The sequence below is a fragment of the Eleutherodactylus coqui genome, chromosome 6, assembly GCF_035609145.1.
Source record: "Eleutherodactylus coqui strain aEleCoq1 chromosome 6, aEleCoq1.hap1, whole genome shotgun sequence".
In the NCBI taxonomy this organism is placed as follows: domain Eukaryota; kingdom Metazoa; phylum Chordata; class Amphibia; order Anura; family Eleutherodactylidae; genus Eleutherodactylus; species Eleutherodactylus coqui.
In genome coordinates this window covers 132,842,475-133,130,832 of record NC_089842.1, presented here as the reverse complement: position 1 = coordinate 133,130,832, position 288,358 = coordinate 132,842,475, and the positions used below count along the sequence as shown (strand labels likewise).

Genomic DNA, 288,358 nt, shown 5'->3' with positions numbered 1-288,358 from the left:
TCCACTTCTAAAGAACCCCAGTCTGACTGGGGCATGCAGTGTGGGCCGAAGCCCACCTGCATTAAACATGACATTACCTCAGCTGTGATGGGCAATGCAATGGGATATATTTATGTACCGCCGGTGGCTTCCTGGCACCCACCCATGCTGTCGGTCCACAGGGACTTCACAATAGGGAGTTGTACCTGCCTGTGTCTATGAATTAAAAACCCCGGTCAGGTTGGGGCATGCAGTGTGGGCCGAAGCCCACCTGCATTTAATCTGATGTTAGCTCTGCTGTCCAGGGCACTGCAATGGGATACATTTATGTACAGCCGGTGGGTTCCAGGGAGCCACCCATGCTGTGGGTGCACACGGAATTCCCATTGCGGAGTTGTACCTGCCTGTGACTATTTATAAAAAAAAACGCGGTCTGACTGGGGCATGCAGACACCTTGACAGAATGAATAGTGTGTGGCACATAGGTTCCCCATTGCTATGCCCACGTGTGCAGCTCCTGTTGGCGGTGGCACAGGATTATATTTCTCATTGCTTCTGTACAGCATTGTGGGCTATCGCCCCGCCCCTTTTAAAGAGGGTCGCTGTCTAGCCGTGCCAACCCTCTGCAGTGTGTGCCTGCGGTTCCTCCTCATGGCAGACGCACTTATAAATAGACATGAGGTTGGTGTGGCATGAGGGCAGCTGAAGGCTGCGCAGGGACACTTTGGTATGCGCTGTGGACACTGGGTCGTGCGGGGGGAAGGGGGGTTGGGCAGCATGTAACCCAGGAGAAGTGGCAGCAGAGTGTCATGCAGGCAGTGATTGTGCTTTGTTGGAGGTAGTGTGGTGCTTAGCTAAGGTTTGCATTGCTAATGAGGGCTTTTCAGAAGTAAAAGTTGTTGGGAGGGGGAGCGGCCCACTCTTGCCACTATTGTGGCTTAATAGTGGGACCTGGGAACTTGAGATGCAGCCCAACATGTAGCCCATCACCTGCCCTCTCCGTTGCTGTGTCGTTCCCATCACTTTCTTGAATTGCCCAGATTTTCACAAATGAAAACCTTAGCGAGCATCGGCGATATACAAAAATGCTCGGGTCGCCCATTGACTTCAATGGGGTTCGTTACTCGAAACGAACCCTCGAGCATCGCGAAAATTTCGTCCCGAGTAACGAGCACCCGAGCATTTTGGTGCTCGCTCATCTCTACCGGGCACCTATTAGCAGGGGAGGAAGTCTTAAATAGCCAGGGGATAATCAGGCTTGGTCAGGGATGGAAAAGCCTGATATGCACATGGCTCTTTTTAAGAGGCAGATCAGCCATACATGTGCATCATGTGGACACCAGGAAATGGATAGCTTAAATGGTGTCTGTTGTAGAGGACATTGGGGACATGGTGTTGGCCATGGCTGTTGGCAGGAAGGGTTGGGGGATGTTGTTACCATAACATATACATTACATATGCATAGGATCACACTATTGATAGTAGGTGATGGTCCCTGCTCACCTCTTCACCTTTTTCAGCAGAATGACGTCTGCACAGGTCACAGAGCATGTCCACAACACTCTCCCATATAGCTCAATAGGAGATACTAGTCTCCTATATACATGTGGCTGCTGTAAAACACATCTCTGAGCTGTTGCTAACAAAGCAGAGTAGTAGCTCAGCCAGGATGGCTGCCGCATAATCATATACAGAATTACAATCAGATAAAAACAGATTTGAAAAAATAATACTGTATGTTTTGGTATCTGGGTTCAATTATCAGAAAACTTTACAGGTTATCCATTCCCCTTAAAGCATAATGTTTTTGTTTAGCCCGTTATCATGATCACAGCATTCAAAGAGAGAGACTGAGAGAAGGACCTCCAAGTAAACCCCCTTTTACACAGGACGACTGTCGGGCAAACGATTCCCGACATTCATCCCTGCATGTACTTGCTCCCATGCTGTTGCACAGGAGCGAGTATCATTGGCTCACAGCGGGGAGGATGGAAGAGATTTCACTCCTCACTCTCCCCCGCACCTCTCCATTCACTTAACACAGCGGCCGTTCAGTACTGAATGGCTGCTGTTTACACTGAACAATCATCGTTCAGGATCATCGCTCATCATTTAGGCTACATAAAATCCTGAACGATGAACGATGAGTATAAACAGCAGCTGTTCCGTACTGAACGGCCGCTGTCTTAAGTGAATGGAGAGGGGCGAAGGGAGAGCGGGGAGTTAAATCTCCTCCAGCTGCCCCGGCCCCTGCTGGCCGCTCTGTGAGGGATCCAGCAATACTCACTCTTGTGTAACAGCATGGGAGTGAGTATGTGCGAGGACGAGTGTCGGGTATTGTTTGCTTAACAGTCGTCCCGTGTAAATGGGGCTTAAAGGGGTTGTCCCGCGGCAGCAAGTGGGTCTATACACTTCTGTATGGCCATAATAATGCACTTTGTAATGTACATTGTGCATTAATTATGAGCCATACAGAAGTTATAAAAAGTTTTATACTTACCTGCTCCGTTGCTAGCGTCCTCGTTCCCATGGAGCCGACTAATTTTCGCCCTCCGATGGCCAAATTAGCCGCGCTTGCGCAGTCCAGGTCTTCTCCTGTTCTCTATGGGGCTCCGTGTAGCTCCGCCCCGTCACGTGCCGATTCCAGCCAATCAGGAGGCTGGAATCGGCAATGGACCGCACAGAAGAGCTGCGGTCCACGGAGGTAGAGGATCCGGGCGGCCATCTTCACCGGTAAGTATAGAAGTCACCGGAGCGCCGGGATTCAGGTAAGCGCTGTGCTGTTCTTTTTTTCAGTCCCTGCATCGGGGTTGTCTCGTGCCGAACGGGGGGGGGGGGGGTTTGAAAAAAAAAAAAACCGTTTCGGCGCGGGACAACCCCTTTAAGAGCTCATTCTTATTTGTGTTTTTGGCCCATCTGAGGAGCAACCAAACTGCAAACAATGTTTAAGTTCTCAGTTTAGTTTAGTTTAGCTCTGTTCAATTTGAGTTCTGCTTTTTAAAATCAGAGTAATAGCATAGACTACTCTGTTGTTTCCATGAAAAAAAAGGAAATTAAATGGAAAGGACACTTCTGGGTTTTTTCACATTATAGTCAATAGGTGAAAGAACTGAATGAAAATATTTCCACTTGGTTCTCCATTTGATTTTCATTCAACAGATCAATTTTTAACTGAGCATATCCAGAATGTTAAAAGGACAAAAATATAAAAAACGGATTTCTTAAAAACAGATGTAAACGGAAGCAAAAGGAAATAAACTGATAAAAGTAATCCATTTTTTCTAATTAATAAAACGAAAACTATGGTTTCTGTTTGTTTCTATTTGAATTTCATTTTTCTATCTGTGCCATTAAAAACTGACAGTGTACTACTATGGATCTGTATGTGGATTTAACCTGTTATTCCCAATGCGGATTCCGCATCAAGACGTAATGTGTCACTTCTTTTTTTCAATATGCAGATTTGAAATCTATGTGGGGAAAAAAGCTGTGCCGTATAGACTATAGCATGGATTTCCAGTAAATATAATGAGATACGGATTTGCAGTGGAACTTGCAGCAAAATCTTCAAGGATTCCATGTCAAATTCTATTGCAAAAATCTTCTATGTGAAAAAACCAATAGTCCTTAGGCTAATGTACTGGCATGCAGAGTTATGCTAATATCTTAAAATGAAAAAAAAACTAAAATAAGTCAGCTACAAAACACAACTTTGCATTTTTATTTTATTTTTATTTTTTTTACCATTAATGATCTTTATAGAATATAAATCCCAAAACGTTTAATAATATACACATACTGTATTTGGCATCATCACATCCATAAAACCTGTTCAATAAATGTATTTTTATCATTTATTATCAGTGTGTGCGTAAAATAATAGGAAAATAAAAACTAGCCAAGGAATTGTTTATTTCTGAATTTCTGCCAAAATCAAAATTGATATACAGTAAACTTTATATTGCAAAATATATAGTAAATTACATTAATTACGATTATTTTACAGTAAATTAAACACTAATGTATATGTACAGAAAAATGGCACCTACTGTACATAAACAACTTTTTGTTCTGCTAAAAACAAAACCTCAAACCACTAAGATCAGGGAAGGTCGGGGTTTACACTATTGCCTTGTAGCAAATTTAACCAGGAACAGCATCTGCATGGAGTTTGTATGTTCTTCCCGTGTTTGCGTAGGTTTCCTCTGTGTATTTCAGCTTCCTGTCACATGGCAAATATATATTTTGGGATTTAGATTGTTAATCACAATGGAGACAAGGACCCATGTAAGTAATGACAATCTCTGTAGAGTTAAGAATACGTATGATCAGCAGATTGCAAAGATGAAGAATAGATAAAATATTCTAGTCTTCAAGATGAAAACTATCTTGGTCCTTTAGGGGTTAAAAGATTTTAATATGAATAATACTATAATATAATTCTGATCTATTTTTCGCTGAATTACAGTGCTTTCTGCTTTAAAGTATTTAGTTTGACGCTTGCATGTGAAGGGAGCTCCCTCTAGTGTGCTTCATAAATCTGCCATAACAGAAACTATGATTTTATATTCTTTAACTTGTTTTCTGCTTGTTAATCACATTTGTGTATTAGATCAACTCATTTTTTTCTCATCCTGTGTAGATGTATCCTTTTTACTTTTGTTTTCTATTTGATGGGGCTCTGAAGCTGCATCATCTGTTCCTAACATGTTCATGTGTATTAGAAAAAGTGGCACAGGGCTTCATAAATATAAATGGGAGAAAGTGAAGCTTAAAAATCCATTAAAAAATCATGAACATTTGACTAAATGTTTTGTGTGAAAATGCAGCATATAGCCATACAGTTGACATTATGCAATAGCGTTTGGAATGTCACTAAAAATGTCTGCCATTTTCTCCCAGTGCTGTGATGACCTCGTTCCAGGGGTGACGTAAGTGGGGGGTTTTTTCTGATGAAATTTCTGTTTCGGAATCTGAAAAACTCTCTTTTTAGTCTATAACTGTCCAATGAATTAAAAACCTATTTATTGCCTTTCTTAAGGTAAAATATATAACCTCTCAGGTCCGGAACATGAGTCCATTAAAGATTATATGGCAGACAGTCTGTGTAAGGGGTTAATTAGGCCTTCTCCTTCCGTGGGGTTTGGTTCCTTTTTAGCGTAAAGAAAAGATGGTGGTCCCAGTCTTTGCATAGATTACTGTGAGTTGAATGAAATAACAATAACAATCAGTACAAACAGTTAGCCTGTTAATTGACCAAGTTAGGTCTCAGAAGTGCCTACACTCCCATTCACATTAGAAAGGGTGATGATTGGAAATGGCATTTAATACCTCCGAAAGGCATTGTAAGCATTGGGTTATGCCATTCAGTTTGAGTAATGTTCCTGTAGTTTTTCAAGATTTTGTTAATTACATTTGTAAAGATGTTATTGTCAATATGTCATTATATATTTGGATGTTATTTCATTTTTTATCTCTTGATTGCCAATCCTATGTCAGACATGTTCATACTGTACTTCAAAGATAAGATTACTTCAGAAGAGTTGTTGATCCAGGGATTTATTCAGATTGCCAGATTTGGAGTCCGGAAGGAATTTTTTTCCCTTAAAATTAGGAAAATGGGCTTTGACCTCATTGGGGTTTTCTGCATTCCTCTGAATTAACATTTCAGGATAACAGGCCATGGTGGACATGTTTTTTATGGCCTTACATACAATGTTACTATGTTACTTTAACAGCATACTTAACAGAATAACAGCATACTTGAATAGGAAGGCATGGATGCACTACACAATATACATTGTAACATAGTATGTTAGGCTGGAAGAAGACAATGTCCATCTAGTTCAATGTGTTTCCACCACCGCCGCCACTTGTTGATCAAGAGGAAGGCAAAAAAAACCCAATGAGGCAGAAGCCAATTTAGCCCATTTGGGGGAAAAACATCCTTCCTGACTCCATAATGGCAGTTAGAATAATCTCTGCATCTGCATTTTATTTCCGAGCCAGTTCTTTACCCAGCTACACACGTTTTTGCCTAGACCAAGCCGTTTCATTTTATATATCAACATATTATGCGGCATGGTGTCAAATGTGTGAGGTACTGAGGGGCGTGATAGTGGATGGTCGCTACGTCACCCCTAAGTTCCGTTATTATGCCTAGTGGGGCTGGAGGAAGTCCATGTCCCACTGTTAGAGACCTGAAAGTCCAGGAGGGCAATGTAATCTCCCGCAAGTAGTTGCTGGAGATGGATTCTTTAAAAGTCTTTGGGCATGGATTTTCGGAATGGATGGCAGGTTGGTAGTAGGGCCATCCATTACACTTCCTCCACTCCAGGTTAAGTGCAAGGTTAAGCAGCACAGGTGCTGAGGGTGGGCCAGGAAGTGTTGCATATAAATAGCAGCGTGCACTGACACAGGAGAGACTGGATGGCTGCTGGACCCAGGCAGCCTGATATACCTGCTGGAGGTAAAAGCCCTGCTGTGTGGTGCACCTGCTAAGCTTGACCTGGTCAGGTAGGGACTGCCTATTATCCTAATGCTGGACTATTGTTTTCTTGCCTGAAGCTAAGGCTGGATTTGTTTTGATTTTCTGGACTGAAATAAACGCAGGCCACGCCTGCACTTGGACTTTAAATACTTGTCTCCATCTCTGACTGCTGCAAAACCCGCACTCTACTGAGCTGTCTTCCCACATATGGTGGAGGATGCGGGCATTGGAATACGCAGTCTTAAAGAGACACGCAAAGAATTGACACCTGTGGCTAACACTGTATGTCCTGGGTAAAAGCCGCTGGTGCCCTATCTAAGAAGACTGCTGCCATGGAGGACCTGGTCTGACAGCTGGTGCAGGTTAGTCTACAGCAACAAAACGCCCATGCAGAGGCAAGACAGGTGCAGCAAGAGACTAATCGCCTGCTAATGGAACAAATTGCGACATTGCGAGAGGCGGTGATGGTACAACGGCCTGCGGTCGCAGCAAGTCAGAGCACCCAGCCACAGGGGGCCCAAGGAGGACAACCAACGGCAAGGGCCACAGTGCAAGCTGATCAAATTAGTCTAACATGATTAACCCCTCATAAACCTATGTTGATGAGGAGTTATACCATTGTTTTCCTTGAGGTATTCCAGGATGGCATCTCTCAGAAACCCCTCAAAAATGTTTCCAATTATTGAAGTGAGACTTACCGGCCTGTAGTTACTAGGCCCTCTTTTAGGCCCCTTTTGGTATATTGGAACCACATTGACAATACGCCAATCCAGTGGCACATCCCCGGTCTCAATAGAATCCCTAAATATAAGAAAAAGCAATCTGACTATCACACCAATTAGGCCTGGTTTAGACACAACAATTATCACTCAAAAGATGTCTTTTGAGTGACTTTTGAGCGATAATCAATGTGTGCATTTAGGGCAAGGTTATCGCTCAAACGGCAGTTTAAGCGATCCCTTTGCGTTCTGAGCGGGGTATGCAGAAGACAAGTGGGGCCGCTTGTTTTCTGCATCCAGCTGTTCTCTGCTTGGAGCACCCGGCTGTTACAGGGGTCTTGACAGGATGTGTTTTTATCCACAACCATTGATTTACCAATTGTCTGATAGTCTAGTGGCTATGATGGTGTTCATGCACCCATGTAGTAACATTATCACAGGTGGTTGATTCGCAATGCAAGTTCAGGATATGATGCAGATGAAGGAGTTACAAAAACACAGTATAAATTTTAGAAAGTAAAAATAGGTCATATGGAATAAAAAGAAAGCAATTAGCTCTGTGTATTTAACTAAAGCTGACTAGCACTTGCTAAAATTTGGAATTATTAGTATTTTATACATTACAGGAATATAGTAACATATTATACACTATGTGTCATAATAGCTGGAGAGACAATGTCGACTTTTGCCTGTGGCATATAAACAGAAATCGAATCACGCAGTTGTTCTTTTAAGGGTTAATGCTTTTACTACTAATAATATAGCCCACTTTAAGTGCAGCATTTCAATCCTCAAACAATAAGCCACTATTGAGACCCGGGTGTGATTGTTCTCAGTAAGAGAAACCAAGTATTGAGACGCTGTCACAGTTCGTAAACTCAAGTATTTGAACAATTCAAATACTAAACAACAGTCCTGTTAATTATTTGTCTGTATCTCTAATGGTGCGCACACCTACAGTCAATTTAAGGTTGGCCTCACTTACAGCATGTAGCATGGGAGTAGTAACTTTGATGAACTCAGGCTAATACGGAGTCCGAAGTGTTCCCTAACCACAGTTTGCAGGTGTCATTGATGCTGTCTAGGCTTTCTTTGCCAATCGGTCTCCTGTAGTATGGCAGATCCCAGGTCCTCTTGCGGTGGAAGTTCTCACTTTTGGCCTATGCAGCATCAAGTCTCAGATCCTCTATATCACTCATGCTGCATGCTAGAGGCTCACAATCGCTCTATCGCTACCAAGTTGTGTATTTTACTACATAGCCACCAATTTCCTTTGCGGTATGTCGCGTCACTAGAAATTCCTGTCCCAGCCACACTCTCAGCTTTAACTCTCAGTCCCACTGCTCTTTTCTGCCATAGTGCAGCAATTAATCCTTTTATAGTCCTGACTCATCTATCTTGAAAGTCCTCACAGAGCATGCTCAGTATTTGGTGCAAATGTAGTGCACATGGCAATTTTGACACAATTTTTAGCACAAGTCATAGTCTATCACCAAGACAACAATCTAACCTTTTAGGGTAGCCCCTTACAACATTGTGACTCTCTATATTTTTTATTTGGCCTTGGTGCAGTTCATTGACGTCCTGGCATGACCAGCCGAGGGGTTGCACTCTGAATCCCACAGGGAACAGCCGGCAAAAACAACCACGCACTCTTCATACACATCAGTGTATAAAAAAACAGCTTGTCGACATTGGCATGTGGGAGGATGGGAGCAGATGTGAGTGATTCTTTTAATGTTTGGAAGGCCTTCTCCTGTCTTTATGCCAACTGCATGAGAAGATTCTTTGGGCCACCAGACATCCCCCTTAGCAACTCCTGCAGGATAGTCGCTATTTTGGCAAGGTTCTTGGTGAAACATCTATAATAACCCTATAATCCAAGAAAGGCTCTTAACTCCTCCAGGGTCTTGGGAGAGGGTCACTGTTGCATTTCCATGACTTTATTTTTGGTAAGCTGAACCCCCTCACGTGAAACAGTGTGTCCAAAATTCTAAACCTCCATCTTAAACAGACAGCATTTATTTAGCCTTTTCTTTAATCCATGGCTTCTCAGATGTTCAAACACTTGGTCTAGATGCTGTAAATATTGTTCAAATATGGCAGAGTACACAACAATGTTGTCTAGATATGTGTTGATTCAAAGTTTAAGTCACGAAGGCAATTCTCCATGACTCGCTGAAAGGTCCTGGGAGCATTGGTCAGCCCAAACGGCATCCTGTTAAACTCAAAGAGACCCACTGGCAAAATAAATGTTTTTTATTTGTCTTTCTCTGCCATGTGTATCTGCTAATCATGGTAATGGGTAGAAGTCATGGATGGTATATGCATTTAACGTCCAGTAATCCATGGAAAACCCAAAAAAACTGTCCTTTTTGACCAAGAATAACAATCTTTAATAATTTTTCTTTATATAGCACCAACATATTCCGCAGCGTTTACAATACAGGGGAAATAAAACAAGACCACGGTTACACGAAGTAATCAATTGATGGAAACAATAGGGGTGAGGGTCCTATTCCAACGAGCTTATATACTACAAGTAATGGGGTGATACAGATGGTAAAGGGCTGGAGATGTGCATGGTATGGCAAGGTGGAGAGTGAGTGATGCTATACACACTGACAATGGTCAGGCTGTATAGTGGCGGAGTCGGTATGACTGCAGATGCCGGTTAATTATGGCTAGCAGGAGCTGCAGTTGGTACTGAGCATATTATCAGGTGGAGTTCAGAGGGGTTTGGTTTAGGGGATATGTTATGCCTCCCTGAAGAGGTGCATTTTTAGAGCATGTCTGATGTTTAGTGTGACAGGGATTGCCCAGATATTTTTTGGTAGTGCGTTCCAGAGGACAGGCGCTGCTCTGGAGAAGTCTTGGAGGCGGGAATGAGAGGTTCGAATTAGAGGGGCACTAAGTCTGATTTTGTTAGCATAGTGGAGGGCGCAGGCTGGGTGGTGAATTGAGATAGGGGAAGCAATGTAGGGCGGGGCGATGCTGCGGAGCACTTTGTGGATGAGGGTAGTGAGTTTAAATTGTATTCTGTATTTGACGGGCAGCCAGTGCAGTGACTGGCACAGGGCAGAGGCATCCGAGTAGCGGCTGGACAGAAAGATGAGCCTGGCAGCTGCATTCAGGATGGATTGGAGGGGGTAGTGTCTGGTGCAGGGGAGGCCGATCAGCAGCGAGCAATAATCGAGCCGAGAGTGGATGAAGGCAACAATGAGCATTTTTAGTGTGTCCACGGTGAGAAACGGGCGTATTCTAGTGATGTTCTTAAGGTGCAGCTGACATGCTTGAGCAGGAGATTGGATGTTGGGGGTGAAGGAGAGATCGGAGTCGAATATGACCCCAAGGTAGTGGGTGTGCTGTCTGGGCGTTATGGTGGTGCCACACACTGAGATGGAGATATCAGGATGAGGTTGGTTAGTAGAGGGCAGAAACAGGAGAACGTCAATTTTTGAGAGGTTCAGTTTTATGTAGAGAGAGGACATAATGTTAGAGACAGCAGACAGACAGTTGGTGGTGTTCTGGAGGAATGTTGCTGTGATGTCCTGGGAGGTGTATAGCTGGGTATCATCAGCATAGAGATGATACTGAAAACCAAATCTCCTGATGGTCTGTCCAATAGGGGCTGTGTAGATGGAGAAGAGGCCCTGGGGGACCCCATCAGCAAGGGGAAGAGGAGAGGAGGTAGAGTTAGCAAGGCAGACACTAAAGGAGCGGTCGGATAGGTAGGAGGAGAACCAGGAGAGGGCAGTATCCTTTAGTCCAATGGAGCAAAGCATACTGAGGAGGAGTTTGTGGTCGACAGTGTCGAATGCTGCAGAGAGGTCCTTAGGAGAATCAGTAGGGAGTAGTCGCCCCTCGATTTGGCCACAATAGGGGCTGCCCATGGCCTTTGACTCTTTCATATTAGTTCAGTGTTCAGCTGCTCGGCCAGTAAGTTTTTGACTTCTTGATACAACTTCTGTGGGATCTGTTGGTATTCCTCTTGATTTGTGTGCTAAGCAAACATAAACTGGTTTTGCCATAGCAATTCTCCAAGGTTCTTCACTTGGTATGACGTGAAGGATATTAGGTTGGCTTCCATTTGTTTTAGGATTACCTGGGTTGTCAGTTCTGCAGGGTCGTATGCAGTAACAGCTATGGTGCAAACTTCATTTTTCAAAAAGTCCAGGGATATGTCTTTAAGTATTTTACCTTGGATCACATATATTCGGGCCATCTTAGTTCCCTGGTGCAGCATGACCTGACCATGCCAGACAATTTAGCACCAAGATGGCAGCATCAAAGGTGCAGTAAAAGCAAGAAATTTTTATTGTTCCATGTTTAAAAGAATTGGAACAGATCTGTCCATGTCAGACAGTCACCAGAGTCTGAGCCACTAAGGGGTTTAAGCCCATTTCAGCCCACAGGCTCCACTAGAACTTCTATTCTATCTCCCTCTAGACACTTGTTGGATCCAACTGACAGAGTCACAACTGTCTCTCTGAGGCTTCAGTCACACGGGCGCATCGGCATCCGTACAGCGACGCCGATGCGCCCGTGTGACTGCATGAAGGAGACGGACGTACCTTAAGACGGCCGTCTCTCTGCACAGCCGGAGGAAAGAACATGTGACCGGCTTCATTGCCGGTCATGTGTTCTTTCCTCCGTCGCTGCAGAGAGACGGCCGTCTGCAGGTACATCCGTCTCCTTCCTGCAGTCACACGGGCGCATCGGCGTCGCTGTACGGATGCCGATGCGCCCGTGTGACTGAGGCCTAAGGGTGACTACTGTTTTTTTTCACTGCGAAATTCGCAGTGTTTTTTTTTCTGCAGGGGTCTATGGGACTTGTAATGTTAAAATGATAATCGTGCAAAATCGCAATTTACCGCGAAATTGCGATTTTGCGTGATCGCGATTTTGACATTACAAGTCCCATAGACCCCTGCAGAAAAAAAAACGCTGCGAATTTCGCAGTGAAAACAAACTGTAGTGGGTAGTCACCCTTATAAGGAGCAATGTAACAGTCATCTTCACAGGTATTCAAATAATTTCTACTGCTTCTTATTTTGCATACCTTTTAAGGAGGCTCCTTCTAGGAAAAGTTAACTTTATGTCTTAAAGGGGTTGTCCCGCGGCAGCAAGTGGGTCTATACACTTCTGTATGGCCATATTAATGCACTTTGTAATGTACATTGTGCATTAATTATGAGCCATACAGAAGTTATAAAAAGTTTTATACTTACCTGCTCCGTTGCTGGCGTCCTCGTTCCCATGGAGCCGACTAATTTTCGCCCTCCGATGGCCAAATTAGCCGCGCTTGCGCAGTCCGGGTCTTCTGCTCTCTTCAATGGAGCCGCTCGTGCAGAATGCCAGCTCCGTGTAGCTCCGCCCCGTCACATGCCGATTCCAGCCAATCAGGAGGCTGGAATCGGCAATGGACCGCACAGAGGAGCTGCGGTCCACGGAGGGAGCAGACCCCGGCGGCCATCTTCAGCACGTAAGTATGAAGACGCCGGACCACCGGGATTCAGGTAAGCGCTGAGCGGTTTGTTTTTTTAACCCCTGCATCGGGGTTGTCTCGCGCCGAACGGGGGGGGGGTTAAAAAAACAAAAACCCGTTTCGGCGCGGGACAACCCCTTTAAGTGTTCACACTTTGTAATAACTCTTTGTTCCATTTTGCCACTATGAACCTTTGATCGACAGCTGATTTCAGTTCAGTTAAGATACAGGTATACTCTACTCTTACCTCAAGTTTCAACCTAAAAGGTTGCTGTGCCCTGTTCTTTTCTTCTGCCTCACTAAGAAATTAGGGTAGGGAAATAAACGAGTGCTGTTTATGAAGTCATGTTCCCACTCAAGGATTAAAGGGGTTTTCCAAGTTTATTCTTCTGTATAGTTTTAGGCCCCCCATGCCCAAAACTATATAAAGTAAATATACTCACCATGGTGCTGGTCTGCCATGGTATCTGACAGGTGACATGACCCAGCCAGAAGGTCTGGTGATGTCCTGTAAACCTGTCATGTGTGCTTCTGAAGTAGAAGCCCTGGTAAGGTTTACAGGACACCACTGATAATGTCCCTGTCTGGCCTTCTAATGGCTGCAGAAGTCACATGGATAAACAACTCATTGCATCGCTGCAGCCATTGTAAATAGATGACCGGAGTACCGGAGCTGGCCGTGTGGGAGCAGCATGCAGCGAGGAAGTGAGTATCAGTGTTCCTATTTTATGCGTGCCTCATCCCCCACTGCCACCAATGTATGTAATTAGCAGAAACCCCTTTAAGATAGGGTAGCTTACATTTGTGTGAATAGTTGTGAGCAGAGACAGCTGTGTATAGTCACCACTTCCTTTTCACCCTTTGTCCCTTGGAGTCACTCTCTGCAGCAACATTTCACGTTTGTATTACAAAGTGTGAAGACCACAAAGGTCCATATTGAGTAACACTCTTCAAGTCATGTAGACCCCTTTAAACCACAGCAGTAGATTTGTATAATATTTCACAAAATCATAATAGAATTCAAGATGTAATTGCCCATAGGAGACAGACATGACAAAAATACTTATTCATAATTGTATGACACATTTTCACTTGCAATATAAGTCACGGGAAATCTTAGTAACGTGGCTGTCATGGCAAACCTATTTAACTTTACCGCTTTTGATGCTTAAGCCGATTGATGTGATGTCATCAGAGTCTCCAGTTTCATAATGTTATGACTAAGAGCCAGAGAATAGTCATGATCATAAATGTAACAGGAAAGTGATGGACTTTCACTCTCACTTGTCCTTCGGCTTCTGGCTAGCCTGGTTAGTCTACTTACAGGATTTACCTTATTTTGTAATGGCTTGTAAAATAGGAATTTCCAGTAACAGTTATTAATTACATCCTATATAAAACTACAAAGCTACAAATGGCCACACTGTACCACTTTCTTCTTAAGTCAATGGCAAATAAACTATTCACACTTTGATACTGTACATTTTTCTATTTAAGGGCTAGACACTTTTCAGCAGATTTTCCAATCCAGGAGGTTTAATGGTTCTAAATTTTTATTTTGTGTAGATCCAGGTGGTATTGAGTATTTAGGGCGATGCTTTCTGAGAAAAAGTATGAAGAATAGCGTCCAGGAGGAAAACTGTCAGCATTGTATCTCATTGATTGACAATAGCTTTATTTACAATCAGCTGTCAAAAAGATACATATAGTGCAGAGACACATTGTGGAGATTCCTGGAAAGCAAAAAAGGCACAGCACTTCCTTAACTAGTAATCCAATATATGGGATAAACTGGTTCTGCTCACCTTATGCAGCACATCAAACACTCCAGGGTATGCTGCGTCCAATGTGGATGGGCTGGACATGACTTCACAAGTAACCAGCAAAAATAGTAATGTGCTCCCCAATTAGAGATGACAAAGATCTTCTTCATCACGGTCCAAGATGTAAGTTTCTGTCTATTTATGAGACGCGTTTCAGAGAATATAGCTGCTTCCTCAATGATGCCTGTGGACGGAGGAAGGAGTTATATGCTCCAAAAAACATTTATTTGACCCAAATTAATAGACAGAAATTTTTACTTCTTGGTCTGTAGTGAAGATCTTTACCATCTCCTCTCCTATTTTTGTTTGTTACTTGTGAAGACATTGTGGATATTTCACTTACATGCTTTCATAGCACCAGCACATAATATACAGTACAGGCATGAACCCTATGCTATACATTACACACTTGACATAACAATCAAAAAGCAACAGCAAAAAATAGGGGGTGGTGAATAGGAAGAAGGGGAGAGGGAATCACAGGCCCAAAGCTTTATTGAAAGACATGCACACAAAAGTAAAAGGAAGAAGAAGAAGAGGCGAGTTAATCTTCCTTTGGCCGATGTCCAGACTACCCACGGTAGTACAGTCTCTGAGCAGGCTGCAAACCAGCTTGTGGCAGTCCTGGACAGGTATCCTTTACCAGTTCATAACCGAGCATTTTTGGTAAGCTACAAGTCCTCATTAAAGGGAATGTATCACCCTAGATAAGCTGGGGGCTTAGGTAGAAAAATGGCAAATGAAGTTCAATGTTGATAAATGTAAGGTTCTGCACATGGGCAGGAGAAATGGATGTCACCAATATACACTAGATGAGGCACTGCTAGGGAAAAGTGATATGGAAAAAGACCTGGGGGTACTAGTGGATTGTAGACTAAACTGGATCAGTCAATGCCAGTCAGTTGTTGCAAAAGCTAATATAGCCTTGGGGTGTATTAAAAGAGATATAGGAGCAAGGGACGAGAACATTATCCTCCCACTATATAAGGCACTTGTCAGGCCCCACATGGAATACTGCGTACAGTTCTGGACACCGGTGCTCAGGAAAGATGTTACAGTGCTTGAGGGGGTTCAAAGAAGGGCAACTAAATTAATAAACGAAATCAGAGGACTGAAATACCCGAAGAGGCTAACAAAATTGGGATTATTCACCCTGAAAAAAAGACCACTAAGGGGCGATCAAATAACTATGTATAAATACATTAGGGGACAATACAAGGATCTCTCCCTTGATCTGTTTCTACCCAGAACTGTGACGGTAATAAGAGGGCATCCGTTACGTCTAGAAGAAAGCAGGTTTCATCACCAACATAGAAGGGAATTCTTTACTGTAAGAGCAGTAAGACTGTGGAACTCTCTGCCTGAGGACGTGGTGATGGCAAAATCCATAGAGGAACTTATAAGGAGATTAGATGTCTTTCTAGAATGCTATGATATTACAGGATATAGACAATTAGTGACCAGCAGGGTTGATGATCTCAAATGTTGACCCAGGAATTACTCTGGCTGCCATTATGGAGTCAGGAAGAAATTTATTTCCTCCAAATGAGCTAAATTGCTGCTTGAAACTTTTTTTTGCCTTCCTCTGGACCAACAAGGGGAGGGGGGGGGGGGGGTTGAAGCAGCCTGAACTAGATAGACATTAGTCTTCGTTCCGCCTAATATACTATGTTACTATGTTACCTTGTGTGTATGTAGCCTAACAGTCATACAAGAAGTCAGAGGCTTCCATCTGTTTTTGTCATTTTCCTCGTTTGAAAGCCATAGCTTAGGGGAAATGCTGAGTGAACGAACCCTTACAGAGGCCATAATATAAAGTCACAGTCCATGGGGAGGTCGGAGAGAGAAATGTATGCACAAAGACAGAGGTATGTGCCTCTGTGGTTTAAATGAAAGTATTTCTTGCCAACTAATTCTGTTTGAAAGTTCTGTGGAGCTTTGATCAGACATACACTTCACACTTAGGTATTAAAAGTAATAAAACCTCAAACTACTGTACTGTATGTATCATGATCACAATTTGTCTGATCTCTATCTGCATGTTCTAACATCCGTGTAACTTTATTTCTTCTATTTCTATAATTCACTTGTGTGTAAGGGAGGTAATTTGCAACTACTTTACTATTTTGGCTATTAATTTAATTTTCAGATTTACTATTGTTGCACGTAGCAGACGTTTCCTGCACCAAACTCTGCACATAACTTTGTTGCAGATTTTGGTGCCAATTTTTATGAGGATTTCACTCATTGCATTGCAATACGTTAAATCCATAATGAAAATTTCTTGCTTTTCCACAACAGAGCACGATGAGGATTTGAAAATCCTCAGCATACTATTTTCTGCTGCCAATTTCTTCTGCTGTGAGTAAATGTTAAAACCCTATACACTTTACATTATACTGTACTTTATGCAGAATTTCAGTCTGCATTCCATAATAATGCCACTGTGTGAACTCACAAAAATTTTTCAGACTGGGAGACATTGTGGGAGATTTGCATGGCCTTACTGAAAGGGATTCTGCCATCAGGTTCATGCTGCCGAACGACAGGCAACATGAACCCGGGACAGAGAAGCCTGTTGCCACCCTCGGTGTTTATTCTGAAATGCTGTGGTGTTCCAGGATACTTACACTTTGAGGTTTATCACAGAGCTGAGCTCCAAGTAATGAAGGCAGGCCTTGCTGGCCTCTCCTCACCTGCTGCATTCAGCGCAACAGCGTTCTCCCTATACACTGCGCATTTGCAGATCAAAACAATGAGTCCTACTGCTTATTTTTTGCGTGCATGAATACACTGCATATTTATGTACGCAAGGGTCAAAATATACAGGTAATAGGCATTTTCAGGGCAGATTAAGACGAACATTGTTTTCTCCCCTTATGAGGCCGTGAGAAACTACACTTCTCAGTATGACCTGACCCACAGTAAGAATATGCTAAGAGTTGTAGTTTCACAAGCTAGAATGCTGCAGACCTTACTTGTGAACATAATACTGTTGTGTCCCAATCACAGATATATTATACAATGATACTGAGTGACTCACAGGTGGTGTCCTCTGGACTTGTTCCTTTTCTACTCCATCTGCTCCAGACCTTTATGACTTCTCCAGCGAATTATTGGAGTTTGTGGCCATGACACCTTTGGCTCCTCTGAAAATAATAGTGCCATACTCTGTCTCACCTGAAACTAGTACTACTCACTGTGCTCCAGAAATAAATTACAGTACACAGTGCGCCCTGAAATTATAACAAACAGTGCTCCTAGAAATAAATTCTAATACAGTCTGCCCCCTAAAATAATTTACACTGTACCTGTTGCAGTATGCCAGGCACAAACAGGATGGGGAACCAGGGTGGCGTCTCTACATCAGCCTGGTTCATGTGACTGTGCCTTGGGTGTTGCTGAATGCCTCTGGGACCTTGTTTGAATTCCTGATCGTGACTGGCACGCCGCAACAATGCCCTTGAAATGTGTTATAATATGCCTCCATGAACGTTTAATGATCTACTATATATTATGCTGCCAAAAAGGCCCCTACTGTCCCAGAAATGAATAAATCAATAAATTAATAAATCTATGCCCAAAAATGAATAAAACACTATGCCCCTTGAAATTAATTATAATGCACAGCATCCCTAGCAATCAATTATAATATCCCTAAATTAATTATAATGCCCCTTAATTAATATTCTTTTCTTACAGACTGCCAAGAAGACGTCTTCCAGCCACAACTTGACTCTACAAACACTGCGCAACCTACAACTACCCCTGATAAACCTCTCAGAGCCCCTACATAGTAAGGGAGTATTCCCAGAGTGTTCTCCACTATTCTGTGGGATTCTGTATGGGGGTTCCATTACAGCTGCTGAAGCCAGCATTGTGATGGGACCCTTGAATGTAAACATTAATGGACTTTCATGTCCATCTGACAAGGGTTGTGTTTGTTTTATTTGGAGTATAGAACTACGTTATTCTATACTTCAAATATGATGGTAATGAACACAACGATTGTCAGATGAACACCAGAATCGTGTCTATTTCACTAATCACAATTAATGTTTCCGTTTCGGGACTTGTCACAATGCTAGTTTCGGCACCTGTAATGTAAGCACCTGAGGAAATGGCAGAATGAAAAATCCTTTGAGAGCACTCCCAAAGGAGCCTTTCACACAGGTGGAATTGTTCTGCATTCCGCACCACAAGCTGTAGTAACTTCCACACCAAAACCCAGCTCCATGTGAATGTGATGCAGAATGAAAATGGCTTAATTCTGCAGGCAATTCTGCATTGAAATCTGTAAGTTACCAGAAGAAACACAGAAAAATAACAAGTCTCTAGTATACACAGTACAGTGTTTGCGGTCTACATAATGTCCACAGAGTAGGTAATAGATGGGTTGCAGGGCCTAGCAAGCTGGCAGGGTCTTAGATTTTGGTCACAAAAATCACTTGCCCTCAGTACAAGTATGATGCTTAATTAGTGTGCAACCAATCTCAGAATTCCCAGACCTTCTCTGGTCACAAGGCTTTTCCTCTTGGCTGATCCAGCCACACAGCAGTCCAGGGCAGGTCCAAGGCATTGGAAGCTGTTCTCAGCTACTTAATTGGTTCTCAAGATCACTATTTCTATCGGCCGGCCCAACTGCAGGTACAGGACATCCTCACTGCTCACGATTGTTGCTTGTGACAATTCTGACAATTGCATTTTAATGTCCAATAAAGATTGAAATGTCCCAAATGCCCCACTCCCCCATGCAATGAGATCAGTGTGTGCTGCTTGAGTGTCATGGCAGCTTGGGTATCATTGCATGGCCCGCAGGACTGCCATGAATGTTTGTCTATTAAAACATGCCTGTAGCATGTCTTAATAGAATGCCCACCAGAATACAGTATGATGCAATACTGTAGTATTGCAGTATACAGTATAAGTGATCGAATAAACTCAAGTTCAAGTCCCTTAGGAAACTAAAATAAATAATGCAAAATGAGTGGAAATAATGTTAATAAATACAGAGCACAAATATTAAAAGTTTAAAAAAGACCCTTCCCATATTTTTAATAATAAATTAAAGCAAAACGAAAACCTATTTGGTATCACTGCGTCCATAAAAGTCCAATCAATTAAAATAATGCATTATTTATATTGCATGAGGAAAAATACACAATGCCAGAATTGTGCTTCTTTGCTCACTCCATCTCCAAGAAGAAAATCAATAAAAAGTGATCAAAAAGTCATATAAATCCCAAAATGGTAGTGATAGAAACCATAGATCATCCCACAAGCCTACACACAGGTGCATCAATGTAAAAACAGAAAAGTTATGGAAGTCAGTAGATGACAGAAAATAAGTTTTTTTAAAGATGTTTTATTTTTTGAAGGTAGTGCAACAAAAACTATATACATTTGGTATTATAATTGTACTGAACCACAAAATAAAGTTAGCACAACGGGAGCTGTTCTGCAGTACCAAAATAGGCTACTACCTTATGGTCAGTGCTTTCTGCTTCTTACAATGACTACAATGACTGCGGCCCCAAGAATCAGCTTGTCCCCGCCAATCATCTAGTAATGAATTGTTGGTCAATTAGAGAAAAAATTTTTTTTTAAAGTCCCGGAATACTCCTTTAAAGACTGAGGGCATAGCAGGAGTATTATTAAAGACTGGGGGCATTATTAAAGAGTCGGGGCATAAAAGGGACAGCTATTATTAAAGAGTAGGGGCATAAAGGGTGCATTATTAAACAATGAGATCATAAAGAGGGCATTCAGTGGGAGCATAAAAGGGGGCATTGTTGCTGAGTTGGGGCATAAAGGGAATGTAATTTCTGAATGAAGGCATAAAAAGGTGTTATTATTGAGTGGTAGCAAAAAAAAGGGGCACACTTACCTTGTGAGGGGCATTAAAAGCGGCATTTAGTTTATGGGGCTTACAATAGTCACACAAAGGAGTGTATTTTTTCTGTGTGTGACACCACAGGTGGCATTTTTACTATCTCGGACAGTACGGATGGGGAGATTGTGTAGATGTGTGGATAATGTATGGAGGGTGCAGTGAAAGCCAGGAGCCAGAGATATCTGTGTGTCAAATTCTGCAGAGAAATGTCATGACTGGGAGAAGTCATCTGTCACGTTTGTACTCCAGGGACCTGTTCTGTGGGTGTCCAGTAACACACTGCTGCATGTGTGGTTGATTGAGCTGGCTGGGTGTGAAGTTCTCTAGCCAGCCATTCACCACCAGCCTGCTGCATATAAATACCAGCCCCTCTTACTTGAGGGTGCTAGTCATTTATCCATTTTTCTTCATTCCTTCTCAGAACCCTGGTGTTTGGAGTTGTGCATGTTCTGCTTTGGTAAGCGTAGCATTCATAAGGTTCTGGGTGGGATTCCCTGTTTCTTGGTGGGAACAGCAACGTGTTCAGTGTTTGTGTAGGTGACCAGACACTTGGTGTGTACAGCGTATATATCCCTTGTTTGTTTGTGCATGTGAACAGTGTCCTGTCTCTTACCATCTTGGAGAGCCAGGCCCCTAGGTTCCAGCATGGTTCTGTCCCTATTGGGATGATCACCCCGCTTGTTAGAGTAGGGACTGAGGAGACAAGTGGTGGGTTTGTGAGCTTTCGTACTTTGGCCAAAGCATTAACTAATACCTTGTATTTATTAGCTGTTCCATCTGCTTATGTGTGTTGGTATTATGGATAAGTGTTTTGGCGTTTGCCAGTCATTGTTGGTGGTTTGTACGCACATTCAATTTATTTGTCGTAGTTTCACAGTACAGATTGTTGTTCTTATCTGGTGTTTGTATTGTCATGTATGCACGTTCCCTCTCCCTTTGTGAATACGACTTTGCCTTTGTCCTGGGCGTTGTGTCAGCATGGTGCATCCTGCACTCAGGGTGAACGTGTCAGAATGACTCAGCCATAACTGGTTTGCGTCTATGTAGGTTGTTTTCTCCATGGCCTACATGGATGTAACATCATCAAGGTAATCTGTCTGGATAGAGAAGAAAAAGAAATGTAAACTGCTCCAGTCAGAAAGGATATCACTTGTGATCATTGGATTTAATGGTAATGTAATCACATATACGGTTAGCAGAGCAAAGCTGGCATCCACTATATGGTAACTGCATGAGGGGAATATTGGTATTTGTAAAGCAAGTTTTTCAGTAGCAGAATGAAAAGCACCTAGGTGCCACAATGGTTAGCCAGAAAACTCAACACATTTCATCAAAGTGCCTTAACTATTGCATATTACATATAGATGTATATATAATTTTAAAAAAATAAAATAAACAATGCAGGTTAAACTTTCATTTCAGTCCATCAAGCTGCTTTTCCTTCTCTTCTGACCTCTTAGGGTCTGATAATATTACTCACTATATGGGAAAAGTTTAAAAGGATCCTAATCACCTCATGTGAGCAGTTCATTCCTTTTAAAAATAAAAGAACTTCAAGTAAAAGGAAACCAATGTGGCTCGACAAGACGGTAAGGGGGGCAATAAACAAAAAAAAGAAAGTGTTCAAACTACTAAAGCAAGAAGGCAGCAAAGAAGCACTAAAATCGTACAGGGAAAAAAACAAAATATGCAAAGATAAGATCAAAATTGCTAAGGAGGAGGCAGAAAGACTAATCGCCAAAGAGAGCAAAAACAACCCGAAACTATTTTTCAACTATATTAACAGCAAAAGGATTTGCACCGAGAACACTGGCCCTTTAACAAATAATGCAGGAGAAATCATTGAAGATGATGGAGGGAAGGCAAACCTATTAAATAGTTTCTTTTCACGCGTATTCACGAACGAAAAAGAAATGCCACATGATATGCAGGGGAATAAAATAAACCCCCTCAAAAAATATCTCATACCTAATGCAGGAGGAAGTGCAAAGCCGGTTAAAGAACTTTAAAATCGATAAATCGCCAGGCCCAGATGGAATACACCCAAGGGTACTAGAGGAACTAAGTGATGTGATAGCTAGGCTGCTATATCTAATATTTATGGATACTATCAAGACCGGAGTTGTACCATTGGATTGGCGCATTGCCAATGTGGTTCCAATTTACCGGAAAGGGTCCAAAAGTGAGCCTGGTAACTACAGGCCGGTAAGTCCCACTTCAGTAACTGGAAAAATATTCGAGGGGTTTCTGAGAAATGCCATCGAGGAATAACTCCTCACCAGCACGGGTTCATGAGGGGTCGATCATGTCAAACCAATCTGATCAGCTTCTATGATGAAGTAAGCTCTAGGCTGGACCTGGGAGAGTCTATTGATCTCGTATATCTGGACTTCTCTAAAGCATTTGACACCATGCCGCATAATAGGCTGATATATAAAATGAGACAGCTCGGATTTGGTGAAAACGTGTGTATATGGGTAAAGAATTGGCTCAGAGATAGAAAGCAGAGGGTGGTAATAAATGGTTCATACTCTGCTTGGGCCACCGTCGCTAGTGGGGTGCCACAAGGCTCAGTACTAGGCCCCATTCTGTTCAATATATTTATTAACGACCTGATAAAGGGGCTGCACAGTAAAATATTGATATTTGGAGATGACACAAAATTATACAATATAATCAATGCAACGGAGGACAATGTACATCTACAAACATACCAAGATAAGCTGGGGGCTTGGGCAGAAAAATGGCAAATGAAGTTCAATGTTGATAAATGTAAGGTTATGCACATAGGCAGGAGAAAAGGTTGTCACCAATATACACTAAAAGGGGTACTGCTAGGGAAAAGTGATATGGAAAAAGACCTAGGGGTACTAGTGGATTATAGACCTAACTGAAGCAACCAATGCCAGTCAGCTGCTGCAAAAGCTAATAGAGTCTTGGGGTGCATTAAAAGAGGTATAGGGTAAAGGACGAGAACATTATTCTACCACTATATAAGGCACTTGTTAGGTCCCACATAGAATACTGTGTACAGTTCTGGTCACCGGTGCTCAGGAAAAATGTTACAGTGCTGGAGGGGGTTCAAAGAAGAGCAACTAAACTAATACATGGAATGAAGGGACTGGAATACCCAGAGAGGCTATCAAAATTGGAAAAAAGATGGCTAAGAGGTGATCAAATAACTATGTTTATATACATGAGGGGACAATACAAGGATCTCTCCCATGATCTGTTTATACCCAGGACTGCAACTGTAACAAGAGGGCATCCGCTGCGTCTAGAAGAAAGCAGCTTTCATCGCCAACACAGAAAAGGGCTCTTTACTGTAAGAGCAGTGAGACTGTGGAACTCTCTGCCTGAGGATGTGGTGATGGCAAAATCCATAGATGAGTTTAAAAGGGGACTTGATGTCTTTCTAGAGGGGAAGGATATTACAGGATATAAATCTTAGGTTAATTGTTAATCCGGGTATACAGGCAGGTAAGAACTATTAGAGGTTGATCCAGGGATTAGTCTGATTGCCATTAGGGAGCCAGGAAGGAATTTTCCCCCAAAAGGGCTAATTGGCTCCTGCCTCTTGGGGTTTTTTGCCTTCCTCTGGATCAACAGCATAGGAGGATAAACAGGCTGAACTAGATGGACATTGTCTTCATTCGGCCTTACATACTATGTTACTATGTATATAGTGGTAATGGTAGTGACCATGGTATGGTGGCATTGTTTGGACCTTGCATGGTGGTATTTTTTGATAATTATATATGTATATGAATAATTGTTGTGTGGGGGAGGAGGGGATTTAGGCATTCAGTATGACTTAGGATTTTTGCCCCTCATGTTCCATAACCATAGCAATGGCCTCTCAAATTGACTGTGCTGTTAGTAGAATAATTCTGTATTTGGGGGCCCAATTTTAGTTTTGCACAGGGCCATACTTTGACTAAAACCAGACCTCACTAACATGTCAGGAATAATGCTGAAGCATTGCTTACCCTGTGTTTTCACTTTCCAGAGGTTTGAACTTTGTCAAGACCTTTTCTTATGCAAAAATAATGAAAGAGATGATGAAATGAGACCTAAAAAGAAAATTGAGTCATTTCAGTTTATTTTCTTGGTATCCGTCAAACAGATGTGTTTCAAAATGTTAATGCTCTGTCACAGTCCAAAGACAACACATTTAATTAAGAATGTCACTATGGAGGAACTTTCAACTTGCAAGAGTAGCCAAAGAAAGTACTGTCTAAAGGCCCATTTAGACACAACGATTATCGCTCAAAAGTCGCTCAAAAGACATCTTTTGAGCAATAATGGTTGTATGCATTTACACGGCAGGATGATGGCTCAAAATTCGCTCAAACGGCAGTTTGAGTGACCGTTTTGAGCGTTCACTTTGCAAAAGTGTGTAAATGAAGGCTCACACTGTACGCAGAAGAGTATACAGCTAAGCGCTCCGAGCGGGGTATGCAGAACACAGCATGAGCGCTGTCTTCTTCATACTCCGGCTGTTTTCTCCGAGTCAGATACCAGCTAAAACAATAGTATCAGCGATATCCCGCTGAGAACTCAGTGCGTGGTCCTGATAAGACTCATCATTGTCCTTCAGCTAGCTGAAAGACAATGATGAATGACTCGTTAACGAAAACTGCACAGTGTCTGTGCAGTTAGACCCAACGATTATCGCTCAAAAGACAGCTTTGAGCGATTTTTGAGCGAGAATCGTTGGGTCTAAATGGGCCTTTAGTAGCATGGTCTAGGAAGATCTAATTTGATTTATATCTAGTGATTCATTGAGTTTAATGCGGGTGCAAACCTCTGTCCCCAGGGTATATGCGTCCTGTAATACCATTCTGTGTGGACCCCAACCATCTGGTCACAGAATTGCTTGTCTGTTTCTTGTGTCAGCTCACATGTATTTTTCATGTCAGAGAGGAGGGGCGAATAGTGCAGGAGCGGGGATGGTTAAGTTCTAATGGTGCACTGAGTGGCCATCTATAAAACACCATATGTTAGCAAAATAGTGGACTCCTGACTCCCTGTGTGGCATTCCAGTAAGGTGTAGATGAGGTGAAGAGGTGACCATACATGGATGTGGTTCTTTTCATTGTACTTTTCTAAAGTAGTGAAACATTCAATTATTTTAGAAACTCACATAAAGTACAGCAGAGAGCCTGGTCTCTTTCTTTGTGGAGTGCAAACTGGGAAACAAGAGGCCCCCATTCTCCTGATATGTTGGAGTCCTGGAACTAAAATCAGCACCTACCAGACATTTATGGCATATACTTTTGATATGCCACAAATGTTTCAGAAGGTAATACCCCTTTAAGTATCCCTTAGGATTGGTTCAATTTGACAATGTGGCCCTCGGAGCAGAAAAGTTTACACATCCCTGGTCTAATATAACAAAAATGTCAAGTATAAACATATAGGAAAGAAGTTTAACTATTTTATAGTTTTCTTTCAAGGTTTTTAAGTTCTTACATTGCTGTATTCATTCAACGTGCCAAAATCTTGGAAAGGGCATCACTGTGTATTAATAAAATACCAGCTAATGCCCTGCTTGAAAATTTATCGTCCTGCCTTAAAGGGGTTGTCCCGCGCCGAAACGGGTTTTTTTTTAATTCAATAGGCCCCCCGTTCAGCGCGAGACAAACCCAATGCATGTGTTAAAAAAAAAACGTTTAGTACTCACCCGAATCCCCGCGCTGCGGCGACTTCTTCCTTACCTTAGCAAGATGGCCGCCGGGATCTTCACCCACGATGCACCGCGGGTCTTCTCCCATGGTGCACCGTGGGCTCTGTGCGGTCCATTGCCGATTCCAGCCTCCTGATTGGCTGGAATCGGCACACGTGACGGGGCGGAGCTACGCGATGATGCGTAGAAGGGGCGGAGCCAGAACTCCGCTCGTGCCGAGACCCAAGAGAAGGGAGAAGACCCTTCTGCGCAAGCGCGTCTAATCGGGAGATTAGACGCTGAAATTAGACGGCACCATGGAGACGGGGACGCCAGCAACGGAGCAGGTAAGTGAATAACTTCTGTATGGCTCATATTTAATGCACGATGTATATTACAAAGTGCATTAATATGGCCATACAGAAGTGCTTACCCCCACTTGCTTTCTCGGGACAACCCCTTTAATGTCACTAAGTACCGAGTTGCGATTTTAGGGATAGCTGCCACTATCACTGGTAATTGGACCGGTGATGCAGGATTGGCTGACAGTAGCACAGGAACTGAAATCTCCATCTGCACATGGACCTGGATAATAATAGGTGTCATGGTAGCTTTATCCATTCAAGTGGATAGAAACATCAGAATTTTATGGCCCAGTTCAGGCCATGCAAGGTCCAGTTTCGGCCGATGAAGTTCTACCAAGAATTAGAGGCCCACCAGAGATTGCGGTTATGACACTGGAAGGAGGGCTTCTGACTCATGTTGCTGCTAATAAACGGTTCAATAACAAAAAAGAATAGTTCAATACGTATTTTGTAGGTGGTGTACGGGCCACTTACTGTGTTTGGTTCAAGAACGTCTCTAAGAATGAGAGTGTCTCCATTGAGCAATGAGCTTGTCCGCAATAAGTACCCGTGTTTCGGGTTTACTCACTGTATCGCGTTTACAGTTCATTACTACTGGCTAGTATTTGGCAGTTTGCAGGAGGTGGTGAACTCAAGCCAACTGCTAGCTAGGGCATTATCGCCAGTGGCCTGTAGGTGTTAGCTTCTTCCTTAATCGACAGCCTGCGTCTCACTTACTGCTCACTTTACACCAAACTGCCACTATCCCGGTTTCCGGTCCAAGATTGTACGCCCAGAGGTGGACTCTTCCCGATTCGCTCTGCATCTGCAACCTTAAAGAAAGAGGTAATGCATAAACCAAACATAAGTGCTACGAATAATAGTGCCTGCAAAGCCATAACAAAAGGGAATGTAGCTGCCACCTTTCATCATTGTGGATGTTATTTTAACCACCTACATAAACATTTTTGCAAAGTACACCCTCTTAATGGCAAGAGCACCAAATTTGTGTTCAGCATTCTCAGGGTGATTGTTTAAGATTTCGGACAACCCCTATAAAGTCCGGCGTATTGTACATATTGTATCAAGCTAATTTACAGAAATATATATATATATATATATATATATATATATATATATATATATATATATATATATATTTATTGTTGCATTCCAAGAGCTATAACTTTCTTATTTTTTCATTGATGTATCTTTGTGGTGTTTCAATGGTAGGAGTTGGTATGAATATGATGATATCAAATATGTATCTTTTTTTACTTTTTTAGTGATTTTGTACAACAAAAATGTGTTTTCTGAAAAAGAAATCATTTTTGTGCTCCTGCATTCTAACTCCATAGATATATCAGTATGAGGCCTTGTTTTTTTCTTCAATGGCTTGCAGTTTTTATTGGTATAATCCTAGTGATAATTTATTGACTCATTTTCATACTTTTTTTCAGGGGGGGGGGAGCCTAATGGAAAGAAATCAGCAAACCACAACATGCGGTATAAGTAATAAGCTAATCTTATTTTGCGTGACTTTACAATCGCACTGATACAAAATATGTATTTTCTACGATGAATAATGTTTCTATGTTTTAAAAAATAACTTTTAATGAACATACTGTTTATTGTTTTGTGAGGTTGGACTTCTCTTTTCTTTTGAGTGGATAACTGTCTGGCCAATTACATAGTAACATAGTATGGAAGGCTGAATAAAGACAATGTCCATATAGTCAAGCCTGTTATCCTCCTATGTTGTTGATCCAGAGGAAGGCAAAAAACCCCAAGAGGCAGGAGCCAATTAGCCCATTTGGGGAAAAATTCCTTCCTGGCTCCCTAATGGCAATCAGACTAATCCCTGGATTAACCCCTAATAGTTCCTACCTGCCTGTATACCCGGATTAACAATTAACCTAAGAATATATCCTATAATATCCTTCTGCTCCAGAAAGACATCTAGTCCCCTCTTAAACTCCTCTATGGATTTTGCCATCACCACATCCTCAGGCAGAGAGTTCCACAGTCTCACTGCTCTTACAGTAAAGAACCCTTTTCTGTGTTGGTGATGAAACCTGCTTTCCTTTAGACGTAGCGGATGCCCTCTCATTACCGTCGCAGTCCTGGGTATAAACAGATAAACAGAATTGTTTAATGTACTGGACACAACTGATAACATTTTTGTGAATTCTGTGCACCCATCTGGCAATTCATGCCAGAATTGCTATGCCAGATGACATGAACGGTCCCACAGAAAACTATGGCATCACACCTTAAATGTCTTTTGCATGACTTTACAATCGCACTGATACAAAATATGTATTTTCTAAGATGAAGAATGTTTCTATGTTTTAAAAAATAACTTTTAATTAAAATATTGTTTATTGTTTTGTGAGGTTGGACTTCTCTTTTCTTTTGAGTGGCTAACTGTCTGGCCAATTGTTTTATGTACTGGACACAACTGATAACATTTTTGTGAATTCTGTGCACCCATCTGGCAATTGATGCCAGCATTGCTATGCCAGATGACATGAACGGTCCCACAGAAAACTATGGCATCACACCTTAAATGTCTTTAAATCCATCCACTTTGCTTGCACTGCAACATACTGCATATTTTCTGCAGATAAATCTATGGTGGAAAATATGCAGTTTACACACAACTTGTGAATATATCCTGGAAATGTTTTGTTTCTGATGCAAAACAAATCTTTACCATGTGTCAGGGCAAAAAAAGGCTTATGATGTGTTGCTCCAGCAGTCTACTGACAGAATCAAAGCCGCTACAAAGTCATCATGAAGTGGTGAACTGAGAACCAATGCGAAGCACAGGACACTTTCAACAAAGCTCTTCTAAATACTGTATTTTAACCCCTCAATCACGAGCTAATTTTAGGCCCTAATAATCAACCAATTTAGCAGTTTTTATTTTATTGTCACATTCGGAGGCTAATTTCACATCGCACGCTGTGATGTTTTTCCTGGTTTCCATTGAAAACAATGGGCAAGGAGGGGAACGCCCAAAGATAGGACATGCAGCAATTTTTTTCAAATGAATGTGGTATTTTGCACCTGTAAGGGCGCCCACCCACTAGCGTTTTTTTTCACTGCGAAATTCGCACGTTTTTTTTTTCTACAGGGGGTCTATGGGACTTGTAAAGCTAAAATCGCGATCGCGCAAAATCGCGATTTACCGCGAAATCGCGATTTTGCGCAATCGCGATTTTAGCTTTACAACTCCCATAGCCCAAAGACCCCTGCAGGAAAAAAAAAACGCTGCGAATTTCGCAGTAAAAAAACGCTAGTGGGTGGGAGCCCTAAGAGACAGACATGTGAACACATCATAGGCAACCAGTGGTTCTATCAGACACGCCTTTTTTTGTGCACATAGGCATGCGCAAAAAACGCTCGTCTGACATCGCCCTTTGGTCTTCTTTCTCTCCTTTTGGGGAGAATGTGAAACCATGGTTAGAACTATTAAAATTATGAAACACGGAAAGGGAAGCTAGGGTCAGGACTTTAGTGTGTAACGTACATCCCATTTTACGCATTCTTTCTGCTCATTTTGTATCCCATATTGAGTACTCTGGGCAGTCCAGGTATATCCAGGGAAACACACCATGGTTGCCAAATTTTTAGCAATAAATCTATTTTGTTTTCTCTCATGGCCAACAGTTTTTCATATAGCAGCATTCTGGAAACCCTAGTTACAATTGGGTTAATTAGAAGAGTGGGTCAGAGCCATTGAGAGGCAATGCATGTTCTGGAAGCCATACAGATGAACTGCAAGAGATTATGTTGTTGATTGTTGAACCCCGTGGGTTTGTTGGCCAGGAGACAAGATGGGGAATGGTTTGCCCAGGGCTCTGGATATGAGGTTAGTCACCTACCCCTGTTTCCCTGCAAACAAGACAGTGTCTTATATTAATTTTTGCTCAAAAAGATTTAACTTTTTTACATGTATAGCTGCCTGGACACTATTTAAATTTACTTTTTTAATTAACTGTAAGCAGGGCTTAATTTTGGAGTAGGGTTTATATTATAAACCTCCTCAAAATCCTGAAAAATCATTTTGCATCCTCAAAAATCCTGAAAAATCATGCTAGGTCTTATTTTCAGGGTAGATCTTATTTTCAGGGAAACAAGGTACCTGCAGAAAGACCTCACCACTGGGCATGTCCACCAGATAATAATGTTTCAGCAAGAGTTACCCAATGGCTGCCTTTTGATATGAGAGTGCAGCAGTGATGCCATCGAGGTAGGGAGAGGCAGATATTTAGATCTGATTCCCAGCGTAGCAGAAATGGGAGCTTATTTTCCAGTGCCGGCCGATTCATATTGGTATATAGAGAGGATATCACACCGGGCTGAAGGGGGGGGACCATATACATATTCTCTCAAAGCCAATTGGTTTGCTGCTGGATGTTGTTGTATATTAGGGTTCAGATGAAACTATATATTTGTAACAATTCTAACCAGAGATGTCCTGGGATGGAGTATTTATCTATGAGTTGTTGTGGCGCAAGAAGTCTCCCAAATTAGGGTGGGTTCACAGGAGCGTGTTTTTGTGCGTACTTAGGTGCGTACATATGTGCGCACCTAGGTATGAGCAAAAACACACGTCTATGCAGCTGCGTGCAATGTTTTCAACGGAGCCGCGGCTGCTGCCAGCGGCTCCGTTGAAAACAATAGTCTGCCGGCACCCCTGCATTCTTTTTCAGGGAAGGGCTTTACATATAAGCCCTTCCCTGAAAAAGAAACATTTTAGTGTAAAAAAAAAAATAAAAATACCTCTCCGCCGCTGCCGTGACCCCTGCGGGGATGAAGAACACATCTGCTGCATGCGGCAAATGTTTCCTTCACCCCCGCTAGTTAAAAGAATTCCCTGCTGCTACATCTGCCACATCTGTGGCAAATGCAGCAGAGGAATTCTTCAATTCTCTACTGCAGCTGTCAAAGATGTCAGATGCAGTAGAGGATTCTGCTGCTAATTAATTTCAGGGAAGGGCTTTAAATGTAAGCCCTTCCCTGAAAATCAAGTGAAAGTACTGTAAAAACACACACAAAAAAAACATACCTCTCTTCGGCTGCCGGGCTCAGCCACGTCTTCTCCTGGCTGTCTCCAGCTTTCTAGTTCTGAGCTATCAGCAGCCGGGGATTTAAAATCCCCGCCTGCTGCTAGCTCTGATTGTGGTTGGCTAAAGCGCTTCCGCCAATCACAATCAGAGCTACCAGCAGGCAGGGATTTTAAATCCCTGGCTGCTGATAGCTAACAACTACAGAGCCGGGGACAGCGGCAGAAGTCTCAGCTGAGCCCCAGGCAGGTGACGAGTATTTTTTTTTTACACTATTTTTATTGGATTTTCAAGGAAGGGCTTATGTTTAAAGCCCTTCCCTGAAATCCAATGACGGGGAGCCGGCAGCAGGACTCTCTACCGCAGCTGTCACACATGATGTGGCAAATGTAGCAGCAGGGAATTCTTTTAACTAGTGGGGGTGAAGGAAACATCTGCTGCATGCGGCAGATGTGTTCTTCTTCCCCCTTGCGAGGGTCACGGCAGTAGCAGAGAGGTAAGTATTTTTTTTCTTTTTTTTTACAGTAACGTGTTTTTTTTTTCAGGGAAGGGCTTATATGTAAAGCCCTTCCCTGAAAAAGAATGCAGGGGTGCCAGCAGACCATTGTTTTCAATGGAGCTGCCAGCAGCAGCCGCAGCTCCATTGAGAACAATGCGTGCATTCCCAATGGTGCACGCATGTCCTATCTTTGCAGGCACGCACCTGTAAAACACGGACATGTGCACACACCATAGGGAATGCAATGTTGCAAATACAAGCGTGTTTTTGTGCGTGCGTATGCACACACAAAAACACGCTCGTGTGAAACCACCCTTAGGCCTTTACTTCGCCACCACAGGAGGCTGTTTTCTTGGAAAACATCTTTTCTTTTTTTGATGCAACAATTAGAAAGCTTTTTTTTCTTTTAAGTTGTTTTATATTTGGTAATAATTACATATTTTTTTACTTATTCTTACTTTTTTATATTGCCTATAAGAGATTTGAACTTGCAATTGTTTAATAGCATATAGAGTGTAATACAATACTACATGGTATCGCCAGGGTACTTCAGAAGGGGCCAGGCTGCTATGACACCCAGACGGCTCCTCTGTGATCATATCGCAGTGGAGCCAGTTGGGACACCTAAATGCCACTGTCAGAATTGGCAAGCTGAAATTTTTAATTGTATCATTTTTTTTGTCTCATACAACTATTTGACCACTTTTACTCTATTTTATGTGAGGCAAAATAAGCAAAATTTGCAATTTTAACCATGTTTTGATATTTTTTCCCACAGTTTTTACTATGCAGGTTAAATAATCTGCTAACTCTTTTATTTGGGTCATGTCAAATGTCAATTTTGAGTGTGTGTGTGTGTGTGGGGGGGGGGGGGTGTTCTTTGCTTTTTTACATAATAAGAGGGGAGGGGTTGCAGTTATCTATTTTTAAATTTACTTTGTTAGACTTTTTAGTTTGGCCCTTCATGGGACTTGAATTTTCTTTTGGTTGGATCGCCAGTAGAATACACAGTGATACTTCAGTCTCTGAGTACCATAGCAACCCATTGGTGCAATTGAAGGTGGCCGATGGGTGATACAGGGAACTGCCTCCCTTTGTCAGCCTGTTAGATACCACAGTCCCACTAACTGCAACATCTAAAGGGTTAACAGTCGGCATTACAGCTAACTACATCCCCAGCCATTACTGCAAGAGCTGAGCTAACTTTTGACAGCTGAGCTCCTGCCATAACTGACAAGGGACACCCATGCTGGACTTCCAATGCAGCACCCAAAAGAGGTTCATGCATTGTAAAAAAAAAAAAAAGTGTATAGGCAGTCACTAATGGGTTAATATTGCTCAGAAGCTAGATTATTAACTTGCTGAAATATACTAAATGATTACCTTTTTCAGCATTAAGAACATTTAATTAAAGGAGTTGTCCCCTTGTTCCCACGCAAAAGAGTGGCTCCTATAAATTAGAAAAGGTGTCATGCAATAATACTTTCAGCTTCCAGAACAGCAACTGATCACTATGGGTCTTCCTTTAGGAACCTTTCACACGGGATGGAAAAGGCTGCACGATGCATCAAAAGCCAAGGTAAATTCTGCACTAAAATCCTCTGGCTACTTGCAGATTTTGATGCAAAATTGAAAATGACCTAAAACCTGCCTGTAATTCCGCTAGACCTGCAGATTTTGGTTTGGAATTCCGCGGATTTGGCTGCATCCAGTGGACAATTCCATCCCATGTGAAAGGTTCCTCAGAGAAAGGTTCCTCAGATCTCCTTTCATCACTCTGAATCAAAATGGTAGTGAAGCATTGCAAACTTATGGAGTTCCATGAAATACAGTCAGTACATGACTCAAAAGTTCATTTTGTGAAATAACTTTGTAACAATCATAATTATTATTTGGAGTACGAGGTCCGTTTTGAAGTTTTGTATATAAATGGAGATCTATGGGCATATATTAATTACAAAATATACAAACATTCAGTTAGTATATATTCTCCTAGATCGTGCAGAATTGTTTGTGGGGGCACATAAACACATAGCACTTTAATTAGGAAAACAGGAAATCTCTTGTTCCACTGTTTAAATGTTAAAGATATGCTGAGTATATACACATGCTTAAAATTATCTCCTCTATTTGTGATAAGCCTACACCAATTTCAGGTTGTAAAAGATGAAACTGCAGGCAGTAGGTGTATTTCAAGTGGGTACATGTGCATGATGTCTGACTCCTGATGCACTACATGTGTAGAATTTGATATTTAAGCTGCGCTAAATAAGACAAATAAAAAACGGATTAGTCCAAACAAATATTAGTTGACTGTCTTTGATTATAACCTCAAATTAGCTTTTATCTCCTACCCTAACCTTCCCTCTCCCTCTCTTCCTTTCTTTCATCCCTTGTTTCTTTCTCGTCCATCTCTTTTCCTTATAAAATCTACAAGGCAGACTCTTTTGAGTTGAACATAATATTGTTGTGTGCCGTATGTAGCCGCCTTAGGCCTTAGTCAGACGAGCGTTTTTAGCCGCGATTTGCGCATGCGCATGCGTCCGGCGATTTGTTAAAACCATTGCTTTGCAATGGTATCGGACATATGAGCACTTTTTATGCGCTCGTCCGATAAATTATAGAACAAAAAATCGCAGATCGCACCTATCTGCGATCTGCGATTCCTGTTCTCTTCTGTATATGCGCTCAATGGGGCCGGTGGCAGCAGCGCCGACCCCATTGAGAACATATAGAAGACAAATCATTCTTCTCTGCCACAGCTGTAACAGCTGTGGCAGAGAAGAACGATGTTTGCCCATTGAATTCAATGGAGCGGCAATACAGCCGACTCCATTGAAAGCAATGGGCTGCCGGTGTGCGCGGGGTGAATTGTCGGGAAGGGGTTAAATATATAAGCCCTTTCCGGCAATTCATCCTAAAATGTGTTAAAATAAAAAAAAATTGTATACTCACCTTTCCGCTGCAGCCGGAGTCCAGCCGCGGCCGCTGTCAGTTCTCCTGAACTGCTTCTTGGCACTATTCAGCCGGCGGGGCTTTAAAATCCCCGCCTGCTGAATGATCTGCCTCTGATTGGTCACAGCCCTGACCAATCAGAGGCTGAAAACACTCACACACCCATTCATGAATTCATGAATGGGTGAGTGACTGCTGCCTCTCAGCGCTGAGCCAATCAGGGGCAGGTCTGACTCACATCCATTCATGAATTCATGAATGGGTGTGAGTGAGGCATGCCTCTGATTGGCTCAGCGCTGAGCCAATCAGGGGGCAGGTCTGACTCACACCCCCTTCACACCCACTGCAGGACGGCCGCGCGGAGCTCCGGCTGCCGGCAGAAGGTGAGTATACAATTTTTTTTTATTTTTACACATTTTAGGATGAATTGCAGGTAAGGGCTTATATATTTAAGCCCTTACCGACAATTCATCCCGGGCTCGCCCGCAGCGCATTGCTTTCAATGGAGACGGCTGTATTGCCGTCTCCATTGAATGCAATGCGCTGGACAGCTCCGGCCCGTTTCTAATGAACCGTGGCTAGGAGCAGATTTTCTGGCAATTTGCAGGCGACTTGCGCGCACCGGTCACGCGATTTGAGGATGCGCATCCGTCATGCGATCCGCAAATCGCGCGAAAAAACGCCCGTCTGACTAAGGCCTTATTCTGCTATCGTTTTGTTTCAAGGCAATTTCCTTTGATGCTAAGGTTTTAAAAAATCGCCGGACGCATGCGCATGCGCAAATCGCGGCTTGAAACGCCCGTCTGACTAAGGCCTAAAAGTGATTAAGCATAATATCAACTAAAAAAATGAAGTGTACCAAAGCAGTGTTTGAATGGGTTAATTATATTAGGAAGGGGGGCTTACACATTCTTTATAGATAAGGCATTGTCATTATAATATATAACATTTTAGCTCTTGGGAAATTACTCATGTTATTCTATTACGTCGACTTATTGGTCAGAGCATTCTTAACCCATTCAGGACCAATCCTATTTTGATGTTGAGGTCCACTGGTATTTTTCGAGTCATCTAATGGTTTTGTTTTTCTGCCATTTTAATCATATGAGGGCTTATTTTTTCTTTACATACTGTGTTTTCCCAAAAATAAGACCCTGTCTTATATTCATCTTTGCCCCAAAAGAGGTACTAGGCCTTATTATTTTAACCTAGCAGGCTCAGTCCAGGTCCCTCCCGCTGCTCTCCACAGCTCCAACGTGCTTCCTTCAGTCCTCAGTCACTCATACAACGTCACTTTCTGGTTACGGGATTCATAAATCCCGCCTCCAGGAAGCGATGGCTGTGAATGGTTCTTCGACCACTGCTCAGCAAATCAATGCAGAGCTGGATGAACCAATGTTATGGCTCTGATTGGTTTATCCATTAATTGGTTCTTCCACTGCTGCTCAGCCAATCAACAGCCATTGAGTTGTAGAGGTGGGACTTTTGAATTGGCTGAGCTACAGCCCATCACAGCCATCACATTGGTTCCTCCAACGCTGCGTTGATTGGCTGAGCAGCGGTCGAAGAACCAATCACAGCCATCGTTTCCTGGAGGTGGGATTTATGAATCTCATAACCAAGAAGCAATGTTGTACGAGCAGCTGAGGACTGCGGGAACCGCAACAAACCTGTAGAGAGCAGCGGGAGAGTCTTAGACCAAGCCTGCTATGTAATGTATTCTTTTTTTTCACTGTAGTGTAACTATGGCTTATTTTCAGGGTAGAACTTATATTTTAAGCCTTCCCAAAAATTAGGCTAGGGCTTATTTTCAGGGTAGGTCCTATTTTGGGAAGACTGGGTAAGTAATTAATTTTTATTATCTCAGCAAAAACACAACAAATCTGTCACTCATAAGATAATGACAGTTATGCAGATTACAGCAATGTGTCTGCTGTATGTATCTGTGCAGTAATTCAGGAGAAACTTGGATTTTATTAGTTGCATTCACACATAGAGGAGTACAGAAAGTAGTCCTCAATGTCCAGTGAGTCCCCTGGTTGAACGTATCTGTCATATAACAAAACCAAACAGATTGACTATAATGCGGACTGTCCAGTTTCCGCTCTGCTGCCCAGCATTTTACTGGAAGATAAAGAACTGCATGCAGCGCTATTTTTTCCGGTATTTTATGCCGAATCTGGAACCTCTGAGATATGAAGGCAGCCTTAAAGCATCAAAATAACTTTCTTAAAGGGAATGTATCATATATAGTATATTTTTTCAGTGAATCATATTCCATTTTTTGAACCAGTTTTTATTTTGTGACTGTAGATTTGTTTATTGTATTTTCTTTTCATGATTATTGGGGCTGCCATCTTCTCTGAGCTGCTTTTAAGAGCATTTAGAGATAGACAGATATTTACATCACCCTCAAGGACCAGATTCACTATGTACAGGAGGGTACACATTGACTAGTTTGTTTCTGTTCCCCCTGTATTGTAAGCGCTGCGGAATATGTTGGCGCTATATAAATAAAGATTCTTATTAGTAGTAGTATTAGAAAGTGCTCTAGGCAATCTCTGTGACTTGTATAGAGGTCATTTTGCAGAAAGGGGTAGAAGGTAAGCTGTTTCCATCATCTACTGTGAATGGCGGATTCTGTGTGATCTTTGTATAGGCATAACTTTTAATTGTAATACTGCCTGTGATGATAATGAAATAAATGCTGAAAAGTTTTCCCTACAGAGCAGGCAGAATCAGCCTATTATTAGGAATAGTGATCAGTGTGAAAACTGCAGGATTTTAAGATTTTCTTAACCTTTAGATCGTGACATCAAAAATGTATTGCAAATTCTGAAAAGATACTGCATATTTAACATAAATATTTAATTTAGACAATGGGTGATTTTCTGATTACAAATTCCCTTTAACCCTTTCCAATCCAATTTTGGATTTAGGGTTTCCTAAAAGGCTTTCTCTTTTTGCTGTTATACAACAGTGCCATCTGCTGGCTAAAGCCATTGTGTGTGCACCAGGGAGGATCTGACAGCACAGTGGTTGGCAATAGACGGTAAGAATACTCTGTCGGACCTCTTCTGACATGGGAGCTGTATAAGCTTCAATCAGAATGTAGGAAGACATCAGACAGTGGATTGCAAAGGGTTAATATTTGTATCTTTTTCTTGGATTAATGTGCTAGCAGTATTATCATCTGACCTCTCCTTTTAGTATACTGCACAAATGAAAACAGTGAAAACAGCTAGAGCCTAATCACCCCAACACCCATGCTAAAGTTTTAGTGTTTAAGTGGTGATGAAAATGTCTAATTTAATAGTTTTGTGGGAAACAATTACCGCCAACCACGACAAAGTTGCCCAAGTGCTTTTTCAGTACATTGCCTTCCTTGTTTATGGCAAAAAATAATCCTGATGATTTCATATGCATTGATAAGATCTAACTATAGCTCTATTCAGAGCTAGAAATAAGTACAATGCTGGAAACAACTAATTCCAAGCAGAAAACGCTAATAAATTGTAATGCTAAGAATACATTAAGTTTACTGTGCTCTTTTCAAGTGTCTTTTGAAGATGACAATGACTAAAATATACACTTAAATTAAAAGAATCAATGTAATATCGCTCAACGTTAACTTAACATTGTTTACTTGAGAAAGAAAACCAAGAACTTATGACTCGAATGTTACCCTTCTCCGTGCTATGATGTGATATATTTGATATCGCAGACAGGCTTCTGTTCAGTCCTATTATTGTTACCTACTGGACGTTAGCATTTGAACTATTACTCATCATGATTGCAGGGTTATACGAGTAGGAAGTGGTGCTTTAGTCATAGGTGCCTGGCTCTGGGCAGTCAGTCTAAAGATTTACAGTACAAAGAGAAGTCTAGCCAGGCAATTATGTATAGCATATCTAGACATTTGTGGGCACATCCTACGTCCTTCGGGTTTTAAAAGTTCATTTTACATGAAAAAAAAAATCACAGAAAACATAGTTACAAGCACAATGGTAGGTTACAATACTAATATATAAAGCAGTGTGTAGACAGGGCACAACGTTCAATAGAAAGTTGGGTCAAGTGCAGTTTGTTCATGGCCCAGATGGACGCAACGTTATGTAAACATACAATAATCAGCTTTATTTATATTGCATATACATATTAATTTACATCACATGATATAGGGTTTGGTCTGCATTGGGGCACACTTTTTTAAATTTTACCTATTACCATGTTTTTGGAGTGTGGATGGAAGCACACGCAAATACAGGGAGAACATGCAAACTTCATGTAGATGTTGTTCTTGGGGGTTTGAAGCTAGGAGACCAGGACTGCAAGACAACAGTGCTGATCACTGAGCCACCATGCTGCCCTAACTTAATAAGGATCTATTCACATGGTGCAGTTGTGTCTTTTTTCTTGCTTTTCTTGTATGCATGTGCACGTCTCTACCTCAAATCAGTCTCGCCACCTCCATGCAGTTTAGGATGTAGCAGCTGTACCCGTCACATTACCTTCAATGGGCAGGTTTGGAGATAACTCTGATTTTGGCTATTAGACATTTTAGATGCCGTGGTCAATAGAGACTGCAGCATCTAAGGAATTTGATAGAGGGTTATCACTTTCAACCCATCACCTCGTGATGCTAGTTGGGTAATAATAGCAGCTCGAGGACTAACAAAGGCCCCAGTTTTGCCACGAGTACAAGCCAATAAAGCAATTTCAGTGTAACCTGAGGCCAAGTCCACCCACAGCAGATGTGTAACATGCAGATACTGCTAGGAATTTACTGTAGATTTCATCCTTTTACATTGATTAGAGTGATATCGGGCTTGCCAACTTGCGTTTTTCACACCAATACGAGGCTTGTGTTTCACGCCTGTCAGTCGACGAGGATGGGCGGCCATCAGCGCTGCTAATTTGAATTCAGTGGACTATTCATTGCTTCAGAGAATGTAAATGGGCCTTAAGGCATGTGGATTTTCGGATGGATTTGTCTACGTCATACTTTTGCTCCCTGTTAAAGCGCTAGTCAAGTTAAAGGGAATCTGTCATCAACTTTTACGCCCTTGATCTGCGCTAAACATTCAATAAAGTAAAGGGAAGGGAGTCCAGCAATGTATTGCATTTGTAATCAATCTGAAATATGCCTGCGTTGTGCCTGTCAATCATCCTGAAATAACCCCCATTCCTCTACTCTGCCAGCATTATGAATATTCATGATGAGCTGCTCCCAGCTCGCCCAAGTCCCCACTCCTCCCTGCAGCACCAGAGGGAGATTTCCTACAGGCTTGCAGGTGATGTCAAAGCCCAGGAATCTGTCAGTCACCGAGGATGGGCGGCGATCAGCGCTGCTAATTTGAATTCAGCGGACTATTCATTGCTTCAGAGAATGTAACCTTTGCAGGAGTACAGCGGGGGCTACAAGTATGCACAAACCAAATACATGTTCTCAATCAGGAGCCATAGAAAAAGTTTACAATAGTTTACTGCATGGTGTAAAACTTAGTGACAGAATCTACTGAACCTACTGAATGCCCTTTATACTCAAACGGTAAAAAACACTTCACTAAGGCTGGGTTCACATGGGGCGGATTTGCCGCGGTTTTGCCGCGCAGAACTTCGCCGCGGCAAATCCGCCCGCGGCCGCTAATCTCAGGATTAGCCAGCCATGTGGACGAGATTTCTCAGAAATCTTGTCCACACGGGACGGCCAATCCGCTGCGGTAAGTCCGGCTGAAACCGCGGCTGCGGCGGCCACAGCCGCAGTTTCAAAAGATGCAGCATGTCTATTTACTTTTACTTATTTGTTTATTTTCGTCGCGGCCACGCTCTCCTCTATGGGAGCGCCGGCCGCAACGGAAAAGCGAGCGGCCGGGCCGCTTCAAAGCCGCCGCGGCTTTTTCCGTGGCGGTTCTCCCGGCGGAAATCTTGCGATTTTTGCTGCGGCCAAACCGCGGGATTTCCGGCGGGAATACGCCCAGTGTGAACCCAGCCTAAGGCAAAAACCGCGAGATTTCCGCCGGAATAACCGCCACAGAGAAAGCCGCGGCGGCCTTGAAGCGGCCCGACCGCTCGCTTTTCCGTTGCAGCCAGCGCTCCCATAGAGGAGAGCACGGCCGCGACGAAAGTAAACAAAAAAGTAAAAGTAAATAGACATGCTGCATCTTTTGAAACCGCGGCTGCGGCCGCCGCAGCCGCGGTTTCAGCCGGACTTACCGCAGCGGATTGGCCGTCCCGTGTGGCCGAGATTTCTGAGAAATCTCGTCCACATGGCTGGCTAATCCCGAGATTAGTGGCCGCGGGCGGATTTGCCACGGCAAAATTCCGCGAGGCAAATCCGCCCTGTGTGAACCCAGCCTAAGAGTATATAATCAGCCAAAAATCATACTTACCAGATCAACGACAGGTTAAAATAATAGTCTTAGGTTTTCCTCACATATACATTTTTTCAGCATTTTCAAACTAAAATAAGGACGACTTCAGATGTGCGTAAATGCAAAAATGCTCACACTAGCACTGCCGCACGCATTTTAGCACATTTAACTGTACTTTCTGTGATGCGTGGAACCGTTCACGTCGGCGCTATGATTGACTAGGCTGTGGAGCTTAATTAGTCCCTGGAGTTATATATTTCCCAGCAAAATTGCGCAGTTCATTGCAATTTTGCTGAAATTGGGTACGCCTTAGGTGCACATATGCACACAAAAATAGAGCTAAGCGAAAGTATGAATGAACCTATTGAAAACAACATGTGCAAAAAACTTGCTCTATCTTTCTTCGCATCTGGACCTCATTTGTCTAAATAGCCTTTTAATTCGGCACTTAGTAATGTCCCATGAGCAAAAAACTCTGCCGTGTATGCACAAAAAGTACATAAAAATGTGCCAATATGTGCGCAAATCTACTTCATTCATAGCGCAAGTAAACTGCGCTAAAGCGTGCGCAACTGCGCATGAACTCATGTGAGGCCATCCTAAGATGTAGTTTTTAACATGATAAAATCTTGCTGAAAAGCATCTGCACGTTATCATCCAGAGGCAGGGGGATCTGATCAATCCAGAGACCCCTGACCCCTGGCTTAATGATCCAGCACACTTGATCAATGGGAGAACTCTGCAGCCATTTATACTGATGCTGCACAGTCCTTGCTCTCCCTGTCCGATCCCCTCCAGCAGATAAAAAAACAAAATCACTCAACGTAAAGCTTAATGTATTGCATATGACTGCGTAATCATGCAGACGGTCATGCGCAGTACAGCTTTTATTTCTGGTTGTTTGCATTTCCTGTGCTGTCATTTAGCGATGACGTTGGTTCCCACAGCCCATACGTAGTGCAATTGCGAATGAGCAGCAGGTATATCCGTGACCATAGGGCACACATTGCCTTCTATTTTCCACAAGCAGATTACGCAATTCTGACATGCTAATGTGAGTGGAACTATGAAATTCAAAGCATTTTATTGATCCACATTTTACTACTCGCTCGTGGAATATGCAGTTACTATCCACTCATGTGAGCCCGGCCTTAGTGTTTAAAAAATGTGTGGAGCCCTGAGTCTTTCCTCTATACTTTTCCTTCCTTTTAGATTCCTCCCCTGGCCTTGTCTAAAAGACAATCTATTAAAAACTACAGCGATAACTTCCAAAAAGTTGCATGTGTCAATCCAACATAAGGGACCTTTCACACGAGTCAGAATATTCCACAACAGTGTTGTCCCTGAATTCCACATGTTAGCTGGGCAGCTTTTGGGGCTGAATGTTCTGCAGGAGGGCATATTCCATCCTGTGTAAAATGTTCCTAGGGGCTTATTCTGACGTGCGTATATCGGACGGATTTTCATGCCCAGCCGGTATACGCTGGGCATATACATTCCCAGCCAGGAGCAGTGCACTGAGTTCCCGCCCCCTCTCCGCCCCTTGCCACTGTTTGCAATGGGAGGGGCGGTGCAGAGCTATTGAATGACAGCTGAGAGCTGCCCCTGATTGGTCCCTGCGCTCAGCCAATCAGAGGCAGCACTCACTCACCCATTCATGAATTCATGAATGGTTGAGTTAGAGCTGCCTCTGATTGATGAGGGCTGTGACCAATCAGAGGCAGCCCATTCAGCAGGCTGAATGCTACACAGAGCAGTTCAGGAGAATTGCCGGCCGGCCGTGGCTGAACTCCGGCTGCAGGGACAAGGTGAGTATATATATTTTTTTTATTTTTACACATTTTTGGATGGTTTTCAGGGAAGGGCTTATATGTTTAAGCCCTTCCCGAAAATTCATCCTGCGCTCGCCGGCAGCCCATTGCTTTCAATGGAGCCGGCTGTATTGTGTAGATCCATGTGCAGATCCATGCCAAAAAGCTCAGCAAAATGCTAATGCACTTTTTTAGGCGGAGTTCTGATTATAACCTCAGGGTATGAGCACAGGGGTATAAATTCTGCAGATTTTCCACTTGTAAAATCGGTAGCATGTACAGTGTGAGGGCTTAAACAGATGGGCATGGTTTCATCATGGCCATGATAATCACTGTCACATAACGAGATGAGAAGACACCCTTAATTTCAATGGTTTTGTTTTCACTAGTGGTATTTTCACCCGTTAATACTACATGCAAAAAAGATAGGGCTGGACCTGAATAAGGCTTTTTTGTGCGTGTATTGGCGCATTTTACTGTACTTTTTCTGCTTGCAGGGCATGCTCATTTGCGTGCATCAAACAAACCTACCAATTGAAATAGTTACTTAGCTCCAGATGTGTTATTTTTCCAGCAGAATTACGCAGTGTTTCACGCATCTGTTTGCACGCATATTTGCACACCCTACATCGACTTCTATGGGGACCTTTGGTGCGCAAATACGCAGAAAGATAATGCCTGTTCTATCATTTTTGTGTGGCCAAAATACCCACCTAAAGTATGTGCATGTGAACGAATCCATTGAAATCAAATACGTCTGCGTGGTGCCCGCCTTAGGGCTCCTTCACATGAGCGCATTTGCACATGTTTTTCCAAGCAGAAAAACGCTCACACAAACCGCCGACAATAGAACTCACATTACTCTTTTTTGCGCGAACATTTCAGTCAAGCAAAAAAATAGGCAACAAGCTCTGTTTTTGTCTGCATTTGATCACCAAAGGTCCCCATAGGAGTCTATGGAGTTGTGCAAATGCACACAAACTACACATGAACATGCATGGAAAACTGTGTAAATGTGCAGCCACCTGTCAGGATGCTAGGTACAGCAGACATTTTGGAGATTGCTTAGGATCATCTCATTTTGAAAGCTCAACCGAAGTGAGATCATAGAATCATAGAATGGTAGAGTTGGAAGGGACCTCCAGGGTCATCGGGTCCAATCCCCTGCTCAGTGCAGGATCACTAAATTATTCCAGACAGATGGCTGTCCAGCCTTTGTTTGAACACTTTCATCGAAGAACTCCCCACCTCCTGTAGTAACCTGTTCCACTCATTGATCACCCTCACTGTCAGAAAGTCTTTTCTAATATCTAATCTTTGTCTCCTCCCTTTCAGTTTCATCCCATTGCGTCTAGTCTTTCCTTGTGCAATTGAGAATAGGGCTGATCCCTCTGCACTGTGACAGCCCTTCAGATATTTGTAGACAGCTATTAAGTCTCCCTTTTAGCCTTTTTTTTTTTGCAAGCTAAACATTCCTTTAACTGTTCCTCATAGGACATGATTTGCAGACCGCTCACCATCTTGGTAACTCTTCTCTGAACTTGCTCCAGTTTGTCTGTGTCTTTTTTAAAGTGGGGTGCCCAGAAGTTGACAAAGTATTCCATATGAGGTCTGACTAAGGAAGAGTAGAGGGGATTTATTACCTCACGTGATCTATACTCTATCCTTCTCTTAATACATCCCAGAATTGTGTTTGCCTTGTTTGCTGCTGGATCACATTGTTGACATGTTCAGTCTATGATCTATTAGTATACCCCAGTCTTTTTCACATGTGCTGCTGCTTAGCCCAATTCCTCCCATTCTGTATGCGCTTTTTTCATTTTGTTTGCCCAGATGTAGGACTTTGCTTTTCTCCTTGTTAAATACCATTCTGTTGGTCGCCGCAACTGTTCCAGCTTTTCTAGATCTTTTTGAATACTCTCTCTCTCTCTCTTCCCTAGTGTTAGCTATCCCTCCTAGCTTTGTGTCGTCGGCAAATTTGATCAGTTTCCCATCAATTCCCTCCTCCAGATCATTTATAAAAATGTTGAACAACACCAGGCCTAGGACAGAGCCTTGTGGTACCCCACTTGATACATTATTCCACTTGGATGTGCAGCCATTTATGACCGCTCTTTGAGTATGATTACTCAGCCCGTTGTGAATCTACCTAAGAGTTGCCTTGTCAATCCCATATTTGGTCATTTTTCCAGTAAGTATGGTATGAGATACTTTGTTAAATGCTTTACTAAGGTCAAGATAAACTATATCAACCGCATTTCCCTAATCATTCCAGTCAGTGATACTATCATAGAAGGAAATTGGATTCGTCTGGCATGACTTGTTTGTTACAAACCCATGCTGGCTCTGGTCAATTACTCCATTTTTATCCAAGTACTTGCAAACATGCTGTTTAGTAATTTGTTCAATATAAGATGGAGATGCTCATTAATTTAGTTATGCAGAGGCCTGCAATCTGGGACATCGGAGGATGAACCTAGAACCTCTGACTCCTCGTTCTAGGAACAACCTCTGCCATCTCACGTGACTGCCCAAATCTGCGTAACAGCAACCAAGGCAAAAGAGCATCCTTGTCATCAGAAGACGTCTCCAACCTTAGCTACTCTCTCACAAACCCAGAAAGTACCAGAAGCACCACAGGATTGCGTCTCACCGCACATGTTCAATATTTATGGGCAATTACAGTGGGCTAGGTCAATATGACAGCATGATGTAATACTAGCATGAATTTATGCACACGCAAATGCGCAGCTATTGTGAATGGAGGAAAAAATATACACCATTAGGCACGCAAAAAGGACTCGTTCACTATGCAAATGCATTGCGCAGGATCGAGCGTATTTGTGCTTACGCTCATCTGCAGGAACCCTTAGACTAATCTGCCATTGTGCTTGTAAGTATGGTTTTGGGCTCCTGTGTGTCTTCCTTTTTGTTAACTTTACATATGATTTATCTTTATCACACAGTACTTTATTTAATTCAGCTAGTTAACAATTAACAGTTAAATATTCTGTAAAGTAGAAGTTTTTTCCTTTTTAAACTATTAACATATTGATTGGATACCTAATTGTCGAGGATTCCCATCGTTGTGCTCTATGATTACTCCAGTCAGATATGATCCACTGCTGAGCAGCCAGTAAGCTGCATCAAAATCTGTATGTTTGGTTACATATCAATTTAGCCACAGATTTTACCCATTGCAAAGCTGTTAGTAAAATTCGCCGCAAACCCAGCCAGCAATTGCAGGCAAAACCACATGCAATTTTACCACAAATTGCTATGGTTTTACAATGAAATGCTGCCGCTTTGCGGTTTTCATCTGTATGACTTGTACGGGCAAAGCAAATGGTTTCAGTGTGCTTCACCTGTACAAGCTACATGGATGAAAACTGCAACAATTTGCAATAAAACCACTTTTGGCTTTGCCAACCGGTTCTTGGCCATGTCACACAAACCACTATGTGTATCAGCACGCTTAGCGCACTAATCTGTTTGTAAATGCACTGGTTGACACACATTGTCCGGAGGCTGCTAGCACTATGTGTATGCTGCATGCTGATATTTTCCCTGTGAGTCCTATTATTGAGAGAGGGTTTTGGGTGTGGTTCCTCCTCCATGCTACCTATTAGCAGGTGGGGAGGGCTTAATATTCCTACCCCTCCCTTCGTCTATTGCTGTTAATTCAGTTTTGTTGGGAGCAGGTTGGAGACTCTCTTCTGAGTGAAAGCTACCTCCCTACAGATAAGTGCTGATCTATCTTTCCCTTCTTTGTTGGTGCTTTTCACAAGAGCTTTGCTATATTTAGCATATAACCTCAGGTGTGCTCTCAGGGATTGTCAGGTCCCAGGAGAAGACCGTGGGGCCGTCCTTATCAGGACGCTAACTCCGTGTTCAGGCCGGGGTTTCCCATCTTCCTGTTTAGTAAAGGGACTAGCGTCGTCCATCTTTTCTAGCCTGGTGTGGCATAGTCTTCTCAGCATCATACTGCAGTTCTGTGTGAATGCCGCCCTGCGTCTGGGCTGCTTGTGGTGTCTAGCGCCACATGGATGCAACAGCTACAACCAGATAGCTCAAAAAGAAATTATGAAACACACTACAAACTACATTTTTGGGGGGGTCCATGACAATTTTCCAGCATTTTCCCATAGGCTACTCTAGAAGAAAAAAAACCGCCAAGAAAAAAAACATAGGTGACAGAAAAAACACCTGTTAAGAAAAAAATGTGTTATCTGAAAGTCGCAGGCAATTCTCTCGGGGTTTCTGGTGTTTTTTTGTGAAAAAAGATAAAGGCCTGCAAAGAAAACTATTCCTTAAGTAAACCTTATAAGGATCTTCTCCTATCAGATAAAATGGCCTTCACTGACCCAAATAGCTATCATTTACTATATAATGATATATAGTGTCTAAATGACATTTCAGGAAATAGTACACCCCAGATGAGTGTGAATTTAGCCTGAGCTTTATGTTTTGTAGCATTCCTTCGGCTTCCCCAAGAGTAAGAACAGATGCTGATTCATGGAGACCTCATACAGCTACACATCTAAGCTAAATGAGGATATTCATCCCCCAATTAGCATTTAGTGGATGCAGTTAACACCAACTACATTAATAGCATAAGGTCATTTTCAAAATGCCTATATTCCATAACGATCTGTCTAGTGACAGATCCACTTTATGGCTCTCTCTTAAATTTTCGTGTTTTCTATACTTGGCAAGAGAACTGGAAATTTATACTGTATACTGACTACTGATGAAAGTTGTAAGAATTGCATATAATACTGACTATCTTATAAAATTCCTAGAACATATTCTGCACAGAATCTCAACATAAAAAGTCACTAAAGCAAACCTGGCTTCTAAGTGAATGGCGCCAGTGTGTTACACTGGGTCATAAAGTATTTTTCCATAGTAACACCAAAATGCCAAACCAAACACTCCATCAGAAATTCCTCTCTCACAAGAAGGTAGGAAAAGCAAAAAGACAGACAGAGGGAACCAGATAGACAAAACAGAGGGAAAAGAGTGAGATGCATGATATCACTAAATGAAAATAAGAGGCATAAGTAGAAAAAAAAGGAAAACAGGAACAAACTGCCTGTTGCATGGATGAAGTGAGTGTGACATGGCTTTATAAGGGAAACGTAATAAAAAGAGCCCTATAAACTATAGAATAATGAATTACCATAATAAATTACCATAATGTGCATGATTTGCATATTCCTTTTACAGACTGAGCGATCTACAGGATACCTCCCAAACTTTTACTTGTTGAAGTTACAGAACTGTCATTAAAGCAGAATAAATTTACTAAACGATAAAACTTTAATATCCTTTAATGGCTTAAAACCAAATCTTTTTACAGACAGTACTTGTTTTATGGGGAGAACTGTGCAAAATAAAACATGGAATTACAGGACAAACATAAAGATGATATTTCATTGAAGACATTTGACACTGGAGGCATAAAACTTAACGGACATATGGCAGTGTCCCTACAGCTACTACACTAGTAGCACATCAGAGTCACTGACATGAGGATCAGGCTATAGATATCATCCCCACTGCTCAGTCTGCCTCAGGCGCCCCAAAAACCAGCCTTTGAAACCACTGTGTGCCCTATGTATAGGAGGCTAGCGCAGTCTGATGGGCAGTCCATTGCTAGATAATGGTTTTGTTCTTTCTGCATTAAGCGATCATCAACCCCTTCCCCTAGCTCTTTATTGGCTACTAGCGTCATACTTGAGCCATCAGTCAAGACAAGAGCTGAGGGAAGGTTGAAACTGCTTACTGCAGAAAGCTCAGGGCCACTGTCCAGCAATGAACAACCCATGGACCGCTCTTTACATATGGCACAAGTGGTTTCAAAGACCCTTTTCAGAGCTCCTGAAGCAGGCTGAGCAGCAGAGGAGGTACGTATAACCTGACCTGCATGTCCGCATCTCTTTCTCTCTAACTGCATCTTTTTTCTTTAGTAGTCTCCAGCCCCCTTCTTGTTAGCAGAGCTATAGGAGATTGCAAGTTAGCTTCCTCTGTGTGGACTATGCTGCATTTGGCCAGGCATGCACAGTAGTGTATGATAGCTATATCCAAATTTCTTTTATTTGCAAGGAATCTAATACTGAGAAGCTGGACAACTGGTAGGGTCCCCACGCTTAAGCATTGGACCAGAAGCATTGACTGGGCAATCTTTGGGAATATATTCAATTTCATGGAAGGAGTAACCTATGTGAATTATGTAAATTTTTGGCGTGTTGGCCCAACCTTCCAAGATTGCAACATAGTGGAGAGGTTGGGCTGGAGTTGGAGGGGGCACTTGGAGAGTATATCCTTTTCTTTTTTTTTCCTGAATTATAGTGGGTGGGGTTGTGTAGTCTTTCTCTCCCTTTTTTCTTTGATGGGTAATTTATTATATTGTCATGGTTTGTATTTTGGATGTTACTAAGGCCTTTTAGGTAGGCAACGGTACAGTGAACCTAAAAGTTAACAACGAAAAAGTTGAGTTGGTCCAAGATTTCATCTTCCTTGGATCCAAAATCAATTGCAATGGGCAATCTGGATCTGAGATCAAGAGACGGATTACACTTTAAGAAGGTTTTTTTTTTCTTTTTTGCAGTGACCTTATGTCTTTTGTTTATTTTATTGTGTGAATATGTCTAGCAAAGTGTTAGGAAGCTCTCACCAGAAGCACAGCAGGAGTAAATAATTGTGTCCGCGCTCCAAGGAGTCAATATGCGACTAATAGACAATAAACTGGTAAAGTAGAAGTGTATTCACCTGGTGTGGAGGACCCATCCAGATGACAGGCCTCCTAACCGCAGGTCCAAGTAGGCCTTCAAAGAGGATCGGAAGCTATGTTTCTCGCCAGGTGCCAGAGGAGCAGGGAGAGCAACAACGGAGATACCCAGTGCCACAAAACCTCGGTCATAAGAAATGCAGAAAAAAGAATTAAAAATGCTCCTGCGCTACTACATATGCTTCATAACATAAGAATCAAAGAGTGAACTTATTCCGCATTGGAGACTTGAAAGTTCCCAAGTCTCCTCAATATCCAGGTTAACATATTAAAATGTCACCATAAGATGAAGAAGATGGCTTCCAGTCATTTATTCCACAATTTGATTTGAAATATAAAATATAAATACAGAAGCAAAAAACGAAAAAAAGAACATATACCCTGTTTCCCTGAAAATAAGACCTACCATGAAAATAAGCCCTAGCACTATTTTTCAAGATTTTTGAGGATGCAGAGTGATTCTTTAGGATTTTTGAGAATGCTTAAAATATAAGCCCTGCTCCAAAGTTAAGCCCTGGTTACAGTTAATAAAAAAAGGCAATTTAAATAAAGTCCAGGCAGCTATATACGTAAAAAAGGTAAATCTTTTGGAGCAAAAAATAAATAAAAGACACTGTTTTATTTTCGGAGGAAACAGGGTAGCTAGACATTGCCTTTCAAAGGCTACCACTTGCCTCCTTTTCAGGCAGCTATCAGATCATTCTCAGAATAATTTATAAAGTTTTATGAAGTAGGAGTGAAGAACTTAATAGGCTCTTACCACTTACCAATTGGGAGTGTCCACTCGGTTGAGTGGCCTCCATGTCATTTTCCTTACTTCATTGATGGTAATTGTGTTCCACCTGGTCTTAAAATCTATTAGACTCCATTATAATAACCTCCCTTATTTACATATTCTTTAGATATTTAAATATTGCTTGTGGCCATCTTTTAAGATCCAGTAGAGGATTGGCTCGGCAGTTTACTGTAAGTAAAAGGCTGCCGCTAGGGGATCATATGACAGCCGGCCGGAAGAAAATGGCGCCACCATCAATTCATCAGGAAGTTTGCGGTGAAACGCATATGTGTGGGTTCAGTGAGCCGTGCTTAGTGGACACCATGGGGGGCTGTGTAACCAGGTGTTCACATGACCAATTGCCAGGAACTACTTATATTTCTACATCCAGGCCTTACTTTTATTTAAAAAACACATAGTGGGCTACTGTATATTAAAAGATACTACATATATATGGGTTTCCTATGATATAAATAAGTAAATCCATACTAAACTACAATCTCAGAGGGAATGCTAAATGAATTTCTATTAATGTGAGCGTACAATGAGAATTAAAAGAAAATCTCCAATCAACAGAAGCACAGCCATGGATAGATCTTCTAAGAGATGTTACTTATGCAGGACCTGAAATGCCATGCTTCTAAAAGGCTCTGAAGACTGACTGTGTAGAAAATCAATTTCTTCATACCTTTGGGGGTATTTGGTGAGATATTTGGTGAGATCAAGGCTTCTAGTTAGACTTGTCTTTTTAGGAGGGTGTCTTAAGTAGAAATCAAACCCATATGCCTCTTCCGCATCCTATGATGTCCTCGGTGAATGTTTCTGTAAGTTCTTCCATGGCAGAACTGAGAGAATACCTTCAAGAGTGTCACTCATCCAGTAGTTACAGAACAGTAAGAAGTGTGTCCTTGCACCCCTTGGAAGGAAAACAAAGGGTTCTCAATGAAGGTGGGTCTTCATCAGTTCAGAAACATTCCTTGTAGGTCCTGTTCCCATTGAGGTGTGTGAGCAAGTTCGGTGTCGGACTGGGATGCCTAGGGCGCACCAGTAAAATTTACTCTTGGAGCCCACTGTACAGCCTCATGCAAATATTACCTGATCTCCATTTGCAAATTCCCAGCCACCACATCCTTCATGCGCATTAATAGGAAGTTCAAGCCTGAGCATGTGTATTAGTGCAATGCTCTCAGAGAGCTGAAAGTCAGGCATCTCATACTCAGATCATGAATCCAGTGCACTCAAAGAATTTGCTTGAGGAGACATTCCAAAGGAGGCTGTGGTCACAAAGTGGAAGTTACAAGAAAAAAAGCCCATGATTACTCTTAGGTGTAAATTCCTCTATCTAGTAGATGAAGGCAAATTGGATCAATAAATGTTTTCTCATAAGGTGCATATGGCAATTTCCAAAATGTCCAAAAAAAGCTGGTGTGGGGGTGTGGCTTGCCTATGGCCACATAGGAAGCAGCAGCTCTAAGCTCCTGAGAACCCAGCCACTTATCAGGAATCCAGGTGACCTGGGACTGCAGATTCTTCTCCCATGGGGCGCAGGAAGGGTGCAGGTATTCTGTGATTACAGTCTGAAGGGGACCGGGGGAGGATGGGACAATTCCTCCACTCTCCACAGGAGGAGGCTGGCCACATCGAGGTTTCCAATATGGCACCAATGGAGGCGCCTGGTGGCTCTCCCCATACCGATGACACCGCCTAACTATAGTTGGCTGGACCATCTTTTTGTATGTCACAGGCTTTTAGACACACAGTATCCACAGTGCTCTATTGGTTCTTTCCTCTGGTCAGACCATGTCCCTCCTTTATGGCAAATTCAATGGTTCGAATAGAACACCAAACGTTAATACATGATGCCTAAATGACAACCTTCTCAATGACCCACAATGTGTAAAATATGTTAAAAGGGCCATAGTAGATTTTGCTGATAACCACCAAAGTGATAAATTCGGGGCCCCTGTCCAATGGGAAGCTCTGAAATGTGTCATAAGAGGAATATTTATATCCCATGGTTCTACAATTAAAAAAGAGAGATCATTCAAATTGAAGAATCACCATGCTAAATTAAATGATAAAGAGACTTCTAATAAGGGGAGTCCCTCAGACACTTTAAGTGTAGAGTTATACTCTTCATTCTTAATCAGCGCTCGTTGGGATTCCAATATAAAGTCTGGAGGGGTCTATTTGAATATGGGGACAAATGTGGACGATGGTTGGCTAAAAGTCTAGATTCTAGATCGCTCCAAACTTATGTGCCTAAGATGCCATCTAGACATGGCAAAGTGGTTTACTTTACTGTAGATATTCTAGCTGTCTTTTGAGCATTTTACAAGAAGCTTTATAATATAAGAGAGGAGCCAGGGGTAGTGGACCTTCAGGGTGGAAAAGTATTGGGGCTTATTTGGAGGAACATGCCCTCAAGTCAATAGATACGCTGGATGCACAGGCTATGGAGTTTGACTTTACAGACCTTGAGTAGGCAGAAATAATTAAAGAACCAAAGTTTGGGTAAGAGTCGGGGACCAGATGGTTTCTCACCTAGGTTCTACAAAGTATTCAGAGAGAATATCTCACCATTCATTCTGACATCTTTTAATCACTTTAATGGGAAGTACTTTTTCATCACAGTCACATACAGTAGTCCTCCTGAAGCCAGGTAAGATTGCCTCGGTCTGTGGCAACTTTAGGCCTATATCACACATTAATATTGATATGAAATTATTCTTCAAGATGTTGGCAATGCGTATGTAGTCTCTGGTGCCGGACCTGATGCACAAAGAACAAGTGGGTTTTGTCCCTGGACAAGAGGCCAGGGACAACACTATTAAGTTGTTGTCTTTGATTACCCAAGCCCGCTGTTCTGGAGTCCCTCTTTGTCTCCTGGATGTGGAAAAAGCATTTGACAGAGTATGTTGTAAATTCTTGGAGATGACTTTAAAGAACATTGGGATAGGCCTGCGCATGAGATAGTGGATATTGGCACTATACAAGAGACCCAATAATGCATTAATGGTTCCTTTTCGGACTTGTTTCAGGTTCAAAATGGTACATGACAGGGATGCCCCCTGTCTCCATTTTTATAAATTTTGGTCATGGAGTCCCTGGCCAACACAATTAGACAAAATGAATCTATAAGGGTTATTAGGCTGAACATAAGATGTTGCTTTTCGCAGACTTACTTTTATATCTATCTTGTCCTAGGGTGGGTCTAACAATGATACTTCAAGAGTTTTACTGGTTTGGAAGGGTCAGTAATTTCAAGGTCAGCCTTCAGAGGTCAGAAATATTGAATATCACATTGCCGCAGAGCAAGGTGTCCATTTTAGAAAAAAGTTCCCCTTCAGATGGCGATATTCTTCAATAAAATACTTGGGGATTCATTTGCCAGTGGACTTATCTCAGGTTTTCTCCCTCAATTTTGCATCATTTATGTCTAATCTTGAGAGGGACCTGGACAGATGAAGCTCACTCTTCCTGTTGCGGAATGGTAGGGTTAATGTTATCAAAATGTACACCCTTCCGAAATTCCTTTATCTCTGTCAGAAAATGTCTGTGTAAATAATCCAGAACATTTTTAATACATATACACAGAACAATCAATATATTTGTATGGAAAGGTCCCACGCAATAATTAAAACAAAGTCTTATCACATGTCAGTAGTCTTCTGGATCCTTGAGCTTACCTGGTTTGACCTTGTAGTACCATGTTCTCTGGTACTATCTCACATATCAAAAAGGGGCTTCTTCGTTTCTTCGTTTTTACATCTAGAGTAATCATTCCTAGACTATGGCATTACGACTTCTGTAGGGGACAGAGGCCATGAACACCTTCATGCGTTACGAGGAAATGCTAGCAGACAAAGGCAACAATTCTACCATTTTTTGCAACATATGCAGCCATGAATATATATCCAGATATCCTCTGATTTCAATGAATGGATCTCTGTGGGGGACTGACTGAATCCTGAAATCTGCAATACCCTACAATTGTTAGTGTTGCGCCACTTTGTCCTTTCCCTTCCCCTATTTTTGCCTGTCTCATCTACCTCACCTTCTGTTCCTTTAGGTTTTAGTTTTGGAATCTTTTCTATAACATTTAAAAATTATGACTGCTGTGTTTTTGTATAAGGATACTCATCCTGACAAGATATGGAGTGTTACACCCTGAGTTCTTTGTTGTACCGACATATATCACTCATATATTGTAATACTGTATATTGTTCACTTGGTTGTCTAATAAAAATCTTTTGAACATAAAATAGCTGGTGTGTCTAAAACATGGAGTTATATAACAACTTCACAGAGGTATAATTCTATAAAAAGAAGAAAAAGTTTGGTACCATGTTAGAGCTTGTTTACAATAGAATCAGGGGTTCTGTTCTGAACCTCCATCAATGACTTCTGCTTGAAAAAAGGGATGAAATAGCACAACAAGTTGCACTATTTTGTCCTGTAAATTTTGGCAAAATGCTGAACTGTTAGCCGGAAATTAAATGGACCCCATTATAGTCAATGGGGTCTGTTCGGCACCATTTGGTTCCATCATAAGATGAATCCGTTCAGCCAGGGGGTGCCATTTTCCGGCTGCTCTAGCGGAACAAGAAAACAGAACTCCCAAACACTGATATGAGGAAGTAGCCCTTAGCCAGTTGAAAAAATTGTCATCATTGCTCTCTTACTGCGAGCAATTCTAAAAAAGCTTTGATGCATGCCACTTTATATAAAAACATTCAGTGCAACATGCCTCTTATTATTCTGTTGAAGAAAATGATCAAGGCTAACTAGTTCATCTTAAAGAGTGATCCCATTTTGTATCAGATAAACCAACTATAGCACATTCTCAGGTTAGTAATATAAAATCACCAACAGTTCATTAACCCCTTCCTGCTCCAGGATGTACATTTACGTCCTGGAGCGTCGGGGTATGTATGCAGAGAGGTAGAGGGGTGACCTCTCTGCATACAGCGCTGGCGTCAGCTGTTTAGTACAGCTGACACCTGCGGACAATAGCCGATCGCGGCCATTAACCCTTTAAATGCCGCTGTCAGTTCTGACAATGGCATTTAAAGCCCCCGAACGCTGTTCGGGGGTCCCGTATGCCCCCCCACCCACCGCGCGGTGACATCAGGGGAGCCGTGCAGGTGTCATGGCTGCCGGGGGCCTTCTGAACGGCCCCAGGGCTGCCTTGAGAGACTGCCTATCAAGCCATCCCCATGGGGTGGCTTGATAGGTTGCCTGTCAGAATGCAGTATGACGTAATGCTATAGCATTACGACGTAATGCTATAGCATTACGTCATACTGCAGGAGCGATCAAAGTATCGCATATTGTAGTCCCCCAGGGGGACTTAAAAGTAAAGTGAAACAAAGAGCATTAAAAAAATTTTAATTGCAAAAAAAAAGTAACAAAAGTTTAAATCACCCCCCTTTTGCCATATTTATAATTAAAAAGTGTAAATATTAAAATAAAAATACATATTTGGTATCGCCGCGTCCATAAAAGTCCGATCTATCAAAATAGTGCATTATTTACCCCACATGGTGAACGTCGTCCGAAAAATAAATAAAGAAATGCACTTTTTCAGTCACCGTGTCTCCCAGAAAAAACGCAATAAAAAGAGATCAAAAAGTCGGATGTATTCCGAATAAGTGATAACGGAAACTACAGGACATTCAGAAAAATGAGCCATCGCTGAACTACGTCGACGGAAAAATGAAAAAGTTATTGCGTGCACAAGATGACGGCAGAAAATAATTGAAAAAAATTAAATGTAGCAATCGTACTGATCCATAGAATAAAGTTATTATGTCATTTTTGTTGCAGTTTGTATGCCGTAGAAACAAGACGCACTGAAAGATGCCAGAATGTCGGGTTTTTTTTCATTTTACTCCATTTAGAATTTTTAAAAAGTTTTTCCGTACATTATATGGTACACTAAATAGTACCATTGAAATATACAACTCATCCCGCAAAAAACAAGTCCTCATACAGCTACGTCGATGGATAAATAAAAGAGTTATAATTTTTTTAGGGGGGGGGAGGAAAAAACAAAAATAGGGAAAAAAAGGACCGCGTCATGAAGGGGTTAAAATGCAGAATGATACCACTGCAGAATTTCCTATTTGAGGTGCAAAGCTTGTACAGAAGCACAATTGACAAATAGGAGTATGTCTATATTTTGGGACCAATATAATGAGTTTAAGAAGAATGATTTTACTACTTGTGATACTAGTGGTGTTGTACATGTAATAGAATGCCCCTTGTGGCTATCATTATGTGGGAAGGACTTGTAAGAAATTGAAAGCTCGATTGTCTGTGCATTTTAATACCGGTAGCATTAGAAAGGAGTAGCTGAAACTTAGTGTATCAGCACATTATGCAAACATATATAAGTCCAGTTGGTACAACATTTTTGAGTCTGAAGGAATCCAGAACAATTGAAGGGGTGAAAATTATATTAATAAATATCCAGGGAGAATAATTTTATATTTTTCCACTAAATTCCCTTTTTAGTAGGGAGCAGATTCTAAAACCCAGCATTACCCACCATTGCTTTGGAACCTGGTGGAGTCATGCTGCTGCCATTAGTGATCTCTGTGACCCCAGCTACATGGCAACAGTATTTTCTGACTCACAAGTGTGCTATCCATGCAGGGTTTATTCTACAGCGTCATAAATCACATTGGCATTCATTAAGGGTTAAATAGAACACATTGGAATTGGGACACTGGAATAGAGAGGTACTACAGGGCTCATTTTTTATTAACATGGGATTTGCAGAATAGAATGTACATTTTTGCAGATCATGCTAAAATATTTTAAAATAAGACATTACAGGACAGTATTATATTATAGATGAATTTTGATAAAGTGCAGCCTTAGACACAGGAGTGTTGCTAGGGTCTTAAAAAAAGATCAGGGATACTGGCCCCTAGGTATACCCCCACAAAAAAAAACAGAATGTACACGTGGAAGATGAGTGTTTGTGCCACTCACTTGTGTGCCTTTGCTCTGTTCCCTCTCCTTATCGGTCATACGTGTACATTCTGTTACGTCTTCCACACCCCTGAACTGGTGAACTGCAAAACGGACTTCATACCCACCAACGGGCGAACTCAGACAGAACCGCAGACCTGGGAATTGGACTCCATACTCGTGGACAGACATAAACCAACAACTGACAAGCGCTCAAAACATTCACCCGGATACTTGCACACATAGCCAGATGGAATAACTATAGAATATATGAGGTATTAGTTTGTATTTTTGCCAAGATACTTAAGCCCGCAAGCCCGAGAGTCCTCATTGTCTCGCGGGTCCCTATTCTAACGAGTCAACTATCTAGAGCAAATTTGTCAGCATGCAGGGTGATCGTCCCAACAGGGAAGACCCCACGGTGGAACCTAGAGAACTACCTAATTCTAGATGATAAATGATCGCCAGCAAGAAACAGTTCACACCACACATACACAAACCTGCACAGACATGCAGGAATATGACACTGTTTGCACCTAAACACACTAAACAAACAAGAGAAAGACCAGCAGCCTCTAGCAGAGGAGCTGTTATATATGAGCAGCAGACCTGGGGGATTGGCTGGCTGAAGCAATTAGCACCCAGCCAGCTCAATCAACCCCACCTGTGGAGCTATGCTGCTGGAAACCCATATAGTACAACACATCCCAGCAGCACACCATAACATTTATTACTAAAAGAACCTGAACGCTAAATCCAAATATGGTATTATGTCTGATAGAATTAAGCCCCATTTAGACGGGACAAATGTCGGGCAAACGATGCCCGACACTCGTCCCTGCACATACTTGCCCATACTTGCTCTCGTGCTGCTGCACGGGAGCTAGTATCACTCCCCCGCCCCTCTCTATCCTGAACGGCTGCTATTTACACTGAACAATCATCGCTCAGCTCATCGTCCATCGTTTATGCAGCATAAACGAAGGACGATGAGCTGAACAATCATCGTTCAGTGTTGAACAGCCGCTGTGTTAAGTCAATGCAGAGGGGTGGGGGAGCGTGAGGAGCGATATCTCCTGCAGCCTCCCTGTCCCCTTGCTGGAAGCTCTGTGAGCGAGCCAGCGATACTAGCTCCCGTGCAACAGCATGGGAGCGAGTGTATGAGGCGACGAGTGTCGGGCATTGTTTGCCCGACATTTGTCCTGTTTTTTAATTGGACCTTTAGTTTTTCTTCAACACAAATATTAGTGATAGCCCACCTCCTAATGTCTACCAAGTTAGTAATCACCAAACACTGGAAAGACTCATCCACCACACATGCAGGAAGTCTTTACTCATGTTAATACCACTGTAAATACTACTTGCATCTATGAAAAGCTGTATGCTATACAACAATATGCATATCCCCGGTTTTGCAGATTTTAGGAAACTTTGATAAACTGCTCCTATTTTTTCACATAATTGCCAGCTTTTAAGAAGGGACATCAGGGTGGCTCTGAAGAACCTGGCTGTAAATGGTATGCACAGTTCAAAATGCAACATTTTTTTACCTTGTGCCCAGACCATTTATAGTAGACTATAAAATTTTGACATTATTAAATTTTCTACCAAATTATGACCAATCATAGGATAGGTCTCCATTATACAAGCCGAAAAGAGTTCTCCCACTTTCGGCTATTCTGGAGTTCCATTTAATATACAGAAGTCAGCATGCAATACCATACAGGACCACTGCACATTATACAGAGCTGTCTGCTTTCAGCAGAATTACAGCTCCCTACAAAGAGTGACCAGCCCCTGAAAACAGCTGATCGCCAGGGGTCCTGAACAGTGGACACCCTAATGATCTACTATTGAGGACCTATCCTGAATGGGTCATCAATAGCCAGATAGGGATGAACCCTTTAACAAGTAAACATATATTGGAAGTCAAAAAAATAAAAGTCCAATCTGAAAGAAATGCACGTGCTAATGCATACAGAAACGAGGTAATCTAGTAGATATGATACCTTTTAATGGCTAACAAAAATACACGATGTTACCGCAAGTTTTCGGGATATCGCCCCCTTCGTCAGGTTAATAAATGAAACTAGTTTGGATGGCACATAATTATTAAAAGGGTATCATATCTACAAGATTACTTGGTTTCTCTCACTGAGAACAATCACACTTTACTCTACTGGCTAACACCGTACCAAACCTTTTTTTCATAATGCATACAGACATATGCCCAAGTAAGGAAAGAAACCTGTAAAAGCAAATATTGAGATATCCAGATATAGAGTTATATAGGATGGAGTAGAGGTCTCCTAATAGGAGACCAGAGCAAGGCTGGAGCAAGATTAGTATCAAATAGTTAACCTTTTCTAATCCACTTTCTGACCTCTGAAGACATTATGATTTAAGGCTGTACAGCTCCGATGTTGGAAGACGTCCGTCGGGGGTTCTCTTACTGTATGTTGCCAGCCTCTCTGCTGTTGGAGTCTATTCAACGTGTCACCTCATGCAGCACTGGCTTTAGCCAGCAGATAGCGCCATTGTATAACCGTAGAAAAAGAGTAAGCCCCCTAGGAAAACCAGGATACAAATTGGATTGGGAAGGGTTAAACAGATAGCAGGTATGAACATTGGGACACATAGGCTAAAACTGGATTCTGAAGTTGGTACAGTGACTCCCAAGCCCCATGGGGAGTAGTGACTGGCGGGGCTGATGCTGAGTAAACATAAATGTTTCAGAAAAGCACATGCTGACAGATATTTATGAGTAAATCTGGATAAAGAGAAATTGGGGAACCTTTAAATAGTAAATATGCCATTTTCCTGACTTTAGTCAAGATTTCCTCCTGCATTTTGCAGATTTGTAAGCAACAAATAATAACCCTAGATCTTGAGGGCTCCACATTTTTGGGGCGGGCTATCTTGAATGCGTCTTTGATTACACAACCGGTAGCAAGACACTGGCCCAATATTTTTTGATATGAAAGAATCAGTCTTTTCCAGTGACTATGTAGGAATTTTCTCAAGGACCCCCCTGATCTTGATGTTATTTCTTTAAAGTCTAACATCAAAAGAGTCAATAGTTTGTCTCATGGTCAGGATAGAGTGTGCTTGTGTTTGCACTGTGAAGCATAGAAACTGAAACTCTCCATATGTGGCCTGATGGTCTCCGCCACCTCAGAGCGTAAAGTTTGTACCTCTGATTGTGTTTGGAAAAGATTTAACCACCATGCTGATTCCAACCACAGCAGATTTGTGCTCCCATAGACTCTGGTTCACTGGTTAAACCAGGTGCTGGGATAGCATGCCCCTTGCCATACCTGAACTGCAGATTTGACCCTGAGATGAAAAATAATAATAAATAATAATAACATTCTTTATCTATATAGCATCAACATATTCTACAGTTTGAGGAGTGAGGGCTCTGCTCACAAGAGCTTGCAATCTATTAAGGAACGGGTGATACAAGAGGTAAATAATGCTTGTTCTGTACAATGGTCCACCATCTTTTATATAAATATGGTAGCATACATAAACCTGTGGTCAAAGGCCAATATCTATATATGTAGAAATATAAAGTGCATTAGGGTGTATGGGGTATGATATTGTGTGATCAGATTCTGAGTGAAGAGATGGGATAAATGGGGAAGACCTAGATTGGGGGATGTGATAGGCCTCCCTAAAGAGATGTTTTTGTAGGACATGCTTAAAACTGTGGGTATTTGTGACCAACCAGGATAGCACATTCAAGGGAACTGGTGCAGCTTGAGAAAAGTCTTGGAGACAGGAATGGGAGGTTCGGACTACGGCAGAACTTAGTTTAAGGTCATTAGCAGAGTGGAGAGCATAGGTAGGGGATAGATAGGATGAGGGAAGAGATATAGGATGGTGCAGCACTGTGGAGAGCTTTGTGGATGAAAGTAATGCGTTTAAATTGTATTTTATATTTAACAGGCAACTAATGCAGTGATTGGCACAGGGTGGCAGCATCGGTGCAGCAGTTTGACAAAAAAAGTGGGCAGTGCCAGTTCGTAGGTCTCAACCATATCCACAGTTAATAAATCTTCAAAATGGCTCAAAACAGTGTTTAAAGAGAAGGAATGCCTGGAAAGTGGATCACGTAGGTTTCCTCTACTCTTTCTATTTTTGCCCATGCATTAAGCTGGTAAAAAAAAGCAGTGCAATTGCAGAGTTTGGGTTCAGGATATAAAGCTCTGTCCACCACTTTTTATCTTACTATAGCATTGGGAAATGTTCGGAGTCAGAGTATAGACTTGCAAGTCATTGGCACATACTCCTGAAGGGGAACAATAGAAGTTCCAGCTAGGCCACAGTGCAGGGTTTCAGCATTCTTCTCAGCCCTATACTTTAGGATCCGACATTACAGCTCATTAGGGCCGAATGCACATGGCCGGGTCGGATTCCGCAGCGGAATCAGACCCTGTGCTGGCTAGTGACCCTCCCTCGTGTACCTGTCCGGATTGTCTTCTCTCTGCTGCGGATGTGCAAGGCCAGCGTGCCAGCACACAAGCGCAGTGTAGAAAATGTTGTGCCGGTGATGACTCGGATTCGCAGCGATTTCGAAATTGACATTTTGGAATTGCCGTGGGCCGGACAGCTTGTATTGACTGCAATGGAAGCCGTCCATGCAAGTCCCGCACCAAAATAGAGCATTTTTTTAATGCGAATGTCAATTGGACTTTCTAATGTTAAAAACGCAAAGTTTGTGCTGTGCGTTTTTTGTGCGATGCGTTTTTAACATTAGAAAGTCCCATTGACATTTGCATTAACATTTGTGTTAACGCAGCGTGAAAAAAAACACAAGTGTGTGGGAGCCCCAATACATATGTGCGTAAGACAGACCTGTGTAAATGAATGTCTGCTTTATACAGGAATTGTGTAATACAGATGTTTATATGCTGCTGCCCTCTACTGTCAGTTTTGTGCAAATGCATGACAATCAGCGGCCTCTGGTGGAGGTTTGCTTTATAGGATAATGAATCAGCAATTTCTCAGCCTGGGAGTGAGCTATGCTGTGGCATAATCTTTGGTTCTGACGTGGGGATGAAGAAATCTGGGCCTGGAGCAAAGTGCGCAACAGTTGAACAGCTAATCAACCAAGAGCGGAAGGATTTTGCACCTTAGAAAAACAATAAGCATATATTTGGTGGGCGCCTTGCTACATTCATCAGAAGAGCTTTAAACTAGAACAATATGGGAAGGGAACTGAAAGGCCAGGTAAACAAATATACAGCTAATTAATACATTTGAGAACCTTGCTGTTAGAAGTGGAAAGAAAGAACAAAGACAAAAAATTCTGAAGGTAAATAGAGGAGCAAGAGAGACCGATCACAAACTAAAATGTTTCTACACAAATGCGCAGAGCATGGGAAATAAATAAGGAGAATTGGAGCTCCTAACACAGGAAGAGAAATATGATGTCATAGGCATCACGAAAACTTGGTGGAAGATACAACTTATTTATAACAAACAAACCTAAAAAAAAGGGGAGGAGGGGTTGCGTTGTATGTTAGGAAAATATTCATGTCCACAAAGATTCAAGTTTCAGAGCATGGTAGTTCTGTAGAAACTGTTTGGGTAAGAATACAAAGAGAGAACAACAGAAAGGAAACCATTGCAGGCATTTACTGTAGGCCACCTGGACAAGCAGAAGATATTGATGAACTCTTTCTACATCAGATGGCTAAGCTCTCAAAAAAGCATGACATAGTGATCGTGGGAGATTTTAACTATCCAGACATTTGTTGGGAATCTCTCTCAGGAAACTACAGGCCTGTGAGCCTGAATTCTATACCAAGAAAGATCTTTGAACAAACTATTAAACAGCATGTATGCAAGTACTTGGATAAAAATTGAGTAATTAATCAGAGCCAGCATGGGTTTGTAACAAACAAGTCATGCCAGACAAATATAACTTCCTTCTATGACAGAATCACCGACTGAGTTGATCAGGAAAATGCGGAGGATATAGTATATTTTCACTTTTGTAGAGCAATAAACAAAGTATCTCATATCATACTTATTGAAAAAATGACCAAATATGGGATTGACAAGGCAACTGTTAGTGGATTGACAACTGGCTGAGTGGTCGTACTCAGAGTGGTCATAAATGGCTTTATATCCAATTGAAAGAGTGTAGCAAGTGGGGTACCACAAGGCTCTGTCCTAGGCCCAGTGTTGTTCAACATTTTTATAAATGATCTGGAGGAGGGAATTGATGGGAAACTAATCAAATTTGCTGACAACACAAAGCTAGGAGGGATAGCTAACACTAGGGAAGAGAGAAAGAGTATTCAGAAAGACCTAGAAAAGCTTGAACAGTGTATGGTCTGCATATTATGTCCTATGAGGAACAGTTAAAGAATCTGGGAATGTTTTGCTTGCATAAAAGAAGGCTGAGAGGAGACTTAATAGCTGTCTACAAATATCTGAAGGGCTGTCACAGTGCAGAGGGATCAGCCCTATTCTCAGTTGTACAATGAAAGACTAGAAGCAATGGGATAAAACTGAAAGGGAGGAGACACAGATTAGATATTAGAAAAAAAACTTTCTGACAGTGAGGGTGATGAATGAGTGGAACAGGTTGCTACAGGAGGTTGTGAGTTCTCCTTCAATGGAAGTGTTCAAACAAAGGCTGGACAAATAACTGTTTGGGATGATTTGGTGGATCCTGCACTGAGCAGGGGGTTGGACCCGATGACCCTGGAAGTCCCTTCTAACTCTACCATTCTATGATTCATTGAGAGGAGGTGACCAGTGTTACACAGTAAGGAAGCAACAGAGAAGTTTAGCTGCAAAAGCTGAAAAAACCTTAATGCTGCCCGCACATGGGCATATTTGCATTGCGGAATCTGGGGCAAGCATCCACAGGAAATACCATCCATAGCATGCTATGGGAAAGTGTTTTTTCCTGCACACGAGTCAATTGAGATTTTCCGCTTAGGGAGGAAAAAAACGCAGCATGCTTTATTTTTGTGCGGTGTCCGTACGGATGGCCTCCATTGAAGTTAATGGAAGCCGTCCGACCCGCGGCCGTTCCGCAAATAACATTGCGTAAAGGTCACGGTACCCGCATCATTGCCTATGTCAATCCGCAGTTCAGATAAAGAAGAAAGACAGGTACACAGGGCCACTGGCTGGGCACAGGGTCGGATTCCGGTGCAGGATCCCGCACCCAGAATACGAACAGTTTGTGTGCAGGTGGCCTAACTGGGAAATACAGCTGACAGGACTGAGACTAAGGAATCACCAAAAAGATAATCAGCTCTGTATATACACGAGAATTTTGGTAGATGTTCTATGAAAGGTTAATTGCTGTTGAGTTGAGTTAATAAGAAATACAGAGGTAATGGTAACTAGAGTTTGCTATTTATATGATCTTGGCTTTTAGCATTGTGTTGAAGTTAAAAAATAATCCCTGAATGATGCTATTATTCAGAATCTGATAAAGCACTATACCATTTGCTCTGTGCTTGGGTAACAATATATATATTTCTATTTAAGATAATATATAATAATAATGCATGATTTGCATATGTAGAAGTCTACAGGATTCACCACCTGAGAGATGGTGAACGGACCAACAAAGCGGGGAGCCAGCTTTAGGGATGGGACCCTGAGTCTCAAATTTTTAGAGGCCAGTAACACCTGCTCCCCAACCACGAACGGTGCAGAGATCGTGCGTCTTTTATTAGCTTGACCAAGAAGTTTATCCTGGGAACCCTGAAGGTTCTTACGAACCTGGGCCCAAACTGTGCACAGTTCATTAATGGCAGAGTCTGCAGGCGGCGTGTCAGAAACTGAGTGCGCAGAAAAAGAAAATCGAGGATGGAAACCATAATTACAAACTAACAGCGACACATGAGAAGACGAATTTACATGGTTGTTAATGGCAAACTCGGCGAGAGGTAGAAAGTTAACCCACAGATGTTGATTGTCAGAAACGAACAGTCGCAGGTATTGGATTAATTCTTGATTCATCCTCTCAGTTTGCCCATTTGACTCGGGATGAAAAGCAGACGAAAAGGAAAACCCAATATTCAATTTCCTGCAGAAAGCTCACCAGAAGCAAGCGACAAACTGTACACCTCTATCTGAGACCACGTCCTCAGGAACCCCATGCAACTGCACCACCTCCTTAATAAACATGTCAGATAGCAGTTTGGCATTTGGTAACTTGCTCAGAGGAACGAAATGTGCCATTTTGGAGAACCGATCTACAATGACCCAAATGACTGTATTCCCCTGTGACGGCGGCGAATCTGTGATGAAGTCCATGGACAGATGTGCCCAGGGCCTGGACGGAATGGGCAAGGGAAGAAAAGGCCCCTCAGGACGTCTCCTGACACTCTTTTCCCTGTCGCACACCGGACAAGCAGTGACAAAAGCTCGAATATCCCTACTCATATAAGGCCACCAATAAGTTCAGGAAAGTAATTCCTGAGTTCCCCGGATACTGGGGTGACTAGCAAGGACCGAGGCATGCGTCTCTTCTAACACCTTCAACCTTAATGGTAAAGGAACAAACAGTTTGCCTTCTGGAAGTGCTTCAGGGGCTGATTGCTGCGCAATCAGAGGAGACAGCTGCGAGAACCACCCCAGGGGAAAGGATAGTCTCAGGCTCTGACTCAGGAGGTTCCGGAATACCAAAACTCCTAGATAGGGCATCCGCCTTAACATTCTATGAACCGGGTCGGTAGGTAACCAGAAAATTAAAACGAGAAAAGAAAAGAGCCCAACGAGCTTCTCGAGCCTTCAACCTCTTAGCAGAATCTAAATATATAAGGTTCTCATGGTCTGTGAGTACCATGATCTGATGGCGTGCTCCCTCCAAAAAATGCCTCCACTCCTTGAACGCCCATTTTATAGCAAGTAACTCACGATTGCCTATATCATAATTTTGTTCAGTAGGGGAAAATTTTCTAGAAAAGTAAGCGCACGGTCTAAGATTCGTGAGTGTAGACGGCCCCTGAGAAAGTACCGCCCCTACTCCAAACTCAGAGGCATCCACCTCCACCACAAACGGGCAAGACAGGTCTGGTTGGACAAGAACGGGTGTGGAGGAAAAGGCAGCCTTCAGGGTAGCGAAGGCCGCCAGCGCATCTGGGGACCAGGTACTCACATCCGCCCCTTTTCTAGTGAGATCCGTTAAGGGTTTAGCCACCACAGAGAAGTTCTTAATGAACTTCCGATAATAATTAGCGAAGCCCAGGAAGCGCTGGAGGGCCTTTAGAGTGACTGGTTGGGCCCACTCTGTGATGGCTTTCACCTTCCCCGGATCTATCTGGATATCCCATGGAGTAATGATATACCCTAAAAAGGTTATCTTCTGCACCCCAAAAACACATTTTTCAAGCTTAGCAAACAGCTGGTTAGCCCTGAGTCGAGTCAGGACCGTTTGAACATGTACCTGGTGTGTCTTCCAGTCTGAGGAAAAAATCAGAATATCATCTATATACACTACAACGAACACCCCCATGATATCCTGAAAAACTGAGTTCATGAAACCTTGAAAAATAGCCGGGGCGTTACACAACCCAAAAGGCATGACCAGGTACTCAAAGTGACCGAGGGGTGTATTGAACGCCATCTTCCACTAATCCCCCTCCTGAATACGAATGAGGTTGTAAGCTCCCCTTAGGTCGAGTTTAGAGAACCACTGGGCACCGGTGACCTGGTTGAGGAGGTCAGGGATGAGCGGAAGGGCGTACTAGTTCCTGACAGTGATTTTGTTTAGCTTCCTGTAATCAATACAGGGTCTGAGACCCCCGTCCTTTTTCTCCACAAAGAAGAAACCAGCCCCTACTGGAGACTCGGAGGGCCGGATGTGCCCAGGGGACCAAACTATCCTGGATATAATCCTTCATAGACTCCCTCTCCGGAACCGTAACATTATAGATGCGACCTTTAGGAAGTTTGGCCCCCGGAATCAACTCTATCTTACAATCCCATTCTCTATGGGGAGGCAAGGCTTCTGATAGCTGTTTAGTAAAGACGTCCGAAAACTCGGAGATGTAGTCAGGTAGTTCAACTCCCTCGCAGGTGGAGACATCCACCTCCACTGGGCGCACGTGGCTGTCACAGTGAGAACACCACTTGACCAGTTCCAACGTGTCCCAGTTAATTACAGGGTTGTGCTCCCTTAGCCAGGGTAGCCCTAGCACAACATCCACAGACAGGTTCTTCATCACCAAAAATGTACAGAACTCCGTATGTAAGGCCCCAATAGTGAACTGTAACTCCGGGGTAACCAGATTTACAAGACCAGCCTGCAAGGGAGTAGAGTCGACACCAGAGACCAGAATAGGGGGGTCTAAACGGAAAAAATACCCAGACAGTTTAGCAACAAAATCAAAATTAACAAAATTAGCAGCAGCTCCAGAATCAAGAAACGCTTGCCCGACACAGTAGAAAGACCGGAATTCTAAGGTGCAGGGCAACAACATTTTAGACCTTACAGGGAATACCTAGACAGTCCTCCTGACAACTGCCTAGGAGCAGAGGTTTTCCTGCCGCGGCTTTATCTCGCAGGTCACAATGCGATGACCCGGCTCCCCACAGTAGAGACAGAGGTTCATCCTGAGACGATATTCCCGACGTTGCTTCGGGGTCATGGTTCCCAGCTCCATGGGTTCTGCGGAGGGAGGGGTTAAGGTCGGAACCACCGGAGATGTAGACGTACAGACAGGGCTGGTCCGAGTCGAGCGTCTGGCCCTCAAGCATTGGTCAGCCCAGATGGCCAGGGACATGGCTTGCTCCAAGGTCCTAGGCTCGGGATGTGCCACCAAGAGGCCCTTGAGGCCCTCCGACAGACCGGCCAAAAACAGGTCCTTTAAGGCAGTGTCATTCCACCCAGACTCTGTGCAGTGTTGGCGAAATTGTGAACAATAGTCCTCAGACACCTTCCGCCCCTGTTGCAAGGCCAGGAGTTTAGAGACTGCGAAGGCAGCACGGTCCGGTTCGTCATACAGCTGGCCCAAAGCAGCAAAAAAGGCGTTGAGTGATTGTCAGGTGGGGGAGTCAGCTGGTAAGGAGAAGGCCCAGTTTTGGGGTTTTCCCCTCAGGCGAGTTATCACGAAACCCACCTTCTGGTATTCTGTGCCAGAGGTGTGGGGTCGGAGGTCAAAATAAAGCTTGCAGCCTTCTCTGAACACAAAAAACTGACTTCTCTCCCCAGAAAAGAAGTCAGGAGGTGTTGCTCGGGGTTCAGAAACCGTACCAGGAGTGGGGGGGAGCTGCACCATATTAGAAGCCCCTCGCTGCTCCTGATGCTGCAGGCGAGCAGTCAGGTCCTGGACCGGGTCCGTCAGAACCTGGACCTGGTTGGCTAAGGCCGCCACAGCCTCCATAGCGGGGGTTCAAGGTTGCTGGTCGGATGTAGGGATCCGACTTCCTTTCGGCCAGTGTTACTATCAGGACTCGGGGTCCGGGAAACTGGAAGTCCCTGAAAATACCCGCAACCCCTGTCCCTACCTACTTGCCCCCCTGGGCTAAGCCCCAGGGTGACAACTGGGTGACGGTCCCTACACTCACTAAGGAAGGGGAACACTGGGACTAACAAATGGACAGACACTGGAACAAACAACAACAAGGAGAGTCAGACAATCCGGGTCGGCAGCGAGAGGGTACGCGGTACAAGAGGGTCAGGCAAAGGCAACGTCAGGGCAAAAGCAGAGAGTCAATATCAGGAGTCAAAACACGAAGAACGCTGGTGTAGCAGGAAGACCAAACTAACACTGGCACTGGTCTGCAGACACAAGCAGGTTTAAATGCTGTCAGAGCTCCCGTCCCAGCAGCTGATTGGGGCGGGGAGTCCGACAGCAGCTGAGAGCACCCAGCTGCACTGGGGAACCCGCCCCAGCCCTGCAGGAGGCAGGGAAGGAGACACATGCCTGGTTGCCATAATACGGAGGACGCGACGCGGGGCCACACCCACCACGTCCCTAGCAACCCTGCGGCGAGGAGGAGCTCAGCGGCCAGGGGAGGTGACGAGGACCGGGGCCCCCCTGCGCCGCACAGCAGCCGCACGTGTGACAGGACCGGCGGTGCGGGCACGACCGACCCGCGAACTGCCAGTCCTTACAGTACCTCAATATTGTAGAGGGAGGCATCCAGTAGATAATGCAGGCTCAAAACAATGGGTCTGGATCCATTACCCATACATATGTCAGTAAACAATCCAAAGAGAAAGCCTCATTAGGGGTACCAATGGCACAACGCTGATGAATTAAAAGTGCTTCATCTTTATTTGTTGCACATAAGCCTGACAACGTTTCGGCTGTCACAGCAGCGTTTATCCAGTCACTGAATAACAGACCCAATCACCAATATATACACACCATAGTTAAAAAAGAGACCAATTAAAAACAATCAATTAGGAGGAGCCCACTTAGTGAGCGTGTGAACAATATTAAATCTTTACCTCAGATGCAGGTGTTAGCAGCATGATACTATCATATAGCTCAAGCATGGAGAAATTACACGCCTTACATGGTGTAACACCAAAATTCATGCCAGTTTACCGCGCATGCGCGCGATCCATGATGTCCTTGCGCAATGTTAGGTATTGCCCTTTAACCAAAATGGCCACCTGGATGTGCAGCGCTGCATCGTGCACGTGCCAACATAGGTCCCTCCTCAAGGCTACATCTCACCAAGTCATCAAAAGCGCTAGATCAATCACATGCGCAGGATGTATAGAGAAGACCTTATGTTGTTTTACCCCAAGTAGCTTGTAGGTGGCAGGGCAACCGTCGCCAAAGGTTAATGCGCCTGCTCTGGGCTTCATGTATGAATCGCTGGCTACCCAGAGCCTCACACACAGCCATTAGTCCAGTAAAAAAGCAAAGAACAGGGTCAGAAGACCACTAAGCGCTGTTTATGATATAAAAATCATGGTCACCAACTCCCTATAAATTTTAAAAATATTTATAAATTTTATAAGAATATTCATATAGAATTACCATGACGATACTTGAACACATTAAATCAGTCATGTGATGCTGAGTAACTTTTAATCATTTCAAGACATCTCATTAAATTTCATTACATATACTTCCCAAGTGGGCAGAGTATCTAATAGACCACAAAATCAATCAATTGATTCACTCTCTGACGGCACCACTGGACAAAAATAGCTGACAGAGGCCACCAAGTAACTGCAGTCCGTGCGTCAGCATCCCCTGCTTATGACGAACTTCAGCCTACACCATGCATCTGAGGATCTAAGGACAAACAAAAAGCATTAATTAAAATCACCAATATTACACGCAACATGATCATATTGCAGAGCCTGACAATAATCAAATCTAATTCAAATTTAAATCACATATGGTAACGGATTATATTCGATGTTTAGCCCTTTTGGCTGCATGGTATCTAATTGAAAAATCCATTTTGCTTTCAGAAGACACAACCTTTTTTCTCTGTTGCCTCCCCTAATACTTGAGGGCACCGAGTCAATCACCCTATAACAGAGCTGGCTGACTGAATGTCCGGAGGTAACAAGATGTTTTGGCACTCGTAACTCAACCTTGCGTGTTCTGATACTGCTCTTGTGGTTAGCTATACGTTTTCACACTTCCATGGTTGTCTCCCCAACATATAACAAACCACAGGGGCAAAGAATTATATATACAACATATGCCGATGAGCTTGTGAAATGGCCCCTGATGTGATAAGTGGCCCCTGTGTGTGGGTGAGTAAAGGTATCCCCTCTAAGAAGGTTACCACATGACACACAACCCATACATGGGAAACAACCATCCTTGAGTGGCGCCAGCATACTTGGAATGGTACCGCATGCACTGTCTTTAAAGTTATGTACCAGTTTGTCTTTTAGGTTGTGTCCCCTCCGGGAAGCCATCATAGGTGCTACACTAAACTCCTCATCATCTGGGCAACAGTCCAAAAGAGAACATGCCAATGTTTCCTTATGATGTGCTTTACCCTGTTGCTAATTGGCCCATAAGTTGACAGAAACAGGATACGGTTTTCAATCTTCCTTGTGGCCTTACTAGTCAACAATGGATCACGCAGTCAACAATGCATCCCGGTCCCTCACTGTCCATTCCTCAAGATGATTTCTAGGGTAACCTCTCTTCAAAAATTTGTCGCGCATAAGTGCCAAGCATCCCTCCAGAAACTCATCATCGGCAATGCGTCTGACTCGGAGTAACTGACTCCAAGGCAAGCCTTTAATCAGCTTTGGAGGGTTATTGCTCTGATAGTGCAACAAATTGTTGCAATCTATAGGTTTTTAGTACAGGTCAGTGCGTATGTGTGTACCTAGTTTGATGACCAACATGTCCAAAAATTGTATAGAATGTCTGGAGGACACCAGAGTAAACTTCAACTCTGGACGAATATCGTTCACCTTTTGATGAAATACCATGAGTTGGTCCTCCGTTCCACGTCGTCTATGTAACTCCCCCATACATGGACAAGGGTCCAGGATGGGGATGCACATATCAACGTGTCCTCTACAAAGCGCATAAATAGATTGGCATACGTGGGGGCCATATTGGACCCCATGGCAGTCCCTCTCCTCTGACGGTAAAACCTGTTGTGGTATAGAAAAAAGTTGTTATTCAACACTAAGGCCAGCTGTCCATGGGCGATGCGGTATTCGCCGTGGGAGCCGCCGCTCCGGGAGCAGGAGCCGCCGCCGAATCTCCACCGGTCAGCCCTATCTAATAGATAGGCTGACCATGGAGAATTGGGGCAATTCGCAGCATGCTGCGAATTGCCCGCCGCGAGCGGAGAATTGCAATGATACTCCATTCGTGGACAGGTGGCGGCGCTTTCCATAGCAATGCTATGGGAAGCGTCGGCAGGCGTAATTCGCTGGCGGTTTACCACCGGCGAAATCACTGCCGTGGACAGGGGGCCTAAAGATAACGAATTTCACACTGCCATTAGAGAGGTCAGATCTCTGAAGATAGTGTCTAGTAGCCAAAAGTCCCATCTCATGCTGTGTAGAGGGACGTGACATCAAAGGAGCCCAACATGGCCCCCTCGCCAATCACCAAGCTCTGTACCTTCACCAGAAAATCAGTTGTATTCTTCACATAGGATGATACTTGAATCGCAAGATCTCTCTAATTGGTCATGGGGTCTGTTATTCTCTTTGGATTGTCTACTGCTTAATCTGCACCATTGCTACCTTCTTGCATATTTCCACAGTTATGTCTATGGTACGTGTCTGTTGCCTAGATTGATTACTGATCATATTTTGTACATCTTTGGTGCATCCTCCCCTATATGGTATCATCCCCCACTTCTATATCCAGTTTAGGTGTGGAGGTGTTGTTTATGTAAGCGAGCCATTAAACCTCTGGGCGGGTCACTGGCTAGTTCCTTAATGAATCTAAACTAGTCCCTCCCAGCTGTTGGCTGTAGCTTGATTTTAAAAGTAGTCTCCATTCACTGACACGCATGAGGCAGTGCACGCATGTGTTTCCTGTGTTGAAGTGTGACCGTGATCAAGTGTAACTTTTATGCAGTTTAACATAGCAGTTCAACAGGGCAAGAGACAGGTATGCTGTATAAATTGTCTTAAACCCTGCACTCCCTGACCATCACTACTACTGTTGTCTCTATTCTTATCTTTACTGTTTTCTATCAAACCTATGTCCAGCGCACACCTCTAGTGCATTCTATCCATATTAGCCCCTCTCTCCTTTCTTCACCCATGTACAGTTCGCATGCACTCTTCATTTTCCTAAAATGCCTCAAGCCACAGTGAAATATAACTATCACCTTTATAAATCCCCTACCTACCTGCTCACCCTATCTATCCTGCTGTTACTAAACAGGGGACATTTCTCCCAATCCTGGCCCACCCTCCAGTACTCCTAACTATTACCCCCCACCTGCCGCACTGAGTCACCCTTCTAGCCCAACCACTACTCTGTGTATATCCTCCCTGGTTTCCTTTCAATGTGTGCTCTGGAATTGCCAGTCAGCATGCAACAAACTCTCCACCACCTATGACTTTTTCACTGCTAAATCCCTAAACTTGCTAGCTCTAACAGTCTGACACTGCTTTCCCTGCTGCATTGTCTGGTTCTCCCATACCCCGAGACCAGAAGACAGGTGAGGTGGAGGAGTAGGTGCTCTTCTCTTCCCACAATGCACCTTCCAGGTCATTCCCCCAGTACCCTTACTCACTTTCCCATCATTCGAGGTACATGCTCTACGACTTTTCCATCCGCTGCCCATGCAAGTAGCAGTTATCTACCGCCCCCCAGGTGCTCCTCGTCTGTTTCTGGACCACTTTGCTGTCTGGCTCCCCCACTTCCTCTCCTGCGAAATCCCAACCCTCATCCTAGGAGACTTTAAAATCCCCACCATTGACCCCATCTCTTCATCTGTCTCTCAGCTTCTATAGCTCACCTCCTCCCTTGGTCTCTCACAACTCACAGCCTCTCCCACTCACAGGGATGGCAACACTCTGGATCTGGTTTTCCTCTGTCTCTGCTCTTCTTCCCACTTCACTTACTTCTCTCTCCCGCTATCAGACCAAAACCTCCTCTCTTTCTCTGTCAACCTTCCTAGTATCTCCCCAGACCCACCTACCCACCGTATGTGCAGGAACCTCCAGGCCGTTCCCACACAAAACTTTGCTGAGTCCCTACAGTCTTCTCTTTCCCCTATCTCTCTTCTCTCCTACCCCAACCTGGCTGCCGCACATTACAACACCACTCTCAAACATGCCCTGGATGAAGCGGCGCCCCCCGTTACCCAAGCCACCTGATGCAGACAGTGGCAACCCTGGCTCATACCTCAAATGCGCTTCATCCGGTGGTACTCTAGGTGTGCTGAACGACTGAGGAGAAATTCTCCAAAGTCCGCAGACTTTCTCCATTTTAAATTCATGCTCAGAACCTACAACCTCGCCCTCCACCATGCCAAACAAATCTACTTCACCACTGTAGTCTCCTTACTATCAAACAACCCTAAACGTCTCTTTGACACTTTCCACTTTCTTCTCAGCCCAAAATTGCAGCCCCCAGTGATGGATCTTAGTGCTGAAGAGTTGGCTGCTTACTTCAAATAGGAAAATTGACACCAGGCAGGAAATAACCTCCTAGCTACTGCTCACTCTCTGCACTCAGACCAACGACAGAGGAAGAAGTCTCCAGATTGTTTTCTTCTGCTCGCCCCATCGCCTGCAGTAGCCACCCTTTTTCCTCACACCTCCTCCGGTCCCTCTCCCTGGTGGTCATCTCCCACCTCACCACTATATTCAATTTTTCTCTGACCTCTGGAATCTTCCCCTCCTCATTCAAACACGCTATCATATCCCCACTCCTGACTCGACCGATGCTGCCAACTGCCATCTCCAAACTCCCCTTCATCTCCAAACTACTGGAATGCCTGGTTTACTCCTGCCTTATAAGCTGTCTCTCAGAAACCTCTCTTTTTGACCCCCTACAGTCCAGCTTCTGCCCCCTATGCTTGACAGAAACCATCCTGACTAAAGTGTCAAACGATCTTCTGATGGCCAAATCAAGGGGCGATTACTCCCTAGTGATCCTCCTCAACCTCTCTGCAGCATTTGACACTGTTGACCCCAAACTCCTCCTCAGTATGCTTTGCTCCATTGGACTAAAGGACACTGCTCTCTCCTGCTTCTCCTCCTACTTATCCAACCGCTCCTTCAGTGTCTGCTTTGCTGGCTCTACCTCCCCTTCTCTTCCCCTTGCTGTTGGGGTCCCCCAGGGCTCGGTTCTCGGCACCCTCCTCTTCTCTATCTACACAGCCCCCATCGGACAGACCATCAGGAGATTTGTCTTTCAGAACCATCTCTATGCTGACGACACCCAGTTATACACGTCTTCTCATGACATCACAGCAACATTTCTCCAGAATGCCACCGACAGTCTGTCCGCTGTCTCTAACACTATGTCCTCTCTCTACCTAAAACTGAACCTCTCAAAAACTGACTTTTTCCTGTTTCCGCACCACCATAACTCTCAGACAGCACACCTGCTGCCTTGGGGTTACATTCGACTCCGATCTCTCCTTTACCTCCTATATCCAATCTCTAGCCCGAACATGTCAGCTGCATGTCAACATGTCAGCTGCACCTCAAAAGCATTGCAAGAATCCACCCTTTTCTCACCGTGGACATGCTAAAAACACTGACCGTTGCCCTCATCCACTCTAAGCTTGATTATTGCAATTCGCTGTTGATTGGACTCTCCCCTCTCCAATCCATCCTTAATGCGGCAGCCATGCTCATCTTCTTGTCCAGCCGCTACTCGGACGCCTGTTCCCTGTGCCAGTCACTGCACTGGCTGCCCGGTTAAATACAGAATTCAATTTAAACTCACTAGCTTCATCCATAAAGCTCTCCATAGCACCGCGCGGCCCTACATTGCTTCCCTCATCTCAATTCAACACCCAGCCCACGCTATCCGCTCTGCTAACGAAATCAGATTAAGTGCCCCCTTAATTGGGACCTCTCATTCTCACCTACAAGACTTCTCCAGAGCAGCACCAGTCCTCTGGAACATGCTACCCAAAGCTATCCGGGCAATCACTGACGCACTAAACTTCAGGCGTGCTCTAAAAACGCACCTCTTCAGGGAGGCATATCGTATCCCTCTAAACCAAACCCCTCGATATTCCACCTGATTCTATGCTCCCTGTCATACCGACTGCAGTTCCTGCTAGCCATAATCAACCAGCACCTGCAGTCATACCGATTCAGCCAATAAACTGCCTGATCATTGTCTGTGTGTATAGCATCCCACACTCTCCACCTCGCCATACCGAGCACATTTCCAGCCACTTTAATTTCTGTATCACCCCATTACTTGTAGTACAATTTCTTCCTTTTTGATGGTAAACTCTATCACCAGCTCAGGGGGACGACCATGGGGAGCACTTGTGGTCTTACTTACATAAACTCTTCCTGGGCTCGTAAGAGGAGAGGTTTGTGTTCATGGACAGCTGTAAAGGATGGACTTCTACCGTACTTTGATGGCTCCATTACATCAACGATGTCTTTATCCTATGGACAGGCTCAGTCGACCACTTCTTTTATTTTGTGGGATATTTGAATCAGAACATCCTTGGGCTACACTTCATGGCTGATAGTCAAGAATTTAGTCTTTCCTTTTGGACTTATCAACAAACAAGGGTACAGACAGTAGACTGGTTACTACGGTATATAGAAAACCTACAGCCACCAATAACTTTTTAAATTGGCATAGTTTCCATCCAACCCCACTCAAGAACGGTATCCCCAAGGGTCAATTCTTTAGGCTTAGACGCAATTGCTCAAATGATAGTGACTTTCATAGAGAGGCACTTGCCCTTAGAAAAAAAAATTTTGAAAGAGGCTACTCTAGTGAAATCATTAATAAAGGGTAGAGGTGGTCAAGAAAGAAGTGGTCTTTTGCTGCTTAGGGTCTGCCCTCAGGATAAGGACGTTATTAGAGTTATTGGATTGTATGACACTCGATCGAAAGATGTCTATGAGGTCCTAAATAAACACTGGAGTCTCTTGCATCTAGATAAGGATCTAACGGGGATACTACATACATATCCCTCTATCATGTATCAAAGAGGTAGGAACTAGAGATGAGCGAACGTACTCGTCCGAGCTTGATACTCGTTCGAGTATTAGCGTGTTCAAGATGCTCGTTACTCGAGACGAGTACCACGCGATGTTCGATTTACTTTCACTTTCATCTCTGAGACGTTAGCGCGCTTTTCTGGCCAATAGAAAGACAGGGAAGGCATTACAACTTCCCCCTGCGACGTTCAAGCCCTATACCACCCCCCTGCAGTGAGTGGCTGGCGAGATCAGGTGTCACCCGAGTATATAAATCAGCCCCTCCCGCGGCTCGCCACAGATGCATTCTGACATAGTTCAGGGAAAGTGCTGTCTTGCTGCAGTTGCTATAGGGAGAGTGTTAGGAGTTATTTTAGGCTTCAAGAACCCCAACGGTCCTTCTTAGGGCCACATCTGACCGTGTGCAGTACTGTTGAGGCTGCTTTTTGCAGTGTTGCACATTTTTTTTTTTTTTTGTATATCGGCCGTGCAGAGCATTGCGTCCTCAGTCTGCAGTAATTTTACATAGTATAGGGCCAGTAGTGCTGAGGCAGGGACAGTGAAAAAGGTGAAAGACGTATACTGTCTACATAGGCAGTGGGCTTTTCCAAAAAAATTTGGGAAAAAACATTCTATTTGGGCTGCCTGCGACCGTCCTGAGTGTACTGCGTCTCTGCTGGGGGTAGTAGTCCTAATTTATATGCAGCCAGCTAAGTGTTACAGCAGGCTTGCGCAAAATTCTTTCCTGGCTCTGTGTTGGCCGTTATATCACCGCTGTCATCCTGTCCAGAGGGAAACAGTCTGCAGTAATTTTACATAGTCCAGGGCCAGTAGTGGTAAGGCAGGGACAGTGAAAGAGATATACTGTCTATATAGGCAGTGAACTTTTCCCAAAAAATTTGGGAAAAAACATTCTATTTGGGCTGCCTGTGACCGTCCTGAGTGTACTGCGTCTCTGCTGGGGGTAGTAGTCCTAATTAATACGCAGCCAGCTAAGTGTTACAGCAGGCTTGCGCAAAATTCTTTCCTGGCTCTGCGTTGGCCGTTACATCACCGCTGTCATCCTGTCCAGAGGGAAACAGTCAGCAGTAATTTTACATAGTATAGGGCCAGTAGTGCTGAGGCAGGGACAGTGAAAAAGGTGAAAGACATATACTGTCTATATAGGCAGTGGGCTTTTCCCAAAAAAATTGGGAAAAAACATTCTATTTGGGCTGCCTGTGACCGTCCTGAGTGTACTGCGTCTCTGCTGGGGGTAGTAGTCCTAATTAATACGCAGCCAGCTAAGTGTTACAGCAGGCTTGCACAAAATTCTTTCCTGGCTCTGCGTTGGCCGTTACATCACTGCTGTCATCCTGTCCAGAGGGAAACAGTCTGCAGTAATTTTACATAGTATAGGGCCAGTAGTGCTGAGGCAGGGTCAGTGAAAAAGGTGAAAGACATATACTGTCTATATAGGCAGTGGGCTTTTCCAAAAAAATTTGGGACAAAAAAATATATTTGGGCTGCCTGTGACCGTCCTGACTGTACTGCGTCTCTGCTGGGGGTAGTAGTCCAAATTAATACGCAGCCAGCTAAGTGTTACAGCAGGCTTGCGCAAAATTCTTTCCTGGCTCTGCTGTGCGTTCCGTAAGCGAAGTCAGCCTCCAACCACAGGCCAATAAGCGGCACATTTAATTACAGCGTTCTGTTTCTGCACTACTGGTAATACACCATGCTGAGGGGTAGGGGTAGGCCTAGAGGACGCGGGCGAGGATGCGGAGGCCCAAGTCAGGGTGTGGGCACAGGCCGAGCTCCTAATCCAGGTGTATCGCAGCCGACTGCTGCGGGATTAGGAGAGAGGCACGTTTCTGGCGTCCCCAGATTAATCTCACAATTAATGGGTCCACGCGGTAGACCTTTATTAGAAAATGAGCAGTGTGAGCAGGTCCTGTCGTGGATGGCAGAAAGTGCATCCAGCAATCTATCGACCACCCAGAGTTCTACGCCGTCCACTGCTGCAACTCTGAATCCTCTGGCTGCTGCTCCTCCTTCCTCCCAGCCTCCTCACTCCATTACAATGACACATTCTGAGGAGCAGGCAGACTCCCAGGAACTGTTCTCGGGCCCCTGCCAAGATTGGGCAGCAATGGTTCCTCTCCCACCGGAGGAGTTTGTCGTGACCGATGCCCAACCTTTGGAAAGTTCCCGGGGTCCGGGGGATGAGGCTGGGGACTTCTGGCAACTGTCTCAAGAGCTTTCAGTGGGTGAGGAGGACGATGACGATGAGACACAGTTGTCTATCACTCAGGTAGTAGTAATTGAAGTAAGTCCGAGGGAGGAGCGCACAGAGGATTCGGAGGAAGAGCAGCAGGACGATGAGGTGACTGACCCCACCTGGTTTGCTAAGCCTACTGAGGACAGGTCTTAAGAGGGGAAGGCAAGTGCAGCAGCAGGGCAGGTTGGAAGAGGCAGTGCGGTGGCCAGGGGTAGAGGCAGGGCCAGACCGAATAATCCACCAACTGTTTCCCAAAGCGCCCCCTCGCGCCATGCCACCCTGCAGAGGCCGAGGTGGTCAAAGGTCTGGCAGTTTTTCACTGAGAGTGCAGACGACCGACGCACAGTGGTGTGCAACCTTTGTCGCGCCAAGATCAGCCGGGGAGCCACCACCACCAGCCTCACCACCACCAGCATGCGCAGACATATGATGGCCAAGCACCCCACAAGGTGGGACGAAGGCCGTTCACCGCCTCCGGTTTGCACCACTGCCTCTCCCCCTGTGCCCCAACCTGCCACTGAAATCCAACCCCCCTCTCAGGACACAGGCACTACCGTCTCCTGGCCTGCACCCACACCCTCACCTCCGCTGTCCTCGGCCCCATCCACCAATGTCTCTCAGCGCAGCGTCCAGCCGTCGCTAGCGCAAGTGTTTGAGCGCAAGCACAAGTACGCCGCCACGCACCCGCACGCTCAAGTGTTAAACGTGCACATAGCCAAATTGATCAGCCTGGAGATGCTGCCGTATAGGCTTGTGGAAACGGAGGCTTTCAAAAGCATGATGGCGGCGGCGGCCCCGCGCTACTCGGTTCCCAGTCGCCACTACTTACCCGATGTGCCGTCCCAGCCCTGCACGACCACGTCTCCCGCAACATTGTACGCGCCCTCACCAACGCGGTTACTGCCAAGGTCCACTTAACAACGGACACGTGGACAAGCACAGGCGGGCAGGGCCACTATATCTCCCTGACGGCACATTGGGTGAATTTAGTGGAGGCTGGGACAGAGTCAGAGCCTGGGACCGCTCACGTCCGACCCACCCCCAGAATTGCGGCCCCCAGCTCGGTGGTGGTATCTGCGGCGGTGTATGCTTCCTCCACTAAACCACCCTCCTCCTCCTACGCAACCTCTGTCTCGCAATCAAGATGTGTCAGCAGCAGCACGTCGCCAGCAGTCGGTGTCACGCGGCGTGGCAGCACAGCGGTGGGGAAGCGTCAGCAGGCCGTGCTGAAACTACTTAGCTTAGGAAGGAAGAGGCACACGGCCCACGAACTGCTGCAGGGTCTCACAGAGCAGACCGACCGCTGGCTTGCGCCGCTGAGCCTCCAACCGGGCATGGTCGTGTGTGACAACGGCCGTAACCTGGTGGCGGCTCTGCAGCTCGGCAGCCTCACGCACGTGCCATGCCTGGCCCACGTCTTTAATTTGGTGCTTCAGCGCTTTCTGAAAAGCTACCCACGCTTGTCAGACCTGCTCGGAAAGGTGCGCTGGCTCTGCGCACATTTCCGCAAGTCCCACACGGACGCTGCCACCCTGCGCACCCTGCAACATCGGTTTAATCTGCCAGTGCACCGACTGCTGTGCGACGTGCCCACACGGTGGAACTCTACGCTCCACATGTTGGCCAGGCTCTATGAGCAGCGTAGAGCTATAGTGGAATACCAACTCCAACATGGGCGCTGCAGTGGGAGTCAGCCTCCTCAATTCTTTACAGAAGAGTGGGCCTGGTTGGCAGACATCTGCCAGGTCCTTGGAAACTTTGAGGAGTCTACCCAGATGGTGAGCGGCGATGCTGCAATCATTAGCGTCACCATTCCTCTGCTATGCTAAAGGCAGATGCTTTGCGCTCGGAAACGGAGGCGGGGGAAGACAGTATGTCGCTGGATAGTCAGAGCACCCTCCTGTCTATATCTCAGCGCGTTGAGGAGGAGGAGGAGGAGGTGGAGGAGCATGAGGAGGAGGGGGAAGAGACAGCTTGGCCCACTGCTGAGGGTACCCATGCTGCTTGCCTGTCATCCTTTCAGTGTGTATGGCCTGAGGAGGAGGAGGAGGATCCTGAAAGTGATCTTCCTAGTGAGGACAGCCATGTGTTGCGTACAGGTACCCTGGCACACATGGCTGACTTCATGTTAGGATGCCTTTCTCGTGACCCTCGCGTTACACGCATTCTGGCCACTACGGATTACTGGGTGTACACACTGCTCGACCCACGGTATAAGTAGAACCTTTCCACTCTCATACCCGAAGAGGAAAGGGGTTCGAGAGTGATGCTATACCACAGGACCCTGGCGGACAAACTGATGGTAAAATTCCCATCCGACAGCGCTAGTGGCAGAAGGCGCAGTTCCGAGGGCCAGGTAGCAGGGGAGGCGCGGAGATCAGGCAGCATGTACAGCACAGGCAGGGGAACACTCTCTAAGGCCTTTGACAGCTTTCTGGCTCCCCAGCAAGACTGTGTCACCGCTCCCCAGTCAAGGCTGAGTCGGCGGGAGCACTGTAAAAGGATGGTGAGGGAGTACGTAGCCGATCGCACGACCGTCCTCCGTGACGCCTCTGCCCCCTACAACTACTGGGTGTCGAAGCTGCACACGTGGCCTGAACTCGTGCTCTATGCCCTGGAGGTGCTTGCTTGTCCTGCGGCTAGCGTCTTGTCAGATAGGGTGTTTAGTGCGGCTGGGGGAATCATCACGGATAAGCGTACCCGCCTGTCAACCGACAGTGCCGACAGGCTTACACTCATAAAGATGAACAAAGCCTGGATTTCCCCAGACTTTTCTTCTCCACCAGCGGACAGCAGCGATACCTAAACAATACGTAGGCTGCACCCGCGAATGGAAGCATTGTTCTCTATCACCATCAAAAACGGGGACCTTTTAGCTTCATCAATCTGTGTATTATATTCATCCTCCTCCTCCTGCTCCTCCTCCTGAAACCTCACGTAATCAGGCCGAACGGGCAATTTTTCTTAGGCCCACAAGGCTCAGTCATATAATTTTTGTAAACAATTTTTATACGTTTCAATGCTCATTAAAGCGTTGAAACTTGCGCCTGAACCAATTTTTATTTTAACTGGGCTGCCTCCAGGCCTAGTTACAAATTAAGCCACATTAACCAAAGCGATCAATGGGTTTCACCTGCCCTCTTGGTTGGGCATGGGCAATTTTTCTGAGGTACATTAGTACTGTTGGTACACCAATTTTTTGGGGCCCTCGCCTACAGTGTAATCCAATTAATTTTTTGCCCACCTGCATTTAACATGACATTACCTCAGCTGTGATGGGCAATGCAATGGGATATATTTATGTACCGCCGGTGGGTTCCAGGGAGCCACTCATGCTGTCTCTCCACACGGAGTTGTAACTGCATGTGTCCACTTCTAAAGAACCCCAGTCTGACTGGGGCATGCAGTGTGGGCCGAAGCCCACCTGCATTAAACATGACATTACCTCAGCTGTGATGGGCACTGCAAGGGGATATATTTATGTACCGCCGGTGGGTTCCAGGGAGCCACCCATGCTGTCGGTCCACACGGAGTTGTAACTGCATGTGTCCACTTCTAAAGAACCCCAGTCTGACTGGGGCATGCAGTGTGGGCCGAAGGCCACCTGCCTTAAACATGACATTACCTCAGCTGTGCTGGGCACTGCAATGGGATATATTTATGTACCGCCGGTGGCTTCCTGGCACCCACCCATGCTGTCGGTCCACTCGTAGTTGTAACTGCATGTGTCCACTTCTAAAGAACCCCAGTCTGACTGGGGCATGCAGTGTGGGCCGAAACCCACCTGCATTTAACATGACATTACCTCAGCTGTGATGGGCAATGCAATGGGATATATTTATGTACCGCCGGTGGCTTCCTGGCACCCACCCATGTTGTCGGTCCACACGGAGTTGTAACTGCATGTGTCCACTTCTTAAGAACCCCAGTCTGACTGGGGCATGCAGTGTGGGCCGAAGCCCACCTGCATTTAACATGACATTACCTCAGCTGTGCTGGGCAATGCAATGGGATATATTTATGTACCGCCGGTGGCTTCCTGGCACCCACCCATGCTGTCGGTCCACATGGAGTTGTAACTGCATGTGTCTACTTATAAAGAACCCCAGTCTGACTGGGGCATGCAGTGTGGGCCGAAGCCCACCAGCATTTAATCTGACGTTAGCTCTGCTGTCCAGGGCACTGCAATGGGATACATTTATGGACAGCCGGTGGGTTCCAGGGAGCCATCCATGCTGTGGGTGCACACGGAATTCCCACTGCGGAGTTGTACCTGCCTGTGACTATTTATAAAAAAATGCGGTCTGACTAGGGCATGCAGACACCTTGACAGAATGAATAGTGTGTGGCACATAGGTTCCCCATTGCTATGCCTACGTGTGCAGCTCCAGATGGAGGTGACACAGGATTGGATTTCTCATTGCTTCTGTACAGCATTGTGGGCTATCGCCCCGCCCCTTTTAAAGAGGGTCGCTGCCTAGCCGTGCCAACCCTCTGCAGTGTGTGCCTGCGGTTCCTCCTCATGGCAGACGCACTTATAAATAGACATGAGGGTGGTGTGGCATGAGGGCAGCTGAAGGCTGCGCAGGGACAATTTGGTGTGCGCTGTGGACACTGGGTCGTGCAGGGGGGGGGTTGAGCAGCATGTAACCCAGGAGAAGTGGCAGCGGAGTGTCATGCAGGCAGTGATTGTGCTTTGTTGGAGGTAGTGTGGTGCTTAGCTAAGGTATGCATTGCTAATGAGGGCTTTTCAGAAGTAAAAATTGTTGGGAGGGGGGGTGGCCCACTCTTGCCGCTATTGTGGCTTAATAGTGGGACCTGGGAACTTGAGATGCAGCCCAACATGTAGCCCCTCGCCTGCCCTATCCGTTTCTGTGTCGTTCCCATCACATTCTTGAATTGCCCAGATTTTCACAAATGGAAACCTTAGCGAGCATCGGCGATATACAGAAATGCTCAGGTCGCCCATTGACTTCAATAGGGTTCGTTACTCGAAACGAACCCTCGAGCATCGCGAAAATTTCGTCCCGAGTAACGAGCACCCGAGCATTTTGGTGCTCGCTCATCTCTAGTAGGAACCTCAAAGAGAGGCTAGTACACAGCCATTTTGATATCATCCCTGTCTCTGTGGGTTGGCCTGGGTAATAAAATCTGAAGAGCATGTTCCAAGGTCCTAAATGTAAGGAAGGTGTGCCGCTGTGTTGATAAAGGCTCTCTTTTTGTGAGGAGGAGCCAGGAGTCAGCAATGGTTGGTCTCAGTTCCCAGCACATATGGAGGAGGCAGGTAACGTAGTCAGAAAGTAAGCCAGGGGTCAGCAATGGGAGGTCTGAGTTGAATAGCAGAGAAGTAGGATCAAGGCTTGGAGCACAATAATTATGCACTGGTGCAGGGGCAGGGATAGGCTTTTATAAGGAGCAAAATTGGGAACAGAGGCGGGGTCAGGACTGGGGCTGGATGTCATGCAGTGGAACTGTCCAAGGACTGGATGACTCAGTAGTGAGAGCTACTGACTGGAGTGCTTCTTAGATTTAATGGGATCGAGAAAATGTGTGTCGGTGAAAGACAGGATGATGTTAATAATAGACGCCTGTGTAAAGAAACTATGTTGAGACTTGTTGAGACTTGCCTACCTAAGGGTCTGAATAAACAGCTTTCCTTTGCCCCTTTCTTGTGATTTACTTTTCTTATTTCCCTGTACTCAGATGTTTTATAGAGGTTAACCATTGAGTAAGACTCGTGATTTAAGAGGGAGAGATTTTTTAACTTTCTCTTTCTCTTGAAACATTCCTCTTATGCTTCATAAAGATTTATGACTGGTGGTTGTTAGTGACTACTGGGCATCTATCTCTTCCTGTTTTTAAGGGTGTTACTTTTGTTATCAATATCTGGGTCCTGAGTCTTCTTGCTTTTAGTCTCTGATTAGCACAGATACACAGCAATCGGCTTAGTGCATGTGCAATGTGCTATATGGGATGCTCGCAGCTAGACACTCGGTTGATCTTCTAAATTTGCCACGGTCACATGAGCGCATGCACGATCTCGTCAAGTCACGTTACCAGGACGTAGGTGTGATTATCATCATTCCAGGTGGAGTCTTTACCGAAGGCAGTGCCATTTCATTTCTTCGGGTTTTCCCTTGATGAGATCATGTCTGTGGGCAGTCCGAGACTGTTAGAGTAATTCTGATAGGTTAAGGGGACTAAGCCCCTCTTGTGGGTGGTATCTGTGGCAGTCTTTATATGCCTGGCGGCGCTTTTCATTTTTTATTTTCTTAGATTTATTGGTTATATTGGATTGCTCCTGATGAATCATTTTTGAGAAGAAATGAGACGCAGTGTTTATATCGTAGTTACTGAGTAGGGTTTAGATCTTAGCTGCAGGGTGGTGTTGAACTCTACAGAAGGGATATATCTATTAATCTAGACTGCATTAGTTTGTTATGTTCTAGGATAGTGGGCTGATCTAGTGTTTGGGTTTACAGCCCAGCTTTACTGGAACAGTTAAGAGCTTTCCTACTGGTCTAGGCCCTCTTTATTCTTGGCCTTTTCCACTTTATTATCTGAGTGGAATATAAACATTTATCTAGTACATTGATCTAATATCCCTTTGGGTGTGTGGGGGATTTCAGTGATTGTTCTGATATTAGGCATATCCTCTGTATAAGGCTCTAATTGGACGCATTTTGATGGTTGAGAGAACTATCGTCATCTCCCTTACATGTTTTGTGACACCCTTTGTTTGATCAATTATTTTCTATATCTTCTAGCTTGACTCTACTACTGGGAGGATCTATTATATCGCTGATCATTAATCGGTGCCTTTGGAATTAACCCTCCGTTGCCTTCCATTTCTATGTCTATTTGTTGTGGGGTTTTTTAATATATTTCCGGGGTTTATATAGGCTGGTGCTTCCTTTTTAGATTATACTTTCATTAAAGTTACAATTTAGAAGGATCCTTAGAGATATTTGTATATCGTACAGTAAATTGACACCAAATTCTCATACAATGCAATAGGTGAATTCTGCTGTGAAAATCCACAACATTTCTGCAACAAATAGAACATGCTGTAAATTCGAAAATCCACAGCATGATTGTCCTGCACACTTGCGTTTTTCTTTCGTGTTTTTTTCACGCAATTACTTTCTAATGTTAAAAACGCATCGCAAATTGGTGCTTTCCAATTTTTGTGCACTGCATTTTTAACATTAGAAAGTCCCATTGACAATCGCGTTTAAAAAAAAGCAGCGATATTGCATGAAAAAAACGCTGAAGAAAAACACAAGTGTGCAAGAGCCCTTAAGCTGCTTTCACACAGCCAATAAAATCGCACAATGGGATCATATACATGAGTGATGCGGGAAAATATCACTGCATGCTCTATCTCTTCACGTTGCTCAGAACGCATCCACCCATTGTTTTTAGCAGGACAGAAAAACACATTGCACGGCATGCGAAAGCAATGGGAAACACTTGCCATTCCTCCAACGTGGCTGAAAGCTGTGCCGAAGGAAAGTTACTTTACTGAAGTGATTTCTTGAAAAACGCCTTGCATCACCGTGAAAACGCACACTGGCGAGGGCCATATCGTGCTCACCTGTGTGTAGGTTGCCCAATTGAACGGGGTTTGTTAAAACCCCATTCACTTACACAGTACTGTACATTGCAGCTCATGTTCCACAGCCATAGGCTTTAATCACACAAGCGCATATACGCGCCTATGTCACCGCGTTTTCATGACAATATACGCAACCATCTGAACCATTGGTTTCCAATGCATTCATTCACACGGGCAAATTTATGGCACGCAAAGATGTTGCACCTTAAAAATGGAACATATGTGACCGAAATGCGTGCCAGTGATTATACACTGGGTAAAAAGATATTTCTGGTTCTATCTTTTGACCAATATACATCGGCAGGTCCCATAGACTCCTATGGGAGCTGGTAAAAAAGGGAGGGGGAGGCATTTTAGCAGTGTCCAACACAGGGAAAAGCTTACAGGTGCCTCTATTTAGGCATTTGAAGTCATTCCTGGGATTTGTGCCAAGCAAGGGATTTCCGGGGTGCAACGTATTTTTTTGCTAAAAACGTTGCATCCGACCGTGTGAATAGACGCTAATTAAGCTCGGGACTTTATTGTGGAAAATCGTCCATTTATGCAAATTTACGACGCAGACATGCGAACGAACAAACACATACGCTCGTGTGAAGGAGCCTATAATTTCAGAGAAATTCCGCTGTGTGCGAGCTCAGTCTTTAGATGTCTTTTAGCTGCAAACGATTTTTAATTAAGCTTTCTAGGGTAGAAGGAGCAAGTGATTGCTTGTGTTGTCCCTCAGTTTTAAGGCTTATTCCGTCATGCGTATATCGGCCAGAGAGGGACAGCGTATATCCGCCAGGCGTGAAAACCCAGCCGATATACGCACGTAGCAATTTACATCTCGTGCACCCCTAAATTTTTTTCTTGCTGACATGGACCCCCAGCAAGTCAAAATCGACCCCTGTGGGTCCATATAGACCACTTTTGGAACCACTGCTGTAAACCGTCATATAGATAAGGTTACCAGATTTTCCCAGGGTCAAAGTGGGACAAAGGGATTTGGTCAGGGACGGGGCTTATCATGACATATGATTTTACCTTCGTCGTTAGAAAATACACAGGGTTGTCTCAAAAAAGACACAGAGCAAATTCCGCAGCATTACTGCATCCAAGAAACAATCAAAATCCACATCACTGGTGCGGATTTGGACTGGAAACATACTATGCGGCACTCCTCCTCACCTCCTCCAAAGGCTGCTATCAGCGTTCCCTTGCATCTGATTCCCAGCAGCCTGTAGCAGCATCACCTGACCAGTGCTGCCACACCTGACCAGGCCACTGGGAACTGGAAGCCAGGGAGCGCTGACAGCGGGAAGCCTACGCACAAGGTGAGGGGGAGCGAAGCATAGTATAAAATCAGCTGCAATATAGGGGACTAATAGTGTCCCCTATATTGACCTCAGTAGTAACAGTGATCCCCACAGTAGTGCTAGTAGTAATAGGGCTCCCCCTGAAACCCATGTAATTACCTTCTCTTGGTCTTGAGAGTGCTGCTGCTCCTCTTCTCAGCGCTCCTGGGGGCGGAAGTGTGTGTGCCTGCAGCAGTGCATCCTCCCTTCTCCTCTTGCAGAACCAAGGAGGAGAGGTCAAGGGAGGAGGGGAGGAAGATCCCGGATGCACACACTGACGCCAGTGTGTGCATGCAGCAGCAGCGCTGCAGAATGATTACCAGCTGTGACAGACGTCCCGAAAGTGGGACAAATGATAAACTCAGCATCGAATAATAAGCGAACAAATAATCTTTTGTTGTTCAGACGCTGCAAACATTTACATTGAACGATTATCATTTTGATTCCAGCAATCCAGTGAGAATGTGAGAAATCGTTTAGTATAAAAGGGTCCTTCGTTACATGAACAGTTAACAGAACAGTATTGTACTCCCCCAACACTTTTACCATAAAGCTATATATCAGTCTGCTCGGCTCCTCCTACTCTATAACATGCCTGTAGTCTGGACAGCGTGTTCCAGCTGACAGACTCCCTTTAAACATATCATACAGGCTCCATATGATGTATAGACATTTTTCTATTGCAGTGTTCCCCATTAGCCACTAAATGGAGCGCTTATACCATTATTCATTAGGACACTAAATTGCTGGTGGCTGTAATTTCAAGCTATGACCACAAGATGTCACTTAAGGATTGAAGTACTAGTATCAGATATTTCATTCATTCCATGAGGAGGTAGTTTTCAAATTTGTACATTTAGTAAAATTTACTTTTTAAGGCTTTCAACCTATAATGGATAGTATCAGCTATGTAATTAATTGGGATGATGTTTATAGCGTCCTCCCTGTCAGACTGCAACAAAGTTTAGATATATATTGTTTTGAGGCCGGCTGCATGCGAACATGTCGGATTCCGTATGCGGGAGCCCGCAGCTGAATCCGGCCCTGTGCCCGCCCTGAGTCTGCGTGTACCTTGTATATTCTGTATTGCAGATGGCTGTGGTGAACCGCCATCGAACATGCGCAGTGCAGATTTTTTTTTTAAATCACTGGTTTTCCTGCGCCATCGCCAGGCAATGACACGGGTACCCGTGACCTATCTGCAATGTCAATTGCGGATGGACCACGGGTCAGACGTCTTTCATTGACTTGAATGGAAGCCGTCCGCTTGAAATCCGGACCAAAATAGAACATGCCGTGAGTAAATTTCCATGAGCGGAAATCGCAATCGCTGTCCGCTCGTGTGAGCAGACATGCAAATGTTCTATTTTTGTAATAAATGCAAAATGCCGCATTCGTCCGTGCGACCGACGATTGTGGACTCTACTATTCAAACTCGGTGGTGTGCAGTCGTCCTAAAGGGGTATTTCTACAGCATTGGTGACTGGTGGAAGGCCGACCACTGGGATCCCCACTGATCTCACAGTCACAGCCCAAGCATGGTATGTCCCAAAGTGTGGTAGTGTAGGACTCGCATGCATACCATGTAATGTGTACGAAAAAACGCAATTGTACTATTCCTGGGAGTATATTTTTATGGTATGCACTGTGTAGTAAAAATGACAGGCTTACTTTATTTTGTAATATTTTGGTGACATAAACTTTATTTAGTTTTTATTATGTTTTACTATTAAAAATAAAAAATAAAAATTCTGAAAAAGAAATTGCTTATTGTTAGCACATTAAGAGACCCCTGTTCAATCAAAGGAACTGTGTGGGAACTTTTGTGGGGCAAGCTGTAGTTTTCATTGGTATCATTTTATTGGTGCATACAACTATTTTGATCTTTTTGTATTCCAATTTTTTTGGAAAAAAGGTGACAAAAAACAATTCTAGGGTATTTCATTTTTTCATGGTGGTTACCATGCGGGATAAATTATGCAAATTTTTATTAGTCTGTACTTTTTCAGATGTGGTGATACCTCTTACTGTATGTTTATTTTTTAACTCTAAAAAAAAAAGTTATCATGTCATTTATGCTGAATGATTCACGCCGTAAAAGACAAAACGCAAAAAAAAATCGTAGACGTCAGGTGTTTGTTTCTCCCTGCCCTCCCAAAAAAAATTAATAAAAGTTATACAATACATTACATGTACCAAGAAAAAGGTACTAATAAAACTGCAGATCATCATGCAAAAAACCAGCCCACATACGGCCATATTGACGGAACATTAAAAAAGTTATGGCTTTAGAAAAATAGAGATGAAAAACACCCAAAAATCATTGTGTCCTTAAGGCCTCTTTTTACATGGATGACACGACATCGCCGTGAGAAAATCGCTGCGATATCTCATCGGTGGTTCATGCGATATCGCTGTGTTTTCTTACAGCTATATCGCGATTTAGTGGCGCTACAAAGTCGTGCGACTTTGTAGCACCACTTACGAGGATTTCTTTTGGGGCGGAGTAGGTGGGCTTGAAATATAAGCCGTACCCCAAAAATAAGCCCTAGCTGCAGGAAAAAAAAAACATCACCTAACAAGTGCTTTCCAACTCCACTGTGTCTTCTCCCCAGTCTCGGCACTGTTCTTCATCATCTCTTTTGGCCAGAGATTGAAATATCCGCACCTCCAGGCATCGCTGCATCTGAATGGCTGTGCGTTGCCATCTCACCGGGGAAGGGGGGGCATAGGGGATCTCTCATCATACATACCCTGATGCTGCATGACAGAAATGTTGTCATATAGCAGGAAGGGGTTAAATGCAACAAGACATGCGCAATCCTATAATGATTTTTAGTCCTGCTGACACTTAATAAAAAGTGCGCAATTCTCATTCATCATTCGGCCATTGGCTCGCATTTAAACCGAATGATTATCATTCACTTTCGCTCATTTTAACGATTTTATTTTAACAATATCATTACGTCTAACGCAGCAGTAGGCTTTCCTAATCTGTATGCGCAGGGTCAATTGTTATTCTCAAAGGCCTCCAGCCTTGTTAACCAGAATGTACAGATAGCTGCATAGTCACATTTCAAAGGCTTGTAAAAGAATAAAGGGTTCTTCCATTCAAGGGCAAGCAATTAGTTGGGATAACAATTGGTCAGTATGTCTCCACCCAGTGTGATTCCACAAAGGAGATACAATCAAGTTGTTGTAGAACATGATGACTATGTTAAGATCTGATGATCGCTCACTGAATGGAGGCATGGCACACTGGAGATCTCTCCCAGTCGCTCCGTCTCCATTCAGAACAAACAGGCAGCCTTTTATAGATGAATGACTGCCTGTTTACACTGGTCAATTATAATTATCGGCAGTTATTTATGCCTGCATGAACTGAACAATCAACAATAAGTGATGGAATTGTCATTCATCTTCAATATGCTGATGACACAACTCTACTTGCAGAAAATTGAAAGGACCTTGAATACCTAAGAGTCAAAGAAGAAAGTGTACACATGGACTGTATCTCTATATTAAGAAAACAAAGCTGCTGACAACAGCAAGCAATGTTGTACCGCGCATAACAATCGACAATGAAGAAATTGAATCAGTCCAACATTTCACTTTCCATGAATCCAAGATTGGCTGCAGTGGCGAATCAGGGCCGAAATCAAATGAAGAATCAGCCTTGGCCGTAATGCAATGCAACGAATGGCGAAGATAATCTCTGGAAGCAACATTAATGCTCGGCACAGTCAGCTGGTCCAGAAGAAGACACCAAAGAACACGCTGGTGAGACACAAGGATGACACGAACATGATTGTGCAACATCTGAAGGAAATACCCAAAGACAGGGAAGCATGGAGTATGCTGATCCACAAGGTGACTGAAAGTCGTCAACGACTGAGCGGATAAATCATCATCATCATTGAGGCCTTTATCCAACTGGCAGTATTGTTGTCAGGGGTGCTGTCTGTATGGCACTATTTAGGGGGGGAAACAATAGTTATGACAACACTTTTTAAATACAGAATATGAGGGCGCCATGCTACACAGCTGGTACAGTAATAGGGTGAAAATAGGGCAGCATCAGGCACAGAATTGGGGAAAGCAGTAGGATGAGGAGTTTAAGTAATTGATGGGAAGGGTTCTGGTAAACTGGGCCAGATATGTCTGGGTAAAGAACTATAGATACAAGTTATAGCTGGTAGACCCCTTCATGGCGGACCCTGCCAGATGGAAGAGAAAGAAAAGGTAAAGAAGTCAGGGGGTATGGCACTTGTTATCACTGAAAATCATTACTGTAATATCTTATGTGGTTTGAAAAGTGTAGGACTGGTGTATACCACTATATGTTCAATGTACGGATGTAATATTGGTCTTTGTATAGTGGCATTTATTCAGTAACAGTATGGTGGTATTACTCACTATATACTGGTCATGGTTTGGCAGTACTATTTGGCCCTTGTATAGCCATATCATTGGTAATATTGGTCTTTGAATAGTGCGTTTTCTTTAGTAAAGGTAGGTAGGTAATATTTAATCACTGCGTGGTGGTAATATTCTGTCCTGGTTTGGTGATATTTGATAAATATGTATATAAATAATTTTTTATGGGGAGGTCAGATACCTTGGGGTTGTACGCCTCAGCTTTCAAGATCGTAGTAATGCTCCTGGAAGTACTAGAAATCAGTGCTTTAGACCTCATCACACTGCCTTCTCTAGTAACTGGATGTGACACTGCTGTTAGTATAATATATCAGCATTTGGGACCCACTTTCAATTTTGCCCGGGGCCACACTCTTTCTAAGACTGGTCCTGTTTACAGCCTAACATTTTGAGTACCTTATGTCATTTGGCCTTTGTCGCGCCCCTGCCACCATTCTGCAGTTCATCAATGATTCATTTGGAGATTTTTTGTTTTTACTCTTGATAACATTCTCATATTTTCAGACACCGCTGATAAGTATAGCAGGCACATATAGTTAGGGTGCATTCTCTTGGGCATATCACTCGCGTAATATACAGTGAATAGAACCCATTGATTTTAATAGGTTTGTTCACTTGAGCGCATATTTTCTCATGATGTGCGATCGTGTGAAAACATACATGGCAGGTTTTATAATGCACTATAGAAGTACATTGAAGTCAATGGCGTGCATAAATATGCGCAAAATACGTAGGAAACCTGCGTATTCACTGAATGTGATTTTGTGCATTCCTTTTGATGAGAGTAAATACGCTGTGTAGTTAATAGGCATAAAAACGAAACGTAGCGGCTGATTAGAATGTCTTTAGGTGTGTATTGCCGAAATATTGGGCTCGTGTGAAAGGTCCCTTGTGGTTTGACACAGTGTTTTTTTGTTTTAGTTGTGCACATCAAAAGACTGAAGTTACAAAATTAGTAAAAACACCCGGCAACAAATACATTAAAGAATTTACTCAAAAGATTACATTTAAATCAGAAGGGCCAAATATAATAAATTCAGATTTTTTTTCTTTCCTTGTTTCATATTGTCTCACAATCCGTACAATGAATTGAAGGAATTAGTATGCAGAAAGTTTTGCATATTTTTCCTGTCCAAACCTGGGTGTGTTAAGCCTAAGCATACCTAAAACACCAGGAAGGAGTTAAATAAAAAAACAAAATGAAAACTGATCTCTTACACCTCCTCCTCTCTATTCTGAAACCGGTCAGACTAGTTCTATTTCACTTTTCAGAATCTAATGTGACTTGCTTTGTGTCCACCCTGCCATAGATTTAGAGATCGTAACAAGGCATAGCGATTCGGTGAAAATGGCTTTAGAGCGATGTCGGCTTGCCCTTCTTTTTGCCGTTTTGATGGACATAATTGGTTTAACTTCTTTGCTTGTTGGGATTTTTGCAGAGCTGAAGCTTCATGGCCAGGATTATGGTGACCTGTTGATTTACACGGGTGCAATTCTTGTCTTTCTGAGTCTGATTGGCTGGATCTTCTGGTATACTGGTAACATTGAAATATCAATGGAAGAGCTACAACAAGATTACACGGTCAAGGATGGAACATTGGCACGTCTAGCACGTAAAATCTCTCGTCATCTTTCTCATCGTGATACAACCCATGGGAACAAAAAATGGCGCAATGTGAAACAACAAGCAGTGGAAAAAACTGATGCATTGCAGCTGTCAAGATCCAAAGTTTTAAAAATGGAACCAGAAGAGAGTTTTTAATTTGTGAGTACCTTTCAGATGTTTTCTTCTTTCTTCTTCTAAAACTATAAGATGAATGTATTCTTGACATTTAACATGTAACACATTTGTGGCGCACTGTGAGGTTGTGAAACCTTTCCTGCATACATCCTATCTGTCGACATGCCCATGGGCCTTGGCGTGCAAACATTCAAAAGGTTGCCCTACCTTTACTTAGAAGAGTTGTCAACTCCACGCTCTTAATTAGTCTGTCAGACATATATGCAACTGTCAGGCTATATAGTTGTATATCTGTCTGTACATTCAGTATGACCATGTCAGTTAAACTCAGGGAACATTATATTGGTTGCACATTTGCCAATCATAGTTGACCAAGCTACTGTCATGTGAAAGTGGCTTAAGGTCAGTGTTTTGGGGACCTTAAGGCCTCTTGCTCATGGGTGGATATTTGGAAATTGATTCGCTCTGCGCACACCAATTGCGGTTTCTGCAAGTGGAGGAAAAATCGCAACGTGCTCCGTTTTTGAAGTTAATGGAAGCCGTCCAATCCGCGTCGCAGATTTCACGTCATTGCTGTACTGCGCATGTCTGACGGCGATCTGTGCGGACCATCCACAGTACCAATGAAAATGAAAGTAAGCAAGTACGCGTGGACGCCGCTGCTCCCAGGGCCGGATTCCGCTGTGGGATTTTGCATGCTGAATACGGCTCTGCAGTGTACAGAATTAATATAACTGTATGTATCTGTTCACATTGCGTTATTTTTTTTTAATGCAGCATGACCTAATTATTTGTGTTTCCTCCTCAGTATTGCTATAATTTTCTATTGGGCAATCAGTATTTGACCAGTAGAAAATAAAAAAAACAATATGGAGGCAAATCGAGAAGCCTATAGCAAAACGCTTTAAAAAAAGGTATACCGATTCACTCAAATGTATTCGTGCAGCGTATTACACTCACTAAATCTGTGCGTGCATTAGGCAGTGAATAGAACCCACTGAGCGTCATCTACATTTATTAATCATTTGTATTGGATCGCCATTGATGATAAATGATAGTTGTAGAGTTGATTTTCACCTTTGTTAATGGCTACATGGTTTTGCTGGTAGAGCTGTGGTATTACCAACAATATTACATGTAGATGATTAACAGCATATTTGAAAACTCCGCCTACCCTATGTGGGTGTGGTTTCATCCACACGCGGCCGCCATAACTTGTGAACACACCCTAGGCTGGTTTCACAGTCTTCTTTTTTTTTTCTTTTTGCAATAACACAAAGTGGCTAATTTTCTATTGAAAACTCAACATTTTTTGGTGGAAATTGAGCCCAAAAGATGCTTTGGGTCACATTTATTATGGGTTTTGGACACTTTTAGACAGTTTTTTTTGCTGTGTCCTTAGTAAAAAAAAAAGGGGGGGGCATGGTCTGAATGACACCGTGTGTCCAAAATTTTACAAAAAAAAGACAATGTTTGTTGTAAACAAAGTCAACTAAAAGTGGTATAACCTGACTAGACAGTCTAAAAAAAACTGTGATAAATCTGCGTATTTTAAGACTGTCCACTACTGCACTTTCTAAAGGCCCATTTAGACAGGATGAATGCTGGGCAAACGATGCCAACACTCCTCCCCGCACACTCAGACAGTATTAGTAAAGAAGGCCACATGTGTTTTTCCATTCTGATGCAGAGGCATTTGCTGATGCTAATAACACTGTCCAGATGCTTTCTGTTGGTCAGTAGTGAAATATGAAAAACCCCACAAATATTTTTAGGCTTTTTTGTTTGTTTGGTTTTTTTTTTGTGCTTTTTTCCTCACTTTTAGGCTGGGGTCACATGGGGCGGAATGGCCGTATCGCAAAACCGTGATAATTCAGCTGGAAAAGTGCAGCTTCAAAGCCCGTGGCCTTTAGCCACGTGTTTTGGAGCGGTTTCGCCGTCGGCATTCTGCCGCAGCTTTCTCTCCCCATAGAGATGAGAGAGGCCGCTGCGGAAAAGAGAAAAGGATTGACATGCTGTCAGTTTTCATGCGGCTTTACCACAACAGATTGGCCACAACGCGTGGTCGGGACTTTTGCAAAAACTTGTCCACTTTGCTGGCTAATCCCAGGATTAGGAGCCACGGGCAGACTTTCCGCACGGAAATTTTGTGGTAATTCCGCCCCTTGTGAACCGTTGTTGGGTGATGACATGGGTACCTGTGACCTTTCCGCAATGTCATTGCGGAAGGGCTGCAGGTCGGACTGCTTCAATTGACTTCAATGGAAGCCGACCGCGCTGAATCCGCGCAGAAACAGCGCATGCTGCAATTTTTTTTCCTCTGTGAGCGGAAATCGCAATTTATTTGTGCTCGTGTGGAGGAAGAATCGATTCCCCATAGCATGCAATTGACGGTATTTGCTCCGGACCCGCAGTGCAGACTCCCGCCGCAGATTTCGCAGCAAAAATCCACCCATGTGCAGGTGTCCTAAATATGTTTCTGGTGCCCACAGTGGGTTTTTTTCTAGTGATTTCCTATGGGCCTCTCCATAGGAGAAAAAGCCAAAAAAATCCATGTGTGACTAAACCTGCCACCCAAAAACACTTGAAGTACAACCATTATTGATAGAATACGTGTCTTTTCTCTGGCGTTTTTTTTTTCACGCAAAAATTGTGTGCGCAATACTCAGAGAATAGAATCCTTTGATAGCAATGAGTTCGTTCTCATTTTTCGTATTTTGCGCACGCATTTATCATGTATACAAAAAATAGAACATGCTCTATTTTGTGCACATGTGCGCAATAAAGAGCCCCATGGGAGTCTATAGAGGGGACCCAAATGCACATGCAATACGCAACGGTATATGCAAAATACAGCACAAAACTGTGGGGAAAAGAACACATCTGGACCTCGTTAGGCTAAATGGCCTTTTAAATCACAGCGGGGCTGTCCCCCATGTGAGCATGCCATGTAAGCACAAAAACTACAGAAAAACACACTATGTGCGCAAAAGCGCCTCATTGACAGCGAGAAATTCATTGTGTTAAGGTTTGCGCAAAACCGCATACACTTGTCTGAAGGAGCCCCCTAAAGGCGGCTTATTCGGGCATACTGCCTAGAGCAGCATGAGCTGTACATACAACCCTGCTTATCAGCATAAAAAAGCTTTTAACGTAGTTAGTTATGTCAATATGTTTATGCGCTACAGGTGTTGCAGGCGACAAATGTTCGCTCGGTGCGTATTTAAAGTGCTGAACATCCATTCAGCACCTTTAACTTTTGACTGTCAGGCAGCAGAAATAGTGTAGGCACATTACATTAAGAAGTACGTTGTGAAATTCATGTTTCATCTGCTACATCTGTACGTAGAGCACTTTATATATTTTAAGTCATACTGGGCGGTACATTTAGAGTGGAGGAGGCAGATGTTCATAGATGGATTAGGTCTCCGCAAGCTTCTACATTTCCGTTGTCCCTAGCAATATGGGTCTTGAATTACATCCTGTAATAGAATCGTCTTTCATTGTTGTGTAATTCGTCCACTGAACTCAAATTGAGCAGAATATCTTATTCAATCATTGCAACACTAGACCTTCCTACCATGTTTGTCCAAAAAAAGACCTACCCATAAAATAAGCCCTATCCTGTTTTTTTTGGGGGGGTGGGGGGTGAAATATAAACCCTACCCTGAAAATAAGCCATAGCTACATTACGAGGAAAAGAAAAATAAAGCAATACTTAGGTAGCAGGCATCGTACAGGTGCCTCCCACTTGTCTCCACATCCCACTTGTCTTCACAGTTCTGACAGGCTTCCTTGCAGTTCTCAGCGCTAACAGAAGATCACTTGCTGGAAAGAGGGTATGTAAACCCCGCTTGCAGAAAGTGATTGCTCTGCTCCACGGCTCAGCCAATCAGAGCAATCGCTTGCTGTAGGTGGGGTTTACAAACCCTTTTACCAAGAAGCGATCTCCTGTTAACAGCTGAGAACTGCAAGTAAGCCTGCCAGAACTGTGGAGACCAACAGGAGGGACCCGGACGGCGCCTACTAGGTTGGTATCTAGACATCCCCGAAAATAAGACCCTGTGCCTCTTTTGGCAAAATGTGTCTCCAGCTGTGCATAACTGAGAGGTGATGAAGAAGCCACCCACGCCACGTTGTTGTGATACAGTTTTCAGCCAATTGGCTTCTACAGGTTGAGGCACATGTCAGTGAAAACGCATTGCAAAACCATAGTGTTTTATGGTAAAATGCATGCGGTTTTTGATGTGCAATTAGACTGCCATAGGAAAGCAATACAAGCGTAAGTGGAAATGCAGCCTAATTTAAATTAATTCCTGTCTGTGATAGAAAAAAAATAGCATTCTTTTCTCAGGTGTCTACTACTACTACAACTACTCATTTGTAGGCTATGACCCAATTTTTAAGGTGGTGGTGATTATAATATGTTAATTTCTGGGTGGGAAATATCACGGCACTGTCAGGGCCCTGCATAAGATGTGCATTAATAAGATGACGGAATAAAAGGAGGCATGCAGCTTAGCAAGAAAGTTCATCAGTGTGAAATATCAACCTCAGACTACGCAGACTTTTGCCAAGGAACCATTAGGTTCCAGAAATAATGGAGATGTCTGGCTTGAAACACTCTTTACAAGTGCAGCCACCACTCAGCTGAGTATCTCCTCAGATATTCTTAGACCTCTTACTACTTTCACTTTTATGATTTGAGGATGCTACTAGCACCTACTGTAGTGCAACCAGTGGGTTTCCCCCGGTCCATGACACCTAGGGGTTGTATACTCCCTCGAAAGATAAATGGATTTAGAGAAGAGAAACCGTAATAGGGGAATAGGTGGAAATTCTCACTGAAAAAAAATCCAGAGAGTTGCTCTGTACCACTCAAAATACTGATAGTAGCGAAAAAAACATCCCAATGACACCAGAGAAAGGGTTGGAGGTCTTCTAAATTTCTTTTACCTGGTCTGGGCCTATATCTCAATCAATCAGTGGGTCCTTGGTATAATCCAAGAAGACCTAAAACTAGACTTTCTTTCCATATGATCCTTGTACTTCAGTGTCCAGAGCTTCAGGGCTTGGGTATGCAGCTCTTTTAAGAGATCCAATACCTTCAAGACTTAGGTGTTCTAATTCCAAACTAATTCCTCATTCCTTGAAAACAAGGGTTTTATGCAACTGAATTTCTAATACTTAAAAAAGCTACATCAGTTATTCAGGACCGTTATAAACCTGAAGCCCCTGAACAAGTACCTAAAATAACAGAAGTTCGAAATGGAAATAATAAGATTATCAGTAACAGCAAATCTCAAGTTGCTATATGGCGTCAATGGCCTTAAAGGATACCCATTACCACTACCCAGTACATCCAGAATTTCAAAAGCACCTGAGGCTGGAAGTAGTTAAATCTTGTTACATCACCTTTGACCTCCCATTTGGTATCTCTGTGACCAGAAGTGTGTTCACAAAGACAGTGGTAGAAAGGGCAGCACAAAAAGAGAGGTCAACATTCTATTTATATTACTGTACAATTTTTGGTGGTTGGTAACTCCTCAAAATCACTCGCCCAACATACAGTGCTTTCCATCCTCCGCAGCCTAGGGTTGGACATAGCCACTTCTTGAGAGGAGTACAGGAAACCCAGCATAGATCAGATCTGTAAGTCAGCTGTATGGCTGTCTCCTTTAACCCCCTAAGGATATGGCCTATTTTGGGCATAAGGACGTAACAATTTTGGGGGGATTTTCATCTACACTTTTCAAAAGCCATAACTTTTTAATTTTTCCGTCAACATGGGCATATGAGGGCTTGTTTTCTGCATGGCGAACTGTAGTTTTTATTTTTGCCATTTTTAAGTACATAGACTATATTATAAAGCTTTTATTAATTTTTTTTCTGATAGCAGGGAGAGAAAACATGAATTGTGCTATTGTTTTTTGCATTTTTTTACAGCGTTATTCATGCAGCATAAATGTCACAATACTTTTTTACTGCGAGTTGGTTCGATCACAACGATACCAAAATTCTTTTTTTCCCGCCCACTTTTCTGCAATAAAAACCCTGTTTTTGGAAGAAAGAAAATTCTAAATTGCTGCATTCAAAGTCCTATAATGTTTTTAATTTTTCCATTGACGGAGCCCTGTAATGGCTTGGTTTTTGCGTTATAAGCCGTAATTTTTATGGGTACCATTTTGGGGTACATACGGCTTTTTTGAGAACTTTTATTGCGTTTTTGGGAGGCAAAATGAAAAAAAAGAAGCCTTTTGCCTCAGTTTTTAGGGGTTTTTCTTATGCTTTTTGCCATGCAGCATAAAAGGTGTGTTCAGTTTGTTGTACAAGTCGTTATGGATACAATGACACCAAATATGTCAGATTTTAATTTTTTTTTATACTAAAAGGGGAAAAAGCACAAAAAAAGGTTTTTAAAATATTTTTTCAACATTTTTCTTTTTTACACAATTTTTTACTTTTTTTACACTTTTTATATCCCTGTTGGAGATTTATACCATACCTGCTATTATCGCTATGATAAAGCATTGCAGGACAGTGCTGTCACCGTGTTCTGTGATGAGGGGACCTCCGTGGAGCAGCTGCACTTCTACAAGCACAGCTACTTCGGTCACGCACATTTTGCACATCTGTGGAGCGCATTTTTTTGCACACATAGGTGCGCAAAAAAAAATGCTCGTCTGACCAAGGCCTTAAAGGGGTTGTCCCGCGCCGAAACGTTTTTTTTTCAATAGCCCCCCGTTCGGCGCGAGACAAACCCGATGCAGGGGTTTAAAAAAAAAAACGGATAGTACTTACCCGAATCCCCGCGCTCCGGTGACTTCTTACTTACCCTGCGAAGATGGCCACCGGGATTTTCTCCCTCGGTGGACCGCAGGGCTTCTGTGCGGTCCATTGCCGATTCCAGCCTCCTGATTGGCTGGAATCGGCACACGTGACGGGGCGGAGCTACAAGGAGCAGCTCTCCAGCACGAGCGGCCCCATTCAGAAGGGAGAAGACCGGACTGCGCAAGCGCGTCTAATTGGGCGATTAGACGCTGAAAATTAGACGGCACCATGGAGACGGGGACGCTAGCAATGGAGCAGGTAAGTGAATAACTTCTGTTTGGCTCATATTTAATGCACGATGTATATTACAAAGTGCATTAATATGGCCATACAGAAGTGTATACCCCCACTTGCTTTCGCGGGACAACCCCCTTAAGAAGTCCTCCATTGGGCCAACAGACGAGAACTCTTGCCTGGCATGGGATTCCTTGACATCTTATACTGTAGTTCTCCTTTAAGAAAGATAATGGCAACAGACACCTGGATTGATGTGACCAGGCGATGTTTTTCATTTGCTCAGTGATCCAATGTTTGCATTCTTTAACCACTAGAGTCTTGCCTTTTTGTTTCTCTTGGCAATAGTTGTCTGTTGTCATAGCACATCCATGCTAAGTAACGACAAATGGTGTGGTCAAACATGTTACTTGGAGTATCAGTGTGTAATTCGGCTTTTAAGTTGCTTCTTCCTGTTGGATTCATTTCTGGCTTTGGCTCTAAAATCTTCAATCAAAAACTGCTGTGGAATTTTACCAAAATACACATGGTGTGAAACCATACTCGTAGATCAATATATTCCTCACTTCCCTGTGCTGTGTCCAGCACTGTCTTGTGAACCTAGATGACTAATCCTCCTCCTGGCTCTGTCGCCAGGAGGAAGATGAGTCACCCAGGTACACAGGAAGCTCCTGCTTGGACACTGAACTAGTGTGGCGAGGTTGGGGCACTAATACAGTATGATGGCATATATGGGGCAATTATCTTATAGGAGTGGTGTAAATGGGACACTATTATCTTATGAGGGTTAAAAGAGGGCTGTCAGGATTCAAATCTGCAGACTACAGTGTCCCATGCGGTAGCTGTACTGATTGAGCTGCTGACTTTTGCTGGACAGCTCCTTACTACTCATTTACCTAGTTCTTGGCGTATTGGAAATCCTGTCTAGTTTTGCCCTGGATTGTCTGATTGGCTCCACCTCTGCAGCATCCTATATAAGCTGGCACATCGTCTCTGTCATTGTGAGATAATTATTTGCTTTAGTCCAGCTGGAAGGCACATATAACGGCTGTCCAATCAGCAACTGCCCAACTATCGCTCTTGTGCTTTACACAAGAACGATAGTCATTCAAGTGAATAGAGGTGAAGCGGCTGGGAATTGTTTCAGCCGCCCCCATCCATTTACAGTAAAGGAAAATCGCTCAAACATTGAGTTGCTCCTGTTTACATGGCGCGACAGTCGCTTGTTTTTTTGGTTGGGTAAAAACCAAGCGACTCCAACAGGTAAGCAATTTCTTGCTCAGTGACCGGTCGGTGGCTGCATGTACACGGGGCAATTATTGCTGAAATTTATTGCTTGTCATGAGAATTCGGGCAATAATCGCCCCATGTAAAGGTAGCTTAAATACAAGGTCACACTTTCCTTGAATCCTCTACTGCTTATATCTTGTGCACTGACCTCTGAGCAACTTCAAGACCACGCTTTATCTGAATCTCTTTCTGCTGATATTCTGTGTACGGACATCTGTTGTATCAACCTGCACTGTCACAACACCTGGATGCTAACCATTGACTGCAGATCATTACAGGAGCACTATTATTTTATGGGGTAGAAAGGGGGCACTATTACTTTGTGGAGGGTGGGGGCACAAAGGAGGCATTATTACCTTATGGGTACTATTGCATTGTGGGGACAAAAAAGGGCACTATCACCTTGGGGAGCAAAAAAAGGTCACTGTTGTCCTAGGGAGCACAGAGGTGGCACTATTGCCATATGGGGGCTCAGTAATACAGCACTATAACCTTGAGGAGTGCTATATCAGTGGGGCTTTAACATGGCATTATTACTTTTGAGTGTGTAAAAAGGGAATTTTAACTGTGTGGAGACACAAAAGAGCCATTTTATTGTTGCGGGCTCAACAGGGAAATTATTATTGTACTGGGGCACTATTACTTTGTAGGATACAAAAGGGAGCACTGTAAGTGGGACACTAAGAGGGCATTATTAATCTGAGGGTGCGAAAAGGGAATTTTTAACTGTGTTAGGACACTAAAAAGCCATTATTTTGTGCTGGGCTTAATAGGGAAATTATTACAATGTTAGGGCAGAAAAGGAGGCACTGTGCTGTTTGGGGCGCAAAGAGGGGAACTATTACTGTTTAGACGGCAGTGAGCGGGATTGGAGTAGCAGCAGGATAATTCATGGCTGGAAAAATTCATTCTGGCAATCCTGGGCCTAGATGGAGAAAAAAGGAAAGTGAATGATTTCAATGAGACAAGAGATCACCTGTAATCATTGGAGGTAACTGCACCGTAATCACTTTGAAGAGCTGGTATCTCACTATTATACTGTATGGTGACCGCATTATTTGGAACTGAGCCATTATATTTAAATCTGGTGTGGTATAAAGATTACCTTACAGATATGCTGTCTCCAATGTGTGTGTGTAGAATTTTTTCAGGAAGGAGGTAAAACAAATGTCTTGAAGATTGTGCCCCCAATCGCTTAAGACTCCTGCAACACCACTAACTGCTAGTGCTGTAGCAGTGCAGTGTCAGACTGGGTTGCCCAGGGCCCACCATTAAAATGTATTCTGGGGCCCACTTTGCAGCTAGATACAACTATTAATTGATCACAAATTCCTTTCCACTGCATTCTCCATATACTTCAATAGCAAGGTGTCTGTGTTTGCTTGTGGCACTGTTTCCACTGAAATACTGTAAGGAGAGCTCAGCACGCGGGAATTGGCAGATTCCCATTTACCCAATATGTGCAGATCTTATGCACAGCTTGTGCAGAGGTTGAAGGCCCACTCAGGCTCAAGGGCCCACCGGGGATTTCAACTGCATCAGTGGGTCACTTAGGATGGTGCAGCGATGCAGCTAAAAGCTATGAACAAGCCACCACCTTCAGTGAGTCCCAAGATGAAGTATTGCAACAGGGCCCATGAGTCTTAAATGAGGCTAGCCAGGATAATGTCTATGTACCTGTCTTGACTATCCTGGGGAAGAATCCAGTACATCATTGAAACATATTGAGGAAGCTCTACAATCAATAAAGGGTATCTAACCTAAAAGCTGCTTTCGGTGACTTCTAGTAGGACCTGAATGGTATTGTGTTATCGCATTCCATCCTAGCTGTAGATCCTGATACATTCTGACTGCACAGGCATCTGATCTAATCCCTCTGCGTCATTGAGCCTGTGTAGTGCCGTTGGGATGGTCCCGCAGATGGTGCACACTACTTACCTCCACCCAGCTGCTCAGTCAGGTTCCACTTCAGGTTCCTCCGGAATCAAGTGGTCACACAGGTAATGGGAAAGTGATGAGAAGAGAATGTTCAATTCGACCACGTCCCACCAGCCACCTTACTCAAAAAATAGAGCATGTTTATGCTTATAATGTAAGTCACAGCCACTCATTACTCAGCAGCGGAAACTGAGAAAGCTAGCTTACATCTGAGCTCTCCGCTGCAACTCAGCTTTTTCAGGCTTGCACTGCTCGTCAAAGCTACAACTAAGTGGCCCCCTATAGACCCCTACACATTCCCCTTTGAGACCTTTTTTTTTAGTTCAATAAGTTTTTATTGGGGTATGTAGGCAAACAATAAATCAAACAAAAGGTGCAATACAGGCAATGATACCTTTGTGACGTGAACATGTTCATGTTGCACCCACTAACAGCTCCCCACCCACACCAACGTGGAGGCTGTGGCTTATCCGCCTCCATTCCAGATTTTCTTTAACAGACAGAGTCCTTCCCCACCTCGGGGTAGGGGTTCCGGAGGTGGAGATAAGAAAAGATAAAGGAAGAGAGAAAGAGCAGAAAGGAAAAAAAAAAAAAAGGAATTAACAGAGGGAATAGGTCTAGCGAGCTCAATGGGAGGTAGGGAAATAGGGTTGGGGGTATGACGTGGGTACTTCGGGAAGGAGATGTGTCAGCATCTTGTGCATTTGATTGCTTAATCTACGAGCCAACTATTGTGTCTCTCTAGGGCGGTCGAATTCCATCGCAGGTTAGTCAGCCATCCTCAGCCCCCAGGGGGAGCCCGCGCTCTCCAGCGTCCATAGGGGGCGCTGCAGGAAGCCTCGAGTCTGTGTCAAGTTTGCCTACCGGGTGATCCACTCCCCCAGTCCGGGGGACAATCTGAAGTCCAGCCAAGGTCGCCACGTTGCGTAAAACCTTTCCACTGTTACCTCCTACTCTGCCCTCATCTCCTCATATCTGGCCAGAGTGTTTACAGCTTCTACCCATTGGGTCTTTGTGGGTCCCGAGGTGACTCGCCAGAATCTTGGAATGATCTGCCGAGCAGCTAGTATAAAGAATCTTAGGAGGCCCTTTCTCGCCTGGGCCATGGGTCCCTGAAACATGGATAGCAGGGCCATCTCCGGCGTGAACCCCACGTTCGTTCCACACAGCCTGTTGTATAGAGCCTCCACCTCCCTCCATAGTGTCGCTACCGGAGGGCATTCCCACCAAATGTGTACCATATTCCCCCTGCTGCACGAGCACCTCCAGCACTGGGTGGAGGATTGAGGAAACATTTTATGCATTTTTACCGGGGTTGTATACCACTGAGACAGGACCTTGTAATTGAGATCGTGTAGTTTTGAGCGCACTGTAACCTTGTGTGTTAAAGTTAAGGACTTCCGCCAAAGGTCAGCAGGAAAAGTTTTCCCCAGCTCGTCCTCCCAGGCTCTCGTGAACCTCGGGGGTTCGTCCCCCATCCCACGATCCAGCATTAGCTTATATAGCCGAGAGATTAAGTGTCCCGGGGCATCGGGAGACATGCATAGCTCCTCAAAGGGAGTGAGGGCCCTGTATAGACCTGTCCCGGGTGTCAGGGAGTCCAGTGAGCCCCTCAGCTGCAGGTATACCATCCAAGCTCCCGGCGGGGCCCGAGTCCCCACGAAAAACTCCGCTAAGGGCTTGATCCCTGTGTGGCCCAACATGTCCCTCATTCGTGGAACGCGAATCGTGGGGGTTAGCAGTAAGGTTCTATTATGCTCGAAGGCTGTGAATTGTGGGTTGGCCAAGATTGGAGTAAGAGGGCCTGGGATCGAGACCAGCTCGTCACGTCTAGCGAAGCCCGCCCACGCCTCAGCCAGTAGTCTCAGCAGTGGGGATAGTCTGGGTGAGTCTCTAATCAGGCCTCCCGGGATCCAAAACATCCCCTGGGCCAGTCGCGGTTCCATGTCTAGCTCCATTTCGACCCAGAGTTTGGACTTGCTATGCTTGAGGAGGTCGAGGACGCACCTGGCTATATTAGCTTTGTAATATAGGGAGAAATCTGGAAGACTTAGGCCTCCTCTATCTTTAGTTCTTGTTAGCGTACTGTGCTTTAGTCGGGGTCTGCGCCCTCGCCAGACAAATTTGGTGATTAAGGAACGGATGTGAATCAGGAATTGTCTGTGCAACCGTATGGGAAAGGCCTGGCAGAGATATAAGAACCTTGGGAGTGAGACCATCTTTTACCGCATTGATTCTGCCACTCCAGGACAGGAACAAAGGGTTCCAATTGTGTAGGTCTTTGCCTAGGTTCTCTAAGAATGGTTTGTAATTTAGATTAAATACATGGGAGGGGTCGGCTGGGAGCTGAATGCCCAGGTATTTTAAGGCGTTGCTTTGCCACTTGAATGGGAACTGCCCTTTCAACTTTTGCTCCTCAGTCTGAGGGACCGTGATGTTCAGTATTTCAGTCTTTTGGAGATTAATTTTAAAATTGCTTATTTTACTAAATCTATTGAATTCTTGTAGCTGGACTGGGATGCTGACGCTTGGGCAGGATAAATATATCATGAGGTCGTCAGCGAACAAGGATAATTTGTACTCCGTATGTCCTACCCTGACGCCTCTGATGGAATCGTTTCCTCTGATGGCGTTTGCCAACGGTTCCATTGTTAGAATGTAAAGGGCGGGTGACAGCGGGCACCCCTGTCTGGTTCCGTTATGAATGGGGAAGGTATCCGATAATACCCCGTTGAGACCTTTTTTTTTAACAGAAGATATCAAATTATATTACTCAGTGATAAAACCTGAGTGTAACGTGGTTCAAGTCTGCAAATCAGTTACAATTACTTAAAACAATATACACTGTATAACATAGCGTATAACATTTGTAGAGTTCAGAATATTATCATACCTGTGAAGCGCTAGATAGCACCTGGATGGTTTGAAAGCCTCATTTGGTCCACCAATTGCTGCACTGCGTTTTGCATGTGGGTTTTGGTTGATGAGCCACACCAAATTCCTCAGGTTTTATAGAATTTATCTGCACAGTTTCTATTTTTGTATACAATTTTTTTTTCATATGGGAGAATAGAATTGACAAGATTGCGCCAGTGGGGGAGCATCGGCAATCTCCTATCTATTCAGTGCAATGCTATAGCCTTACGGGCCACCCTTTGTGATCATTTAACCTTTCTTTATATACAACATTTGAGAGAGGTGGGGTTTTCTTTGTCCAAGACTGACATTTCCAGTAGGCATGGTCATAGCTAAGGCTTTCTGCCCCCCTAAAATAAAATTCTGGATCCTCCCCTAAGTACAATGCACGCACTGTACCGCCCTTTCACTTCACCATGATGAGCTTTTCCATTGGATAACAGGTGAGAGTGGGTCATTTTATTTTTCTGGTACATTCTGTACTATACAGAACCCTGAAGAAGCTCCTGTCCTCGCATAGAAAGTTATTTACAGCAGCTCTTCCAGACTGTTATATGTAAGTGTAGTGGCCCAGTACATGCTATCCTGGCCCCCTCCATAAATGTCATACATGTCATGTCTTTTGTTGGTGCACTGTGCAAAAGGGTATTAGTGTATCTTGACACCACCATGAACAAGTGGGGGAGTCAAGATTGACAGGGGGTGACGCCCCCTGTCCCTGACTGGCTGCAGACTTGGAAGGGCTGCAGATCCTGGCAGCCCACGAGCGATGTATGGGGAAATAATACAGCGACCCCCACTGAAGTCAGCAAGCCCCAGTAGCACAGCGTTGTAAAGCTACTTCCCGACCTTCGGCAGCGACCCTGCATCTCCCGCTGCAGCCACCCAGGCATTCCTCCTGTCAAACCCCTAGCTTCCGGTGGCGTAAAGATGCACTAATACCGTGCAAAAGTGTCTATTCATTCTGTTATGTGTATTGCACAGCTGCAGCAAGTGAGAAGTTAAGTGTCTGCAAAAGTGTGGGTGATGCTTGCGATGTATCAATTTGTCTTGTCACGTGGTATGAGTGAGGATATAAATAGGAGTGTCTGAGAGTGGGAAAACAGTCTGTCCATTCTTCTGGGTTTATGAGAGGTCTGGCCTCATGTGGTGAAGAATTGAGGGGGAAGAGCTGTTCCTGACTACCTGTGTGACAGAAACCATGGCAGAGTGAGTCCCCTGAGAGGAGAGAGAGAGCGTGAGTAAGATTGGGCGCATGGGGCCTGCTTCCCTCTTGTTCTGACCACCTCAGTCTACTGACTGTTACGGTATGTCATCTCTAACAGGTAGTGGAACCAGGGTGATGTTACGTCAGCCTGGTCCACTTGGCTATGCTTTGAGCTCTGCTGTTTGCATCTTACCTGTTGTAGCAAAAGGTCCCTCTGATATTGTCTATTGGAAATACCTCACTGGGGCCCGCCTCTCCATTCTACTATAACATCTCCTATGGTGTATGGACTGATTAGTTGACAGGAGGTGTGTCCCCTGTTTGACCAATCAACCATGGTGTGAGTATATTTAACCTGGTCACACCTATTCTTGGGTGCGGTTCATTCTGTACTCTAGCTGTTTGTGTACAGTTTTCTGTCTGGATCCAGTTTGCTGTGTGAGTTTAGCTTTATGTTGTGTCAGATGGGTGTAGTCTGCTTGTGGGTGTTTAAGTCTAGACTATATGTTCTGTCTGTGTTTCCCTGGATCCAGATGGGAATTCATGTTTGGTGTTTGTGCTCCTCCGTCCATAGGTGTGTGGACGCCTGAATCCCCTTCTGTACGTGTGCGGACACCTGGTCTAGGTGTATCCCTTCCACCCGTTGGTGTGCGGACACCTGGTCTGGTCTGGGTGTATCCCTTCCATCCGTAGGTGTGTGGACTCCTGAATCCATATGTTGTTGCATGCTCAACCAACACAACAAACATCTGTGTTGAGTACCTATGGAGTTTATCTTACATCTGTCTAGTTCTGCCCTCTTTCCGACTTTCCATCTGGGACAGACTACGCCCTTAGCTACGAGATGCAGGGCCGTTCTTTTCAGGATGATCGTCCTGCTTCTAGGCAGAGTCCTCTTCCCCAGAAGTTGCTAGGGATTACTTTCCCTTTTATGTTTGCTAGTGTGGTCCTTTTTGGACCGTTATGTCTTGGTGTGAATCCTCTTCTTAGGTTCATGCAGGGCTTACCCACCTTACCTGAACGAACTAACACTGATCTTATGAATATATTTGGTTAAAATGCCTATTGTTGACGCATTATTGTAGTCATTGTACTATAACAGGCTATGATTAGTCCATGTATAATTATATGTAGACTATTGTCCCGCAATGATTGTGATGTGGAATCCTCACCAAAAATAAGGTGTGAACAGGGTCTAAATGTGTGTCTATGTGGTTAAAATGATTTCAAAGACGTTTAAAATCATTAAAAGTATGTTACTGATTAACATTTAATTTCTATATTCAGAGATGGAATATAATTTTGCGTAATAGTCAAAACAAATAAGAACATTATTTAAACTAGTTATTACAATAGGAATAATTTAATGTACCGGTATTTCTTTTTTACTTTTAGATTCTATAATCCAGCCAATGGGTAATGTCGTCCTCTACATTGAGAATGGGACTTACAACTGTTCTCCAAGCATTCTAGAAAATGTATTTTCTTGAAAAATACCTACCCTAGATGAAGATGGAGACTGTCAGAGAAAGGAAGAGAAACCCTGCCATTAAGACAATGGGGATGGGACACTGCCAAGAAAATTTGCAATAGTTCATAAAAGTATAAACTGCTGTTTGTGTTCCTAAAGTCAGTTAATTTCAGTTAAACTGCCCTTATCTCTGTTTTTCGGAATGCAAAGCTGCTATCTTTGCAACCAAATAGCTCATAGAATTGTCTTTTTTTTCATTCTATCTGGAGAGCAGCAGTAAGGCAGCAACACACAAGTTCTCTGATGGCGCAGCTTGTATTGTAGCGTGAAACATGCAAGTTACAGAAGACACATGGTCCAACATTTTGCATTACAACCAACTGTGAATATGTTTTATTTAATAAAATACATACAATACACTTACAATGTCCCCAGTGGTGTCTATAGCTTTTAGCTAGTTACAAGAAAAAGCCTTTTTGAACCTTTTTGGAATTACTTTAATTTTTACATTGATTACTAATATAGTCTGATTGTGCTCGTCTGTAAATGTGACTTGGATAACAATCTAACCAGGGCTGGCAGCTGCACCCAGCAAGCCTGAGCACTGCATTTAAGGGGGACCCACATTGTACATGTGGCCAGGAGGGGAAAGAAGCCCAAGTCAGACATAACAGTCAGACCCCCTGATTTTAATTGTGAAGTCTGATTAAGGCCTCCCTCACACAGGCGTTTTTTACAGCGTTTAGCGCTGCTTTTCAGCACAGCGATAAATGCTGTACAACGCTCCCATTCATTTCAATGGGGCTGCTCACACAGGGCTGAAAATGCAGAGTTTTCAACGCTGTCCTTTGACAGCGTTGCATGTCCTATTTTTGTCCGTTTTCAGCCCTGTGTTGCCAATTGCAATGAATGGGCAGCGGTTTCAGCGCTGCCGAAAACGCAGCACAACTTGATACCGTGCTTTTGGCAGCGCTAAACGCCCTAGCTACACTACCTGAGTCAAGAAATAAATAAAAAAAATCAGCCAGCAAGGGACTTTCGTAGTGACAGGGATTCAAAATCCCCGCCTCCAGTGAGAGATTACTCTGATTGGCTGAGTGACAGCCATCTGAGCCAATCAGAGCCAGCGCTGGATGCATCCAATCACAGCCATTCATTCAGCGGCGCCGGGGACAGCGACTTCACCAGCTAGGTGAGTATTGATTTTTTTTATCAGCAGCCTTGGCTGCGTTTTCAGCTGTGCTGAAAATGCAGCCAAAATGCTGGCATACGCATGCCAGCGCTGCTGAAACTGGGCGGAATCTGCAGCAAACGCAGCATTGAAAAACGCTATATTTCTGCAAACGCCTGTGTGAGGCAGGCCTAAGGGTGGTTTCACATATTCGTGGGGGTTCCACTTTCCTGCTCCATTCGGGTAGCAGGAAAGGGGAATTGCCTGTCTGAAAGGCTCCGTCTTATAACGGAATATATGCCGCTGTGCTGTAGGACTAGATCTGAGGGCTGCACCTGGAGATTCCCAGTTTGGCCCCTTTGGAAAATTACAATAAATGAACTTGGGCATGCCTGCCTAGGAGATATATTCCCTGAGGCCCGAAGTCCACGGGCGAATCTGATTTGTCGAATCCGCGCTGGTCACCCGCAAATCAAGCAGCCCATAGGGAAGTGAAAAAGAGATGCGGATTTGATTTGCAAACATTTTGGTCCGTAAAAAAATCGCAGCATGCTCCATTTCACTGCGGATCCTGCACGGACAGCTTCCATTGAAGCCAATAGAAGCCGTTTGATCCACGGCCTGTCCGCAATTTAATTGCGGATGGGCCGCGGATTCTGCCGGTAAGTAGGAGATAAAAAAAAAAGCTTTACTGCGCATGTGCGGCAGCACGCCAGCCCTTCCGCACACATCTGCAGCGAGGAAAAGAGAAGACCCGGACGGGTAAGTAGAATTCCCGCATTGTCCTCCACATCTGATCTGTCCGTGGACATGGGGCCTAAGAGACATGAAAAGGAAACAATATATAGGCAGCCTAAATGGACAATCTGGTCTCTTTATGTCACCAATTTCCTATGTTTTTATTTTCTATGATTGAACTGGGAATTGATACTAAGGCCTCATGTCCACGGGGAAAATCAGGCCTGCTACGGATTCTCCATGCAGAATCCACAGCGGGTCCCTCCTGCCCCGCGGACATGAGGCATTAAAATAAGAATAAACTCACCTGCTGCGGGCCGTGCAGGTCTTCCCTTCTTCGTGGCCGGATCTTCTTTCTTCGGCCCGGCGGATGTGCTCGGCACGCCGGCTGCGTGCCGCGCACATGCGCCGGGCACATCCACCGGGTCGAAGAAAGAAGATCCTGCCGCGAAGGAAAGAAGATCTGCATCGCCTGGAGCAGGTGAGTTTAACTCAGGCGCGGGTCTCCTGCGGATCCGGACGGCTTCCATAGGCTTCAATAGAAGCCTACGGGAGCCGTCCCCGCGGGAGACCCGCACCTAAATGGAGCATGTCCATTTTTTTTTCATGCTCCAGAAATTTTTTAATTCACTTTTATTGACCATCTGCGGGTATTTATCTATCCACAGGTGGTCAATGCATCCCTATGGGGCGCGGATCCGCGTGCGGGTAATCTGCTGCGGATTTTAATTCTTCTTTTCCCTGTGGACATGAGGCCTAAGGCTGCTTTCACACCTGCGTTAGGGCTTAGTTCAGGGTTTCCATCTTTCTGGTCTGTTTTTGGAGGAGAGAAACTAAAATAAAATGGAAAAAAAATCTATTTTTCCTCATTGATTTCAATGGGGTTTAAAAAAACGGATAGCAAACGGAAAGGCTGCGCTATCCTCCCGTCCAAAAAAAGGGAACCTAACAGCACGGAAGCAAACTGAAGCCTGTTTGCTTTTCCGTTTTTTTTTTTTTTAATCTTATTGAAATCAATGGGGATAAAATTGATCTGTTTTTTCTATTTTATTTCACTTTATCTCCTCTAAAAACTGACGAAAACTCTGAACTGAGACCTAGCAAGTGTGAAAGCAACCTTAGGCCACCTGCACGCGGCCGGATTTGCATTGCGGAATCTGGAGCAGGTGTCCACCTCAGTTTCCCGCATCAAATACTTGCCATAGCATGGCATAGTATGGAAAAGCATTTTTTTCCTGCCCACAAGCGGAAAGCAATTGCGATTTTCTGCTCGCGGGGGAGGGGGGGGGGCGGAATAAAAAAAAATGGCTTCCATTGAAGTCAATCAAAGCCGTCCGAACCATGGCCCTTCCTCAATCATCATTGCGGAAAGGTTGCGGGATCCGCGTCATCAGCTAGTGATGATGCGGCATTATCTGTACTGTGCATGTGCGCCAACATGCCGGCCGGCACATCTGCAGTACAGATAAGAAGATTCCAGACAGGTACGCGGGGGTCACCAGCCGCCCCGGTCGTGTGCAGGCAGCCTAACTCAAATCCTGTATAACCGAAGATCAGAATGGTGAAATACAAAAAAGTACTACTCCTGACTAATCTCCTCTCAGTCTATAAAACATAGCAGTGATGCATATGGGGGTCTCCTGGATAAAACAAGGATGCCCTCTAGTGGCACAAATCTATATTCGTAAACATATTGTATGCATAGAAATAAGGCATAAAAAGTATAAGCCATCAAAATTACCGATGATTAATAAAGTGTAATAAGAATTAACATGATTAAGGCTGCTTTTATATCTGCATTCAGGGGTTCTGTTTTCTTGCTCCATTACGGGAGCGCAAATTGAACTAAGTAAACTAATTGCCCATTGCAGCATGTTTGAGTGCAAATGCGAACGAATTGCATGCACAAAAAATATAGTAAAATATGCAAATACGAGTGCAAATACACAACGTCCATTTTGCAAAAATGTGTTCAAATATGCTTCCAATCATGTGAATGCGACTTATGGTAAGCAGTCATGTGGTGGATCCTCTTCAAATTGTGCTCCTCAGGATCTTTTTCATCTCTTAACCCCTTAGTGACCAAGCCTGTTTGCGCCTTAATGACCAGGCCAAATTTTGTAAATCTGACATGTGTCACTTTAATATAGAATAACTCCGTAAGGGCTCCTTCCCACGGACGGATTTCCGCCGCATTGCCCGCAGCTATTATGTTTTATTGAACCTAATAGCTCAATGCTCACGGTGCGGAATTCCATCTTGGAATTCCGCACTGTGAAATCACCCGTCCTCACCCGCGGCGTGCTCTATTTGCCGTGGGTGTACGCGCGGCCGGCTTCCATTGCAGTCAATGGAGGCTGTCCGTCACGCTATCTTCCGCTGTAGCACAGTGGAAGATAGCGTGAAACCACTTTCCCGCCCACCGCCAGCCGCGTCATATGACGCGGCCGGCGCGTCATGTGACACTGTGGGCGTGTCATATGATACGGCTGGCGTGTCACGCGCTCTATTGCGCATGCGCGCCGAAGCGTCATGCGGGATGAAAGACGCCGGATCCGGAGATAAGTATTGGGGTCTCTGGGGGGCGCCGTGACGGGCTCTGCCGCGGAATTCCGCGGCAGAGCCCGTCACGGCCGTGGGAAGCCGGCCTAAAGGTTTTGCATATCTAACAGATTCTAACATTGTTTTTTCGCCACATGTTGTACTTCATTTAGGTGGTGAAAATAGACTGATAGAATTTGTGTATATATATTAAAAACGTCAACATTGGGAAAATGTTGAAGAAAATCATCATTTTTTTCATATTTTCAACTGCAACATCTCAAACATGTGCAAACATAATATAGGCCCAAACCGAAAGGAGCAGTCGGTGGCTTTGAGAACAGATACTTTGCTTAAAGGCTTTTTAGACCCCATTGCCCACTTGTAAAGCCAAAACAACACAGAATCCTCACAAATGACCCCATTTTGAAAACTAGACCCTTTAACAAATTCATCTAGGGGTGTACTGCGTATTTTCACCCCACAGTTTTTGAATGAATCTAAGCAAAGCAGAAGGAAAAAATGTTTTTATTTTTTTTAGCAATTATGTAATTTTAAAAAGTTTTTTTTGTACAACACACATAAGAATGAAGACTTTCACCCTGAAATGGATACCCCCGTTTGTCCCATGTTCAAAAACATACCCGTTGTGGCCCTAATCTGTCTGTATGTACAACGGGGCCCAAACCGAAAGGAGCAGTCGGTGGCTTTGAGAACAGACACTTTGCTTAAAGGCGTTTTAGACCCCATTGCCCACTTGTAAAGCCAAAACAACACAGAATCCTCACAAATGACCCCATTTTGAAAACTAGACCCTTTAACAAATTCATCTAGGGGTGTACTGCGTATTTTCACCCCACAGTTTTTGAATGAATCTAAGCAAAGCAGAAGGAAAAAATGTTTTTATTTTTTTTAGCAATTATGTAATTTTAAAAAGTTTTTTTTGTACAACACACATAAGAATGAAGACTTTCACCCTGAAATGGATACCCCCGTTTGTCCCATGTTCAAAAACATACCCGTTGTGGCCCTAATCTGTCTGTATGTACAACGGGGCCCAAACCGAAAGGAGCAGCCGGTGGTTTTCAGAACAGACATTTTGCTTGAAGGTGATTTAGGCCCCATTGCCCACTTGTAGAACCCTTGAAAGGCCAAAACGATGGAGAACCCCCACAAATGAACCCATCTGGCAGCTCTGGCTCTTTCTAGAAATCCCTGGAGTTTTAGACATTGTTTATTTAAAACATTCCCTTAAATCCGCAGGAAAAGCGTGACATTAGCCTTACTCTGTTTTATGCAGTTCTGTATTTATCTACTTTTTGTTTTCATGCAGCCAAAGTGCAATCTTCATCTCTACATCCTTTTTCTAAGGCTTTATATTCCTATTTGTTTGCCTAATTATTTGGTGAATGTAGAAATGATATCTACGTTTCTGTATATTATATGTATCTTAAAATCCATTGGGACTAAGCCGGACCACAAGCTGAGTTCTCCACGAGCAGCACTGATAACATTCTTTCCGAAGTTGTCTTGCTGGAGAACAATAGTGATGTATTTAGAAAACAGACCACCTGCTGTTCTCTAAATACATGCAAATGAAACTAGTTAGCTTCTAATGGGCTGATTAGCCCATTAGTATCCAATGCAAAATGATCACTCAAAACTGTCAGTTTCTGGCAAATTTTGAGCGATCATCTGTGTGTGTAAATGCACCTATAGTACATATTCCTGGTGCATATTACGAGTGTATTTTTCACACGTGTAATCTGCGTTGAAAGAGCTTTCTCAAAGATACACCGTCAGGGATATGTATGCCCAGCGACTACTGAGGAAGAGGTTCATGTATCTCGAAACGCGTTTACAAGCTGGTTCTTAGCAGTAAATGAAGATCTCTCTTGGCAAATACATATATTACAGTTCTCTTTGTCTAAAGGTTGCATTATATTCACCCATCCAAAAGAAAGTTTCTTTCCTTCTTTGTCTGTGATCCCATACATTTACAATGTGGATATAACATTTCATAGGTTGGGCTGCACCTTCCTTTAAAAAAAAACAAAAAACTTCTCCATCCTATCCCTGTGACCAAGCTGCAGGTTCCTCATTTCAGACCTTTCCACACCGGGGTTGCTTCACTTCATTTTTTCCTCTATTTCATCAGTTGGGTCAAGTGATCTCATGGTGAGCGACTTGGGAATTTCTTACCTTGCCTTCAATCTGATGGAGTCATTACTAGAACTTCCTGTGTGATGAAATTACATGGATTGTACCACACATGCTGTTCTTAGGTGGAACAGTAACTCCTATGACATTGCATACATCAGCCATGAAACTACAACATGTTGCTGTAAAACATACCAAATTTATTAAGGTGTGCAAGCCTCTTAATAAATTTGGTGCATCCATAGAATGGTAGAGTTGGAAGGGACCTCCAGGGTCATCGGGTCCAACCCCTGCTCAGAGCAGGATTACATAGAATGGTAGAGTTGGAAGGGACCTCCAGGGTCATCGGGTCCAACCCCTGCTCAGAGCAGGATTACATAGAATGGTAGAGTTGGAAGGGACCTCCAGGGTCATCAGGTCCAACCCTCTGCTCAGTGCAGGATTACATAGAATCACAGAATGGTAGAGTTAGAAGGGACCTCCAGGGTCATCAGGTCCAACCCTCTGCTCAGTGCAGGATTACATAGAATCACAGAATGGTAGGGGTGGAGGGGACCTCCAGGGTCATCGGGTCCAACCCCCTGCTCAGTGCCGTATATTTTTACCTGGTCTTTCACTTCCCTCCCCATGTGCCAGAATTTGAAATCCACGCCTGCTATCAGTGGCATAGGCTTGCACTATAATTTACACCTCTTTCTATTGCAAATGCTACTAAATTTGTCGGTTCTCGAATGCACTGCCCACTGTTCATAAGCGAAAAAAGAAAAGTCGCACATTTTAGTGCAAGCACAGCGGTGCAGATTTACGAATACTATCTAATAGCATAAACAGACTAGACAGTTTTAACCCTTTGCAATCCAATTTTGGATTCAGGGTTTTCTAGGGGGCTTTCTTTTTCTGCCATTATACAATGGCACCGTCTGCTGGCTAGAGCCAGTACTGCGGTATGGGACATGCTGGAGAGGCCCCTGACAACTGAGCGGCCAGTAATCTACAGTAAAAATACCCTGGCGGACATCTTCCGACATCGAAGCTGTACAGCCTTCAATCAGAATGTCTTTAGACGTCAGACAGTGGATTGGAAAGGGTTAAAATGTGCCTGGTTTATCAGTTTCTCATGCTGAATGTTATATCTGTTGGATCTTTACACTGTGTAGTTTAAGTTTCTATCACCTATTCGTTGGCTCAAATTACACCAAAAAGTGTCAAAATTTTGGAACAAATTTGGTGCACAATGTTGCATTTCGTATATACCCACTTTTCCGGAACTCACGCCCCTTCATTGGGCCAGACACAAAAAGTCTCCAAAAGTGTAATGTGGTGCCAACCATGCAACACAGCTTTCTGCCATTATCTACGCATAAAACCTGCGAATATTCAATAGTAAATCTCCTCAGTGTGTGCTAAAATGTGCAACCTTTATATGCCAGCAAACTGATGCAAATGGTTTAATAAATTGGCCCCATAGTCTTTTCATTTAAACATACGAGATTTGAGAAGCTGCAGATGAGAGCTCTGAGGGAAACAACTTGTTAATCAAGTAGAGATAGGGCGACTGGTGGTGAAAAAAATATTATGCAAGCAAGAGAATATGAATACAAGGTGTGCACTTGTTGACTTGGAATTACACATACAGGGCACATTTAAGAAAAAAAAATATGGATAAACTGTTGCTAATTTTCTATGACCGGCAGACGGACTTGACACGTTTCCTTTAACCATAAAAATATGGCTAGATTCTTCTTGTATCAGCTCACCTGTCCATTGGTTGTTCCCATCTACACCAGTATAAAAGAAGCTGCACTATAATACCCAACACACCCTGTGGACAGCTGTGGTACTACTTTTGTAAGAAAATGGGTTTTGGTGAGCTTCTGCCCGTGTCCTATGTTGTGTATACAAAAAGCAGCAGAGCAATCAAGTCCAAATGCAGATTCAGTGCAGCTCTGAATGTGACAAGTATCATTTTTCCTCTGCACTATTAAAGGGGTATTTCAAGCTCAGCATTTCATGGCCACCTCACCAGGTGTTACAGAGACAGCCAAACTGGCAGCCGTACAGTTTCTGAAACACCCAATGAAAAGGGTGTTGGGTCTCAAGGAGCGCACCCAAGAAGCGTGTGGAGACACGTAGGTGATGAGTGTGTCAGGGAATGGCATAGTCTCTCCTCAAGGAGCGCACCCAAAAAGGGTGTGGGGGACACCTAAAAGGTGAGAAAGGAGACTTCTAAGGCCATGCTAGGTCCTCTGGGAAATTTATGCAAATAAGGAAGATGGAAAAATACCTCTACAGCGCCATCTATTGAAAGGCAGCATTCCTTCAAATCAAAGTGCCTTTATAACAAGTCTTAACAATGATTGGGAATAGGAAACCAAGCCAGAAGACCATATACAGACTGCTGTTTCGGGGTGATTTCCCCTCATCAGTGTGCAGCAGGCTTCTGGCTTAGTCTGTGAGGGGCCTATGACGTGGGTCAGAAGCGGTGTAGTGTCTCCTTAAGGAGCGCACCCAAAAAGTGTGTGGAGACACTTAGGTGGTGAGTGGGTCAGGGTATGGCATAGTCTCTCCCCAAGGAGCGCACCCAAAAGGGGTATGGGAACACACAGACTAAGCCAGAAACCTGCTGTACACTAATGAGGGGCAATCACACCGAAACAGCTGTCTGTGTATGGTCTTCTGGCTTGGTTTCCTATTCCCAATCATTGTCAAGACTTGATATAAAGTCACTTTGATTGGAAGGAATGCTGCCCTCCAATAGATGGCGCTGTAGAGGTATTTTTTCATCTTCCTTATTTCCAATGAAGTGAATGGGAGTTTCGGAAATGGCATAGCACAGACTGCTACTCTACTTCCGTAACTCCCATTAACTTCAATGGGAGTTACAGGAGCGGTGTAAGGCTGCCGCCTCAGGGGGCGCACATGAACACAGCTGCAGGTGTTCATCTCAGCCCTACACACACGTAACATACTTTGTTCGGTTCTGGGAGGTCAGACCTTTTGCCTTGCACTGGGGCCCATAGAGATGACCAGTGAACATAAATACAAACCATTTATTTATTTGCTCTCTTTATTTTTGGTAGAAAAATGCCCTCCCATGAAAAGCCCTACAAGCCGCTGACTGCGGGTTTATCGCTTGTAACCATGTATAGGGTTCAGTGCGGCAGAAGTGACGCCATCAAATCCCAGGAGCAGCATCAGCTTTCCCTTGTGTGTAGGGGATTGTCCAGCCGGTAACCCAACAAAAGCTGATTTAGAAGTGTCTTGTCATTGCTCCTTTTACGAAGCGGCAGCGGTGGCAAGGGGTTTCCTTTGTACTCTATAACCGCCATCTTGGCACGGTCCAGATTTTCTCGGTTTGGTATCTGGTACATACTTGTGTAGTTGTCATTGTGAGAATTAAAGCGAGGAACCAGTGTCTTAAATAGCTTGTGTATTAGATCCTTCTCCTGCGAAAGTGAAGCACAAAAGCAATATTTAGGTCATATCCGCATGTAATCACAGCCCTGCCCCCACTTAATCAGAGTATTTGTGAACATAAACGGTTATCTAATTGGTATAAGAAGGGTTAATAAGTGGGGCGCAGCTGCTAAAATAACAAATCCAGTGTCCCTCATCTGTCCTCAGCGCTGCTGCCCCGCAGTCCTCCCGCACTCTGCTATGAAACGGACACTAAGTGACCGCTGCACCCAATCACAGGCCGCAGCAGCATCATTCCAAGCTGCTGATGTCCGTTTCACAATAGAGACTGGCAAGACAGCGGGGATGGATTTGTTATTTTAGCAGCTCTGCACCGGTCATTAAAATCTCTTCTACCCTGTTTCCCTGAAAATAAGACATACCCTGCAAGTAAGACATAGCATGATTTTCCAGAATTTTTGAGGATGCAAAATGATTTTTCAGGCTTTTTGAGGATGCTTGAAATATAAGCCCTACTCCAAAATTAAGCCCTGCTAACTTAAAAAGTAAATTTAAATAGTGTCCAGGCAGCTATATGTGTAAAAAAGTTAAACCTTTTTGAACAAAAATTAATATAAGACACTGTCTTATTTTCAGGGTAACACGGTAGTAACCGGAAAACCCCTTTAACTGGGAGGATTACTGGCATCTAAATCACAGAGGTTGTCAGACACTTCAGTTCTGTTGTATGTACATATGACCTCTGCACTACTATTAATGCAAATTATACTTTCAGATGGACTGACTGAATTGGCTGGTGTGGACAATTTCTGGATGTTATATGACTTATATTATATATCTTTGAGCAGCTTTCTTCTCTGCCCTTCTCAATCCCTAAGGCCGCTTCCACACGGACAACGCAATATCGCTGAGTGGGGGCGGGGGGGGGGGGGGGGGAAATCGCAGCGATAACGCATCGGTGGTCTGCACGGGGGGTTAAAGTATAAGTCCTACCCTGAAAACAAGCCCTAGCTACAGTAAAACGACAAATAAAACACCTAAAAAGCACTGTCATCTCCGGCGCATGTCTCCTCTTCCCCTCCAGCACTTGACCTTAGTCTTCAGCCAACCTTTCCTGGGAGAAGAGCTGGCTGTGAATGGTTCATAAGCGCTGTGGCTCAGCCAATTAGTCAGCGCTTATGAACCAATCACAGCCATTCATTCATTGAATGGCTGTAATTGGTTCATCAAGAGCTGGCTCCGATTGGTTATCAAGCGCTGTAGCTCAGCCAATCACAGCTGGCCCTTCCCAGAGGCGGGGATTTTAATCCTCCAATCCAGGAAGGGCTGGCAGAAGACTAAAGACAAGTGGCGGAGATGAAGAGGAGACCTGTGCCAGAGAGGACAGCGCCTCCTAGGTGATGTATTTCTGTTGTTGTTTTTATCCTGCAGCTAGGGCTTAGTTTAGGGTTTTTAGAGTAGGATTTCCTACTGTAAAAGTTGCATCGCATAAAAACCGTGTTTTCATGCAATGCAATAAATTGTAGTCCATAGGGAAACATGCACTACAAAAAAATAAAAACACAAGTAGCAGCTGTATACAGCATGCTGCGATGTTGTAGTCTCGCAATGTCGCAGGCTACAAAGCATCGCTTATGTGGAAGAACCCTTAGGAAAGCATGGGCTCCACATACATGCGATTTGTAGCACGGTCGCATTGCAACAAAATCGGGGGATACAGTTGCCTGCGTGGAAGCGGCCTAATTCTCAGTTTTCCTTGAGCTGGTAGATTTAGCGCAGCTGATGTGATATCTAAAATACGCAGCATATAGAGAAGATCCTGCACCGCCGTCACCAGCTTTCATATACAGGGAAGCAGCGTGAAGGACGGAGGTGTGTACATATGAATCCGGAAGTTGAGAGACAGTAAGACACTGAAGCCTCATGTCTCATGTCCAGGGGCCTGCGCGGATTACCAGTGCAGAATCTCCACAGCAGATTCCAACCATGCCAACAGCCATGAGGCCTTAAAAGACATTTACTCCCCTGTCCGGCTGCCGTGCGGTTCTTCTCCGTCGTGGCCGGATCTTCTTTTTTCTGCACGGCATGCTGCGCACATGCTTTCTATCTTCTTTTTTAAAATCTCCTGATTTCCTGCGGATCCGGGATAAACGCAGTGTCAGATCCGGGCGTGACGCGGATTGGATGGCTTCCGTTGACTTCAATGGAAGCCATCCCTGCGGGAAACCGCAGAAAATGTTGCGTTTTTTTCCGGTGTGTGCCATCAGCATGCCAGGATAAAATGACATCCGCAGGTATGTGGGATGACCCACGCGGATTCCACAATTCAATTTTGCCCGTGGACATGAGGCCTAATGCTCAGTGACTTTTGTCTGTAACCTCCAGTAAATCTGACACAAAATTCTGCGCTGTTCCATCTGAGGACAATGCTGAGTGCAGTGAGCCATACTGTTTGTGTGACTTCTGAGATGGGTGCACGGTGCAGCACAGCGAGCCGTGTGGTCTCCACAACTCTCATTCACTTCTAGGGAAGTTATGGAAACAGCATAAAACACTCCGCTTGGATACTTCCAGAGAAGCGAACCACCTCAGGCAGCCTGGATGCAGCAGCGCACAGGAGGTGAGCCGGGAGAGGCGGATCACAGAGGAAGGACATACATCTTTCAGACATTTGGGGCATATCCTGTGGATATGCCAGAAAAGTCAGCGATGGAAATACACTTTTAATAGGAATTTGTCATCAGAAATTGACCCATTATATAAATCGCATTTTTTAAAAATATTTTTTCTATATTTAAAGGAAACTTTATCAACTATATTTTTTTTACTAATTAAAACCAGATTATGAAACATATTCAATCATGCTAATTTGTATTTTCCAATTGTAGATTTTTGCATTCTATTTTCTGTCCATGACTATGGGAGCAGCCATTTCTCCTGGGTTACAGCTAATAGCATTTAGAGCTGTACCGTTACAGCATCCTCACGGGCCATTCATGCAGTGAACAGGAGCTGATCCATTGACGTTTATGGGAGACTGTTCTATGCATGCTTTGTGACATGTGCAGAGGTCACTATGCAGGGAGTGGGAGGAGGCGAGCTGTGCTCAGCACCCTATTGTAAATGGTAGATTCTGTATTTTTTCTATATAGGTGTTACCTTTCATTGTAATCCTGTCTATGATGGCAATGAGATGACTGCTGAGAAGTTTTCTCTACAGAACAGGAAGTATCAGCCTATTATTGGGCTTCGTGGTCAGTGTGAAAACGGCAGGATTTTTGTTTTTTAACTATAGATCATGACTAAAAATGTGAAAATAAAATTTAAAAAAAGTTATTTAAAAAAAAAAACTTTCAACATTAAAACTTGATTTATACAACGGGCCATTTTTTAATTACATACACCCTTAAAAAAAATCTTAATATCCTGTAGTTTTCACACTGACCACACAGTCTAATAACAGACTGATACTTTTTATCTGTAGAGAATAGTTAGCAGCAGTCATCTCATTAACATCACAGGCAGGATTACACTGAAAGGTGACACCTATATGTAGATAACACAGGATCCACCATTCATTCACAGCTTACCTCCTCCCACTCCCTGCACAATGACCTCTACATATGTCACAGCAGGCCCAGCACAGTCTCCCATAGAAGTCACTGGGTCCCCTCCTGTCTATGGCCAATGGTTTATGCTGTAAAACATGTGTAAATACTGCTATATACAGGCCCGCAGTGTTCTCTCTGGCACAGCCACTTACCGTCAGCCAGAAGTCGGCCATTTTCATAGCCTTCTCATCAGTATCTCCGCATTTTCCATAATCAATAATCTGAAAGACATAGCGGGTAAGTATCATCGGTAAGCTCATCATGTCCGCCCCTGTGGTGGCGGGAGGCTAAGGGTGGGCCACACTCTGCAGCGGCCGTCTGCGTGCCGGAGGAACGAGCCACACGGCCCCAGAGAGCTCATCGGAGACAAGGGGGTGAATGCTTGTAAACGGCACTGATGTCAGGTTATCCACAAGAGTGGACATTATATACCTACATTGCCCCTGGGGCCCAGCGCATGGACTGGTGAGAGAACGTTCCTGAGGGCCCGTGTACACGGAAAATCATTTTAAAAAATCATTGATCGTGTGAATTTCAACGCTAATTGTTCGGTATAAACGCGGCGATCATTACACAACAAACGCAAATTTGTTCGCTTCTTGTTTGTCCATTTTATGCAGGCATAATAATAATCGTTCGCCCGTCGCAGCGTGTGAACATCGATCGGTTAGTCGCCGACACCCACTGGTACAGAGCACAGCTCATCTGTCTGTATAAACAGGCTGCGCAAGGAACTTTAAGCCTGGGTTCACACAGGGCGGATTTGCTGCGGTTTTGCCGCGGTTTGCTGTTGCATATCCGCACTGCGGCAAAACCGCTGCGTTTGCAGTGCAATGCGGCACAAATGAGTTTTGCAAAAAGCTGTCCTCACAGGACAGATTTTCTCCGCACTGCCGCAGTGCGGAAATGCAACTGCGGCGCGGTTTTAAAAGATGCAGCATGTCTATTCTTCTGTCTTTTCCGCAGCGCTTTTTGTCCGTAGACCTCTATGGACGCAGCAAAATCTGCACCAAAACACACTGCAAAAGTAAAAAAAACGCTGCGGAAAAAAAATGCTAGAGAATCCGCAAGCCAAAATTAACCTTTGAAGCGGTTTTGCCACATTTCTTCTGCGGCAAAACCGCAACGGAAAAACCGCAGCAAATCCGCCCTGTGTGAACCCAGCCTAACCCTTTCCCTGCCCCATGACATAACATCTCTTTGTGTCACACTTAAGCCCCACCCCAATGACCAGGAACGCCCATTAAACTGTCAAAAACACCCACTTTTATATGAATTTGCATAGCCACGTGACCCCAAATGGTGCCATATAACATGACAACTTGTCCTGCAGCCAGTGAGCCTCCTGCAGACAGACGGGAGGTATACAAAGAATAAGGACACTTTTTTTCAAAGTGTCAATCTTGAGACCCAAAATATCCCAGACCTTAAGGGGTTAAGGTTGCCTTGGTGACGGGATCGCTCACCTTGTCGGCATAGAAGCGCAGTTCGTCTGCCCGCGCCCACGTGGTTTCTATACGCTCATGTCTGACCAGAGCTGTCAGCAGATTCCGCAGCATATCTAATCTAGACCGGGGCCCCAGGCCCATCCGCCGGGCCACCCGGCCATGGGCAACCAAGAGCCGAGGGAACAACCTCATAGTGACCGATCAGAGACCTCTGCCGCCCGGCTTCCGTACAATCCGCATGAACTTCCGGCTTCCGTACACAACTGACGTCATGAACGGAAGTGGGGCCTCTCGGCTGCCGTACATGTTAAAGGGGGCTGAACAGCGGGGAAGCCGAGGCGGCCGTTGGGAGCACCGACCGGTGTTAGCGGAGACCCATGAAGCTGCAGCTGGCCTGGTACTCGGCAGGTGGGACACGGCCGGGGCCACACACCACAAGCCCCAAACCCATTTGGTCATATGAGGTGCAGGATATGGGCAACAGAAAAGTGGGGAGTTCTTTGCATACCCCCCCCCCCCCCCCCCCCCTCCTTACTTCTGTCACCGAGTACACGAAAGGCTTAGATTCAGCAGACAGCATCACACATGCCAGGATGAGATACACATGTCAACACGCAGTGTCAGACATGCCAGGATGAGATGCACACGTCAGCAGTCGGCGTCACACAAGTCAGGATGAGATAGACGCGTCAGCAGATGGCGTCACACATGTCAGCATGAGATAGACGCGTTAGCAGACGGCGTCACACGTGTCAGGATGAGATACACACGTCAGCAGACGGCGTCACGTGTCAGGATGAGATAGACGCGTCAGCAGACGGCGTCACACGTGTCAGGATGAGATACATGCGTCAGCAGACGGCGTCAGATGTGTCAGGATGAGATAGACGCGTCAGCAGACGGCGTCACGTGTCAGGATGAGATACACACGTCAGCAGACGGCGTCACACGTGTCAGGATGAGATACACACATCAGCAGACGGCGTCACGCGTGTCAGGATGAGATGCACGCGTCATCAGACGGCGTCACGCGTCATCAGACGGCGTCACGCGTGTCAGGATGAGATGCACGCGTCATCAGACGGCGTCACGCGTGTCAGGATGAGATGCACGCGTCATCAGACGGCGTCACGCGTGTCAGGATGAGATGCACGCGTCATCAGACGGCGTCACGCGTGTCAGGATGAGATGCACGCGTCATCAGACGGCGTCACGCGTGTCAGGATGAGATACACGCGTCATCAGACGGCGTCACGCGTGTCAGGATGAGATGCACGCGTCATCAGACGGCGTCACGCGTGTCAGGATGAGATGCACGCGTCATCAGACGGCGTCACGCGTGTCAGGATGAGATGCACGCGTCATCAGATGGCGTCACACAAGTCAGGATGAGATGCACGCGTCAGCAGACGGCGTCACACAAGTCAGGATGAGATACACACGTCAGCAGATGGCGTCACACATGTCAGCATGAGATAGACGCGTTAGCAGACGGCGTCACACGTGTCAGGATGAGATACACACGTCAGCAGACGGCGTTACACGTGTCAGGATGAGATACACACATCAGCAGACGGCGTCACGCGTGTCAGGATGAGATGCGCGTGTCAGGATGAGATGCACGCGTCATCAGACGGCGTCAGATGTGTCAGGATGAGATAGACGCGTCAGCAGGCGGCGTCACGTGTCAGGATGAGATACACACGTCAGCAGACGGCGTCACACGTGTCAGGATGAGATACACGCGTCAGCAGACGGCGTCACGCGTGTCAGGATGAGATTCACGCGTCATCAGACGGCGTCACGCGTGTCAGGATGAGATGCACGCGTCATCAGACGGCGTCACGCGTGTCAGGATGAGATGCACGCGTCATCAGACGGCGTCACGCGTGTCAGGATGAGATGCACGCGTCATCAGACGGCGTCACGCGTGTCAGGATGAGATGCACGCGTCATCAGACGGCGTCACGCGTGTCAGGATGAGATGCACGCGTCATCAGACGGCGTCACGCGTGTCAGGATGAGATGCACGCGTCGTCTGACGGCGTCACGCGTGTCAGGATGAGATGCACGCGTCGTCTGACGGCGTCACGCGTGTCAGGATGAGATGCACGCGTCGTCTGACGGCGTCACGCGTGTCAGGATGAGATGCACGCGTCGTCTGACGGTGTCACGCGTGTCAGGATGAGATGCACGCGTCATCTGACGGCGTCACGCGTGTCAGGATGAGATGCACGCGTCGTCTGACTGCGTCACGCGTGTCAGGATGAGATAGACGCGTTAGCAGACGGCGTCACACGTGTCAGGATGAGATACATGCGTCAGCAGACGGCGTCAGATGTGTCAGGATGAGATACACGCGTCAGCAGATGGCGTCACACATATCAGGATGAGATACACACGTCAGCAGACGGCGTCACACGTGTCAGGATGAGATACACACATCAGCAGACGGCGTCACACGTGTCAGGATGAGATACACACATCAGCAGACGGCGTCACACGTGTCAGTATGAGATGCACGCGTCATCAGACGGCGTCACGCGTGTCAGGATGAGATGCACGCGTCATCAGACGGTGTCACGCGTGTCAGGATGAGATGCACGCGTCATCAGACGGCGTCACGCGTGTCAGGATGAGATGCACGCGTCATCAGACGGCGTCACGCGTGTCAGGATGAGATGCACGCGTCGTCTGACGGCGTCACGCGTGTCAGGATGAGATGCACGCGTCGTCTGACGGCGTCACGCGTGTCAGGATGAGATGCACGCGTCTGACGGTGTCACGCGTGTCAGGATGAGATGCACGCGTCATCTGACGGCGTCACGCGTGTCAGGATGAGATGCACGCGTCATCAGACGGTGTCACGCGTGTCAGGATGAGATGCACGCGTCATCAGACGGCGTCACGCGTGTCAGGATGAGATGCACGCGTCATCAGACGGCGTCACGCGTGTCAGGATGAGATGCACGCGTCGTCTGACGGCGTCACGCGTGTCAGGATGAGATGCACGCGTCGTCTGACGGCGTCACGCGTGTCAGGATGAGATGCACGCGTCGTCTGACGGTGTCACGCGTGTCAGGATGAGATGCACGCGTCATCTGACGGCGTCACGCGTGTCAGGATGAGATGCACGCGTCGTCTGACTGCGTCACGCGTGTCAGGATGAGATGCACGCGTCGTCAGACGGCGTCACGCGTGTCAGGATGAGATGCACGCGTCGTCAGACGGCGTCACGCGTGTCAGGATGAGATGCACGCGTCGTCAGACGTGTCAGGATGAGATGCACGCGTCGTCAGACGGCGTCACGCGTGTCAGGATGAGATGCACGCGTCAGACGGCGTCACGCGTGTCAGGATGAGATGCACGCGTCGTCAGACGGCGTCACGTGTGTCAGGATGAGATACGCGCGTTGTCAGACGGCGTCACGCGTGTCAGGATGAGATGCACGCGTCGTCTGACTGCGTCACGCGTGTCAGGATGAGATGCACGCGTCGTCAGACGGCGTCACGCGTGTCAGGATGAGATGCACGCGTCGTCTGACTGCGTCACGCGTGTCAGGATGAGATGCACGCGTCGTCAGACGGCGTCACGCGTGTCAGGATGAGATGCACGCGTCGTCAGACGGCGTCACGTGTGTCAGGATGAGATACGCGCGTTGTCAGATGGCGTCACGCGTGTCAGGATGAGATACGTCGTCAGACGGCGTCACGCGTGTCAGGATGAGATACACGCGTCGTCAACGGCGTCTCGCGTGTCAGGATGAGATACACGCGTCGTCAGACGGCGTCACGCGTGTCAGGATGAGATACACGCGTCGTCAGACGGCGTCACGCGTGTCAGGATGAGATACACGCGTCGTCAGACGGCTTCACGTGTGTCAGAATGAGATGCACGTGTCATCAGACGGCGTCACGCGCGTCATGATGAGATGCGCGCGTAAGCAGGCGGCGGCGGCACACGCGTCAGGATGAGATACACGTGTGAGCAGATGGCGTCAGGATGAGATGCACGCGTCATCAGACGGCATCATGCGCGTCAGGATGAGATGCGCGCGTAAGCAGGCGGCGGCACGCGTGTCAGGATGAGATACACGCGTGAGCAGATGGCATCAGGATGAGATGCGCGCGTAAGCAGGCGGCGGCACGCGCATCAGGATGAGATACACGCGTGAGCAGATGGCATCAGGATGAGATGCACGCGTAAGCAGACGGCGTCACACGCGTCAGGATGAGATACACGCGTCAGCAGACGGCGTCACGCGCGTCAGGATGAGATACACGCGTCAGCAGACGGCGTCACGCGTGTCAGGATGAGATGCACGCGTAAGCAGACGGCGTCACGCGCGTCAGGATGAGATAAACGTGTGAACAGATGGCATCAGGATGAGATACACGTGTGAGCAGATGGCATCAGGATGAGATACACGCGTCAGCAGATGGCGTCAAGATGAGATACACGCGTCAGCAGACGGCGTCACACGCGTCAGGATGAGATACACACGTCAGCGGACGGTGTAACACGCGTCAGCAGACAGCGTCGCACATATTAGGATGATACATATGTCAGAAGGCGGCGTCACATTAGGATGAGATACACACGTCAGCAGAGAGCGTCACACATGTCAGGATAAGATACACATGTCAGCAGACGGCGTCTGACATGTCAGGATGAGATACATTGTGCACTTTTCGTTTGAATGATGGATTTTAGTTCACTTAGGGTCCATCGTTCATTCGCTGAAAGACTGAGCAAATATATTCCATTTGAATGTCTCACGCTCATCTTTTAAAAGACTGCATGATATTCTCCCTGCGGCATGTTAACACTAGCCATGAGGGGAACGATGGAATGTGATGGCAGCTGTTTACACAGCTGGGAGTGTGTTTAAACACGCAACTAATGGAGGTCCTTTTACATGCAAATGAAGACAATGTGCTAATGGCCATTAACACTTTATACAAATAGATTGCTAAATCTTTCAGTAGTTTAAAAGATTAACTTTGCGTGTAAAAGAGCCTTAAAGGGGTTGTCCCGAGGCAGCAAGTGGGTCTATACACTTCTGCATGGCCATAATAATGCACTTTGTAATGTACATTGTGCATTAATTATGAGCCATACAGAAGTTATAAAAAGTTTTATACTTACCTGCTCCGTTGCTGGCGTCCTCGTCTCCATGGTGCCGACTAATTTTCGCCCTCCGATGGCCAAATTAGCCGCGCTTGCGCAGTCCGGGTCTTCTTCTTTTCTGAATGGGGCTCCGTGTAGCTCCGTGTAGCTCCGCCCCGTCACGTGCCGATTCCAGCCAATCAGGAGGCTGGAATCGGCAATGGACCGCACAGAAGCCCTGCGGTCCATGGAGACAGAGGATCCCGGCGGCCATCTTCAGCAGGTGAGTATGAAGACGCCGGACCGCCGGGATTCAGGTAAGCGCTGTGCGGGTGGTTTTTTTAACCCCTGCATCGGGGTTGTCTCGCGCCGAACAGGGGGGGGGTTTAAAAAAAAAAAAACCCCGTTTCGGCGCGGGACAACCCCTTTAAGGCCCATTCACTCGCAACGATTATCGCTCAAAATTAGTTCAAACTATGGCATATGAGCGATAATTGTTGCGTGTAAACGCTTCCATCTTTAAGGTGAGCTTAAAATCCATCATTCAGCTGGAGAGTAGAATAACAGACTGCACGAAACACTGACCGCCCGTGTGAGAACAAAGGAGCTGACTGCAGAGCTCAGACCACCTGCTGTCTTCTGCAAGCAGCTTCTGGAGGTTCACTTACATTCAAATGGAGCTAATAATGTGCTAATGGTAATTAGTGTCCATTAGCACATGATGCAAAATGATCGCTAGAACTGTCAATCTTTCAATCGTCTGTCTTACAAGCGACCGTCGTCCCGTGTAAACACAAGACCCGACAAGGCAAGTCACGCAGTTAAAACCCAAGTGACGTAATCTATGAGCGACTGTCTTTTTACTGTGAATGGAAGCTTGGCGTCTGGAAGAGAGTCCCGGCGCGCTTCGCCTTTATTCAGTGATCAGCGCTCCTGTATGTCTGCACAGGAGTAATAATAGTGGGATGGCTGTCGGGCCTTATGTGTCTGACAGTCATTGTTTGTACAAGCACTCTAAGAGAAGCCATGTGACTGTCACATGATGACTTTGTGCTAATAGTGGCCTGTTTTTCAGATGTCTCTGAGCTTGTGACTTTCTGAAGCTGTCTCCATGTTATCAGATGAGCTGCAGTCTAAACCAGAGGTAAGTGTCTCTCCCCCAGCAGGGGGCGCTGGTCTACAGCGGCACTCATGGATCTATGGTGTTTCACTGTCTGGCATTGTCTTTTAGCTACTGGTGGAGTTTGTTCAGAACGCTTCCATTCCGCTGGGAGACGGACTTCTGGGGGTTGAAACGAAGGATTTGACGTGCCTCTCTCTACTGCCCGAAACCTCCGAATGCCCCTCCTTACTGCTACCAGGTAACAGTCCCTTCCTTACTAGGGCAGACCACAGTACAGTATAGAGCTCTACCGCCTGACTGCCCTCCAGTTAAGTGTCTTCCATATGGGAAATATTTTATGCAGAGGTAAATAAATCTGCAATGAATCCATGACACAATCTGCATCTGTTACAAGTGGATTTACTGCGGATTCCCTACGAGTGTCCCCCTATGCGCTGTAAGAGGTGCGATCCGCAGTGCTCATCTGCAGTATAAATTGGCATGCTGCAGATTGTGTTTGTGCATCATATGGATGAAATCTTCTGGAAAGTACACCAGTAGTGGTTGGACGGGGGTCTGCTGCTGGGACCCCTATCTATCAGCTGATCAACCAGCCCTTTGTCACTGCAGCGGTTCGGATGTCATCATTGGCAGTCACTGCAGGAAGTGGGAGCACCGCTTCACTACCATTAAAATAAGGAGTGCTGCGCTTCTATTCCACTTCCTGCTCCTGACATGGTGGGGACTTGGATACAAGGATGAGGTCATACAGATTAATTCGTGCAAGCTCTTAAGGCCCTTTTGCACGGGCCGACAGGCTTTTAAACGACTGCACAAGTGCTGACGTCACCACTAAGCTTGTCAGCGCTCGTGCAGAGCGTTTACACTGAAGGACTCGTTGGCTTCTCGCTCAGCGCTTCTCCTCCTATGGGAGGAGCATTTACACGGGACGATTTTGTTTAAACAAATTTTGAGTGATAATCGTTACGTGTAAATGGGCTATTAGTCAAGATGGCTGACCAAAGGCTATCTGGTTATCTAGTGCTACATGTGTGCTCTCCGGGCTGTCATATGTGGACATCTAGTGCTCAGCGTGAGCTGTCATGTACGGACATCTAGTGCACGGTATGTGTTGGGATGTGTAGACATCTAGTTCTCAATCATTAATGGTTTTTCTGTTAGATGCTCCTACAGAGGATCGAGGGTCACCTAAGGCACCCGACACAGGATTGCTGACCAGCCTTCAGCTAGATCCCAGCACAGATTCTAGAGATCGTAAAAGCGAAGCCGCCCTACTGTCTCCATCAGAGTCTTCATCACTGCTACAAGACCTGCCTACCAATGACAACTCTTCATTCATCCTCCTCAACCTGGCCAGATCAGGTAAGTAACCCTGTCACTGCTGTGTACCCAACAGCCAGCGGAAATGCTGCCTAGTAGAAGCTTCCAGCAGGGTCCTTGCAAGCTGCACTTCTATTTACTGACTGCACTGCTGATAGGATCTTCAGAGCAGCACTAGATTGTTAACGCTGGACATATATTGTGACGATTGCCCAGAAGACAGCTAATTGTTATGATCTACAATCCTCATAAAGGTCTGCTGACTTCTCGCTGTCCTGCTCCTCTTCTTACTAATGCATGCTGTGCTGGATGAGGGCGCTTGGTAACACACCACATATCGTATCACCCCTGAGTTACATGAAACTTTTTTTTTCTAGGACTAGGTTCACCATCTGAGCACATGGTCTTTGTTCAGGATGAAGCTGAGGATTCTGGGAATGACTTCCTGCCCAATGATTGCACAGATAGTAGTACGCCATGGTTTCTGCGGGTTCAGGAGTTGGCTCATGACAGTCTGATTGCTGCCACCCGGGCTCAACTGGCAAAACATGCAAAGTCAATCAGCAATGGTAAGTACCGCTACCCGAGTCTCCCATTCAGTAAAGGTATTTCTCATACTCAGTACTGGACACATTTGGTGTGACGAGTGCAGAAGTTCAGCTGGTTTGTCAATATGGGTGAATGTGTGTTAGGATGGGTGATCACACTGCTTGTTGGTGCAGAATGTATTGATTAAAGAGTCCTGACTACTCAGTACCTCCCCAGTATCAAGATGAGTGAAGGCTGATGAGTAATGTGCCCTTCGTTTCTTGAAGTTAGAATTTAGCATTCTTCAGAACGTTCTGCATTTTTTTTCAGCTGACGCGACATTGAGCAGCGCCCGTGAGGTGAAAAACTCACACCTAGAGAAACGCTTCCGCTGCTCCTTCCATGGCTGTGAGCGATCCTTCGTGCGTCCAACACACCTCAGATATCACCTGAAAACTCACATGTGAGTACCTGCCGCCAGCGGTATACTATGGCGCTGCAGACTCCAGTGTATTGGAGTATTGTAATGGTTTTGGTATTACCACTGGTTGTCCAGTGAGGTATTTCTTGTTTTCCTGCATGGACTCTGCACATTACATGCATATTTTTACCTTGGATGAGACTAGGACGTGCAGACGGTTTTCCTCAATTGAATTATATATGACATTTTTTAGCAAATCTCATCCCCACGCTGCAGAAATAGACCATCACATCATACCAATTTATGTTCACTGCAGACTTCACCCCCTTTAATAAGCCGGGTGCATCTGCGTGTAATACATGTATATTCTGCCAAGAACCCACCGCAGATTTTGCAGTGAATTCCATAGCAAATCTGTGGGGCTTGCTTGTCAATTACAGATGAGAACCACCGAGGCTGTTTTAGCTTTTAAACACATAATTGTAAGATGGGAAAGTTATGAAAAGTGAAATGTAACCATAAAAGTGTCTTCCAGAAATGAGCGCTCCTTCACATGTCCTGCAGAGGGTTGTGGGAAAAGCTTTTATGTTCTCCAAAGGTTGAACGTTCACATGCGCACCCATAATGGAGAGCGTCCGTTCCTGTGCCCGGAGCCCGGCTGTGAAAAGCAGTTCACTACAGCCGGGAACCTGAAGAACCATCTGCGTATCCATACTGGTGAGTGCTAGTCTCTGTGTACCCTGCCTGCTGTGGTTGGCACGTGACTTATGACTCTGCCTTCGGCAGGAGAGAAGCCCTTTCTGTGTGAGGAAGAGGGATGCGGCCGACGCTTCGCTGAATACTCAAGCCTTAGAAAACATCTGGTCGTCCATTCAGGTAATGCGATGGATGGTGGTTGTCTGTTAGGAGCCTTGTTGGTCATGACTGACCTTTTATACGGTCTTACAGGTGTGAAGTCGCATCAGTGTCCCTTCTGCGGCAAAACCTTTTCTCAAAGCGGGAGCAGAAATGCCCATGTTAAAAAGCATCACTCCGTGAGGAGGGCAGGTGAGCGGCTGGTGTCTTCTCTCAGTCTTACTATACTACAACTTTCTACAGTCCTACTGCTTGGTCTCAATATCTTGTGGAATGAGTTTTCCAGACTTGGTAAAATTTTGCGTACATGCTGATATAAGAAAGGGGGATGGTCACTGTTAAAATCCCTTGCACCAACTGTTTTCTCGTTGCTATCAGTATTTCACGTATGTAACACGTGGTGCATGGAGGCAATGAAAGTCAATGGATTTTCATTCTTCCATTCTCACCTGCGTGTGGACACTGCATATCGATACGCAGGAGAGATAAATCGCAGCATGCTCTGTTTCTCTGCGTATTATACACAGCCTTGGAATGGTCTGAGTATGAAACACTGTCCATACGCCTGCATTGTGAAGGGGCAGCATTGCGATACGCATCCCCGCTCTGAACAGATCGGGGAACTTGAAAAATAAAAAAAATCACACTGTGCATGTCTGTGACGTCAGATTCCCAGGCATGCGCAGTGCCAATCGCTGTCCATACGCGGTCTCTGCCGGCACAGCGTATGGGCTGTAACGCGTACAACACTGTGGGAAGCTCGCAGCGTTGTACACATATGCCTGTGTGAACAAGACCATACTGACAGACTGCTCTCCCAACCTACAGTAACTAGGAAATAAAAATTTGAATAATTCTTTCCCTCAGGCTATGACCTATGTAGATCTAGTGCACACTGTGGGCAGTATATACATGGAGTGTTCAGTGTGCACTGTGATCTATAGACATTTTGTGCCCACTGTGTAGGCTGTGATGTAGGACATCTAGTGTTCAGTTTGTGCTATGACATGGTTATCTAGTGCTCAAGGTGTGCTGTCATTTATAGGCATCCTTTGCTCATAAACATTAATATCCTTCCTGTTAGATGCTTCTACAGAGGATCGAATGTCGCCTAAGGCACCCGACACAGGATTGCTGAACAGCCTTCAACTAGATCCCAGCACAGATTCTAGAGATCATAAAAGTGAAGCTGCCCTACTGTCTCCCTCTGAGCCTTCCTCACTGCTGCAAGACCTGCCTACCAATGACAACTCTTCATTCATCCTCCTCAACCTGGCCAGATCAGGTAACAGTGCTTTTACACGGGAGGATCTATCAGGCAACACATGACCGACAGGCCATCCCAGCGATAATCATTCCTGTGCTTTTACATCGGTTTTCGACTTCTTCCAGCAGCTAAAGGACAGGCCCATATAGCGGTATATGGGCCTATACGGAGTGGCCTTCAGCTGCTGGAAGGAACTGAAAACTTCCGACAGGACAGAATTACTCCGAAGATGAAAGTGTGGGTACTCTTTAAGCCGCTAGTACAGTGGGACTTAATCATGGTCTTAAGAAATTTATTTGAACCATTTTTTGTGCCTTTGGAAAAAGTTGATGATTATTGTCTGCTGTTTTAAGATCACCTATCTATTAGCCATGACCTCTGCTAAAAGAATAGGGGATTTCAGGCTTAGTCTGCTGCAGACATGTGTGTCGCCTTTCTGAGGGACTGGGTCTCGCTATGGTTCTTATCTACATTCACTCCCAAAATATTCTCACTAGAAATTATCAGGTCATTTCCCTGCCAGCATTCAGTCCAGATCTGTCTTCTGAGGAGGATCGTGGTCTCCATTTCCCAAATCTCCTGAATAAAGTTATGGCTAGATAGCAGCCGCGGAGAGATTGTTAAACTTACGGTTGTCATCAGCATCACAGTGAAAAATTTTAAAACAGCCCTCACCACTCTGTAGATGCTCCGAAGGCATATCCCTTATTGTGAACTGCTCTATGCATTGAGCTGCTCCACAGCACCTCCGCTTTGTTCTGTCTGACAGCTGTAGCGTCCAACCAGGAGACCGTTGCAGATGTTGACAGAAGTATGGAAGTGGGGCTGTGGAGCAGCTCAATACAAAAAGCCGAGCACTTCAGGGTAAGAGTCCACCCCTGGGGCACTTGCAGGAGCAGTGTGATATAAAGAAAAAAAATTAAAGGTCGGGCAGATGATAAGTATGCAGTTTGTTGGGGTTTTTTTTTTTGTTTTTTTTTAATTTTACCAGTCTTCAGCCGCCCAGAACGCAGCTGACCGTCTCTCTCTGCCCTGCCCCTGTCCGCAACCACCAGAAGTCAGGCAACTGCTGCGGCCTATCAAAAGCCACAGAGTCACCATCCCAAATTCCTGGCATTATGGCACCTTGGATGTGAGTGCTGGTGCCAGGAGTGTGAAAAGTGATGATGCGGTCTCTGGCTACAGCCATCGCCTGACTTCCAGTGGGTTTTTGCGGAAGGGGACAGGGCAGCAGGAGACAGATCCAAAGGTAGCTGAAGACAAGTGAGTCTATAGTCATCTTATTTTACCACCTGCCGAGCTGTTAATTTTTTTTTTTCCTCACACAACCCCTTCAATCTTCTCTGAGATGGTACTGATGACAGCATTGGCACCCGTATAGTTAAAAACCTTTCTATTTGTTCATATCCAGTGCCATCAGCAGATTTGCATGGTCAAAACTGCTGGAAGACTCCCTTTAATCCCTTAACGAATGCCAGTATGCCTTTTGACGATAACCGTTATAGGCCTTTATTTTGATGTTTCGTTCTTTAACGGTGACTCCATCAGAAGCGTGGCACGGGTCTCTGTGCCAGGGGGAGCCGATTGCTCAGCTGTTGGACAACAGCTGGCACCTACTCAAACAGCAGTGACCAGAGAAACTATCGATCCCTGCTGTTTAACCCTTTACATGCAGTGGTCAGTGCAACTGCAGCATTTAAACCGCTGACAGAATTAGATGTATATCTATATCCTTACTCCACAAGCTTATGGGCTCCATTCCCTCCCCAACCAGACAGAAATCATGATATACACTATCCTTTTAAGAGCTTTAGAAAAATAAAAACAATATGGCTCTTGGAATGTGGCAACAGAAAAGCAAATCTTTAAGAAAAAAATGTTTTCTGTATAGAAAAGTAGCAAAACATAAACTGTAATTGCCGGAATCGTGTTGACCCAGATACGGTAATAAAGTTATCACATTATTTATTTTGCACACTGAACACTGTAAAAACGAAATCCAAAAAACAAATGGCAATTTTTTTTCCCCCAATCCTCCTAAAAAGAAATTTAATAAAAGTTATACAGTATATGTACCCAAAATTATGTCATTAAAAAATACATGTCCCACAAAAAACATGTGGATGGAAAAATGAAAAAGTTATGGCTCTTGGAATGCGATGATGAAAAAAACTGAAAACTTAGTTGGCCAAGTAGGTGGATTAAAAAAAACATTGGATTGGCTTTTGTATCCCAATATATTGAACCCCTTAACTTAGACCCTATTCTACTAGGGCAGTAAGAAGTCTGATCCTGCCAGATTAGATTTTTAGTGTAGCCACATGGAGTGCGTATGTTACTTTAATCAACTATTATACATTGAATCTTCAGTTTTTAGTAGGGTCTATCTCCTCTTTTTCCCATGTTCCTCATAGTCTGTCCTCTTCTTGCTCTCCTGCTCCCCTTCTTACTAATACATGCTGTGCTGGATGAGGGCACTCGGTAACACACCACATATCGTATCACCCCTGAGTTACATGAAACTTTTCTTCTCCAGGACTAGGTTCACCATCTGAGCACATGGTCTTTGTTCAGGATGAAGCTGAGGATTCTGGGAATGACTTCCTGCCCAATGATTGCACAGATAGTAGTATGCCATGGTTTCTGCGGGTTCAGGAGTTGGCTCATGACAGTCTGATTGCTGCCACCCGGGCTCAACTGGCAAAACACGCAAAGTCCATCAGCAATGGTAAGTATCGCAACCCGAGTCTCCCATTCAGTAAGGGTATTTCTCATACTCAGTACTGGACACATTTGGTGTGACGAGTGCAGGAGAAGTTCAGCTGGTTTGTCAAAAGGGATGAACGTGTAATAATAAGGTTCCGGATACTGCTTGTTGAAGGATTTATTAACTCCTTCGTGACTGCTAACAGTAAATTTACATCTCTACTGCCTGGGCTCTATGCAGCAGCAACGTAAATGTGTCAACCACTTCACTGGCAATTTCCCCCAACCCCATTTACCCTCAAACAGATAAAACAGAAAAAACAGGCTGTGCTACGAATAGTCTGTGGGTTCATGTTGGGTGCTGTCATCGGGATCTGATTATTTCAGTTCCCAATAACGTCAGCATAGTGACAGCCGCACGAGCTGCTACTGGTGCTGGCCAAGAAAGTTTCCGACATTTTGGCACGGTGAAAGCCTCTCTCCCGCATAATAGATTTTTGTATTGACTCATACCAAAGTCAGCAGCATACTTTGTGCTGTGAATTTAGGTGTACATCCAATTGGTGTGGTGACACAGATCCGCAGCCGATTTTAGTGAAGAGGTGAAGTCTGCTGCGGATGCATGTTAAAGTCAACACCAATGGTTTTCTGCAGTGGAAAATCTGCACCAATTGCTCTACATGTGAACTGTGACAATAGGAGATTAGTCACTACTTATGATCGCCATCTTTCCTCCACCTAGATGGGTGGTCACACTTCAGTAACGCAGGCCTACGCCAGATAGGGGGTCTATTTATTCTGGCAGCAATAATAGATAATCTTCACACTGTTTTAATCACCGTAAAATGTGATTGTTCTCAGCAAGAGAAAACAAGTAATCTTGTAGATATACTTTTATGGCTAGAAAAAATACATGATGTTATAGCGAGCTTTCCAACCTACTCGGGATTCTTCTTCAGGCTTAATGGAATAGATCTGAAGATGCATACATAAAAATGAAAAGGCACAGAAATTGTGTGATTGATTTGCACTTAAAACAATACCAGAACAGGATAAACGGAGGCATAAATACTTAATTTCTCCACTGATGTGCATGTAAAAGATTTATGGTCTCTAAATTGGTGTTAGGGGGTCAGCAGGCCAGCATAGATTTCTCATAATCTCCAGTGATGCATGAATCCACTTCCAATGTTGATTCCTGGCTTGAGAGTGTCAAAGATGGTTATAAACGAGTACTTTCATATGTTCTATGTTGTGTCCTTGACTAGAAAAATGCTCCACCACAGGTAATTCTGTCTTTAATTGTGCGGCGGTGAGACCACTTCCTAGCTTTCAGGTTTTTGTCCTGTTTCTCCAACATAAAGACCCCCAACAGGACATTTACTGCATTGAATCTTTTATGGAAACTTATTAGTTCTTGTTTGGAGTTGGTCCAGATCATTATGTCATCATCAATGTAGTGGAAATGGGCTAATGGTTTGCTGGAGCAGGAGGCCAGAAAGTCTCTCTAGTTTTGCCATGAAAAGGCTAACGTTTTACTTACTGCCCATGGCGGTTCCGATGAGTTGCAGATATATCTCTTTGCCAATGGAGAAATAATTGTGTGTGAGGATACACATGTTAAATAACATAAATCCTAGCAGTCTGGCTACTGACTCAGAGGCTTGCAATCCTATCTATCACAGAGGCCTAGCGCCACATAGGCAATGTCCATAATAACATACCCAACCAGGGTGTCAGTCTAGGGGGCGTCCTCTCCTGTCAAGCTCGTGGTATTCAGAGCCTGGTCTGCTACAGACCTCAGGCTTTCAGTTTCTGTCCCAGGGAGGAACTCTCAGCTGCAGTGTGGCTGGAGGTTTCAACTCCTCTAACCACACTCCTACAGCTGACCCTTCTGATTAGAACTCAGTCTGCCTGTTCTCCAGCCCCCTGCAAGCCATTCCGTGTACTGTACTTGCTACAGAATATATCCCTTTCATTAATTTATTACATTTATTCCGTTTTTACATCAATTAGGTTATTCATCAATAATATGTATATAAATTACAAATTATAAATTGATAAATTATCAAATGAAGTGAAAAACAATATGTAAAAAAACAGTGAAAATGTTAAAAATTAATGTTTAATTAGTAAATCTAAATTGCTCAGAACCATGCAAATCTTTCAAATTTACTTTCAAAATAAACAAGTTGAAATATGTCAACTATATCAAATGTATATCCGATAAAAAACAATATTTGACATACTGCAGTTGAAAAAACAATTTTTACAAAATGTCCTCAATTTTGGAATTTAATAAATTTACACAAATCATACACCCTATTAAAGTACTGTGTCCATTTGCTGACCAGTTCGCATATACATGCATTGTACAGTAAGCTATTTAAGGTGTTTTCCAGCCAAAGTACTATTGATTACCTATCCTGAGGATGGGTCATTATTAGTATTTTGCATGGAAAACCCCTTTAAAGAGAAACCTGCCAGATTTCCAAAATTTTGGCCTGGTCATTAAGGCATAAACAGGCTTGGTCAGGAATGACTGACTACCAGTATCAAGATGAGTGAAGGCTGATTAGTAATGTGTCCTGCAGTTGCTTGAATTGAGAATTGAACATTTTTCAGAACGTTCTGCATTTTTTTTCAGCTGACGTGACATTGAGCAGCGCCCGTGAGGTGAAAAACCCACACCCAGAGAAACGCTTCCGCTGCTCCTTCCATGGCTGTGAGCGATCCTTCGTGCGCCCAACACACCTCAGATATCATCTGAAAACTCACATGTAAGTACCTGCCATCAGCAGTATACTATCGCGCTGTAGACTCCAGTGTATTGGAGTATTGTAGTGGTTTTAGCCTGCACCTTCTGTGTTTGGCACTGCTGGCTAGATAGATTCTGCTAAAGAGTCCATCTAACTTTTAATGTCCATAGTCCACATGTCATGAGCCGCGGGGCTCACTTGGTCCTCAGTTACAGATAGTTTGTAAGTAAGGCATGTAATTCAGCCTAATATGTTACAAAGATGATTATTACAGACAATGTGTTCTCTTTTAAACGCATAAGACAGAAAAGTTATGAAAAGTGAAATGTAACCATAAAAGTGTCTTCCAGAAATGAGCGCTCCTTCACATGTCCTGCAGAGGGTTGTGGGAAAAGCTTTTATGTTCTCCAAAGGTTGAACGTTCACATGCGCACCCATAATGGAGAGCGTCCGTTCCTGTGCCCAGAGCCCGGCTGTGAAAAGCAGTTCACTACAGCCGGGAACCTGAAGAACCATCTGCGTATCCATACTGGTGAGCGCTAGTCTCTGTGTACCCTGCCTGCTGTGTGGTTGGCACGTGACTTATGACTCTGCCTTCGACAGGAGAGAAGCCCTTTCTGTGTGAGGAGGAGGGATGCGGCCGACGCTTCGCTGAATATTCAAGCCTTAGAAAACATCTGGTCGTCCATTCAGGTAATGCGATGGATGGTGGTTGTCTGTTAGGAGCCTCGTTGGTCATGACTGACCTTTTATACGGTCTTACAGGTGTGAAGTCGCATCAGTGTCCCTTCTGCGGCAAAACCTTTTCTCAAAGCGGGAGCAGAAATGCCCATGTTAAAAAGCATCACTCCGTAAGGAGGGCAGGTGAGCGGCTGGTGTCTTCTCTCAATTTTCAGTATTCTTACTGCTTGGTCTTAATGTTCTGAAGTGGAATGTGTAAGAAAATAATAAAAATACATTCTCTACCTTACAAAGATTTTTTTTGTTTCCAGCTCAGCTTTGTGACTTTTATTTCACTCTTTATTTCTGAGTTGACCTATCTATATTCTCAACAGTAACAGTTTGTAAGGCTGAAAAAGACAAGTCCGTCCAGTTTAGCTTAAAGGGGTTGTCCCGAGGCAGCAAGTGGGTCTATACACTTCTGTATGGCCATAATAATGCACTTTGTAATATACATTGTGCATTAATTATGAGCCATACAGAAGTTATAAAAAGTTTTTTACTTACCTGCTCCGTTGCTAGCGTCCTCGTCTCCATGGTGCTGACTAATTTTTGGCCTCCGATGGCCAAATTAGCCGCGCTTGCGCAGTCCGGGTCTTCAGCAGTCTTCTATGGAGCCGCTCGTGCCAGAGAGCGGCTCCGTGTAGCTCCGCCCCGTCACGTGCCGATTCCAGCCAATCAGGAGGCTGGATTCGGCAGTGGACCGCACAGAAGCCCTGCGGTCCACGAAGACAGAGGATCCCGGCGGCCATCTTCAGCAGGTGAGTATGAAGACGCCGGACCGCCGGGATTCAGGTAAGCGCTGTGCGGGTGGTTTTTTTAACCCCTGCATCGGGGTTGTCTCGCGCCGAACGGGGGGGGGGGGTTTAAAAAAAAAAAAAACCCGTTTCGGCGCGGGACATCTCCTTTAATATTCTGCAGTGTTGAGCCAAAGGAAGGCAAAAAAATATCCATGAGGCAAAAGCCAATTGTTCATCATCTTAGGAAAAAATTTCCTTCCTGACTCCAAATCTGCTAATCAGATCCCATGCTCTACAACCCATCTCCAGTAATCTAGTAGTATTAGCCCCTGATACTGTCACTTGCAGGAAAGGCATCCAGGCCCATTTTGTACTTTTTTCAGTGAGTTTGCCATCATCACATCCTCAGGCAGAGAGTTCCATAGTCTCACTGCTCTTACAGTAAAGAACCCTCTTCTATGTTGGTGTAGAAACCTTCTTTCCTCTAGCTGTAAAGGGCGCATCCTTATTACAGTACGGAATATAAGTGGGTCTTGAGAGAGATCTCGGTATTGACTCATATATTTATACTGAGTTATTTGGTCACTCCACAGGAGTTTTTTTTTTTTTTTTGCAAACTAACCCTAATTTGGAATCCCTTCCTTTTGGGTGCTGTAGTCCTCCTATTATATTTATTATAGCACTTTAGTTATTCGACTGTGTACCCACTCAGGCCGCTTGTCTTCTGCATCCAGCTGTCCTCTTCTTATAGCCCCCGACTGTTATACAGCCGAGCGCTCCGAGCGGGGTATGCAGAACACAGCTGAACCACTGTGTTCTTGATACCCCGGCTGTTCATGGAACGCTCAGCTGGTATACAGCTGTGCACTTCCTGCAGAGTAGGAAGAACACAGCTGGACCGCTCTGTTCTTCATACCCCGCCTCTGTTCAGGGAGCGGGATACAGCTGAAACAATAGTATCAACTGTATCCTGCTGTGAATTCCTGATAAGGCTGATATTTCTCTTTCAGCACGCTGAAAGACAACGATCAGCGACTGCTTAACGAAAACTTCAGGCTGTTGGTGCAGTTACACACAACGATTATCGGTCAAAGGACTGCTTTTGAGCAAAATTTGAGCGATAATCGTTTTGTCTAAATAGGTCTTTACTCCAAATAGAACCACATTACAAACTTTAATACTTGGTTAGCATTCATTTGACAGGAACTTTGTGTAACAGGAATATCCCTTTCAGTTTACTGTCGACTAAAACCCCAAAGTCCTTTTTGCATGTCAGTTTTCTCCAGTGATTTACTGTGCAAACCTACAAAGTATGGATGACAACAAATGCAACTTGATATCTTTTGTATTTTCATGGCAGAGCACAATACAGAAGCTGAATCTCTACATCAAAGTGAGGAGGGTCTAACAGGAACTCATCTGCTGTCCGTGGCAGCCGGGAGGCACAACTATGAGGAAGAAGTCCCCATCTTACTAAATTAAAAACTTTTCATAGACCTTTATTTCATCTGTTTTACTGTTTTGCTCTTCTGCCTTAAGGTAAATTTTTGTTGAAGAGAAGTATCCGCTTTGTGCCTCTTATGCCAGTGACCCTTTACTACTGTTCCTACAGTATGCTAGTAGGACTTAAGACACTGGGGTTAGACTGTGCAAACTTGGACTACACAGTCTAAAATGTGCCAGATTTATCACTGAATGGTAAATCTGTTGAATTTTAAAAACTTCCTAGTCTAAGTTTAGACCATCTATTAGATGGCTTAGTTTACGCCAAAAATTGCACACATTTTGGCGCAGTTCGCTGCAACTCTTGTTGCAATATAGGCTACGCCTCTTTCCGGACAAGTCTGAGAAGCTGTCAAAAAGTCTCTAAAAATACATGATAAATGTGGCGTAAGCAAGTAAGACTGTTTTCTGGCATAATTTGTGCCAGAAAACCGTCGTATTTTGGATAGTAAGCCTCAATAAGTCTTCCAAAGGATCTAACCAAGGACTAATGGTGTATGGAAAAGATTCTGGAGCTTGGAGACAGGACCACTCCTCACTAAACTTGCATCACCTCCTCGAGGGAACAATAGGATTTCCCTTCATCAGCATTATGACACATTTATGAATCAAATATGGGAAGCAGGAAATACGGACAGTGTAGAATATTCCTAGATGACAGCATCACAAGGTCTTCAGCTTTAACGTGACCCTCCGGGCCTGGAGAAACAAAGATGGCCCAACTGCTTCTCTGACTATCTGATTCGCACTGCGCATAGTATACAGCAGTAGTCTAAGACCGGCTTCACACGGGCAAGAAAATTACATGAGTTTTGTGTTGCGAGATGCACAAATATGAACCCCATTTTTTAGAATAGGGTCATACACGTGAGGGATGCAAAAAGACGTATTGCGGCAAGTCCTATCTTTTGAGCGTGCTCTTGCACAGCATCTACCATTGATTTCAATGAGGCCAGCAGTAGCAGCGCACCACATGCTAGTTGCACGCAGTACAATGCAAGGTTTCCCCATGAAAACAATGGAAGAAACTCCATGATCCTCTGATGCGACTGATAGCTGCGATGGAGGATCGCTACTTCTCCGAAGTGATTTAAGGCGGTTTTCATATAAAAAACCGCCTTGCATCTGTGGACAAATTGCATGTTGGCGAGCGGGATATTATGCCCATATCGTGCTGCAGCCTTAATCATTACATGCTGATCTGACTGGCTAGTATCGCTCATGTGGACAGCAGTGATTAATCAAAGCTGGTGTAATATCTTCGACTAATGATGCATACTAGTCCACAATGGGCATCAGGTAGTTTAAGAAGCTGGTGTGGCCATCTTTGTTCCTCCAGGCCTGGAAGGTTGCTTTAACCCCTAAAGTTTCCTCATTCTACAAACCTGCCTGTGATTCCCTGGAAAAAGTCCTCAATCCTGGATGCAGAGATTTTATTCTCCTCAGTAGATTAAAATACACAACAAAGCTCTACTACAGAGTTTGGAAAATGATGGGGATTAGCGAGGTCATTCATATTTTCACAGTAAAACTGGTCTGTTTGGGAACCTAGACATTTTTCCTGTCATCTGTGCTGCCATCTTTCAATGATGTGATGCATGAAAGACCTATGAAGAGGCATCTCAGTCATTCTGCTTCTACTGTGATGGAGCCAACACAGTTCCAAAATCTCACCCATTTATATACCACCCCCTGCAACCAAAATAAAGGAAAGTATATTTGTTGTTTGGTTTGTATTTTTCTTCTGTCATAAGAGCAATGACAACATTTTTGACATGTAAGGAAATTTTTTGTAGCAGGGTATGAAACACAATATATATTTTTTTTATAATATTATAAAAAAAAATTGTAGTGATCAAAATAGAGCATGTATGGTACCGCTCGAACAACCTTGTTGTAATGAGGTGTCTGTTAAATAAAAGGTAATTAATTTGGGCTAGAATTGCTTCCTTGCACCTTGTAATAACAAAGGAAGAGCTTCAAACACTTGCTGGGGCAATGAGATGTTACTGTGATGTAGTTTAAAAAGGTCTACCCTACTAAATGGTAGAGTAGATCGATCGTGATTGCACTGTTTGTAGCTTAACATTTGCGTTTCGTTAAACACAACATTTTCGCAAGACATGAAAATCTTGAAGTGTGCCTGTAATCTTATGTGTACATATATGGTTATTCAAAAAGATGGGGCTGATTTGGGGATTTAATTGCAAACAAAAGACAGGCGCACAATCTGCACTTGACTGAAAAAAAGGAAGGGTCAAAGCTTTTTTTTTTTTTTTTTAAATGACATGCCAGAAAATGGAACTTCCTGGTATGTCACAGTGCATTTTGATGAGACATGCTTCCCGACTAATGCTTTTCTGTATACATATGCAATCAAGTTCAACACATTTTCTGTGCCACTTGTAAATTTGTTTGGGCCGAGGCGGACGTTTTTGAAATCAACTCTGGAATTCACTCTGCCCTTGACCAATGGATTCACACTTGGCAAACTCGAGCACACAAAACGATTTCTCCTGTAGTGTCACCATTTTCTTATAAACAACAAGAAATGGCGTGGCAGTAAATGGAACTTCCTGGTATGTCATAGAAAACTTTGAACCTTCCTCTTTTCAGTGATACGCAGATTGTGTACCCGCTTTGTAGTTTATTAAATCCCCAAATGTGCTCCTTTATGAATAATTATAATGTGTGTGTATAAATCTAAATACACACGCCACCCCAAGGTGAAGCAGAAACGTCCTACATACAATGCTGTGAAAAAGTATTTGCCACTCACCTGATTTCCTTTTTTTTGCCACAATTACAATGCACTCGGAAAGCCTTTAGACCCTTTCCCCTCTTTTTACTTGTTGGTTTGTATTGGCCTTGTGCAAGTTAAAAGAAAAAAAATATTCCAAGTTTTCCCCCATCATTCTACACTTAATACCCCATAGTGACAAAGTAAAATCAGAATGTTAGAAAGCTTTGTAAATTTTAGTTAAAGCACCTTTGGCAGTGACTATAGTCTCCAGTCTTCTTGGGTACGATGCCACAAGGTTTGTTCACCTGGAGTTGGGGATTTTCTGCCGTCGGTCTCTGCAGATCCTCTCGAGCTCTGCCAGGTTGGATAGGGCCATCTGGATAGCCATTTTCAGATTTCTTCTGAGATGGATGTTTGGGTTCAGGTCAGGGCTCTGGCTGGGTCTCTCAAGGGTATTAACAGAGCTGTACCTGTGTTGTCTTGGCCGTGTGCTTAGGGTCATTGCCTTGTTGGAAGGTGAACCTCCTGCCCAGTCTGAGGTCACTATAAAGGATTAGGAGCAGCAGTTTCTTCTTCGACCTCTATCTATTACAGCACTGACAGTGGGTACCCGATCAGCTGAGCAGCCATGTTCCCAAGTGATGGACTCCAGCCTATCAACTATTGATGACCTATCCAGCAAACAGGTCATCAGTGGTATCATGGCTGAAAACTCCTTTACCACTAAGCTCACTGTCAAGGTTGGCTATTTAGTCTTTATGCTTGACATGTGGAGTTTGTCTTATTGAGTATTTGTGGTTGACCCCTTTGCTTAAGGATAATGACATTCCTGTTCAGGTGTTTCATCCTTTGATCCTGTGTTACTTGTATAGTTCATTGTGTATGTGTAGCAATGGCAACTTTTAAAGCAACCCTATTTGAGGACAAGAGCCTGCTCCAGGACTGGAAGGGGTATTTTCAGTGCAGATGATTATCTCTGCCATCGAAGATGGCTGATGCAATCTTCAGACTACCTAATCCCCTGCAGCGTAGTGGTAGTCTACCAATGCACTATACTATACTTTGTGATTGGCCAGCACTGCTCACATGATTAGTCTTGAACAATCAGACAGCAGTGCACATTGTGCATTAGCTAGTTAGAAAGTGGTAGTGGTCATTTGAGATGGACAAAACCAGGACCTGGAACAGGCAGTTCAGAAGGGCAATAGAGTAGAACAGCTGCAGGTAAAATACACCATCGGTCCCGAGACAGAATTTTGTCCCAATACCGGTGGGTAGCTTTCAGTTTTATGCTGTTCATTGTTATGTAAGTTCATAGGACAGTGAATCTCAAATATGGCTGGTGCTCTTCAATTATATTTATTAGTGCTTTAGTACACTTTCCCTGAAAATAAACCCTAGCATGATTTTTCAGGATTTTTGAGGATGCTTGAAGTATAAGCCCTAGTTAGTTAATAAAAAAGTCAAAGTTAATATTGTGCAGGCAGCTATACATGTAAAAAAGTAAAATATTGTGGAGCAAAAATTAATATGACCCTGTCTTTTTTTCAGGGAAACAGGGTAAGTACAAACTCATTGATCACCTGCATGTTTTTATGCATTAGTCTATACCCATAGCAGTAATTAGAAGAAACTCGAAAGTGTGTTTTCCCCATCTAATGTGTAAAGCGCCGCTCTCTTCCCCCGGACACATGTTGCAATCTTACATTAGAACTCTGCATCCAGATGTTACCTGTGAGTGAGGACATGTGACATTTCAGTCACACTGTGCATTGCTGGTGCATTCTGCATTCTTTTTATTAGGTATTTTTCTACCCATAAACCTAAATATTATCAAGGCCAATTAGTAATATGGTAAAAAGGTGAAGGCTAAATGACCAAACAGCACTTTATTTGGGATCGGAGAAATTGAGGAAGACTTGAACCAATTCTTCTGGGGATCACTTCAATTCTCTCTAAGATCTACACATGAAAACCCTAGAGAAAGCAAAAAGAAGAAGGTCTGAGATGACGGTCCATCTTGCTACTCACTATAAGCTGCAATTGTTGCTATTCTAAGCCTCATTATACACAAGTGACTGTGGAGCAGAGGGTCACTATGGACGACTTCCCAAATAACGGCATTATAACCACTAATCACATGATCGGTTGGTGCTAAGGATTGACAGAGAAGGACCACGAGCTTCTTCAAGCTTAGTCTGTTTGGCTAAGTCCTAATACACTAGAGTGTTATTTACCTTTACAGAAGGTTGTCTTAGGTGGGTTGGTAAGTCTTTGGCGCTAAGAGACAGTGGTTTAGGGTAATTGGTCAGAGCCCCCTAGTAATATCCCCATTCTTTCTGTGAACTGCACTGGCCATTGCTCTTATGGTTTATGGCTACCCTGAAGCTGCTGGCTATAGACATGAGAACCCAATAGCAGGCCAGTGAAAATGAGCTCAAAGAAATGGAGATCTTCAAATTAAAAGCCACGGGACCCAACTTCTTGCAAGGAACATTATACATCATATTATCTTTGACAGATATCCAGGGAATGGGCAGCACTAACCTCGCCCCTGTAGGATCAAGATTTCACAATCTGATTATTAAAGATTAAGAAAATACTCATGAGTTCTACCATCCTCATCATGGCAAGCTATAGCCTGGAGCCCGGGCCTTATTTCTTGGTCTAGAAGATATCTGGTAGTTACGTATAATCTCATGCTGCAACAAACAGATTGATGAGTTTCTCTCTAAATCAGTTTCCATTACCTATTTCATTGGGATTCTACATCGATGTGTTGGGTGCCATCGAATTCACTCAGCTCCAGACTTGCTCTTCCTTTCTGCTGCACATAGTCATCAGTCAACCCAGCCTGTTGTAGAGTCTGTGTAAATGTGCGCTGCATGTCTCTAATGGCACTTCCCTGCAAGGACAAGGAAGATAACATGGGCCCGTGACAGAAGAAGCATCCTTTGAAATCATGAAGCACTGCTGACCTTGGTGACCTGCTCGAAGAGATATGCTCTCATATCAACACGTCTCTTCATTTCTTCCAGCTCCTCGTTGTATTCCTGAGTCCTTCTCTGATCTGACTGTCTAGATCATAAAAACCAAGAGATCATGCAGCTGAATACTTCTCTGTATATTTATGTAGAGTGCTCAGGCGGCAGAGGCTTTATTCCCATTTACTGATCTTTGTGTCCCTACAAATCGTAAGATGTGCCTACTGGATTTTCTAGAAACTGAGTGAGGATTTGGAGGAGAGCAACAAATGCATCAGATAAAGCACCAACACTTGGGCTCCATGGGGTCCTGCTCTCTCGACCAAGTGAAGAGAAGGAGGGATGTGCTACATGTGAACCAAGATGACACTAGGTATACAAAAGCATGGTCTGCGAACAGACATTAACTACTTTAGGAATCTTTCTCAAGTTTTGCTGATGCAAATGGAAAGCCTTTGCCCATCTACATAGCCAGGCTGCTGTTTGGTTGTGTACCTACAGCATAATAGTATAACAGATGATCAGCCGCACCGCGTTGTTCACAATCACATCTCACTGCTTGTTCTGAGTGCACACACCTTCACAATTACTTACCGCATCTGCTTTAGTTTCTCTTTGTTGGATTCTGCTAAAGGCTTGTGTGGATCTAGTGCTTTAGCTCGCGTGGACAGGGATTTCTGCATCTTCAGTGATTTCTGGTGGTGCTCACTAAACCACTTTTCCCTTTCCAAGTTATGGTTGTCTTTGTCCCGTAGGGAAGATCTGCAAGAAATTGAATTTACCTGTGGCCCATGTGGATTAGAGATTCCAAATATGTGATTCATGCCTCCCTTCTCTACATATTAAAGGGGTCTTCCCACCACACTACGTGATGGTAGATCTCTAGGACATTGCACTAATTGTGGTCCAGTGTTCCTAGAAGCTCCTCTGTAGGATGTACAGTACATCTCTATGTCCTCATTCTTTTCTCTCAGCAATATACATGGATTCAATTACAGAGCGAAAGGTATAAATGTTGTATTAACAAAGGAAGTCATGGATTACAGCACTGGGCTTCCAACTTTCAGAATGCAAACCAGGGAAGCGCCAACTTATTCCACAGCGCTTAACACTCTGCACCACACGAAGCCACAGATACTATAGCAAGAACCACTTTAGAGAGAAAACAACGGCAGCAATGCTTACATGCTATACTAGGAGAAAGTCTACAGAAAGTGCCGTAGCAGAGATATATACAGATACAAGGGATGTGGCGCTCGTTTCATCTATCTGAGAGTTTCCATAGGACTCTCTTACTGCCAACCAAAATATACATTTTGTACTTTCATTACTATGTGTGACCTGATGAGCCAGCATATGCAGAAAGCCATAAGGCTTCTCTGTAAATCAGTACCATCAGGTCTACTGAGAGCAGAATATACATGGTCAACCTGAATGTAATCCAAAGTGGAAACACTGGGAAAGCTTGTAGAGCTGATAATCTGTAATATTTCAGTAATTTTACACGACCGATGAAATGCATATAAAACTTGGTTTCCCATGAGACTGTGATGATTACCTGATGGCAACTTCCCTCCTCTTCGTGCCATCTGTTATATACACTGGAAGAGTATTAGGTGATAAGCTAGAGAGATCAGCCAAGGTTTTCCGAGGTGGGGTCTTCTGCAAAGTTTCCTGTTTAAAAAAAAAAAAGTCAGTAGAGCACCTAAAAGATGAGTGAGGAGACTTATAAGGCCATGCATGCTCCTCTGGGTAATATATGCAAATAAGGAAGATGGAAAAATACATATGCAGTGCCACGTATTGGACGGCAGCATTCCTGCTAATCAATGTCCGACACTTTATACAGGTCATCACCTTCTAGGTGCTCTCCTTAAGGAGTGATGATACTCCTCTCGACTCATGTCATAGGCCTTTCACTAGCCAAGCCAAAATCCTACTGCACACTGATGACGGGCAAATACCCCCAAACGGCATCTGTGTATGGATTCTGGCTTGGTTTTAAGCCATTGTTTCAAAGACCTGTATTAAAGGTCAGACATTGATTTGCAGAAATGCTGCCATCCAATAGGTGGCTTTAGAGGTATAGCTCAATCTTTTTTATTTACATAAAGTAACAATACCTCTGCAGCACCACCTACTGGATGCCCACATTCCTGCAAATCAATGTCTAATCATTTATACAGGTCCTTCACCTTCTAGGTGCTCTCCTTAAGGAGTGATGATACCCCTCACGACTCACATCATAGGCCTTCCACTAACCAAACCAGACTGCTTATGCACACCGATGAGGGGCAAACACCCTGAAACAGCTATCTGTGTATGGATTCTGGCTTGGTTTTCAATTCCAAGTCATTATTCTAAAGACTTGTATAAAGGTTCGGACATTTATTTGCAGGAATGCTGCCATCCAATAGGTGGCGCTGCAGAGGTATTGTTCCATCTTCCCTGTTTACATAAAAAATTACCACATGGCAAACTTTCTTATACTAAACTATGTCCTTAAGTAATGGAACCATTTACATAAAACTGGACTTCAAAATCAGTCAGCAAGAGGTCTGTGGACATCAGAAGTAGCATTTGCAGCACAGGTGACACATTATTTGGGTATTGGCCTCCACACCCACCTCTGTTTTATGTGAAACCTCATCAAGGAAGTGTATTTCCAGAAGGATTAACCCTGTCTACCACACGATGAGCCTTTGTGCTACATTATATAAGTGGAGGTCACACTGTAGACCTACCTGCTGCTCTCTCACCTGGGCACTGTCTGTCTTGCTGTGTCTCATACAGCGGAGGCTGGATGTCCGCAGAGTGAAAGGTTTGGTCTCTGTAGGTTCTCGCGTTCTCTGTTTCTTTAAAGAACATTTCTGAAAGTTGTAATACAGCGCCTGGAAGTCCGGGACAGACTGGTTGATATGGGGCTCGAACGTCAGACTCTGTTGTAAGAATCCCAGATGCCGCTGTTTGGTTTTCAGAGAGGTTCTGGAACGTGGGCTCCGGATGTCTCGGCTTAGTGGGACAGGCGCCGAGGAGCTCTCCAGCAGATCCTTTGCTCTTAAATGACTGTTGATCTTTCTTAAAATTTCTGCTTCTGCGAAAAAAAGAAGAAACTGTAATACGTTAACATGGAATGGTTTGATCCAAACAAAGCTGCCCCAAAACTTGGTCCTGAGTGTGCCCATGCTGAACTAGAAATACTCACCTCTTAACCCATCACTGACTGTGGGGTCCAGCACTGATTTAGGGATGCACGTCTTTCTGCTTGTCTTTTTCTCTGTGGGTGCACTTGCTGGTCGTCCCGCATGTTGTTTCCTGGCTTGCACCAGAAGGTGGAATGGTTTCTGCATGGAGAGTAAATGCTCTCTCCTCTTCTGGATTTGAGTTTTTCTTTGCTTTTCGCTTTGCTCCATTATCTCATTGTACAGAGGTAAGAAGACATGGGCAGGCACCGGCTGGGCACGGAATTGCTTTAAACATTCTGCATCATCCGCACTCTGCTCATTTTGTAGATCTGCCCAATCCTGAGCCTTTATCTTCTTCCTTTTCTCTGCTTCGCGGAGCATCATTTGGAAAGGTTGGGGAACAGTGAATTCAGGGCCTTGACGGGAAGCCTTGACCTTTGGTTTGGAAACTGGTACTGCGCTTTAAGAAGACATCCAAGTCAGAAAGTTCTACCATAGTAGGAGTAACATTGTAATATATAATCTTATATACTGCTAACATAACTGCAGCAACGTATCCAACATGAGAACAAAAGATCAGGCATGTGAAAATCCAACTTGCCAAAGCTTCCAACCTCTGACATCTGACGCCAGGAGACCTTCATACACACTAAAGAGTTGGTCAGATCAGCCAAAATCAGCAGGTTCAGCTGATGTTCATCTACCCTGGATTGGCATCTTGAAGCAACATAGGGACAACTCCTACTTATCAGTTGGTTGTACTCCTGAGGGGACAGCTACTGTGTATCTGCCTGTATACATGTGGATGTATGTCCTTGAGGGCCTGTCCATACTGCCTTTAAAAAGGGCACTGTATCCCTTTTGCCCTGGCACTGATTTCCTAATATCCCAACCAGTAATTCCTCAATATTTGTTACTTTGTATAGCCAAGTCTATTGTGTGGCATCACCTCACTCTTCATTCTTGCCACTTTGTTTCTGGATTGTGGGGATCCTGTCCCCAAGGCTAGAACTGACAGTAAGGGCCCATTCATAAGGGAATATGCAAGTTATGCCCAAGATTCTACACTAAAGTTGATGAAAATGGACAATTTCAACCAGAGGCGTAACTTGAAGCTCCTTGGCCCCAATGCAAAACCTGTAACAGAGACCCCAACTATAATGCTTTATTCATAGTACTGGGCTCCCTACATCGAGACAAGAGTCCTTATGGGCCACCTAAGACTCCTGGGCCCGGGGTATACAAATGATTGCTCATTGTATAAAGAATAATGAATTCTAATCATTTTAACTGTCATCGAATGGAAAGAAGTCTGCAACGTTTGATACTTTTGTCCAATTGTCGGATGAAAGATCTTTCATTTTAATGAAGGAGTAGGGATGAGCGAATGTATTCGTTTTGAGTAATTACTCGATCGAGCACCGCGATTTTTGAGTACTTCCGTACTCGGGTGAAAAGATTCGGGGGGTGCCGGGGGAGGCGTGGCGGAGCGGGGGGTAGCAGCGGGGAACAGGGGGGAGCTCTCTCTCTCTCCCTCTCCCCCCCCCCCCCCCACTCCCCGCTGCAACCCCCCACATCTTTTCACTCAAGTACGGAAGTACTCGAAAATCGCGGCGCTCGGGCGAAAAAGGGGCGTGTCCGAGTAGGTTCACTCATCTCTATGAACGAGCTTTCTTTGAAAGAACAGTCCTAGAAAGATCATTTATCACCCGCAGTCATTGAACATGTGTAGCCAGTTTGAACAACTGTGAGAGCCAATATGAGGTAAGATATGTATGACTGCGTTCAACCATCAATCTACTTCTATCTAACGTGTATGGCCAGCTTTAGTGCTCCGCTTCTACCTTCCAGTCAGGTGCACTCATCCCATTCACTACCGTAACAGTGATATCACACATACAGGTACGTTACTCACAGCTGGAGGCTCCTGTCCACAGCCGACCCTCTCCAGGCCTTATGTAGAGAGTTCAGCTCCTGCAGGACCAGACTGTTCCTGATCTTCAGACCTTGCAGCATTTCCATCACCTCCTTATCCATCATGTCCTTGGCCACTATCTGCTCATCTGCCTCCTGGCCCCAGTCCATGGTGGAGCCTGCAGAGAAGACACATTTATTTTTACCCAGTATTAGACATTTTTCACAGGTAACCCCAGACCATTATTAGAAAGATGTTTGACAGCTACATGTGTCACATCACCCCATAACGATGACAATGGTGAGCACCCTTATCTGCAGAGTAAATAGCACTCCATGGCGAAGAGTGGCAAGGATCCAATACAAGCAGCAATGGTACAGAAGGAATAATGGTGCCTCCTGTGGCTGTGCCGTGGTACAACACTCTGAAACACCTGGCCAAAATTAGCATCAGCCTCCCTCAGCGGACCTGCAGTGACCTCCATGTGTAGAAGGGTAAGCCTGGGAGAGGGGGAGTACTGGCACGCTGACAGGAGACCTCACACGTCTGAACTGCTTTATTAGGTACTTTGGAGCCAAAACGGCACCTTCATCAGCGCCGAAATCCATGCTGATAATAATGGAGCAGTGACTAACATACAGAGACTGTCACCTACTAAACTTATGGACTTAAAGTAAGTGACCCGCTGTGTCCAGGGATGTACGTGTTACACTCACCTGCCCGGTCATTCCACCGCTGTCAGTGCTAATTTTATAACAGGTAGACTACTTAGCAGTGCTGCTCAATGCACTGAGTGGCGGCTTCCAGTGGTAACAGTGCGGAAGGTAAGTATGACACATCCCTGGACTCAGTGGGTCAGCTGCTTGCTGACAGAGTCTCTTTAGATTCCAGTCAAGCTGTGCCTGCAATACCAACCCAGGCCACTGCAATGTGGACAGTGCTATCTGCTTCTAGCTCTGTTGCAATGACAGCTGGCCCGATATCAGCTGATTGGTGGGGATCATGAGCAGCAGACCCCTGAGGATAGTTAAGGGGTTTGCAGGCAAAAACTATTGATGACCTGAGCAGGCTGGGTGTGTGTCATACAGGTCCAGACAGGAAGCGCCATTAGCTGGCTTCACTCCCATTGAAATCTATGGAAGCTGAAGCCCGCTATTACACTTTTGTCTACCCTGACACCAGGACAGGCGTGGAAGTGTAATGGCTGCTTCAGCTCCCATTGATCCCGCGTGCTGGGTCCCTGGTGATTAACTATTAAAGACCTATACTGAGGATCGGTTATCAATAGCTGTATGGCTGGAATGCCCCTTTAATACGGGCTACTCTCTTCCTCCCCATGACTATCCCTTAAGGGGGTGCTGCCCTCGTGAACCTTGTTACAAATTAAAAAGGTATACCTAAAATCCCAACTGATCGCCTCTCCACAAGGTGGGCCAGTGTTTCCCAACTGCAGTCTTCATGCAGCCCAACAGGTCATGTTTTCAGGATTTCCTCTGTATCAGTCCGCGCTGACACAAGCGGGTCGGATTCCGCATGCGGGAGACCTACAGCGGATGACCCTGCGTATGGTGTGTAATTGTATTGTGTATGACCGCGTCCGCACGCAGGCAGTTATAAGCAGTATAGCTTGTGTTTGTATTTGCTGAGACCCGGCACTCAGCGATGACGTAACATAATTGCGTATGGGCTGTGGGTATATCCACGACAATGGATCCAGCACAATGGCCGCTATGGTCACAGATATCGCTGTAAAGTAGAACATGCTGCGCTGTATTTTCCACGAGCGGATTACACAATTCCGACCCGCTAGTGTGAGCAGAGTTGTGTAACAGAATGTATTTGATTGAACTGCATATTACCGCGGAACCTATGATCGCAGAATCTGCAATTCACACCTGGTTCTGTGACAGCTCCCCAAAAGGTGATGTCATGATTGTCAGCATCTCAGGTGTTCTCTCTATAGGGGATCCGGAAAACCTGACCTGTTGGGGGTCCCTGAGGACTGCAGTTGGCAAACACTGCGGTAGGTGTCTACAGGGGGCTGATCGCTGGGCCCCCGACCAACTACAGGAACAGGGGTCCTGTGTCCCATATAGCATTGTAGTAGAGGCAGCAGGTGCCCACTGAAGCTGCGAGCAGAGCGCCCCCTAGACCGTAAGGCAGTAACTGCTCTCTCTGCACTCCCGTACTGAATGCTGCTGTCTGGTGAACTACTATGTGGAGGTCCGGCATGGAGCCCTGCTTGGTACGCCCCTTCTTCCCAGCTGTGGCCCCTAATACTCACCTGTTCCTCGATTCTGCATCTAAAGCGGAGCTGGATGCCACGCCCTCCCGCGCTTCCTGGACCCCTGATTGGATACTCATCACTATGGAAACTAAGGATCCACTTCCAAATACAGACTGGACGCCATGTACAGCGGACGTCAAACGTTATGCCCCTCCCCTTGTCTGCCGCCCCTCCTACCAGCAGCTTATTGGGGGCGGGAACTAAGGTCACTGACAGCTCACGTGATCTCGGCTGGTTGCGTGTGACGTCATCAGAACTGCGACCGCTGCGCTTGACGGGTTTGACCTGCAGTTTATTTTAATGCATTACATAGCACAAACACTGAGCAACAATACCCAAACCAGCTTCATCCCTGCACCCAGCCCTCCACACTGACCCCCAACATCAACACCCACCCCTCCACACTGAGCAGCAATACCCAAACCAGCTTCATCCCTGCACCCACCCCTCCACACTGACCCCCAACATCAACACTCACCCCTCCACACTGAGCAGCAATACCCAAACCAGCTTCATCCCTGCACCCACCCCTCCACACTGACCCCCAACATCAACACTCACCCCTCCACACTGAGCAGCAATACCCAAACCAGCTTCATCCCTGCACCCACCCCTCCACACTGACCCCCAACATCAACACTCACCCCTCCACACTGAGCAGCAATACCCAAACCAGCTTCATCCCTGCACCCACCCCTCCACACTGACCCCCAACATCAACACTCACCCCTCCACACTGAGCAGCAATACCCAAACCAGCTTCATCCCTGCACCCACCCCTCCACACTGACCCCCAACATCAACGCCCACCCCTCCACACTGACCCCCAACATCAACACTCACCCCTCCACACTGACCCCCAACATCAACGCCCACCCCTCCACACTGAGCAGCACATCCAAACCAGCTTCATCCCTGCGAACACCCCTACACAGTGACCCCCAACATCAACACCCAAACCAGCTTAATCCCTGCACACACTGAGCCCCCAACACCCACTCATCCCTGCATACACTGAGCCCCCAACACCCACTCATCCCTGCACACACTGAGCCCCCAGCACCCACTCATCCCTGCATACACTGAGCCCCCAACACCCACTCATCCCTGCATACACTGAGCCCCCAACACCCACTCATCCCTGCATACACTCAGCCCCAACACCCACCCCTCCACTCTGACCCTCAACATCAACACCCAAACCAGCTTCATCCCTGCATTCGCTGAGCCCCCATTCTCATTCTTTGACACACCGAACCTCAACAATCCCCTAGATCCTTCTCTGATAACAGCCCTCTTCTCCTGTACAGCTGTATCCTAGATGTCTTCTCCCCCCATTACCCCTGAGCCCCCCTAATACTCCGTCTCCCACAGTGGTAAGCCTGCGCTCCTGTGACCAGCTTCTCTCTTTTATCCTGACAGGTGCTGCGGTTCTGAGCTGCCATGATGCTCCCCCTGTGCGTGCCTTTTGCTTCCAGGTGCCTGGTTCCCCGTCGCTGCCTGTCCGCTGCCGCCTCCCAGCTCTATGACGTTGTTATATCTGGTGGGGGAATGGTTGGAACAGCAATGGCCTGTGCGCTGGGTGAGGAGGCTGGCTGGTGTCTGAAAGGGGCTTACATGTGGTGGGAGGGAGGTTGTTATAAAAGCAGTACTTTCCTCTCGGCTATTAGCAACATAAAACACATTCCGGACAACTTCTTTAACCCATTTAGGACTGCTAACTTTTTTTTTTTCATTTTTAGTTTTTCCTCCCCATTTAAAAAAAAATAATAAAAAATCCAAAATCTTATTTTTCCATCGAAATAGCTGTCTGAGGGCTTGTTTTTTGCAGGATGAGTTGCACTTTTTATGGTACTCTTTAACGTACCATAAAATGTACAAACACACTTAGGCAATGTTTGGGTGGGTGTTCGATGTACATACTGCAGTAAAAATGGCATGAACTATTTTATCCCTATTTACTCTTTAAATGCCGCTGTCAATTCTGCCAGCGCCATCCAAATTCCCCGACTGATGTTCAGGGGTCCTGTACGGCCCCCCACGATGAGATTGCAGGGTGTCGTGCGGGTGTCATGGCAGCCGGGGGGCCTTCTGAAAGGCCCCAGGGCTGCCATGGCAGAATGCCTATCAAGCCATCCCCGTGGGATGGCTTGATAGACTGCCTGTCAGATTGCAGTATGATGTAATGCTATGGCATTACATCATATTGCAGAAGCGATCAAAGCATTATAAGTTGTGGCCCCCTAGGCCTAGGGGAACTTAAAAAAAAAGTAAAAATAAAAATCAATAAAGTTTTACTGATTATTTAAAGAAAAAACCTTTTGCCATATTTATGATAAAATAATCTAAGAAAACAAAAAAGTCCATAAAAGTCTGATCTATCAAAGTAACGCATTATTTACCCCACACGGTGAACGTCATACGAAAAAATAAAAGGAACGCAAGAAAAGTAGTACAGCAAAAAAACCTATATGTTTGGTATCGTAGTAATTGTACTGACCTGTAGAATAAAGTTATCATGCACTTTTTGTTGCAGTTGCTTCGCAGTAGAAACAAGACGCACCAAAAAATGGCAGAATTTCTTTTTTTTTTCCGTTTTTCGACACTTATAATTTTTTTTTAGTTTTTCAGTACATTATATGGTACATTAAATAGTACTATTAAAAAATACAACTCGTCCCGCAAAAAACAAGCCCTCAAACAGCGACGTTGATGGATAAATAAAGGAGTTACGATTTTTTTAAAGGGCGGAGGAAAAAACGAAAATGGAAGAAAAATAAAAAAGCTTGGTCACTAAGGGGGTTAATAAAAATCATGATTTCTGCACAATTGGGGACAACACAGCCCTAGAACTGCACTGCCTGTCATGGATTCCAAGTTGCTCTGTTCTGCAGATTGCGAAAGCGGATTTACGACACCCAATCACATGCATTGCACTAGGCTTGACATGGTCTCCTCACAGGTACACATTTATTTTCCTAGTGGTTATTTCTTTTTTGCCCCCTGACACAAGGTTCTGATCCTCACCTAAGTCACAAGAGAATCCTGCTGCTGGAAGCCGGACAAAAGAAAGCATCTGAGCCACTGCCGGAGCAATACAGCAATCGTGTCAGCTCCATCACCCCAGGGTCTGCCACTCTCCTTGCCAGTGAGTAAAGGGCATGCAGCACCATGTTCTGCTCTTCCTGCTCAGCTTTAACACCTGCTGCCTCTTTGCCATCCACAGGCTTTGGGGCTTGGGATCACATCTGCGCCATGAGGCTGAAGCCTTTCAAAAGAATGCAGGTAAGCATGTCACCACCATGAGGGGAGTTTATGGGTTTGCACAATCCAGCCCCTCCAATTTTACTGTTGTGTTCACAGGTCTGGGATGCCTGCTCTGATGCGCTTATTACATTTGACAAAGAAGGGATGGAGGACATGGGTTACATCATAGAAAATGACGTCATCACAGCTGCACTGACCTGTCAACTGGATGCTTTATCAGGTGAGTGCTGTGCAATCTGGTGTAGCCGATCTCTATAAGTGGACCCCAATCCCTCTCTAATCACTGCTGTTCTATATATGTACTCCAGTGAGAACCCCAATTCCTCTATAATCACTGCTGATTTCTACGTCTGCTCCCTCCTCTATGTAGGGACTCTCAATCCCTCCCTAATCGCCTGACCTTTACAGCTGTCCCCATCATAAGAAATGGCTCGGCTGTGTGTACATCGGCCGGCCATGGGGCAGCACACACTCCTTACTTTCCGTCCTATGCAGGGATGTTGGCTGGAGAATACTTGTAGGGGAAATGCTTCTCTTTGATGATGAGCCCTGCATGTGTCTCCCATTGCTGAGTGATCAGGAATAACCTCTTGTGTTTCTTCTGTAGACCGTGTGAAGGTTCTGTATCGGAGCAGAGCTGTAGGATACACCTGGCCAGCACCTTACAGCAGTGCAGAGGGCAGCCCGTTCGTGAAGATCCATCTGGCAGATGGACAGAGTCTGCACACAAGACTCTTGGTGAGGGACCCGCAACTATTTTTGTCTCATCCATTTAAATATGCCCCCCCGGTATTCATTGCATTTCATCCTGCTAACCTGGACAGTGTTCTGTCTGTGGCGGTGACCGTTCCTGCAGTTGTCCAGGACACACTGCTTTTCCATGTGTTCCTGGACAACCCTCTGCAGTCTTCATTAGTCTGTAGCATTCCTTGGGAGAGCTGACTTGAGTCTTGCCAATCTGTGTTGTGTGCTACCCTAAACCTTGTCTCTTTCAGATTGGTGCAGATGGACAGAATTCCACGGTCCGCACAGCCGCGGGAATTAATAATATTCAGTGGAGCTACAATCACGTTGCTGTGGTTGCGACTCTGCAGTTGTCGGAGGTAAGTGGAGAATGATAAACCATCCATGCTATCCTCTAGTGCCAGGGGCACAAAGGCTGGCACGGATAATAATGTAACCTCATAACCAAAAGACTTCCAATGCTGTGAATGCCAGTCTAATATTAGGTGCTGATGCAGACAGCATAGGGATCTGCAGATGCAGGGTGTGCTGCAGACTCTCCCCTCCATATGTTGTATATAGAAAGAGCAGACATGTTACACTCCCACTCCTTAGAGGACAGGAACTCTCACTTGCAGCCAAAATAAAACTTTTAACTGACCCTCTGGTACAAGACAAATCAAGATGGCCGCACCGATTCCTTGCCTACTTGATGCAGGCGGAGCATTGGTAGTCTAAGTGCAAGAATAAAAAGGTGTAAAAATCCTGTGCTCACCAGATAGAAGTATTCACAATTAAAAGTGAAAAGCACTTACTTGGAGGACGGGTCTGATAGCATTTACAGACCCCCCAGTGCTGTTGCCAGAGGTTAGTGGGTTAATTTCAAAAGGGTCCTTGATTGTAACAAAGGTAGACAAACATACAGCAGGGTAGCATGCAATTGGTATTCTATGACATTACATATTGCTTTGAACAGGACTATCGAATCAGGGCAATGTGTAGTTTCTTACACTTCCGATGCACTAACAATGCACAGCGTGAATGAGGTAGTCAGAGAAGCAGTGCGGTCATCTTGTTTTGTCTTTGATCGGAGGGTCGCTATAGTGGAAAGTTCAGCAGCAACTTTCAACCCTCACAGTAATACTCAGCATACAATGATGACGGGGTTATGACGGCTCTGCCGTGTTCTTACAGCAAAATCTTGAACTTTCATCATTTTTTTGGTTTGTTTGTTTGTTGCAGTCTACTGAGAACAATGTGGCCTGGCAGAGGTTCCTCCCTACTGGACCCATCGCCCTTTTACCGGTAAGCATCTATCGCTTGCTGTCTTGCCTGTGGTTGACGTTTGGATTGGTAGTAGTGGTCTAGTGATATAATTGAATTTAGTTGCTATGCCTATAAAAGATTGATGCCCAGATTTGAGTGAACACCTGGACTAGCCCAACAAAAGTGTGACTACTTGGTGCTCTCACCACCTGCGATTATTATAGTCACATGTGACATTCTGCTGTTGCGTTTAGTTGGGTAGTCTCCTTTAAATCAGAAATGTATTAGCCTTTAGCTGTCCTATGTCCTCTGGTACTTGCCACTTTGGTGGCATTGCTGGAAACTGTGAATGCTGCAGTTTTTTGGAGTTTTTTGCTTTTTTTCTAAATTTTTCATTATGCAAAAATATTAGGATTTGAATAGGCAAGTCTGAAAAGTTTATTGGTAAGGAAAGGGTAACTTGTTTAGTTATGTCCCCGTGCGCACTCGCTTTTTCTCTCTCCATGGTTAATCTGTCTTGTCATGCATTCTCTTTTCTTTACACTTGAATGTGTTTCTTGCTTTTTGATCTTTTGCTGGTTTGTTCTTGCAGCTATCAGACACATGGAGTTCTTTAGTCTGGTCCACATCTCCAGATCATGCCTCAGAGCTTCTAAGGATGGATGATGAGAGTTTTGTTGACGCTGTGAATTCAGCTTTTGTAAGTCAGTTCCCGCCATGTGATAACCATGTAGCGCAGGCTAAGTTGGCTTCATTTTTTTTGTCTTTCACAGTGGAATAGTGAGCACCATTCTGAGTTTATTTCTTCTGCTGGATCTCTCTTGCACTCAGCCGTGTCCTTATTGAGTCCATCTGGTTCTTCTACCCGTCAGCTTCCTCCTAGCGTTTCCTGCCTTGGGGACAAGAGCAGGGCAGCTTTCCCTTTAGGGCTAGGTCACACTACTGAATACATCCGCCGGCGTGTGGCTTTAATTGGGTGAGATGATGCTTATAGAATGAAGGGATTCTAGCGCTGTCATCTTGCAACTAAGTGCTGATTTCTGTATCTGCAGGGACGCTGCACACAAAGTGCACCCTCTTGCTGGTCAGGGTGTAAATATGGGCTTTGGGGATGTGGCCAGTCTGGTACATCATCTGAGCAGAGCAGCATTTGATGGCCAAGACCTAGGTAAGTTGAGTTTAACTCATTTCTCAGTTTGCCACCTCCTGCTCTGCTGGGAAGACTATTACGAAAAGTATGAAGCATGTTGATCCAGAGGTAGAAGCCAGTTTTCTCTATTTTATGGGGAAAAAATTCTTCCTGGCTCCAATCTGGTAATCAGAATAATCCCTGAAACAACCATTCTTCTGAAGTAATCGGTTACTATAACATATAATATTGTTACACTCAAGAAAGGTGGCCAGGCCCCTCCTGAACTGTCTTAGTCATTTCGCCATCACCACGTCCTCAGGCAGAGAGTTCCATAGTCTCACTGCTCTTACAGTAAAGAACCTTCTTCGATGTCGGTGTAGAAACTTTCTTCTAGATGCAGAGGATGCTCCCTTGTTACTGTCACAGTCCTTGGTGTAAACAGATCATGGGAGAGATCTCTGTATTTTCCTCTGACTCGTATACATGGTCATAAGGTTGCCCCTCAGCTGTCTTTTATTTCCTAAACTAACCCCAGTTTTGATAATTTCGCTGGGTATTGTTGACCAGTGATTTGTGAAAATGAAGAACAATATTCCTATCATGTGCCCCTGGACCTCTTTTGATGCACCCTGTTATCCTATTTGCCTTGGCAGCAGCTGCCTGACACTGGTTGCTCCAGTTAAGCTTACAATTAACTAAAATTCAAATTATATGAACTAGTAACAAGGCATTATTTATACAGAGTTATATCATGTCACACTTCTGCTGTTACATCCAGCATTACACATACTTAGTAATGAGAGAAGTCAGCAGCACTCAGTATATCACCATATATGGGAGGCTTCAATAATCCTGCACGCCAAGTAGCAGACCCTTGACTGGAGGATCTCTATCTTCGCAGTATTACACATACTGGTACCAAGCTTGTGAGCGGTTGCGCGTAGGCGGCAGCGGGTGAGTGGTTGCGCGAGCAAGTCTATCTTCACTACTTCGTAATTTAATTGTAGCTCCCCATTAGGATGAGCTCCATGCCTGGCAATGTCATCCAATGTGCTACTTGTGCAATGTATACTGTCCATGATCAGCCGATCGAGGGTGCATACTGTTGCGCAAGATGCGTACACGTCGCACATTTAGAAGCCCGAATCCTGGATCTAAATTAGCAACTTGCAAGACTGCGATCCATTGGCATCATGGAAAGGAGTTTGGTGCTCACTGAGCAGGTGCTCGCTGGGATAGAGGTGCGGGAGCGGATGGTAATACGGAAGAGCAGGGGGAGCAGGCAGCAAACTGGGTGACAGATAGGAGGGGTAGAGGGAAGAGAACCAGGGAGGCTAGTCCTGAACTGTCACAACCTAACAAGTTTGTAAAGTTGGCAGATGAGGGGGATGCCATTACAGAGCCAGCACCGCTGCAGCACGACACGACCTCTGAACGCCAGGGAGATGACTGCTCCAATGAGACGGGGAGCGCAGGGCAGGCTAGACAGGTTCTAGTGGTGGGAGACTCAATTATAAGGGGGACAGATAGGCCAATCTCCCATAAAGACCAGGATCGTCGAACGTTGTGTTGTCCTCCTGCCGCTTGAGTTTGACAAATCGCAGATAGGATTGACAGATTACTGGGAGGGGCTGGAGAGGATCCAGCGGTTATGGTGCACGTTGGCACCAATAAACAAATTAGAGGTCAATGGAGGGCCCTCAAAAGTGATTTCAGGGACCTAGGATCCAAGTTTAGGGCGAGGACCTCCAGGGTAGTTTTTTCAGAAATGCTACCTGCACCTAAAACCACACTAGAAAGGCAGCAGGATCTTAGGGAGGTAAACAAGTGGCTCCGGAGTTGGTGTAAGAAGGAGGGATTTGGGTTCCTGGAGAACTGGGCTGACTTTGCTGTCTGCTACAGGCTCTACCGTAGGAACGGGCTGCATCTAATGGGAATGGTGCAGCTGTGCTGGGTGAGAAGATGGCTAGAAGGCTGGAGGAGTGTTTAAACTAGGGACTGGGGGAAGGGCAAAAAGAGAAATAAGGAGGTAGTCAGCGTAGCTAGCAACCTGGGTCTAAGCAATGGGAATGGGGGTCGAGCAGGAGGAGGGGTTAATACAGTTAGAACTGTCAGATCAGCCAATAGTACCATTAGCAACAAAATTAATTTAAAGAACAAAAAAAACTGTATAAATTGTATGACCACGAATGCAAGAAGTCTGATTGGTAAAGTGGGAGAGCTTGAAGCGAGAATGACTGATGAAAACTATGATATAGTCGGAATAACGGAAACATGGCTTGATGATAAGTGTGATTGGGCTGTGAATTTACAAGGTTACAACCTCTTCAGAAGAGACCGTGGAAACCAGAAAGGGGGAGGGGTATGTCTGTACGTCAAATCGTACTTATTGCCAAGGCTACGGGAGGATATAGGTGCAGGAGATGAGCACGTGGAATCTCTCTGGGTAGAAATACAGGGAGAAAAAAAAAACAAAATCCTGCTAGGGGGTCTACTATAGACCACCAAAAGCAACAGAAGAAACTGAAATCTTACTATTAAGGCAGATAGAAGAGGTGTCAAAGTGCAACAAAGTAATTATCATGGGAGACTAGTTATCCGGATATAATATGGGAAAAGGAAACCTGCAAATCTCACAGGGGTGATAAGTTCTTGAGAACAATTAAAGGTAACTAATGCACCTTATTCAACTTGTGCGGGAGCCAACTAAAGCGAGGGCTATTCTGGACTTAGTACTAACTAACAAACCGGACCGAATAGCAGGGGTACAGGTTGAGGGGCACTTGGGGAACAGTGACCACAATATAATCAACTTCCAGCTGTCATTCAATAAGAAGCCTTGTCAGGGAGCGACAAATAAACTAAACTTTAGTAAAGCAAAATTTGATCAGCTTAGAACTACTATCGGTAATATTAATTGGGACAACAGCCTCAAAAATAACGGTACAGAGGACAAATGGGAAAAGTTTAAAAGGATCCTAAACCCCTCATGTGAGCAGTTCATTCCCTTTAAAAATAAAAGAACTTCAATTTAAAGGAAACCATTGTGGCTCAACAAGACGGTAAGGGGGGCAATAAATGAAAAAAAAAAGCATTCAAATTACTAAAGCAAGAAGGCAGCGAAGAAGAGCTAAAATTATACAGGGGAAAAAAACAAAATATGCAAAGATAAGATCAAAATTGCTAAGGAGGAGGCAGAAAGACTGATCGCCAAAGAGAGCAAAAACAACCCGAAACTATTTTTCAACTATATTAACAGCAAAAGGATTTGCACCGAGAGCACTGGCCCTTTAACAAATAATGCAGGAGAAATCATTGAAGATGATTGGGGGGGGGGGGGCAAATCTATTAAATAGTTTCTTTTTAAGCATATTCACAAGCAAAAAGGAAATGCCACACGAGATGCAGGGGAATAATATGAACCCCTCACAAAATATCTCATACCTAACGCAGGAGGAAGTGCGGAACCTGTTAAAGAAGATTAAAATCGATAAATCGCCAAGCCCAGATGGATTACACCCAAGGGTACTAAGTGATGAGATAGCTAGGCCGCTATATCTAATATTTATGGATACTATCAAGACCAGGGTTGTACCACTGGATTGGCACATTGCCAACATGGTTCCAATTTACAAAAAGGGGTCTAAAAGTGAGCCTGGTAACTACTGGCCAGTAAGTCTCGCTTCAGTAACTGGAAAAATATTTGAGGGCTTTCTGAGAGACGCCATCCTAGAATACCTCAAGGAGAACAATGGAATAACTCCTCATCAGCACGGGTTCATGAGGGGTCGATCATGTCAGACCAATCTGATCAGCTTCTACGATGAAGTAAGCTCTAGGCTGGACCTGGGAGAGTCTATTGATCTCGTATATCTGGACTTCTCTAAAGCATTTGACACCGTGCCATAATAGGCTGATATACTTTCCATTTTAATCTTTTGCTATTTATATATTTGAAGAAAAGTTTAATGTTAGTTTTACTCTTTTTGACATTAAGTCTCTCTGTATCCACATTTGCAGTTTGTATTTGCTTTTTACATTATTTCTTTCCCTATAGCTTTTGAATAGTTCTTCGCTGCCTTCTTGTTTCAGTAGCTTAAATGCTTTCTTTTTGTTGTTTATTGTCTCCTTTACATCTCTTTTGAGCCACGTTAATAAAGTTCAGGGCATCTTTAAGCTGATCGAACTTTGCCTCCCTAAAGTTTAGTATTTTTTTAGCTCCCCTGAAAAACTACCTATTGAAACACCAGTGCAAATGTATTATATTATGGTCACTTTTTCCCAGATGCCCCCCAACCTGTCCAAAGGAATCTTGTTCCTACAAGATAACGCCTCCATTCACACTGCACAAGTGACCACCGCAAAACTGGTGGAGCTAGGCATCCAGCTGGTTGACCCACCCACCTTATTCATCAGATCTAGCTCCCTCTGACTGTCATTTGTTTCCAAACCTGAAGAAACACCTCAAGGGTACCAAATTACACACCATTTCTGATGCCATGGCTGCTATGGATGACTGGTTTGAGGCACAACCGAAATCCTTCTTTTTGCAAGGCTTACAGAACTTGGAATACCGATGTAAGAAGTGTGTTGATATCAGTGGAGAGTATGTGGAATAAATGTAAAGTTTCATCTTCCTATCTCGTTTCTTTCTGGGTAAAGCCAAAGACTTATCAGCAGCCCCTCGTACATGGGGCTTTAAACAAGACTTTACGTAAAAATAAACCAACCCCTTTTTTACGCTTTTAGGTTTTTTTAATCCCTTCTAAACAAACTATATAACCTGGAAGTTCATCGCCCAGCCACAGCTTTGATCCAACCAGGTCTCCGGGTTACACCCAGTATGTCAAAGTTTCCCTCAGATATAATTACTTCCAGATTTTCCAACCTTATTGATCAAACTTCAAGCGTTAGTCAAAAAACTGTTTAGAAAGTTCCTATTTTTGAGCGCAAGCATGATCCCATTGATTTCAATGGGCAATTAAGTTTAGTTTCTGTGTGGAACATTTCAGCAATGTGGTGATTTGTTGCAAACTCGTCCACTGTTCCAGTGCTGTAATCTACTGTGGATTTTCTATCCTACTAATCCAGAAAGAAAATCCACAGCTATTTTGTCACATATAAGCAAGAGTTCTTCTATCCAGTAGATCTGCATCATCATTACTTCATCATCTTGTGCTCCACAGGATCAACAAAGCACCTTTTTGAGTATGAAACTGAACGCCAGAGACAAAACCTGCCTTTAATGGCCACCATTGACGTGTTGAAGAGGTTGTACAACACAAAGCAGCCACCTGTTGTGTTACTCCGAACTCTGGGCCTACAAGTTACAAATGCGCTGCCTCCACTAAAGGTTAGTTGTAGCTTCTGCGGTGCTTGAGCCCCATTCGTGCCATGTCTGGACGTACAGATGACAGAAGTGGCATAACAAGCGATCAGTATAATGTGTGCTCAGTTACTGAACAGCGAAGAGTGCTGGGATTTCGGGTAAATTCAAACACGGTAGACTTGTTATAGAAACTTCTGCAACTGTCCCATACATCCGCATGGGCTTTGCAGAAATCCATGTGCTTGCCCCCAAAACAAACCCTATGAATCCCCTGACTTACAATCTGCAAGAAAGCTGCCGGGTGGGAATATTCTTTTACTGTAGTTATGGCACGGTATCCTACTCGAGGGCGAGTATTCAAGTGGACAGTTGTGTGTCTTTTTGTTTTAAACCAAATGTATGCGGTCACCTGTATGGCCAGACATGGAGTGAACTTACCTTTCCTATCCCCCTGCAGGGGCCAAATCCTAACAAACCTCTCATTGTCATTTACAGGAAAAGATCATGGAGTTTGCGAGTAAATAAACTTTCCTGGAGCCTGCAATCCTCATTTAAGTAACTTATTACAATTTATTTTTTAATTCTTGTTAAAAAAATTAAAAATAAAGTCAATTATTTGTGCACATAGAAGTATTTTCCCTTTTATCTGCTGCACTGACAGATCCGTTGTGTCACAGGAAGTAGGAACAGCTGTGGCCAGTGATAACTGGAGGTACCAGACTCTGCAAGCTTCCAAAACACTTAGGCCACTCTCACACATGCGATCAGTTAAACGCCGTTCTGAACCGCAGAATTTTACGGAGATTTCAAGCAGCGTTTTCTTGAAAGCATGTTGCAGCGCTTTTTAATGCACCCTATCATTGTGATGAGGTGCGTAAAGAGAACAAACCGCACTTGAAAATTGAGCGCAGGTTTAAGAAGCCCCAATAAAATAAATGGGAGCGTCTTACTGCGACGCTGTGGTAAAAAACAGTTTGTCTGAGAGTAGCCTTACCTTCTCTATTAGAGGAGGTGTAATATAGGCAACTGGTTTTGGGGGCTGTATTAGGTCCTGTAAGGCCAGATTCACATGAACGTATTTGCACATGAAAGCTTTGTGCGCACAATACGCAGAAAATACAACCCATTGATGTCAATGGGTTCGTTCATATGTGCGTATTTGATGTACACACTTCAGTCATGCAAAAAAATTCACAGCAAACTCTTTTCCTGCACATTTGCGCAGGGAAAGAACACATCTTGAACTCATTAAACCAATTGGCTTTTTCAGTGACTGAGAGCAGCAGTGCGATTTTTCTTTTGTACACGCAATTATGTATAACTTGCGTGCGCAAAAAGAACAGTAAAATAAAATACACAATCCGCATTTTGCAAAAACGCTTATGCTCATGTGAATCTGGCCTTACTTTGTCCAGGATGTCACTAAAGCACCTTAAAAGACAGGACAGAAAAAAAAATTCTTTGGTGTGCTGCAGTTTTGTATTTATCCCTTTTCCTATTAAAGGGTGATGATCTAGACAGGCAGGGACAGCGAACAATGTGCAGCTCCTGGATATCATTTGAAGGCAACAGTTGAGAGGTACTGGGGTAGTGGCTGGAGCTTAGAGAGTTTTAATCTGTGTCTGGCCCAAAATATTAGATGCATGCTCCATTTCTTTGGCTACAGAACTATTAGTGCTGAGGACAGTGTCTGCTCACTACTACCTATATAAGGCTACTTGGACTTGGCAGTGTTCATCGAGAGGATTTTCTAACATCTACCTCTGATGGATGCCAATGTATTGGCCTGGATGGGTGATTATGGATACATTTAACCCCTTTAGTGGCATGCCCGGAAAATCTCCAGGGCTTTCTGCACTGGACTGTGCAGTTAAACCCCGGAAGATTTCCGTGGACAGTTCTAGTGCTGAAATGTGCAAAGCGTGACATGGTAATAATAAACCTGCCACTGAAGGGGTTAATGGGTGTTGTGAGCTAAAAGGAATATTTTAGTTCCACCATGTTGGACGTTTTGTCGGACTACCAACACAGAGAAACATACGATAACTAAATCCTATTTATGCACTAGTTAGAGGTCAGACAGTGTAGTACTAATCCGCTGGGCTTGCACCCCTCTCTTGAAATATGCTACAGCGGTGTTTTTACAAAAAGTCACACATCCAAACTTAAGTTAAAAATTAGCGAAGCAGCATAGACAAGGACTGGCACTTACGGATTATAACCCCTGAGAGTGAATGTATATTGCCAGTCATTGACCTATTAGGGTTATTTCCCCATGTTTTTTTGTAAGCTAATTAATGTTGATCATCCTGAATGTACAAGAGACTGCAGCTCGTGGAAGATGGCACCCAGCGTCCAGCTCGTCTCCACATTTCGAACCTTTTTGGTTAACTAGAAAACAAAACCAACAGTTACTGGGTTGTATGAGAGGTCAGGAAAAGCCACTCTGGACTGGAGCGCTCGGTACCTGCAGCGTTGTGTGCTCTTCAAAGCCAAATCCTTCCCTGAGCAGAGCGGTGATATAGGTCAGATCCATACACAAGAAGGGGCTGTGCGATGTGAAGCGCTCCATGTGGTCACACACTGCATGGACCGAGAACTGCGTTATAGAAAGCTGCATTCACCACTGCCAGATGGCTTCATAGTCCATTGTTCTATACCTCATGCGGGAAAGTGGCACACAAGGGATGCAGGGGAGCAGAATTAGTTTTCTTCCTGTGTGACCTACACTTTCCCCTTTAAAGGCGTGAATGGTATAACTTATGTTACCCAGCGTTTTAGGGTACATATAGCTTGTGAATTTTCTACAAATGGGTGCTGTACTTTGAACAAACTAGTACTTATTGAATAGTGATTTCTCAATACCAAAATGTAATTTTAGGTATATAAAGTATGTAATATAATAAATCACGGTTGCATCTCACAACCAGCAGCACACACTATGCTGCACAATCAGTCCAGAAATAATAGGTCAGCATGCAAAGCCTCTATGAAAAAAATTTTTATTTTATTCATTACAATTAAAAAGATATTACAGTACAAAAGAGATGAGTCTCCAATGTGCAGCAGACAGGCGGAAGGAAGGCATACAACATATCAAGTTCATAGAATTAAATATATGCTCAAAAAAATGCATGCATGCAAAATCATATACCTATTTAATTGTAATGAATACAATATATAAAAGTTTTTTTTCATGGAAGCTTTGCATTCTGAGCTATTATTTCTAGGTATATAAAGTATGTATCTATAGTGCTGGCAACTAGGAGCAGAATCTTTGGTTTTAATTTAATTGAGGCAGATAGAATGACTTGGGCCTCCTGCACACGGGTAGGACGGACCCCGAATGCGGGATTCCTGCAACTGAGGTCGTCGCGGTGACCCCAGCTTACCGGTCCGGCGGCTTCTGCACACGCTGCGGATGTGCCGTCCAGCACTCCGTCATGCATGCGCGTATCCTGTGATACTTCCGCAGTGCTCACTGCGGAAGTGCTGCGGGATGACAAGTGTCCATTGACTTTTTAATAGACGCTGGCCATGTGTAACCCACACAAAATCGCAGCATGCTGCTATTTATTCTCTGTGAGCGGAAAATCACAATCTATTTCTGCTCGTGGAGCTGAAATGGCGTTTTGCCATTGAATACTGTGGGCTGTATTTGCTGCGGAGTCCGGAGGCGGACTCTGCAATGCAAATACGCCCGTGTGCAGGATGTCTTAGGCTGGAATCTAGATTGCATCTGTCTCACTCAATTGAATTATTGTACATCTGACTACAACGAAATATGGCAAAGCATGTCACTTTCTTTTAATCTTTTTCTCCTAGTAAAGGTTTCAGTGTTTTCAGCCCTTTAAGGCCACAGGACGTAAGTTTGCATCCTTGTAGGGTAGACAAGAAAAAAATAAAAATATCCAATATAGCGCTTCACGGGATGAAGGATTGATGAAATGTATCTTTGTCTACACCATAAGGTGCAGTTTTTATTGCAACGCGTTTCAACCCTATAAAGGGTCTTTGTCAAGCATCTTTCTAACCTACCTACAGGCTATCCCGGAATTGGAGGTACTAGTGAGTTAACCCTCCCAAGGTTACTCACTTAGTACCGGGTAAGTCGCCTTTCTTTTTTCACTTACTAAGTACATCACCACTTAGCACTGGAGGAGCGCTACTATTGATCCCAATACCATTGTTTATTTCATCCTTGTAGGGTAGTAGACTTACATCCTGTGAATGACATTGGCTTAGATGTAGGGTTGGGACATCGACACAAAAATATCGATAGTATCGACTATCGCTGAACCAACTATCGATTATTGTAAAATATTGGTGGAAAACTATTGATATTTCAATATATTGACTTTTTTTAAATATTGTATAAAAATAAAACTGGTCTAGGGTTAATAAAGCAACACAATCAACAAAAAAGTTGTTTTTTCTTTTAAAACTTTAAACTGTTGAATTTATTATTAACTTATAACTATTAGTAACATCATGAAGATTAAAGTTACAAATGAAAATAAAAAATTACAGAAGAAACCTAGAATTAAAATTAGGTATGAAAATAAGTTTTTTTTATCATTGGCCCCAATAATCGTTATCTAATGAGCCAAGAAATATTAATTTGCTCGCATGCTCTTCCTTCAAAATGCTCATAACCGGGAGTGCAGAAAGATGATTGGAGGTAAATACACTGAAACTAGATCCTGCCAGCTACAAGGATGCCAGATGGATGCTGGACCTGACAGGATGTGAGCATGATCTCTCTGTGTGTTTGTGGGGCTGCGTCCCCTGCATTTTTTTTTCAAGTTGCTGCTGAGGGACAACGGTCTCCATGGCAACTTTTAAATAATGCAGGGCCTGGTAACGCGAACGCAATTGTAATTGCATTAGATTGGTCTCCTATCTTTTCTATAGGCACTGCGTTCTCGTTAGATGCTAAACGCACGACATGTCGCGTCTCCTTTTCTGGATGCGACCTTCGTACGTTCAGCGCAGCCCTCCATCTGCATGTGGAAATGCTTTTATTTAGAAAGCATTGCCCACAGCCATCACCTTAGATGCAAGCGTTCAGAGCCTGCGCTAACGCGATGAACAAACGCATGTGGAGAAGGGGCCGAAGACCCCACTTTTTCTGAGGGTTCTTTTGCCTGGAGAAAACCTTATTGGTGACAAAGAGTCACTTCGCACTTTCCAAAAGTTTCTAGAACTTGTTTATAAGTTCATTAGTGCCTCGAGCAAAACTACATCCTGTACCTATTACGGCACTCTGAACCCCCCCCCCCCCCCGAGCGCCAGGTGGGGTGCCCTGAACTTCCCGCACCCCACTGTCCCTGCCTACTTGCCTCGGCCCTGGCTAACCCCAGGTGGACAACTGGACGGCGGTCCCTGCACTGGCTAGGGACCTGGCGACTGACAAGCTGAGACTAACTAATGGAGGGACAGAGTGCCGACAGAGAAGGCAGATGGAAAAGACCAACAGACAAAGACTGAGCTAAAGACAAGCTGGAGGAAGGTGACTAGCAAACTAGGAGCTGGCTAAGACTAGCTGCAGACAGACAGACTAGACGCAGGCAGAACCAATGACTGGCAGTGAGCTCAGGTCACTGCCAGCCTTATAACAGCAAGACTCCACCCAGGGGCGGAGAGGGGGAGGAGCCGGCTCTCCCACTGTTGCATAAGAAAGGTGGAGGAGAGCGGGCGGCACCCTACGGGCGGACACGCCAACGCCGCTGCACACTGGCTGCCCCACGCCGCCGGGAGAGCCCAGACTCCAGAGCTCCAGGACGCCGGAGCCGACACCGGAGCGGCGCGTGCCGGCCACGGGACCCTGCATCGCCCTGCATGGTAACAGTACCAACACAAAGGAAAGGGCAGAATCTAAAGAAACAAAACATGGTCACAAGACACGTTTCTTCTTTACAAAAATCAATATTATATCGCCTTAAACTATCAATGTTACCGATATATCAGACATAACAATATCGATGAAAAGTATTGCCAAAGCATTAGCCATATATCGATATTTCGGTTTTCAATGTCCCAACCTTACTTAGAAGTAAGCCCAAGCCATCCCAACGCAGGAGTCTGCTTTGACGGACAGCTGCCTTCCTCCTGTAACAGCGGGGATCAGCGTTAAACCTTCACATTCCACAATCAATATAGATTGTGGCATGTAAAGGGTTCACAGAGGGAGTGTGCACTCTCCATAACATCATGGAGGGCTGAGGGGTTGCCGTGGCAACCAGACCCCAGACTCTGGTTCCCAAGCTTGCCATGGGCTGCTTTTTCATAGCTTTTCTTGCTTAAGTGACCAACAGTGACATTAAAAAAAAATAAAAGTGAAAATCACCCTTTTTTTGTGCATTTCCCCTCTTTGTATTAAAAAAAGTATCCCTGTATCCAGAATGACCTGTACAAAAATTGAACACACTTTTTAGCATTTATTTTCCCTCCCCAAATTTTTTTTTAATCAAATGTATGTACCCCAAAATGGCACCAATGAAAACAACAGCTCGCTTCCCAAAAAACAAGCCATGACAGAGCTCCATCCATGGAAAAAAGAAAAAAAGCTATGGTAATTTGAATGCAGTGGTGGGGGGAGGGTTCTTGTAGAAAAGCCTTAAAAAAAATTGATATAGTTGTAATCGTACCAACTCACAGAAATGTCATTTATGCTGTATGATTAAGAGCTCCTTTACACTGGCGAGTGCGATATCGCAGCTATATCGTATTTTTGTTCATGCGATGTTTGAGCGCCTGCGATGCTTTTTCCTGGAAAAGCATTGCACATCACAGCAGCCTGTAGTTTTCTCACGTAATAGATGACAACAGGTGTTGCTAATGTTAAAAACACATCGCACAATCGTGCGATGCAATAAAGCGGAGGCTCCATGGGGAAACATGGGCGAGAAAAAATAGCAAAATACAGAAGATACGGCAGGCGGTGTTTTACAGGCCTCAGAACATCGCAAATGGGAATGAAATCATTGAAAAGCATGGGTTTCAGAATTCTGAGTTTTCTCGCATCGCTCAAAAATCATGCAATTTTTCTCACCAGTGTGAAGGAGCCCTAACCCCGTTTAAAAAAAATTTGAAGAATTGATGTTTTCTCTTCTCTTCCAAAAAAAAAAAAAATGTTTTACAGTACATTATATCTATGCAAAAATGGTGCCAACAACAAACCCAAAAAAGATCATTGCGGTCCAATGGCCAAAATAGGCCGTGTCCTTAAGGGGTTAATAGAGTTTATTTAATTTATTAATGTATAAAGGAATAAAGAACTTTTGGGGTGTGGAGATTGGAATCTCATACTGTTGTTTATTCGACACCACAAAGCTATAGGGTCCATTTTTAGTTACCCTAAATATGCCCTCTTTGTTCAGCCCGTTCTAAGCCCATTTACACCAGCAGATGATCGCTCAAACGACAGTTTGAGTGACAGCTTTGAGCGATCATTTTGCATCAAGTATTAAGTAGCTACTCAGCTACTTAAGTACCAATTAAGTGTGCAAATGAAGCCTTCTCTGAATGCAGTTAATAGCCCAAGGCTATTATCTGCGCTCAGATCCTTTGTTCTCCATGTGGAAACAATGCTATCAGCACTTCCCGTGGAGAACTGCTGATAAGAGTGAACAACGATTTTTAGGTTGGACTGAATTTAACGATCAGCTAACAGTGCCCGAAAAGCGCATGGTGGGCGCACATTTACACACACCGATTATCGCTAAAACGATTGTTGATTAGCGATTTTTCTAGCGATCATTGGCTGGTGTAAATAGGCCTTTAGCCCCATCTTCATCTCTTTTGTTAGATTTGTGCAAGTCCATAGCAGTAGCACCAAAACAGTATATTTACCTTCTTCCGCTTTTAGAGCAAAATCCCTGACTGTCAGCTCTCCTCCATCCTCATGCTCTAAAAAAGAAGGAAAAGTCAATGGACAAATGTCTTAAGATGCCCAAACTCCCATGCAGACAAGAGGCCATCTTACCAATCAGCCTGGTATCTACTGCCCGGTCATAGTAATAGGAGAAGGCATAAAAGTGACTGGCTCGAATCTCATCAGCTTTGTGAAACTTCCCCTGTAAGATGGGCAGAACCTCTGAGTAACACGGATCAAACCCTACAAGGCCTGGACAACAGAGTTCAAAGTAAGGGAAGCGTTCATTATTAAGCAGCAGGTCTTTATATAATAGAATGTATAGTGATAAAAATCAGAAATACAAGGGTGACCCCAATATCTCAGAAGCTGATGTTATGAGCAATGTTCACGGCTTATGGTAAACACATGTATTGCATCCCATTCACCTGAAATGCCAAAGGCGGCTTTGTGCATATGTTCGGGGGCTACGCTCTGCCTTTTTTCCAACGGTATTGAAAAGCATTGTCAATGAGGCTTTCCAGGGCAAAGGCCTTCCGCAAACATAATCCCCAAACAATCTGACCACCTCTATCCAAGAACGAGAGCCAACAAAATGCAGCATGAAAAACTGTATGAAGGCCGATTCCCACTGCTAGAACTGTCCAGCCCAACTCCTGTCTGCTGCCCCCCTTTAAACACTCACCGTCAGGCTGCCCTGCATATCTGTAGGTGACGCCAGCAAATGTCCATTCTGCATCCAGAGCTGGGGGGAAACAGTGACTCCGAAAAGTCTGTTTCTGCTGAGCTGAAAGTCAAAGACATATTTCCTATGTGACCTCTTTCTATATTAGCCTGGAGTCACAAGTGCAATTTTTATTGCAGCTTTAACCAAAGCTGGAAGTGGATTCAAAAGGAGTCTGAAAGGAAGAACTTCTTCCTGCTGGATCCACTTCTGACTTTGACTTAACAAATGTATCAAACACTGCATGTGTGGTTGCAGCCTGTGCTGCATTTGTCCTCTCCTTCCACACATGCCACATCAGATTTGTCCCATCATTACCTGCAGCCACAGACGCTCCAAGAACAGCGAGACGAGCCGCCTTCAGCCCCAGCCCAAGGTAACTGGATAATATACAAAAACAAGTGTCACACAGAGACCACCTGCCAAAAGCTGCATTATCCCCATAAGCCCCCAGCATCTGTTCTGCATACCCATCCTAAGCCTAGTTCCATCTCTGACCTGTGTGTGTACAGTCGAAACGTGCTGTTGAACAACTCAAAGGAAGTCAGAAAGTCACTAGGAGTCTGGTCCAATGTGGCCTGAAAATGGAAAGTCCTAAATAGTGACAAGGCTTATATCAAAGACAGTATTACAGTGAGAAAAGGCAAAGGACAGCGCTCACCTTAGCCAAGGGCAAGAAAGTTATCTGTGTGGAGCCTCCACCCAAATCCAGGATTCCCACACTGCGATCCCCATGTAACCGGCCTGCAAAGATTATTATATACAGTCTATTAAGGACTACCACAGACCTATGATACATACATTCCCCCAACTACACCACAGTGCATTCTCCAGCTGTAACCCAGAGGTACGGTGCATACATCCCCCCAACTGTACCCCAGAGACACACCACATTCAATGCCCCAAACTGTACCCCAGAGTCCCACCGCACTCATTGCCCTAAACCATACCCCAGTGTTACAATCCTACGATTCCACCAAGTGTACAAAAGCTGCTTTTCCTCACTTCACACACAATAAAGTACCTGTCAGAAAGTTAACTGTAATCCAGGCCAAGATTCCTGTAGAAAGTAATGACAGCATTAGTTAGTTGGACACAGACTTGTAAATCACATCTCGGATCACTTCTCAGCAACTCATGTCATTTACTTGCACCAAGAACAAAGCAGTCTGAGTAATACGTTTCTATCTGGAGGTAGAGGGCACAGAGCGATGTTCTGCAGATCTTTACAGAAGTCAGTGGTGTGATAATCTGCAGGGTATATCACTACGCATCTGGCAGGAAGTAGAGGGAACAGAGCGATGTTCTGCACACCAGTAGTATTGTTTCCTAAATAAATAGGATTTGAATTTCTTTCCCACCTTCATCGATTCCATCCAGGATGCTGACGCTGTTCTCTGGGACCAGAAACGGAGATGAACTGAAGACTTTCCTTACCTATAAAGAACAAGAGAGCCCAGCATGAGACAATGTATATAAACCCCATGCACAAGCCCAATCCATGTGCCCCCAAATGCTGGACACCTCTGCTCCATTTTTTTTTAAATTTTAAATCACAGTGAAACGGAAATTACTGGTGAAGTGTCCCCTCGGCGCCGGTACAGAGGTGGTCACATACAGGAGATTATAGCAGTGCGCCCACTGACCTTCCTGACAGTCTGGCGCTACACTGTAGTGTATTCAAGTGATCAGCGGCAGGCAGTGGCCAGAACCAGAGGAGCACAGGATTCTGGTCATTACATCGGTCTCAACTTAATGCACAGATCTGCAAGCTGGCACCCATAGACAGCACCTATGGGGTCATACACATTATTTATGCAGGCACCAAAATTTATTTTGGGAGAATACAGATCCTGAAAGACACCAAACAGCAGCACAGAGTACCGACGTATATGTGCATGGAGACTAAGGCCTCGTGCACACGGGGCAAATTGAATTGCGGATCCAGCACTTGTCACCCTGGCGTGGGCGATCCACTGCTCGATTTGCCCATAGATGTGTTTGGAGATTCCTCTCTCCTTGCACACAAGCGAATTTTATTTGCGGACACAACGTGTCGAAAATAAAATTGCAGCATGCTCTTATAATAATAATATAGGTTCCTCACATCAGCCTAGGCAAACACATGTATGTATGTATTATACTCATGTATCATGAGTTCTTATGATTACAGGGGGGGCGTGTATTTCTGATGATACGTAAGTGATCTTATATGTACATTGTCTGCTTTGTAATAAGGCCAGAAGAGCTTCATTGTCGGATGATACAGACTGGGTCATGTGTCAGTGATTTGTGTACATGACTTCTCATATAATTCGAACCAGGCAATGAAACACACTAAGAAATCTCTCAAGATTTCCCTAACACTCTGTTTTAGAGCGGGATACGCAGAGGACAGCTTCCATTGCAGTCAATGGAGGCCATCCGTCCCGCAGCACTTCCGCAATGAGCATTGCAGAAGTGTCGCGGGATCCGCGTCCTCGCCTAACGACGGCGCAGGGAAGTCTGTACTGTGCATATGCACCGGCAGCACATCCGCAGTACAGAAGAAATTACAGGTAAGCAGGGTCACTGGCAGCGGGCACAGGCGCATTCTATGCAGAATTCCCCACAGGGAATCCGTGCGTGCCGTGTGCATGAGACCTAAGATATGTCTTTAGGTTATGTCAGTGTAGGAACATGGGATTAGATATGTTATGCAATACTCTGCATGGCCACAAGAGGTAAGTAAAAACATGAGCTCCAATGCAGTATCCTAAGTGTCAACAAGATGGCAGTAGAGGAGAAGTGGGACATCTAGGCTGCCTATACGGGGTCAATCAAATTGTCATGTAACATAACTCCAATGTCATATCAGGAATCCTGACAGTCTATTCTATACGCTACTTTCTTGTAGCTCAACTGTAAAATGTACCATCCCAAGCGGAGAGATGCATTCTTCTGGACAATTTATACAAAAATCACAAAAGGGTCAAAAAACTTTTACCAGCAAATTGGAATACCAAACAATGATAAAGATAGGTGATAATTGTATATGGATCAGATACAGAAAACAATCCATTAGCAGAATTTACTGTGAACAGCAAAATGATGTTAACTGTCCAGAAATTTACAAATGGTTCAGAGCTGAGAGTCCATGTTCATGATTTGACCACTGTGACTCACAGGAGAACAACCGCTAACACTTCAAATTCCCTGCAAATCCACTCCATAAATTAAACCGAAGTACTTCACCAAGTTATGTCCCTCCGCCACCTGTCCTCAAAGTCTAACATATGTGATCCAATATTGAGCAAGTTCTCCAACCTCTACCAGCAGGGCCTCAGCTTGGTGTTCAGGGAGCAGTCGAAGTCCAGCAGTTGCTTTCAGTATCAGCGGGGTTTTCTTCCATTGAGTTGGAGGGATATAGTCCTGTGCCAGGCGGAGTAATGAGCGGACAGACTCTGCACCCTAAAGGAAACCATTAGAGGCAATCAGGGCGGTTCACTTTATATCAATTTATATACCCATCAACTGAAACCAAGTGTAGTAGAAATGGGTAACCCTAATGATTTGTCATTTCCACCTACTCGATGCCCCTCAAGCAGATCCAGCTCACCTTTTCAGGCTGTTCAGCAAAAGCAGAAAGTCCCGGCTTCACAGACTCAAAGATCTCTCCATCCAACTCCAGAGGAGACCCTAAACCATGAATGACAACCGTGAAACCACAGCACAAGCAGCTAAAGGATGAAGGGAGGCCGGACCACTTACCTGCAGCGCCCTGATGGAACGTGTAGATGTGGATTCGTGTCCCAGTGCTGCCTGCATCAAACACTATGCCATAGATTGTATTACTGGACGTGCTGGGCACTGCCAGGGTTGGGGGTAAGCTGGACTTCACATCAAAGGTAGCAAGTGGGTAACCACCAGGAAAAAGGGTCAACCAGAGAATAAAAGCAGCAGAAAGCAAGCACCTCATCATCTCTCACAGTCACACACCCTGCAAGTAGAAGGGAAAAGGTACTTGTATATAGACGTAAAGTATGTACAGAATCAGCTTTCAATACATATCCATCCACCTGGAGAACATACATATAACTGCTGTATATTGCACCAGAGGAACAATGAAAAAGGTTTAGTACTGTGTTAACCAGTGGAGCAAAATGGGATCAGTAAGAGGAACCATGAAACCACGTAATCTTGTAGACAGGATACCTTTTAATGGCTAACAAAAATACATAATGTTATAGAGAGTTTTCAAACTTACTTAGGGTTCTTCCTCAGGCATATCGGAATGGGTCCGAAGTGTGTGTGTAGACATACACATATATACATACACACACACAACACACACCACACACACAACAAGGCACAGACATGGTTTGATTAATTTGCACTTAAAAAAATACCAGGATGAGCTGAGGAGTAAATACCTAATTAGTGCACTGATAAGGGATGTGAAAGTTTTATAGTCTCTAAATTAGTGTTAAGGGGTCACCAGGCCAGCATGTTATCTCTGCTCCAGATTTCTCATATTCTCTTCTGATGTAAAAAGATCCTTCCTAGGTTTAGTCTATTCTTGGTAGTGTCAAAGATGGTTATAAACTTGTACTCCCAAATTCTTCTGTGGCGTTGAGATTTGAAATTGCCTTTTAGTATTGTAACTTTCACATGTTCTATGTTGTGTCCGTGACTAGGTAATTCTGTATTTCTTTTTTTAATTGCGTGGCAGTGTGATATGAAACGTTACAATTAGAGATGAGCGAGCACGCTTGATAAGGTCAGTTACTCGAGCAAGCCTCGCTCATCTCGAGTAACTGCCTTCTCCAAGCGTGCTCAGGGGGGGCAGCGGAGGAGAGAGTGGGAGAGAACTGTCTCTCTCCCCCGCGCTACCTTCCGCCGCCCCCCCCCAGCACGCTCGGAGGAGAAGACAGTTACTCGAGATGAGCGAGGCTCGCTCGAGTAACTGACCTTATCAAGCGTGCTCGCTCATCTCTAGTTACAATACTAAAAGGCTATTTCAAATCTCAATGTCACAGAAGAATTTGGGAGTACAAGTTTATAACCATTTTTGACACTATCAAGAATGGACTGAGCCTCAGAGGGGGCTTTTTACATCAGTGGTGAATATGAGAAATCTGGAGCAGATACAACACACTGGCCTTGTGACCCCTTAACACCACTTTAGAGACCATAAAACTTTGACTGTACAGCATAAATAACGTTACCTTAATGGGCCAGTACGATTACAGCAAAATAAAATTTGCATAAAACTATTTTGCACAATAAAAGCATTTTTTACCGAAGAAAAAATTTTTTCCATTCAGTACTGCAAAGAGCTTTATTTTTCATTCTTTTATTTCACACTTTTTATTTCATTCTTTTGGACACTACGTGACCAAAACACAAGCCTCATCCAATTCATGAGTTTGATACTACCCGCACGTGGCGCAGAGTGTAAGCTCTCGCTCACAACCTGAAGGCTGCAAGTTCAATCTCTGAATGGTTCAGGTAGCCGTCTCAAGGTCGACTCAGCCTTCCATTCTTCCGAGGTCGGTAAAATGAGCACCAAGCTTGGTGGGGGGTAATAAATAAAAAAACTAAAAACTTACCTGAAAGTGCTGCGTAATAAGTTGGGGCTATACAAATAAGAAGATTTCTTTATTTTTATTTTTACCCCTGTTTCCCTGAAAAAAAGACCTGCCCCGAAAATAAGCCCTAGCATGATTTTTTTAAAATAGTGTCCAGGCAGCCATACATGTAAAAAAACAAATATTTTGGAGCAAAAATTAATATAAGATCCTGTCTTATTTTCAGGGAAACACCGTATATATCATTATGGATGCGGCAATACCAATAGAATAATTTTTTGCATTTATAGTTTTGCAAGTAATGGGCAAGGGGGAAAAGTTGATTTCTTTTCATCCTGTAACTATATTTTAGTCTCACTAGGGGACTTGACCATGTGATTGTGTAACTTTTTTACTGAAATGTTATAGACAGACAAAACAGCCTACTACAGCCTGCCTCAGAAAGGGCCATAAATGTCTTTAGATGGCATATCCAGAGGCTACTGTTAGGCCTCCAGCTGCCATAGCACCCCATTGGCACTCTGCTATCGTGTCACTGGAGAGCCGATGCAATGACGAAAAAGAGCCCCCTCTCTATGTCAACCACTTAGATACTGTGGCCACTATTGACCATGGCATCTAAGGGGCTAATGTGCCGGGATAGGAGCACTCTCTAATCCTGGCAAATACAGCAGGAAACTAGCTACATATATCAGCCATGCTTCTGCCACTGACGTCATAGATACACTGGCAATATTCAGGAGATTAGCATGACACTAATAAATATTATGCATATATACACACACTCTGTCATAGAGCTCAAGGTAATTCTTGCTCATGAATTAAATATGAGTACTGTGTACATCATGAGGCATGAAGGGACAAAAAGCATCCTAACTAGATCCTGTTAATGATATCCTAAAAGGGTAAACAAACTACGGTAGAAACAGGAGAAATTCAATGAGGTTAAATAAAATTGTAAGGGGCACAAAATAAATCCTAAAAAAGGTATTTAAACTATTAAAACAAGAAACGTAGTGATGAGACATTAAGAGAAAAATAAATTGTATGACACAAATAAAGGCAGCAGAATTAATTCACCTGTATCATACACTGCAGCCCCTCACAGTTAACATCACTGGCCCCTTCAGAATACTAGTCACTTGTACTATTCACCATCCTCAAACACAGCGCTTTACACTGTCCCTCCAAAATACATTACCTGCATAACACACAGGAGCCCATTACACTTCCAGGACATCAGTCCCTTGTATAATGCACTAGTCTATTACGCTCCTCTATCACTGCATCTCCATATCAGTCCCTTGTATAATACACTAGTCTATTACACCCCTATATCACTGCACCTCCATATCAGTCCCTTGTATAATACACTAATCCATTACACCCCTCTATCACTGCACCTCCATATTAGCAGTCCCTTGTACAATACACTAGTCTATTACACCCCTGTATCACTGCACCTCCAGGACATCAGTCCCTTGTATAATGCACCAGTCTATTACACTCCTGTATCACTGCACCTCCAGGACATCAGTCCCTTGTATAATACTGTAGTCTATTACACTCCTGTATCACTGCACCTCCAGGACATCAGTCCTTTGTATAATGCACTAGTCTATTACACTCCTCTATCACTGCATCTCCATATCAGTCCCTTGTATAATACACTAGTCTATTACACCCCTCTATCACTGCACCTCCATATCAGTCCCTTGTATAATACACTAGTCCATTACACCCCTCTATCACTGCACCTCCATGATATCAGTCCCGTGTGTAACATAAAGGAGCCCATTACACCCCTCTATCACTGCACCTCCATATCAGTCCCTGCATAACACACAGGAGCCCATTACACCTCCAGGACATCAGTCCCTTGTATAATGCACTAGTCTATTACACTCCTCTATCACTGCATCTCCATATCAGTCCCTTGTATAATACACTAGTCTATTACACCCCTGTATAACTGCACCTCCATATCAGACCCTTGTATAATACACTAATCCATTACACCCCTCTATTACTGCACCTCCATATTAGCAGTCCCTTGTACAATACACTAGTCTATTACACCCCTGTATCACTGCACCTCCAGGACATCAGTCCCTTGTATAATGCACCAGTCTATTACACTCCTGTATCACTAGTGTATAATACACTAGTCCATTACACCCCTCTATCACTGCACCTCCATGATATCAGTCCCGTGTGTAACATAAAGGAGCCCATTACACCCCTCTATCACTGCACCTCCAGGATATCAGTCCCTTGTATAATACACTAGTCCATTACACCCCTCTATCACTGCACCTCCATGATATCAGTCCCTTGTATATTGCACTAATCCATTACACCCCCTCCATCACTGCACCTCCAGAATATCAGTCCCTTGTATAATACACTAATCCATTATACCCCTCTATCACTGAAGCTCCATGATATCAGTCCCTTGTATAATACACTAATCCATTACACCCCTCCATCACTGCACCTCCAGGATATCAGTCCCTTGTATAATACATTAATCTATTACGCCTCTCTATCACTGCACCTCCATATCAGTCCCTTGTATAATACACTAATCCGTTACACCTCTCTATCACTGCACCTCCATATCAGTCCCTTGTATAATACACTAGTCCATTACACCCCTGTATCACTGCACCTCCATGATATTAGTCCCTTGTATAATACACTAATCCATTACACCCTTCTATCACTGCATCTCCATATTAGCAGTCCCTTGTACAATACACTAGTCCATTACACTCCTGTATTACTGCACCTCCATGATATCAGACCCTTGTATAATGCACTAGTCTGTTACACCCCTGTATCACTGCACCTCCATGTCATCAGTCCCTTGTATAATACACTAATCCATTACACCCCTGTCATTGCACCTCCATGTCATCAGTCCCTTGTATAATACACTAATCCATTACACCCCTCTATCACTGCACCTCCATGTCATCAGTCCCTTGTATAATACACTAGTCCATTACACCCCTCTATCACTGCACCTCCATATTAGCAGTCCCTTGTATAATACACTAGTCCATTACACCCCTCTATCACTGCACCTCCATGATATTAGTCCCTTGTATAATACACTAATCCATTACACCTTTCTATCACTGCACCTCCATATTAGCAGTCCCTTGTATAATACACTAGTCAATTACACTCCTGTATCACTGCACCTCGATATCAGCAGTCCCTTGTATAATACACTAATCCATTACACCCCTGTATCACTGCACCTTAATGATATCAGACCCTTGTATAATGCACTAGTCCGTTACACCCCTCTATCACTGCACCTCCATATTAGCAGTCCCTTGTATAATACACTAGTCCATTACACCCCTCTATCACTGCACCTCCATATTAGCAGTCCCTTGTATAATACACTAGTCCATTACACCTTTCTATCACTGCACCTCCATATTAGCAGTCCCTTGTATAATGCACTAGTCCATTACACCCGTCTATCACTGTACAGAAGAACAGTCACCTGTGTAACGCAATGTCTCGCAGCTCTTTGGACTCTCTGTCCCTCTACTCTGCAGGTTACATGATATTATCTTGCTAGATTTCCCAGGATTGTGGAAGCTTCTGGACTTATGTGTTGCAAGCTTAATTAAATAGAGGTATGGGGATTAAAGTACAGTTTGAGTCACCTGATCTCTTAAAGAGACACCACTCCTTATTTATCATATATTTAACTAACGTATTATGGTCCTTTTATACAGGCCAATATCGGGCCCGAACACTCCTCCAAAGAAACAAGGCCCGCCCAAAGATGACGGAATTTCACTTTTTTCCCCATATCAATCCACTTAGAATTTTTTTTTTAAGTTTTTCAGTACATTATATGGTACATTAAATAGTACCATTGAAAATACAACTCATCCCACAAAAAACAAGTCATCAGACAGCTACGTCGATGGATAATTAAGAGTTCTGATTTTTTTTTTTAATTGGGATGAAAAACCGACTTTTTTATTATTTTTAAAAGGGCCGCATCTTTAAGGCGTTAAATACTGACAAGGCAGGAACACACCACTGTGGTTGGTGGTTCTTGCCTATTTCAGTGGCGCATTCATGTTGTATCTGAGTCTTCCCCCTTTCTCCCTGAACTTATAGGGGTTACCCATCTTAGAAAAAAATGTATTAAAAACAGATGTTATTAGGAGAAAAAAAGAAACATAAAAAAACCCAAACACAACAGTACTCATCGCGTTTCTCCTCGGCAATCCAATGCTGGAAGTTATGTCTATTTACAAGTGGGCAACAATATTGTTTCATACTACTGGTGATCGCTGCAACCAGTCAGTCATTTGCCATCATCGTAGCATCATGGCTCCCACCGCTGAGTGCCGATGCTTGTAAATGATGGCGCATTGTTTAAAAACAAAAATAAAAAAAAAGGGACCAGAAGGGCTGCGAGCTTTTCTTTAAAACTGCCTCCTATCATTTTAGGTAAAGCAGCGATCCTCCGGCAGGGCTTTCATGTGCGGCGGAGGATCAGCCAGCGTCTCCCATAGCACATCGTGCGATGTGTTTTACAGTCCAATTAAAAACAATGGGTGATGCGTTCTGAGGAACACAAAACGTTAGAACATGCAGCTCAGGGAGAAAAAAAAATAAGGAAAATTGCTCATATAATTGACTTCATTCAATAGAATTGAATTCATATTCGTGCGTCTCACAGCACACAAATCTTGTGCGATTTTCTCAGCCGCGTGAAAGGCGATTTCTGACTTTTGGGCCCCCATGGCAAAAAAATATACTTACCGCAACATCTGACAGCCCTTTCTGCGGTCCGGCATCTAACGCCATGGATTTCACCCTTTGACATGTAAAGCATGAAACCCGCATCAAATCCCATTTCTGCAATGAAGTCTATGACAAACCCACACCATTTGGTGCGCTATTGATACTTTAGCTCTTTTGATGTGGCCTTATGGACCAATACTGTTAGAAAAACACTAACAAAGATGTGTTCATGAAAGTATAACATGAAAGAAGTCACTGCCATCCAAGAATAACATACAGTGGGACCCATCTCAAATTTGACCATCTGGATGTTCCAAAATGCTTCTGTGGAATTTCAATGGAACTTTTTAGCACATGTGCACAATACTAGTATTGGAGAAAAAATAGGAATTCGTCTTACCAGTAAACCAGTTTCCAGGAAATCTCCATGTCAGCAACTAGGAGCAATTGTCCATAGGCCCTAATAGAGACAGAAAACAGAACAAGAGGTTAAAACGTACTGCACCCCCAACCCAACTGCTGAGACTTCCAGATGACTACACCAGAAATAAGCCAAAATATAAAGGGACGCCTGGAAACTGATTTCACAGTAAGACTTGTCATGGAATATAAAGTGTTAAGTTTCAGAATGCAATAAGTCTATGTTTCTTACCTTGTATTGGACTATTGACCCTTAAATAGAAGACTAAAACCTATGCTTTGCAGTGTCAGGAACTAGGATTTTAAGATAAGAAGTCAACAGACAAATTAAATAAGGCTGAGATATGTTAACAGAGAAGACACACAGCGATAGCAGAACTATTGTCTAATGCAACAGCAATATCCTGACTTAGGTAATTCTGTGTCTGAGACAAGTCTTCAGAGCTTTGAGAATATTTGGTAGATGTCAATAAGTCTTGTGATCAATAATTATTTTCACCTTTGTAACAGTAAGCTACGTAACACTAATCTTTGTACCAAGTAACATTTGGATACGCCCTCGTCTTTCTGTATAAGAGTTGGCAATGTTGATAATAAAGTAGAATTTCATCGAGATTCTCATTGGAGACGTGTCTTGACATAACGTGGAGTAATTTCATGCTATTGATAGATATTTGCTAGCAAAATCTCCTCATCACGGGCTTCCATATCTACCAATTTGGCACCTGGCAACGAGGTCATCAGATCGGTACCGGTGTGGTCCGATAACAGCTGACGCCCGAACAGGGACCGAGTGACCGACGGAACCTCTGACCCGACTTACTCTCGAACGGACAGAATACACAGACCCATAATCAGGACAAAGCCAGCTGGTAAGAAACTGTTATTCTTATCCCTCATTGTGTCTCTGTGATTCTGTCTGGTCAAAGTTGGGTAAGTGTGTTCATTTATATTGAGTGGTTCATTTAAGGTCTAAACTCGGTCTATTTTATATGACAAAGAACCCTGTCAAATAAGCTGTCTCGTTGTCTAGGTTTGAATGAATATGTAACTCAGTGTGTTTAAGGCCATAATAATATCAATAGGTTGAATAATTGTCCTAGTGTGGCTATTTTATGATCTAAGTTCCCTAATCTACTGGTTACGTGTTCCGGTCTCTGACGAGGGACCGATGGTTTAGGTGGGTCCTGCAATGTGAAGCCTGAGTTTTTAGGCTTACGCAGCGGGAACACCTGTGTATATGGTTTAAGTGGGTCCTGCACTGTTAAGTCTGAGTTTTTTAGAGTCACGCAGCGGGGACACTTGTACTGTATGTTGTCTGTAGGAAAAGTGTCTGATTTGTGACAAGAATCTCTTGCCATAATCAACATAATATCCTCAGACGGGGTTACCCACTCCTCATATAAGGAGGAAAAAGGTTATTAAAAACCCATATAGATTACCAGTGAAACATGGGTAATAGGTGGTCTAAGAGAGCCACCTTGGATGAGTCAGAATGGATAATGGCCAAAAACATAGTAAGGAGTATGGAAGGTAAAGAGATAGCTAAAGAATGTAAGGCTTTGAAGTCCATCATGAAACAAGACACCAGACATGGGATCCTCAGTCCCCGTCTGTGGTCAAATGCAATGATAGAATATGAAGGCAGTTTTAAAGATGCTAAACTCCTGGAGGCAGCTGAAGGTTGGGACAGATGTGCCCGCCTGGTTGCCAAAGGGAAGATTGAAGAAAGAATTGAAAATGATGGTGTCAGTAAGTACAAAATGAGAAAGGCAATATCTAGAAATATACCGCCGCCCTATAACCCCAACGGTGGCCCCTATTGGGTTTGTCACACTTGTGGTCAACAAAACCCCACTTGGAGAGACATCTGTCTGGCTTGTGGAGCCAGCAGACAGTTTGCCTTAAGAGAAAAATTTCATGAGCCTGTTGAGAATACGGGATTATATCCTATGTTGCCTGAAGGTAAAGATTTTGCCCCTCTGCATCCACAAGTTATAGCACCTATGATGCACTCATATAATACCAGGTCAAAGGGTCCTGTCACCACAGAGAAAGAGGTAATAGAAGAAATGATAGATGAGGAAGGGGCCACTGCACAAACTCCTAAACATCTCATTACCCAGAGGATCAAAACCAATGATCCTGACCAACATGTTGACTCTGACCGCAAGGACTATGTTCCTTGGTGCCCCCAAGATATTATTAGTATCACTAATAAAATGCCACATCCTGAGAAACAACCCATGGGATTTTATAGAGCTTGTCTACAGTTAGCAGGAGTTTATGACTGTTGTTATAAAGACCGAGAAGAAGTGGCCAGACATAAGGCTGATCCCTTCTTCTTCCCTTTAATGATGGAGGAATTCAATCCACCACCTGACCCTAAGGTGTCAGGTTCAGGGGCTACTTTCCTACATCATCTGAAAGACTGGGCCTCGAAGCGCATGACAGAATTAGGAATTACCTTGCATGATGTTAGGCAGGAGAAGACAGAATCTGCAGAAAATTTTTTGTCTAGGATTCTGGTAGCATGGAGGGACTTGGGATACAGTCCTAATGTCCCTGCACATGCCCAACTTCTTACACAAGCCTTTGTATGAGGTCTCAAAAAGAACCTGAAGGACAAACTAGAAGTTGCCCGTCCTGAATGGCGTACTCTAGAGGCTCAGGCTCTTCTACAAGTCGTCCGCGGTTTGGAGCTAGGCTTCTGTACTACGGTACTTGTAAACCTGGACAATAATGAATCCCGAAAACCTATCATTTGCTACAACTGTGGCAAACAGGGCCACATGCGTAGACAATGTAGGAAACCTCCTAAGGCTCAGAATGGACAGTCCAAACCCAGACTGTCCTCTTCTGACCATTAGGAAATAGGCAATCCGGTGTCTGTACTCATTGATGATGTCTGCCCTTTGCAAGTTAGCAAATCCAGAAGGGGCCCAGTACCTATTGTTTCTTTGACTATAGGTTCAGAAGGTCCTCTCCCCTTTCTGGTAGACACCGGAGCAGCCACTAGTATAATACACAGCAGACATGTCAAAGAGAGTGACGTCAGTAAACAAAGTCTTTTATGTGTAGGAGTAGATGGAACACCAAAAGATACTCCTTTGTCTATACCCATGGAAGTGAAGTTCACACCCAACCACTCTTTGACTACTCGATTGTTGGTTAGTGAAACCACTCCCCTCAACTTACTAGGAGCAGATTTGCTGCAGAAAATCCACGCCTCTTTAGAGTTTAAAGAAGATGGGTCGGTTAAAATCACAGGTCAGTTAGCAGAGAAAGAAATCTGTATACTAGCTGCATGTTGTCAATCTTCAGAAACCCCTATAGCCGTATGCACACCTTTGTTGTCAGAGGAGGAGCTGGAACAATGCTTACAAGTTCCAGTCATCCTCTGGAGCAAGGGAGCAGCGGATATAGGTAGATTGACAGTACCACCAGTTCAGGCTAGGTTGAAACCAGGCGTCCCATTGCCATGTATACTTCAGTACCCATTGTCAGTTCCACAAACAGAAGCCATTTCTAGTCAGCTGGAGGACTTACTGCAAAATGGGGCAGTAATTCCAATAGAGTCACCTTGTAACACCCCTCTGTTTCCAGTCAAAAAGAAGGGTGAGAAAGGACAACCTGCGCAATATAGAATGGTGCAGGATCTCAGAGCAGTCAATGAAGCCACGGTTTTGGACACGCCCATTGTGCCCAACCCACACACCCTATTGGCACAAATTCCCGCTGGGACTTGTTGTTATACAGTGGTCGATCTCGCCAACGCGTATTTCTCAATCCCTTTGCATAAAGACAGCTGATATCTGTTTGCTTTCACACACAAAGGCAAACAGTATACATGGGTTGCGTTGCCACAGGGGGCTCAGAATTCACCCTCCCTGTTCTCACAGCTCATGGGTCAAGTGTTGGAAGGCTGGCAACCTGAATCATAGGCTGTTGTTTTGTTACGATACGTTGATGATTTTTGCTCTGTGCTCCAGACAAAGCTACATGCGTAGAAGCTTCAATTTCACTTCAATTCCTTATAAAGAACGGATGTGAGGCGTCAAAGAAGAAGCTCCAGTTTTATTGTTCATCTGTGACTTTTCTTGGACATTGTCTCACGGCAGGGGCTCGTCATCTCACCCAGGATTGTAAATCTGCTGTCATGGACATTAAGTTACCCACTTCTGTCTCTAAATTACGTACCTTTCTAGGACTTGTTTCTTATTGTAGACCATGGATTGTGAATGCTTCGCAACTGATGCAAGCACTGTATGACTGTCTCAAGAAAGAGCCCTTCAACTTACAAAAGAAGCCATTGACTCTTTTCACCAGCTTAAAGCAGCCATCTTGGCAGCCCCAGCCCTGGGCCTGCCAAACTATGACAAACCTTTCAGGCTCTACTGCAGTGAGAACAATGGACACACAGCAGCAGTCCTTACACAGCAGCATGGAGGGCACCAACGACCCGTTGCCTACTACTCCAGCAGGTTAGACCTTTTCGCTAGAGGATCAACTTCCTGTCTACGAGCAGTAGCAGCAGTCTCCAGGATGTTGGACAAGTCAGCGGACCTAGTTCTGGATCATAAGGTACAAGTGTTAGCACCACATGACATCTCTGCCATTCTAACACAGGTTCAGCCTAAGCACTTGTCTGCAGCCCGTCATCTGAGACTCCAATGTGCCCTCCTGATGCCTGCCAATGTAACCATCATCCGTTGTCAGACTTTGAATCCTGCCACTCTCTTACCAGAACAGGATGACACTGACCAAGCAACTCAAGAAGAACCTCATGACCGTGCCCAGCTCATGCAGATGGAAACTTGTGGGTTTGATTCCGTCAAGGACACTCCACTACCCAGTCCCGACTTAACCCTGTTTGCATATGGTTCCAGGTATGCTGTAGATGGACAATTTCACACTGGATATGAGGTCACCACACAGACCCCTGTCCTTCATCAACAGTCATTACTTGCACACATCCTAGCCCAACAAGCTGAACTGCAGGCCCTTATACACGCCTGTATCCTGGCACAAGACAGCTAACAAGTACACGGACTCTAGATATGTCTTGGCAGACCAAGCAACCAAAGAAGCAGCCCTGCTGCCCCTCACACCGGCAGTTCTGGCCATCTGCCAAGAAGAAGACAACATGTCACCATCGCTAAATGTCTCACAGCATCTTCTTTTGTCTTTTCAGAAACAAGCATCTTCCCATGAAGTGTCAGGTTGGTAAGCAAAAGGAGCCACTTCAGATTCCAGTGATATGTGGACACTTCACGGGAAGCCTTGTCTTCCAAGAGCTTTGTTTCTGGTGCTAGCCTCCCTAACACATGGCCCCACGCATGCCTCTAAAACTGCAATGTGTGATCTTGTTTCCAGGTATTGGTATGCGGCCAGTTTTTTGGTAGTTGCTGCCTCTTATACTCAGGGATGTATGACTTGTGCACTATACGACCCAGGTAGGACTGTAAAAACACCTTCTAAACACACTCCTAGGCCCTTGTACCCCTTCCAGAGGTTGCAGATCGACTATATACAACTTCCTCAATCTAGACCGTTTCAATACGTCCTTGTATGTGTTGATCTCTTCTCTGGCTGGGTGGAGGCTTACCCCGTTTCTGCGGCTACTGCCAAAAATACAGCCAAAAAGCTTCTTTCTGAAGTGGTCTGTAGGTTTGGTGTCCCAGAAACCATTGAAAGTGACCGTGGGACACACTTTACATCAGCAGTCATGACTGAGATGGCAGGGATGTTAGGCATAGAACAGGCATTCCACACACCCTACCATCCTCAAAGCAGTGGGAAAGTAAAGAGGCTGAATGGGACCATAAAAAACAACATTTTGAAAGCAATGACTGAATTGAACAAACCTTGGCCTGATTGTCTTTCCTTGGCTGTTTTCAATAAGACACACGCCCACCAAACAGACAGGTCTCAGTCTTTATGAGATTCTGTTTGGTTCAGCACCTCGTCTAGGCCTATGCTTTCCTCAGCAATTACAGTTCCAATTTGATAACATGTCACAATACATGCAAAAACTTACCTCTCAGTTAACCAAACTGCATAGAAAGGTCTATGCTTCCCTTCCAGACCCAGACTCTGTGGAAGGAACACACTGTCTCAAGCCAGGAGATTGGGTGGTAATTAAGAAGCACATCAGGAGAAGCCTTGAGCCTAGATATGATGGTCCTTTCCAAGTCCTGCTAACCACTCCTACTTCTGTTAAGCTACAGGGGAAGGATAACTGGATACACGCTTTACACTGCAAGAAAGTACTTGAGCCAAAGGAGAAGTGAAGTCTTTCATCTGTTTACCCTTATTTTGTTTCCTCATACCACTCTGTGTTGCGAATTCATGGCTAAACAATAGAAATGGGCAGAAACCAGTATACATATGTTGATACTAGCTCTGACAGTGTCACTATTAAGTTTGATTAATGTGACATAGTTAAATGTGCTTCTGAGTCTCAGCTACAATCACTAAATGCTCAATATTATATTTGTGTAACCTCACCAGGTGATGATTATTGTTCCTCCTGGTCTCAGGCAGCATGGAACACAGGTACATCTTGGGGTTACACCCCTGAGCAAGCTACAGGTAAACATGATAAGGAGGGTACCCCTCTCCTGTCCCGTTTGCATCTTTCGTGTCCTAGAAGAGGGGCATTTTGAGAGTGGAACAAAGGTAATTGTCGACCTCTAATGATAACAATCAAAAATCCTCAAAATACTGACCTGGGACTATATATTCTGGGGAGATATGTAGAATATGCAGCAGGGGGTGGTCATGTAGAAGGCCAAGGCCAGTTCTTGCTGCATAATAATGAAACCCTGTTTAATATCCAACAAGCTAACAATCAAAAGAAGGCACAGTCCGTTAACCCTATAAGAACTTCTGACCTATCACAAGCATTAGAGGACTCAGGAGTCTATTTAGTAGAAAATATTACTAGTGAGGAGCAGAATGCAGTAGAAATAGGGTATGGAGACTCCAATATTTGGTTACGTTGGGTTAGGTTTACAGCCTCTAGTAGCAATAAAACTGATTGTTTTCTTTCAAAGTATTTTTATTGCTTTTTGTTAACATCACTTGTAGAACCATTACATATTCACATAAAACCTGGGAACTACTATGTAAGTTGAACTTGTCGATAATAAAGGAAAAACTGTAATATTACTGAATGAAACATCAAATAAAGTTCCTTATACCTCCAGTTTCTTTGGCTTTGTTGTAACTTATAATATACACAAACAACAAGGGGTGGGGTATGTCAGGCACAAAGGCAAAAGAGGAAGGAAAAAAAGGGGGGGGAGCGGGCTGGGGTACCAGGTTGCAGGTATTATGTTGTTGCTACTATACGTGGTCCACCTTTCTTACTCCCAGGAGCCTGTATTTAACCATCTCAAGAATCCCTGAGTATTTCGGGTATCTGTCCAAACGGCCCACGTTCGATAGAACTGGTCGTATCCTTTTGCGTCCTCCATTAGCCTAAGCCTCTCCATTCGTTCTATCTCGTCCATCGCCCCCACCCATGCGCTTCTGGGTATACCTGAGCTCTGTTTCCAGAACCTCGGTATCACCTGTCTAGTTGCCATTATAAAATATCTGAATAGGTCTTTTTTGAGTGATGGAGCATCGCCTGAGGGGATGGACAGGAGCGCCAACTCAGGTGTTAAGGTAAGTGGTTCTCTGCATACTGCCTCATATAGCCGTTCCATATCTTGCCACATGGGTGTCACCATAGGGCATTCCCACCAGATGTGGAGCATCGAGCCCGCTCCCACCTGGCAGCACCAGCACACGTTCGGGGATGAGGGGAAGAACGTGTGTAGCCTCTCAGGGGTCAAGTACCATCGTGATAAGATCTTAAAGTTTAACTCCTGGAGCCTGCTAGAGATAGACATCTTATGGGTAAGTTGGAACGCCCTGCTCCAGAGCTCCCCGGGGACCACCCTTCCCAAGGCCTCCTCCCAAGCTCTTATCCATCTGGGCTGGTGATTTTCCAGACGTTCCTCTAGCAGTTGATTGTAAAGCAATGAGACTGTGTGTCTGGGAGTTTCCGAGGCACAACATAGTCTCTCGAAGGTAGTATAACTCATGTTCCATCCCTGATTGGGTTTTATCTTTTTTAGATAGTTGCGTATCTGCAAATACTGCATCCATGAACCCGGGGGAGCCTCCCGTGCTCCTCCCAGGGACACCAGGTCCTGTATGCCTCCGGGCTCCACTACCTCTCCTACCCTGGCCTCCGTGCCCGTCGGTGTGAACCCTAGACTACGCATCGTCAGTGTTGCCAGAAGGTGTGGGTTCCCGACCACTGGGTTGAGGGGCCCCGGGACAGTGATCTTACATCCTCCCTTCCATGCTCCTATCAGTATGCGCATCATGGTAGAAGCGTCTGCTTTCTCCCAGTTAGTATTTCCGGGGATCCAAAACACCCCCCTTGTCTCGAGGATGTTGTTTCCGTTTTCTATTTGCACCCAGAATTTGTCTATCCTATGGTGAAATAGGTCTAGCACAAAAGTACCTATGGTCGCTTTGTGGTATGCACGAAAGTCCGGGAGTCCCATCCCCCCCTTTTTTGGGGGGCTTGGTAAGGCTCTTATAGCTAAGTCTTTTGGATCCTCCCTTCCATATGAACTTGAGCAGTTGGCTTCGTAGTCTGTCAAAGAAGATACCCGGGGGATTACACAGTGCAGTCTGAAAAATATATAGTAGTCTCGGCAGAATGTCCATTTTAATCGCGTTCATTCTGCCAAACCATGATAATGGGGCCCCCGACCATCTTTCCAAGTCTCCCTTCAGGGTTAATAAGATAGGTTTATAGTTTAGTTCGTATATCTGAGTTAGATCTGCTGGGATGTGGACCCCTAGGTATTTGAATGACTTGTATTCCCAGAGAAATGGAAACCCCGCAGCTAGGTCGTCGGCTTCCTTTCTGGGGATCGAGATGTTGAGAATCACTGACTTCTGTGCATTAATTTTATAGTTGCTAAGTTTACCAAAGGTTGTGAATTCTTGCATGATGTTGGGGAGGCCTATTCGGGGTTCGGCTATATACACTAATAGGTCGTCAGCAAAGAGTAAAGTTTTGTGTTCCTCTTTACCCACCCGTACTCCTTTAATCGAGGGGTTGCTTCTGATGGCATTAGCTAAAGTTTCCATCACTAGTATATATAGGGTAGGAGACAGGGGGCACCCCTGTCGCGTACTGTTCCTGATCTCAAATGGGGCTGATAGGCTGCCATTGACCCTGACCTGTGCCGAGGGGCTTCTATATAGTGCCATGTTTCATGCTAGTGCCCTAGGTCCCACTCCGACCTTCTGAAGAGTCGCCTCCAGGAATCTCCAACTTATCCTGTCGAACGCTTTTTCTGCGTCAACAGAAAGCAAGCAGAGTGGCGTTTTCCACCTTGCCCAGTCGATTAAGGACAGGGTCTTGGCAGCGTTATCCCTGGCCTCCCTCCCCGGGACAAAGCCGACCTAGTCACCGTGTATAAGTCGAGGTATTGAGGTACTTAGTCTGTTTGCTATAATTTTGGAGAAAATTTTTAAGTCACAATTGATGAGCGAGATTGGGCGGTAGTTACCACACGCTAAGAGGTCTTTTCCTGGCTTAGGAATCAGAACGATATGTGCTTGTAGGGCCTGTGGAGGAAAGGGGCAACCCCTAGACACTGCGTTGAAGGCCTTTAGGAGTACATCGGAGAACAGGCTCCCACTTGTTTTGTAGAATCCCGGGGAGAACCCGTCCGGACCTGGGCTCTTCCCGGATTTAATTCCTTTTAACGTCTGTGTAAGTTCTTCCTCCCCAATATCTCCTTCCATGTCCCGAGCCTCCTCCGTAGAGAGGTGTCTCGTGACATGGCGGTCCAGGTACTCCTCCACTCTCTGTCCACACCGACTGTCCGATTCAGTCTGTGTTTCGGGAATATTATATAGTGTGGAGTAGAATAGGCGAAATTCTTCCATTATTTCCCGCGGGGAGTGTACTCGTCTGCCCGTTGAGGAATTGATGGAATGTATGTGTGGCTGAGCCATTCTGAGATGTAGTGATCTGGCTAGTCATCTGCCACTCTTGTCGCTGTATTCATAGTAACCGGCCTTAATCTTATCTCTTCTGGCCAGGTTTTTTTGGTCTAAGATGTCTAGTATTTTGTGTCTGAGTTCTGATATCTCGGCTTGTAGGGAGGGAGTCACCTGGGATTTATTTGAGGATTCTTTAATATTGAGGTCTTTTATTAGCTGGGTGAGTTTTGCTGTTTGATCTTTTTTAATTCTTGCTCCATGGAATATGAACACCCCCCTTAATATACATTTCAAGGTTTCCCATTTTATCGGGGCAGATGTGGTGTCTGTGGCGTGATCTATTTTGAAATTTTCTATCGTTCGCTTTACATCACTTAGGCAGGCCGCGTCTTTAAGTAAATGATCATTAAGGCGCCATGTGGGTGTCCTTCTTTCTGTGTCCCCCGGGCCCATGGATGCAAAGACAGGAGAATGGTCTGACCACAGGAATACATCTAAGGAACATTGTGGGTCCCTGTCAAGTAGACTATGTGAAATGAATATGTAGTCAATTCTACTATAAGAATTGCGTGCCATAGAGTGGAAACTGTAATAACGCTTACCCGGATGGATGATACTCCACAGATCAATCAGGTCCATACTCACTAACGCTTTCTGAACCCTGCGGATGGCCGGTCTATTGAGTGCAGAGCGTCCCGTGGAGGAGTCTAGTCGGGGGTCCATGCACATGTTAAAATCTCCTCTCAGAATGATCTGGGTCCCCTCTGCGAAGTCCTTTAGTCCCCAGAGAACTCTGGATGCGAAGGCCACATGTCCTTGGTTAGGGAAATATAGGTTAGCGATTGTGAGAATCCTATTGCCAATGGATACCTTAAGGAATATGTATCTCCCGTCGTCTCCTATTTCTTGTGACAGGATTACGCGTGTCATAGATTTGTGAAATGCTATGGAGACTCCACAGGTTTTATTTTCCGGGTGTGTGGAATGAAACCATAAGGGGTAAAATTTGTTTTTCCCGCAGTCCGGAGGTCCGGTGCATGGAAAATGTGTTTCTTGGAGCATAGCAATTGAAACCCGCTTCCTGTGGAGTCTATACAGCACCTGATTGCGCTTGTTAGGGCTGTTAAGCCCCTTTGTATTAAAAGAGCATACATTTAAAGGGGTTGTCTTGCACCGAAACGGGTTTTTTAAAAATTCAATAGGCCCCCCGTTCGGTGCGAGACAAACCCAAGGGATGGGTTAAAAAAAATATATATATTACTTACCCGAATCCCCGCTCTGCGACGACTTCTTTCTTCCTTCTCCAAGATGGCCGCCGGGATCTTCACCCACGATGCACCGTGGGTCTTCTCCCATGGTGTACCGTGGGCTCTGTGCGGTCCATTGCCGATTCCAGCCCCCTGATTGGCTGGAATCGGCACACGTGATGGGGCGGAGCTACGATGACGACGCGGGACCAGCTCTCCGGCACGAGCGGCCCCATTCACCAGGCAGAAGACCGGACTGCGCAAGCGCGTCTAAAAACGCCAGAAGACAGCGAATTTAGACGGATCCATGGCGACGGGGACTCTAGCAACGGAGCAGGTAAGTGAATAACTTCTGTATGGCTCATAATTAATGCACGATGTATATTACAAAGTGCATTAATATGGCCATACAGAAGTGTATGACCCCACTTGCTGCCGCGAGACAACCCCTTTAATCATCCCATCCTGTCATATTGGGAGGTTATGTTGAGGACCAGCAAGTGCTGTAGGCTGATATTTACTTCTGTATCGCAACCTGGATTGGGGGGGGAGAAGGGTCAAACAAGAGGGTGAGGGGGGGGGAGAGGATAAGGGGGACAAACAACCACTTGTAGCATATTGAAATCTTGTCATCATAGGTGTACCATGTGGTACAGAACTAACACTTGGTAGACGACTAGCGTCTTTGCAGCAAACCAGTGCTGCAGTCCCTAGTGGGGGAATGACTGAGTCCGGTCGCTTCCAGGTCCGGGCCTCGTCCACCCTCCCCACGACGGCTGAAGAACGTTGTGAAGGGCATCCAAACCTATTTGTCATTTAAAGAGTTAGAGGCGAAAAGAAGAAATGTAGAGGAGAAGTGTATAGAGAAAAGTGAAGAAGAGAGGAGAGGGGAGTCCCCGACTTGTAGAGTTGGAATCTGTAGTCAGTCCCGAAGAGCCGGTGTATAGCTTAGTGTGAGTTTGTGAGAATGTCCTGTCTTTATGGTTTGACGAAGACGACGTATTCTTGTGGGTCCATCTGTTCCAAACATGGTTTTATCGTATGTCTTGGGCTTTGGATCCGAGCAAGAGTCCTTTCTAATTATTGTGAGAGGGAGTCTATTGTTGGTTAAAAAGTCACTATTTCGTTGCTTTCCCGAAGCTACTTCGTTTTCTCTCTTCGTTCTTGTTTCAAAGTGTGTTGTGTTCAGTCTTCATGGGGTGTGGGCCCTTGTTGGATGATCTCTGTCATTGGCATTTGGTTTTCTTTGGTTAGTGTTCACTGTCTGCCACTGCCCCCTGGGCGGGGTGATTGTGGGGCAGCTTGTTTTCTGCCAGTCTGGTAGTGAGAGCATTGGTAATTTGAGGACGGTAAGAAATTTAGGGAGGTCTGCAAGAGTTCTGAAAATGGCTGTCTCACTCCCTCTTCCCGCCACCAATTGGAATGTATATCCCCAACGATAGGGAATTTCTCTATCTTTTAGGAGTGATAGTAGTGGTCTGAGGGCTCGGCGTTGCTGGAGTGTTTTTCTGGAAAGGTCTGGTAGGATCAGCAAATTCCTGTCGCGGAATTTGATCGGCCCTTTGTTTCTGATCTGGCGTAGTATCTCCTCCTTCTCTTTGAAAACGTGGATCCTGCATACCACGTCTCTCGGTTTTCCTGGGTCCGCAGGTCTAGGTCCTAGGGCCCTGTGGATCCTGTCAATTTCTATTATGTCGTTTGGGGGTTTGCTGAGGAGCTCTCCGAAACACTTGACCACCCAGGTTTCCAGGTGTTTATTTTCGATATCTTCGCTTAGGCCCCGGATCCTTATATTGTTTCGCCTATGGCGGTTCTCGATATCATCTAGCTGGGTGGCTAGTTCTGCGATTTGGGTAGCGTGTTCGCTTAGTATGTCATGGTGTTCGTTTATATGTTGAAGCATGAGGTCTTGTGTTTCTTCTGTTGCTTGAAGACGGTGCCCCATTTGCTGAATTTCTTTCTGTAGGGATTCTAGCGTGGATTTTTGTGAGGAGGCAAATTGAGCGAAGTGGTTATCAAGGTCTTCCTTGGTAGGGATCGATCTAAGGTGTTCCTTCCAGTTCCAGTCATCTGTAGTATTCACGTTAGTTTGCTTGGGGTTTCTCTTTTCTGTCTGACCTTGGTTTGTAATTGGAGCTTGCTTATCTGGTCTTTGTGGGCCTTGCTGGTATTTGATGGTAGATGTGTGATTAGCATATTTGCCCGTTTCGCTTTCTTTGTTGTTTGTGTTTGGTTGCGGTGGGCTACTGCTTGTTCTGTCGCCTTCTGCAAGGTCCCCAGTTGGGGAGTCTGTTTGCCTCAGGGGTCTTTACTTTGTGTGTGTGGGGGGTCATGTTCCCCTTGCTCTCTCCCCTTTCAGGGGGTATGGGTGAGGGTCCGTGTGTAGTTGCCCACTCCTCTTCCCCTTCATATGTATAGTCCTGAGGTGGGGGTGATCTATTGTTTGCCCCCTCTCTTTCCTCCACCCCCCATCTTGTGTTGGGGAGTCTTGGGCCAGTCTTTCTGGTGTAGGGGGGACTGGTATGCATTCCCTCCCCTGTACCTGTGTGTTGTTTCATTGCCCCCTGTGTCTCCGGAGATCCTGGCACGTCTCCCTGCATCAGCGGGCTTCTGTGTACCTGTACTTCCGGTTCGGCAGTTAGGGAAGATGGCGGTCAGGCCCTGACTTCCGGCGCGACCTTCCTTTCCCGCGGCTTCGGCGCCCGACTCTTCTCCACCGCCGGTAGGTAGTATTTTGGGTGCGGGTGGAGGTCTGGGATCGCTACCGAGGCGGTACTGGGGCTCGTTTGCTGCTCCGCTGTTTGGCACGCACGCGCGCCATCTCCTGGCGCCATCCTGTCCACGCTTCTCCCTCGTGCCTGGCCCGCTGCAGGCGGCGGTATCGCGGGGCCCCCCGGTTTGTGTGGTGAGCCGTCTCTTGTGTCCGGGTCTGCTGGGGCTTCTGTCCGGCGCCTTCTTCCCCTCTCCTCTGCGGCTCCCGCCGGGTCGGGCGGTTTCGCGCCTTCTCCTCCCTGTATATGGGTGGTCATGTAGCGGTCCAGGGGACCGGAGTCCTCTTCCCTGGACCTGCTGGTGCTGGTGCCTCCTCTTCTCCTTCCCATGTCCCTGCTTCTGGAGGTATTCTGGTGGCTGGATGCCGTTTTTGAGGGGTTAGATGCCGTGGGGAAGACGGAGCTCAGGCGCCACACGTCTCAGCTCTCCATCAGTCAGGCCACGCCCCCTAAAACTGATTGTTTTGCCTGTGCAGCTGCCAGACCCCATCTCGGTACTGTTCCCCTTGCAGTTAATAATTTAACCCATCTAGGAGCCATAAAGTGTCTTGAGCACTTATTTCATAAACAAGTATATAATGACTCTGTATGTATACTTTTGGCTAATTTGTTCCCTTTTTCTAAAATTACACATCCAGTACAAGGTGTTAAATTTTATCCTGGGAATTACACCTGCTTCAAGTCTGAATATGGTGTAATTCACTTGAAGGATCTCCCAGAAGCATTTTGCCCTCCAGACCTAGAAATCACCATTACTAATGGGTCAGGATGGCAAGACATGTTAGTTCCACTGCAGGATGTCTGATGGATTTGTGGCGATGGTAGGATGTGTGCAACCCTGCCCAAATTGTGGAAAGGTAAGTGCGCACCTACAAAGGTACTCCTCCCCTTTCAGCTGTTCCCAGCTGGATGGACAGGACACACAATCACACCCCCATCAGGACATAAAGAATCTCTACATAGACTGTGACGTAGTCTACCAGGTGGATCTTTTGATGCAGGTATTTATATTGATGAAATAGGGGTACCCAGGGGAGTGCCAAATGAGTTTAAAGCCAGAAACCAGATTACAGGAGGAATCTAATCTGTCTTTTGTCCTTGGTGCACAATTAATAAAAATATTGATTGGATTAATTATATAAATTATAATCAACAGAGATTTGTAAACTACACCAGAGATGCCATACCAGGATTAGTGGAACAAAAAGGACCAACATCCTCTATGGCCTTCCAGAACTGTCTTGCTCTGGACATGCCAATAGCAGAAAAAAAGAGGAGTCTGCAAGATGATTGGGGATTCATGCTGCACCCACATCCCCAACAACACGGCTCCGGACGGATCAGTGACTAAAGTTTTGCACGGACTACTAAGTCTATCTATTGAACTTGCAGAAAATTCTGGTGTTTATGATCCATTTACATCATGGTTGGAGGGCATTTTTGGACAATGGAGTGCTTGGATCACGTCTCTTCTTACCACTTTGATTATTATAGTAATTGCTTTTGTAGTAGTAGGTTGTTGTGTAGTATCTTGTATACCCCACATATTGTCATGTCCGCGGGGCAGGAGGGACCTGCTACGGATTCTCCATGGAGAATCCATAGCGGGCCTGATTTTCCCCGTGGACATGAGGCCTAAGTCAGCTTGAATTGTGCTGCCATGTGGAGAGTGGCCTCAGTAGTAATAGTGTCCCCTATATTAGCCCCAGTAGTAATAGTGCCCCCCTCCACAGTGTCCTCAGTAGTAATAGTCTCTGATTTATTGGTCCCATAAGTAATAACAATCCCCACAGTGGCCTCAGTAGTAATAGTGTTCCCTATGTTGGCCCCAGTAGTAATAATAACTCCCACAGTAGTCCAGTAGTAATAGCAACCCCCTAAGTCCAATATACTTACCTCCTCCTTGTCTTTAAAGTACTGCCGTGGGCAGAAGTGTGTGCATCAGGATTGCTCCTCCCTTCCCCTCTCCTCCTGCGGAACCAAAAGGAGAGAGAACCTGGGTGCACACACTGTCGTCAGTTTGTACACCCGTAGCAGTGCTACTGAGTGATTACCAAATGGGGAGCCATGGCACCCAGGGTGGTAATCACTTTCATGGTGACCTGACATCCCGAAAGCAGGACAGACGTCCCGAAAGCAGAACAAAAGACTGTCCTGCTTAGGGACCCTGGGGACAGCAGGACACAGGATCCTAAAGCGGGACTGTCCCGCCTAAATCGGGACATCTGGTCACCTTATTCTAATAGTACTAGTAACGAAGGGCGTGTGTGCCATAGGTTCGCCACCACTGTTCTCGGATATGAAAATTGTGTTCCTATTCATTGCATTTATTCTGGCAGAAGGAAGGTACAATAATGTCCTGAGATCCATGAAAATCAGATACTACTTTTGGAAGAAAAATGGGATCCATTTTAAAAGATAATTCTATTGCCCAGAATTCTACAGAAAAGTTCTTGGACTGACAGAGTATGAAGCCAACTAATCCCCCTTGCTGTAGTTATGGTTATAAGGAAGGTTGTTTTCTGATTTACCATCTTCTGATTCCCCACTTCCAGGAGTCCAGGGGCATTTTGTTAAACCAAGAAGAACCAAAATTAGTTCCCACTCAATCTTAGTCCTCAGTCTCGAAGCTGCACTCATTAAACTTTCAATGGATGGATGATCGGATGGATTATCTGTGGTCTGGTAGCCCGGAATCAAAAATGGTACTTCATACAGATACCTGTACTTTTAAAAGACAATGGATTATTTTTTCTTAAAAAGGGATTCTGTCACCAGGTTCATGGCGTTTAAATTGGAGCTGAGCTCCGAGTCACGGAGGCGGGCTGCGCTGGCCTCTCTCCACCCGCAGCATACAGAGTGACAGCTCTCTCTCTCTCTCTATACACAAAAGGGGAGAGAGCTGTCAGTTGGCATGACGTGGGTAGGGAAAAGCCGACATGGACTGCCTCCATGACTTGGAGCTTAGCTCTGAATCAAACTTCAGGAACCTGGTGACAGAATCACATTAAATAAACTTTAACCCTTCTTTTATTTTCTTTTTAAACAGCATTTTTCAAAGATGTGATTGTTTCATTCCAAGCATAGTAAACTGCATGACTTATTTATTGCAGTGTGCTATGCCTATGACAACAGCCTATTAGACCCTGCTGGATGCAGATACGGAGGTCTTTGTCAGGCCTCCAGCTGCCATGGAAACCCATTGGCACAGTGTATACCGATGGATGACAGAAGGAGCCCCCTTTCCCTGCCAACTGCTTATATGCCATGGTCACTATTGACTACAAAATGTAAACGGTTAAACAGCTGAGATCTGCCCATGCGAAGACGCGGGGAGCCCCACACACCAAGATCTCCTAACGCCAGCAGACCCAAACGATATGCTAGCCAAACAAGGAAGGTATGGTGGTCTGTTCTCTCCCCCCCCCCCCCCCTCTACCCTCTCCTCATTACCTCTCTCTTTCTTTCTCTCTAGATCTTGTTTCCCCCTCTACTGTATATTTTAGAGTTTTACTAGACCACAACTCTGCGTTTAGATAAATACTGTTACCTATAAAACCGAGGACAAAGTGACTCACTGCACCAACTAGTTAAGAGAGGGGCGGCCCTAGCAGATGTACAGTAATTAAATTGAACTAGAACTATTGTACATTCCTTGTCTGTACCCTGATTGCACCTTTATACTGTTTTGTCCCAATAAAAACCTATTGAACCTAAACAGCTGAGATCTGGTTTTTCTGCTCTCAGCCATTAGAGCAGGAACTCGGTTTTCAATGGACAGCCAAAACCCAGGTCTTCCGGGCACATATATACAGGCTTAAAGCCTACTAGTGATCGCAGTATAAAGATGTATTGGTGGTCACTAATGGGCTAATCTCATAGATACCATGGTCAATAGCGACCGCGGCATCTAAATACCTAATAATCACAATTACATATGTATGTCAATCTGTGGGTAATATGATTAAATGAGCTAAATAACCCCATGTAGCTCATGTTATTTGTGAGGAACATGGAGCTGCTAATATACTTTCTTTAGGCCCACTAGTGGCAGCCAATATGCCTTTTTACGGACCTCGCTTACAGGCTTTTAATTTGCACATACATCTTTTACAGGCTGTGGTTTAACTAACTACTGACAGCCAGGCTCCTGCTCTAACTGCTAGATGCGGGGAAACCTCAATATAACCCCTTACATGCCATAATCAACTGCAGCATGTAAGCAGATGACATGGGGAGGGGCATCCTTCTATCACCCATTGGCACCCTGCAGTGTGATTGCAAGTTACCAATGGGTTCACATGGCAGCCAGAAGCCTGACAAGGGCTTCCATGTCTGCCATGTAACTTAGGCAGAGTCTAAGAGGCTGCTGTCATAGGCTTAGTAGAATGTATTACATAATTAATGCAATATATTATCCTAGTGATTGAACTATCTGTTGCATCTTCAAGTCCCCTTGAGGGACCAAAAAAATAGCGTCAAAAATAATTGAACAAAAAAAAGACACCTTTTGCCCACCAAAAAAACCTTTCTAAATGGATTAAAAAAAAACATTAAAAAGTAACATATAATAAGTATTACCCTGTTTGTAATGACGCAGACAATGAAAATACTTTGCTATTTATCGCAAATGGTGAATGCCAGAAAAATAATGTAATATTAAAAACTAACTCCACAGTTGCCATTTTTTTTTTTTGCTTGCCTCTTAGAAAACGCTATAAAAAGTAATCTAAAAATCTTACGTATCTCAAACTGGTACCAATAAAAACTACAGCTCTTTCCACAGAAACAAGAACCCACATAACTCCTTTGTTGGAAAAGTAAAATGCTATCAATCTTAGAATGCCTCGATGCAGATTCAATAGGTTTTTTTTTTTAATTGTTTTAATTGCAGCTTAGCTGACTACTGACAGCCAGGCTTCAACCGCCAGATGCAGAGAAACCTCAATATAACCCCTTACATGCCATAATCAACTGCAGCACGTAAGCAGATGACATGGGGAGGGGGATCCTTCTGTCACTCATTGGCACGCAGCAGTGTGATTGCAAGGTACCAATGGGTTCACATGGCAGCCGGGAGATTTACATAAAATTGGCTTCGCAGCAATCGAGCTGATCCAGTTAAGAAAGTTATCATGTTATTTCTACCGACTGGTGAAAACAAATCCCCAAAACGATGGCAGAATTTCTGAAGGGTTTTTCCATCTCCCCACAAAAAAAATTATTAAAAATGTTATACAATATATGTACCCTAGAGTGGTGCCATTAAAAAAATATATAACTTTTCCCCCCCAAAAAAGAACACATACAGCTATGTCAACAAGTTATGGCTCTTATAATGCGAATATGATAATCACTTGGTCATTAGACCAAAAAATAGGTGGAGATGGGCACAATCACCTAAGAAACAAATGTACCACTGACATTTTGGTGGGCTTTCCTGTGATGTCTGCTCTTACTTTCTCCACCCCCTTCCTCAAGAAACATTTATTTGATAGGTGGCAGTGGATAAGGCCTCTCCTCTCTCCCGACAGTGCAGCACCTAAGCTTGTTGTGTATCAAACAACACAGCATGAGCTTAGGTTCTGCTGCTGCAGAGTAGAAAAGGGACCTCGTTTCATCACTCTGCCCCATCAAGCTGCACAGACACTCAGCTATGCAGCTTGAAAATAAAGCTAATCTGCTGGCAGGAGTCCATACAGCTAGTGGCCGTGATACGCACTCGGACAATGGTCCGTTAGTTTATACCCTTGTTATTAAAAAAGCTAACTACACAGTACTGACAACTGATCAATCAGCTGTGACATTAACCAGAGTAGGTGAAATGTATTCAATTAGTCAGGGGTTTGAGCCATTCAGCTGCTGTTACCAGCTGGCTCCCAAAACCACCCAGAGCAGGGCAAGAGGTGAAGTAAAACACAAATTTGGCGGGAAAGCTCTCAGCCAAGCAGGGATCAAAAGGGCAGTTAATGGTTAAAATCCCATGCATTTAGTACAGCATTTCCATATTTTTGTCCACCCCTTGTACTTACCGTCAAAACAAAATCAAGTACCAAGAAGTAGTCGGTATGGAATGAAACTTTTTTATGAGTGATTGCAACGTTGATTTAAGTAAGTGATTACAATATCGGACCAAAACGACGATTTATTGTGGAAAACTGAACACGGAAGGGAGGCTCTAGTGCCCTGGTAGGCTGCCTGTAGCTTGAATACAAAATGTGATACAAGCGGACATGGAGGCTCTAGAACCCTGGTGGGCTGCCTCTAGTTTGGATGCAAGATGTGATACAGGCTGGCATGGGGGCATACAGGTTCCGTATGGTATCTGCGGCATATCGGTCCACATTTGATGTAACAGCCTTTAGAGCAAGCAAACTTGTAGGCTGTGTAAGATGGCATCCCAGATGGTCCCCATACACATTCTATTGGTGATAAATCTGTTGAGTGGGCAGGCCACTGAAGTGTGACAATATTGTGGAGGCATTCTGTTACGTGTGCTGCTGAGATATGCTGTACTATTGTGATTCCAGCAGCACAGCACTCTCAGGGTTAATGATTAAGCTGGCTGGGTGTGGTACTGTCTGCTAGCCAATCCCCTGGAGCTGTGCTCACATATAAACCCAGCCCCTGGTCAGTCTGTATGGCCCCTCAGGTGAGTAGTCATGAATGCTTGTCTGGTGAGGTTTGCAGTGTGATCAGGTTCATGTCCGTTTGTCAGTTTTGTGTTAGTTTGTTGTGTGTCCTGCAATCTGTGTCCTGTCCTGTTGCAGCGTGCGGTGTGAACGGTGTCCGGTTCTGCTGGACTCCTGGTTAGTGTAGGGACTAGCAGTATAACCAGGAGCCGTGAAGTGGCCTGCTAGCTTCCAACATCTTGTACAACATGTCAACCAATACCTGGTATTTATATTCAGCTTCCAATCTGTTACTAGTGGTTGCATGTTGTATGCAGTGTATTCTGGGTCTGTCATGTGGCATGTGAATGCATCCTGTTCTGGTGCGTGGCTCCTAGGATCAGCCAGGGCCCAGATCCAAAGACCGCTGGGCTGCCCTTATTGGGGCAATGTCCCCGCTTAGGTAGGGCACTGTCATCCCCCCTGTGTAGCACAGGGTCAGTTGCCTGAAACCGGTGTGAGTCCCGTGTGACCCTGGTGATACCCGTGTGCGTCCCCTTTGGTCACGATCGTGTGGGTCCCGTGCTTTGCCTGCCCACACGATCGTAACACATTCCTATGACACCCTTGATGTGTGCGGCCGAGGATTATCCAGCTGGAAAAGCCTCTTGGAAGCCGCCATGAGAGGAACACATGTGGCTGCAGGATGTCCTGAACATATCACTGAACTGTCATTGTCCCTCCTACCACTTCTAGGGGTGACCGACTGTTGTATAGGATGCCTCTTGGGCTATCACACCAGTAGTGGGGATAGTGCACCACTCCACAGCAAAGGCAGGATTGAGGCGCTCAGCCCGAGGTCTTCAAACAAGAACACGGCCGCCATCAGTGCCTAAACTAAACCTGGATTAATTGCTGAAGACAACCCTGTTCCACTCTATAGCAGTCCAGTTTCCCTGTTCACAACACCACTGCAAACAGAAGTTACGGTGTGTGGATGTCAAGGGCCAGACATCTAACGGGCACCATGTCTTTCGGCCAAGAGCCTAGAAATGTTTCCAACAGACACAGGGGCCTGTAACAATCGTGCCACCTGTCTCTGGATGGCAGACAATGAAAGAGTTGGAGCTGCTCGTGCTTCTCAATTGATCAGACGATCATCTCTACTGGCAGTCTGTTGAAGGAGGCCTGAGCCCGGTTGCCTTGTCTGTGTGCCCTCATGCATCCACTGGTCCCAACACCTCCTAAGAGTCTAGTCAGAATGACCCAGGTGGTGGCAATTCGTTAAAACGACAATCAAGCTCCCAACATTCCAAAAATGCCTCTCAAACTCTGTTAACTGGGTGAAATCCCTTTGATTGCGTCGTAGAGGCGTCTAGTAGCCAACAAGCTCTACACAAGTGCAAAAAGAGGTCACTACACACAAGTAGACTGAGAATTTTTTTTATAGTCCAAGGGTGGAACCACTTTTAGGGCCTCAGGTGATAAGACCGTTCATCTAATTACGCCACAACCCTAATCATTACATATCCGTCTGAGATGTAACTGCATGCCGAGTTTTGCAGCTAAACGACGACTCCTTCTAGGGGCTTGATATATTTTTTCTTTTTTTATATGAAGAGTTTATTTTATCCCTACAAAAGTGCAAAATCTATTTGAAAATAAGTTCAGTCCATGAACTTGCCTTGTTCTGCTTATAATTTAAACTTTCAGCACTCAATAACAGATACCTTGCAAAGTCCAAATGTTGTACAGTCTACAGAGACCTATATAACATGTAGAACAACTACATCAAGTGCACAGCCCAAAACAAAAGTACATTTTTTCACTCTCCCGAAAACTTTGCAAAGTTGACTGAACTGATTTTGGGGACAAGCTCTTGAACTGTTACCTAGATAGCAATCAGATAACACTAATGATCAATGCTGAAACCAGGTAATTCCAAGAGGTTTACTTATTTTTTCTTCCAACTGTATATACTGTATGGTCGTACTATTTAGGTTACATATGGCAACTTGACCCTATTGTGATTTGAATGATAGGAGGCTGTAAACGGAGCAGAATGGATCCACATTTTGATCCCACCAACTTCCCAGTGCTGCTGAAATAAGGATTTTGAGTTCCTCTTGAGTGCCCATTACTGGTGGCCTCTGTAGCCCGTGACTCATTAGCTTACAGGAATGGAGCCATCCTATCATTTAAATCCTTGACATGCTGTCTCTCAAGAGCTGCTCTTCGCCCGAGCACTCCAGCTCACTGGGTTTATTCTCAACTTAGTTTGGAGGAACTTACCCTTTATCAGCCATCCTAAGGTCAATATATAGAGCAACAGCCCATGTGCCTGAGTGCAGCCATGCTGGTGTCCGGTGGTTGCAGGAAATCTGATGTGAAGACAAGACATGAATAAAGGTCATTAAAGGGATTTTCCAAGTTACAAATCAGTGGTGACAGTGGGGGAACAAACTATGTGGGAAAAAAAAAGAAATATATATTCAGGTTGCACTGCTCTGGTTTTTGGTTTACACCTGTGGCAGTGTCACGTGGGTTGTTTACCTGTGTTACCGCTCCAGTCAATAGGAGGTTGGACAGGGATGTCATCCGTGACATCCTGTAAACCTGTCTTGGGACTTCTACATTAGAGCCCTACCTCACTGGGTCTTATCATACTGTGATATCACCCATCAGACGGCGTGGTGCCGGAGCGGTAGTCCAGTGCCATGTTAAGTATACCGACTTTATATTATTTTGGGTAGAGGGGTCCAGAACTATATAAAAAAAAAAGTTCTGAAAACCTCTTTAATGAGACTTCAAGACACATCTATGATGTGCTTCTATTAATCAAGGGAAGGGAGGAAAAGGGTTAATAAATCATCTGCTCTGCATGGGGGTTAACATAACCCATGATTACCAAAGCAGGGAGATACACCACGACTGCTTGCCCGCGATGAGCAGATGCTCAGGATATTGTTTGCCCTTCTATGGTCCTATTCTGGAAATGATTAATCATCATCAAAGGTCAGTGCAAAGATCCTAGTGGAACACGCAACATTGTTCACCATGTGTCTTCAGCACACACTGACCGCTGGACATGGATTATGGTGAATGTTCACCATGTACTGCTTATGTGCGGATATGAAAATACATGCTAGGTGCAAAGAGGTACATGACTATATTGTGCTTTTTTTCTTTTTAAGTATTTGCTCCTGGGTCACACAGGATGACCAAATAAACTGCACATTGTTATATTACATACAATACACAGACCTGCCCCCTTCCTCAGCCTGAGGCTTTATTCCCACGAGCACATATATGGCGCGTTTTCACATCCGGGTGCACATACGGTACCCATGTGAGGCATTGATTTCCAATGCAGCCGTTCACACGGGTGAATATACGGCACGTAAATACGCCGGCAGCGCGAAAATAGAACTTATATGTGGCCGGCGCATATATGCTCAGCCAAAACATAGTTCTGGAACTATGTTTTGGCCAATATACGCCATCGGGTCATATAGACTTCTATGGGAGCAGTAAAAAGCTGTAAAAAGCTTACAAGTGCCCCTATATAGGCACTAAAAGGCATCCCGAGGATTTTGGCAGAGCAAGAGCTTTCCGGGGTGCGGTGTATTCTTTCGCTAAAAACGACGCTTGCGGTCATGTGAATAGACGGGAAAACACTGGCCGTGATCGTGGAAAAAAGCCCATTCAGACGCTTATACGGAGTAGGCATGAAAACATAAAAACGCCGTTGCCGTATATGCGCTCGTTAGAAAGACCCCCGAGTCAACAAAAAAGCTACTGCATGCCATCATTTCTTGATTAACATCTAGACTACTGCAACATCCTTCTCTTGGCCTCCCATCCAATCTTCTTGCACCCCCTTGAATCCATCCTCAGTTCTACTGCCTGGCTAATCCAACTCTGCCATTTTTACTCAACTGCCTCTCTCATATCCAAACCCTTCTCTGACTACCCAATATCCAGAGACTCCTCAACATCCAGAGAATCCAATTCAGGATATTATCAATGAAGTACAAAGCTGTCCACAACCTGTCCCTTCCATACATCTCTTTGCGCTCAAAACAGGCAAAGACACTTTAAAATTAAGGAATAGGTGGCTGAACTAAATCCTAAAGGCCCATTTAAACGCAACGATTCACGCTCAAAATACATCTTTTGAGGGATAATCGTTGTGTGCATTTACACGGCAAGATGATCGCTTAAACGGCAGTTTGTGTGACAGTTTTGAGCATTCACTTTGCATAAGCTGTTAAGTAGCTAATTACCTACTTAAGAGCTATTAGTGTGTAAATGAAGCTCACCCTGTATACAGAAGACAAGCAGGACCGCAATCTTCTGTATACAGTTGTTGTCTTCTCGGAGTGCTCAGCTGTTATATACAGCTGAGTGCTTTGAGCGGGATATACAGAAGACAAGCGGGGCCGCTTGTCTTCTGCATACAGATGTCTTCTCGGAGCGCACAGCTGGTATACAGCTAAGCACTCCGAGCGGGTTATGCAGAAGAGAAGCTGGACCGCTTGTCTTCTGCATACCTGTGATTTATTCTCCAAGCGGGATACCAGCTGAAACAATAGTATCAGCTGTATCCCGCTGAGAACCCTCAGCTGTATCCCGCTGAGAACCCTCATAAGGCTCCTTTTTGTCTTTTAGCAAGCTAAAAGTCAGCGATCATTGAATAGTGCACGACGGGCACACGTTTAGACACAACGATTATCGCTCAAAATATGGCTTTTGAGCGATGATCGTTGTGTCTAAATGGGCCTTTACGGAGTCCATAAATGAGCTAAACATATATTGCTAGGCAGGTTGTGAGGGCAATAGTCTTTAGCCACTAATATATTCACACAGCATGCAGTGTTTGGGGAAACGACTTAACTGTTGGCAGCCAATAATTGGATGCACAGGAACCCCAACCACCAGGCGTACGGGTTCTTATACACAGAAGTAAAGCGCTGATGTGGAGGCCCAAGGATGGTGAAGACCAGGAACCCCAACCACGAGGCGAACGGGTTCTTATACACAGAAGTAAAGCGCTGATGTGGAGGCCCAAGGATGGTGAAGACCAGAAACCCCAACCACCAGGCGTACCGGTTCTTATACACAGAAATAAAGCGCTGATGTGGAGGCCCAAGGATGGTGAAGACCAGGAACCCCAACCACGAGGCGAACGGGTTCTTATACACAGGACATTACACAGCTGGGAAGTTATTGCCTTAATCAGAGTTTTGTGTACGTCCACATCTGGAGAAACTAGAAGCCGTGCATACTGAAAGCACATAGAAGCAGGAAGGTGCTGTACATGGAGGTAGGTGCTGTACAAGGGGATGTTCAGACAACGCAGATGTGTGTATATGGAAGTGTAACGAAGTCTGTATATACTAGTGAAGAACCAGCACATATGACGTACATAGAGATGTATATGTGATATATGGAAGTATAGACAAGTGTATGACTAGTTCATGTGAAGGTGTATAGGTGCTACATATAGAGGTACACAGTATATAGAGGCGAATGCACACTATATACAAGTGTATGACTAGTTCATGTGAAGGTGTATAGTTGCTACATAGTATATAGGCGTGTGTACAACATATACACGCTATATACATCTATATATGGGAATATACAGCTTTGTATATTTATGACGCCTCTCCGCTGTGGGGGCAGGGTCAGCGTCGCACTCACCTGTTTCCCGTCATGCACCGGTCCCGGCTGCATATTAACTTTTTCTACCCCACTTCTGCCCTAATCAGCAATTCCAGCAATCTGATTGGTTGTTTGGGTTGGCTGGATGTGCACGAGGATAGAGTTACAGAGATGTGCATGTGAAGCATGTGCTGAGCAGTCAGTGGCAGTCACTGGAGCGTGATCGGAAGCTCGATGCTCATGTTTATGCAATACATATAGTGTGTTGTGTGGCGCATATTAGTGTGTGGATATGTGTGTGTGCAGGTATGTTTGTTAGGCTACTGCGTGGTGGTGTGCTTGCATGTGGTCATGTGTGTATGTAGTTAGCGTGTATGTGTTGTGTTAGTGTTTTTATACAGTACATGTGGTGTGGTCGTGTGTATGTGGTACATATTAGTGTGTGTAGGCTGTGTGTGTGGTGTAGCCAGAGCATATAAGCGTGTGGTTCTCTGTGTATGTGTGGCATGGTCGTGTGTATGCGGTATGTGTGGTGTACTAGCCTGTGGTTGTGTGTATTCAGTACGTTGAAGCACGTGTAGGCTGCGTATGCGTTGTGCAAGTGTGTGGTCCTGTTTATGCGGTACGTGTAGTCTGTGTTGTGTGAATATGGCACATATTTGCGTGCGCGCGTAATGCATATTAGCGCATGTGTGCGTGGTGCATATTAGCACATGCACACGTGCACTGCATATTAGCGCATGTGCGCGCGGTGCATATTAGCGCATGTGTTTAAGCGCGTGCGATGCATATTAGAGCATGTGCACTGAATATTAGCGCATGTGCACGCGCGGTGCATATTAGCACGTGGTACATATCAGCGTGTGTTGCATATTAGCGCCTATTTGTGCACGTGTGTACATTTACGCGCACATTAGTATGCGCGTTTGCGCACGTTTGTGTGCACGGTGCTTATTAGCGTGCAGGGTGCATATTAGGGTGTGTGCGCGCGTGGAGTGCATATTAGCGTGTGGTTGTGTGTGGGGGGTGGAGTGGAGTGCCTGTTAGCGTGTGGTTGTGTGTGGGGGGTAATAGATACACCACACACAACCACAAGCTAACAGGTACCCCCCCACACACACAACCACACGCTAATATGCACTCCACGTGCGCACACACCCTAATATGCACCCCGCACGCTAATATGCACCGTGCGCACAAACATGGCGAAAGCATGCGTGCTAATGTATACATGCTAAAGTGAGCACACGAACACACGCTCTAATTTATGCACTGCGTGCGCACATGCTCTTATGTGCACCACGCTTGCACGTGCACTAATATGCACCGCGCTCGCACATGCGCTATTACCACACGCACATGCGCTAATATGCACCGCGCTCGCACATGCGCTAATATGCATCGTGCGCGCAGATGCGCTAATAATGCAGAGCGCGCAGATGCGCTAATATGCACCGCCGCGCACATGCGCTAATATGCAGTAAGTGGACACATGCGCTAATATGCACCGCACTTGCACATGCGCTAACATGCACCGCGCTCACACATGCACTGATATGCATCGTGTGTGCAGATGCAGCGCGTCTACACATGCGCTGATATGCATCGTGTGCGCAGATACGGTAATATGCAGCGTGTGTGCACATGCGCTAATATGCACCGTGCCCGCACACATGCGCTAATACCACGCGCAAATATGCACTGTGCTTGCACATGTGCTAAAATATGCAGTGCGCGTACTCAAACACAGGCGCTAATATGCATCACGCGCCATATTCACACATACACCACACGTACCGCATAAACAGGAGCACGCACTTGCACAACGCATACACAGCCTACACATGCTTCAACGTACTGAATACACACAACCACAGGGTAGTACACCACACATACCGCATACACACAACCACACATACACAGAGAACCACACGCTTATATGCTCTGGCTACACCACACACAGCCTCCACACGCTAATATGTACCACATACACAGGACCACACCACATGTACTGTATAAAAACACTAACACATACACGCTAACTACATACACACATGACCACATGCTGGCACACCACCCACGCAGTAGCCTAACACACAAACCTGCATACACGTATCCACACACTAATATATGCTGATATGCACCATATTCCCACAACACACCATATGTACTGCATAAACATGAGCCCCGATCACTGCCACTGACGGCTCAGGCTTCACTGCTTCACGGGCACATCTCTCTATCCTCGTGCACATCCAGGCAAACAACCAATCAGGTTGCTGGAATTGCTGATTAGGGCAGAAGTAGGGTGGAAAAAGTTAATATGCGTCCCGGCTCGCACTAGCACTGCTTCCAAGGAGGCGATCCAAGCCCCGCCCACTGGGTGTAATATCACGTGGGCTGTCCCCATGGTAACCTCAGCGCCATCTGTAAACAATACATTTGGAGCTTTGGAGGATTACGTTATCACCATGGCCGGGATCCGGAGGAAAGCGGCGCGGGGCAAGAAGGGCAAGAGGTGACCGAGAGGAGACAGTGCGAGCAGTTGTGGGAAGCAGATAGAACCTCAGCAGCCCACCTCAGTGTGTTATAAGACCCCACTCCCTAGGACCCCTGCCAGGGATGTAGAACCTCAGCAGCCCACCTCAGTGTGTTATAAGACCCTACTCCCTAGGACCCCTGCCAGGGATGTAGAACCTCAGCAGCCCACCTCAGTGTGTTATAAGACCCTACTCCCTAGGACCCCTGCCAGGGATGTAGAGCCTCAGCAGCCCACCTCAGTGTGTTATAAGACCCTACTCCCTAGGACCCCTGCCAGGGATGTATCACTTGAGCAAAGAAAGTTGCAGCATTTGGGCTTTTTGTGCCTGCTTGCCATTTTTATCAAAGCGGTTTAGAAAAAAGGTATCAAAGCCTAACGGGCACATGAGATTTCCTATAATTTTCACCAAAAAAACTCGTGTAAATTTATAACTGAAATCCTCGGCAGCTTGTAGCCCCTTATTCTGGAGCTCGGCTGGCCTGAGATGTGTATAATGTATTAAAGGGAGTTTTCCGGAGCTGAACTATTAATGACATATTGTCAGGATCAATGGTGCTCCACTGCATGAGGGGGCCAAGGTAATTAAAGAAGCCACGGCACTCAGGCCTGTGATGCCATGTTCATCAGTCACAGGAGAGCAGCTCAGTCTCATGGAAGTGACTTGTGGTGAGCTGCAGTACCGGGCACAGCCACTATACAGTGCACGATGCTGTGCCTGATAAGGACTGAAGTGACAGCGGCGTTCACTTGTGCGCTGCTGTCACTTCAGTCAGAAGATGAGTGGGTATCCCCAGTGGCAACCCCCAACGATCAACGACTGATGCCATTTAAACTCTTGGAAAGCCTGGTTACGGCTGGGCTCACACGGGTTGGATTGCGCATTGCAGGAGGCTCTCGGCAGATTCCGACTGCGAGCCTGTGACCCTGCGTACGGCACTTTGCTGTATTGCGTATAACCCCAGAGGCTCACAGCAGTCATACACTGTAGGTTTTTTTGCTTTCTTTTCCTGCACCGTCACTTAGCGATGATGCGGGTAGCTGCAGCACATATGCAATAGGAATTGTTTATGGTCTCCGGGTCAGACGCCTCCATTGACATCAATAGAGGCCGTCTTTGCGGAATCCACAATAAAATAGAGCATGCTGTGATTTCGTATCTATGAGTGTTAAGGAAAATTCAAAAATGCATGCCTTCCAATGCCCGCATTTACCGCGGATCATCCAAGCGAATGCCAATCGCGGAATTCACTGTTTAAATCCAGTTGTGTGAAACCGGCCTAAGAAGCGCGTGCCTTTTAACATACTAGGCGCATCTTCCAATAGGGTGACTGCATATTAAGACCAGTGTATGATGCGTTGGTCTTAATAAATCAGCCGCTACAGTATGTCTCCACCCGTGTTATAACAGAAGACCCCACTCCCCATCATGCAGTGATAACAGAAGACCCCACTCCCCGTCATGCAGTGATAACAGAAGACCCCACTCCCCGTCATGCAGTGTTTTTAGGGCAGATTCTGCTCACCTCCAGAACTTTTTTTGCTTCTAGAAAAAAGACAGTTGGAAAGCATGAACCTAAAGTGGATAAAGAGTCAGAGGTGGAGAGAGCAAAGGCAAGTGCGGCCGTGTGGGAGGCCCGGTTGAAGGTGACCGAGTCCTCCAGAGCCGAGTATCGGGAAGCTGCACGCAGCCTGGCGCAGAACAATGTGGAGCTGACAAAGAACCAGTATCAGCTGGAGAAGGACATGCTGGAAGTCATAGGATTCCTTAAGAAGCAGGATGAGAAGAAAGATAAGATGGTAAATTCCCTATCTGCCACCCTTCCCTACTACCAGAGGTCCTCCTTGTCTTACATTTATTTGGTTGCCCCTCTTTTTAACTTTCTTCAGTTCCTTGAAATCTTTTTTACGGACTTCTAATATAAGGGTAGTTGAACACACAGCATTCTATGGAAGAATGCTGCGGTTTTTTTGTGCCAAAGCCAGAAATGGACTCAGAAGAAATAGGGAATGTAAGGAAGGGACTCAGACCTTTCCTACCTGTTTTCACTATATAACATTATAGCTTAGCTTTTCATGCAGCAAACTGGCTTTGAGTCCTTCCTGTGGTAAACGTGTTCAATAGTGATTCAGTTGTATATCCCTAGCTTGTCTCCCCAGGTCACCCTGTAGGTATAAGACTTTCTGTACAGCAGTGATGTCCATCCAGTGCCCTGCCATCAGATTTCCGAGTTATGGCCTTATGCACTGACATTACCACAGTAATTTCCTAACCATTGAATAATGCAAATTGGAATGGTAAATTGCCATTGTCACATTTACACTGCAATATGTATTGGCTAATTTGTGAGTACTTATTTCTCCATATTTAGTATATGGTTCCTTCATTTTTTTTAGTTCAGTTTGACTCCCAACCATTACTCATAATTCAGTGTGGCTCACAAGGTATAACAGTTTTGGGACCTCTGCTGTACAGTATCTACACTACAGAGCTCCCTGTCACCTGCAAATATAGAGAAAGTTCTATGACGTCCAGCCTATGCAACTCTTAGAAAGAGCAATGGTCCCAGTAAAGATTCCAGGGGCCCATACTGTGCTATGTAAACCAGAAAGCTTTATACAAGAACCACATTTGAGGAACAGTATTAATACTTAGGTGGATTCCAAGTTCATGCCATTCCCTGCTAGTCTCCTGTCTAGGCTCCTGCTGCTGATGAGTAGCTCAACATCTAACAAAAACTGTTCAGTATGATCTTATTAAACGTGCAGGTGACATTATAGCGATAGATGTTCCACTCAGTGAATATATGATTATCAAAGCCTGGTAGAGTTGGAAGGGACCTCCATGGTCATCTGGTCCAACCCCCTGCTCAGTGCAGGATTTACTAAATCATCCCAGACGGATGTCTGTCCAACCTCTGTTTGATGAACTCCCCACCTCCTGTGGTAACCTGTTCCACTCATTGATCACCCTTGCTGTCCAAAAGTTTTTTTCTAATATTTAATCTGTGTCTTCTCCTATTCAGTTTCATCCCATTGCTTCTAGTCTTTCCTTGTGCAAATGAGAATAGGGCTGATCCCTAAACAAAGCATTGAATATCCTGAGTGATAATGTCAGGACTCAAACCCAGGACCTCTTACACTGCAGCTGGCTTCTCTCTCCACTGAGCCATCCAGGCCTTTTTCTCCAATCTCTGTATGCGCTCTAGTAAGTGTAGAGATTCTTGACATCATAAATAATGGCTTTACAATTATTGACTTAAGTAATCTTAAAGTGACCCTCCAGCCCTGGATAAATAAAGATGGCCGAACCGCTTCTCTGACTACCTAACGCACATTGTACATCAATATGCATCGGTAGTAAAGACGCTACATGATCTTCTGACATGTGACCAGCACTGCCAATCAAAGCAGCATGAGTGTCTTATACTAATGATGCATACTAGTGTACAGTGTGCACCAGGTGATCAGAGAAGTGGTACAGCCATCTTTGTTTGCCCAGGACTGGAGGGTCATTTTAAGAACACATGGATGGAATACATGGGGCCACGAACTTTGTCTGTCAATGTTAGGAAACATCTTGTGAGTAGTCTTCTGTAATAAGACTGGCTTTATTACATATCTGAGTGTCACCCAGGACATGAAAAAACTTCTGTAAGAGTTAGGGGTTCAATACTTTCCGTAGAAGTCTGCCTAAGAGTAGATGTGAACATTTTGGGGGTTTAAATGGGTATTCCTATCACATCATGTTATTCCCTATCCTTAAGGTAGGAGATAACTTGCTGAACAGTAGAGGTCTGACCTCAGGAACCCCCTCTGATTCTGAGATATCAACCCTGACGCATCCGCTACCACTCCATTCACTTCATTGGTAGCACCAGCGGTTGCAGTTTGGACCTCGTTATTGCACCTAAGTCTCTAGCCCTGACCATAGTTAGTGTTTTTTGATATTCATCTGTCCACACGATTAGGTAATGCAATTTGACTCAGTGTGGCGTTAGCAGCCACACTACTGAGACTATCTGGACCCGTAACGACTTGGAGACTTTGTAGCAAAGACCATATCTTGCTTGCAGGGGGTCACGGGTGAAATCCGGGGTACCCCAGGTGCTGCCACCCCAGACAGCCTAAAGTCACATCAGTGTATTTCAAGGTAGATCCATATTATCCTGCCTGATACCTTGCAACTGATTGGAGCTGGGCAATGCAAGGCAGCATGGGAAGTGTGGGAGGTGAAGTCCCAACCCCTATAGTACTGGCAGAATGGCTGGCTTAGGACACCCCCCCCCCCCCCACCCAACACACATGTAAGTGGACTGCAGAGCAGCAGAAAAATAGGAAACATGGAAAGCTGAAGTAATAGAGCTTATACTGGGTGCAAAACAGTGGCCAATGGAGACCCGGGCTGCCTTTGAAAATTTCTTTGAAAACTCAGGTATGCTTTACGTCACAATGGCCTCCAGAATCAGACTATTACCGCAATAACGGTTTTCATTTCTTCTCTTAAAGATTGAGAAACTTCAGCAACAACTGATAACACAGAAGAAGATGGCCGAAGAGAAGCAAGACCAGATGGTGAGTATCTAAGCGCCCATTAAATGTTATGCACCCAGTGTTATGTGAATGGTGGCTGCTTTATGTGGAACAGACCATCATTTGCTCAACTGTCACACCGACACAGCTTCACCGAAACACAAGTAAGTGATATATGGAAACTGCTTCTGGAGGAATTTTTGAGGCTGTTAACCATGAGACACTTTTGAATGATGTGTTCATATAGACTGGAGCAGGGATGAGTGTTGGCAGCCAAATGTAGAATGTTGTCCTCCAGCAGTTCTGCTCGTGTAGGACGGGTCAGAGTGGCGCCCAGGTCATACCGTAACACTCTAAGATGTCCAACATCGGGCAGGAAACAATCAGTTAGACTTCACCCCAGCTTCAGGCCTCCCACATTACTGATGCATCTAGGACACCCTCATAGCAAGACTTTCCATGAGGCTGCTGTCCTTAATTCTTGCAGGATTTTTTAACAGACCCTTGTTCTGTTTTCTGGAATTTCTTCTTTATGCCTCTCCTTAAATTGTTTTCAGTGTGTAGTTCCCAAAACACAGACCTATATCTTCATCATAATCTTCTTACCACACATTGACTTATCGACAAACCTTCACCCTTATGCAACTGGAAGGACCACAGCTACCTAGGAAGTAGCAGAAGCTTGAAAGTCCATAGTCTGCACCAATGGAAAGTGCATTGACAGATAATAGTAGTTGTACAGTAAGATACCATTATAGCTGCATGATATTTTATGTGACCGTGTGTGTGATGCTGGGAGTTATTATCCACTCATCATTAGGAGTCTCTACTCTTCTTGCCCCACAGTCCGACCATTCTCGGTGGGTAACTAAAGGTATTCTGTTCTTTGACAGGTGGAAAAGTATCAGAAGCAGATTTCTGGTCTGGAAGAGGAATGTTCCCGTAGGACCCATGAAATGCAGGTCATTCAGTCCGAGTTCAGAAGGATGAAAGAATTCCGAAGACACAAAATGGAACTGGAAAGAGAACTGGATGAGGTCGAGCCCCCCTTCCCCCAGCATTTATTTCAGATAATGACAATATGGAGCACTCACTTAGATTCACGCTGTTTCCCTACAGATTAAGGACAGTCTCCTCAGAGCCAAAAAGGATCATGAAAAAGCTCTCTCCACCATTGAGAGGCACTTCATTGAGGAAAAGGTAATTTTCCTGCTTATGACCAGATGATGATCTACAGTCAGTCACTTCTGCATTCAAAGGGGTTGCCCTTTAAAAATATTGTTCATAGTTAAATTCAGACCATATTTAGTATTTTTATTTAAATAAGTGTAAATCCAAAAATTGTTTATCCCCAGATATTCCAGGACTGAAGTTACAATAGCATCGACTGTTGGTTCTATTGACTAGCCTTTCTATGTCTGGTCCACCTCAGTATGTTTTAAGGTGGACACACTTAGTCTTGCTTCTCTGTAGTAATGCTTTCTCATTCTCTTATCACTTGTTCAGCATCTCTTCTGACATCAGAAAAGTTACAGCAACTTCAGAAGCAGCCGCTCACCACAGCAAAGATCCCTCCACATAACCAGTGGAGCAGAAAGTCATGCAAGACTGAGCATGTGTGACCACCTTGGAAAATTTACTGAGGTTGATGCAGAATAGGTGGCACTATATTAACCTTAGTCCTGGAATATCTGGGGATATAAGCATTTTTTATTAAGTGTAAATACAAAAAATGTTTAGAATTATGGGCTTCAGTTAACTATAAACAATATTTTTCTTCGAGCAATGCCTTTAAGGCATCCTGTACACGAACGGGTCAGATTCTGCATGCGGGAGCACACAGCGGAATCCGACCCTGTGCGCGGCCAGCATCCGCGCGTACCTGTCATTTTCTCTTTTCATCTGTATTGCAGATGATCCGCACAGCTCGCCGTTGGACATGTGCAGTACAGATTTTTTTAAATGTTTATTTATTTCTTTGGTGCTAGGCGATGACACGGAATCAATGTCAATTGCGGATGAACCGGGGGTCGAACGGCTTCTGTTGACTTCAATGGAAGCCACCCATGCTTACCCCACATGAAAATAGAGAATGCTGCGATTTTTGCTACACTTGTGAAAACCGCAATTGGTTTCCGTGAGTGTTCAGGAAGAATCAATTTCCCATAGCAAGCTATGGGTGGTATTTGCTTCGGATCCGCGGTGCAGACGCCGACCACGGGTTCCGCAATGCAAATCCGTTCGTGTGCAGCCGGCTTAAGGCAGTGTTTTCCAACCTTTTCAGCCTTGAGGCACCCCTGGGAAAAAGTTTTATTGTGGGGCACCCCAGCTAAAAAGGGATTGTGGTAAGGGGGCATAGCTAGGTGCATAACTTATCATGATATGTGAGTTTACCTCCGTTATTCCAGTAGCCCTAATAGTAATAGTGGGCACAGTAGTGACTCTTCTCAGTGGCCGCAGTAGTAATAATACCCACCTTTTATGCTCCCATTATTGCCCAATAATTAAAAATTCTCCATGTTCCCATCATTAAAAATGTTCTCTTTGTTGCCCCGTCATTATTACTGACCTCCCTTGTTGCCCCATTATAAAAAATACTGCCATTTGATAAACCCTGTCAGTAATAATGATCCCACTAATTGTCTTGCCATTAATAGTGGCCCCCCCCCTGTCAATAATAATGCTGCCCCTTATTGACCCCCATCAAGAATAGTGCTTCCCCAGCCTCTCTTATGCTGTATATAAGTTGAAAAAACACCACACTTGCCCCATTTACTGTCTAAGCTGCTCTACTCCGGCGGTCCTTTCTTCAACTTCAATCCTCCCTGACGTCCAGGTTGCACGGTTACACGTGACCATTGTGTCCAGTTGGCCACAGTGGTCACATAGCAGATTACCAGAAGTTAGGCAGGACCGGACCAGATTTATTTCTAACTTTATAGCCTCACCAGGCTACCTTGTAAACTGGAGTCTTGGAGGATGGGGGAGCCCTAGGATGTGATTTTTTTTTTTTTTCCTTTTTCCAGTGAATTGACCGGGCAATCCGCCACTGGCAGGTTCCTGTAGCTCCATGGTTTGGATTCACTGCATTAAGGATTCAGCCCCTTGAGGTCGCCAATGACTAAACAGCTAACACTAACATTAACTACACTTAAAAGCGAAATTAAAAAAATAACTATTGCATTTAATTACACGGCGCAGGCTACACATAGGCATTTGTCACATGACTATGTGTAGTCTGTATTTTTTATATAAATTATGACTTGGAAAGATAATGCTGTGCAGTCAAGATGTCTACAGTTATTGCAGTATTTATAACCAGGAAGCTGCAACTGATGATGACACAATGAAGACAAAAAGAACTCTCCAAAAACCTCATTGCTAAGGTTATTGACAAGTGCCAATCAGGGGATGGATACAAGGAAATCCCGCAGAATACAAAGTAATTCTTAAGTTATGGTAATTCTGTGCAAAACCCCAAATATTTAAGCTCTGTGTCGAATATAATACTGAGAAGGTAGACACAGGAGGTGCTCCTCCGTGGACATGTGAAACACAACTGAAAGAGGCACCAGCAGTTTGGGGGGTAAATCTTCCCATCTGCCACGGCCATTACTTGAGTTTCATATGCCTCTAGTAAAAGTCTTCTCTGTAGCTATCCCCTTTGTGTGTGGTTTTGATTAGTATTTTTTGGATTGTTTTTCGCAGCAACGTTTGGAGAAGGAGGCAGAAAAGAAGATTATGATGCTGGCAGAGAAAGCTCACACCGAGGCAGTCGTGTAAGTCTCTGCTACCTATTTAATATTCATTTTGTTGTGACGACTCATTATTTGCATCTTTAAGATAAATTATCTCCCTGCACTAGAATGTGTATGCTCCTTATTGCTGTATCATAGTAAAAACCCTTTGATTTCAGCCATATTTATTCTAGAAATGTGTGTTTTTAAAAGGGATTATCTAAAACACAGAAAGAAACAGTTCTTTCTTCTCCAATAATCCACTGCTGAAACCTCTGCGATTCCCTGCCGGTCACCATTTATGATCAGGCAGTCTTAATGCCTTATATAGCACATGACTGCTGCAGGCAAGCGATGGTCGTGTGCCGTACTTCTGGCATCATTGCTCCCACCACTGAGCAGTCATATCACTAGTATGGGACATGACCACTGAGGTCACTGATTGGCTGCAGAGGTCACTTGCTGCCCGCTTGTAAATAAAGACCAGGAGGTCCAGTGTGGCGTCAGTGTTGGATCGCCAGGGAAAAGAACAGGTGAGTACGGTTTCCTTTTATGCTTTAACATTATAGGTATAAATTAATTTCTCAGATAATCCCTTTACGCCTCAAAGTATAGTTCCCCTCTCCAAGGCTCAGGGCCCTCCTTGGTTGCTCAAATGTGAACTTTCTAAAATGTTTACTTTTTGTTAAGTATTCTGTCAAATATAAATGTTGGCATAATGGAGCAGCTGCTGCCCTCATGGTGCCATGCCTGCATGTTGGATGGATGGAATTCATTCTTAAGGTACCTTTACACGAAGGGATTATGGACCGAATTATCGCTGGAAATAGTGAATTTGGGTGATAGTCATCCCATATACACACAGGGCTGCTGACAGGGCACTGAGTGAGAAATTGCTCACTTGTCGAAGTTGCTTGGTTTTTAGCAGAACTAAAAACTAAGCGACTGTCGGGCCGTGTAATCAGGCAGTCGTTCAACTATGAATGATTACCTCTTTACTGTAAATGGAGGTGGGCCAGAACGTTCTCCAACCCGCTCCTTCTCCATTCACAGAATGACTTTTGCTCAGGAGTGATAGTCGGGTGGTAGTCCATAGGAAGGCTTTTCGATGGTAGTCGGGTGGTAGTCCATAGGAAGGCCAGCAATACTCGCTTCTGTGCAGCAGCATGGGAGCGAGTACACACAGAGACCAGTGTCAGGCATCGTGTGCCTGACATTCGTCCAGTGTAAATGGCCCATTATAGCAGTATGTCTCCACTCGGGAGGTTTTGTCTTTAGGGCGCCCACCCACTGGCGATTTTTTTTTTCCCTGCAGGGGTCTATGGGACTTTGCGCGATCGCGATTTTAACATTACAAGTCCCATAGACCCCTGCAGAGAAAAAAATGCTGCGAATTTCGCAGGGAAAAAAAATCGCCAGTGGGTGGGCGCCCTTAGGGTGATTACCCACTACAGTTTTTTTTCACTGCGAAATTCGCAGCGTTTTTTTTTCTGCAGGGGTTTATGGGACTTGTAATGTTAAAATCGCGATCGCGTAAAATCGCGATTTCACGGTAAATTGCGATTTTAACATTACAAGTCCCATAGATCCCTGCAGAAACAAAAATGCTGCAAATTTCACAGTGGAAAAAAAAACTGTAGTGGGTAGTCACCCTTAGGCGTAACCTGGGCATTACCTGTAGGTCAGCCTGGCCAACCCATACTTCTGGTGGAGACATACTGCACTAATACCAAAGATACATTTAGAGAATAGCATCCCTACTAGATTTTGTGTGAGATAATGGTCTTCAGTTGCCTTTTAGGGGAGACAGTAAGGCCCCCAGACCTGCCTAACTACCCTCTTGTTAAATATAATGCTCCTTATCAGAAACCTATAAGTTTTTTCTGCCTTTCTTGACTATACATTTGCAAGAAAAAGCAAGTGAACTCTTTGAAATTCCCTGGATTTCTGCACCAATTAGTAATAAAAATGCATGTTTTTTTCACGCGAATGTCAATGGGAATTTCTAATGTTAAAAACGCATCACACAAAAATCGCAGAGCAAAAACTTATGAAATAACAGGACTGCAGGTTTATTGGAGGGGGAGCAAAGAGTCGTCAGCTGAATGAGCAAGATTTCATGTATGGCTTGCATTAAATTGTCAATGTGTGGCCGATCATGTTCCTGGTCAGATTATGCATTTGCCTTACCAAATGCTATATTGATTTTTCAGGCAGTTGGGTGATGTTGGCAGATCAGTCTTTAAGGAGAATGTGCGTCTGAAAGAAGCCATTTCTTATCATGTGAACCAGTCTAATGACTTACAGAAAACAGTGCTACAACTGCAGGAGGATAAGAAGCAACTGCTACAGGAGAAGGTCAGTACCTCTCTGTATAAAGGTTAAGTGTTTCATCGGTACCTACTGAGGCGACAGGGCTCTTTATACACCTACCCTCTCTCCCTATATGATGCGGTCCCATCGGTCAGTGTTTTCGAGCCTGTGTCAATTACTTTCCCAGCCTAACTACTCTCTCATATATTCATGGTTTACATTTAAGTAACTCTGTCAATTAGAGGCATTGGACCCTCCATTTCAGTAGCAAGTGAATTCTTTCAGCTTGTGTCCTTTCTTCAATACTATAGCGTTGATAAGTGTTGATTTCTAATATTAATCTGTTTTCTCTTAGCCCTAAGATCAGCACAATATGGGGGTATTTCTGACCCTGCGTACTGGTACGACAGATGGAATCTTTATTGAAATATTTAAACTGGTAAACAAGTCCCCCAAACTCTACATAAGGCTGGACTAGCCCCTTCCATCTTGTGTTTATTATAAAGTGGTAGCATAGAACTAGGGCAGGAGGCTTGCACTACTGTTAGGATTAAAGGAAAACAGGTTAACATTAGAAATCAATACTTCCTTTACATCCTTACAAGCAGCACATGAATCGGAATTAAGTAACTAGTTGGAGGGTCCTTTGGCTGACAGAATTCAGAATAGGCTGCCCAAAAGGTAGTTCCTTCCAAAATTCAACCTATAGTGGTTAGCAAAGGTATTATGCAAGCTTCAAGAGGCTGCATTACAGGTTTGATCCAAAGGGATTAAACTTCTTGCGCCCGAATTGGTGGAAACGGCACTGGTGGGATGGGCTCTTAAAAATTCAGGTGGCTCAGAACTCTAATTTGTAAGAAATTCTAATGGCATCCTTAAAAGGAGTACCGCATTTACAAAATTAAGAACAGGTCTGAATAAACAACACTTTAGTTTTGCTAAATTATGTGCTTTGCAAATAATCTTTAAAATTGTTCAAAGAAATTCTTTGCCTCAAGTCCTACCCGAATTGTGATCCCATGCCATTGGCTATGTCCTGCTCCAGTTCATTGCCAGCAGCATGAACATTTGTAGAATAGTCTTTTCTTTCAATGTAGAGCCATCAATGCTTTGCCAAAGTCAGCTACGCAGTAGCTCTGTCCTAGAAGTACAGGGCAGGCATGCACAATGAAGTACTTAGTGCCAGTCTGCTACTGAAGTGCTCAGCTCTGCTTTCCCGTCACTGCTGTACTGCATTGTGCATTGGTGTAGCACAGCTCAAAAGACCCAGTCCTCAGCCTGCACACAGCACTTCACACACTGCCCACCAATGAATAAACAGCATATCTATAGTAGAACAGGTGATTACAAGTAATTGGAGGCACAAAATTGACAACTTGGGGAGTAATTTACATATTCCGGTATTTTATATGCCAGTCTAAATAAGGACAGATCCAAAAGAAGTGTGCCAAGTTTATTAAGAACTGCACATCTCACATGCCTGATCAGTCACTGTGCCAGACTAAAATCCATGCCAGCTAAGGGCAAAGATTTCAGCTATATTTTAAGCCATTTTGTGGCTTAAAATTATAGTAAATGCAATGAGCCCACAAAGCCATGCCACTTTTCAAGTCCTACCCACTTTTAGTACAGTGGCAACCAGGAGGCAAAAAGGCAGAAATCGCTATTTTTTGAGCAAGTCCTACCTTTGCAAAAATATGTGACTTTTCAAACTCCAGAAAACTGCTTTAAAAAGTGTTAGTGAATTCCTGAGGATTCATGGGAAGTGTAGATTTTTACATTGGAATAGTGGTCACATGATACACTCTGCACACGATAAACTTCTGATTTGACACTAGGAATCCAAAATATTTTTTGATCTGCAGGGGTTACATGATTGGATGTATGGGGTGGTAGAAACCAGGGACTACATTGCTAGGCATGCTTTTAACACTTTATTAAAGTAGTTGTTAGAGTTATTCAAACTAACTAAATGGGTCCCCAATGATAAAAAAAATAAACCAACCGCTGCTCATCTCTCCGAGCTTCTCACAGTGTTCAGCAGTACAGCTCCCATTCTCTCTTGACATAATATTTACAGGCTGCAGCAGCCTGTATATGGAACGTTTTAGGCTGCTGCAGCTAATGACAGTGATCAATCTGTGATCATCCTGTAAACATTGAGTCAGAAGAGTGATCAAGAGCTACATTGCGAAACACTGTGAGGAACCAGGAGAGAGGATATTTTCAGCATTGGGGACCCATTTAGCCCCTTTAAGGTTGTGGGAGTTTGGTAAAAATAATAATCTTTATTTATATAGCGCCAACATATTCCGCCGGGGGAAATAACACAAGACAAAGGTTGCATGAAGTAATCAATTGATGGAAACAATAGGGGTGAGGGTCCTGCTCCAACGAGCTTACACACTACAAATAATGGGGTGATACAGAAGAGAATGGGCTGGAGATGTGCGCGGTATGGCGAGGTGGTGACTGAGGGATGCTATACACAGAGACAATGGTCAGGCCGTATAGTGTCGGAATAAGGATGACTGCAGGTGCCGGTTGATTACGGCTAGCAGGGATTGCAGTCAGCAGGACAGGGAGCATGTTATCAGGTGGAGTACCAAGGGGTTTGGTTTAGGAGATATGGTATGCCTCCCTGAAGAGGTGCGTTTTTAGAGCACACCTGAAGTTTAGTGTGTCAGTGATTGCCCGGATAGTTTTTGATAGCGCATTCCAGAGGACAGGTGCCGCTCTGGAGAAGTCTTGGAGCTGGGAATGAGAGGTTCGAATTAAAGGGGCACTCAGTCTAATTTCATTAGCAGAGCGGAGGGCCCAGGCTGGCTGGTGAATTGAGATGAGGGAAGCAATGTAGGGTGGGGCAGTGCTGTGGAGCGCTTTGTGGATGAGGGTAGTGAGAAACACTCCTTTAATGCATTTAGCAATGGATGGCTTAGGAGCCTTGAGACGCTTGTTTTTTCCCCTGTAAGAGGATAAGGAGATTCTAAATCTTCCTAGGAAAAATACATTTCTTAAAAATTTTTTTAAGGGAACACTTGAATCACACATCAGATTTGGATGAACAAAAGACATCTGCTCAGTGTGAATCTGTCCTCATCTGTGAAAAGAATGGGCCAAGAATTCTGAGGTTGTCTCGCAAACAATTGAGCTGACCAATGCTGGACTGTGAGCACAGATCCCCCTACAGGACACCATGCCCACATGCCACTCTCATGAGGGCTGGTTGACAATTTGTTCAGAAACATTCAGATCAGCAACCCATTGGAGGTCATTTTGTAGGGCTCTGGCAGTAACCCCTCGTATCTCTCCTCAAAAGACACACAGCAAACCTTGCGACGGCACATATGGATGTGTTATCCTGGAGAAGCAGGACTACTTGTGCAACCCGATTGGGCTGCAGGCAATGCCTCATGCTACCACTAGTGACAAGGACAATAGCAAAATGCAAAGCTAGAGAGGAATCAGTTGGGAAGGAAAAGCAGACTTGCTGTCTGAGGCCACCACCTGCAAAGCCATTCCCTTTTTCTGTGTTCTGTTGTTGCACCTGTTATCACTTTAATTTGCACCAAAGCAGGTGAAATTGAGTTGCAATCCTTTATGCTTCCTGACTGGACAGACTGACAGCCTGAAGTTCAAGTGACTTGAGGTTATGCTGTGATGCTAAAAGTATTCCCCTTTACATCACCAATGACAATATTAAACCATTCAATTGTCACAATCAAAAAAGGTGTTTTTAGATTCAATGAGGAGTCAACACTTAAAATAATACAAAATCATGCAATACAGAAATAATGACAAAGGAAAAAAGGAACATACAGCAAGTTAAACCAAGTGTCTCCTTATTTATTTTTGAGCAGGGTACAGGAAACAAAGATTCTGTGCTATGGTATGCAGAAGACAGAATAAAAAACAAGGTGGGAGGGACTAGCTCAGTTTTATATAATGTTGGGGGGCTTACATGCCAATTTAGTTATTTCATTAGTATTTTAATTTGTCCTACCAGCACACAGGGACAGAAATACCCTACTATTGTGCTGCTGGTTAGGACGTAAGGAAAAGTGATACTAAAAGGTGAATGCAACTCGTTTAAGCAAAAAGCTTTGCAGCCATTTCCCTTGGTTTGTCCACCATCTTAAAGTATAGCTATATCAATACAGCAGCCTCTTCCAAGGAGCAGCTTCAATGTCATGTATGACTGTACGGTACCCTCTGATTAGGTAAAACTGCATCTCGTGCAGTAGGCCAGTATTTCTAAGGCGGCTTCATATCTGCGCTAGAACCTCCCTCCGGAGGTTCCAACATAGATCTGGCTGAAAATACTAGAAGAAAAAGAGCTGCAAGCACTTTTTCTTTTGTTTAAAGTTGGGCAGAATGCGGGCAGACTCCATTATAGTCAATGGGGGTCTCACTGGTGCTGTTCATTTCTGTCCAGAGATGGAACTGTTTAGCCATGGGGCTTCCCCTTTCCTACTCCTTGATCGGGTGGTTTCACAGTCTGCTGCGTCTTTATTCCAGTAAAAAAAAAAACAAGAAAAAAAAACCAAAGCAAAAACAGAACTGAAGCAGACTGAAAGCCTTCAGTTTTTTTTTTTGAAGACCCATTAAAATCAAAGGAGAAAAAACTGTTCAGTTTATTTCAGTTTTACAACCTCCATAGGCTGAGCAGAGAGACGGAGCCCCTGAACTGAGCCCTAATGCAGGTGAGCAGAGAGGCAAAAATCCTGAACCGAGCCCTAACGCAGGTGTGAAACCACCCTAAATTTTAAGGGTGGTTTCACATCTGCATTGGGAATTCCGCTTTTATGCTCCATTTGGGGAGCAGGAAAGAGGGATTCCCATGGCTGAACAGTTTCATATCTGGACGGAACCAAACTGTGCCAGACTGACCCCATTGACTATAATGGGGTCCACCCGCTTTTTGCCCAGCTGTCCGGCTTTGGCATGCAGCGCTTTTTCTTCCGATATTTTTAGCTGCATCTGTGATGGAACCTCTATCTGGAGGTTCTGACACAGATGTGAAATTGCTCTTACATACTCTTCATAATGATGTTTTGGTTTTTTTTTTCTTCTTGAACAGGAAACCAACCAGCAGCTCATTGAAGAAAAGATCCACCAAGGAACTGAGAGGAGTGCCCAGATTCAGACATTACAGCAGACCATCAGGACCCTGGAAAGTGCTCTGGAGAAGGAGCGTGTTCTGCAGAAAACCCAACAACTCCAGGTGGCTGATCAAGCAGGAAACGTAGAGTTGCAAAATCTGAAGAAAACTCTATCGTTGAAGGACAGAGAGATAAACAGGGTGAAAAAACTTGCCCACAATATCCTGCAGGAGAGGACCCAGGTTGAACTCTTCTTTCTTAAGGCACTGGAGCATGTCAGACAAGAGATCAAGTCAAGCAGGAACTATTATCAGGACGTGGCACAGATGGCATATCACAGCCGTATGAGGATGGCAGCCACAGGGATTGAGCAGTATCCCAAGGTCCGAACCTTTCACAACAGAGAGCACAGCACAAACGATGTGAGCCATGACCTCATGGAAGCCGAGAATTGGTAATGTAAAGAGTTGGAGCCAAGAACCTCTTCCATATAGCCAGAGACCATTGCCTGATAATTACTCCAATTTCCCATTCATTACATGGGTTCCATGGTACTATACATTTAGCACGTTCATCATTGGGTATCTGACATCCTACTCCAAGTACTCATCACACAGCCTCCACTTGCATCCAGCACTCATCACCTGATTTCAAGTACTAATTATGTGTGCATGTCACTGCATGACCCGTAATCTCAGTGCATAGGCATCTGTGGCATGCAGATCCACCACTCAACACCTACCAAATGAAACCCATAACTACAACTAAACTATCCACGCATTGATGTTGGCTTTACTGCTCTTCAGTGCCCAGGGCTATAAGCAACTTTTTTCTCCATTACTTAGGAAAGTATGCCAAAGTTATATTGCACAGATTCTTACGTATGTGCATGTCTGCACACATGCAACGAATGCGATAGCTTTTCCAAGAAACCACCTTACAAGACCCCGCACAGATCCACCAAATGCCTCTCATTGCACTAGACTGGTCTGTTAATGAAGTGTTTGTTTCCTAGGTCACATATTCAGAGTGGAAGAGTTGATTTTGGAGATCTGACATGGGAGCAAAAGGAGAAAGTTCTAAGACTACTGTTTGCTAAGATGAATGGCTCTGTCATCAGGTTAGCCTGCCTTTTTGAATGCACCTTTACTCCAGATTACATAATCTCATTTAGTTCATGGTTTATCAGGCAGTGGCATGGCGAAAGCAACTGGACTTGTTTAATAATCTTAACGCTACTATTACACAAGCTGTAAGGGCAGCTGTTAGCGCTTATGTAATAGCACCCTAAAGGTCACCCATAACAGCATTTAATAAGATGGGAGGATAAATTCAACAACTCTTCACCAATCAGCATCTTGCCTCCACCCATAAACAACCTCCTAAATCATCATCTAACCCACCATCAATGTTATCCCTCCGCCCATAATCCACCAACAGCATTAGAATACATCCACATGGGACATATTGCCTGCATCAGAAAATACGCAGCAAAGTTTGCATGTACATTGTAGTTTGTTTCACAGTGTGCAGGTGAGACTTAAAGACTCTCAACCTCTTGGCCTGTACTGTAATACATATTATATATTTGTCATGCGTGAACGACTCCCAATACATCCATCAAAAATAAGCCTCACACCTCCACCTATAAGCCACCATCATAAGGCCACCTGTAATTCACCTCCAATCAGCTTACACACTATGTGAAAAAAGTATTGGGCACACATAAAATAAAATTTCATCACCTATTTTCATTTTGCAATACGGTGTTGGGCCGCCTTTGGTCTCAGTGACTGCAGTAACTCTCCTAGTCCGCTTTCCGCCAAATTCCAGTAGATGTGTGAAAGGATTTGCTTCCTTTTTTTCAGGGAGAGCTTCAGATAGTGATGTGGGGGGCTGATGGGCGTGCATAGATACAGCATTCTAGTTAATCCAGAAGATGCTCGATGGAATTGAGATCTGGACTTTAGGCTAGCCAATGTAGTTTGCAGATGTTCTGTTCCTCAAACCAAGCCTCAACACTGCATGGTGTATGATACGGTGATTGGTCATGTTGGTAGAGACACAGAGCTGTACCAAAGTAATGCCACATTGTCCAAAATATTTGTGTACCCATTAGCGTTGAAGGTAGACTTCACTATAACCAATGACCCTAGCCCTTTCCAGCAGAAACACCTCCACACCCTAACAGATGCAGTCGCATAGAAACTGCTCTCCAGGCAACTGGAGGATGGTGGACTGCTGAATCACGTACAAGAACCATTATAGATGCCTTTGAGCATTCACTGCTGAACTTGTGTGCAGCCGCTCGGCCATGGTAACCCTTCACCTGCAGTTCACAACAGATACTTGTGCTAATGGATGTTCAGAAAAGCCTAGGAGACCTCCCTTAGCAAGTATTTTGGCAGACAATATGCTTGATACCTTCACGGTCCACATTCTGTCAGTTGACAAGGTCTCCCCCCACACGGCTGTACTGCACAAACCAGACGTCTTCCATTTCCGAATAACATTCCAAAGTTCACTGTTGGCAAGGACAAGAAGCGCTGCGATGTCCTGTACTGGTTGCTCTGGTGACATATCCAATGCTCACACATCCAATGTGCTTATCCCCTTCACCTGATCGCACAAGATGGGAGGGTGTCCCAATATTTTTGTCAACCGTGTATATCCACCTATTACCCATCTACAATCAGCCTCATAACTCCACCAATAATGCACCTACTATAAAATTCCTACATTCACCTAAAATTCATTTATCAAATGCCTCATAGCTCCAAATCAGTATGACATGACCACCCATCAAATAATATAATGTAGTAGATACCTTCTTTCATATAACACCTTGATGACTGGATTGTTAGAGTTTCTCACTGGCACATTACTCATCCACAAACCTTGTAATTAGAGCTCCCTGGTGATTGACTAGTCATTATGGTGACTGAATTACCCACAGGGGTATAAATTGCTAGAGAAGCATCTTTCCCAAGCATCTGGCTGATGGTAAAATGACATTTAAAAGTTTGCAGTTGTTTTCCACTTACCCCATCAATCTCTCAAATGGCCATACACCTGAGATACAACATGTAGTTGCATGGAGGCCTCCTATCTGTATCCTGACAGTATGTGTAAGGGTGAAACAAGGATTAGGTACATTGGATTTCATCTCATCCTCTAATCCCCCTCTCCCATTAAAATAAGCATGCTGAGGCATGTGTGCAGGTTCATAGGGAAGTCGGGAGAAACTGCAGTTGCTGAACAAGCAGCCACCACAAAGCTTCTCAGCTATAAAGTAGAGCCTAAGATTTGGCATATGCCTGACTGCTCTGCGAGAACCATCTTCATCTTACTGGTTTCTTATTGATGTATTCCACTAAAATTCCATACCTGGGCTGTACAGCATGCTTTGGAGTGACAAGAGTTCTCTTACTAACTTCAGAAAAAGACCTCACATGGTAAAAGAAGACACCGGTCAAGATGATGTAACCACAAGAGACCAAAATGCAAGGTAAGGATGTCATTCATATAGAGTAATTAGTGATCCATGTAAGTATGAGAGTTACTGCACTGCATACTTCTATTGCATAAAGCACTCCCCAGTAATGTATTTATACCACTTTAACATTTCCTCCGAACAAGACCCCGAGTCGGGTTCGTTGCACTAGGAGTAAGGGAGCTCATGCACGCAGCATTACAGGTGTCTCCCAATTCCATGTGTTGGACTTCCCGCCCCCCTAGTAGCAATGCTCCCTCCTACCTCTGTCTGTATGGCAGTGGAGCAGCCACTCTTGTTGGATTCATATGGAAACCAATAGATAAAAAAACATCACACAGTAGATGCTTCTTACACTACTATGACAGCCCTATTACGGCTTCATACAGAATGTAATAGACTTTGTATCCCAAGACTAAAGGCCCATTTAGACACAAGGATCATTGCTCAAGCCATCATTTGAGCGATAATCGTGTGTAACTGCACTTACATCGTGCAGTTTTAGTTAAGCAGTCACTGATCGTTGTCTTTCAGCGTGCTGAAAGACAACGATCAGCCTCATCAGGAATTCACAGCGGGATACAGCTGATACTATCGTTTTAGCGGTATCCTGCTCCGTGAACACAGGCCGAGTATCAACACAGCTGTCCAGCTGTGTTCTGCATCCTCCGCTTGGAGCGCTCGGCTGTATAACAGCCAGGTGCTCCAAGCAGAGAACAGCTGAATGCAGAAGACAAGCTGCCCTGCTTGTCTTCTGCATTCCCCGCTCGGAGAGCAAAGTGATCACTCAACGTTTGAGCGATCACCTTGCGCTGTAAATGCATACAATTATCGCTCAAAAGACCTCTTTTGAGCCAAAAATCGGTGTCTAAATGGGCCTTTAATTCACACAGAGCATCTGTCTCCTTTCAGCAGATCAATGGCAAAACACACATTTGTATGTCAATTGTTGGCCAGCATGAGTAACATTTGGCAGCTTTTTCCCCAGACATGGGACATACCTGTCCATAGTTTTAGTACTGCAGTAAATAGTATTTTACTGCTATACAATACGCAACCTGTGAACAGCTATGGTGCTTTTTTTTTTTTTGAAGAATGCAGCCATATTTTTGTAATCCTAAACAACCCCTTTAACTGAGGATATTTGGTGTAGAAACTGGCAAATTCATCATGTGTGACTGTGGCTTAACATTTGCTTCAACCGCAGGGTACCTGGAGCCAGAGAAGACCATGGACATGTCTTCTTAACTCAGCCTGTTTCAGAAGAGTCGGGGACTGGCTTGGTGTTGCCAGACATCCATAAGACAAGATGCCAGATTATGAGCTGAATAGCCGCACGGTTTATGTGATGAACTGTTGGCTCCTTAAAATAAATGTGTTAAGTCTCCTCATCATTGTCCCCCATTATCACCAAAAGCTGCTCATCAGGTCACTTCTAACTTTGGTTGAGGCCAGGCCAAATCTAGCAATTCACAATTAGCTTGTATGGGAGCAGCACAGCCACTGGAGATAAGCCCCTCTCCCTATGCGGTAGACAGACATGCACATGTGATCCAACATGCCTACTGATGAAACCATCAAGGGCAATCCTTATGGATGACAACAATCCTCTGTGTAGGGCAGAGGGTGTCTTTACACTTGTGATAAAGTCATGTGATGCAAGAGCGAGTGAAAACACTGAATTATTAGGAGACCATTTTCAATGGTTTTCACTCGTGATGTGAAGTGGGAAAGAAGAAACGCAGCATGTCCTATCTTCCAGCGTTTTTTTTTTATCTTCCATATTTCCCTATGGAGCCTCCTTTTTATCACAACGCACAAACTGGCGATTTTCATGCAAGATTTTTTTAACATTAGAAACTTCTATTGTCTACTGCTAGAAAAGGCAAGTGGCAGCGATGTTTTTGCAAGAAAGAGCATTGCTGACGCTCAGACATCTCACGAGCAAAACTGCGATTTTGCCCGCAATTTTCTCACTGCGATATCGCAATCAGTGTGAAGGAGCCCTAACTTCAGAGGAACTGCCCAATGGGAAGTTGCTGGCATAAGAGGATCTGTGTCTTAGAGCGACACACAAGGTTATTGTCTAGAAAGCTCCTGAGTGTAACAGTGGCTACGTTGAAGAAAGTACATACTAAGTAGATGGGATCTGCTCCATAGCCTCCATTTTCACGAAACATGAATGATTGCTAAAAGTAGCTAGATGTTCCAGCCTCTGACTATAACACAGCGTACCAGGAAGGTCTGACATACTGCTCAATGATCGAGACCTTTATATGGCAGCCGGCCAGGTTGGTACATGGCAGATGGTTCAGTGGTCAGAATGGGGGGGGGGGGGGGTATACCCAACACCACTCCATTGATGAGGAATACAATGTGAACAAATGTAGTGTTTTATTACACTTTTCAAAGACTTCGGCAACTATGAAAAGATTTCTTTACTGGAAGGAGAATCTAATACATTCAGAGTCCATAAGATCATCATTATAAATGGCTTCATTAGCAGACAGGGCCCTCAGCTCAGAATCACATATGCCCATAATGTAGAAGACTATTCTGCTCCAGGCTGCAGTTCATCGGCCCATTGTTGGCATCACCACAGCTGGGCTGGTTAATGTGGCATCCTCTTCTTTCCACTGCGAGGTTACAGTCTTTAACTGAGTGTAAAAATGAATCCCCTGGAAGAAAAACAATAAAATAAGGCACAGGGTCATAAGCGGAGGTAGTAAGAAAAACCTGGGCCAACTACCCATCCCTTACCCATGCAGAGGAGAAACAGGAAGCTATAGTAACCCCCTACCTGTTTGCCATAGAAGTTGGTGTCTCCACGGAAGGAGGCACGGGATCCAGTAAAAGAGAACATTGGCAATGGCACTGGGATGGGCACATTCACACCGATCTAGAAGGCCAAACAAAGTCATTAGCAGCTGCCTGTGACAGGTCAAGTACGTGTCTTGTGTAAGCTTTCCATGGTCACCAAGGCCAGATTCACACAGTCGTATTTGGCCACGCAATACAGTAAATAGAAGCCATTGATTTCAATGGGTTTGTTCACATGTGCAGCTTTTTCCTGTGCATTTTGGTCATAGAGATGCATGAAACACTGCGTAAATGCATAGGGGGAAAAAAAAAAAAAAAGTCATCTGGAACAGACCAATTAGCCATTTCAGTCGGTGCATTTTTTTTTTTTTTTTTTTGAGAAAAAGGCAAAATCTGCACCAGTGTGGATTTTGACTTAGCTTCAGCTGTGGTTCTGCAGCAGATTTCAGCTACAGTCAGTGTTTCAGAGAATACTTAGCACCGTTCCTGCCTTGATGAAGAGCAGCGCTGACTACCTGTACCCGGAAGCGCTGAGCGCATTTCTGCATCTCCTGACCAGCATGGTTTTAGTCAGGTGATGTGGAAGAGCGCCCACTAGTGCTTCAGAGGGGTAAAAACAGTGAAGGCAGGAACGGCGATAAGCATCTTTAATTGCTACTCTTAAATAACTAGCTGTAGCTGAAAGGCCGAAATCAGCTTCGGGTACACAGCTGAATCAGAGTAAAAAGCTGCACCATATGACATTGTATGACAGAATTGGAGAGTCAGTAAGGATGCCTTCACACGTGCGATAGAGATATCACGTTTTTTTGACGCAGAAGTCAACAGGACTTTCTAACGTTAAAAACACATTACACAAAAAGCACAAACTTGGGTTTTTTGTGCGATGCGTTTTTAACATTAGAAAGTCCCATTGACATTAGGGTTAAAGAAATAGCGGTATCGTGATCGCAAGTGTGAATGCACCCTAAGTAATTTAAGTGTTTTATGGGAAAACTGCATTGCCAAACATGCAATTTTCACACGCATAAGAATTGCATGTTACTTATAAAGGAAAAATCTTAAATTGCATTGCACTTACATGAAAAAAAAAAATTATATTTTATAATAGAGAGAGTGCATTTGTATGCGAGTGCAATGCAATATTTTTCCCCATAGGAAATAATTGGCGCTACTGCCCAAAAATAAGAGATATGCTACGATTTCTCCATTTCGCAGCATTCCTTGCGAGACAAATCTTGCCTATGTAAATAGTAAATAGAACCATTGTAAATAATGGGTTCTGTGTTAGTGCGAGTTTTGGGAGTCTCACAACACAACTCACGAAATAAAATTGCCTGTGTAAATAAGGCCTTAAGGAGCAGAATCTACAAGTTTTCTCTGTGCAATGTATAGAATACAGCATAATGTGATTCTCAGTTCTCCACCAGGAGAGAACTGAGAATCACAGAGCATGCAGAAGGGAGAAATGGTCATAACTGTAATACAAGTCATAATGGCCAGTGTTATTCCTCCTGTACACATGGCAGCCTATTCTGAAAAGTTAGGTACTCTTTAAAGAGAACCTAGTAGGCTCGTGGAGGTCACGCACACATTGACTATTCTAGGCATACATGTTCAATGACACTACACAAGGACAACATGATCCTTTTGTGAAATTCTTTAAAACAGCTTTCATTCATTGACAAAAGATTTTATCCAACTGTTGGCCAAAAAAATGGCAAATGTAACCTTCTTTTCAGCTGATAGTGTATTTGTTGGCTAAACATTTGTCCAATGCTAAATTTCATCTAATGAGCAATTGTTTTGGATAAAATCATCCATTTTCATTAAATATGGGCACCTTATGATTCGGTTTCACTACCCATAATTGGAAAGTATCTGTAGGAGCAGAACTCGCTACAGACAGACATGGAAATGATATACGTTGTTGCACAGCTTTATAGATCTGAAAGTCTTAAATTGCCTGAGAATAGAATCTTTGGAACCCATTCACAGCTTTATGGACACTGGAATCCACATCAATTTTACCTTTGGCTAAATTTAATGGGAAACTGTGCTCTAGCACATACACAGTGGATTTAAGAATCCAAAAAATAAAAAAATAAAAAAGGGGGGGGGGGGGGTCTAAATCATGTCAGAAAGCCACACAGGTATTTGCACCATTGAATGAGGCCAAATCTACGTCTGGGCTTTGGGTTTTTGTTGTGGATTATTTGGTCAGATGAATGTTGGAAAAACCCAGCATGGATCTGCCAAATAAACCGTGAAATTTGCCTTTAATCTGAGATTTTAAAAAAGATACAAATGGCAAATTTTCCCATATAAAACAGGCTTGCAAATATTAAGTTTTTCTGTTTCAGTGGAGTTCCCCCTTCCCCCAATCACCTACCTCATGTCCAGGTATTCCAATAATGTTCCCTTATGCCCCCCTCCCATACATGTTCATTGCCATGTACTTACCTGTCCAACATCTGCAAGGTGAGTGTACTTCCGGGCTGTGGCTCCATTTGTAGTAAAGATTGCTGTGCCATTTCCATATGGGTTTTTATTTACAATGTTGATAGCTTCATCCAGAGTGTCCGCTCCTAGAACCACTAATACTGGCCCAAAGATCTCTTCCTTATAGCAGGTCATGTCTGGCTGCAATAACCATTATACACCGAGGTCAGTAATGGCACTGTATTATAGAGGGGCCGCATCACTCCAACACACCCAACCACAACTTCCCAAACACTCATGCCACCCGTCTACACAGCTTCCTCGGTACTTACCGTCACATTTGCTAGTATTGTCGGCCCCACGAAGTTGCCGTTCTCATAACCCTTCACGTTAACTTTACGGCCATCAAGCAGCAGTGCTGCACCCTCCTTCACCCCGCTCTCAATGAGACTGCATACTCTCTGCTTGGCCTCCTTACTGATTAGCGGCCCAACATCTGCCCCAGGCTGATTACCTGAAATAGAATTCATCTTTAGACAGGTAACGGAAACTGTCACTATGAAAGAAGAGCCCTATTAACCCTGCCACAGACTCAGTGTACCTCCCATTCCAGGTAACAAAATCCTGTCCTGGCGCTGGTGGAAAGGTGTAAAACAACACTTATGCAAGAGTTTTGATGCTTTCCTTCCACAGATCTCAGCAATCGGTGTTCAGGATACAATTTTTGAGCGAGTTAGAGCACTGGATCTGCTTGGTTATTTTAGCACATTTCACACAAAAGGTTCCCAAACTATAGTCAATGTGGGAGAAAAAGAAATCCTAAAGCGATGCGATTTCTTCTTACCAGCATTCACTTTCAATTTCTTTGCTTTTTCGACTAACTCTGGCAGCCATTTCTTTGCTTCCCCAACTAGAACAGCAGTTGACAGCGCCATACACCGCTGTCCTGCAGCGCCAAACGCTGCTCCAACAAGCTGGTTCAGAGTGTTCTCTTTACTGGCATCTGGCATCACAACACCATGGTTCTTGGCTCCCTACAAGAGAGATGGAGCAGTTAGAGGAGCCCATCAGAGAGGAATCATTCCCACCAGTCAACAACCCAGCTTATACCATGTTGGACTGGACTCTCTTGCCATTTCGGGATCCCCTCTCATAGATATATTCTCCAGCCTGGTTAGAACCCACAAAACTGATTGCTCGGATTGCTGGATGATCACATATAAAATTCACAGCTAATAAAAAAACAAACAAAAAAACCCACATAAGTAAGCCCTTTGCTGTGACAGATATCATGGCAGGTATATTACACAAAATCATAACTCGACAAGACATGTGCCATGTACTCAGCCTCCACCTATATGTAGCCAACCCCCACTAATTGTAACCCAAAACATCCTACGCATATACACAGGTAACACCCATTGACCTCCTCTCCAAACATCCTCCACCATACACTGGGAACCGAATTTGGGTGTAAAAAGTGCAGTCTCACCTGCATGCTGGCCATGTATAATATTCAAGGTGCCATCCGGGGCACCAGCATCTTGCAATAAATGGGCAAGCAGCATGGTGGCTCCAGGAACTCGCTCCGATGGCTTCATCAAGTAAGTGTTCCCACAAACCATGGCCATCGGAAACATCCACAGAGGGATCATCGCAGGGAAGTTAAATGGCGCAATGCCGGCGCAGACACCCAAGGGAAGTCGGAAGGTGTAAGTGTCCATGTCTTTGGTCAGGGATGGCAATGTCTCACCCAGCATGAGTGAGGTGATACTGCATGCATGCTCCACCACCTCTATAAAAAGGTAAAGAAGACAACTCAGCGAAAACACACAGCATTGTCACCTACATAAACAAACAGGTTATTTCCACCAGATTCTTACGGAGTCCGCGAAAGACATCTCCTTCTGCATCAGCCAAAGTCTTCCCTTGCTCCAGTGTGATTATGCTAGCAAGCTCTTTCTGCAGAAAACAAGGACAATGACCTTTTCACATACAACTAGGAGCCTCCAATACACTTAGTTGCCATCTTGATTACCAGATTATCTTTAATAAGCTGCTGGTAGCGAAGAAATATCTGTTGCCGGTTGAGGATGGAGGTCTCGGACCAGGATGGAAAGGTCTGCTCACAAGCCTTTACTGCTGCTTCCATCTCGGCCTGTGTGGCTTGTGGCACCCGTCCCACCACTTCATTAGTGGCCTGACAACAGTATAAAGACAAGCTGTAATATCAGCAGTCAGTGATCACCACACAAAGGAATCACAACATTTCTTACTGGGTTGTGAATGTCGATCCAGTCTGAAGTCTTGGAGTCCACAAACTGCCCATTTATAAAAAGTTTGGTTCGAGGCTGAAAAGGTGAAAAAAAATAAATAGAAAAAATAAAAAAGTATGAAAAGTTACACAAGGTCTTCTTTTAAAATCACAAGCACAAGTGAATGATCAGGAGTCAAGGGTCAGTGACCACAGCCTAGACCGGGATGCAGAAGTAGTCAAGCAAATTCACAGAAGTTACTTTTTGTGACTTGTACCCTGACTTGCAGTTTCCTTGACTTACACAGAGAGGTTTCTAAATAGCTCTCAGAATCTTAGGCATGTGAAGAACTCAAAGGCCAAGAGTCAAAACAGGGTCCCAACACCAACACAGGCTGCCCATCGGTGTTCAGAAACTAACTTTCTGGGGGGCAGTCGACGGCAACACTAAAGGTGTTGGCTGACAGCCACACCAGTAACAGCCATGGGTCGGCAAGCTAGGGAAATCTTCCAAGTGTCCCCACACAGCTCAATAGCAGCTGTGTGGTCTGCTTCCAGTAGAAGGGTGCATTCACACGAACGTCGTCTCTCTCTGCAGGGGAGGGGGGGGGGGGGGGGGGAGATGGAAGAGCCAGGAGCAGGAACTGAGCTCTTGCCCCCTCTCCGCCCCTCTGCACTATTTGCAATGAGAGGAGGCGGGACGGGGCAGGGCTAAGCAGAGCGAATTAGCCCCGCCCCCATCCCACCTCTCTCCATTGCAAATAATGCAGAGGGGCAGAGAAGAGGCAGAGAGGGGGCAGGAGCTCAGTTCCCGCTCCTGGCTCTTCCATCCACCCCCCCTGCAGAGACAGACGTATATCGGCTCGGTTTTCACGACGTATATCGGCTTGGCGTGAAAACCGAGCCGATATACGTTCGTGTGAATGCACCCAAAGACTGCGTGAAGGAGGAGGGTAAGATAATTCAGTAAAAAGCATAGAAAATTTTGGAGTTAACCTGCTGCAGTCTGCAGAACTGCCACTGAGAGAAGAAACCAGGTCCATCAAGCCAGCATCAGGGTATTACTACTGACTGACTCCACCCAAGACCATTATATATTAATTCTGTATATGACACATTAAGCCTGATGTTACCATTTTATCACAGCAAGTTTATCATTAATTACTATACATGATTTATATATGAGGGAGATGGTGTGGAAAAATAGTGGAGTCAGAAGTCCAGGCCTCAAAAATACGATGAGTGACTAGAAAATAACCAATTACTCAGCATCTCCATGTGTTCAAACAAAGAATAGAGGAGGTCTGAAGTGTCTATGTGTGCGAAGCCCAGAAACCAAGACAGATTCAGGACTGATCCCAAAGAGGGTGAAGACTTCTGCACTCCTGTAGTTTGTGGGTGACATGAAGGGGGTTCTTCTATGAGCTAAAACTCTGGTGGACCTAGCCTATTCACGCATTAGTTGGCCATCCATTCCTGGGAATAGCCAGCATTTAGGGGCAATGTATGGCTGGCTGCGGCCTCTGCCAGGGGTTGTGAAGCCAGACGCAGAGCAGCTTACTGGGCTTCAAACAATGTGGGCCTGATGTTCAGGCCGTCCGCTCTCACCGCACCCCAACATCACATGCAGGACTCACCTGTATAGATAGTTGAATAAAGTGATTTCTTATATCCTTACAACTAGGGTGAACTGTAATTGACCTGAGCCTGAAAAACTCCTTGTGTAAAACTCCCATTATGTAGATCCTGTAACCAAATGGAGCAAATGTGTATCCTGTGAGCAAATGGAGCTTTGTAACTATTACCCCATTTACACTGACAGATGATCGATCAAACGATAGTTTGAGTGACAGTTTTGAACGATCTTTGCATACTTTATAGTAGCTAATTAGCTACTATAGAGCTCTACAAGAGGAGCGGGACACAGCTGCGGATGCTAATAGAACAATACAGCTGTTTGCATATGTAAAGCAGCTGTAGTGTTCTCTGCACAAGCTAGAATTCAGCGATCAACGACTCGTACACAAAAACTGCACAATGTCCGTGCATTTAGACAGAACGAGAATCTCTCAAAAGATTCTTTTGAGCGATTCTCGTTGTGTCTAAATCAGCCTTATCTGACAAGGAGCCATCAATTCTCTGAAGGGTCTTGTGAATGACCGAGGGATTGGCCACCCACCCAGGTGTGTAGGACTCAATGTTGTCAATAGCTGTGCATACAAGCTGGGGTAGAACGATGATGGTAAGACGCCTGTGACCTGTGAGTAGACGACACTTTTACAGTGTAGCTCCCGAAGAATGCTCTATCTTCGGCTGTCGCTTCTCCAGTTGATTGAAAACTCAGACAGATGATTCAAGACTCCGAGGTGATGGACTCCATCCGGTGGTGGGTAGTCATTGTTTATGTGTTGTAAGTATATTCATGTGTAATATGAATGTGTTCATGTATATTCCTCAGTGATATCAGTATTTAAGCTTTGTCCAAGAAATAGTGTAAAAGTATGCAATATCACCTATTTTATGTAAATTAGTTTACCCTCATCCATTTTATATAGTTTTGATCATTTCTTATTAAATAGATTGTGTTGTATCAGCCCACTTGTCCTTTAAAGCCGTATCCGAACTTGTTGCCTTTCAAGTTGGCAATACACTCACCACAGCTGCAGAAGAATAATTCACATGTCCAATCCTGGAGGAAGCCTGCGGAAGAAACACCGGTCAGAGAACAGCCATATCGAGTACATACACTGGCTATGGGAGCCGCCAGACACCACCCGCTAGTATACATGTCAGGCTAAATCCCAGTAATAATCACCCCATTCCTATAACGGCCCCCAGTAACAATCACCCCTCAGCTGCCTCAACTATACCCCAGTTAACAATGCCATTGCTACAAATGACCATCAGACTCCTCTGTAACAGCCCCCCAAGTAACAGTGAGGGGAATACAGTTAAAAACAGCCTGGAATTCAAGAGGTTGGCCAGTAGCAAACTACTGACGACCTATCCTTAGGATAAGCCATCAATAATATACTGGGGAGGTCCATCGCCGATTATCTTTACCCTGGGCCAATGCGCTAATGCACGGAGACGATTTTTGTAGGAAGTAGACAGCTACGTTCCCACTGCAGTGGCACAGCTTGGTATTACAAGCCATTCACGTCAATTGGAACGTCGCCAGCAAAACCAAACCTGACCAATATAGTGGGAACGGAGCTGTCTGCTTCCTGCAGAAATCAGCAATGCACCAAGGCCAAGTGAATGGCTGATCGGGCGTGTTCCTGGGCATCAAACCCCTACTGATCAACTATTGATGGAGTATTCTCAGGATATGATGCTGATGCGACTATTGGGGCATATTTACAACCAACTTTACGCAAGTTTCAGGCATAAAAAAGTAGCACATTTTTGAACAAATGAGTATTTGCTACTTTACTCCTTTCTATGTTGGCCCTGGCACTTTTTCGAAAAGTGAGTAGGGCTTGTTGGGAGGGCACATGCCTGCCCTGGACCACCAGATTTATGATAAATGATACCAGAAATTACATCAGGTCGGCTTTGGTGTACAATTCTGTCTAGGTGCAGCGAGCTGCCAGCAGGGCACTGAGTACATGAAGGTGTTCACCTCCTCAGGTAATCAGCGCACGGTGTGCCCGGAGACGTTTTACTAAGCCCAGCGCAGGAAATGGTCATCTTAGTAAAAGGTCCGCCATCGTGTTATATGAATCATTAGTGTCCATCTACCTACCTTGATGCAACTTGTATGCACAGGACCGCTTTGGGCCAGGCTGATGGGGAACATCACCGCTTCAGATATCAGTGGCCCAAACTCATTTAAAGGAGTTCTCCAGTTACCAGCCTCATCTTTCCAAAATCTTGGCATCATGACACCCAGGATGTGATCGCCTCACTTGATCACCCCTTCAAACAAGAATCGTCTTGTGCAAAAGGGGCATTAGTACTGATCAGCTTGTCCTGTTACCATGGTGATCGTAATGTGGGGAGGTCATCCACTACCAAACCTGCCAATCCCATTTGTGGGTGCCCGCTGTGATGCCCATGATCACCCAGGCTGCTGCCAGGCGGTCTCAGCTGCACTCCGCCTCACTGCAGGGTTACTTATTAAGACAAAGTCCATCCTTAATTAACTAGTAAAAGAGGAATTTTGTTCCCAAAATAATAAAACTGTTGATTAACAAACCAATCTTAGCACCGAATAAATAACAACCCTGCAGTAGCGCCCGCCTCCAGCACGTGCAGCCTGACCCCCAGCAGCAGGTCACTCACCCGCAGGAGCCGCCCGAGCTGCAGCATGTTGTCAGTTTCTCCGTTCTGCTCTGTCTGACAACCCGAGAAGACACGTAGCTCCGCCCCCCTCTTATTACTGGCTGTCCGCGGCACAGCCCCCTCTACGGACGCTCCTATTGGCTGTGTGGAAAGGTTTGGGGGGGGGGGGGGAAAGGCACAGTCTAATGAAGAGCCCTTCCGGGTTAAATCATCATCGCGTTCACCTCCCTGACGGACGGCCAACATGGCTTCAGGCGGTGAACCGAAGGGTTGCCGTGGTGATGGAGGCGGGGTCTGGGCGCCACTGTCTCCCGCCGCTTTTGTAATTCTGAAGGGTGTAGCAACATGGCCGACGACTGACCAATTTCCCTCCCATCCAATCACCGGCTTGCTGATGCATCACGTGATGGATGCTTTTGCTTATGATGGCGGCGGCCGCTGAGGGTAAGTCCCGGCAGCTGTGAGGTGATGGTAAGTGGGAGGAAGCGCTGAAAGGGCGAGTAGTAGCCTGAAGTCTGCTCAACAACCGAGGCGTCCTCTCCAGCTCAGAAGCCGCTGCTCCCGGCTATGGAGGGATGGGTTATATCCGCACGGGCGGGTGCAGCGCTGCTCAGTGAGGCGCTGCCGGCTTTACCTGCCAGTCCGTGTAGTTTCCAGCAGTTCCTGTGGTTTTCATGCACCTCAAAGTAAACAGCCTGGAAGGTGCCCTCCATGGTGGGGTCTGAAACTGCTATTAAAGTCAGCGGGTCGTAAAGGAAAGGCGGCACAGGACGCCCGCTGTACGCAAATGTGTGCGGTTTTGTTTATTTTTTAATCTTTTTTTAATTTTAATGTAACAGTTTTAACTGGGCGGCTGCGGTCGGGAATTGCGCCAGAAGACCTGCTGCCGATACCTTTTACACGGACTATCGGGCTGTTTTAAAAAAACAAACAAAAAAAAACACCCTGCTGACTGGCGGATCAGAGTTCTGTCTGTTCTAAACTCGTCCTGCATACAGATGTTAGTCACGCATGTGAATAAGGCCCAGGCTCACACGCATGTAACTTACTGCAGACGCCAAGTATGCGATGATATGGCGTGTCCTGCTAACTGCCATGTATGTGCGTGTAATACGCGCCAATGTAGAACGCACGGTTTCTCTTGCGTGCGTAGTTCATGTGAGGGGCAACATGGGAGATGGATGTTGTTAGTCTTTCACGACCCTAAAGGCGAGCTCCTCCATGTTTTTCGGTTTTGCACTGTTTCAGTTGTGTGATATCCATGCCAGTACCCGCCATCGTGCCCTTGCCTGTGCTTGAGGGTCACGTGAGCCTGGCCTAAGGGTCCGCGGTAGGGCAGAGCACGGACTACGCTGTTCTAACTTCAGTCAGTGTTACTGGCCTCAGCTGTTGGCAGTGCCCCCTCCACCAAATACCTCCAAGCTGTGCCAAGCATCCTGATTCAGACCCTGCCCTCCTCCACATGCAGACCCCCTCATGCCACTGAAGACCCCCCTCATGCCTCTAAAGATCTGTCCACATGCAGACCCCCTCATGCCTCTAAAGATCCCCCACACGGTGCCGGCTTATACTGTATGAGAGAGGGGTTGCTTACTGTGGTTCTGACTAGACAGTCGTTGTCTGCCTTCAGACAGCGCTGCCGTTGCTGCTTCTGTAACGTCTTGTCCATCTCTTTCAGGAGTAGATCTAGAAACGTCGTTACTGAGTTTTGAGAAGCTGGATCGGGCGTCCCCTGACCTGTGGCCTGAGCAGCGTGAGTATTGTTGCTCTGGGGGTCCCGTGTGGGTCTCGCTGGGTGGATTCTTCATGGCCTCATGGTAACTGTGCTTTTGTCTCCTACAGTTCCAGGCGTGGCAGAATTTGCAGCCTCTTTTAAGAGTGTAAGTATCTGCCCTGCGTGTCTCTTTACAGTTTATTAGAACAGAGCTACAGGGGCGGACAAAAATATGGAAACACCGTACAAAATGCATGCCTTAAATTACATGGGATTATGAATCCCATATTTCCGTAAGACATGTGGAGGTTATATGACACAGATGCTGTCAGGCAAAAGTGAGCAACAAGGCACCATTGGTCAGGGGTTTCAGCTCAGCTGCTCCCAAAACCACCCAGAGCAGGGCAAGAGGTGAAATAAACACAAATTTGTCAGGAAAGCTCTCAGCCAAGCAGGTGTCAAAAGGGCAGCTCCGTGCTAATGATTAAAATCCCATGTGGATCCCTCCTAAGGCCACATGTCCACGGGGAAAATCGGGCCCATGTGGATTTCTGCTGCAGTTTTTTTGCGAGAGATCACTTGACATAGAGCTGCCACACGCGTGGAGCATATCAGTTTTTTTTCCGGTGCGTGAAATCCACAAACCACTTAAAATACCATCCGCGGCTATTTAATTAACCGCGGATGGTCAGTGCATTCCTATGGGATGCAGATTTGCGTTTTTCTTCTTTTGCACGGATTTGCTAAATCTAATTTCCCCGTGGACATAAGGCCTGATGGTCCGGCAGCCATACATGTGTAATACAGCGGAGTTAGTAGGTGGTGCTGTAGTTTTTGCGTGATCCAATGATCTGTATAACAGCGCCAACACGTGGTAAGCGTCATTTGTCTTCAAGGCGGCATATTGCACAGTTGTGAGGGAATCATGGCAGAGCTGATGGAATTCCGATGCGGTCAAACTGTTGGGCCCGTATGTTGGGCGCCTCTGTAAGAAAGGTAAGCGGATGTTTTTCCCGTATCACAAGACACAGTAGCCAAGATTATGGCTGCATACAGTAAGACTGGAAAAACCGCATCCGACAAACAGCAGCGCGGATGAAATGTGCGACTGACAGATGATTGTTGTGATGAAAAAGAAGCGGATTACAGATGCAAAAGTGACTGCACTGATCAGCCTATCCATACCAAAACTGTGCAAGGGGAACTCCACAAGCAAGGCTCCTATGGATGAGATGCCATTCCAAGACCACTCATCGGTGCTCGAAATACTACCTGGAGAAGACAGTGGTGTAAAAGTCATAAAACCTGGACTATGGAGCAATGGAAGAAGGTTGGGTGAGTCGACCTTTACACTGTTTCCAACTTCTGGTTGAACTCGCATCTGGTGAATGCCATCCCAAGCTTACGATCCAGAGTGTTTGCTGCCAAGAATGAAACATGGAGGGGGTTCAGTTATGATGTTCCACCGGATGCACATCACCCCGCACGGTTGTGTTATTGCCAACAACTATGTGACCATTTTTGAGCAACCAGCTCCATCCTGGGGTGCAACGCTTGTTCCCTGATGGTGGTGCCCTTTATGATGGCGATAAAGACCCTGTTCACACAGGACTGGTTTTCAGAGCATGAAAATGAAGTGTCACGTTTGCCATGGCCTCCACAATCGCCCGATCTCAATACCACTGTTGTGGTCAGTGTTGGAAAGAAATGTTTAAGCGTACTATCCACCTCCATCATCGTTATTGGAACTTGCCAATGTTTTGCAAGAAGAGTGGTACAATACAGGACCGCTACGTATCAGTTCTAAGGACACCCAAGCAGTTCTGACTGCCAAAGGTTTTCCTGCGGCATATTAGTCAAGGTTCTGTGTGCATTGCTCACTTTTTTTGTCTTGTTTCCATATTTTTGTCCACCCCTGTGGATCGTCAGGCTGAAGGAAATGCATAACACAAGTGTATTCTGATTCCTGTGTGCGGATCCTATCTGGTCACAAATGGCCCCTAATGTGTTCCAAGAGGATGGGATGGGTCTGTGCTGGGGGCTATAGAGTGTATGCATGAAGGGGGAGTGCTTGTGCTCACAGAGTGTGTGGTGACCTCGGGAGGAGAATCCTATTCGGATTGCTCAGGTTTTGCCTTCATGCACTCAGCATTGCCGCTAGGGAATGGGGGCCATAAGGGTTTGTTGTAGGGCACTTTATGCATGTAGTTCTTTTAATGGTAGGGAGCATCGACAGAGGAACCCCATGTAACTACCATATTTCTGTAAACGTATATATTTTTTTTCTATGTTGTCTTGACAGCCAATTGCTAGTTCTCCTCCCAAGTGGATGGCTGAGCTGGAGCGCGATGACATGGACATGATGAAAGGTAACGCAGCTTTGGTGAGGGCTCTTATCACTTACCACCATAGCACTTGTGTTTCTCAGTATGACCTATGGTTTGCTCACTTGTGACTAACACAGCTCTTTGTCTGCAGAGTTGGGGAGTCTTACCATTGCTAACCTGATGGAGAAGGTGCGGGGGCTGCAGAACTTGGCTTATCAGCTAGGACTAGAGGAATGTAAGTTACAGGGACAACCTACCCTCTACCATAAGCACAGGCTGTAACAGATAGCAGCTCTGTGTGTGACTAGCGTAGAGGACCTGATGTCACAGTAATATTCTGCTTTGACTATGACTAGTAAGAACGCCTACTGTGGCTGGAAAATCTCCTGTTTTCTCTGTGCTAACTCTTTAAAGGGCTATTCTAGCAAAAAAAACAAAACTTTTTTCCATTGTGGTCTTTCACCTGATTGCTTGTCACACTCTTGAAGGTCTCCTCTGTGTATTGCAACCACTCCCATGCAGTGCAGCCCCTTGTCTGATGCTTATCAGGCACCCTGTTGATAGATTTTAGTTTCACTTTCACATAACACATTAGCCACAAGTTGTGCAGGGAGTTATTACCTTCTGTATTCGCCTCATAAGCTACAGCCTATAAGTACAGTCAGGAGGATGAGCTATGATCTCCTCTATTATAACTGACAGCGGCTGTATGATCATCAGTAACTGACAGGAGTCGCTGTGGTAAGTTCATCTAACAGCATAATGCAGATTGTAAAATTGACTAGGTTGACGTGAAACTCAAAACGTGAAACTTGTATATACTAAGAGTATAGCTAGATCAGGACTGGAAAAAAGTGGAGGAGCCCTTTAATACATCCCTGGATTTTGAGCCCTTCTTTCTTCTCACTGATGTGATCATTCTAATATGAAGCATGATTTTTATGGTGTGCTCTTGTCTGGACACTCTGGTTGGTAAGTTATGGAATGCTCGGGCCCGATGGGGTACTAGTGTGGCAAGAAAAAGTACACGTTCAACAAAATTATTCAACCCACATTGCAAATTGGGTTTATGTTTGAAATTTACCGACTTTCAGTTGTTTGCAAAAAAAAAAACTCTTAACAGTAACAGTTTAAATGACTCAACAGAATTAATAGTGGTTTCACCAAATTCAACACAAAATGCCACTTTTAACCCTTTGCAATCCAATTTTGGATTCAGGGTTTCCTAGAGGGCTTCCTCTTTCTTCCATTTTACAATGGCGCCATCTGCTGGCTATAGGCAGCACTGCAGTATGGGACATGCTGGAGAGGCCCCCAACAATAGAGCAGCCAGTAATCTACAGTAAGAATACCCTCCTGGAGTCTTCCAACAGCAGAGCTGTACAGCCTTCAGTCAGAATGACTTTAGATGTCAGACAGTGGATTGGAAAAGGGTTATTGGCTCCTGCAGTTACAGAATTAGTCAACCCCTTCATGACTAGTATGCAAATCCTACAAAATATTGTCTGTGGGGTTCAAGTCAGAACTCTTCCAGAACTTCTGAAACCAAGCCTTGGTGGACTCTGAGGTATGCTTGGAATCCTTGTGCTGTTGGAAGGTTCAATGATGCCTAAGCTTCAGATTCATCACAGAAGGCATGATGCTTTCTCCTAGGATTTCCTGATACTTGATTGAAACCACTTTGCCTTCCACGCACTGCAGGTTTCCATTGCAAGAGGAAACAAAGTAATCCTGAAGAATCAGTCACTGCCATGCTTCACTTCAGGCAGGGTTGTGAGTCGTCGTTGTGTGTTTTTTTTTTTTTTTTTTTTTTTTTTTTTTTTTTTTTTTGGGTGTGTATGTTCCATTTTTTTTTTCCTTCTCTCAGGGCTCTTACCCACTTGTGTTTTTGTTTTTTACGCTGCGATATTGCAGTTTTTTGGGTTTTTTTTACGCGATTGTCAATGGCACTTTCCAATGTTCAAAGCACAAACCTGTGATGTGGTTTTAACATTAGAAAGGTCCATTGACAATCACGTTAAAAAGACACAGCGATATCGCAGCGGTAAAAAAAGTGGGTTGGAGCCCTCAGATGTCCCACTGATCCGTAGGTCCAAAAAGTTCCAGTTTTGTTTCATCGCTCTGACAGAACAAAATCTTGTGGCATGTTTATACGGTTTGTGGCATGTTGGAGCATACTTTTCTTGTGCTTTTGAATCAGAGGTGTAAATCATGAAATTCGTATAGCATTTAGACCCAATGTCCACAGGCAAAATAGAATTAATAAAATTGTGCGGGTGATCCGCCCCCATAGGGAATCATTGGACATCCGCAGTTAATTGAATACCTGCGGATGTCATTTTTTTCCTGGTGCGCGGATCGCACGTATGGGAAACCACCCACAGCATGCTCCATTCCGTGCAGTTTTCCCACATGGACGTCTCCCACAGCTTCCATTGAAGCCTATGGACGCCGTCCAGTAACGCAGCACACCCACAGCTGTGCCGCGGCACAGCGGAAAAGCATGAGTTTAAAAAAGTATGCACAGGGCGGGGAAAGAAGATCTGGCCGCAACAGAGGAGAGCCCTGCAGCATCCAGACAGGTAACTATAATCTATTTTCTTGGCCTCATGTCTGCGGGGCAGGAGGGACCCACTGTGGAATTCTGCATGGGCAACCCGTGCGGGCCTGAATTTCTGCGTGGACATGAGGCCTTAGTATTGACCCTACTGTGCGAACAGAAACTTCAGTCCCTGCTGCCAACAAATCTTGCTGGAAGGCTTCTGCAGTCACTGAGTGTTTTTGACCAATTGCCTTCTCAGGAATCTGATGACCACCAGTGATGGCTTCCTCTTTCTGCCACATCCAGGTAGTGTAGTAAGTGTTCATTTTTACTTGCAAACTATGCCTTTTCTATACTGTATCCTCCCCCCCCCCCCCCCCCCCCCTTTTTTTTTTCCTCCACGGCAATGTTTTCTTTTAACTTTTTGGGCCTCTGCTTGATTGAAGTAACTTCTAATATGCAATGACATGTCTCAAACAACAAAGCACTAGCCAGGCCAGGTACTTGATATGTTTTATCTCAAGCACACCTGATGCAACTAATAAAGCTTTTGAGTAGTTGCATCAGGAGCAAACGCTCTGCTGTTGTAAGGGATTAGAATATTCAGTATTCAGGGGTTAGAATAATTCTGAGACTGCAGTAGCCATTGCAAGTGGCATTTGGTGCTTTACTTGGAGCAAACACTTGTTATCTTGGATGCGTTGAGCTATTTAAAGTGTTCTTGTTAGTAGAGTTACTGATACAAGAAGGCAGATAAAACCACCCCATCCCTCAACCTGCCGACAGCCAGACTGCTAAATGGAGGAGCAAATAACACATGTGAAGGGCACTGATGAAACTGCCACTCACAAACCTTCCTTATAATGAGGGGTGGCGGTTTAGTGTTGCTGTACAAAAAAGTAAATACAGGATGCCGGCCCACATGGTACGTGTAGTGCACCATGCTGGCTTACAACCTATTAATGAAGCTCCTATTTTAATCCAGCAGGTTGCCCTGCACCCCACAAGTGAACCACACTGGTACTCTGGGCTCCCCCAGCGTTCATAGCCACCCTGCATGTTACTGATAAATGTGAGGTATTGGTTAATATTTTGGCCAAAATATGTGAGCTCACAACCCACGTCACAGGTTCGCGTTTATTGCGAGTCCCTACACTAACCTAGTTAAAATCACAGAAAGGGAAATATAAAACAAAGAAATCACAGAAAATGGCCAACTCCTTACTGATCTACTAAGGCAAGAGGACAGGAATAAACACCACTTATCCCCAACATGCAGGCAGCCCAACTGCTAAATGGAGGAGCAAATAACACGTGTGAAGGAGTGTTGGGTTTATTTGCCAGACTTACAAACTTTAGGCTGTTTGCAAAAGAAAAACCACAAGTCTGCGCACCTAATATGCACTGAATAGCTTCCATGGAAATGCATTGACTTTCATTGTTCCGTTCACACTTGCTTATATTAATTGCGTATATTACACTCTTAAAGAACGCAGCATGTTCTGTTTTACTATGTGTTGCGGCAGTACAGCCCTATTGTGCTCTATGGGTGCGTTTGGACTGCAATTGCACTGCATATTTATGGCCCTTTATACGCATGTTTCTTTTTTTTCTTTTTTTTTTTAAACAAAGAAGCCGGTTCGGCTCAGGATATAAAATGCGCTGTTTATGTGCAGGCAAAAACTTGACCATACGGTAAAACGCTTTTTTTTTTTTTTTTTTTTTTTTTTTTTTAAACGCAGCCCATTACCATATGGTCATGTGACCCTGGCCCCTATTGCAATGGGGGTTGAATAATTTCGATTACAACTGGTATCATAAATAGAGCTTGTTTTCATACAGACTTCTGACAGAAATGTCTGGCAGCCCCTTTTCTTTGCTGTTTTGCGTGTATCCACGTGGAGGCGGCTTGTGATGTGTATCTGCAGGAGCAGCTGAAACACATTGTTCTGCATTCTTCCATAGACTTGCACAGTAGCCGGTGTCTGACAGCTCGCCGACCTTGCACTGTTCAGTGGATGGTCTTTGTTTGCCCCCCACTTGTGCATCACTCATCCCTATCGGCATCCTCCTTCTGTATAGGGTACGTTGGCCCTCACCCCACTAGCCGCAGTCACGCTGGAGGAGTGATTCTGCTCTGCACATTTTAGGCGGACTGTATATAGCTCTGGCACAGTAAACAGTATTTACAATGTCTCATCCTGAGCAAGGGCTAACAAGATTTTATAGCGCAGCTCTGTAAATCCTGTTTTTGAGAAGACTGCAGATTTATCTCTGCAGTGAGTCTAGAGAGGAGGTGCGTGGTGGCAGGGATGGGGACTACAAGTCCCAGTATATGGTGAGCACCTAGAGCCTCACTGTAGGTGGAGGCTAACTTGCTTTCCTCGTGACGCAATGACCTCCACATCTCACCCATCCCCTGCACATCTCATTATCCTCTTGATTTACAGCCCATCGCTTCTTTAATTTTGCCCCGCTCTCTGAGGTTTCTGACACGTTGTAAATTTCATGAACTTTTTCATCATCTGCCGTTTCACTTCGCGCTTCGTAGAAGGCTGCAGAGAGAACCTGGATTTACAACGGAGATTAAACTGCTGTCTATAAAGTGTAAGTGTGCAGGCAATTGTGTTACTGTCAGTGGCCTCCCAATAACGCCGGCTCCCAAAACTGATCATCTCCACATAATCATGACAGCAATTATAGAACAGCTGGATGACAGGACTGTTGCATACATGGGGGTGGCTACATGAAGACCGGGAGTCAAGACTGATGCGTCCTAGTGGAGCATACAGTGGCTTCAGGAAAGACGGGCATATATATACAGGGGAGAATAGGGCAGGTGCCAGGACAATGATGTGTTCAGGCGTGTATGTCCAGACCAGGGTCGTGGAGTTAGTAGAGATGTGCCAACTCTGTCTTCAAAATCAAAAATATTAAGTTCATATGATACCATTTTACTACAATAAACAGTTTTTTGCTAGTTGTTATACTTGAACGAGGCTGGGAAAACTAGACAGTCGGAAAATTGGTTTACTGACTCTGATCAGGACTGTTGTATAGACAGGGTCATCCAAAGTATGGAGACACCTGAATAAATGGAAAATGGTGGCTGGGAATGCCATCCTGTGTGTGGTATGTCACTAAGGGGAAGGGGGACAGGTCTACGTGGGGCTATGTCCAACACGGTGGCCATTTTGAAAGCTGCCATCTTAGAACCAAGTCGATATTTATTTTTTTAATTGGATGGGGTGCATGTGACATATCTCTGAAGAATCCAAATCTGTGCTTAAATGTCATTTACCTTTATTCTTACCAAAGTTGTACATTTTTCTGTGACATGGAACACTACCACCCACTACAGGCTATGCTCTGTGCTCCCAGTTATGAAACGTCAAGACTATCCTCTTCTCCCATTCATGATGCACTGAGGGCAACACCTCAGCAGAAACCCTTTCATAGACGTCCAGGATCTACTGTTGCGTATGCATCACACCCTGGATTTCCGCTATGTAAACCCTGGACTTAATGTGTCACCCTACAGGTAGAAGTCCAAGGGGGTGAGATCCGACAAGTGCAGGGGCCACTCATCTAAGCCGCAGTGCCCAATCTACTTTCTCAGAAACTGCTGATCCAAAAACTTGCAGAGATCGTGTCTATAATGTAGGGGTGCTCCATTTGGTGGAAGAACACTGGGAACACCTTGTCACATACCAATTGCAGATACGTGGCAGCAGTAAGATTACGTCTATTGAGAAAGGGTCCACTATCTTTGTAGCTCACACACCGCACCATTACTTTCTGTGCGCCAACCATCTTGGGGAGGATCTGTCAGTGCTGGCTTCTGTTGGGCTGTGTGAAATGTGGGTCCCATTGCAATTGCTGTGCTACCCAATCCACATATTCAACACTGCAATTGGGATTATCTCATTGAGATGATGCAGCAGCTGGATATTGTATGGGTGCCATTTGTGTAGCCAGTATCCACCGAATGGTGGTTCGAATCACCCCGCTCTCCTGTGACACACTGGGCGCTATGATATTGAGTCTTGCAGAAACGCACCAGGACGTCCATTGGTGCTTCGTCTGTGGCAGTTTTGTTATGTCTGCTTCTTGGCAGGTTCAACACAAAACCTGTTTGTGACCGTTTAAATTCACTGCCATGATTTTGGGTACTGTGCTCTCTGGAGATCAACACAATCTCTGTCCTCCTTGTGTGTTAATCTGGCAACCATATCTGTGTCTCTGACAAAGAAAAACTGGATAACTGGTAGGAATAAAGGCACATCACATTTAAGCACCAACTTAGATTCTTTGTAAGAGTCCGATACATATGTCACAATGCCTCCCATTTGAAAATATTGCTTTACTTCCAAGATGGCTGCTTTTAAAATGGCCACTCTGTTGGGTTCTGCACCTCAAAGACTTGCCCCCTTAGCAACATGTCACACAAAGGATGGCGTTCCCAGTCACCGTTTTGGACTATACCCTTTGGACCATCCTATTTGGGATTAGAATGTGTTTGGGTGTCAGGACTGTTGTATACAGGAGCAGATTATAGAGTAGCTGAAGCAAAGCCAGATGTTGGCACTGTGCTGTATACCTGGGGGATGATGGAGCGCACAAATGTCGGGGCTGTGCTGTATACCTGGGGGATGATGGAGCGCACAAATGTCGGGGCTGTGCTGTATACCTGGGGGATGATGGAGCGCACAAATGTCGGGGCTGTGCTGTATACCTGGGGGATGATGGAGCGCACAAATGTCGGGGCTGTGCTGTATACCTGGGGGATGGAGCGCACAAATGTCGGGGCTGTGCTTTATACCTGGGGGATGATGGAGCGCACAAATGTCGGGGCTGTGCTTTATACCTGGGGGATGATGGAGCGCACAAATGTCGGGGCTGTGCTTTATACCTGGGGGATGATGGAGCGCCCAAATGTCGGGGCTGTGCTTTATACCTGGGGGATGATGGAGCGCACAAATGTCGGGGCTGTGCTGTATACCTGGGGGATGATGGAGCGCACAAATGTCGGGGCTGTGCTGTATACCTGGGGGATGATGGAGCGCACAAATGTCGGGGCTGTGCTTTATACCTGGGGGATGATGGAGCGCATAAATGTCGGGGCTGTGCTTTATACCTGGGGGATGATGGAGCGCACAAGTGTCGGGGCTGTGCTTTATACCTGGGGGCTGATGGAGCGCACAAGTGTCGGGGCTGTGCTTTATACCTGGGGGCTGATGGAGCGCACAAGTGTCGGGGCTGTGCTTTATACCTGGGGGCTGATGGAGCGCACAAGTGTCGGGGCTGTGCTTTATACCTGGGGGCTGATGGAGCGCACAAGTGTCGGGGCTGTGCTTTATACCTGGGGGATGATGGAGCGCACAAGTGTCGGGGCTGTGCTTTATACCTGGGGGATGATGGAGCGCACAAGTGTCGGGGCTGTGCTTTATACCTGGGGGATGATGGAGCGCACAAGTGTCGGGGCTGTGCTGTATACTCGGGGGATGATGGAGCGCACAAGTGTCGCGGGTCGGGGCTGTGCTGTATACCCGGGGGATGATGGAGCGCACAAGTGTCGCGGGTCGGGGCTGTGCTGTATACCCGGGGGATGATGGAGCGCATGGGGGTCGGGGCTGTGCTGTATACCCGGGGGATGATGGAGCGCATGGGGGTCGGGACTGTGCTGTATACCTGGGGGATGGAGCGCACAAGTGTCGGGGCTGTGCTGTATACCCGGGGGATGATGGCGCGCACAAGTGTCGGGGCTGTGCTGTATACCCGGGGGATGATGGCGCGCACAAGTGTCGGGGCTGTGCTGTATACAGAGGGGTTATACACAGGTTGTATACAGCATGGTCTCTACATACAGCTTTCCTGCAGAGGGGATTATACAATGTTTAGGGACTGCTGTGTATAGAGCGGTTGGGTGTTAGGACTGCAGGACTGTGATTCATAATGGGGGATTTTATAGCTGAGGGATTCAGAGCTGTGCTCTATATCAGGGGGTTATAGAGTGACTTGGTGATGAACTATGTTATATATCCGGGGGGATTATAGAGCGGTCTGGTGACAGGATTGTGCTGTATACAAGGATTATAGAGCTGCTGTGTCTTGGTACTATATACAGGGGATCATACAGCTGCTGCAGGAAAGCTGGGTGTCAGGATGGTGATGTATACCGGGGGGGGGGTCTCTGCTGTTTGTGTCTCCAGGTCATTGACATGCTGATGAGCTGACTGCCAGTGCTTGGGGTCTTGTGGCCTCACCTGCTGTGCTGAAAGTTGTGATTACATGGAGAGTCTCTAGGGGGCCGTCCAGCTGTCATGTGTAGAGAGAATGGGAAATGAGGGCCAGGGGTCCGGGGTAGTGGGGGTCTCTGGCACGTGCCGGTCTCAGCTGTGTTGCTCCCTTGGGATGACTTATGATTGCTGTGATAAGGATCAGAGACTAGTGACCTGTGGCGAGGACAACAAGTGGCGCCCCCCGTGGGCTGATGGTGTAGATGTTGGGGTTCAGTCCTTGCTAAGTATTTGAAGCTTGTTACTCGGCGGGTCCTGTCATTACTCAGGACTTTATTGGGGCCGTGGCCTCTGTAACAAACATTTCCATGGGTAAATTAAGAATTCGTTGATGGCTTGTGGCTAATCATAGGCGGCTGTTTAATAAATGAATTGTGACTGATTACCTATTAATATGGACGCCTCAGGAATTCACCCGGGGGGAAGCAGAGCAGTGAAATAGAGAGGGGCTTGCCCCCAAGGGAAATCAGATCCTCATGTCTGCAGCTTTAACATCTCGCTCAACTATCAATAAGGAGGTAATTGAATTTTGAGCACAAACATGATGCCCGATGGATGAAGTGTGTGGCGGGGGGGCTGCTGTTCATGGAAGATGGATGCTAAATCCATGCACTAAAGATTGGGGGTGGGGGGTGACAGCGATAGAATAGGCAGTTAAACAGCTAATGGGTCTCATCAGTTCCTCACCGGGGGTCATGGCCAGCGACGCTTCCCTACCCAACCCACTGGTCAGCCGGAGACCATGCTGCTCTGAATGTCACAACACTGATGCCACCTCGGGACTGTACTACAGTGAATGTGTCAGCGTCTCCCCCACCTTGGGGCTGCACTACAGTGAATGTGTCAGCGTCTCCCCCACCTTGGGGCTGCACTACAGTGAATGTGTCAGCGTCTCCCCCACCTTGGGGCTGCACTACAGTGAATGTGTCAGCGTCTCCCCCACCTTGGGGCTGCACTACAGTGAATGTGTCAGCGTCTCCCCCACCTTGGGACTGCACTACAGTGAATGTGTCAGCGTCTCCCCCACACACTTGCTCACCTGAAGACCATGCTGTTGTAAATCTGGCAACACGTCATCAGTCAGGTCTTGGGTCACAGGTTAGTTCTAGAATGTGAGTTCTTGGAGTCTCCGGTTATAGTTAACCCTTTAAGGACATTTAGGTTTTATCATAAGCTGTCTTTGTTGGCTGAGGTTATACCGTGGCTCCGTATCCCCACCCACATAAATGTAATGGGCATTGTAAGGCTCTCTTGCTTGTGGTTTTGTTTTGTTTTGTTTTTTTCCTTTTGTCATCTGAATAAACCAGTTTGCAGAAAAGGAATCCATCTAAATGCAATTAGCGTCATGTTTAACCCCGTGATGGACGTCTGAAGGTGAAGCCACGGATGTCCTCATTACCATTCCCGTCACACACGGACTACATGCAGCATCTATCCATCACTCTACACATGCAGACAGTATTCCCGCTGCACACCTGTGTGCACGCATTGTTCCTCTGTATATTACATGTGTGTGTACATGCTTACACGCAGGTAGTTTCTGTATGTATTCAGATTAGCAGTCTATCTGCACATATTACGTATGTTGGGCCGGCGTACATATTTCATGTCTTCTATAGCCATGCCTATATATAGGAGCAGCGTGTGACTGGTGTGGCCGTGACCCCTTTTGATCACGTTAGGATGACCCTAGTGGCTGCCGTCTCTCCCGGTGGCTGTTGTCACCATGCAGCCGGTAAGTGGAGTCATATTCAGAATACACATTGCGGCCTCCGCTGTCTGATGGGATTTTGGGAGCAGCCTGTGTGAATGAACAGATGTTGGTATAAATTACCTCCGTGTTTGACGTCTTGCAAATTAAAAGCGCGCTCAGCATCACTAAACATCCTGCTGGGCGGCGAGGGAAGAAGATCGAGGCGGAGCTGCACTTCTGAGGGAAGGGACAGAGTCTGGACTCTGGGACTGCCTTGGCCTTTTCATTCTTAAAAGCCAACACCTATGAGGGAAGGGGGCAGGCCTGGGGCCTGTTGGGGTGGGGTGGGGGGCAGTTTGACCAGTGTTGTGTGGTCACTCTAACCCCATCATGTATGTACAGTTGTGTCCACCTGATCTGTACAGTTCCTTCATGGGGATGACGGTGGTCTGGGTAGATTGTAGGTCTCCTCCGCACTCTGCTATATCATTCATTTAAGCTTTTGTCTTCTCTTGCAGCTAGAGAAATGACTCGTGGGAAGTTCCTCAACATACTGGAAAGACCGAAGAAGTAGGATGAATCAAGGATGCTCTTTCTTTTCCCATGATCCTCTTGGCTGGAGGTCAGGATGTTGTGCTGCTTCCTGTATAAGCCGTGGGCTGATGTGGGCAGTTCATCATCCACCACCCTCCTCCCCCTTTTTTACCGTTCACAGATCGTTATGTTCATCTTGTTTAATCCTCTCCAGAAAGCTCCTTGTTTGAAGAAGAAACCCTTCACATTTCTTCTGTGTCCTTTTCATTTTTGCCTTCCCTTTAGCAGGCTGCCACTAGGGGGAGCTGGACGTGATCTGGACACCCTGTAATAACTGTTAGCTCAGGCCAGTGATTGGGGGTTTCTACCTCTTAATTGAATCTCATGTTAATCACCTCTCAGATCTAAGCTGTTCATTGTATACTCTGGGGGCTTATAAACAACTAGACCCCCTCCTCCCAGCAGGCTTTCTAACCAGCATCTGTTGCCTATAATCTGCACTGTGATGGAGGACAATCTCCATCAATCTTCTAATCTGCACTCATTCCATCTAGTGTCCAGACCTCATTTTAATATGCATATAGATTATGGCATTTAATGACAGATCAGAGCTTGGAATCGCCTGAGCCCGAGCTGTGTCCATCCTGCTCTCACAACACCCTCTAGTCTTCGCCATCTTGCAACATGGCAGCAACCGCTTGTCACATGACAAGGTCTCATTTTTGTCAATAGCATAAAAGGTGATTTCTGTAAGAGTTTTGTCCTTTTCTCTGCATTTTATCAATAAATTATTCCTTAAAGTCGTAGTCTAATTCCTGGGAAACTGAACACTGCAAGAATATAGTCTCCGATTGGCTCCATTTCTCCCCATTGCGCTTTTGTTTACCCAGCGGCAGTGCCAACAACCTGTGCCCGCTGTACCCAATCCACAGGTGTCGGATGTCATATGTTGTTGATTTGATGACCCTGATGCAGCTGGAAAAACGTAGCCTGGCATGGGGAATCGGACCACTGACCTTGGGCCCAAGGTCGCTCACGCTGGCGTCTTATTTACAGCGTCTAGCGGGTATTTTTAACGCCTGCTAACAACGCTGCAGTAAGTCTCCATTTGTTGTAGTGGGGCCTCTCAGATGAGCACTTTAGCGCAGCGGTTTTAATGCACGCTGTATGTTCTATTTTCAGTGTTGCAGTGTGTCTTTTGACTTTTGTTTTACTTATGTTGCCTTGTTAGTGTTTCACCCCTTCTAACAGCATAGTGTAAATAAACCTCATTCAGTCTTGAGTAGTGTTCAAAGTGGGGCCAAGAACCAATCGTACTTTATACCCGGTGGCTGTCCGCTGCGCACTGACAGCTTGTAAATTTATTTTTAATTCTAGCTAGCCAATTAAAAGAACAATTGCTATTGTGTCCGTAAAAGTTGTAACTATTAAAATATTTAACTATTTATCCCACACTAATTCTCAGAACTTAGCTGCACCCCTGTCCTGCCTCCTTTTATTGCAAATAGTGCAGAGGGGCGGCGAGGGGGCGGAAGCTCAGTTCCTGCTCCTGGCTCTTCCATCCTCCCCCCACCCTGCACATGAGGACAACGTATATCGGCTGGGCGTGAAAACCGAGCTGATATACGTTCGTGGGAATGCAGCCTTAGAGACTGGAAAATAAAGGTTATTTGGTTCAGAATTTGGCAACAAGTTACTTCTCATAATAAATATATATATATATATATATTTTTTAGATGCATATTATATTTTATACTATTACCATATTAACCTACACCATAAGGGCTCCTTTACACGGGCGATGCGATCATTGCCAGCATGCGTCTCAGTCAAAAGTCGCATGAGCTTCATGTCCTATTTAAACGCCCGTACATACACACACACACACACACACACACACACAGCCCCGAATACCGTTGGGTGGGAGGAGGGAGTTTAAACTCCCTCCTCCTCTACGCCCCTTCCTGGCATAGGGCCGGGAGCTAGTTTCCTAATCCCCCGCTCCCTTGCTTTGCTGGAAGCCGGAAAGGGGGAGGGAGTTTAGAAGTCTATGGGACCGGCCAACGTATTTCGGCCGAAAGATAAGTCCAGACCGATCTTTTCCGGCCAGCCGGAGTGCACACAGCGTGCATTATCTTCCAGCCTGCTGAATAAATGCTTCGGAATCCAATGTATCAGATGGTTGTGAATTTTGGCCAGCGGTTTATCACAGCAAAATCACTACAATAAAACAACCATGTGAATAAAGCCTAAAAGCGAATGTGTTCTTTGTACCACCCTGTGAACGCTGTAAAAGCGAAATCCCCATCACTATGAGGTGTTTTTCAACTCAATGTTTTAACGTATTTCAGTACAATATATGGTACATTAAATGGTGCGCTGAATAAAAAAAGATTTTCTGCAATGTTGGTGGAAAATAAAGATGTGACCCTTTTGGGGGGAAAAAATGGAAAATTCTATGGTCTTGAAAATGTCAAACTTGCCAAGGCCTCCTAACTTTTTATACTCTTATGAGGGAGAGTCTGTCGCAGCATTACCCCAGCTCTCGCGTACCGCAGTCTCTCCCACCACAGCATAATGGATAACAGATGTTTCTTTGTTGGGGTTTGGACGAAGTGTGGTGCCTGGTGGAGGTGATGACTGGGTGCTGCTGCTCCTTTTGGGGGCCATACTGCCATATAAGGGTGTTTTCCGGGTTTTCTATGTGGTGTGGAGGGCACTAGCACCTAGCCTGAGTAGTGATGAACCTATATTGGTCCAGCCTGGTGCGGACTCTCATACTGCTGTGACCTAATTCACTAATAATCTTCATTCACAAACTCGTCCCCCCTATATTCCTCATTTACATAAATTTGATCTATTCAATTAAGTGACCAGATGTCCAGATTTGCTACCAGTGGTCTAAAAATGAATTAAAAATGAATATAATTTCTCATAATGGCTGATTAGAGGGAATTACGTTACATAAGCACATGGCAGCTATTTGTCCTCATTTGATGCCAGTCCACAGTAATCCTGGGCACACTCTTCTGTGTCATCCAGTCTCTAGGTAAACTGGTTCATGGAGCTGGCACTGCTCAGTGACCCAGCAACACTGGGTAGTAAATGGCCTCACCCACCTCTGGCTGTTCCACCAGTTGTAGAGGGTCTGTGGTGACGACGGCGCAGTCAGACCGCCAGCAGGAGGAGGCTGTGCTGTACTGCTTTTATTCAAGCAAATGAGAATTTCCATATTTCTAGCAACACAATCAAAATGTACTTTTTGCCTTTGTCTCATATAGATGTACACATCTAACATTACTGATGTTGAGGTACATCCTCTTACTCTACACTAGACCTGCGCTCACTATTTTTCTGGTGGGAAAAAAATGGGATGTCATAGAGATGCAAAAGTTAGATTTATTCCTCCATTTACTCTTTTTGTCAAGCAAAGCCCGGCAGGCTGAAATGTTGCTGCTGGCGATGGAGGAATAAATCTAATTTTTGCACCTCCTATGCTGTCACGTGTTATTTTTTTTAAGGTGCCTGGACCGTTTGGTGGCTGTGCAGGATTATCCTGGCTTGCTGTAGAATTGGTGCTGCTGACTATTTTGCTGGTGGAGTCACAAATTATTTATTTGCATTGCTGATCCTGATTAACATCCTGTATTATACTAGCAATGTAAACTTACTGGTCTGCTGCTAGTCACTTTCTACTGTGTAGATATAGTTGCAATCAAAATTCGTTAACCCTCATTGCAAATTAGGTTCACTTGCTGAACTTCTGATCTTTCAGCAGTGTTATTATATTAGTTGTGTTGAGCTATTTTAAAAATTGTTCTGGTTTACAAAGAATAACACACAGGTGGTTTCTCTAAATACAACACAAAATGCCACTTTCAATGGGTACTGCAGTCTCAGAAGTATTTAAAGGGGTTGTCCCGCGCCGAAACGTTTTTTTTTCAATAGCCACCCCCCCCCCCCCCCCGTTCGGCGCGAGACAAACCCGATGCATGTGTTGAAAAAAAAAAAACGGATAGTACTTACCCGAATCCTCGCGCTCCGGTGACTTCTTACTTACCTTGCGAAGATGGCCACCGGGATCTTCACCCTCGGTGGACCGCAGGTCTTCTGTGCGGTCTATTGCCGATTCCAGCCTCCTGATTGGCTGGAATCGGCACACGTGACGGGGCGGAGCTACGAGGAGCAGCTCTCCAGCACGAGCAGCCCCATTCAACAGAAGACCAGACTGCGCAAGCGCGTCTAATCGGGCGATTAGACGCTGAAAATTAGACGGCACCATGGAGACGAGGACGCTAGCAACGGAGCAGGTAAGTGAATAACTTCTGTATGGCTCATATTTAATGCACGATGTACATTACAAAGTGCATTAATATGGCCATACAGAAGTGTATACCCCAACTTTGTTTCGCGGGACAACCCCTTTAACTCCTTGGGGGGTCTTCACACTGGTGAGAAAACCGCGAGAGTGAGTGAAAATGCAGAATTATGAAAGCGATGATTTTCAATGGTTTCATTCCCATTTGTGATGTTTTCACTCATGCAATGTCCTATCTTTCTACTTAAATACATCTTTTTTTTTTATCACTTATGTTTCCCAATGGAGTCTCCTCTATTTTATTGCTTTGCAACGCGTTTACTTGCAATTTTTGTGCAGTGCGTTTTTAACATAAAGTCCTAATTGACTTGTCTGCTAAAAAATAGCGCAAGAATATTGCAGGCGGCAGCAATGCGATGCAAGAATCTCAGAAAAAAGCATCACTGGCGCTCAAAAATCGTGGGAACAAAGACGCGATTTTGCTGCTGCAATATCGCGATCACTAGTGTGAAGGAGCCCTGAGTAGAATCCCTCATAAGAATACACCTTTGCAAATAAGGTGTTGTCTCAAGCATACCTTTTGAAACTAATCAAGGGCTTCATTAGTTGTATCCGGGGGACTGGCTAGGGCTTTGTGGACTGTGACATTTTGACTGCATGTTAGGAATATGGCACAGTCAAGAGTGGTCTAAAAAGTTAAGACCATTGCTCTCGCTAACGACTTGAAGGTTGCAGGTTCAATTCCCGCATGGTTAAGGCAGCTGGCTCAAGGTTGACTTGGCCTTCCATCCTTCCAAGGTCTGTAAAATGAGTACCCAGCTTGCTGGGGGGGGGGGGGGGGGTAATGAAATACCTAAAAGTGCTGCGGAAAAGGTTGGTGCTATACAAATAAGATTTATCTTTTTTTTTGGCTACACTACCTGAACATGCCAGGAAGAGTCATCACTGGCTGCCACTAGATTCCTGAGCACCCTCAAGTGCCTGCAAAAGAATCTGCAGTAAGATGTGCCAGCAACAAAGACTGGGGTTTCCATTCACACAGTAAGGTGCATACTAAATGCTGAAGGTCTTCACTCCCAAATTCCTAGATGTATGCTTCTATTTCCCCCAAAGGCACAAGAAAACTTTGCTGCAATATGCTCAAAACCATATAAATAAGTCAGACTGTTTGGGGTTTCTGTTTTGTGGAGCGATAAAACAAACCTGGACTTTTTGGACCTATAGATCAGCAGTATGTGTGAAGGAAGAACCTCTTGTCTACAGTGAAGCATGGTGGTGGTTAAATGATGCTCTAGGGCTGCCTTGCTTCCTCTGGCACTGGAAACCTGCATTGTGTAGAGGACAAGATGGATTCAATCAAATTTCAGGAGAAAATGTCATGCCTTCTCTGAAACTTGTGTTCATTAGATCTTCTAGCAGTAGGCTGATCCCAAGCATACCTTAAAGTCCACCAAGGCTTGGTTTTTGGAGTGGCCGTCACAGTTGTCTGACTTAAACCTCAAACCCCAAGGAAACCTTTTGGGGGATTTGAAGAAGGTGGATGCAGCACACAAACCCAAGAATATTAGTGAGCTGGAGGTCATTGCCCATGAGGAATGGTCTAAGATTCCTCAGAAACACTCAGAAGCTGGTGTATACATCATATTAGCAGCAGGTTATAACCACAGAAGGGTGCTTTAAGAAGTACTAAAGGTGCTTGTCATGGTGGGGTAAAATCTGAGATGCAGGAACCATTGAAAGTGCCATTTTGTGTTACATTTGGAGAACCCACCTGTTATAGGAGTTGTGTTGAGCTGTTTAAATTGTTCTTGCTTGATTTCATAAAGAGCTGTAAGTTTGTAAATTTGGCAAATAGCCTTAAAGGGATTCTGTTATCATGTTCATGCTGCCTAAACTACAGGCTGCATGAGCCCGGGGCACGGATGCCTATTGTCCATATGGATATTTTATTTTGAAACCCTGACGAATTTCAGAATAAATACACTTTGATGTTTGACTCAGAGCTGAACTCCAAGTCCCAGAGGCGACCGTGCTCACTCTCCAAGCTCTCTACATGAAGACTGATCACTCCTTTCCTTGCTTGTGTATATGGAAGATCAAGTCCCAGTCCCAGAAGCGGCCTCTCTCCCTCCTATCTACATGAAGACTGACCCCTCCTCTCCTTGCCTGTGTATAGGTAAAAGCGAGTCCCAGTACCAGAGGTGGCCGTGCTCGCTCTCCCTGCTCTCTGCATGAAGACTGACCCCTACTCTCCCTGCTTGTGTATAGGGAAAAGCGAGTCCCAGAGGCAGCCACGCTTGCTCTCCCTGCTATCTACATGAAGACTGACCCCTCCTCTCCTTGCTTGTGTATAGGGAAGAGCAAGTCCCAGAGGTGGATGCGCTCTCTCTCTTCCTGCTCGCTACATGAAGACTGACCCCTTCTCTGCTTGCTTGTGTATAGGGAAGGGTGAGTACCAGAGGCGACCGTGCTCGCTCTCCCTGCTCTCTGCATGAAGACTGACCTCTACTCTCCCTGCTTGTGTATAGGGAAAAGCGAGTCCCAGAGCAGCCGTGCTTGCTCTCCCTACTATCTACATGAAGACTGACCCCTCCTCTCCTTGCTTGTTTATAGGGAAGAGCGAGTCCCAGAGGTGGATGCGCTCTCTCTCTCTCTCCCTGCTCTCTACATGAAGACTGACCCCTCCTCTCCTTGCTTGTGTATAGGGAAGAGCGAGTCCCAGTCCCAGAGGCAGACGCGCTTGCTATCCCTGCTCTCTACATGTAGACTGACCCCTCCTTTCCTAGCTTGTGTATAGGTAACAGCGAGTCCCAGTTCCAGAGGTGGCTGCGCTTGCTCTCACTGCTCTCTACATAAAGACTGGCCACTCCACTCCTTGCTTGTGTATAGGGAGAGAACAGTCACTCTACAGTCATGGAGAGGCTGGCATGGCCGACCCCTGTGGCGCCAAGCTCAGTTCTGAGTCAAACTTCAAAGTGTATTTATTCTGAAACTCTGCAATGTATCACAATAAAATCTACACGGGGGCATACCTGGCCCGGGTTTACATTGCCCATAGTTTGAGCAGCATAAATATGATGACCAAATCACTTTACTTTCCAGTGGGGGTTGAATAACTTTGCTTACAGCTGTACATTAGATTAACTGTATACATACATTGATCAGCCAGAATATCAAACCTTTGCAATCCAATTTTGGATTCAGGGTTTCCTAAGGGTCTTTCTCTTTCTGCCATTATACAATGGCGCCATCTGCTGGCTAGAGCCAGTACTGCGGTGTGGGACATGCTGGAGAGACACCCGACAACAGTGCGGCTAGTAATCTACAGTAAGAATACCCTGCCGGACGTCTTCCGACATCGGAGCTGTACAGCCTTCAATCAGAATGTCTTTAGACGTCAAACAGTGGAGTGGAAAGCGTTAAGGCTTGTTGTACATGAGGCGGTTGCACTGCGCTAATTTCTTTCTACATTGCTCTAAGCTACACAGCAAACACACATGGTTTATTGCTGCTTGCCATGGTTGCAAGGCAAGTACAAGGTAAAGCACATGGGTTTTACATGCTTCACTTGTATTTACACAAAACCGTCACAACTGTTAGTAAACAATGTGTTTCTTTAGGATTTTTTTTTTCTTGCAGAAACCGGTATAGGGGCAGAAGTATAGGGTTCAGTGTGTGAGACCTCATTTGTCTGTACACCATTGTTTGTCCAGTCTTTTAAACTGGATAGAAAATGCTGTCCTCTATGCTTATCAATCCAATGTAATTAAAAAACTGACACGGACAGAAACTATGGAAGACTATGGCCAAAGCGGTCGCTATCTCATATATTGAACCCTATGGTTGTGTTCTGCTGTCTGTCCCTTTGTTGGTTTCTCTGAAGAAGATGGAAACCAGCATGGAACCAGTGCTGGAGTGTTAAAATGTAACATGAAAAGAGCCTTAGAAACTAAGTGGTTGATATGGAAGCTGATCAATGGGCAAGTGTAGGGATCTGCTGCGTGGAGAAGTTTGTCTTGTGCTCAATTGTAAAATGGCCACTGATTACACTGTGCTTATGTTATATATGGCTAGGTCATGTGACGCAGGCGTCCAACAAAACTGCTGCCCGTATGCGAAATGGAGGATTCATTTGGTGACATTAAGGTGCCCTGACTGCTAATTGGCTGCATGCTGACCTCTGCAGCAGGCATTATGGGAAATTTGATTTTTGCCAAAAAGTGGTTAGAACTAACCCAATTCGATTTTGTGAAAATCGGGATGATTTTATCGCCTGGCAAATCAAGCAAAACAACACTACATTAGCAGTTCCGAGTGCACTGCAATCATCTTCCAGTTGGAAAAATGTTACCTATCTGACAGATGTCACCTGCCCTGGATCCAGTGCTCTTCCAAATGAGCTGCCCTGTTATTTGATGGGATTCATTTTTAAAATCTCTTTCTCCAGATGGACAACTCTCAGCCACCAGCTAGGGTCTTTGCAAGGGACAAGCTCCAGCCATTGCCTGACACATTCAAGTTGCCAAGATGTTGGACTGTAATATTCTGAAATAGGCTGCCTCTCATGTACTGCCTTGGTCATCTCTGTAGGTCAGTGCGTTACCTCCATTGCCCTTTTGGGGGGTAAAGAGTTAGATGGCAAATTGCAAACTTGATCAGGTTGCTGAAATAATTTCCTGTTGTAAATTGGCCTTTGTGGAAAAATGATTGAGGGAGAAGACTTTGCAAAGACCTCAAAATGCCAAGACAATGGCTATCTCTGTGGAGCAGAGGCCAGGCCAAACACCAGAAAAGTATACTGAGGAAGCCAAATTGTATTCACTTGGATAGCACTGAGAAACTTACCATGTTCTTGTAGGATGGACATTTGAGGATACAGACCAGTGAGATTCACTGCTGACACACTCTCCCATTAGAAGCGTTACAACCACCAATTTGATTTTATCCACTTCACATTTATTGGTGATTCAGAGATTTGAGGTCTGTCACTAGCCTCCAGCTTCATCCTTGTGAATTCCTGCCCCTTTCTCTAGAACAGGTTCCAGAGTCTTTTTTTGTATTAAAAAGGACCTGTCCTGTCCCTTAAAAAATTAAATTGGCAGCACACATTTATTCCCTATGGTCCCTTGATTGCAGAGTCTTTTTAAATTTTTTTATTTAGTACCACCTGGCACCCCTGTTGCCACCATTGCTTTCAGCACCCGATGTAGTTATTAATGAGTACATTAACCACACAATCCTGAACAGAGGAGAGCAAGGCAGCTGGCCCACACATGGAAGCAGGGGAGATCACCTGACTAGCGGCGCTGCGCTCACTAGAGGCCGTCGGATGCTGGCTGAAAGGCTGTGCTGGTAGTGCAAATAATTAGGAGGTGAGGGGAGCGCTGTATCTGCCGAAATCAGCTGCAGATACGCAGCTTATTTCGAGTCAAAATCGATAATTCAGATTTTGACAGCGTTTTGGATGTGGAAATGCTGCGGAATTTGCCGCAAAATTTCTGCCCTGTGTGAACTTAGCCTAAAAGTGGCAGTTTTTGTTAAATTTGGAGAACCTACTTCTGCCAAGGTATTAAAATTGTTCTTATTAGATTGGTTTTTCACAAACAGCTGAAAGGTTGTAGATTTGGCAAATAAACCTAATTTGCTATGTATTAACTGTATTAAAAAAAGGGACCCAAGACAGAAGCTTGTGGTTCCCAGTTGTTACAGTCTCTCTTCTGAATGTATATCATTAACAACAACACATTCAGATCTATCCTTTTATAAATTGCAAATCCAGTGCACTGTGAAGGGATTAAGTACAGCTTTCAATAATTTATCTATGAGCTCTTTATGTGGAACTGTATCAAAGGCTTTGCTTAAATCCAGATAGGCGATCTCCACAGCACCATCTTCATCCAACAGTACTGTGACATAGTCAAAGAAATCAATGTGAATAGTTTGACATGACCTGCCCTCAGTAAAGCCGTGTTGTTTAGGGTCCAACGCGTTGTTGGGGGTTTTTTTGGTAGTCAATTATTCTCTTTTTCAGGAGAGTTTTCATAACATTAACTACTAGAAAAGTCAAAGTAACTGGTCTGTAATTATTGGCTTCTCCTCTACAACCCTTCATAGGGTACTTTTACATGGGCTTTACATGTTGCCCAAATGATCACTCAAACGACTGAGCATGTGAGCAAGAATTGCTTACTTGTTGGAGTTGCTTGGTTTTCGGCTCACTTAAAAACCAACTGACTGTCATCCCATTTAAACAGGAAGTCGTTTATCTATAAACAATTGCCTATTTACTCCAAATGGAGGTGGGCAGCCCGAAGAGATCTCTGCGTGCTCCTCCTCCATTCAGTGAGCAATTATCACTGCTGTGTGAAAGCATAGGAGCAATAATTGTTGGGATGGTCATACACAAATATCTGTCAATCACTGATAGGACCACCCATTGGACTGTTCAGTTCAGAATGTGTAGAGATATAGATGAATACAATACAAGTTATATTGAATGTTTCCCCATAAAACTATATATTAATCTGCTCAACTCCTCCTGCTCTATAACATGCTGCCTGCAGTTTAGACAGCATGATCGAGTTGACACTTTTCCTTTAAGTACTCAACAGATTCCCCTATAAAAGTACCTGTAGAAAAGGGTAGAACATTGTCCATTCTCCTATTACCAGGAACATCACACTTTAGGGGGGACAAGTTAAACAAATCAGTCAAGCAGCAAAGAAAAATTAAAAATTTTTTAAGAACTCTGTGGTGGATGCCATCTGGGCCCACTGCCTTATTCAACTTTAAAGGTGCAAGTTCACTACAACCTCAGTCTCCAAAAACACTGAACCTGAACTCTTAGTATTAAGGTAATGCTTAGGGCAATTATATTATGATTTTTGAAAGCCACTTTCTGAAAATTCTGAACAAAAGTAGCTATTCAGATGGTTAGTGACCGCCTTAAAGCTGTCAAACATATTGTTACATCTTCCAGACTCACAAACTGGCGAACTCAAACAGAACTGCGAACTAGACTTCATCCACGCGGACAGATATAAACCAATGACTGACAAGTGCTCAAAGCATGACCAAAAATACCTGCACACATAGCCAGATGGAATAACTATAGAATGTACGAGGTACTAGTTCGCCAAGATACTTAAGCCTACGAACCCACTTCAAGAGTCCTTATTGTATTGTCTAGCAGGTCCCTAGTCTAACGAGACAACTAACACCAGGAAACCTGCAAGTGGGTTGATCATCCCAATAAGGACGGCCCCAAACTGGAACCTAAGGACCTAACTTGCCCAGAGATGGTAAACGATCCAAAGCAGAACAGGACACAATTCACGCCAGCACACTAGGGATTGCATGCAACACAGAACAGAGCTGTTCACACCACATGTCTGGCCACCAGCACAGACCCACAGAACACATCACTGTTCATACACATATAGACTGAACATGCCTGTTCACACCTAATGTGTGTCCGCATGTCTGGCCACCTGCGCACACACAACACATAATAGGCATGCAAGAAAACCAAACCTGGCCATCCGTTTTCACAGATTCCAATGCATTAGATCACATGGGCGTATTTCTGAGATGTAAAAAGCCCGGGCAAGCCAATATAGCGCCGGGTGATTTTACGTTGAGCCCAAAAGATAGTCCTGGAACTATCTTTCGGACCTCGAATACGTCGGCCGCTGCAGGTGCACACTCACCTCTCGTTCCTCCCTGCTCATTCTGTGCAATGGGAGGGGGCGGGACATGGGCAGAGCTAAGCAACCACCCTCTTCCCGCTCCTTGTCCATAGCCATCAACGGGAGGATGCGAGGTGAACCGGCGCTTAGCTACATGCCCGTCCTGCCCCCTCCCATTGAACAGAACGAGCGGAAAGGAACAAGAGGTGAGCCTGCGATAGGGAGGGAGGAAAAATGGGCAATGGCCTGGTGAGCTCAGCACATTTGTGCCCGGCCTCACCAGGCCATATGAACAGGCGCACAAACGTTTGATTTGTGTGCCCATTCACCAGATTTATCACTAACAACGTAGCGTATATCGTCCGGCTGTGAAAAAGGCCGGCCGATATGCGCTCGTGTGAAAGAAGCCTAAAGTAAAGAGATATCAGCTTCCTCTTGCAGAGGGATTGGTATATATATGCAGCAGACCAGTGGCTGACTGAAGAAATCCACACCCAGCCAGCACAATTATTCCACACCTGTGAAGATGTGCTCCTGGAAACTCATAGAACAACAGGTCCCAGCAGCACAACCGGGGGCTGCATTCAGACGAACGTATATCGGCTTGGTTTTCACGCCGAGCCGATATACGTTGTCCTCGTGTGCAGGGGGGGGGAGGATGGAAGAGCCAGGAGCAGGAACTGAGCTCCCGCCCCCTCTCTGCCTCCTCTCCGCCCCTCTGCACTATTTGCAATGAAAGGAGATGGGGCGGGGCTAAGTTCCGCTAATTAGCCCCGCCCCCGTCCCACCTCTTCCCATTGCAAATAGTGCAGAGGGGCGGAGAGGAGGCAGAGAGGGGGGCGGGAGCTCAGTTCCTGCTCCTGGCTCTTCCAGCCTCCCCCCTCTGCAGATGAGGACGACGTATATCGGCTCGGCATGAAAACCGAGCCGATATACGTTCGTGTGAATGCACCCTAATACATATTAGTTTATAGTCTTCTGAACAGGCGACTTTTTCCACTGTTCCCATGTAAAACACATGAATGATCATGCAGTCTATAGATATTGAAGGTTTATGGTGTTGGAATAATCCCTAACTTTAGGTGATACTCAAGAGATATCGAAGCCTCATCAACCAGATATGCCCAATTCACTAGAGTTTTTATTACAAAAACTAGAACAAAGGAGTCTATAATATACCTATCATAAGTGGACAATGCGCTACATTATACCTCGTTCGCTTTTCACTCATTTGAACGATAATTGTTCCATCTAAAAGCACTCTCAGGGTGCGTTCACACGAGCGCATAAACGGCGCGTTTTTGCGACCAACCGTATATACGTGACCATCTGAGGCAATGGTTTCGAATTTATTCGTTCACACGGGCGATTTTACAGTGCGTAAAAACGGACATACGCGACCGAAATACGCGCCGGCGAATATTCGATGGCCGAAAAGACCGTTTGAAAAGTAGGAACAAACGAAAATACGCTTTCTAGCTCTGGTCGTGATCGGCGAAAAACGTTCTTTCCGGCGATTATACGCTGCGTTCGTGCGAACGTAAATACGCCTACGCTCGTGTGAATGCACCCTTACACATGGAGGCACTGTATTCAACTAATTATGTGACTTCTGATGTTAATTTGTTAGAACAGACCTTGTTTAGAGATTTTTTTTTAGCAAAAGGAGTTAATACATGCTCACAACTTTTCAGTTTTTATTTTTTAAGCAATGTATTTTTTCATTCTATTGAAACAATTTTGACTGTTTATTCAGGTCAATTATATAAATTAATATCTAATTGAAATCCAGCTTGTAATACAACAAAACAGGGAAAACACCAAGGGTCTGAATACTTTCGCAAGGCACTGTATGTGCTAACAGTAACCTGGGAAAATTGTTCAAAAGCACCTTAAATAAGAGAATCCTTTGCTTCCTCATACAGCACAATAGCCTCAGCAAAAGCCAAGCAGAGTTAATGGCAAACCTCGGAGCACTAATCAAATCTACAGCTTAAAGGGCCATTTACACAGGACAATTATTGCTCAAAATTCATGCAAAGTAACGATATTGAGCAATAATCAGCCCATGTAAATGCAAAAAAAATTGTTTACTATTCGTTCACATTTCATTATCTCGGACATTAAGTCAGCATAAAGAACATCACTGGATCACAGGATTCTCGCTCAGTGTAAATGCTCCTCGCTCAGCACGTCACATAGAATGTGAAGCGTTGAGTGAGAAGTCCGTTATCCAGCGGTGATCTCTGCCAGTCTAAATGCATGATTGCTAACGACCTTAGCGGTGATGTCAGCACTCGTGCAGTCGTTTAGACGGGACAAGACAGAAGAAACACTGCTTATTTCCAATAAAGCCAAGGAGTTAGATAGGGCTGTAGCCTAAGCCCAGTGCTGCTTAACATCTACATCAATGAACTGGCCATGGCTCTGGAGTGCTCCTCAGCACTAGATCTCATTCTCAATGACACTAAGGGGAAATTTCTGTATGCAGATGACCTTCTGCTGCCATCATCAACTGAGAAAGGCCTCAGAGACAACCTGCTAATTCTAGAGAAATTGAGCACCACATGGGAACTACCCTTCAGTCCAAACAAAACCAATATCATGGTGAGAAACAACATTAGCTAGGATCCTTCCTTCATGGTAAGCAACTGCTCACTTGTATCAAACAACAGACAAATTCATCAACCAGGGAGCTTACAATCAGCCATAGACATGCTAAAAGACAAGAAATGCAAAACCAGTGTTTTTCCACTCCAGTCCTCAAATGCTCTCAACAGGTCATGATTTAAGGATATCCTATAACTTAGGGCACTAACAATAATCTGTTGGGGATGAAGGAAAAGGGTTGAAAAATACTGTTCTATGCCATCAGAGGATGAATATACCATCTCAAACCACCAAAGGTGGTCTGATTTAACATTTTTGACTGCATTATTGCATCAAGACAATAAACAAGGGCCCATTAGAATATATCAGTGAATGGAGGATTGACTTAAGAAAATGACGGAAACTAATGATATACTACAGTCTATAGACAGCATAAACTAGTCCCATATCTGGAAAAACTAACAAAGCCCAGAGACAGATCCTCAGCCAGTGCAGACTGAGTGCCCACAGTCGGCACAGTCTGATCTCTATGGGTTTCTAGATTTGTCTGTGCAACCATGATTTGGTGAGCAAACATAGTGTGGTCAGAAAGTCTTGGATGACGAGGTCCACTTCTTGCTGCAATGCCTTAAATACTCAGCAGTGAAAGACACTCTCATCAGGAGACTCTCTGATTTCTTCCTGAACTTCTACCTGAGTGGTCATAGCAGCACATTATGTTAGTTCATGTCTTAGACAGAGAAGAACATTATATGCCATGGCTTCTTTAGTCCCTACTGTGAGTATAGAAGGAGAGAGGAGAGAAAGGAGAGATTTGAGATAGTTAAAAAAAAACACACAGCAATCCAAAATGCATTCCAAGAAATGTTTTTTATTCTGATACATATAATGGTAACAGTGTAACATTTCAGCTCACTATGAAGCTTTGCTCAAGCTACAGTAGAGATACATGAGTAGACAGGCATATAGATATGAGACAAAGAGAAGATACAGAACTGTGCAAATTAATAAGGACAAACAGGATAATAAAGAGATAATGTAAAGTAATTTATTTAGTAGATGATGTATAGATTTGCCATGAATTCCACCACTTTTTTGCACATCTTTCACTTTTTGATCCTAGAACCACACTTTGATCACACTTGCAATCATCTTTTTTGTTGCACAATCCATGCCTCCTATTTGTGACTTCATAATATCCCACTGATCTTGTATCAGGTTCAAATCCATCAAGTTTCCAGGACAGTTCAATAATGCAAGCTCATGTTGTGCCCCAAACTCCTTGGAGTATCTGGAATCATCACTAAGGAGGTGTACCCGGCCATAATGTCATATTCCAGATCTTGCTACAGCATGGCATCACCACTTTGAAACCGCTTATGCAGTTTAGGCAGCATTTTTGTCTTCAGAACCACATATATTTGTCACTGTTCAGTATGTTTTCAATAGGATGGTGTGTTCCTGATCCAGCTGCTGCAATGCACCCCAAAAACATCACTTTGGGTGGATATTTCGAGGCTTGTTGGATGTGGCCGGGTTGAAAAAGTTCTTTGGGTGAGCGTTGAACAAACATCTATGACCTTGCACTGCAAAGTGAGTTTTGTAAAAAAAAATGATCACTTGTGCACAGTCCAGCCTTGTGGTTTCTTTGCCCACGACAAGCTTCTTTCCTTAATTACACCAGTTAAAAGTTGCTTCTAAGGCTTCTTTCACACGAGCGGATATCAACCGGCCGTCATGGCCGGCCAATATACGCTATGTTGGGAGAGGAAAATCCGGTGAATGGGCGCACAAATCAAACGTTTGTGTGCCTGTTCATATGGCCTGGTAGGGCAAGCGCAAATGCGCGGAGCTCGCCAGGCCATCGCCCATTTCCCCTTCCTCCCCATCGCAGGCTCACCTCTCGTTCCTCCCTGCTCGTTCTGTGCAATGGGAGGGGGCTGAGCTAAGGGCCGGTCCACCCCGCCTCCTCCCATTGATGGCTATGGACAAGGGGCGGGGATAGGGTGGGTGTTTAGCTCCGCCCATGTCACACCCCTTGCCCATAGCCATCAATGGGAGGAGCGCGGGGCGGACCGGTGCTTAGCTCCGCCTCATCCCACCTCCTCCCATGGCACAGAATGAGTGGGGAGGAATGAAAGGTGAGCCTGCACGAGGGGAGGAGAACAGAGGGAGGGAGTTTAGCAGCCACAGTATATGCGGCTTCACGTGAGTGTAATTCGCTGTGTGCTGCCTGTATGTATGTGACAGTCATGCGGCACACAGCAAGTATGCAATGACATTGCGTATTTGCTGCAGGCCGCCCATCCCCATGCACCATCTTGGCATGTATGCGCGCGTAGTACACGCCAAGATAGAACATGCTGCGATCTTTATTGCACGTGTATTTCGCACAATATATGTGAGTGGTAACATGGGAGCCTATTGCAGATTGGTACAGCATATTCCGCATGCAAAACCTGTGCGCAGAATATACTGTAACAATACATTCATGTGAAGAATCCCTATAATAGATAGATTAGATCTCAGTGCTGAAGACGTGGCCACTTATTTCAAAAGAAAACTTGACAACATCAGGCAGGAAATAATCTCCTAATCCCTGAATAGCGTTGATTCTCTTCCTTTCCACATCCCCTCTAGTTCACTCTCGGCATTTGACCTAATAAGTCTCCAAGGCTTCTCAGCCTACTGCTTGCATTAGTGATCCTATTCGCCTAGTCTCCCTCCCTTGCTGTCACTAGTCTCCTAACTATGCTATTTAACCTTTCTGTTTCTTCTGGTATCTTTCTTTCCTCCTATAAAACATACAATCAATACCCCTATTACTAAGAAAAACATCTCTTGACCCTCTGATGCAAATGATTGACCTATCTCTATAATCTCCCCTTCATCTCCAAACTTCTGGAACACTTGGTCTACGCTCATCTAATCCACTCTCTGTTTACAGATTCTCTTCTTGATGCCTTACAATCTGGTTTTTGTACTCTACATTCCACAGGAACTGCCCCTATGAAAGTGTCAAATTATCTCCTGATCTACTAACTCTAATAGCAACTACTATCTAAACAGCCAAAGCTGTTTTGCACTGTGCCGCGAATACGCAGGAGAACATGATATTTTTTAAAATATTGGTGCGCATGCCGAGTACATCTGCCGACCGGAAGAAAGAGAATCCGGCCAGCACAGAGGGGAGCCCCGCAGCGTCCGGAGAGGTGAGTATAATGTATTTTCTTTCTCCATGTCTGCGGGCATGCACAGATTTCACTGCGGGATTTAGCAGTGAGATCCGTGTGTGCAAGTGGGCATGAGGCCTATCAGTGAGAGATAGGAGAGAGAGATAGGAGATAGAGAGATAGATATGGAGATAGATAGATGGATAGATAGATAGATAGATAGATAGATAGATAGATAGATAGATAGATAGATAGATAGATAGATAGGAGAGATAGATAGGAGAGATAGATAGAGAGATAGGAGAGAGATAGATAGAAGAGAGAGATAAAGAGAGAGATAGATAGAGAGATAGATAGAGAGATAGATAGAGAGATAGATAGGAGAGAGATAGATAGAGAGATAGATAGATAGAGAGATGCCCTGGTGCCCGGACTACTTCTCTGCTCAGGAGAGCAGGTGTACACAGTGTCCGCAGGAAGGAAGCAGCAGGGAGATGACATCATCCCTGGGCCACTCCATGCCTTGCTGTGCTGTGCCCATGTGCCGGTAAGTCCTCTCTGCTCCTTCCCCCACCCCCCTCCTCTTCCCCTGTCCTCTCTCCAATTCCCACCCCTCCCTTCTCTTACTCTCCTCCTGGCTTGTGCTGTCAGCTGGAGCAAGCAGCCGCCGACAGTGCAAAGCGAAAGTGAACTGTATATGCTGGAGGGCGGCCTCTGGGCCCCCTCAAGCGCAGAGGCCGGGTCACCGTTGCGACCCCGGCACCCCCTACCACTATGCCTATGGTTAAGAGCCTTGCTCTCAATGGGGCCGCTGCTGCTGTCAGTGGCCCCATTGAAGGCCATGGCCTGCCGGCAACCCCTGCAGTGATTTTCAGGGAAGGGCTTTAAATATAAGCCTTTCCCTGAAAAATCATCCCTAGCTGTAGTAAAAAATATATACTCATCTGTCTGCCGCCGCTTGTTCTTCCTGCATTTTTAATCCCCGCCTGCTAAAAAACTTCAGAGCAGTGCAGGGAGAACAAACGGCAGCTAGACGCGCCTGAGCTAGGGATGATTTTCAGGGAAGGGCTTATATTTAAAGCCCTTCTCTGAAAATCACTGCGGGGGGTGCCAGCGTCCTATTGCTTTCAATGGGGCAACGCCATCCCCATTGAAATCAGTGGGAGAGCTTCGCGATCCGGAATGGATTAATGGCTTTTCCATTCATTTTAATGGAGAAAATTTATTTGATTTACGAGTGTTTTGGGTTTAGAGCTCCGTCACGGAACGAAGTAAACTTTTAATCCAAGGCACCACTGTACTTTCATATATTTTTGGACTAAAAGGGACAAGAAGGGAAGGGGTGGCGTTTGGTGGGCTCTCTCCCGGGGGGGAAGTCTTTTGGGCCAGAAGACTGAGGGAGACTCTGTAGACGAGGAGTTACTGGATAAGACACAGAACTATGTTGTAATATTTTTTTTTTACTATATATACACATGCATTGAAGGGATAGAAGCAGACACAAAATATAGCAATGTTAATATATCTGTGGATATTGATTTTTACAATCAGTCTATTGTAAATTCTATTATAATTTGAACATGAAAGTTTAATAAAAATCTTTTTGAACATAAATAAAGATTAATAATAATATTATAGATAGATTTTTTTTTTTAAACACCTGTGCATGTGACAGTGCAAAGTCTTAGTTCCCTCTATGGAGAATTTCTTAAAGGGGTTGTCCCGCGAAACAAAGTGGGGGTATACACTTCTGTATGGCCATATTAATGCACTTTGTAATGTACATTGTGCATTAATTATGAGCCATACAGAAGTTATTCACTTACCTGTTCCGTTGCTAGCGTCCCCGTCTCCATGGTGCCGTCTAATCTTCAGCGTCTAATCGCCCGATTAGACGCGCTTGCGCAGTCCGGTCTTCTCCCTTCTGAATGGGGCCGCTCGTGCCGGAGAGCGGCTCCTCGTAGCTCCGCCCCGTCACGTGTGCCGATTTCAGCCAATCAGGAGGCTGGAATCGGCAATGGACCGCACAGAAGACCTGCGGTCCACCGAGGGTGAAGATCCCGGCGGCCATCTTCACAAGGTAAGTCAGAAGTTGCCGGAGCGCGGGGATTCGGGTAAGTACTGGACGGTTTGTTTTTTTTATGCCTGCATCGGGTTTGTCTCGCGCCGAACGGGGGGGCTATTGAAAAAAAACAAAACCCGTTTCGGAGCGGGACAACCCCTTTAAGCTTCTGAAAATACATAAATATGCAAGGTGGGCTCACTGGAAGGGCCAGGAGGGCTCTAGACCGGTAGCCACTGTCTATAGTGACACCATTCACTTCCAAAAGGAGAGGCCAGAACTTACTGCTGGAACCCCGTCATCAGGTGATGCGGCCACGTCTATACAGTGAACTTGCATGCTGATTTGAAAGGTGCGTTCCAATTTTTGGAGGTTCCAACCGTCCCTGTACCAAATTGGACTCTACCCCCTGCCTTCAGCAAGCCGATGGAGGAAGAGTCTGTCCCCAGAGTCAGAACCCTGAGAACAAGAGCTGGAAATCCTCCTCAAGTTCAGATTTAATGCTGGACATAAGGACATTCCTTTGCCCTCTGCTACGCGGCTTGTTCACACTATCGCAAAAGAAAGGGAAGTGGGGAGCTGTCCTAGAAGATATGCTGTCCTACTCTTCCCTTGCCTCTACACTTTCGGGTTCCTCTGAATCTAAGTCTCCTTTCAATCTCACTCTTGCATTAGTGGGTTCCAGGGCTTCTCGCTAGGCCTTTTCGTGTTTCTGGTACTGCCTTTACGGACAACGTTCTGCCATTCCACATTACCCGCTTAGGGTACCTGTTTGGGGCCGATGCACCACGTTAAGCAGGGACAAGCTCCTTAACTAAGGATTTAAAAGTTAAGATAATTGCCCTAAATGGCTCATCCAAGTGGCCGCACAGCTGAACAGGTAGAGCCCGTTGTCTACTGCTCTTCCAATGTCTCCTCCAACCTCCTCACCCATCTTCTGTTTCTGTCCTCCCTTCATCTGCTTTAGTGTCCCTTATGTGCAGGTTTGACGACCCTCCGCATATATAAAGTCAATCAGGAGACATCCGGAAAGATGGTGATCTCTGAACCTTTAAAGAAGAGCGGGCCTCCCGTGTGGTTGTTGTGTGAGGGGGGTTTGTCTCTCTTCATCCCAATATAGCAGGTACCTTTCTCCCTTCCTCCATCTGTTCTGTCTTCTAAATTAGTAAAGACTGTCCCTCCAACCTAACTATGTCATCTGACAGACCTAATCTTAATATTGTCTCCATCAACATACAGGGTCTGAACATTCCAGAGAAAAAGTCCTCTCTGCTCTGTCTTCTGTGGCAATAAAGAGCTAATGTCACCTTCATGCAAAAAATATATTTCAGAGGGGACTTTATTCCCAGGCTGAAGGATGCTGGTTTTCCAGACATCTACCATAGCGCTTGCCCTGTCTCCAAAACCAAAGGAGTTTCCATTCTCGTCACAGGTTCCATCCCATGGGAGCACCTGGACACGTGGGCAGATGGAACGGGTAGACACCTTTTCGTTAAGGGTAGGTTGGGTGATACCTCAGTTACCCTGGCTTCACTCTATCTCCCCAGCTCCACCCAGGTCTCCTTTCTAGAGGGGGCCTTGAAGAACCTGGAGGAATTCCGGGAGGTCATCCTGATACTAGGGGGTGACTTGGACATCTCTCTTAACCCATCCATAGAAACTTCAAAAGTCATCCGCAAGACACTCTACGAGCACCAGTTAATGGACGCTTGGAGAATCATTCATCCCTCCGCTGAAGACTATACTTCATTTTCTCGCCAACATAACTCTTATTCCAGAATAGACTATTTCCTGCTCCAGCATGCTAGCCTCCCTCTCATCACATCAGCACACACTGACAACATCTCTTTCTCAGACCACATGCTTATCTCTCCTCTCACTAAACCGTAGGACGTGGCAGTGGCGCTTCAATGAATCCCTCATACAAGAACCATCAATTAAAAAGGAGATACAAAATGCCCTAGAAAAATATTTGAATAATAACGCGTCCCCAGAGACCATCCTGCTTTCAGTATGGGAGGCCCATAAGTGCAATATTTGTGGTTCCGCCATTAGTATTGTTTCCAGAATTTAAAAAAGAATGCATTGCCCAACTCAGAAACCTTTTGAGCCTTATCCAGACCTTGGAGGCAGCTCATAAGGAAACCCTAGACACAGGGATGGGATGTGAGTTAACACAATTAGAGACCACGAACGTTTACTGTACATGTCACATGCTAAAGGCTGTTTGACAAATGCAGGAGACACTTCTACGAATTTGGTAACAAACCGAGCCGCACTCCGGCCCGTTCCTACATCCCACACATCTCCTCCCCATCAGGAAGTAACCTCCATTTGCCACAACAGATCACAGAGGTGTTTCGGGACTACTATCAGCAGCTATATAGCCTATCCCCACCCATTTTAAAGCAGGAGCATATTTCATATAGAGCAACAAGTCATTCTTATCTCCTAAACTCATGCCTGTCGCATCTCTCACAAGAAGCAGTCTCTAGTGTCACCCATCTCACAGGAAGAATTCACTCTTACATTAAAAGAATCTCGGACAGGGAAAGCCCCCGACCCCATGGAGGCAGAGTATTCAAAGCCCTGTTACCAGGAAGAGAATGGTGTCAGCACGGAGGACACGGCAGCCCGCCGCAGTGCTGGACACTAGCGCGAGGGACCGAGATGCTGCAGGCTTGGTGACTATTGCTGTTTTTTGTTTTTTTTTATCTAGTGTAGCTAGGGCTGATTTTCAGGGGAGGGCTTATATTTCAACCCCCACCCCAGAAATCAGGTTGGGGCTTATTTTCAGGGTAGGTCTTATTTTCGGGGAAACACGGTAGATAGAAATGATATGAGATTGCAGGTTTAATCCCTGCATGGTTCAAGTAGCCGGCTCAAGGTCGACTCAGCCTTCCATCCTTCTGAGGTCAGTAAAATGAGTACCCAGCTTGGTGGGGGGGTAATAAACAAAAATACTTGAAAGCACTGCTGAATAAGTTGACGCTATACAAATAACAAGATTTATAGATAGATAGATAGATAGATAGATAGATAGATAGATAGATAGATAGATAGATAGATAGATAGATAGATAGATAGATAGATAGATAGATAGATAGATAGATAGATAAATAGATAGAGATATGAGAGAGAGATAAGAGATAGATAATTGGATATGAGCTAGATAGATAAGAGATAGCTTAGATATGAGATAGATAGATAGATAGATAGATAGATAGATAGATGAATAGATAACTAGGTATGAGATGGAGAGAGCAGAGCCTCACAGAGTGCTAAAGCAGCAGAAAGGTTGCAGGTTCAATCCACACCTAGTTCAAGTAGCCAGCTCAAGGTCAACTCAGCCTTCCATCCTTCTAAGGTTGGTAAAATCAGTACCCAGCTTGGTGTGTGTGGGGTAATAAATAAATTACTTAAAAGCGCTGAGGAATAAGTTGGCGCTATACAAATAACAAGTTTTATAGATAAATAGGTGGATAATTATATATGAGATAGATAGATAGATAGATAGATAGATAGATAGATAGATAGATAGATAGATAGATAGATAGAGATAGGAGAGATAATTAGATATGATATAGATTAGATATGAGATAGATAGATAGATAGAGAGATAGATAGATAGATAGATATAGATATAGATTAGATAGATAGATATGAGATAATTCGATATGACAGATAGATAGATAGATAGATAGATAGATAGATAGATAGATAGATAGATAGATAATTAGATATGATATAAATAGATAGATAAACTAGATATGAGATAAATAGATATGAGGCAGATAGATGATTAGAGGAAATAATTAAATATGACATAGATAGATAGATAGATAAACTAGATATGAGATAATTAGATATGCGATAGATAGACTGATATGAGATAATTAGATATGAGATAGATAGATATAGACTAGATATGGAATAATTACATATTAGATAGATAGACTAGATATGAAATAGATAGATAGATGATTAGATATGAGATAATTAAATATGACATAGATAGATAGAAAATTAGATATGAGATATGACAGAGCAGAGCCTCGCAGAGTGCTAAAGCAGCAGAAAGGTTGAAGGTTCAATCCAAACATGGTTCAAGTAGCCAGCTCAAGGTCAACTCAGCCTTCCATCCTTCCAAGGTTGGTAAAATCAGTACCCAGCTTTGTGTTTGTGGGGTAATAAATAAATTACTTGAAAGCGCTGCGGCGCTATACAAATAACACGTTTTATAGATAAATAGGTGGATAGATAGAATTATATATGAGATAGATGGATAGACAGATAGATAGATATGATATAGATTAGATATGAGATAGATAGATAGATAGATAGATAAATAGATATGAGATAATTAGATATGACATAGATAGATAGATAGATAATTAGATATGAGATAAATAGATAGATAGTTAGATAGATAGATAGATAGATAGATAGATAGATAGATAGATAGATATGAGGTAATTAGATATGAGATAGATAGATGATTAGATATGAGATAATTAGATATGACATAGATAGATAGACTGATATGAGATTAGATATGAGAAAGATAGATAGATAGATTAGATATGAGATAATTAAATATAAAATAGATAGATAAATAGATATGAGATACATAATTAAATATGACATACATAGATAAATAGATAGATAGATAAACTAGATATAA

The 288,358-nt window shown here is 44.7% G+C and overlaps 9 protein-coding genes across 12 annotated transcripts; 5 read left to right on the top strand and 4 right to left on the bottom strand.

Annotated features, from left to right (window-relative positions):
* The first annotated feature begins 94,163 nt into the window (after positions 1 to 94,163).
* LOC136631463 (transmembrane protein 238-like) lies at positions 94,164 to 110,952 on the top strand. Its single transcript, XM_066605755.1, has 2 exons — positions 94,164 to 94,663; positions 110,451 to 110,952. Exon 1 carries the CDS (start codon positions 94,247 to 94,249, stop codon positions 94,658 to 94,660), a length of 414 nt encoding a protein of 137 aa, XP_066461852.1. The 5' UTR covers positions 94,164 to 94,246; the 3' UTR covers positions 94,661 to 94,663; positions 110,451 to 110,952.
* Positions 110,953 to 120,185: 9,233 nt separating this feature from the next.
* On the bottom strand, positions 120,186 to 125,865 carry MRPL17 (mitochondrial ribosomal protein L17). The gene is made up of 3 exons (XM_066607698.1): positions 125,631 to 125,865; positions 124,317 to 124,385; positions 120,186 to 120,582 (listed from the first exon to the last, which is right to left on the bottom strand). The coding sequence occupies exons 1-3, from the start codon at positions 125,802 to 125,804 to the stop codon at positions 120,331 to 120,333; spliced, it is 495 nt and encodes a 164-aa protein (XP_066463795.1). The 5' UTR covers positions 125,805 to 125,865; the 3' UTR covers positions 120,186 to 120,330.
* Positions 125,864 to 146,387, top strand: ZNF410 (zinc finger protein 410). Its single transcript, XM_066607697.1, has 16 exons — positions 125,864 to 126,020; positions 131,797 to 131,865; positions 131,953 to 132,082; positions 133,006 to 133,206; positions 133,542 to 133,733; positions 134,023 to 134,155; positions 134,649 to 134,830; positions 134,900 to 134,989; positions 135,062 to 135,160; positions 136,053 to 136,253; positions 138,772 to 138,963; positions 141,589 to 141,721; positions 142,051 to 142,232; positions 142,304 to 142,393; positions 142,466 to 142,564; positions 144,521 to 146,387. The coding sequence occupies exons 2-16, from the start codon at positions 131,833 to 131,835 to the stop codon at positions 144,640 to 144,642; spliced, it is 2,079 nt and encodes a 692-aa protein (XP_066463794.1). The 5' UTR covers positions 125,864 to 126,020; positions 131,797 to 131,832; the 3' UTR covers positions 144,643 to 146,387.
* Positions 146,388 to 149,280: 2,893 nt separating this feature from the next.
* On the bottom strand, positions 149,281 to 157,923 carry FAM161B (FAM161 centrosomal protein B). Of its 2 annotated transcripts, none has more exons than XM_066607694.1 (9): positions 157,775 to 157,923; positions 155,491 to 155,668; positions 153,596 to 154,035; positions 153,135 to 153,484; positions 151,949 to 152,064; positions 150,985 to 151,152; positions 150,385 to 150,484; positions 150,157 to 150,311; positions 149,281 to 149,383 (listed from the first exon to the last, which is right to left on the bottom strand). In XM_066607694.1, the coding sequence occupies exons 1-8, from the start codon at positions 157,791 to 157,793 to the stop codon at positions 150,162 to 150,164; spliced, it is 1,521 nt and encodes a 506-aa protein (XP_066463791.1). In that variant the 5' UTR covers positions 157,794 to 157,923; the 3' UTR covers positions 149,281 to 149,383; positions 150,157 to 150,161. The 2 variants fall into 2 exon arrangements, with proteins under 2 accessions (XP_066463791.1, XP_066463792.1); XM_066607695.1 differs by having other exon boundaries at positions 153,150 to 153,484.
* Positions 157,924 to 157,973: 50 nt separating this feature from the next.
* COQ6 (coenzyme Q6, monooxygenase) lies at positions 157,974 to 170,117 on the top strand. Its single transcript, XM_066607691.1, has 13 exons — positions 157,974 to 158,055; positions 159,200 to 159,359; positions 160,791 to 160,925; positions 161,004 to 161,062; positions 161,141 to 161,264; positions 161,652 to 161,782; positions 162,040 to 162,147; positions 163,010 to 163,072; positions 163,626 to 163,733; positions 163,807 to 164,009; positions 164,086 to 164,201; positions 169,352 to 169,518; positions 169,990 to 170,117. The coding sequence occupies exons 2-13, from the start codon at positions 159,221 to 159,223 to the stop codon at positions 170,017 to 170,019; spliced, it is 1,383 nt and encodes a 460-aa protein (XP_066463788.1). The 5' UTR covers positions 157,974 to 158,055; positions 159,200 to 159,220; the 3' UTR covers positions 170,020 to 170,117.
* Positions 170,118 to 171,405: 1,288 nt separating this feature from the next.
* ENTPD5 (ectonucleoside triphosphate diphosphohydrolase 5 (inactive)) lies at positions 171,406 to 215,289 on the bottom strand. 2 transcript variants are annotated; one of them, XM_066607692.1, is made up of 16 exons: positions 215,234 to 215,289; positions 211,820 to 211,908; positions 188,853 to 188,912; positions 181,845 to 182,073; positions 181,693 to 181,772; positions 181,401 to 181,544; positions 179,456 to 179,531; positions 179,119 to 179,154; positions 178,756 to 178,838; positions 178,593 to 178,672; positions 178,413 to 178,474; positions 178,056 to 178,157; positions 177,482 to 177,622; positions 177,349 to 177,405; positions 171,962 to 172,077; positions 171,406 to 171,885 (listed from the first exon to the last, which is right to left on the bottom strand). In XM_066607692.1, exons 4-16 carry the CDS (start codon positions 182,053 to 182,055, stop codon positions 171,799 to 171,801), a joined length of 1,275 nt encoding a protein of 424 aa, XP_066463789.1. In that variant the 5' UTR covers positions 182,056 to 182,073; positions 188,853 to 188,912; positions 211,820 to 211,908; positions 215,234 to 215,289; the 3' UTR covers positions 171,406 to 171,798. The 2 variants fall into 2 exon arrangements, with proteins under 2 accessions (XP_066463789.1, XP_066463790.1); XM_066607693.1 differs by lacking the exons at positions 188,853 to 188,912; positions 211,820 to 211,908; positions 215,234 to 215,289 and adding an exon at positions 187,188 to 187,270.
* A 2,316-nt stretch (positions 215,290 to 217,605) lies between these two features.
* BBOF1 (basal body orientation factor 1) lies at positions 217,606 to 238,302 on the top strand. 2 transcript variants are annotated; one of them, XM_066607690.1, is made up of 11 exons: positions 217,606 to 217,712; positions 219,284 to 219,533; positions 222,243 to 222,308; positions 223,160 to 223,303; positions 223,386 to 223,466; positions 225,975 to 226,045; positions 228,217 to 228,361; positions 233,397 to 233,872; positions 234,434 to 234,538; positions 236,858 to 236,926; positions 238,119 to 238,302. In XM_066607690.1, the coding sequence occupies exons 1-11, from the start codon at positions 217,666 to 217,668 to the stop codon at positions 238,237 to 238,239; spliced, it is 1,575 nt and encodes a 524-aa protein (XP_066463787.1). In that variant the 5' UTR covers positions 217,606 to 217,665; the 3' UTR covers positions 238,240 to 238,302. The 2 variants fall into 2 exon arrangements, with proteins under 2 accessions (XP_066463787.1, XP_066463786.1); XM_066607689.1 differs by having other exon boundaries at positions 236,819 to 236,926.
* A 986-nt stretch (positions 238,303 to 239,288) lies between these two features.
* ALDH6A1 (aldehyde dehydrogenase 6 family member A1) lies at positions 239,289 to 248,861 on the bottom strand. Its single transcript, XM_066607686.1, has 12 exons — positions 248,715 to 248,861; positions 247,083 to 247,127; positions 244,450 to 244,524; positions 244,212 to 244,373; positions 244,057 to 244,135; positions 243,666 to 243,968; positions 243,284 to 243,405; positions 243,018 to 243,207; positions 242,506 to 242,687; positions 242,195 to 242,374; positions 239,712 to 239,810; positions 239,289 to 239,589 (listed from the first exon to the last, which is right to left on the bottom strand). Exons 1-12 carry the CDS (start codon positions 248,739 to 248,741, stop codon positions 239,485 to 239,487), a joined length of 1,569 nt encoding a protein of 522 aa, XP_066463783.1. The 5' UTR covers positions 248,742 to 248,861; the 3' UTR covers positions 239,289 to 239,484.
* A 182-nt stretch (positions 248,862 to 249,043) lies between these two features.
* On the top strand, positions 249,044 to 264,623 carry LIN52 (lin-52 DREAM MuvB core complex component). The gene is made up of 6 exons (XM_066607688.1): positions 249,044 to 249,158; positions 250,393 to 250,467; positions 250,557 to 250,594; positions 252,731 to 252,797; positions 252,907 to 252,990; positions 263,808 to 264,623. Exons 1-6 carry the CDS (start codon positions 249,125 to 249,127, stop codon positions 263,861 to 263,863), a joined length of 354 nt encoding a protein of 117 aa, XP_066463785.1. The 5' UTR covers positions 249,044 to 249,124; the 3' UTR covers positions 263,864 to 264,623.
* Positions 264,624 to 288,358: the final 23,735 nt, after the last annotated feature.

Bases quoted from the DNA above. Each gene is read 5' to 3' on its own strand.
- LOC136631463 (XM_066605755.1), top strand. From the start codon at position 94,247: ATGGCTTTAGAGCGATGTCGGCTTGCCCTTCTTTTTGCCGTTTTGATG.
- MRPL17 (XM_066607698.1), bottom strand. From the start codon at position 125,804: ATGAGGTTGTTCCCTCGGCTCTTGGTTGCCCATGGCCGGGTGGCCCGG. The intron at 124,386-125,630 runs GTGAGCGATCCC...TATGTCTTTCAG, and splicing joins TGCGCTTCTATGCCGACAAG to ATTATTGATTATGGAAAATG. The intron at 120,583-124,316 runs GTAAGTGGCTGT...TCACTTTCGCAG, and splicing joins TGGCCGACTTCTGGCTGACG to GAGAAGGATCTAATACACAA.
- ZNF410 (XM_066607697.1), top strand. From the start codon at position 131,833: ATGTTATCAGATGAGCTGCAGTCTAAACCAGAG. The intron at 141,722-142,050 runs GTAAGTACCTGC...AGTGTCTTCCAG, and splicing joins TATCATCTGAAAACTCACAT to AAATGAGCGCTCCTTCACAT. The intron at 142,233-142,303 runs GTGAGCGCTAGT...TGCCTTCGACAG, and splicing joins CCATCTGCGTATCCATACTG to GAGAGAAGCCCTTTCTGTGT.
- FAM161B (XM_066607694.1), bottom strand. The intron at 153,485-153,595 runs GTGAGTATTTCT...TTTTTTTCGCAG, and splicing joins AGTCAGTGATGGGTTAAGAG to AAGCAGAAATTTTAAGAAAG. The intron at 152,065-153,134 runs GTAGGTCTACAG...TTTTTTAAACAG, and splicing joins CCCAGGTGAGAGAGCAGCAG to GAAACTTTGCAGAAGACCCC.
- COQ6 (XM_066607691.1), top strand. From the start codon at position 159,221: ATGATGCTCCCCCTGTGCGTGCCTTTTGCTTCCAGGTGCCTGGTTCCC. The intron at 161,063-161,140 runs GTAAGCATGTCA...TTGTGTTCACAG, and splicing joins AGCCTTTCAAAAGAATGCAG to GTCTGGGATGCCTGCTCTGA. The intron at 161,265-161,651 runs GTGAGTGCTGTG...TTTCTTCTGTAG, and splicing joins TCAACTGGATGCTTTATCAG to ACCGTGTGAAGGTTCTGTAT.
- ENTPD5 (XM_066607692.1), bottom strand. From the start codon at position 182,055: ATGATGAGGTGCTTGCTTTCTGCTGCTTTTATTCTCTGGTTGACCCTT. The intron at 179,532-181,400 runs GTTGGAGAACTT...TGTTCTTTATAG, and splicing joins CTGAGGCCCTGCTGGTAGAG to GTAAGGAAAGTCTTCAGTTC. The intron at 177,406-177,481 runs GTAAGATGGCCT...CTTCTTTTTTAG, and splicing joins AGTAGATACCAGGCTGATTG to AGCATGAGGATGGAGGAGAG.
- BBOF1 (XM_066607689.1), top strand. From the start codon at position 217,666: ATGGCCGGGATCCGGAGGAAAGCGGCGCGGGGCAAGAAGGGCAAGAG. The intron at 223,304-223,385 runs GTCGAGCCCCCC...GTTTCCCTACAG, and splicing joins TGGAAAGAGAACTGGATGAG to ATTAAGGACAGTCTCCTCAG. The intron at 236,927-238,118 runs GTAAGGATGTCA...CTTCAACCGCAG, and splicing joins ACAAGAGACCAAAATGCAAG to GGTACCTGGAGCCAGAGAAG.
- ALDH6A1 (XM_066607686.1), bottom strand. From the start codon at position 248,741: ATGCTGCAGCTCGGGCGGCTCCTGCGG. The intron at 244,374-244,449 runs GTAAGAAATGTT...TACTGTTGTCAG, and splicing joins GGATCGACATTCACAACCCA to GCCACTAATGAAGTGGTGGG. The intron at 242,375-242,505 runs GTAAGTACCGAG...TGGTTATTGCAG, and splicing joins CAATACTAGCAAATGTGACG to CCAGACATGACCTGCTATAA.
- LIN52 (XM_066607688.1), top strand. From the start codon at position 249,125: ATGCTTTTGCTTATGATGGCGGCGGCCGCTGAGG. The intron at 249,159-250,392 runs GTAAGTCCCGGC...CATCTCTTTCAG, and splicing joins GATGGCGGCGGCCGCTGAGG to GAGTAGATCTAGAAACGTCG. The intron at 252,798-252,906 runs GTAACGCAGCTT...CTTTGTCTGCAG, and splicing joins TGACATGGACATGATGAAAG to AGTTGGGGAGTCTTACCATT.